Genomic DNA, 240,959 nt, shown 5'->3' with positions numbered 1-240,959 from the left:
TGATTAGATCATTTAGGCCACACATCAACGCAGATACAGTTGTGATTCTTTTCTCACAGGTGAAGACACTCAGGGACAGTGAGGTTGCCTTGCCCAGTACAAAAGTGGTAGAGCTGAACTAAACCCGGCCACTGGGCCTCAGAGTCTGCTCTCTTATCCATTAGGCTCTAAGTTTTTCCTGCAGAACTTTAAGAATATACTTTGGTGGGTGCCTACAGCCTGACCCCAAAGAGTCAGGTCCCTTAGAATGGTCAATAAATGTGCGAGGAACCTGGGAAAGCAACACAAGAGAGCACTGCCCTGGAAGCCCGGGGAAGATAGGTCAGCAGTCTCAGGTAAGGAAGAAGGTCAGATGATTTGATGAATGCCATGATCCTGATGGCACCTGTCTGCAGACCACTGCCCAAGAGATGTGGAAGAAGGACCTGGCAACCGGGAAAAGGATTACATCCTGTCCTCAGGGCCAGCTGAAGTTCAAAGCCAGCATGGTGCCAAGGCACGGAGTTGTTTGATGTTTTTCAGCAGTAAAGAGGAGTGTGAGCAGAAGGCTGGAATTTCGCAGGAATAGGAATTTTTTAGGGAGATGCAGAAAAAAGGGACAGGGATTGAAGGAGCTCGGAGTTCTGGTTTGAGAAAACATAGACCCTGGATCCAGACGTGATAGCAAAGAGAAGAAAGTCCAGGAGTAAACAGTAAATGGGGAAAATGGTATTTTTTACTTAAAATTATTCAACCTTAATTAGAGAGGATGAATGCTATAGTCCATTTATTAGTTTTTCAGATATGAAGGGCATCTAAGGTATCTCTGTGATATGCTCTCACTGTGGGTTGAAGGTATCTGAAAAGCTGATTAAGTGAGTTGACAAAAGCCTTGGGCCTTAAGGCACACCCATATTTGGTTGCTGTGTAAATTGGTGTCTGAGGTGAATTGACCAATGTCTGCCTATTGAAATCGTGACAACCATTTGATCCAGCAATTTCACTTCAATGATTTTGTCTTATGGAAAAACCTGCTCAAGTTTTCGTAAAAGGAATTTCACAAAAGCAAGTTTTTTTAAAAAAACTAACCATGTTTTGTAGTTGTTTATTACATTGATTTAAATACATACACATATCTAATTTTACCATTTCATTCAAGGTGTACCGTGAATCTTTTAGTAAAACTTTAGGGATAGGTACTTCTATTGAGTGGGTAACCGTTTTGTCTGCTAAGCAGAAAAAAGTATTCACTAATTCCTGTGTATCTTTTAGACTGAGTAACTTTTTAAAAAAATTATTTAATTTCTCTATTGTTTTGAAAGCTGGTCCATCTGTCAACTCAGGCTTTTTTATCAAGTGCCACACAAGTCTGATTTTGGTATATAAAGTAGCAACCCTTTCTTTTCTTTTTTTTCGGATGACATTATATACGTGCTTGAAGACCAAGAGCTCGAAACGTCTTTCCTCCCCCAAAATGAAAAATGTCTGAAAAACTCCTAATCAACTTCCTCGAAAATCTGACTAGAGCTGTAACTTTGCTTGTAGATAGACTGCTTCTTACAAGGCCTCCTAATGAGAAAAATGTCAGAAACAGGAAATGTAAATTAAGACAAGATTTGCAAGTGTTCTTAGAAGCTGGAATATCACCCCTTTGCCATGGTGAAACTGTTGAGGGAGGTTACGTAATTTGGTTCTGTCAGGATGTGAACCCAGGTCCGTCTGACTTCTAAGCCTGTGGTGGTTCTGCTGTCCCATGATACAGTGTACGTTACAAGAAATGTTGATCATCATAAAATAACTAAGTGTACTGAGAATTTATTAGGTCAAGTACTGTTGTAAGTACTTTGCATCTGTCTCTCACTCAATAAACTTCAGTGAGCTCTCTACTAATTTATAAGGTTATACATCTATGAACTCAGTCAAACTTGGCTATTAATTAAATGCCCTTCTAGTTTGGTTTGTAAAAAATTAATTGACATTCATTCCTTTTTTCAGAAAACATCAAGTTTCTGGTCTTGGACCAAGATGTTCTAAAAAAAAAAAAATCAGTAAATATCTAGATCTTTTGCTCAGCTTCAAATTCTTGAACTGCTTTCCAAGTTCAAGAACATTGCAGCCCCAACATGCAACGACATTTTATAAGCCTCCTGAGTGACTTCGGAGCAATACACACATCATTACATTTTGTGTTTTGAAACTTATAAATACCACATGCTGATTTTAAATTTTAAAGTTCCATTGATTTTTTTGTTCCCATAAAATGGTCTCTTTTAATCTATCTTCAATAAAGTACAGTTGTCAAGATCATAGATGCTATCAGGACGAAGCAGTTTCACTTTCTAGAGTGAAACTAAGTGCTTACTCATAGAAATAATGTTTCTGACTACAGCAGTTAAAAAAAAACTCTCCAGTATAAATTGTGAAGTTGTAAAAAGAGAGGACAGGATTTTTTTTAACCATTGTCCTCTGTTGAATGTAAGCTTTTATATTCCAAATGACAACCGACAGCTTCATTTTCTAATATTTTCTGTAATAGCCAAAGGCTAGCAATTATATTTACATATTTTCATACCAGGATTTTAATTTGTACTAGTGACGATCATCTGGATTGCAAAGAAGATGCACTTAAGCCTATTTCTGAATCATGTGGTTTAGTTAAATCTCCTTACTTGGATATAAAATATGTTGATAGTTTATCTTTCAGCACTTGGGCTTTGACATATGTAAATTTTAAACTTCCAGTCAAATTCAATGCTGACAATTCAAATTTTATGTAACGGTGAAAAAAGGTCAGAACTAGATCACAGATTAAAAAATCAAAGTGTAGCAAAGCAAAAATATTGGGAAAGGGGTGAACTATCAGTGTTTTAAAGCCATCAAACCATATTCCAAGTAATATGTCTTCTTTGAACCTCACAATTCAAAGACCAGCTTCACTGTATTTTTTCATTGTAAAAGGACACAATATAAAACTGTCAACAGAGGCCGGCCTGGTGGGTAAGTTCACACGCTCCACTTTGGCGGCCCAGGGTTCCCAGGTTCCGATCCCCGACGAGAACCTACGCACCGCTTATCAAGCCATGCTGTGGCAGGCGTCCCACATTAAATAGAGGAAGATGGGCACAGATGTTAGCCCAGGGCTAATCTTCCTCACACACACACAGACAGAAAAAAACCTGTCAGCAACTGAAATATGGGCATAAAAATAAATACAATATAGTTTTAGGCTTTTTCACAATTATATAGAACATTTAAAACTGTTATATATTTATAATATATCAATTATGTATGTATAATATATAATTATATATCTTCATATGTGAACTGTGCACAAATTGTTAACTAGTACAGAGATCAGATTTATTTAAGCTTGTTTCTAAATGGTTGAGTAAGTCACTGTGTTAGAGTATGATACATGGTGTCAAGCAGGGGTGGCAAACTATGGCCCGTGGACCACATCTGGCCTGCCACTTGTTTTTGTAAATAAAGTTTTATTGGAACACAGTCAAGCCCAGTCATTTACATATTGTCTAGGGCTGCTTTCCTGCTACAATGTCAGAGTTCAGCAGTTAGGACAGAGGCCCTATAGCCTGAAAGCCTAAAATATTTACTATCTGTCCCTTTACAGAAAAAAGTTTGCTGACCCCTGGATTTGATGAGTGAGTCAGACTGTGAGCTAAATATTTCACTTGCTATTCCAATAAGTGTCTGTTTTACGTACAGGAATTCCCTCTTCTGTTTTGACTAATGTGTCTAAAATAGAGTATAAGATGGGCCAAAATAGCCTAAATGTCTATATTAGTATGTGCATATTATATTTACCTGTAGTAAATATTTTGTATGACCTTGTTATAGCTGCTAAATATATATATATAAACTCAATTTTTGCCACCTATTTCAAAGACTTGTGGCTCCTCTCAAATCATGGTCTTTTAGATTTTATTCAGGTCTGTGAGCCATACGCTTGGTTTCCAACATTTTGAATCATATTTCCCTTGGCTATGAGATGAAATACATTTCATGGGAAGTTGTATTATGGTTCTAATGGCATTAATAACCAGAGGGAAATGAATAGTCCACCCTCTTTGCCCTGGAGACTTGTTTTTAGTCCTCACTGTGTGAAATCTAAAAAAATCGTATTGCTTGCGGAAACCTAAAAAGAAAATTGCGATAGTTAACATTTATTGAGCCTCCATTATGTACCAGGCACTGCTAGGTACCCTACATAGATTCTCCCATTTCATCCACACAAGCTTAAAAAATAGGTTGGTGTATTATCCTTGTTTTACAAACGAGGAAACTAAGGCTTAATTAAGACATTTGCCTAGGATCACACAACACCAATTGACAGAGCCAGGATTCAAACATAGAATTGTCAGATTACAAAGTCAGGCCTCTTGATCTTACTATTAAATAATAGATGTTAGTATTTATGCACTTTAAAATACCTTCAAGTGTCTTTTAACATGTTAAGACAACCAAGCCAGAGAATATAATGGAATTACCTGGTAAATTGACATCTTCATTTCCCCTCACTGGGAAACCTCAAGGGAGTATCATTTCTTGCTGTCATTCTTTCCTTCTTGCCTAGACTCTCTTTTCCGTTCCCCAACACCCCCCAACCTGCATTCTCTGAGAAGAGTCAGGAAATCCTGCCTTCAGGGTCTCTGGCATCTCATCCTACTTATAATCCTCAGCCTGTAGACACTTGCCAGCTTCTGGAGGCCATTAAACAGGAAAAGATGCTGCTATTTCTATTGTGGAAATCACTAGTCTGGAAGTTGACTCATTATAAATGGGCAGAGAGATGTGACTGATGAAAAAGGGCAATAATGTTGAGCTTATAAGCCCACTGACTATCAGAAGTCCTTATGGCTAGTGTACTGTGTGGGTGCGTGACAGAGTGTCTGAGTGGTTGGAAAACTCCTTTACGTAATCTGGCCTTGTGACTTGAAGATTCAATTACAAAGATGGGAAGGCATTTGAAAATGTTTCTTGTGGTGCACATTTGGGCAATGAATATTTATAGATACAGAGATGGATAAAGTATGTTTCCTGCGATGAATTTTCATTCTAGAGATCTCAAAAGCAAATAGAATAAGATCCTCTCTTCCTTAGTTCATTTACTTGAGTTTTTACTTTACAAACTATGGAATTTATTCCAGGAATGCATGGATGGTCCTGTAAAATAATATATATTAATGTAATTTTATCCGAGGATGGAGTGGGGTGGCAATCTAAAATGTTCGCATCATACTCGACGGGCAAACAACACCAGAGGCATCTTGCTATAGAGAAACATGACAAGAATGCCTATCACTTCTATGATTTAACAACTATTTAACATTGTACTAAAAATTTTGGCCAACACAATTAAACAAGAGAAAGAAGGTAGAGGTAAAAAACTTGGAAGGGATGAGATAAAATGATCACTATTTGTAGATGAAAGATAATTGTAAACCTAAAAACTCAAAGAGAGTCACTGACAAATTACAAATAAGAGAATTCGGTAAGATGATGGGGTGGGTATAGGAAAAGGATCCTAGTTAATGAGCAGCACCTAACAGCTATCTTGAACTATCTCTGACTCACCTGTTGATAATTGTCTCTGGTGAGGGGTAACCACACAATTGACTGTCTTGTTTAGATTTTCTGATTTAAAAACTATATGTTTATCTTCCCAACTCTGAAAATTCTCTTCTAGTCCATGTTCTCAGATTACGCAACAGAATCTTCCTGAACCAATAGAGAGAATATGGTAAGCTAATTAAGCATTTTTCCTAAGCAGCCTATTTAAAAAGAAAAACCTCAATGGAATTTTTGGCATGTTTATCATCTGAGGGCCACCTTGGTTTGTCCTCTCCCCTGCAATAGTGGTCATCCAACTGAGACTTTTTGACTTATGTGAATTGAGTCTTTTGAGTATTTTTAAAGGAAAAGTAACTTTCCAGGCAAGTTTGTTATAGCTCTTTCAATAACCATTGTGCATATGTCTCCTGTAATAATACTTAAAATCAGATGACGCTGACCCAGTTACAGCCAAGGATTAAAGAAATCTGCTTAGAATTGAATTGAGTCCACTAAAGCAACTGCCAAGAGAAATGCATTCCACAGAATGCCCTTCAGAGAACCTCTCATTAGCCAGACTGCAAACCTTTGATTTCTTTTCACTTCATACATGTCTGCCTGGAATTCATTTAAACATGGATGTCATACATGTTCACACATGTTCACAGCATATAGGTTTAGTCTTTCAGTTTTCCTGGACAACATACGCAGTCTTATGCAGGACTTAGTTGTTTGTAGCTCTATCCTAAAACAAAAATTAAAAGTCGTATGGTTTTAATAGAAATTTATATGCTCTAGATACTTTCATTGTATAATTTTTATACAACTTCAAATACTTACACCAAAATTATGAGAAAGTTAAAGCATTGCCTTTTAAACTAGAACCTGTTTTTCTGAGTATTGGCCTTTAATTTGAAATTCCAAAAAAATTAACAGCAGAGTCTATTACCTCTCCCTTCAACCAGATGCAATAGAAGTTGCCCAGAAGTGCTGCACCTCCGTGCTTTCCCTAACTTCTGACAATTTTGCATTTATCCTTCCATCTATACGTTTGTTTTTATGTCAGATTTGGTATCTATCGCTATTGTGTTTTGTCTAAAATGTTTGTACTGAGGTTTGTACATTCAGTTGCCTGCATGTTGCCTCTGAAGGTTCCAATTCAGTAGATGTGGGGTGGGGCCTATACTTCAATATTTTAAAAAAGCTTTTCAGGTAATTTTGATGCACAGGTAGGAGTTGCGAGGCACTCTCTTTAATATTACTCCTAATTCTATACATGGGACTCAGCATAACTGCCTGGCACACAGACAACCCTCAAAAACTGTTTACATAATTGGTGAAATAATTTGAGTTCGAGCTTCACTTGTGGAGTCATTGGCAGCTGTTACATCAAGTCACTCCAATGATTCTAAGTAAATAAAATGCTGACAAAGCCACAGCTGCACTTGCTTGAGTTGTGTGATTTGAGCTCACCAAATTATTGATTTAACGCAGACAGGCCCAACCCCTTTTGTAATTAAAAAAAAATTTTTTTTGTAAGGAGATTCTAGTTGCTAACAATCTAAGATTGTACAAAGAATATGGCTTTGTTGTCATAAAACAGACTTTATATTTATGGAGTCCTTACCCTTGAATTAAAAATGGATAAATAACTGTGCGTTCAAATAAGAGCTTCACATAAAAGATCCCAGAGCTGAGTTATATGATTCAATAAGTTAAAATTCCCAAAGATTTGCAGGTAATATAATGGAAGTCGGTTTTGTATTTTCATACTAAGAAAATACAAAAAACCATACTAAAAACCAATTCTACTCTTGGTGGTTCCTACAACAGTGATTGGTTCTTATAGCTGTGAGAATTAACTGGACTTGTATGACAAGGCCTGAAGGCAAACCCCAGCACTCCAGTGGAAGACTGGCCTGTCTTTCTGATCTCTGGGTGCTTCTCAAATGCTAGATGCATCAGAATCACCTGGAAAGCTTGTTAAACAGAGTCCAGGGCCTCACTCCCAGAGATTCTTATTGAATAGCTTGGCCATCAAGCCCAGGACTCTGGATGTTTAACAGCCATTCCAGATGGATTCTGATGCAGAGGATGTGACACCTACAGAAAGATCGTGCTGGGTTGTGCTTTGTTTTTTTCACTTCCAGTAGCTGAAGGAAACCTAGGCAAGGGCTTAACAATGTAGACCGTCATGGGAGTGTTCCTGTGCTGGGCAGGTATTAAACCGTTTTTTTTAAACCTTTTTTGGCAGCAAATGTATTTATATACCAAAGAACCTTATATACTCCTTGGAGACATTTATTCCTGGTAGAAATTCCGTCTTGCGGCCAGAGTTTTCAAACCCAATGAATTAAACTGTCTTACCAAAACTGTTGGGAGTGTTTTACAAATTCTACCCTTTAATCTGAATGAAAACAGAGCACAGACTCCACTAAAACAACTTCAAATATAATCCATAATCTAATCAAGAGAGAACATTGCTAGGTAATCTGACACGATAACAATTCTCTACAGTGGGGCGCAGTTGGTAAACACAATGTTGCAAAAATGCTCAGTTAAAATGGTGATTCGGGCTGTGAAGCCTTTGTGGGAGGCAGGAGAGATGAAAAGGAATAGTGAGCTTTCCAGCTGCTTCAGTTCCACTGGGATTTTCCCCACTTTGGGCTAAGGTACCAGGAGAAGGGCCTGAGGTTAGCGCCTTGACACCGGTCTGCCCTTAACTTTTCTAATCTTTTTCCTCCTCTCTCCCTTCCTCTCCATTTTTGCTTTCCTTTACTTTTTCTCAGAAGTGTGAGTGGAGTCTGAGCCCCAGAGCCCTTTGAAGGTGGTTATTTGACCTTTAAAAAGATGGCTGGCTGATATATTTACCTGCAGGCTCTCAGTCAAAGGTCTCCAGGATTGAAAAGGCGTAACAGTTTGTAAAACCAACCCATCTTTTCCTCCCTTTGGATGCTCGAAGTGGTAATTAAAGTCTATTGTGATCATTTCTGAAATGGGGAGGAAATAGGAAATTAGTATCCTGAAACTGAATTGGAACTCCAGACGAGCTGCCAGCGTATGGCTGAGTCACCAAGAGGCCTGGGAGCTATTTGCCATCTATCAGCACAGAAGGGGGTTAGAATGGAAATCAGTGAAAAACAAATGACTCAGTTTTCCTTTTTAGAAAATGCTCAATTCCAGATGCCTGATTTCTCTGTTCCAATAGAAGGGATAAACCCACTACTGACCAATGGCAGTCTAGGATGGAGAGTTAATGACTGCTTCGTGCATTAGTGTCAATCGAAAAGAGGATGCTTCCTGCTCACTGATGCACTGGGTAACTTTTGCAGAAGCTTATGACGTTATGTACCGGGAAGAGGAGATATAAGTCAAATGAAGATTCAACCATATGTTTATTTCCTGCTTTGTCAGAGACTCGTGTGGTGGGAAAGAATGAGAAGGTCTTCGTTTCCGTCCCAACTTTTCTATTTACACACTATGTGTCCTTGGCAGGTCATCAAACTTTTTGAGAGTGTTTCCTCATCTGTGAAATGAGAATAATATTTGCATCACAGGGCAGTTGTGAAGGACAGGCGAGTTAGGATGCCTGACTTAATGCACATTTTAAGCCCTATAAAAATGTATCTTTGCTGCTGTGAAGGTATCGGGAGGGATGGCAGTGGTTACTGGGTCACAGGAATGAGGCAAGAGAGAGAAGAGTGTACTGTTATTGCATTTAGAGAGGAAATAGTAAATGTTTGAATGGACATAGTTATTCTCACAGGTATATTTATATACATATGAAGGTAGACCTCCATTTTAAAAGCTCAATCATGTCATCATTGGTTTCAAAATATTAGGTAGCAAATGCATCAACAGCTGACATTTCTTATCAAAGTAATAACTCATTTAATGCTCCCTTTAGACAGCACAGTGATAAGCTCTTCTTTTCATATCGTCTCATTTAATCTCATGATGGAGTTTTCAACAGCCGCTATCAACAACCCTATGCAACAGGTATTGTTATTTCCACTTTACAGACGATTAAACTGATCAAAAATAAATTTTTAAGAACTTTTCCAGGGTCATACACCTAATAAGCAGTGGAATAGAGTTTCAAACCCAAATGTGTCTGACTCTAAAGCACATGTCCTTCACCACCAAAATCTTGAAGAGAATGGAAGCCACACTATTTTCCATTGAATTGGGACAGAAGTCTTGTCTCTGTGACAAGTTGACGTTGACTTAAGTTCCTGTCTTTGAAACTGGTATATGATGATGAGAGTAGCTTAAACACACACTCGCGCACACACACACATCCCTCCCTCACACCTGACCCCTGTCAGCCATGAGTTTGCTAAGAAGGAGAAGTGTGGTGTAACTGATTGATGAAGAGTCAGAAAGCTTGGGTTCTTAGTCCTGTCTTATTACCAGCTGTGTGTCTTTGAGTAAGTAATTGAAACTCTGAGCCTTAACTTCCTCTATGAGTGGAGGTCATAATGTTTATCCAGCCCACCTCTCAGGGAGCTGTGAGGAGCAAGTGAAATGGTGCACGTGAAAGTATTTTAGATACTAAAGAAAGGGAGGGCTTTATTAAGAGTTTCTTCAACCAGAAAGAGGTTGAGAGAAGGTTTGGTAAGTAGTATAGAAAAAGAAAAATAACCATTAATCCCCTGCTGGCAATAGTCTCTCCTTTCATAAAATATTTGATCATCTAAAGAAGTGTCTTTCAAAGTATGGTGTGCCTACTGGTAAGACACAAGATTATTTTAGGAGGCACATGAAAAATATATTTTAAGAGTTCTGTGCTCTAAAGTACTCTAGAAAAATATAAAACTTGGTGATTTCCCAGATTATTGTTGAGGATTCAGCTAAGTAGAAAAAGTGAGTCAATTCAAAAGCAATTAAATGTAATAAAGTACAGGTGGTACACTGATCTGGCAAACACGGTAAAAGTAGAAGGCAATGATTTTAGGAAGCACTGACAGAAGCTTGCTCTGTTTGAAAAAAGATTTATCTCAGAGGAGTTTGTCAGGACTATCTCTGATTTATCTCTATTGACCTCTTCATGTCTTCAACAACAGTCATAACTGTAAAGAGGTCTGTGGACGCTCTCCCCAAAGCTCATCCCGCACCCCCACCTCCCCAACTCTGGTTGAATGCACTCACCCCATGAGGAAGGCAATTTGAGCCAAAAGGTTGTTTTATTCCTTCTCCAAGAAATATGCTTTTAAACTCTGCATTACACAGAGGATCCAACCATGAGTGCACCTTCTACGCAGGGCATGAGTCTCTAGTTTGAAAGTGAGAATTTACTTTTGGCATCTTAAAAGTCCTGAGCCAACATCTTTCAGAGGGAAAGCCTGAGCGCTCCAGACAAGGTCTGTACCAGCCCTGCCGGGATTAATTCCTCAGGTTAGACCCTGAGTGCTTGCCATTCTCTAGCTGCCTTTAGCTGCTAAAGGTCGAAAGCCAGTGAGAGCTGTTTTACTGCAAAGTCTGTTTTGTCTTTGATGATAGGGCTGTCACATAAGATGGCTTCTCCAGGTCTCCTTAAGAAACCAGTATTGACCTGATGTGACCTCTTAAAAAAGCAACAGTCTTCTGTATGAAGGGACTTTGATGGACCATGTCCAATCTTTCTCCAAATATAATCTAGCAACTTCAATAGCTGTTGAGAGAAAAATATAGTATCATTTATTAAGAAAAAAAAACCTTCATGTATTTTCTTGAGGAGCTCCTGGTTTAGTGCAGACGTTTTCTCTCATCATTTTAATAGCAACATCCTGGTATTTAAAACATGGAGAGGTTTGGTGATTCACCAGCAGTCACACAGCCAAGGGGCAGATCTGAGGTCTGAACCCAGTTCTGTCTGGTCCCAAAGACTGTGACAGTCCACAATACCACAGTACTCACACTCAAATCATTACTAATTGATATCGAGGAATAGTACTTTTAAAATAACTTGATTTCATTAAGGAGTAAAGAGAATCAGAATTTGATTAAGCTATGGGCATGGGAGCTGCTTGCACACCATTCATGGGGGGTCCCGACATGGTTGCTAAGGGGGATTCTTGGACCCTGGCGTGGCCACGGCTCTCTGTATTCGCTAAAATGACTGAGCAACATTCCCACTGGGGTCGAGCCAGAGATGAGTCCAGGGCAGGGACAAAGGCTGACACACCTCTTCCCTGTTCCCCCTTCCTCTGCCCCAAAAGGTGTAGAGAGAGGAGGAGGCAGAGGGCTGGAGATGCTATGAGTCACTAAAGAGGGGGGTTATACAGAACTGTCTGAAGAGAGAGATTTCTCTCACTCAAGAGAGGTTTTTTCCCCTTTGACAAATTTAGCTGAAGGAATCCGACAACAAACCACGAGCTTGCTTTGTCAGGCTGAGCGGGCAAGAACCATGTGAAATATTTTCCCACGCCGTTTCCACTGCCTCGCAGACTGCTGCCTAAGTAGTTTCCAATTTCCTCCTGTTTTCCCTGTGCTCAAGGTCAAACAGTAACTGAAAAGCTGACATCATTTTCGGTCGTTGTGTGGTTTTGCTCCTTAGCAGGTAAGTTGGAAGAGGGCTCCTCCTGACCATTTGCTTGTAGCAAGGTGGCCCCAGGAAGCTGGCTCTGCACCTGTTGTTGAAAGTTCTCCAGACACACAGGGCCCGGGTCTGTGGAGATCTCACTGGCCAACCTCCTGACTGCACACTCCCGAGGGCAGGCACCAAGTCTTCCTGAGCATTGGAAGGAGGCACACTCCTTCCACACAGGTACTCAAATCACTGCTATTATTTATCTTATTAAAAGGATCACCACAAAGAACTCATTCTGAATTACTCTAAGTCCCTGATTCTCAAAAATTATTTTTGGCACCAGATGTCTTTTTCCCTGTTCTTTAAGTTCGTCACTCGGTTGTGTCGCTTGACTCTGGCCGGAGCCCTTTGGAATGTCCAACTCATCAAGCCGAGCTCGATGCCCTGCAATTGCAGAGCGGCGGGTCTGGCCCCGGAGCAAGGTTCCTCGGGTGTTATCAGACTCTGCACACAGCCAACAGCTCAAAAGCCCCGCTGCGGCTCGTGTGATAACAGCCCAGACGAATGGTCTGCTAGGAAACACTCCTCAGCCTCCCCTAAACCTCTGTTATCTGGCAAGTATTTTGCGCTTAATACTCAGAAAATGTAAAATCTCTGGGCTCTGGTGAGTTTTCTGAATGTCAAGTCAGCAGAACCCTAAACACCTTTTGAAGTGAGTGTATAAAATGTGCTGGCACAGCAACCTGCCTCCTCACTTTTGATATCAGCCTGATTTAGTTTTATTCTGCTACAGCAGAGTTCTTCATACTGGCATATGAGGACTCTCCACTCCCCCACCTCCCCAAGTCCATGAAGACTTTCCAAATTACCAGGCCAAAATAGTTTGCATGAATACCTTTCCAGATCTTTAATTTCCGTATGAATAATTTCCCCAAATTGATCTGCCTTTGATGGAGGTGGGATGCCAGTAGATGCTCCATGCAGTCTGAAGAATGAGAAAAAAGTTGGACCAGCTCTTGAGATGTGATGGGGGCTGGGTGTCTAGGAAAGAGAAGAGTACAGGGAAGCCAGTAGGGGGCTTGGAGGGGTGCAGCGTGGGTGGAGGTGGAGGATGAGACCCAGAAACTAGGACCTTGTTTTCCCAGGAACAGCAGACCTTTAAAACGGTCCAGTTCTCCTGGAGTAGAAATAACTGTAACTGGGAAAAGAATCTCCAGAAAACACTTTTGTTGGTGTGATTATTGGTTTAAACTGTCAAGCTGAAGTGAATAACAAGACTACTTATAATTTGCCAACTAATTAGAGGAATATAATAGCTAGTGTGTGTTTGTATGTGTGTGTGTGTGTGTGTGTCTGTGGTGGGAGGGGGATTGTCTATAATTAGGCATTATATAATTTGGCCCCTAAGATCTCTACACACTGTGTATAAATCACACTCCCATTTTAGATGGCAGATTAAACATGTCCTTTGCTTAACAAAGCATCAAAGGAAGGCAAAGGGAAGATGAGACTACAAATTTGCATGTTTGATACCAATTTATACTTCACAAGGTATTTTCACAGTATCTCACTTAATCTCCTTACTTTTCCATTGCCACGTTTAAGATAAGAGCCTCTAGGGTGAGCTCCCTCAACTCCCGGCCTCAGCTTCCTAAGTGAATCTGCACGTGCACCTTCCTGGCCTCCTTCCTCCGAGTGTCTGTGGAATGCAAGGTGCCTCTTCCCCTGCCCAAGGCTAATTCCACCTCCTGCCCTTCCATGGGACCCCATCAATCATCCCCACTAACTTAGGATCTTTCTTTCAACTGGCTCTTTCCCACATATTAACATGGTCAAATCTCTTCTGTCTTCAGGGAAAGGAAGACCTGCTTGACCCGACGTGCCCTCTAGCTACTGTCTCCATCACTCTCTTTCCCTGCACAGTCAATCTACTTGAAAGAGCAGCTGCATTCTCCACATCTCACTCTTTGACTCTCTGCTGGCTGGTTTCTGCCTCCCATTAAAATCGTTCTCTCAGTGGTCAGTTGTCAAATCCAATGGACAGCTTTATCCTACTCGCCTTTCTTGAGCCATTTGGTACTGTGGACCAATTCCTCCTTCTTGAAACATGCCCTTCTTGTGGCTTCCAGGGCACCCCTCTTTCCAGACTTTTCCCATCATCTCTAGCTCGTCCCACTCAGGCACCTTCACTGGGTTCTCTTCCTTCACCTGCTTTTTAAAAAGCTGTTATTATTGAAGCATAACATACATACAAAGAAGTGTATAAATCATAAGTTCACAGGCTGATAATTTTCACAAACTGAACACACCCAAGTAACTAGCACCCAGGTGAAAAGAAAGACTGTTTCCAGCACCCCTAGAAATGTACCTTGTACCCCCTTCCAGCCACCACGTCCTCGCAAAGAGTAACCACCATCCTGACTTCCAACGTCAAAGATGAGTTTTGTACGTGCTTGAACTTTCTGTAAATGTGGACTACAAATGCTTTGTGCTCAACCATGTGGGTGAGAGAATTATCCATATTTTTGTGGGTGTGGTTTGTTCATGCTCATTGCAGTATGAGCTTTGACTGAGAAAATACACAATTCATCTATCCATTCTTCTCTGATGGGCATTTGGGGAGTTTCCAGGTTTTGCTATTAGAAGGTGGTGTGATAGAACACTCGTGTGCCTGCTCTTTAAATGGCGAGTTCTCCAGTTTTCTATCCCAGACCTCTCCCTCTACCTAGTCCCCCAGAGCAGCTCTGGGATATTTGGGGGGTAGATGAGCAAGACTGCTCAGACATGAAAGCAGAGTCTCCTCTCACTAAGCAAGAAAGAAGCTCATGGAAATGGTTCAGGTGAATATTTTTTCAAAAGTACCATTTTCATAAGCTAAAATTCAATAGCTGCACGTTAGCCCAGCAATAACAACCACCTGAAGTCCAAAATTCTTACAGGCAAGATTAAATTAGTGCCAGTTGATGTGCAAGATTCTCATAGGAAAGATTAAATTAGTACAATATAATTTATTTCTCAGTGTATAGGGCTGATGATTCCATAATACCACTGAATGCTTAAGTTGTATTAGTTTGGTCATCAATTTCTACTCCACGAAATTAGCGATGGGGCCTAGACCTCTTTTATGACACTGAGTAAATGTTCTAGCAAGGCAAAGTAGAAAATGGGCATGCCATTCTTGCTGCAATGACAATTGCTCCAAGCCACAAGACTAATAAGACCATGTCGAGCAAGAGTCAAGATTGATTTAAGAGATGAAATCAAGCTGCTGCAGATATTTTAGGTAAAAACAAAGTTCTCGGATTACACACACATCAAATCTGTAAAGAAATTTTTTATATATTTTCCTGTTCACTTAATAATTCAGAAATTATTTTTATTTTGGTATAATCACTCTTAGAAAAAAATGTAAATTTAAATCTAGTAATATAGTTAGTAATCTATATTAATAGATATTAATTTTATACTATCCTGAGAAGGTAGGAAAAAAGCACCACTCAAATTCTCATGATTTCTAATTTTTTCTCTTCCAAAGACATTTTTAAATATGGGACTTTCAGAGATTATTTTCTGGAGAAATTCCTCTACTCTGTGCCAAGTGGTTTTGAAATAGTCATCATTTCTCTCTGATGATAAACTAAGTGATATTGCTTCTACTTTTCAAAACAAAGAGAAATGTGTTTACAATTTCACTTTGAGACTCTTTAGAAAGAATTCCTGGAACACTTAGTGAGTGATAAATAAATTTCAAACAAAAAGTTGGTTCAAAACTGGAAACGAATATCAACATCCCACTTGATTCGGTGGCCACCAAAGTATTTGACGAATTGGTTGATATAATTTTCTTGATATGCTACAAAAGTGCTTCAGTCCCAGCTAATAATGTACAACAACTGGTGGGTCTTGAACCTGCCACACATCTCTGTACCTGTTATGCCTTCACGTTGCTTAGCATATTTTAAAAAATTGTCAGCCCTTTCCTAATAGATACGGGAATTGACGATATCGAATATTTTGTAGTTCTTTTACTTTCTTAAAAGATACTCATGACAGTATAGCTCTTCTTTAAACTTCGCTGCAACACTATTGAGTTTTCTGCTTATATGAATATTGCTGTCATGTACCTACTCAGGCATTTATTCAGATATATTCCAATAGGCTGCAAATAATGTTTTTTGCCCTATGTCAGTTGGTCCAGGTCGTCTCCCCTCCTTGATTAAGATAACTTACATTAGTCAGGAGTCTTGGTTGCAACTGGTAGAAGCCAAACTTGAGCTAATTTGGGCAAAAGTGGATTTTATTGGAAGGATTGGGGTGTGTCACAGCTAAATTGTCTGGAAGAAAAGCAGGGGAGCAGCTGTGTCCCAAGGACAGCTGGAAACGGGGACACAGCTGCAGCTGGGACGCATGCTCCCTGTCTCGGCCTCCCCCTGTGCATTCCCTTCATTCCCTTCTACTGAGGATCAGATTTCTCCTCGTGGTGGGGTACACAGCCTCGGGGCCTCTGCTAGCCTGCATGGCACTTTTGTGCAAATTAGAAAAGGCGCTCCTCTGGATGGAGGCAGCCTCACAGTTGCATGGTCTGGTGAGCAGAAGGCACTTTTGTGAAAAGAAAAAGGCAATCCTTTTTCTTGGATGCAGCCCTATACCAGGGCCCAAGGTTTGGTCAGCAAAAGCAGATGAGATTTCAGCCTCCACCCTACTCTTCACCTGGCCGCCTCTTCACTGAGAGCAACTGAACCTAGTGACCCAGCATGGCCTCTAATTCCTCATAGCTTCCGTACTTCTGTAATGATGAACTCACACTTCTGTCAGGTCCACTGTCAACAATTCTGTGATTAGGCTCTGAGTGCCCAGCTAAGTTCCCATAACCACAGATGACCAGTCAGCTATGACCAGGGACCTAGGGCATTTACAGGTCGACTGTAGACCATTTCCTGGCATTGGGAGCCACCCTCAGAGAAGAACAGATCTTTCTGAGCCAGGCAGCCAATCTGCCCAAGCCTTGGATTTTTTTTCTATGAGTAACTTTCAAAAACCTGATGCTATTCATTACTGTACTATTATCTTATCAAATATTGTTGAATAAGCAGAGGAAATATTTATGTTACTCATGATGATTCAAAGAGTTTCAGGTTTTAATTCCCCAATGATTTAGTTTTGAATTGGGTAGGAATAAACTCAAGTTGAGAAATCAAGATATTTTTCCTTTATCTTACATTCTGATGTCTCAGAACTGCCTTTATGCTTACGACTTAGATTCATAATGCTTCCCACCTCCCCTATAATCATTATTTTCAAAGAAATATAATATGTTCAGTGATGTGTTTGGGGGACATTCTATTTTCTTTCCTCAGCTTGTTTTAAGTCGACTGATGGCTATCAACTGGTGTTAGTTTCATTATCAAATTTATCTCCACTCCAAAATTACAGTAATTCTAATTCATTTAACTCATACATTTTCCAGAGCTTTTTTCCAAATAGAAACTTTTTTATTATAAATTATTTCTCTCCACTACTGAATTTTTGATGGCAGAATAACTGATATAAGTAACAGAAGTCTCCTCTGTGGTAACACTACATTTCAACTCTTAGAGATAGGAAGGACAAAATCTTCAAAACTTTACCATTTTTCTTGACTTCTTTGTACTTCTGAAGGTAAGTATGGGTTGATATGGTCCATCACTTAACTTCAAAACTCTCAATCCATGTGTAGGGTCTTAGCTTGAAGCCACTGCATTCTCTACCTTTACATCAATTCCAGATTTATTCTAATCAATTAGTGTTCATGGTGATAATTATCAGAATGAAATATGCAGTTATCAATACCATTCTTGACTAACTAGGCATATTCTCAGAAATATTTGAGAAAACTGAGCTCACAGGCTCTTATTTCGACATAATTTTTAAACAACGGTAGTTACCTGGGGGGGAAGAATCACACCTAAATATAGCTATAATATTTAAAGAGTAAGTGTCCTTAACATCACTAATCATTAGGGAAATGCAAATCAAAACCACGATGAGATATCATTTCACACCACTTAGGATGGCTATTATAAAACAAGACAAAACAAAGAACAAATGTAGGTGAGGATGTGGAGAAATTGGAACCCTTGTGCACTACAGATGGTAATGGAAAATGGTGCAGCCATTATGGATAGCAGTATGGTAGAGCCTTAAAAAATTAAATGTAAAATTACCAGTTGATCCAGCAATTCCACTTCTGGGTATATACCCCAAAAAATTGAAAGCAGAGACTTGAACAGATATTTGTATACCCATGTTCTTAGTAGCATTATTCACAATAGTCAAAAAGTAGAAATAGCCCAAATGACTATGGATTGATGAATAGATAAAATGTTGTGTATACAGACAATGAAATATTATTTAGCCTTGAAAAGGAAACAGACCCTGCCACATGCTACAACATAGATGAACCGCGAAGATTATGCTAAATGAAATAAGCCAGACATAAAAGGACTAATATTATATGATTCCATTTATATGGGTACCTAGAGTAGTCAAACTGATAAAGACAGATAGTAAAATGGTGGTTGTCAAGAACAGGAGGAGGAGGGATGTGGAGTTATTGTTGGTTGGGTGCAGAGTTGCAGTTTTTGCAAGATGTAAAAAGTTCTGCAGATGGATGGTGGTGATGGTTGGACAATAATGTAAATGTACTTAACGCTACTGAACTGTACACTTAAAATGGCTAAAATGGTAAACTTTATGTCATGTATATTTTACCACAGTAAAAAAAAACAGTGTTGGGGCCGGCCCAGTGGCATAGCGGTTAAGTTTGTGCACTCTGCTTCGGCAGCCCCAGGGTTCCCGGGTCCGGATCCTGGGCACGCACTGACGCACCACTTGTCAAGCCATGCTGTGGCGGCATCTCATATAAAATAGAGGAAGATGGGCACAGATGTTAGCCCAGGGCCAATCTTCCTCAGCAAAAAGAGGAGGATTGGCAAAGGATGTTAGCTCAGGGCTAATTTTCCTCACAAAAAAAAAAAAAGAGTGTCAACATCAACAAAAACAGATTTGTTCAGGTAAGAATACCAGTTAGATGGGAATAATGATATTGGAGTATCATCAATTGAATTATAACAAAATGTTCAGAGTTTAACTTTTTCTTTTGTAACTCAATGAAAAGTAGATTATTTTAAAACTAAGACAGAACACAATTTACATAACTGATATCTGATGACTACAACTGTTTTTCTTCCCTTTGGGAATTTGGAAGAGGCATATTCCTTCACCAGCTGTAGCTCCCCCACAACAATGCCACACACTCTCCGAGTTTATCCTCCCTGGGGAATCTACTAAATCACTCCCAGGGATTGATCTTCTGCCTATGTGCTGATGATTTCCAAATCTATGTCTCCATCCCAGAACTGCCTGCTGAATATGTCCACTCAGATGTCATCAGAGGGACCTCAAAGTCAATGTGTCAAGCGTGAGCTCCTCTTTTCTCCCACTTCCTCTCACTCCCAGAGCCCTCCTCTGGCATTCCCTTCTCAGTTATGAGCACCACCATCTCACCATTCAGCCAGCCAAGCCCCAACCCCAATCATTCCAGCTGACTTCTCCCTCTTCTTCGCCACCCACTTCCAACAAGCTGCCCAGTCCTGTGTCTCCCTCCTTCTGTCACTCCAATCTCTCCCCTATTACTGTCTTCGCTCAGGCCCCCTGCCTCCCCTCTCCACCCCCACATGGCTGCCAGAGTGAATTTACTACTCTTGGCAGCCATTGGATTAAAATCTGCCATAGCCTCCTGCATGATAAAAACCCACACTCTTTAGCATGCAACAAGGTCATCATGATTCTGCACAGAGCTTGCTTCTGTTTGGGGGTGCCGTGCACTTGTGGGCCACTCAGAGATTACCTCATAGGTGTTCAGGAAATCTCAATTAAGTCAATAATAATCATCAGTTCTTTAGTCTAGTCCCTGTTTCCCTTTCTAGCCTCATCTTCAGCAGTCCTCCATCAATGCCCTCTGCCCCAACCATCTTTCACTTCTTATGGTTTCCCCGTGCAGGATAAGCTATTCTTGCCTTCCTGTCTTTGCATAGGGTTTAAATGACTTGTTCAGGAACCCAGTGTTGTCATGAGTGACACTGAGCAAAGTATTTAATCCCACTAGGCTTCAGGTTCCTTGTCTATACTATAGAGCAAATATCTACCTCACAAAATTGTAGTGAGAATAAAATGAGATAATATATGCAAAAGCAGTTTGTAAACCATGAAAGTACCATAAAATGTTATTTTGTAATTCATCAAAGCTTATCTTTAGTGCCACCACCTCCAAGAAGCCTTTTTGATATCCTAAGCAGAAACCATCCTCCTCCTCTTGGAAGCCCCACCAGACACAGCCTGTACGCCCTCGTGGCTTCCATCACATACTCCTTAGTTATCCAAGTTCATGTCTCACGTCTACAGCCAGATCACAAACTCCAGCGCCCATTCTCACTCTACGGCTCTCCCTCCACCCCTCTAGGTCTCAAGGGCCTAGAGTCTTTCAAAGAGAAGCAACTTCTGAGATTTGAGGAGGTGGAGACAAAAAATTCCCAAGGTAAAGCAGCAGGGAGTCTTCTGTTTGGGGTGCCCCTCAGGATCATGTATCAACCACCAGATGACAAGTGATTAAAGCAGCATCCCACTGCGAGCTGGAATGACAGTAGCTGGCCTTCCTGCTACCTCTCCTGAAGCCTGGCCTGGGTCAGACATGGCTGGTCAATCATGGCTGTGTCGTGCTGAGCCTGGAGGGTTCCAGCGGCTTTTTCAGCACAACTCCAGGTAGCCATGACTAGTCGATCAAATTTTAGCACAAGAGATGAACATCATTTACCTTCCTCTAAGCTCAGAGACGCCCCCAAATAGCTGGACTACAGTCACTACAGAGAAAGATAAACAGCTAAAAAAGGGAGGGAAGACTTCAGAACTGGCGAGTGGGTTTATTAGGCTGAAAGGGGCAGTTAAACCCTGGATACTGGCTCAGGGCAGGCTACTGCGGACGACAAATCCCAGCCTATATTTATGCAAAGAGATTTTATCCCAAAATGAAAGGTCAGGGATTCCCAAAGGCAACCCCTCAGGAACCCCAGGAACCACTTTGACGGAGGAGGGGTCCTGAAGGTCTTGGTTTCCCATGAAATGCCCCCCACCTCAATTCACTTAGTGCCCAGCCACTTGTGTCTTTAGGTTTCTCTTTCTCTTCCCAAAAAGGAGTCAACAGAATGTCAGCCTGCTTTCTTCAACAATGGGCTTACGTGTAATTAAAAGGGATTATGCTTTGAATGGGGAAACTAGCCTTTAATCACCCAGAGAAGGACACAGCAGCCTGAGCCGGAGGTGCTCTGAGCGGTGTTTACGTCCATCGCTGCCCGTGAGCCTTGGCCATAGACGGAGGGCTCCGAGCGGTCTCCTGGTCGTGTGGTCATCAGCATGGGCTTTGCAAGACAAATTCAGCTTTTGCTCTGGAAGAACTGGACCCTGCGGAAAAGGCAAAAGGTAACAGATGCAGTCTGTGGTCTCGAAGAGAGGTGTCGAGCAAATAAACAGGTGGAGAGTAGGGTGGGGTGGGGGTGGGGAGAGTGAGCAGTCGATGGGCTGGTTGCCATTTAGCACTGAAGTAGTGGTTAACTGTCTGGCTGCTCTGTGAACCTCTTGGACAAGTGTCCTTCACAGGAAGACATGCTTCTCTGTCCTGAGATGGATGCTTTCCACCCGAAGCCCAGCACAACCACATTCAAGTCTTTTTGTCCACCCTGCATAGGAATCCATTGCTTGCCCATCCCTTCTCCCTGCCTCCTCGTTTTTAAACCTGTCAGTCCAACCCACACACCCTTGAGCATCCATGCTGTGTGGTGGGAAGAACTTAAGCCCTGAAGAATTGGCTCAAAGGAAAACAACAATCTCCAAGAACTTCCCAGCCCAGTGATACTCTGTTTCATCGATTCTATGAGGCACACTGGTTTTTCACATTTCTGAAATTGGGATGCAGCTCACAATCAAGCGACAGCTTAACCGGACACATTTGTTTCTTCCTTAGTTCGCAAAAAACAATAGTGCATCTTACGATTGATGGTGTCTTAGATTCAATGAGATACAACGCTTTATCAACCATCACAGATATTTACTGAGCCCTTTCAGTGAGCAGACACGGGGCTGGGCTTTTAGGGGCCTAAAGCAAGAGAGACAGATTCTTCCCTGGACAGTCTTCTTCGCTGGCTGGGAAAACCAAAGTATGTTTTGAGACCAAGAGCAGCAAAAGGTAGCATAGACCAAATATTCTGAGAAGTACAGGCGAGAGCCACAGGAGATCAGAGGACACCAAGGGTGTACACGTAAATGCCAACTGACCTCTACATTTTTTCTGGAAAGGGGTAAAAAGTGAATTTATAACTATGAGGGAACATGCACATTGTTACAGCCATGCAGAGCCATGCAAATGCCAAATGACTGAAGGGAGCTGATGGAGGAAGAAGGGCGGGGGTCAGGGGTGAGGGGTAGGTGGCGCTGAGATTAGACAGACAGAGACAGACAGGCAGGGAGAGCTTGGAAGGAGGACAGGGAGGAAGAGCGGCTGTGGGAAGAAGAGAATGGATCCCTTCCAAACCGCGACTCCAGATGGGTTTATGCAGGTGGGCCAGGGTTTTCCTGGGCATTGGAAGGAAGGTTAGGGAAGAGAGGGGGCCAGCTGGTGGAACATCTGAAGACCTACAATTGCGTGTCTCAGTCAGGGAGAATCTAATATAAGATGGTGTTAGCTAAAGACAAAGCTGGTAATTGAGAGAGGAAAAGAGAACTCGAAGGTATCTTGGAGGAGCAATTGCAGGGCGCAGTCCCACCGCTAGAGCTGAGGGAACCAAGGGAAGAGAGTGGAATTATTAAGACTTGGAAACACGGAGGAGATGCTGGTGGAGCTGCAACTTGAACCTATGAGGAAAAGTCACAATGAAGCTGCTGCCAGGGTCTCTGAGCCTGGTCCCAGGCCAGACTCATGACGAGAGAGTTCTGGCTGGCTGGGGGGTTTGGAGCTGAGGAACAACAGCTTAATAACTAGCACAAAAGGGAGCAGCAAGGGGCACAATCCAGCTGTGTGCACAGATGGTTCTTTCGGCTGTGTGTGGCCAGGACAGGACTTAGGGAAGCTGGAGGGAGAAGCCGAGTTATGACCCCCTCATACTGGGAAACACCGCTGTCCTCAGGCTGCCTTCCTTTGTCAAAGCTGGTGTGATTTTCAAATTAGTGTTGAAGTTATTTGTTGCCCCAGGAGCCAAGTGCTAACAGTAATCAGAGACTCAATCTCTTAGTTCCAGGAGCTTTCCTTCTAGAATGAAAATAGACAAAACTTAAACAAGACTCATTATTAAATTCATTCATTTGTTTCTTCAATTAAAAAATACTTAATAATCACCAGGCACTGTGCCAGGTGGCAAACAGAACAATCATGGGCCCTGCCCGCATATTTATAGTCTATGGAATGCCGAGGAAAATCCCATATGCAACTGTTTTCCCTCTCTCTCTCTCTCTTTCCCATAAGAAATTAAGATTCTCACTTAATTTTACTCTCACTGTACTCTTCCTGGTCTTCAAAAAATATACCCGAGGACTGTAGCTGCTGGCCTAAAATGATCCATTCCTGCGGCAAGCATGCTGCTGTTACAGAGAATAACCCTATTTTCAAAGACAGAGTTTGGCTCAGAGGCCCTCACAGTCTCTGCTCCCTTTCTCTGGCATTGGTGGATATCCCCTGTTCAGGGACTCTGTCTTCTCCACAATGTGCTCCCCAGGGGACACATTGCCAGCCCCTCCATGGTGAGACGGGACCATTCAGGCTGAGAACCTTGGCTGGGGGAATCTCCCAGGATGCACCTAGTCTAGGCTGATGTACATTTGATGCCATCCTGATGGCCTGGAAATTGAGATCTCCATCTGGTGTGCCTCCAGCTGGCTTCCCCACTGCTACCACATTCCAGGAATTTCCAGGATGTCTGGGGACCACAGTCCCCAGTAGCTCTGAGAGGGGTCTGTAAGCTTGTGGTTCTTTTGGAAGCTTCTGCCTCCACAAAATGGTGACTCTAAGAAAGAAAACTACAACACACCCAGCCCATGACTCAGCTCCCAGGTTTTTAATTCCTCAAACGTCCTCGGTTTGGGGTGTTTATTATTGTGAACAGAACATGAGCAAAACCAGACACCAAATTTCCCCAGTCCCCCTCTCCCAATCCCTGAGGGCATAAGGTGAATATCTGCAGATCTCTCCTCTCCTCCCTCCCTGTTTTTCTTCCTCTGTTAACATTTATCAAGTATTACTAAGTGCCTGGAACTGCACTGTCCCCTCATTTAACCCCCACCTCCATTCCATGAGAGGAATACCGCTATATTCCCCGGGGGTACTGACAAGGTATTTGAGGCTTCAGAGAAGTTTGGTGACTGGTCGGGCTGGATCAGGGAGCCCAGGACAGGCTGACATGGCTTACCCCACACTGCTCCCATGCATTAAGTCCTTTCTAATACGCTGGTCACGGAGACCACAAAGTTGGTGTGGCCATCTAATTTATCATCCAAGCCACAGCAGTTCTGAAAGTGCAAGGGGGCACTGTTAACAACCAAACCAGGACAATAAATGTAAACTAACACTGGACCGAGCAAACTGGGCTGTGTGGTTACCCTAAACATCCTACACAGCCAGGTAAGGTAGACACAGCCCGTGCCCTCATGGAATTCGGAGCCAGGTGCCTGCACACTGTTACTGAGCAGAAGAACGTGTGCACAGTGGAGAAGGAAGCATGGGACGGGGGGCAAGTGAGGATGAGCTCTGGCAGCTCAGAAGAGAAACTGGGATTGGAGAGGGTGAGAGAAGACTTCTCAACGAGCTCATCCCTAGAAGGTCCATTTCCAGTCACAAGAGCTCTCCCACTGCACGGGACTGGGTAGCCAGCTCCAGTGTACCCAGGTCCTGGGTCTTACTCATCCTGGCTAAGAATCCCATCTGGGCTCTCGGTGTAGGAGGGAGAATCATGCACTCATTTCAAGCCTGGGCCACGGGCTTTTAAATTGAAAACAGAGCAGGAGAGAAGAAAATCTAACTGGCCAAGATTTAAAACAACAAGCACATCTCTGCCCTTCCCTGCGACCCCTCCTCCCCCAAGCAGATTGAGTGGTAAAGAGAGGGGGAGGGGAAGCAAAAAAAGAGAACAAGGAAATACCAGTTGGGGAAAAAAAAAATTTCTACCCGCCCCTTCTGAGCCTCGGCTGGGCTTAATTAAAGTTACAGACATGTTTAAAGGGAAGGCGTCGGGGGGGAGTCAGAGCCGCTCTGAAAACATGTTTTTAATTACACTGTGGAATTTCTCCCTAGGGGAGCCTGCACACAGTTGAGCATCAAGGACCAGGATGCCGCTGAGCACGATTCTGGGGGAGGGAGAAGAGGTGGTTGTGAGCACCTGCCGGGCCAGAAAAGAATTGCTGGTGGTCTTTGAGCAGGGAGTGGTGTTTGAAATGCAGCCCCTCCAAAACAAATGCTTGCAGAGTTAGAACAATAACGCTGACCTCTCAACAAATGTTTTTCAAAGATTACCAACCACTACCTACACCAATGGTTCTCAGCCCCAGCTGCACATTGGAATTACCTGAGAAGTGTTTAAAAAAAACCAAACTGATGTCCCACACCCAGATACACTGGCGTGTAATTGATGTGGGGCATGGCCTGAGCTCCCCACAGATTCCAGCGTGCAGCCAGGTGAGAACTGCAGACCTAGGTCATTGAAGGTGATCATTTGAGGGGCAGGGACTATAGGTAGAAAACAGCAGCCCTAACTCAGAGATCTGGTGAAGAGGAATGCCTGCAAGGCTGTACTTGTCCTAGAGCTAGGCAAAGAGTGAAGGGAATGCTGAGCTGGCTCCCACTGATGGGTGGACTTGCAAACAGCAGATACTTCAAAACTACAAGAACGAATGAGAGATTGAGTAGATGAAAGAGTGTGTGACTAACATTGCAAAGAGCAGTGAGAGGCACTAGCTTGGGTTTGGGAGTTTTAGCCATAGGACAGGTAGGCCAGGCTGGCTGATCCCTCTCCCATCCATGCCCCTGTAACGTTTGGAGCAGGAGACAGCGTGTGGTTAGTTTCTAAGGAAGCCCCATGTTTCCAAACTGGCCCCTGAGCAGTTCTGAATCCAGAAAGGGAGAAAGGGAGGAGACATGAATGTGAATGGCAACAGGCCTAAAAGCTTGTAGATAATTTTAATCACATCTCCTTGCTCTTCAGCTTTTACAATGTGCTGTCACTTACAGTGTCCCTGTGACCTTTGTGAGAAGTGAGGGTCAATAATAAATGGTCAATGTTTACTGAATGTTACCATGTGCCAGATTCTGCTTCAGGTGTTTTACACAGTGTACTCATGTCATCCTCACAACTGCTCTGGGAGGCAGGGCCTGATAACACCTCCATTTTACAGATGAGACCCTGAGGCATGGAGAGGTCGAATGGGTTAACCAAGGTCATATAGCAAATAGGGAGCAGAGCTGGCTAGGAATCTCAGTACTGACACACTCTTAACCCTCAGCACACACTGTAGGGTGAAATAGTCCCATTTTACAGATGAGAAGACTGAAACTCAGAGACTAAGCAAGTCCCAAAGTGATTCTTAACCCAGATCTTTCCATTTCCAAATCAGCATCAACGTCTAACATACCAGACTACTCCCACATAGATATTGCTACATAGAAGAGGGTGACTGACTTGTTAGAAAGCCAATGTTGCAAGCAGTTGTCTTAAGGAAGAGTCAAATATGTAGAGTCTGGACTGGTTATCTCATTTCCTTGGTGAAGACATCAGAAACAACTTCCGGTTTCATTGCTTGCACCTATCACTCACATTGCTATCTTGCTAGACTTGCTCCCCAACCTTAGTCACTCATGGGAGGGCCTGGGATGGAAGATGTGAAGCCAGTGTGCATTCCTGGGGGTGCAGTTTGTTAAATCTGCAAACTCTTGGTGACCTGAACTTCTGTGTCACCTCCAGCTTTCCAAGAGGAGCCTCCTAGACCAGTCTGGACAAAGGCTCACACATTCCATGTTTATTGGGCAGCTATTATGAACCCAACCCTGTGTTGGGTGCTGGAATCACAGTAGTGATGAGGATAAACGTGGTCCCTGCCCTCAGGAAGCTTACAACCAGTGACGGGTCCACTTACATAAGGAGTAATGACCCTGACATATGATGAGTGATAAAACAGGGGAAGTGCAGGCTGCTGTGGGAATAGTTGTGCTGGTCCGGTGAGGGCGGTGAGGGCGAGGGTGTTAACAGTGAGATAGGGTTGCTGGGGACAAGGCTCAGCCCCTCCTCTCTTGATCTGCGTGCCCTGGGGAACTATCAACATTCCAATGGCATTCAAGGGTGCTTGGGGTCAGTCCCCTTAACTCTGGAGGGGAATTGTCCAATATTGGTGTTTTGCCATCTTGTGGGAGGACATGTAGGGGGAGCCCTGAGAAGTGAGTGCCTTATGGAAAATCTATATTCTTTCTTCTTAATATTTGTGTGTGTGCTTCTTCTAACGCGTCCTCCCTAGACATATTTTGAGTAAAACATTTTGTGAAAAGTTGCAACTGCGTAATCACCACCTGCCTAAACATTTTTTGCTTTTTCTTCAATGCATTATCCTTTTTCCCCCACCAATTTATGTCATGATTTGAAATAATTCCGTTGCCAGCAGACCTTACTAGCAGGAAAGGAAAAAACAGGTATGCCACACCTGCTCGGTGTCCACCATTTTGTTGAGAGCTTATGTACCTTTCTTTGGAAGGAACAACAAAGGGTTGAGTTCAAGACCGTGCAAATGAGCCCTGACTGATCTATATGTAGTTAAGTCTCTATTCTTAGCCATCTGCTTAAGTTCTCCTTTAGATCTTATGAGTTTCCTTCCTAAGGTCTCTGGAATGAGAGTTGGGTAGAACTATTGCATTTTCCAGTTCACACTCCCTCTCTCCTTCTCCTTTTCCCCTTAAGCCCACACCTCCACCCACCACCGTCATGCGCAATGCCACAGAGTGTGGCTGCAACAACCAACTGGCTCTTCTTCCTTTGGAGTCAAGGGTCCTTAAGCTCTAAATTGAACCTAAATTTAAATATTGACTTTCAACCATATATTGGCATCAGCAACCTCTTCTAGTACTGTAAAAACCCATGGCAGTATGTCCTACTTTGTTTCTTTAAGCAACAAGAAACTATTGAAGGAAAAACATTGGCAAACCCAGATTTCCGTTGACTTTGCTATGCCTCACAATATGTCACAGAGTCATTTGCTCATTCATTCATTCAACCAATCAGTGATCACATATGCAAAGTCTAGTATGCACTAGAAGAAGGCAGGGCAATGGGGAGGGGCAGAAAGACCACTGGGCTTAGAGACAGGAGGCTGGATTTTGGTTCCTGTGCTGTCACTGCCAATGTGCCACTGCACAGGTCCCCTGCCCTCCCTGGCCTCTGTTTCCTCATCCGCAGAATGAGAGATTACAATGAGATCTTTACTACCTGCAGCATCAGTATCCCCTGGGGGCTTGATAGACATGTGAGGTCTAGTGGGCCCTACAGAATCGGAACTTGCGTTCACGTGCACCGTGACATCCGAAAAGCACTGAAGCACATATGACGACCCTTGACGAAAGCCCGGTGCTAACGCAGTTTCCTAAAATAGAGGCAGAGTAGAACTCATGTGGACACAGAGTCTAGTTAGTATAATATATCAGGGTAAAGGTGGTGTGGGAGAGGGGATAAAAGAAGGAAGATAAATACACCACAACCAAAGTCCTAGCGCGTAGACAAGTGCTGAGATGGAGTGTGTCTGCTCCCGGTATGTTTCCTGTAATCTCATAGCATCACTGGTCTTTCTCCCTTTTTGTTTTTCCAGATTCGCTTTGTTGTGGAACTCATATGGCCTTTATCTTTATTTCTGGTCTTGATCTGGTTAAGGAATGTCAACCCACTCTACAGCCAACACGAATGTAAGCATAACGGGGGAGCCTTGGCAAGCCTGGAGGTCCAATCCTTTCGTTTAGAAAGGTCTTGGGGGTTGGGGGTGCCAGGATCAGATCTGCTTATCATCATTTCATGCCTCCAATGGAGAAAACAGAGATTCATCAGTGTTACACAAACTAATTTTTTAATCCTATACATTCTATGCAAATACTTGTATGTCGTTACTGAAGAATTGTGTAATTATTTTTTGTTTCTGTTTTTGTTGGTTCTTTTTTTCCTATAACTAAACTCTTGCTAGTTCTAAAGGGAGCAGGTTATAGATGAGTTCCCTAAAGTATTTTAGGGACCAATTTAGGGATATGCTATACATGGTGCTAGAGAAAAAGAAGAGGGGATGCTATATATTCATGCTTAATAAAATATTATTTCTTGGACCCCAGAGGTATCCTGGGACCTAGGATGAGCCTGTGAGTGCTCTTTTATACTGTGCCCCTCTGGGAAAGTCTTCATCTGGTTTCTGGCCAGGATGACATCTTCTGCCTTTAGGCAGCTAATATGGAGACCTCAGGAGTTATGCAAAGCTGCTCAGTCCTCTATTCTAGCTCCTTACCCTCTTGATCATGAATTTCAAGCCCCAAATTCTGAATCAGCCTCCTGTCCATCAAATTCTTGTTTCTTTACCACACCCCCCAAGGAGCCCATAACCTGCAACCCTCTTGCATGCTGGTAGGAGGTGCTCAGTACACAGATGTTGAAGGAAGAGATGAACCTCTTCTCCTCCTCAAGTATCAGCAATTGGTGGGGCTTCTTGAGCTAACATCCTTCCACCCCGCCCACCACAAAATGATGTGCTCTCCCTCTGTTCCCCTTCTGCGCTTCTGTCTGTGCCTCTATTGAAACATTTGTCCATCTCCCCACTACGCTGGGAGCTTGAGAGAAGAGACCTTGTCTCTGGCACCCAGCACAGGGCCTGGCATATGAGATGCCCCTGCTTAAGTGCTGATGATGAAGGAAAGCACCAGAGGGGCCGGGCTCCTTCTTGCAGAGGCCCCAGCAACTAGGGCCTGCATCCCGCTTGGTCTCGATGAATCTAACTCCTTGTCCTCATTTCCTGTCTTAAAGGCCATTTTCCCAACAAGGCGATGCCCTCAGCAGGAATGTTGCCATGGCTCCAAGGAATTTTCTGCAATGTGAACAATCCTTGTTTTCAAAGTCCCACCCCGGGAGAATCTCCTGGAATTGTGTCAAACTACAACAACTCCATGTAAGTGTTGAGATTCCCACCATACGGGGGAGGAAGTTGTACACCCCCTTATTCTCGTCATACATTGGAGCACATGCGCGCACACACAGAGCCTGTAATGCTGCATGAATGTTTTGTGGCTTGCTGGACCCGTAAGCTCATAGGAGCAGGGCATGTTTCCTCTCTGGAGCATTCTATTAGCTGTCAGGGCACTTGGGGAGAAAGCTTCAAAGGAAGGCCACATGACGTGATGTCTTGGTCCTTATAGCCCCAGGATATGACCTGGAGTCTGATGGCAGCACGCTGCTGAGATGTGTCCACTGCCTCTAGGTCATCCATCTGCTTGGGCGGAATCATTGCGTGAGAAAACTCGGTTCGCCTTCTGTTCTCTTACATCGCTCTCCACCCAGGTCAACCCTGACACATCCCTGTTTCTTTAAAAGCCTTCTCAGACATCTAAAGGCTAAGAAAAATGTCAGGGAACATTTCGAGGGGTAATGAAATCAGGTTTATGAAGTGAAGTTTGCTTTTTGGAGAAAAAGGAGAAAAAGACAAGTTCCAAATCCTCTTGTAAATGCCATCAGTTCCCTTGGGTGGCAAAATCTTAGGATATGGCTCAAGAGCAGTGGTTCCTTGGTTTTTTTTTTTTTTTTTTTTTTTTTTTTTTAATTATTTGAGAGCAATGGTTCTTAACCTGTGGAGCTGAAGACCATTCTGACAAGCTGAGGAAAACTGATGGCCTCTCTCCCAAGAAAAATGGACACATACACAAAAGATTACATTGTGCATATGATTTCAGGGGACTTGTGGACTCCAGGTTAATGACCTCTACTCTGGGGTCGAACTTTTTTATTTTTTGGTGAGGAAGATTAGCCCTGAGGTAACAGCTGTGCCCATCTCCCTCTATTTTATATATGGGACACCACCACAGCATGGCTTATTAAGTAGTGCGTAAGTCCGCGCCCGGGATCCCAAACCGCGAACCCCGGGCTGCTGAAGTGGAGTGCACGAACTTAACTGCTAGGCCACTGGGCCCGCGCCTGGGGTCGAACTTTAAGTCAAATCCCACCTTCAGAGCAGGAGGTGGGAGGACGTGATGTAAGGATCGTCCTTCACCCACTGGGCTGACCTTGAGCTGCAACTCGTGAAACTTATAGCCACAGGTCACCAACAAGGGCTTGTTGGCGAGTAGGCTTCACCCTACTTAAATAAACACCAAGTCAGATGGAAACTGAGATATTTGATTACTCCAGTTTTTTCCCTAGAGGACCTCTGGATATAATTCCTCTAGGACAAAACTGCATTTTGACTAAAAAAAAAGAAAAAAGGAACATTTGATAAGTCAGCCTAATGCTCAGAGGTAGCCTTCCCCACTGGGAACAGACTGTGGCTCCTTGTGACCCACAATAGCGGAGTTGAGTAGTTGTGACAGAAACTCTGGCCCCAAGCCTATAATGTGTAACTGTTTGCTGACTCCTGGGTTATAGGAAGATAGAAGAGGGAAAAATTATCTTCCTAGGAATGTCAGGGAAGTGACATTTTCGTTGGGCTCACATGGCTGCAAACACTGCCTGGAAGCTTTAATTAACAATCTATACTTTCAGCTTGATTCTCCTTGAGGTGCCTGAAAAGAAACGCCTATCCATCCAGAGAGATCCCCTGGGGTGCCACGGTGGGATCGGGGAGCCTTGGAGATACCTCAGTGGAGGCTAGAGGAGCTTTGGTGAGACTGGCACTGGCAGGTCTACAGAATGAGGGGTGGGAGTTAGGGAAGGGGGCTTCAGACTCCAGGTTGGCATTTGAACCGGGAAATCTGGGTTTCATGTTTCACACACACATTATGGGTGAAATATTGGCTTATTCAAAGTTCTTTTTTGCTTTCAAGGCAGAGAAACACGTTTAAACAACCTTAAGCCTCAGAGGGAAATATATGATTTGGGCACTAGACCTTCTCGCAAAGCCAAGGACAACAAGGCAGGTCTCAGGAGGGGAGGGACAAGAATTGGAGAGCTGTCAGGAGCTGCTCTCTCCTGTCTGGGCCTCCAAGGTCCAGTCTCTCTGCCTCTCTCTATGGGCATCCCCTCCATTCGCCTCTCTCCATGGACTAATATCCCCTGCTTCTCAGTGCCCAGGCTGGTGCTAGTTGCCCCATTCACAGCACCTTGGCTTGGGCAAGCAGAAGGGCATGCTTGAATACCATTCAAATTCCTGGGAACAAATGTGGTTGGCTCGGCTTCATTCTCCGTGCCCAATCAACCTTGGCAGAGGGGTACGAGTGCATGCGTGGAGGGAAGAACTTAGCGGTTTAAGCATGGCTGACAGAACTTACCCCTATGAATGGCTGAAAGGGCAGGTCTCAGAGAAGTGGACCATGGCTGGGAAGAACCTCCAGTAATATCTACTAATATCATCCCGTTTAAGACTTCTTTGGACAGGAAATACATAGAGAATGGGGTTGAGAGGTGACCTGGAGCTGCCAAAGTCGGAAGACTGAACAAATTGCTCATGACTCCTGTCAGTTATCTTACATGTACATGGAAGTAAAAATCTTTCTTCTTTTGCCTTGACAGTATTGTAAGGATACATAATGTAATAGCTGGGTCAACCCAGTGGTATCTTAAAAAGTTGCACAGGTGTATTATTATTATGAAAATGATAGCTATGTCTTTATTGATGAGGCTTTTTCTTTCTTACAGCTTGGCAAGGGTGTATCGAGATTTTCAAGAACTCCTTGTGGATGCACCAGAGAGCCAGCACCTTGGCCATGTTTGGACAGAACTCCGCACTGTGTTCCAACTCATGGACACCCTCCAGACCCACCCCGAGAGAACTGCAGGTAAGGTGGGCCTCAGTGTTCTCAACCATCACTTGCCTCATCCATCAGAGAGACTGAAGATACAGGAAAGAGGGGGGAGATTTGGCGGGAAAAGATACTAGAGGATGCAGGAAGGGATGGGATCTAGAGGCGGTGTGAGGCTCACCTTGGTGAAGACCCCTCTTCCCTCCAGCCTTGAAGGTAGGAAGTTGGGAAGGGAGGGCAGGAAACTTCTCACCCCAGTTAAGTCCAGAGACAGAAAGGAGAATACCAAGAGAGATCGAGCTCTGGGAAGTATGAGGCGAGGTTACATGCTGGAAGCAGCGGGAGAGGAGTTTGTGGAGCAAGGCAAAGGTGTGAAACAACTTCCATAGAGTCCCTGAGAGCGAGCTAACCAGGAACGTGTGGAAGCAACGCCAAACAGCAGTGAGGAGCCAGGGAGGTCAGAGAGCATATATTTATCATGACATAAACATGCACAATCGTTTGACTTCTTCCAGTAATATTCAGCATCCCAGGCCCTGAAGCAGAGCAGGTGCGGATTGGGGTGGGGGACGGCGCATGCAGGGCTGGGAGCTTGGAGGGAGCTTGAGGGCGGTGCCACAGTGTGTCCAAGAGGCAAGGGGATTGAGGGCAGTGGTTGGACTACAGGCATCAGGTCCAGGCTGCATAAGGGTGGGTGAGAAGCCAGAGTTACTGAAATGGGCCAGGGGAAATGGAGGGACAAGGGAATAAGGGTCTCAGAGGGTTCTATGTCTTTGTTTAAGGACTGAGAAAATGAGCAGGATGGAAGGACTGACGGCTGTGGTCAGAAAGTGAAATATGTGAACACAGGATTTCAAAGGCAGGCAGGACGAGTGAGAACAAGACCCCAGTGTGGCCAGGGTGATTAAAGTGGAGCAAAAGTGAGGGTTTAGTTGATGGGGAGGAGAAGGAAATGAAAGACCAGGCTGAATGGGTCACATGGACACCGGGGTTGTGCGGGTAGGAGAGCCACTTGGACTCAAGAAAGGTGAGGAAGAAGTGTAGACAAGCTCCCTCTCCCGTGTCTCTTCTCCCTCAGAGGAAAAACAAGAAGCAAAAAAAACCCAACCCCAGTAACCACTCTGACATCTCCTATTAAAGTACAAGTGGATGTTGTGTGGTTGTCGTGTCTGCAGTAGGCTCCTCTGCAGATGGCCAGAGGGACTGGACTTGGTAGCGGCCTGGGTAGCGGCCTGGGTACCGTCTGGAATCCATCCCCTGGGAGGGGCAAATGAGCGGCTGGGAGGGGGCAAGGCTTACCAGGAACCCAGGGGTCACTGCAGTCCTGGGGGTGGAGAAAAGGTTGCCGGTGTGAAGAAGATTGTTCCAGAAGGTGTGGCTCAGGGTCTGCGAAGGAAGCGGTTTGGAGCTGGGAGATGTCTGCTCCTAGGATGGGGATGGCGGATGTGACTCTCTGGATGACCTTAGAGGATGACAAGGATGAGGAAGGAGTCTACCAAGGGAACAGGAGGGGCTGGGTAGAACAGCTCCTGAACAGGGTTCCAAACAAGTAAGTTGGGAGAATGGTACACATCAGCCCCAGAGCTCCTCACCCCTGCGGCTCAATCAAGAGTCAGCAGACTTTTGGTGCCAGGCAGTGGGCTAGTTCCATGGGACAGAGATGGGTCAGATCACATGCCCACCCCCCACAGGCTCCCAGGACAGAAGCAGATGGACTGAGTGAACAATGACCACGCAGTGTGGGTGGCCAGTGGAGCTTCAAGAGCTCAAGGGAGTCAGGAGGGGAAAGTTCTCCGAGGAGAATCTGATCCTCCTCCCATCTGGCCCCCTTCTCCCTTCTCTCCCCATTGGAGCAATAAAGGACAGGGGTATGTTCAGAGGGTACGTTAAGATCGTTAAGATTACTTCATTACATTCTAATTCTTTCAAAAATAGTAACGCATATACTTTGTGTAGTAAAATCAGATTACAAACACTACATTCTTTGCTGCTCTGGATAGAAGAGTTTTCTTAGCTCAAGCTTGAGGGACCTTACAAGATATGAGCACAATTAGCGTTTTAATAGTAGGAAAAAAAGGAGGGAGGCACCAGTCAGAAAGCATTTTGTTCCAAGGTTAAACACGCAGATGAGAACGTGGGCTGTCCAGCCCCTGGGGTGCCTGTCTACCCCATTCGTCCAGCAGACACTTCATTTCGGTATCTGATCATCAGATTGAGTCTGACTGGGAGGAAGTATAAAGGAAGTCATTTCAAACCACACTGTCTCTGTGGTCTTTGCAGTGTGTATGTGAGAACCAAAATCACCACTTCCTAACCCCAATGCAGGACTAGTTTTGAATTGGCCTACAGGTGGTTCCTTCTGCAGGCCTTCAGGCTGTGGGGGCACATTCCTGAATGTTTGGGCAGATGGGGTCAGGGAAGGCCAGCCAAGGCTCCCCAAAGGAATTTTGGGGCTGGGAACAGAGACTCTACAGAACCCCTGACCTTGGTGGCCATGAGAGGGGACAGGGGACATCCCCAAGAAAGGGACGCAGTCTCTGAAGGAGTTCCAGGCTTGGGACTGAAGTCCACCGTCAGCGCTGCAGACTGTTCCAGAGCCTGTCCCAGGGTCATCTGGGGACCTTGCTCTGTGAACACTTGATCCTCAGCCCAAAGCTGCAGTGGAGGTTAAGTCTTTGAAAGCGAGGGGGGCGGCTGTCGCTGGAGCGTGCTTTTGCCTGTCAGTTCCCCGTCACCTGGGAAAGTATGCTGATGGTTGACCCAGGTGGCATTTTCCTTTGGTAGTAAACCTGTAGTACTGCATTCTCAGCAGCGGAGGATTAACAGTAAAAGACCAGACGTGAAGCCCCCTCCCCTCTCACCCCCAAGCAAGCTCTGTGGTCTCTCAATCATCTCTAAACACCTTCTTCCCATGAGCCTGGAGCGTTCTCCTGGCTTCTCCCCAACCCCAACCCTCAGCTCCCCTCAGCCCCGAGGGCCTCAGCAGCCCCCTCCCCCAGCCTCTAATCTTCCCGGGGAAGAGAACAAGAAGAACCACATTTTAAACTAAATTTATTTTTCTTTCCTCAGGCCCCCAGTTCACATTTCTCTCTCAGGAGTCTAGTGGAGCTTCTGTCTGGTATCGGCCACCCCTTACATTTTGAGCCCCACACCCTCCTTACAGGGTGGCCCCCACCCCTCCTCCGGTGTGTGGAACCAGCACGCTCCTGCCCCTTCTCCCTAAGGCCATGCCCGCCAGGTCACCTAGGTGAGATGCTGGGCAACGCTGGGCAAAGTCGCTCCTGGTCTCCCTTGTTTTGTCCCTTCTCCCCAGCAAGGTATTTGTATGTAAGGTCAGGTGAATGAGTTAACGAATAACGAAGAGATAAACAGTCGAATGGGGTCCTGACCCTCAGGTCAAGACAACAGGTATTTATGGGGCGCCGCCTGTCATTCCACAGACATTTATCGAAGCTGATTCCACGTCAGGCTCTAATGCTGGGTGTCAGAGAGAGGTAACTTCAAGGGCTTACATCTGTGTGCGCAGCATTGCTAGGTGTGAGGAGGAGCAGAATAAAACCAGGATCCATAGCCCACTACTCTCGAGAGACTGTGTGTGTGTGTGTGTGTGAATGTGTGCGTGTGTGTTGGGGGTGGTGTTGCTGGGCAGCAACAACCCAACAAACAACCCAACAACAACAAAATATATGCTGTATTATATACAGCATAAGGCTATATATAAAGAAGTGATTGGGAGAAGAACTTTTGAGCTGGAGCCCCAGGGGAAGGCAGAAAGGAAGCTGGGTTTGGAAGATGACAGGACTTAGGCTATGGAAAAGGAGGGAAGGCAAGAATAATATAGAGCAGCCCCTCTCAGAACCCTCCTCCTCCCTGGGGCTCCCTCCTATATTCAAGTTCCCCTAAAGCCTTGGGCTTTTCCTATGCAAAAGGCAGTGATCCTGGGCTATCTGGTGGCCCAACTCTGCAGAGCCGCCACTGTGGCGAGAGAGGCTGTGGAGTGGACCTGCAGGACAGGTTGCCCCTGCCCTGGCTGCACGGGCAGCCTGTGAGGTTGACCTATCTCTCTCAAGAGGAAATTTGCAGCAACATCAATCTGGGCAAGGCCCTGTACAGGGAAAGTCACCACCTGAAAACGGAAGGGATGGCTGTCAAGTACTCAGGGGGAAGGCCTCGTGGCTGCCTGGTGAGGGGAGAATTTGGGGAGGGAGAGGATAGGCAATGTGGTGTTAGGACCTGGAAGGGGCAGGGGCTTTTGATGATTTAACTTAGTTAAAGAAGAACTAAGAGATAAGCAGTCAGCCAGTCTCCTGGAGAAGGTGGGATGTAGAGACAGGCATTTTCACGCAACCCAAACGCTTTCCCTTAATGTTGAAGTGATTTCATAAATATCTGGGCCTGTAAGCCTCTTCTCTGGCCAGCTTCACATGAACTATAGCAGTGGCCAGCCTGAGGCTGAGTATTGGCCCTGCAAGCAGGCAGAGGAGGGGATGTGAATCCCCTGGGTGGGGTAAGAATTACATTAATGCAATCAGAACAAGCATTTATTTAGCGCTCAGTGTTTTCAGGCCTGGCAGCTAAGCGATTTGCGTTCCTTATCCTGAGTCACTCCTACAACAACTGTGAGAGGTAGATGTGGAAACTGCAGACACAGAGAGGTTCGGCCACTTGCCCCAAGGTCATCTTAGCTGTTAGGAGCCCCTTATGCCTCCTTATAAAGAAATTTCGCTTCCAGCAGGGTTTGAGTGAAGCTAGAGAGAATGTGACTGGGGCTGATCAGGACAGGAAATTGCAAGCCCAGGCAATAGGCCATCCCCTCTTTCCCACTTGAAGCTTTTCTTGCCTGAAACAGCCCCATCTCTGTTAGTCCATGTCAATACCCCGAGCTTACAGCCTTAGCTGAGATGACAGAAATGCCAGGAAGGGTCCTCTACCCCATGACAACTGCAGTGTGGACATAGCACATATCTCCTCCAGTCCTGGATTAGGATTTCTCAACCTAAGCACTATTGACACTTTGGACCAGATAGTTCTCTGTTTTTCAGTGGGGAGGGAGGTTGTCCCGTGCATTATGGGATGATCAGCAGCATCCCCTGCCTCCACCCAGTAGCACCTCCCCGGTTTTTACAACCAAAAATATTTCCAGACGCTGCCAAATATTCCCGGGGGGACAAAATTGCCCTGTTCTGACTCTTCAACCCCACTCTATAGAGTGCCACTGTCCTGGACCCACCCCACGCAGCATCTGACAACCACCCCCTGCCCTGCCCTGAGGTAACTTTTTCCACCTTCTGTGCCTTGTCGCTTAATTTTGCCCAGCTGCTTTGCAGTAAATGCCATGACTGTGTTGGTGATAGCCTACTGGCGGGATCCCTGGTCTCCAGGCGCTCCCAGGGAACCCGAGAACAGAGCCTTGTTCTGAGAGTCAAGTTGGAAATGTGTCCAATCAACTCTGTTTTCCTTTTTTTGACCCATATCCCCTTCCTGTGCTTTCTCTCATTCACATACAGGAAGAGGAATACGAATTCGAGATATCCTAAAAGATGAAGAAACACTGACACTATTTCTCATAAAAAACATTGGCCTGTCTGACTCAGTTGTCCACCTTCTGGTCAACTCCCAAGTCCGTCCAGAGCAGGTAGGTGAGCGTCATTTGTCAGTGGTCCCTGGAGGGGAGGGGTGAGCACTGACCTGAGAAAGGCAAGGGAGACCTTGCATTTTTTTTTTCCTTCTTGTTTTCACATTCAGAATCCATGATTCATGTCCCATATTCAGAAAAATACCTGGGGGTCACTTGAGAGGATGAGCATTCCCATCAGAGGATTCTGAAGTGGCCCAAATCCTGGCGACACTTCAGACATCTCGGACCTTTATAACTGGAAGGAACTTTAGGGATCATGTGGCTCAAATTCCTCTTATAGTTGAGGAAACCAAGGTTTCTGCATGTATTCATCAAATAGTTAGGGACATTGTCGTACTAAAATACAGTGTGGACAATACGGGCAATCAAGAAAGCAAAGGATTCCATGCATTTCCATGTTGAGAAAGGTGCTGTGAGGAAAATCTAGCAGGTCAGGATTTGGAGAGGGCCTAGGGAGGCTTGGGGAGGGGGCGATTTTAAATGAGATGGTCAAGAAAGGGCTTCCTGAGGAGGTGGCGTTTGAGCAGACCTGACTGAAGAGAAGGCAGCCATGGAAATTCCTGTGAGAGGAGAGTTTTGGGCTGAGAAACCAGCAGGGCGAAGGTCTGAGTGGGGAGGTAACTCCACAAGTTACAGAACCCGATAATGCAGCTCGCAGAGCAGCCCTCTGATTTCCTGCACTTTTCCTTCTCGGTGCTGGCCAACTCCTTCCTCTATCCCCCTTGCACATTCTGACCCATCTCTCCCAAAATCTATTTCATCACTTTTCATCATTTCCTGTATTTATGTAGAGTTTTTACCACTAACACATGACTTTCACATCTGTTAGCTCCTGTCTTCCTCACATTAATCTGAGATGGGTCAAAAAGATGGGGAAACTGAGGTGTCTGGCGATTGAGTGATTTGCTCACGGCGGTAGAGCTAGAAATTGTCAGAGCCGGAGCGGAATCCAGGTCTTCTCCTTCCTAACCCAGTGTTCCTTACTCCAGTTCAGTGGTTCAGAGTCCAAGACCAGTAGCTTCAGCAAGGACTGAGAGATTGTTAGGAATGCAAATTCTCAGGCCCTGCCCCAGACCGACGTGCGACCTGTGTTTTCACAAGCCCTCCAGGTGATTCTGACGGCTCAGGGCTGAGCACCGCTGCTCTGGTTTGGGGCCTCACGGGCTCCTGGCCCGGCATCCTGGCTGTGTGGGTTCCTAGTGTGATGAACACAGTGAGAACGCAAGATAAGCAGTGGCTAACAGTGCAGACACCCCTCCCGCCTCTCCCGGCCGGGTCTGCACCTCCCCCAGACTCCAGGGGAGATCAAGACATAAACAGAGAATTTCAAGGCCTGTGTCAGTCCTGAGATAAAGGTTGAGCCCAGGGGAGGGAGGAGACCCCACTTGCCTGGCCAGGGCTGGCTCCATTGAAGGGGATTTTCAAGCTGGTTCCCTGCACAAGAGTGAAGAAGCCCACACCTGCTTTTCTGGCTTCTTAGATCCTGAGGTTTTCACTCAAACTAGATGAGGGGAACTAAGAGTCAGCCCTGAGGCGACATGTCAGGGCTCTTGGAGTCAGGCCTGGCTGCCCTGCTCTGCTTCCCCTCCCACCCGCACCCGAGAAGGGTGGTGGCAGCAGCATCGATTGCTCATTTTCCCCTTTGCTTTCTCTTCAGCTCGTAAAACTCAAGTCCTGGAAATGCCTGTGATGACTTCCAGTTGGTTATAAAAGGGAGATGGAGATAACGGCAGGAATTTAGGGGAAATTTCTTTCCAGTTCCTCCTGACACGACATTTGGATCTCTAGTTGCTGAGCCACTGGCATCAGGGTGGAGGCCGTTCATGTGGGCAGCAGAAGGGCCAGGGTCATCGGGTTGTGCCTTTGTTTCGTGTTGCTGGCTCTAATGAGCTGATGCTTCCCTGATCAGCAAACCCCAGAGCTCAAGAGGGAGCCCAGAGCTCCTGCACTGGCAGAGGCCATTCGTGTTGACCCAGCTCCCTGCTTCTCAGCCTAGTTACCTCCATCTCCGTCTCCATCCAGCTCTGTGACTCCTTAACAGCACTGTCCCTAGAACTCTCCTCCATGATGGCAGTGTTGTCTCTCTGTGCTGTCCAATATGGTAGCCACTAGCCGCGTGTGGCTGGTGGGCACTTGGCATGAGGCTTGTACAGTTGAGGAAATGAATGTTAACTGTTACTTAATTTTAATTACTTTAAATTTAAATAGGCGTATGTGGCTTACCACTCTCTCATTGATCATCCTCATCAAATATGGAATTTTGTTCTTTACCATCAAGATGGACACCCCTCCTGGTCCTTTCTGCCTGGTGTCTGAGCACAGCTCAGAAGGGAATCGCATCACCCCCTCTCTCTCCATCTAGGGAATTATTAGACGAGGAGAGTGGTACAGTTCTCTGGCCTGTCCGTCATCCCACCCCCTATCCCCAGCCCTGTAAACTCCTGGACTTGCTTCAAGGTCCAGCTCAAATGTTGCCTCCTCAGTGAAATCGTACATAAACCCTCCTTTCTCGGTCCTGCCTCCTCCCTTTCCCCTACTGGACAAAGAGCTAACAGGTAATGGTTAAGCACAAGCTCTGGGATCAAATCTCAGCAAGGCCACACAGTTAACTGTGTGACTTCAGGAAGTTAATTAACCACTCTGTGCCTCTATTTCCTCATTTGTAAAATGGAGATAATAAAAATGCCTACCATATATGGTTGTTGTGAGAGTTCAAAGAACTAATATATGGAAAGCACTTAGAGAAGTAAACACTCAATAAATACTAGCTATTTTTACTAGCTATTCTTAACACTCCCTCTTCTGCACCCTGGTTTCACTAGATCAACCTGGCACTTACCACTGCTTAAATGCCTGCATTTCCAGCTAGCCGATGAGCTCCTTGGAGAGCAGAAAACTCACCCTCTTCTCTCTGTATCCCCAGTATCTATCCCAGTCCTTGCAGAATGGGACTCAATGCATGAGCATTGAATGAATGAGTGACTGAGAGAAAGAAGGAGCCAGGGACATTCGTGGTGTCCCCGCTTTCCCACTAGCCTGCTGTGTAGCCTTCTCAAGTCACCGAATCCCTCCTACATCACTTTTCTCCTCCAGAATATTAGAGGTTTGGACAGTGAGCTCATTGATTCCCCCTACCTCAAAATGTTTTAGACTCTGGGCCTAGGGTTGGGGGTGGGATTCTGACTGAGGACAAAAGTAAAGGGCAGAACAGGAAGGCCCTGTTGGAACATGCACCCAGTTACGGTCCCCTGAGGTTGAAAGAGTCCACACCAACCCAGCGTCAGCCGTGACCTGTGCTTCATTTAGGAACTGGGCTTCCATACGTGATCTGGACAGGGGGTAGCAGAGCCTGGGCCTGCTCTGCTCTCCAGCCCAAAGGACTGTATAATTGGAAGCCATGGGGAGACTACAGAGGCCAAGGAAGCTCCTGAACGTCTTCACGGTGCTCAGGGTCGTGTCCACTGCCAGGAGTCCAGTTACTGTGCTGGGTAGCCGAGGGTCCCCAGAGGCCATCATGGGCCTTGTGCTTTAAGAGTCACTGTCCGTGAACTCCACAGGGGCTTTAGGATGTGGGCTCTCCAGGGGTCAGGGTCGGCAGATAAAATACAGGATGCCTAGTTTAATTTGGATTCCAGATAAACAACAAAAAATTTTTTAGCATACGTATGTCCTAATGACTCTATTGGGGCATACGTGTACTAAAAATTATTCATTGTTTATCTGAAATTCAAATTTAATTGGACATCCAGTATTTTTATTTGCTAAATCTGGTGAGAAAGGAGAGAGGGAGTTGTTCACTCGCCATCACTGCAAATGCATTCTAGCCACTCTCCCATCTTAGCTTCGGGGAGTAGGTCCTGATGGTATCTTAGCATCACGTGCTAAGAAGGAATCTCTCAAATTTTAAATGGCTCTCTGATAAAATGAGGCTTGGGAGCGTATTAGTTCCCTATTTATGCTGTAACAAATTACCACAAGCTTAGTGGCTTAAAACAACACAATTTATTATCTTATGGTTCTAGAGGTCAGACGTGTGAAAGTCAATGTGTTGGCAGGCTGCGTTCCTTATTAGGAGAGCTCTAGAGGGAAATCCAGTTTCCAAAGACTGTCTACGCTCCTTGGCTGGTGGCCTGCTTTCATCTTCAAGGCCAGCAGTGGCCAGTCAAGTCTTTCTCACATCGCATTACTCTGACATTGTTTCTTCTGCCCCCCTCTTCCACATTTAAAGGACCCTGGTGATTACCTTGGGCCCACCCAAAATAGTCTCCTTATTTTAAAGTTCACTGATTAGCAACTTTAATTTCATCTGCAATCTTAATTCCCCTTGCCATGCAACATAATGTATTCACAGGTTCTGTTACCAATTTCACCTCACTCCAGTGGGACTCTAATCCATACTAGGAGGAGCTCCGAGGAGGGTCCATGGGTGGGCTTCATACCCACAATCCATCCCTTCCTTGGAGGGTTCTCTCCTGTTTGATGTCATGGATTTGAAACAAAACCGAAGCTGTGTGTTCAACAGCACAAGATTTTTTCAATGGCCAAAAATGGAGAAGAGGGAACTAAGTTCACAAATCAACTTCTCAGCTCCTGGGGTGATTAAGCAGCTGGGTCCAGGTAATGAAGGGGAGGACTATTCATAGTTATCCAGGGAAATGGGCAAGCTTTTCTGGGGAGCAAGGGTGCCACCTCTTTTCTTTCCTTATTTGGTTATATCCTGCCATTGCCAGGACAGTTGTAAACTGTCATGGTGTTGATGAGTGTGTCCTATAATATGGTAATGTATTACAATGAGCCTGTAATGAGCTGTGGGGTCTATGTCAGATCAAGTGGGACTGCCATGTTGCCTTCAACTGGTTTTAACTGGATCTGACCCATATCTCAGTCATCTTCTCCTTCCTCTCTTTGTGGTTTCCTGTAAGCTGAAGAGAACATGTTAGGCTTGTTCTGAGCAGGGTTGTGGGAATGTCTTATGGGGTTGGTGGGCCGGATAACAGTTCTGTGGGTTAGGACATGGATATCTTTGGGTTCCGGTGTTCTCCTACCACAGGGAGGTTTGCAATGTTGCTTCTCTTCCCTTCAGTTTGCTCACGGAGTCCCAGACCTGGTGCTGAAGGACATTGCCTGCAGCGATGCCCTCCTGGAGCGCTTCATAATCTTCAGCCAGCGCCGTGGCGCACAGACAGTGCGTGATGCCCTGTGCTCCCTCTCCCAGGGCACCCTACAGTGGATGGAAGACAGTCTGTATGCCAACGTGGACTTCTTCAAGCTCTTCCGTGTGGTAAGGGAGGTATTCAGCTGCTCGCCCCTTGGAAGATAATTCCTGGGGGCAGCAGGGCCTGGTGGTAGGCCGTCAGGGACTCATGAATTGACAGTGGGGGAAAGCATGAGCCTGGTGTTCAAGACAATCCTTGAGGAAGCTCAAGGCTCTGAAGACCCAAGGAATCTTGACTGATGGTATTTCTAAAGCAGTGGCCCAGGCACCCGGAAGTCACTATTAGGTTCACCATTAGGTATGTGGTTGTGGCAGGTCTGAATCCACTCAAAATGTGGGATGAATCCTTCCCACCACCTCTAGCAGCGTGGAAAGGAGAAGGAGGCCTGATTTGACTCTCTGCCCTACCATTTCCTAGGTAGGTGTTTGTGGGCAAGAGAGCTGGCCTTTCCTGACCCCATCACTCATCTATAAAACAAATATAATACGTTAGAGAGTGGTAGGAAAAAATACATGAAAAAATATGTGCATTTAATAAATGTTAATAAATGAGAACTTCACACTCCTTCCTCTGGGTCTGCTCTTGGCCCCAAAGGTTGCTGTTTCTGGGAAGAAAAAAAAATAACAGAGAAAATTTCATAATCTCAAAAATTTGGAAAGCCCTGATCTAGCTCAACTCTGTGTTCCAGAACTGCATCCCAGACACACTTCTTGGGACCTGATATCTCCTCTTTTGCTAGAAGGATAAGATGAGAGGGAATTATATAAAGGAGGTGCAGAGCAGTGGCTCTTACACTTCAGAGTGTATGAAAATCATCTGGGAAGCTGGGAAAAGATGCAAGGTCTAAATACCCACCCCCAGAGACTGATTCAGGAGATCTGGGCCGGGCCCAGAATCGCCCTGTACCTTAGGTGATTCCGATGGAGGTCACTGGAAGCCACACTTTAAGAAACACTCAAAATTAGAATCCTTCAGAGGTGACACATATACTGTCTAGCATTGAATTGTGTTTTCTCTTGTGCCTACATTTTAACTTCTGGAACTGCGTTGTGGGGGGTGCCAGTCACTGAGAATTTGGTTGAGGAATTTGTGTTTTGCTTTTCTATGGCTACTCTCTCAAGTCCCAGAAAACCCGCTCTCACTCAACTTGTCTTAAAAAGCAAGCTGAAAGCCTTTAGAAATGAAACAAAATGACAACAAGACCCCACTATTTCTGGCAGAGTTCACACTTCATCCTTTCAAAGTGTGACTTTCCCTCAGAATGTTACTCAACAGTGTTCCCAGCTCATCAGGGTAGGCCTCCAGGGTGGCAAGAGGGGTCAGGACCTATGGATGCCACCACTGCGAGAGCCCAGGAGCCCAGAAAAGGTCTCTCGGCTCCCCACGCTGCAGGGAGAATAAAAAGCCATGTGGTTCAAACTTCTCTGTCCAAAGTTCCAAGGGGAACCTGATTTTAGACTCACTCCTTGGTTTGTTTTCAGAATCAGACAGAAGAGTGAGTCAGGCGATAAAGACCCCGTATGCTGGGGGTCTGAATACCAGCCCCGCAGGGGACCAGTGCCTGTGTTTGCAGAGCTGTTGGAGGCTCCCTGGGCGCCCAGGATGGTGCAATCCTCTGGTCACTAGAAAAGCGGCAGGGTCACGCATCTCTGTCTGAAGCCCCTTGGCTGCTGGGATAGGTAAATGTACCCTCAGGGCATGACCAGAAATTCTGGGAGAACAGTTCTGGATGGAGCAGGATAAAGGGGCACCCGGGCAAAACTCTTCGTTAGGGACTGGACCCAAACTCAGGCCACTGGCTTCAGAATGTTTATTTATCAGACAGGAAAGACCAGAAACACTGCACTTACACGCTGCTCTGGCAAGTTCTAGAGTTCAGAAACCAGAGGAGAACTTTGGCCGGTTGCCCTCACTGACCTGCCTGCTCGCTCACCTCCTCTGGACATGTGTCCATGCACTGGGCTGCGAGGAGCCAGGCACTGGGCTGAGGCCAAGGCCAAGGCCATCGAACCATGGCCCACTTGCCATCACTGAGGTCTCAGCGCCGAGACGAGGAAACAAGCCTATGTCACAGCGTCGTGGCTGAGAAATACCAACACCGACAGCGTTTGGCCCCTGGAGCAGTGGTTCCCAGCCTTGGTGCACATTGAATCACCTGGGGAGCTTTTAAAAACTACAAATGCCCAGCCCCCACCCCCAGAGATTCTGATTCAGTTGGCTTTTATTGTTGTGTTTTGTTTTTCTGAGGAAGATTCGCCCTGAGCTAACATCTATTGCCAATCTTCCTCTTTTTGCTTGAGAAAGATTGTCCCTGAGCTAACATCTGTGCCCATCTTCCTCTATTTTGTATGTGAGTTGCCGCCACAGCATGGCCACCGACAAGTGGCATAGGTCCACGCCCAGGATCCAAACCCGGGCCACTAAAGCAGAGCGTGCCGAACTTAACCACTTGGCCACAGAGCCGGCCCCAGCCTTTAGTGTTTTTAGAAGCTTCCCAGATCATTCCAATGTCCAACCAGGGTTGAGAATCACTGACCTCGAACATAGGAGTTTGATTTACAGTCTCAACTTCTGTAGACCAAGCGTGATAATAATAGTGCCGCAAATATCTCTAAAGCTTCGCAGCACTTTCATTTGATCACCCATAAGCTCAAGGGGCTGTGAAGACACATCATCCCTGCTGTTCTCTTAGCAAAGCTGGTGCGTGGCCCCAGAGCCTGCCTGGAGGAGGAAACCCAGCGGGAGACGGAGACCAGCCTCAAGGTCTACCCCTCCCACCGTCCTGCTCCTTCTCCTCTCTGTGGGGAAAGACCGGACCAAGACAGGACATATGGGTTCCAAGCGAAGAGGACAAACACCTCGGCTGGTGCTTTTGTCCTTCAAATGTGCTTTTCCATTTGACAAATGGACAGAACAGCTAAATATTTTTTTTAAAAATTACTAACATGGGACCTGAAAAGAAATTGCAAGCATTAAGATGGGATTTTTGTTTTTATTGCTCCTGTACCCATCCTATCAGTGTTTTTAGAAAAACCACCCTGAATCATCACAGAAGGCTCAGGACAGACCCTCCGACTCTCTGAGAGGTAGGGGCTGCTCTGAGGCCAGGGCGGGGGCCTGTCTGAGAGGAGGCTGTTATTGCAGCTGGTTGGCAAGTGGCCACACTCAGCTCCAGCGAGGGGAACGATGCGCCTTCTGTTCCCCTGGGCTGTTTCTCATAAGCACGTACGCCAGTGTATAAATAAGGTTTTATTAAACACCAAGTCAGTGCTCATTAACAAAGAAAGAGGGGCAGTCTCAGTAAACCACTGTGACGGCACCTGCCCTGTTGTGTAAGGTGCTGGGAGTGTGGGTGGGGTGCGAGTAGAACCTCCAGACCCGGGAACCCGGGGAGCTGAGAGAGTTGGAGAGGGGAGTTTGGGGGTCAGCACCAACTGGGGCCGGCTCTGTTTTTCCTTGGCCCTTTGAAGATCAGAGTGAGTGTTGTCATCCTCAAATAATCCAAATGCAGGCCTTACTCCAGCCCACCCACCCCCATACATACACTCATGCACACGCAGGCACACACGCACACACACATTGGATGCCCAGTGACCTAGTGGGCTGGGAAAGAAACAGGCAGCCAGGTGGCTGGATTTTCTCCAAGAAGATTTAGCCCCTCTTTGTTTCACCTCGGTTGAGACAGCTTCATAGAATTTGTCTTCACCTGTGGTTGTTTTGGGCTTCACGCCCCCAGCTTGAAACCCAGCAGCTCAGACCCGGGCCCAAGGTATCAGGACTGCCAACATGAAACGTTTCACATCTCATAAATAATGGTGCGTCAGTTTCGGGTGAGGGGTTGGGACGTTTCCCATCTGATTTGGCCCAAGGCAGGCATGCCCCTCCTCCTCCTTCTCCTCCCTCTAGGATCCTTCCTGTTTTCTCTCTGATTCTGGTGCACAGCTTTGAAATCTTGCTGAGAAGCAAATCTGTCCCTAATGCTCTGATGTTTATTTGTGGAAGTTCGGCAGGGGAACTGAGGCGGGTGCCAAGACCGGCCACACTGCTGGGAAATCTAAGTTTCCCTCCCTTCCCCCTTCTCAATGGATGTTGATAGAGGAAATTTGGCCTCCCCGGCATTTGGCCCACGGTTTTCCCCTCTGCAGTCGCTTCCAGTGTGGCATGATTCAGCTCTCTTTCCATCCCCTCTACTGCTACTCTGTCGCAGTTTTCCCTTTTCTGATTTCATTTTACCCGTGTCTCTTTGACTACAGGGTGGCTGAACATTGAGTTCTGGGGAAGAAAGGACCCAGTCTTGGGGGTCCTGACTACATGCTCCTTTGAATGTCCTGCTTTGTTCTTGGCTCTGCTCCCTAAATTCCTGAATCATTGAGAATAAATGTGGGTGGACTGCCGCTGCCCTGTGCAAGCTGGCCCCAGTTTCTGCTCTCTGGGATCATTCATTGCCGTTTGTTAAATTTCAACCATGCGTTTCAATTTTCAGATGATATTTCTGTGTTAAAATTCTCTGGAAAAGCCGTTCATCTCCAGGATTTTACCGTGAGGTCCCATTAATGACTTAACTTCATAATTTCGTTCCGTTCTGATTCTGAATCTTTGGACTGTCAACTTTCTCCCACTTCTGTGTGAGGGTTTTTGGAGGGAGAGAAAGGAGTGGGGCCAGTGCCAGCAGTATGCAGGGGGGACAGAGGGCTGTTGAAAGCAAAATCAAGTCAGAAAATAGATGTTTTGTTTTTTGAACATTATTAAGCCACAGCAAGTATATTCAATTTACAGCATTAGGATTTGTTTTGCCTACATCTACAAAATTGTGTCTGTTAAAATCAAAATTTCCCCTAGGTGAATGGATTTCAATAAAGAAGAAATAAAGAGGACACAGAAAAGAGGAATATTAGTGTCCATGGAATGTACATTAGGCCTACGGGCCTCATTGTCATTGGTCTGCCTTGGTTTCTTTTGGGCTCTAGGCATGCAGTGGGCCAGGGCTTAGTTTCATGACAGATCAGATGTTGTTTTTATGAATTTAAAAAGACAAATATACTGAGAGGTCAAAACTAGAGTCACTTAGGACACGAGCAGGCCCCTGCGAAGGCTGCTGTCAGTGGGTCCCGGGGTCCTGGCCTGTATTCAGTAGATATAGACCTAGCACCAATGTGTTAGGCATCAGAGTCTCTCCAGGGTAAAGTGGTTTTAACAAGGATTTTGGCCTCTGATATTTCTTATCTCTACAGAACAGTAGCTCTTAACCTTTGTATGGATTAAGACTATCTTTGAAAATCTGACAACAGCTGTAAACCTTTTCCTTAGAGAAATAGAAGTTCGCACAGACACACAGGAGATGGGAGCTCGTGGAGCCTCTGAAGCCAGACCCCAGAGCTTTTGCATTAAAATTGCATTCCTACCTACCATTAATGTATGTCCTTTCCTAAAAGGTCCCAATACAGCCACAGATTCTTTCTTAACTATCCTTAGGAAGTAACCAGCTTCTCCCCCGAGCGTGAGACCCAATGGTGAGAGGACCCGAGGGTGGGCAGCCTGCTAGAGCACACAGACTTCCTGGTGGTCAGGAGACTGGGTCCTGGCTCTGGGTTGGCCCCTAACTTGCTGTCATTTAAAAGAATCTCAGCTTCCCCATCTGTAAAATCGGGATAACAAGACCTATGCTACATATCTCATGGGAAGGTAGTAAAATTCACATTAGAGAAGAGACGAAAGAGCACTTTGAAACAAAAAGTGTTTTTGCTCTTACCAAAGCAAGCACACAATGGCTTACAGAGGATCCCACTGTTCCTCTATCATTGCTCTGCTCCCAGAAATGTCCTCCTCAAACACTTAGATGGAACATTCTCCTTCCTCAGACCCCTCAGACTAGGAAGAGGTCTGTCTCACGGAGTGACCTTTTGTCTGCCCCTAGATTCCAAACTCAGTTTTGCTTTCATCAACCACAAATACCAGGACTGAAGTCACCACAGAGAGAAAAAGGCCTAGTTTCTGTTGAGCCAAAGAGAGTCCCACAACTTGTCTGTTCACATACCCCGGAGCCCACCCTCTTGTTGAGATGCTCTGTCCCCTCCAGTCCTGGGAGACAGCATGTCTCTGTGACCTCTCCCTGTAGACAAAGTTTGGCATTCCACACCACCCCCCACCCCCCGCCCCTGAGTGAGTTAGTCTGAATTCTCTACTCATGACGCATTTCCTGGTACTCAGGTTGTCCCCTCCTGGTTGCCCCCTCACCACTGAAGCCGGCTTCCTCTCTTTTCATCTGATGGTTAACAACTGTCAGGTTGCAACAAACATGCTTCAAATCCACATTCTCCCAGTTGCCTAGCAACAACTTCCCTCCCGGATAAATCTGGATTTCCTGTAGCAGCAGCCGGTGATTGTACAGAGCAGGCTCACACTGTCTGTCCACCACTTCATCTGCTTTTCACCTCTGTCTGGGTCTTTCAAGACACCAACTGATCCCTCACTCCAGAACCTTCCCTCAGCTCCCAGAGGACGTGTCATCCCTGTAAAGACACTTTTAAACTAAGGCTACCTGTTTACCCAGTGTTAGGTAGATTCTCGACTTAGAAATCAATACTGTTTTCCAGATGGTCGTCTTTGAATCAGAGAAAGTAAAACAAACAAAAATTTCAGCTCATAAATGTTTCTTTTGCGTGCTGGCAGAGCGGCATCTGTTTGGTTAACCCATTGGATCGAAAGCATCAGCAAACACTGCACAAATCAGAATTTTTTTAGTAGCTAATATGCTTTATTCTACCTTAAGAATAAAATATTACACAGTCCCAAAGGAAAGACATGTTTCTCATCCCTTGAGAACCCAAACAGAGGTTTCATGTAGCCAGAATCTTCTTGGCTGCTGACTAGGGCCTTGTATCCATTTCTTAAATACAGGACCAAGGCCCAGGGGCCCCTCAGACCAACCACCGTTGATGAGAGATGATAGAGACATACTCTTTCCATAGCCCTATTATATATCCAGTCTTCCTTAAGAAATCTAATCAAACCTTGAACTTGAGTTGGCAGTGCTGGGCGCAGTTGTGACATGGAGGGTTACTTGTTCTTTGGGAAATTAAGAGAACTTGTTTGGCATAGGAAGCAGTGGTGTGTATGTGTGTCTCTGTGTGTGAGATGATCCTTGCCATTTTGGTCTATGACCTTTTTTCCAGAAATGTTTTCCCATTTCCATTCAAATAAACTTAGTCTCTTCCGGTTCTTTTGGCAGGAGCAATCCACATGAATATGAATAGATAATGGGGGAGGGAACCAGAGGAAGAAGAGAGCCCTGGGAAAGTTATTTTATAATTTATGGCAACATCAGGCGGACAATTGGTGACCAGATACATATGGAGGGCTCCCTAGGGGGGGCAGATACTGTTCTGAGATGTAGGTGGTCTCTAAAATGAATGTGTGAGTACAAGACCCCCATTATTTGCCATCTCCACTGAAAAGCACTAGGAAAGGAATTGCAGCTATGGTACCAGGCACACAGCTGGAGCTCAGTAAATATTTGAATAATGAATATTATTAAAATATTAACATAATCAAAAAAGAAAGTGTTAACCAGACACAAAAATGCATCTCATGCTGCTCTTCCTCCTGTTCCCTCTCCCCCAAATTCCTGATCTTGTTCTTATCTGGCTGTATCTCTAGTCACTCTCTCTTGCTGACTCTGCTCATTTTCCTTCCTCCACCTGGAATTCCCGGCCCCCTCCTTGCATCCGCAAACACTGCTGTTACCCTCAGTGGTCATCAACTTGTCTTCATTCAAGCATCAGCCCGAGTGTCACCTTCACTGTCCTCAGGTGAAACTAACCACTCCGCTCCCTTCCTGTAAGTCACCATCATACTTGTACAGACATCTTTCATGGAACCTCAATAGACTCTGTCTTTTTTCCACTAGATTATAGTTCATTTACTTGTTAATTAATACAACACATATTTATTGAGCATCTACTGTGTACTATGTCCTGAAGATATGAAACAAAATAAATCTATCCCTAATGCTAATGAGTTTACAATGTAATGGAGAGACAGATACATTAAAAAAATAATAGCAAACCAATATAAAAGTGATAAATAAATGCACTGAGAATTCACGGAGCAGCTAGGAGAGGCACCTAATTTGTGGGGAAGGAGGGAAGGAAGAACGGTGAAGGAAAGAAGGCTTTCTGGAGAAAAGGAGGTGGTTTTAGATGCATTGAGTCTGGCTAGTAGGGGTGGGGTGAAGACGAAGTGGAATGGGGGGGTTGGCCGTTTTATCTATTAGGCCCTAAAGTGACAGGTGCAGTATCTAAGGGTCACAAGCTTTGCAGAGGCCTGCAAAAATGTTTGAGAGTTGAAAATAAAAACTATGCCTCTTAAATACAAAGAAAACGCTTTAGAATTAAAATTAATAAGCATTAAGTTGAACGTTGAGGACAGTAATATTATTCAACTTTATTGTTAAATTTAGTTTTCGTACAGTTCAAAATCCAAAAACTAGTTTATAGTTCAGGTTTTCCCACTTTACAAACATTCCTAACTGTTTGCAATGATTACTGAGAAATCATACCAGATCATTCATTAAGTGAGTTATTCAAGGCCAAATAATTTGAAAAGCAAAATTAAGAGACTTAAAAAATGTATATATAGATATCTATCTGTATCTATATCAATACATAGATATAGGTATGCATAGATAGAGACGCAGATGCTTTTCAATGTGTTGAAGGTGATATGGGATGGAGTTTTAAGACCAGAGTGTGCCTAGAGCCTGTGGAGATAAAGGAGAGGGGATGGAGAGAAGATATCCACTTATGTAAAACATAACCACAGGTAATCTCCAGCCCACAGTCAAGTGAGGAAGAGAGACAGCAAACTTAGAAAGAAAAGGAAGTAGTTATAAGCTATAGGAGCTGGTGACTGATTGATTGATGTCCAATCTCTTTGGACACATGAGTGTGACAATTCCTTATTTTCTGTGCCTCTGGGCTCCTGGACCCTCTTAGGTACCTTCCCATCATCTAGGACCTGGTTGTTTTTTCTCTGCACAGCTTCTTGGACTCTGGTCCTTGGTTCCAGCTTCTTCCTAAAGCAGTCTTTCAGAGGTCCCTTGACTACCCTCTCTGCCATCTGAGGGCTCACCCTGCCACACACTCAGACCCAACACCAGTTCCTAGATCTGCAGGCTGGGGATTTTGACAATAGGATGGGAATGGGGAAGAATCAGTGATGACTCCTGGGCTTCTAGCTTTGGTGACTGGGCAGAAAGTGGTGTCACCAACTGAAGAAGGGCACACAGGAACAGAAGCTGGTTTGGGAGAAGATGATGTGATCAGTTTAGGACAAGTTGGATCTGGGCCAATGTCCAGCAGACAGTTGGAGTTGGGAAGTGCAGATTTAGAAGTCATCAACAAAAAGGTAGCATATTAAATGGTAAAGGGCTTGAGACCCGGGAAGGGTGTGCAGAGTGAGAGGAGCAAGGGTATGGAGGCCCTCAGGAACCCCAGCACTGAAGGGGAAGGTGGAGGCGGAGGAACTCGTGGGAAAGGCAGAGAAGGAACAGAGAAAACCAGGCGAGAGCAGCGTCACAGACGTCAAAGGAGGAAAAGGACATGATCAAAAGTGTCAAGGGTCTGGCCTTGAGGCATAGTGGTTAAGTTCGGCATGCTCTGCTTTGGTGGCCCAAGTTTGCAGGTTCAGATCCCAGGCACAGACCTACACCACTCATTAGCGGTCATGCTATGGTGGCGACTCACATATAAAGTGGAGGAAGCTTGGTAATGGATGTTAGCTCAGGGCTAATCTTCCTCAGCAAAAAGAAAAAAAAGTGTCGATAAAAGCAGAGAGTTCTGAAAAGACAAGAACCAAAGGTATCTATTAGACTTAAAAACTAGGAGGGGACTTGGGATTCTAGGTAAAGCATCCTAGTAGGATGATGAAGGTGGATGATGGGGAAGTGTTGGTGAGGAAGTGAATCACTGAATGTGGACTACTCTGCCAAGAAGTGTGGAAGTAAAGGGTGGAGGAGGGAAGACTGTAGCCACAGGGGGATAAGGGCTCAGAAGAAATTCTTTCTTTCGTATGTGAGCATCTTGAGCATTTATACATGGTAACAGTGATGGGAAGGCTGAAGATATGTCAGTGAGATTGTTGAAGGTAGACTTCATAAAGGAAGCCGTAGGCATGAGTCTACAGAAGCTGAGTAGGGTGTTGAGGACAGGACATTGTGGACATCACTCATTCATAGGGTCGCCAGGAGTTGGAGCTGACTTGACGGCCATAACATCAACAATGAACTTCATAAAGGGAGGACTTTGCTTTGCTCATTGCTGTACCCCCAGCACCTGGCACATAGCAGACACTCAATACATATTTGTCAAATGTGTAATTACATCATTTAGAAACAGTAGTTGACTGTGAGTAACACAATGCTGAAAGGCAGTGGATTTCATTTTCCTCCTAAAGCAGAGTCCTGTGGTGGGTCATTCAGGAGTGCAATGGAAGCTCCACAAATTTTCTCAAGAGCCCAGTCTCCTCTTCTTTTCCTTCACTCATCTCAAGCATTTGCTTGTCGTCTGGTGATCTCGAGATGTCTGCTCTACCTCCTCCAGCTCATCAACGTTCCAGGCAAGGGGAAGGTGGAGGGCAGAGGGCCCTCCTTTAACAGATCTTTCCCAGAAGCCCCACCCTATGACTTCTCATGGTATCATTGGTCTGAATTGTGTCATACGACCACTCTCTATACAAGGGAGGCTGGGAAATGTAGTTTTTTAGCCAGGTATTATCATCCTTAGCGAAGTTGGGTAGACAGAGATCTCTGCCACGGTGAGAGTCACAGCAGAAGCGAGAGAGAAAAGGGCAAGAGTCTGTGCAGAGAATGTCCTCAAACAGAAGGGATACTGTAGCTTCTGAGGGGGGTGTGATGTAGCTCAGTTTTTAGGCAAAGGGATGTCAATTTTCTCAATAAAAACGGAAATCTGTTCATTTTTGTATCTCTCAGGTCCAACACATAAATTCACTGCTACTCAGTGTTTACGAAATGGCTAAAGGAGTGTTTTTTCTCTTGTGATCTTTCTTGTGCTGCCTGTTATTGCTTTATTAGGACTCTTTTAGACAGCAGGGTGATGAAAATGTGTGGATTGTGGGGATGTTTATCTCATATTCTTAGAGTGAACCCTTAGTATTTAGGGAAAGCAAAAACACCATTTGGGAGCCAGCTCTGATAGTCTGGTGGTTAAGGTTCCGTGCTCTCTGCTTCAGCAGCCCAGGTTCACTTCCCAGTCGCGGAACCACACCACCTATCTGTCAGTTGTCATGCTGTGGTGGTGGCTGACATAGAAGATCTAGAAGGACTTACAACTAGGATATACAACCATGCTTGCGGCTTTGGGGAGAAGGGAGAAGAAGAGGAAAGATTGGCAACAGATGTTAGCACAGGGTGAATCTTTCCCACCTAAAAAAAAACCACCATTTGGGACAGGATGTTCTACCAGCCCTGACATGTAAGCTAATGTGATTGAACTACAAACTGGTCAAAAGGCAGAGATCTGTGGAATTGTCAACCAGGGGAAATATGTAAAAATAAAGCTAAAAGGTTGGTGTGTCTGGAAGGACACATAGCAAATTATTAATGCCCTTGGTGGAAGGGGGCACAGTTTGGGGGGAAAGCTTTGCCCTGTACTTCATGTAAGTAAGCAGTAAACAAGATTACTCTTGTTATCTTTCAAAGTGTTATATATCTGATTCAGAACTACCTGGGTAATGAAATTGATTGAATTAGTAAAACGGAATAATTGTGAATTTTCAGAAGTTATTAATTTACCACTTCTTCATTGCATCCCTTTCTAATAAGACCTCAGTAAAGTGACTCTGACTTCAAGATGAAAAGACCAAAATTTATTTACTCTTTTTTAAAAAGGCAACTTCAGAGTAGCCTTGTGTTGCAGAGCCTCCTCTAGTTGGAATTGGCCAGTGTATCACAGCCTTTATGGCAACCTTTATCCTACTGCCCTGTATTATGATTCACAGATGTTTCCTGAGCTTCTATAGAAAATGCAATAGATAAGAAGTTTGAGTGATATAAAGATAAAAAGATAGAGTTCCTTCCTGTCATGGTTAATTTTATGTGTCAACTTGACTGGGTCATGGGGTGGCCAGATATTTGGTCAGATGTTATCCCGCGTATCTCTGTGAGGGTGATTTTGGATGACATTAACATTTAAATCAATAGACTGAGTAGAGCAGATTGCCTTCTCTAATGTGGGTGGGCCTGAACCAATCAGTTGAAGGACTGAATAGAACAAAAGGGCTGACCCTCCACCAAGCAAGAGAGAATTCTTCCTACCTGACTGCCTTTGAACTGGGACGCTGGCATTGTTTTCTGCCTTTGGAACTGAGACATCGACTCTTCCTGGCAGCCCTTGGACTGGAACTACACCATCAGCTCTCCTGGGTCTCTACCCTGCTGACTCACCTTGCAGATCTTAGGATTTGCCAGCCTCCATAACTGTATGAGCCAATGTCTTATAACAAATCTCTTCCTATATATATATATGTATACACACACACACACACACACACACACATATGTGTATATATATCTCCTATTGGATCTGTTCTCGGGAGAACCCTAACTAACACACCGCCTTTAATGAGCACACTATATCACGGAGTATCAGTTGTACAAACAATTATGGTCAATCTGCTTGTTGCTATAATACGAGTATTCATTCATTCATCGTGTTTGATATATGCCTGAGTGTCTGCTACGTGGCCAGCACACAGACACGGTTCCTGTCTACATGGAGCTTATTAGAATAAGAGAGACAGATGACAAGTAAACCACAGAATAATTACCAATGGTGAAGAGTGCAAGGAAGGAAATAGACGGGGCACCTTCATAGAGCATACCAGGGCGAGGGCAAGCAAAGCAGCATAGAAAGAGGAGTCTTGTCTAAATCACGGGGACACTGTCTTTCACATAGACAGTGGTGTCAGGAATGAGCCTTGAAGGGTGAGGAGAAGTCCGCCAGGCGGAGAAGGTGAGGGGAATGGTGTGCAGAGCCAGGAGGCATGAGAAAGAAACGGACCCATTGGGGAATGTAGAAAGAAGTCCAGCCCGATAAAGGAGAAGCAAGAGAGAAGCCTAGAGAGGGAGCCACATACCAGTTCATGAGAGGCCATGTGTGTCCAGCACTGGTATTGACCTTCTCTCTTGGAGACAGTAGGGAGCCAAGGAGGATCCTTGAGCAGAAGTGACATGATCGGATTGGCCTGTGAGGTAACTCAGGCTACAGTGTGGAGGGTGCATTGGAAGGGAGGAGACTAGAGGCAAGGGGCCAGCAAGAAGGCTATTCTGATAAAATATTCTGGAAGAGAGGCAAGGGGAGCCTGAGTCAAGGCAGTCCTAGTGAGGAAGAAACAAGAGAGGAGAGAGTATTTACTTAGTATCCATTCATTCGGCCATGTATTTATTTTCGAATGCAAAAAAACTCCTCTTTCTTATTTTTATTATTAAAAAAAGTGTAAAAGTAGAGAGAATAATATAATGAACCCCCATTTACCCATCACCCAGCTTTAACTATTTTCAACATTTGGCTGTTCTTGTTTTGTCTGTTCCTCATTTTTTTCCCCAAAGTCTTTTAAAGCAAATCACAGACAACATGTCATTTCGCCCTTCCACACCTCCCTATGTATCTCTAACAGATAAAAACTTACTTGTTTTAACAAAACCACAAGGCTGTGATCACACCCAACAAAATTAAACAATAATTCCTTAACATTGTCTCGGATTCAGTCATGTTCCCTTTCCCTCTGTTTGTTACAGCTGGTTTGTCCAGATCAAAATCAAAACAAGGTCCACGCGTGGCATTTTATTGAGGTGTCTCTTGGATCTCCTTTCCTCTCTGACAGGGCTTGTTGGAGATAGTTAGGAGGGAGAGCGGACAGGACCGGGTGAAGACTTGCCACTGACACACATTTTGACCTGCTTGCTTCCTCTCTTCCTACCTACTCTCCTGAGCCCCGCCCTCCCACGGAAAAAACAGGAGTTAAAGTGCTTTGCCCAGCAGACACTGAAGCTCTTTTCAAGGAGTTTGAAAAGAAGTCATGACAAGACCAATGCCTGGGCCGAGTGTTAGGGTTAAGGAGAGAAGACACTTCTCAGTGGTCTGGTTTCTATGGTAGGCTTTGCCGTCCCTTCCTCTGGAAGATTCTTCTGCTGTCTGCTTTGTAGCTCTCACGCATAACCAAGTGTTTCATTTTACATTTTGAAGTTGGAAAGCAAGCCTGAAATGCTAATGCCCCATAAGGGTACCTACGTTTATTCTTTGGCTTCAGGACACAAGGGCCCTGGCACCCACAGTGGGAAGAAAGGGAAGGCCGGGCTGATCAAAGTCTGACTCCAACTGCTTGTCTGCTTTGCCGCAGCTGCATCAGTCCACTTATCATTTAGGAGAAGCCCACTGGCAAATAAAAAGCAAAGCTTGTGGCCTGTGCTTCACAAATACTTGAATCAGAATTACATGTCGAGCTTATTAAAATGCAGATCCCCTCCGGGCCTACTCAAGATGCACATTGAAGGGACCAGCCCCATGGCATAGCGGTTAAGTGCGTGCGCTCGGCTGCTGGCAGCCCCGGTTCAGATCCTGGGCGCGCACCAATGCACCACTTGTCAGGCCATGCTGTAGCAGCATCCCATATAAAGTAGAGGAAGATGGGCACGGATGTTAGCCCAGGGCCAGTCTTCCTCAGCAAAAAGAGGAGGATTGGCACAGATGTTAGCACAGGGCCGATCTTCCTCACAAAAAAAAATAAATAAATAAAAAAGATGCACATTGAGTTTGAAAACCACCATGTTAAAACTTAGCATTTGATCCTAAAAGACACAGGATCAGTGATTCAATCACTTTTGAAACTACGAAGAATGAAGTCTTTCATTCAGGACTGGAACTTGGTTTCTGGAAAACAAGGTATTCCCAACAGACTCTGGGACTTGGAGCTAGCAAGTGGGCTTCCACGTACCCCACCGAGGTGGAAAAGGCACAAATAGTTCCGTTTGGTCCTGTGAGCCTCGGGTCACCAGAACAGTTTAGAGCAGCTTTAGAAGAAAGGTGATGTAACTGGCTGAAGCTTCCATATAAGAAAGTCGCGTTGAACAGAGGAAGACACACAACCTGCCTGAAAAGGACACAAAGGGAGCAAAGACGTGAACAATGGCGAGAAAGCCCCAGAGTGCCTACAAAGCCCGAGGTGCACAGACGTCACCTCCGCACGCAGCCTTCCTTTCTACCCCAGCAGCTGCGCTGTTCTCCTTCCTCCAGGAGTCTTGTTTGGTGTCACTAAATCAGCAATCAGGGTCACTTTGGCATATTTAATGTCACCATGAAACTATTTGTGATTGACTAGCTCAGCGGGGCGACTCGGAATAAGAGCCATTGATTGTCTCAATTAGATAAAAGAAGTTTGTTTCTGAAAGCAATCTTGCTGAAGAGGTCCTGTGATCAGAAAGAAGGGAGGAAATGTTTTTCAGGCATACAGGAGATCAGAAAGTGCCTATGTGTGTATGTAGAACTACATATGTATATTTTAATATTTTTTCTATCAATTACAGCTTCCCACACTCCTAGACAGTGGTTCTCAAGGTATCAATCTGAGATCCTGGGGAAAAATATTATCTGATGTGTCGCCAAGAATTCAAGAGGTAAGTGGCCCGATGATAGTAATTATAACTTCATTATAGCTTTCCACCATTTTACCACACTTATTATGTCAAATAATTTAATTGTGCCTCAAACCTGTTCAAGGAGAAATACATTTGATCTTTCCATCTAGCAATTTCAAAGCACCTGTTTATATTCTAAATTATCTGTGCTCTCGAGGCAGAGGCAGAAAGAAAGGAACCACGTTTCTGATTTCACACCTAGAAAGAAATACCACCTTGTCTGGTGTGGCAAATTATCAGCAGACTGACAGTCAAATCTAAGTCTTTTCCGTACTGATGTTGTCCAATATTCTATTATGCTCTTAAAAATCCACATAAATCTAGACCACTAATAGTAATAGTATACCCTCACAGAGTGCTTATGGGCACTAAGAGTCTTACATATTTCAACTCATTTCATCACAAAGAAAGTAATTGACTTTTTGTTTTGTTTTGTAAAAGATGTGCACATTTTAATGAACATTTGATTGCACAAGCCATTGCCCATATAGAAACGGATTCTCCACTCAATAGATGAGAGGGGCTGGGGCCATAATGATGAAGAGACAGATGTGGTCACTGCCCTTGTGAAATGTACAGTCCAATGGGGAAGAGACATGTGAAATAAGCAATTACCTTCAAGTGTGATGAGCATTATGAAATGGAGAAAGGTGAAACATAATTTTCCCCAAACTTTTCCCCCTTCCCAGTATTTTCAGCTGACTTGGGCTTTGCCAGCCTGGAACACTGCATGGTTGGAATCTGTCTTCATAAAACTGAGCTCAGCCTTGGCAGAGTGTGAGCAGGGGAACAGAGAAGGGCCCATTGTACTGATGGCCACTTGCTGCAGTGGGAGTCTCCATTTAACATTCTTTTCTTCATAAGCATTTAAAAAATTCATATCGGTATAATAGCGTTCAAGTTGATAGAGAATGTAAAAGAATTCCCCAGAGCATATCAACACTGTTCATTCTGTGTGGGAGTTCCCGAAGTTTCTTGCCTGTCTAGATAGCAAGTCTGAGTTTGTGAACGAGGTTGAAGCAGATGGCCCAGTTTATATTAACTGATACTAGACCATTTGACCCTGAAACAGCCCCTTCATCTCCAAGTGCTTTGATTAAGTGAGCAACATAATAGTAGTAATAACCCCTTACAAGACTGTCACAAGACTTACTGTTGTTGAAGCAATGTGAGATTCCGGCTTTATTATTGAAGCCTAGCCTGTGATTATAGGCATGACTCACTGCGTGGATTCTACAGGGCACTCAACAGTTTCAGAGGGCAAGTGTTGGCTTGTGGACAGAGAGGGATTGACAGGTAAACATCACTTATTACAGTGAGGGGAACTGTTTTCAGTCTCACCTGATTGAATCCTAATGGTTTTTTAAACTCCCAAATGCCTTTGAAAATGAATAATAAAGTGAATAAAAGCAGCATTGTTTTTACTTTGTATTTTCCCTTAAAGCAAAGCCAGATGGCATTATGGGAGCTGAGACCCTAGCAGCTCTGGCAGCCCTCAACTTAGTTGTCGGCAATACAGACCTACCTTCAAAGGATGAGGCCAGAGAGTGCCATGGGTAGCCATAGAGAGGAGAAGACCACCAGCCTCTTAGTTTGGTGCAGAATTTAAAAAGTGTTTTGCGAAGAATGGAGAATCCATCTGTTCTATATGTGCCTCGATCTTAAAACACACACACACACACACACACACACACACACACACATTAAAAGAAACCACAAACCACACATTTCACAGAAATGGATGAGTTCACATTTAGTAAAATTAAGCTAATAAGAAGATAATTTTCCAAATATAAGAAACTAACTTCTAGACTATTTGACAAAAGAAATTTGTTCTGACCTTGCCTTTCTAGGACAGAGCCATTCCTCCATCATTTTATTTCCCAGTTTTCTCCAGTACCCCATCTTGCAGGATAACAGAACCCGAGAACTGGCTTACAGTCAAATAGGTCTACATTTCCCCAAGGACACATTCCCAAGGAATTCAAATAAAGGGGATTGGAAAAGAGAAGTGATGTTAAAATGCTTTGGGATTCACTTGTGGTGTTCTTTAAGGCTCATCCTAGTTTCCTCCTAGGCCCTGAGTACATGACAGTAGGTTTTTATTTCACAGCTGAATTAAGGATCGCTGAGAATAATGAAGTTTTCTTTCAAATGTGGAAGTTAAACTCATATGTGGAGGGTTCACCAAACTTTGGAGCTTTGGCCTCGTGGTAGACTATGATTCTGACTGCCTTAAAAATAACCCAAGTCTTTGCCTTGCCCTAGTTCATCCATCGGCCAAGTGTTCAAGACTTGCTGTGGGTGACCAGGCCCCTTATGCAGCCTGGTGGTCCAGAGACTTTCACACAGCTGATGGGCATCCTGTCCGACCTCTTTTGTGGCTACCCAGAGGGAGGAGGCTCTCGGGTGTTCTCCTTCAACTGGTATGAAGACAATAACTACAAGGCCTTCCTGGGGATTGACTCCACAAGGAAAGATCCTATCTATTCTTATGACAAAAGAACGAGTAAGTTTTCTGAGTCATGCACATAAATGAGCTTCTGATGCTGGTTAAGCTGATGGTTTGACATGTCCTGGGGAAACCAGTCCTGGGCTTGACTCCACCTTGCTCTCATTGAGGGTCCCTGGGCAAAGAGGCTTCTCCTCCCATTTCCCCTTGTAGGAAGGGGGAGGTGCTCATAAAGAATTTGGGATGTGAGCCACGGAAAGAACTGAGACCCACTTGGAAAGGGAACAGAGGGGACATTTCCCACTGATCTGATTGACCTGGGGTTAAGTTCTAGAGGAAGAGAAGAAAGATAAATGAGGAGGCAACCCAGAGTTGCAAGCAAAGTCCAGGTCAGAAGGGCCCTCACAAGTAAACATGGCTGTGGGATGTTTTTACAAACCCAATGCTCTGAGAGTCTGTGTGTGTAGTACTGAGTTACATGGCAAATGGCAAGTCCCTGGCAAGTTATCTTGCCCATCTTTCACTATTTTTTTTGGCTTCTGTGGGGTAAAGAAGGGTGGGATGGAGAAGAAATGCAAGTGGGTGACCCTCCAGTTTAAAATTGAAAAGAGGCAGCAGGGCACACACCAAAAGCAGCTGGGCCCTAAGATGGCCAGGCGCAACAAAGTTAAGCAGCTAACTGAGGGGAAATTATTGAGACTAAAGCCGAGATTCCAAGGGGAGGCCTCTTGGTCTCTTTCATCTGAGAGTGACCTCTGTTCCTTGCAATAATCACAGGCAGCCTTCTCAGCCTCCTTCTTCTACAGCAGAATAAACCACAGGGCAAGCCCCATCCTTTGTTTCTCTGATGAGGCCCTTATTGAGGCGTTCTGTGGCATTTTGTTACTTACTAATGATGAGCTTGTTATTGGTGTGGAACAGCCTATTAATTTAGGTTATTTGTTAAATCCTCCAGCATGGAGTCGAATGAGACATGTGATGTGAACATACTAATGACTATGTTTAGCTCTGAGCACCGGGGGAGTTTCCATAAAATCTGTCCCTTCTCTCCCGGCAGCGACCTTTTGTAATGCATTGATCCAGAGCCTGGAGTCAAACCCTCTAACCAAAATAGCCTGGAGGGCAGCAAAGCCTTTGTTGATGGGAAAAATCCTCTTCACTCCAGATTCCCCTGCAGCACGCAGGATCCTGAAGAATGTAAGATCCCACCTGGTCTTGTCCCTTCTACCTTAGATGGCCCAGAAGACTGAGTCCGAGCACGCACATGAGTGTGTGTGTGTGTGTGTGTGTGTGTGTGTGTGTGTGTGTTCTGTGCCCTCCTGGTAGTGAGCCTCATGTTTGTTTTTTGCTAAGTGGACTCTTGGGTTCCTCCCCCATCCACAGTCATCATTGGAATGTGCCCCTGCCGGGGCCCTCCCCTCTCCACGCAGCCTACAGTGAGGTTTTCTTTCCCAGCACCTAAATTATATCCCTAATGAAAGGGTTCACAGTTCTCTGAATCCTGGCTACCTGGAACAGATAAAGACAGAGAGGAAGAGAGGAAGAGCATTTGCTGACAGGAAGTCCAAATCTAGCTTTAATGAGGTTCTGAGACAATAACATCATCAATATTACACGTACTTCTGAAATACTAAGCAATTAGATTCTGTCAATCTGGGAGGCTGAGAAATAGCAGATCGTTCTGGGGAATATCAATTGACTGAAACATAAAGATGCTTCCTTGAAAAGCCTTTCCTAAACATTGAGGGTTTGTGATAGGGCAGGAAATATACAACCAAAGGTTCTCGCTCACTTTTTTTCTCTCTGCTCTTTTCTCTGTCTCTATCTCTGTCTGGTTTTAGGCCAACTCGACTTTTGAAGAGCTGGAGCGCCTTAGGAAGTTGGTCAAAGCCTGGGAAGAAGTAGGGCCCCAGATCTGGTACTTCTTTGATGAGGGCACACAGATGACCATGATCAGAGTACGGAGGGCATTGGAGGTCGGGAGGGGGAGGGGAGGAGAAGGGCCAAGAAAGTTCCAGCTGTTTCCTTTTCCCAGTAAAGGGTTAATCACTACTGCAGTTAGATCAAAATAGCGTTCAACGAACGCTAGTTCTAGAAGCTGCCACCAAGTGGAGTCACTGACTTTGGGTGGGACATCTGTTTCTTGAATTCTAGGGGAAATGTAAAAACCGCCACAAGACCAGTGGCTTCCTGAAGTTTCTTGCTTTTATGAATTCACTTGAGGGCCTCGGATCCAAATGGGCAGCTCCCCAAGGGTCCAGCTCTGTAACTGCAAAAATCGTTGAGCATGTCTGTCTGGTCTCCTTTTCAGCCTTGCAAAACCAGGAGACAAGAGTCCTATATAGCAGGGATAATTAAAAAAGAACAAAAAAATCTTTAAGAAAAAGAAAGCTTCCTATGTACCATTTTCCCAGTCCCTCTCCCCTACCCAAAATACACACCTTCCCTCTATTTTCTTTTTTTTTGTGTGTGAGGAAGATCAGCACTGAGCTAACATCTGATGCCAATCCTCCTCCTTTTGCTGAGGAAGACTGGCCCTGGACTAACATCCGTACCCGTCTTCCTCTACTTTATAGGGACGCCACCACAGCATGGCTTGTCAAGCGGTGCGTATGTCCGTGCCTGGGATCCGAACCGGCGAACCCCGGGCCGCCGCAGCGGAGGGCACGCACTTAACCGATTGCACCACCGGGGCGGCCCCCACACACCTTCCCTCTATTATAGAGACCCATGTATTTGGGGGAAATGGGACATAGATAGACATGCCTTATGATGGAAGAAAATCCCCTAGCTTTTTAGGGAGCCTTAGAGTTTAACCCTGTTCATTAAAAATTGGAAATGGCATGAAAACAAGACCAAAGATCCTGTGAAATTTCTAAAGCTGTGACTGTATTGCTTCTTCCTAAGGACACCCTGGGGAACCCAACAGTAAAAGACTTTTTGAACAAGCAGCTTGGTGAGGAAGGTATTACTGCTGAAGCTGTGCTGAACTTCCTCTATAAGGGTCCTCGAGAGAGCTGGGCTGACGACATGGCCAACATCAACTGGAGGGATGTATTTAACATCACTGATCGCACCCTACGCCTGGCTAATCAATACCTGGAGGTAAGGGGCAGCAAGTCACCTGAGGGCCACACTGAGCCCCTTAAAGACAGCCCTATGGGTGGAGCCAGAGATCCCTTAGCAAGTGGTCTTGGGTTTCAGCTCTCATTTTCCCTACTGAAGAAACAAGAATTCCCACAGCTCCCAGAGATGGATCCTGTCCTCTGACAGCTTATCCATGCTTAAAACAGTTCCCTCTTCACATCTCCTGCCTTGAACAGCTTGCTGACTCCTCCTTGGCTGCTCCTCCTCCCTTGTGTCCCATAAAGTGTCCGTGTCTGTCCTCAACCCTCTCCTTGCTTCAGTGGCTATCCATTGGCCAGTGTCCACCAAACGTCGAGTTCTGAGGTCTCACTGCTTGCTGGACACTCCCACCCACAGGTTCTGTAGGCACATCAGACTCAACACATCCAAAAACAAATTTGTGTTCTCCCTCCCCATAAAACCTATCCTTCTCTGGTATTTCCTGTCCTGATCACTGTCCTCAGCATTTTTCCAAATTGTCAAGCTAGAGACTTTAGGGTCACCTTTATCTTTCTTCTTCACCTTCCATACAACAGCTATCATTTATTGAGTGTTACTTTGTGCCAAGCACTGTGCTAAGTACCTTTACGTACAGTAGTTCATTTCATCCTCACAACAGCTCCATGAAGTGTGCACTATTATCATTCCCATTTTACAGATGCAGAAGCTGAGCCTTAAAGAGGTTAAATAAGATCCCATCCCACAGCCGTTAGGTATAGCAGACAGGATGTAAATCTGGCGTGCCTGAATTCAGAGCCTGCCCTTCTGATCCCTCTACTGCCTCTGTCACATCCAGTCACTGAGGATAATTTTGCACCCAATTCCCACACATGGGGTTTTTTCCCACACCACTAAGCAATTCTCCAACACCAGCTGGGTGTCCTACAATTCAACTCGATTCTGACACTATCTACCTGGAGATAGCATCAGATCCCACAGGTTAAAGGCTCAGTCCCACAAGACTGCTCCCCCCACTTCAGATGCCAATTGAGGTTATCAGCTGTGTTTCTGACCAACCAGCTATATATCAGAGGTTCCCACTACCCCCGATTAATTTGCTAGAGCATCTCACAGAACTCTGAGAAACATTTTGCTTACTAGATTACTGGTTTATTATAAAAGAGTACAATCCAGGAACAGCCAGATGGAAGAGATGCATAGAGCAAGGTCTGGGGGAAGGGCAGGGAGCTTCCGTGCCCTCTCAGTAGGGTGCCACTCTCCCCGAATCTCCATGTGTTCACCAACTCGGGAGCTCTCCGAACCCTGTCCTTTGGGTTTTTATGGAGGCTTCATTACCTAGGCATGACTGATTAAACCGTTGGCCACTGGTGATTGATTCTGCCTCCAGCCCCTCTCTCCTTCCCAGAGGGGTAGCAGGACTGAAAATTTCAACCCTGTAATTACTTGGTTGGTTTCCCTGGCAACCAGCCCCTATCCTTAAGTGCTTTCCAAAAGTCACCTTATTAACATAACAAAATACACCTTGGATGCTCACCACCTAGGAAATTCTAAGGGTTTTAGGAGCTCTGCGCCAGAAACAGGAAAGAACAAAGACCAAATGTATATTTCGTATTATATATTATAATATGACACTGAATTTTGTCTGCTCATCTCCTAAGTATCTCTCAACTCCACCTCCTGCTTTCCAGGCTCTCTGAGGACTGGAGGCCTTGTCATCTCTCCACCAGCCTGTTCTAACGGCTTCCTCCCTGGACTCTAGTGTCCAGTCTGTTGGCTCAGGCATTTCTCCACACTGACACAAGAGTTACCCTTCAAACACACATATGCTGGCATCACTCTCATGCTTAAAATCTTAATGACTCAGTCCCCAAAGAACACAAGTGCCTTCCAAACCTGCCCCAGCCCATCTTCCCGTCACTGTTCACTCACACGTCTTTAGTTCTGCTCCACTGGCCCTTTCGCCACCCTCAAGGGTACCCTGACCTCTCAAGGTTCCACCCTTTGTAGCTGCTGTTTTTCTGCCCACTTATTAGAGCCTTTTTGCTCAAACAAAAAATAGAACGTATCGGTAGACATAATCTTGAAGTTCAGGGGATCTAGGAATTGAATGCCACCATGAGACCCTCGTGTCCTTCTATCTCACCTTTCCGCTTTCCTCTGGCTGGCTTCGATCTCAACCAGGCCCTCTCCCTTTGGTGGTGCGTCAGCTGCTGACTGCCCTCAGTGTCATCTTTACAACAAAAATTCCGCAGAAAGAGGAGGTGGCTTTCCCATAGCATAAGCAATACTTCTAGAGAGTTCTCCACTTGGCCTAGCTACTCTACCTATTTTGGAGTCCCATGGGGGATTGTGTGCTATGAGCGGGAGGTCTGGGTCATATGCCCCCCACGGGGTAAGTAAAGCGGAGTTAGCTTCATCTGAATCTCATGCACAGTAATCGCAGGATTACTGTGAAGTAGGGAAGGGTGTTTCCCCAAAAGAAGGAACACAAGGCAGAAAAGCCTGAAATGACTTTTCCTTCCTTATCTGTTGAGCTTCTATTCATTCATTCCTTGAGACTCAGCTCTCGAGTGTTCTCTATGTTCTGCTTCAACATAGGTTTAGCTGTTCCCTCCTCTGTGCTTCCCTGGCCTGCTCTTCATATCTCTCTTAGACTCTGTCTGAGTTAGATTTGAGTTTGCTATTAACAGGTCCATCTCTGGCTGAATGGCCAGATTGGAGTTACTCAGGGTCAGGCGGCACATCCTAGCTATTTTCAAATTCTCAACCTCAAACTCCCAGGAAATATCTTCTTCTGAGGGCTTATCACACCTGCCAGTGGGCCAGGTCAGGGCCGTGTCTGGGCCTCATGTCATCTAGAACCATTAGAAGATAGAAGATGCTCTGGGCAATAGGAGAAGAAATTAAGCTGCGAGTCCCCAAGAGCAAGCCCCCTCCCCCAGACTCCTGGGTACTGAGGATAACTAACTTGTGAGAAAAAGTCCTGCTCCACCTGTCACCACAGTGCTCTTGGTGCCACCAGAATTTCCCCAGAGCGTGTGACGATCCCTCTCCAGAACCATGGGAGTGGCAGCACAGACTCCCTAGGTGGCCTTTCAGAAGGAGCCAGGTGTCGCAGCAGCACCACAAAAGTTCAGGTCATTACAAAGTGATTCCCATCTTGTCTGAGGGCAAGAATGACCTTGGGTGCATTTTACAAAACAGATTTCTGGACACCAACCCAGACCGACTGACTCAGAATTCCCAGGGAAGAGGCCTGGTAGTCTGTATATTTACAGACCTATTGGATTGGTGGGGCCTTGGAGTCCCCTGGTACAATTACTCAACTGACATGGCCCTCCTCTCACATGCCTCTACCACCTAAGTCCCCATCCCTGGCCATGCCCACCACCATCCACTGCTAGGGTTATAATTACAGGCAGGACTCTTGGAGGGGGCGTGGATGGAGGAGAGGGCTCTACACCTTTACTCTTGCAGAATGGAGTTCAGTGGTTCTCATAATCTTTTTGCAAGGTACTGTCAGTCATAAAGGATACTTCTTGTCTTTTGTTTGACTTGACATTTGCATGGTGACATCAAAGTCTTGTTTTCATGAAGGATTATTTTTCTATATAGCTTGTGCTTAATGTAGCACCAAGCACCCAACAGATACTTATTGTATATTAACTGCTTAAATGGTTAAAAATTCAGTCTCTGGAGCCAGATTGCCTGGGTTCAGATCCGTGCTAGTTGTGCCTCAGTTTCCTCATCTGTAAAATGGAGATAGTACTTATCTAATAGGCTTGTTATGAAAATTAACTGAGTTAATTCATCAAAGCACTTGGAACAGTGCCTGGCACATAGTAAGCACTTAAATATTAACTTTTGAACAAAATACGAACAAAAAATATTGTTTAGGAGGAGGAGAGTGGCATTAGGGAAACCAGGCCCGTGAGCTGCTCCTGGCACTCCTCTGGGGATTGCGAAGCAGCTAATCATGTCGCTGACTGAGTGCAGAGACTTCCTGAGGGCCTTGCAATCCCATTAGCCCAGTAAGTGCTCCTAAGCAAGGCCACGGAGGCCACAGGTAATTGCCTCCCTGGGGGGTTCCTAAGAGGAGTTTTGATGGTGGCAGAAGCCCAGCGGGTGATTATGATGAGGTTTCTGATCTTCCTGCCCTCGGGAGGGAGGGAGGGAGGGGGAAAGCAAGAGGGTAATGACCTGAAATGAGAGGGTGAGAGGAGAAACATACAGCAAGGAAGAAACCAGTCCCTGCACTGGGTCGTGGAATTTTCTGCTTTGGTCCCATGTTTTGGGAAGTCTGGAGGAACCTTGGAGACCCCCCACCTCCCATCCTGAGGACTACTCAGTAACAGACAGGGCATGAAAACCCCTCCCCGATGGCCCAAGGGTCTCTCCAGGACAGGGCAGCAAGGATTTCCTTCATAGGCCGTGTAAGGCTCAACTGAAGCTCTCCTTCTCAGCAATATGACTTGTCCTAAAGAGATCTGAGAACTTCCTCTTGCGCTGGCCTCTATGCCTGCTTCCCTGACTCTTTCAAAAAAGGGAAAAAAAAAATCATTTCAGGGAAATTAAGCAAAAACACTCTTTAAAATGAAAATCATGTCAGTCTACGTCAATGTGGCACCCTGGTGTGATATTGAACAATAACAGAAGCTCTGAGAACTAAGAGCAAAGACCTTTAAGCCTTTTGTCTTTATAGGAATGGGGAGTGATTCAACAGGTTTTCTCTTCAACTAATGGAAGGGCTAAATCCCCTTCCTTTCTGCTTGGGGTGCGGCCTTAGTTACTGGACATTCCATTGAGCAGCCTGGAGAGTGTCCCATTTCCCTGGAGCCGCCTTGCTGGATCCCGTGGATGCCGTGTTAGACTATTTCTTGTGGAACCTTCTTACCCATCCAGTGAGGACAAATGGGCCTGGATCTCTGCTTCTTATGAGCTGTGTCACTCTGAGAAAGTCACTTTACCAGCTAAGGCTCCATTTTCTTATCTGTACAATCCAGATAATAACACAGCAGACCACATAGAGTTGTTGTTGAGGGCAAAATGAGAGAAGTGTGCAGAGCAGTCAGCACATTCAGGCCATTGATGAGTTAGGCATGTGTGTAAATTCTCAGCCTTGGGTTCCTCATCTATTAGGTAGCGGGAAATGCCCTCCTTTCCAGGCAGGTGTGATGATGAAATGGGAGAGGGCTGAGCACAAAGTGGAGACGCTCAAAACATGGCAGCTCTTACTATGAACCACATGGATGTCTACCCCTGAATCACAGACCAAGTAAGGAATGTACCTTTTTCTCAGACTCAAAAACTTTGTGTAAACATTAACCAGGAACTTTGAAGCTACTCTTCATATTAACCTTAGTGAATTGGCTTAGGATCAGGAATGTAAGACCATTCCTGAAGGTTCAGGAAGATGGCTCTGGGCACCATTCTGGCACTTCTGTGGATGATGGTCCGGTGGCTCCAGAACTTTTCTTGTCCTCAGAACACCTCTTCGATAAGGGGCTTCTGCAATCTCATTCATCTCATAACCACATTCTGTCTTTCCCCTGAACCCCTGCCCTTAGCAGGGAAAAATAAAGAAATGAATGAAAGAGAGATCCCCTGGTCAGAAGGTGGGCAGTAGACTAGAGAAACGGGTGATGGTGACATTTAGGGAGCCTCACATCTCTAACATGTGGAGAGATTCATTTCTACAGGCCTGCTGATCAACCTCTTCTCCAAATCTAAGGAGACTGAGGGCAAATGAGTCTTCCTATAGGTAAATGTCTTAAACTGGTGTGAGTACCCTTTCATAGTCATAATTTGTGTGTCTTATTCACGTATATGTTTCTTCTGGAGAACAGCACAATTAGAAAAATTAATAAATTATTCCTCTGATTACCCTTTAGTTAACACAAACATACACACTCTTCCCCTTTGATTTCTTTGTTTACTGAAAGATTAGCCCTGGTGCAGATGGAATACTATTTAGAGTTCATAGTGTATTTTAATTTCATAGTATATTTGAACTTCAAGTCTTGAATTTCACATCAGGAAGCTGAATTCAGCCAAAATTTAATATGAAAATACTTCTGATCAAGGCATAAAATTGTACTTTAACCAGTCATACCTACCTTTACCTAAGTATTGAAAAAAACGTGTATTCATTAACTCCTTTTTGCTCTGCTGTCAACACAGTCAATATATGTGCATAACTCTTTACTATCTACATGGTCATTATCTTGTTGATGACTTATCAGTAGTAGGATTTTGGGGACTACTTTTCCTCTGTACCTTACATGCTCCTGGCTACATGCCACCACCCCCCAATCAGAATGTGCTCAGGGAGCCTATTTTTCAGGCTAGCCTTTAAAAAAAAAAAGGATTAGGAAGATAAAGCGACTGATCATGCAATGTCTTTAGAGTCAGATGTATAGATATTTGTAGAATATCTGTCTTATTGCTTTCTTCTGTTGATACATTGACTCCAGAGGTGCATTTGGAGGCTAAGGCAAATTCGGAGGAGAGGTAGGAAGTGTACAGAAGTCTACAGCATGAGAGCAATATTATGTCAACGGCCATGAACTGGATCATGAGCAACTCATGGGCAATGACCTTGTTTTATGCCTCCTCAGTCTCTCAGAAACATAGAACAGGGCTGAGGGGGGAGAACGCAGGTGGGGGTGGGCTGGGGTCATGCGTGGAGGGAAGGGACTTGTACTTGAGCCTGCTGTGAGCCAGCCACTGTCCTGGGCACTTTTACATGTCATCTCAGGCAACGTTCCTCACTACCTGCCCAGTAGGCATAATTGTTATCCAACACTGACTTGCCTAACATACCACAGTAGATAAGCTGAAGATCCAGAATTCTAATCCAGATCTGTCTGGCTCTGACGAGGGAGTTCTTTCTCCTATAATATGAGGGGCACATTAGTAGGGGGCTCAGTAAGTACTGTTTGGATAAATTACATAATGAGTTGGAGGAAGGCAGCAATTATCTTGTAATATTCAAGATAATAGACACTGTTCTGATTGGGTCTTTTCTGCTTGAAAATAACTGGACTTAGAGTAGGAAACCAACAAGATTTGAGCTCATTCAGTCATTCATATATTTGCATGTATTGAACTATCTACATCTGAATAAATACAATTAATCCCTGACCCCTAGGAGCTCACGTTCTATTGGAGGAGATAAGCATGTCATTAAACAACACCATAGTAGTTGTATCTCAAGTACTGCTCGAACAATAATTCAATCTGATTGAACAGAAACAAGTTGCACAAATCCAAATTCAAAATGTCACAAATCCTCCAAGGGCTGTCAATTTGTCCTCCAAATTATCTCTGAAATCCCTCCTTCCTCTCCCTCTCCTCTGTTTACAGAGGCCTGTACCATCTCTCCAAGCTGGCCTCTAGTCTCTCGCTGCTTCTGTTCAGCTCCCACATTGCCTCAGCGAGCTCTTTCTAAAACCCCAGTCCTGCCATAATGTACCCGCCTAAAGCGGTGACCCCACCATTGCTGTAAAGGTGACGTCCATCCCAGTCTAGCCCCTTCACGCCTCTTCCGCATGATACGGGACCGCATGCTGCCCCAGGCCTCCCACTTTCTACAGGCTGACCCCTTCCCTCCTCAGGAGACTCCTCACCCCCTTCAGGACTCAGCTCTTGTGTTTCAGGCCCTCTTCTATGCACTGTATTCCCTCCATCATAGCCCTTGATAATTCTCTGTTCATACACACCCCTCTCTCCATGGACCTGAACCCCTGAAGGACCAGAACTCTGTCTTATTTATCTTTTGATTTCCCAATTTACTTTGGTGGAGCTGCAGTGGCATAAAGTAGACACCCATACATGCCAAATTAAAACTGAAAATACATTTATATTGGCCCTTAAAGATTGAATGTGCCGGGTAAGCAAGGCAGAAGGACAATTTCAGGGAGAAGGAAGAGCATAAGCAAAGTGCAGTGGTGTGAACCTGCAAGCCAAGCTCAAGAGAGGCAGGTAGTCTGGGGAGGGGTGTGGCTGTAGCATCAGGGAGCGGGTGGGCGTGGGGAGGAGCCGTCCTGTCCGGAGATGGAACTAGAAAGCTCAGCTGGCCTGGCTTATGACAGCTTCATCCTGTAGGCAACAGGTTACCATCTCTACACTTATTTATGGGCTCTGTCATCTGGGGCAACCTCACTGTTCCACTGCCTGAAAACTGAGGCTGATAACCTGAGCTGCAGTCCGGACGGTGTTCACCGGTGTGGCTGAACTGGGTGTTTGCGACCAAAATGTTCTCTGATGGGTCCGTGCCCAGTTCTGTTCATCATTAAATATTTTGAATATAATGACATCCACCTCCCAAAGTTGTTGGAATGATTAAACAAGGAAGCTTTGAGAGCTAAGGTCCTCTGCAGTAGTCAGCCAGGTTATTCTGTCTTCCCTTGGACCCAACTAGATAGGAAGCATTAGCTGGTGGCTCTGCCCCCGTGTGAGGCTTTGTACTCCAACTTGACCTTTTTATTTGTTTCATTATTGTATTTATTTATTTTAGAAACAGACATTTTTTAACAGCTGTGCATTTCCTGTCCCTTTGTTTTCCTGTCGTAGTGCATTTCCTCACTCTGTGGGTGAACGATTCAGATGACTGTTCACAGTGCCCAATGTGTTAAACAAAGTTTATTATAGCCTCTTTGGCTTCTACCCCACCACCCCAACCAACTCCAACAGCCCCAAGCTATTTTATCCAGTGGCTTTTTCCGTGTGGTGTGAAATGAATCTTGAGTGTTACAGTCTAGATCTGCCAGGAAATTCATTCTGGGATGTTTGCCCACATCCATTGGCATTTTTCAAAAGGAACCCCAGGTGTCTACATTAACACCAGCAGGACCACTTCAGGCCTCCATTGGCATTCATCAGCCGCTTTGTTCTCAGCCTGAGTTTGGAAGCTAAAGATGTAAGAGGCAGGATTATAGAGCCAACATCTCTAAGGGCACAGTGCCTCCTTTATCCCTGAAGACTCAACCCAACACGTCCTGGGTGTATTAGTCAAAATATGTCAGCACAGTCTGCTAGTCCCCTTTGATTATCAAGTTCAAACAAAAAGGGAGATTTTATTTCTTTCTTTGCCTCCACTGGACAGCATTTCCCACTTAATAGATAATTTAATTTATCTATTACTTAATGTGTTTGAATTAGAGTTGGAGAGGTCACAGTTGGAGAAGGAAGCCTGCTGCTACTGTGCCTTCTCCTCCAAGGTGGTGTTTGATTTAGCTGTGTAAACAAATGACCACATTCTCGAGAGGTCTTGAACACAGCTGCCTGCCCTGGAGAGAGCTCGAGCCTCTTCTGCCAGGGTGAACTCTGCTTCCCGGTGACTCTCAGGAAACAACTGACAAGGAGTTATAGGACTTGTGTGGACTTCAAATGGTGGCGGCCCTGCCACTGGGTTTTGCTACAGCAGTTGGGAACTGAAGGGGACAAGGAAACCTCTTTTCTTGCTTTAATGCCCTTGGCCGTCATAAGGCGTTATGACGGTTCTCATTGAGACTCTGAACTCTGGCTGCAACATTTGCCCAGAATCTGCCTCTGAGGCCATAAGACACTGTCTTTTTATTCACTGAAGATGCCCTTTGAATTCTTTTCCCAATAGTGTTGCTATCTTTATGTACAGATCCTTATGCTGGCCAGTTCTTAATTACTTCCATTCTTCCCTATTATCCTTGATCACACAGTTTTTCTCCGTGCAGAACCAAATAGCTTTTATAGATAGACTCCATGGCCTCAGCCCTGTTAGAACCTACTACGTTTTAACTTACAAGCTAATCAGGCCAGATCAAATATGTCAAAATCAATGACCTTGGCTAAGTGTTTAGTCATTCATCATTGCTTCCCAACACACTCATGAACACACTCACATGAATATACATGCCCATTAGCCAAGATTTTAACTTCAGGGACCAGAGTAAGTACCAATAGGAAACAAGGCCACTTGCTGTGAGGCAGGTGGCCTCCCCTAAGAATGCAAGGGTACATCATGGTCATGCTTCAGAGGATGACCCGGGGACTTCTGATTCATGTCCAAAGCAGCTTCCACAACTGTTCTGCCTTGATCTCAGAAAGATTTGGTGAGGATGACATTCTGGATTGGCTTCATCAGACATTCCTCTGAGTCGAGTTGTCTGACTTTCACCTAGTGGCCAATGAGAAGCTAGTGAAAACCGGTGGGTTAGGATCCACCCCCCATCCCCACCCCCACTGTCCAGGTGGGACACAGGGCTTTGGCTTCTGTCCAAAGCATTGTTCTAACCCGACGAGGTGCTATGGATCAGCTTGGGATGGGCTGTGTTCCCAGCCATATTATTTAAAGAAAATAAGTGCCTTCTTCCCTGGATAAACAGCTGTCATGAATAGTAACCTGGCAGGGGCTTAAAAGCCACTAGATTCTGTTGACTTTCAAGATATTTGGCAAAAACAGTAATAAAAATGGTATTTATTGAGTCCTTGTCATTTGTGAGACAGTTTAGTATCCTACACGGTTAAAACACAGACTCTCTGCAGAGTAGGTTTGCCTTGTTATGCCTCATAAGTGAGCTCGGAGCAGTAATTGTAACTGACTTCATAAGGTGATTGTGAGGATTCAAGGAGTTAATACAAGCAAAGCCTTTGGGCACATAGTAAACCTTTCATAAGCAACAGCTTTTATTCTTACCAGGAGGCACTGGCTGGCCCTACCGGAACACTGGCATGTGATCTTTAGAACACACCTACGAGGTGGGGCATGTATCAGTGTTGCAGATAGGGAAACAGAGGCCACACAGTTAGGAAACAGCAGAGTGGGGATGGCATTCAGGGCCATTTGTCTCTTGAACACTATGCTATACCATTTGTCCAAGATGGGGAAAATAACACAACTTAGAAAATGGGTCAGATGTTTCAGGGTAGAAATGAGTGTTTGAGAAGCTTATAAGTTTTGTTTTTCCAGAGAGTATCAGGGTGCCAATCTAGGGGGACACAGCAGGAAACATGACTGTGAATCAGCTGCCTGATGAAACAGCCAGGACGGAGCCCACGTCATGGCAGGACTCAACAATGTCACTGAAAAATCAGCCGCTTGTTCCAGTGTGGACTTCCCTTTAAGACACGAAAGGAGAGTTCAAAGAGAATGGGCTACATAGCTGGGAAAGTCACATTATTGAAATGTATTTGTTTTTATTAGATGTTTTGCTTCAATGAGAGTTATACTCTCATTAGTGTTATACCAAGAATTCACTTTTCACTAAGTTCTCCCAGTTTATCATCTGAATCCAGGGTGCACAGGATTATGTTCAAAACACACAGTAGCAAAGCTATATTTATTGCAACATTCGGGACTTCTATATTTAAATCAATGTAATTCGTAAATACTTTCTGGGTCCCTCTCATGAGAAAATACTCTTCCAGAGACCACAGTGAACAAGACATGGCCCCTGGCCTTGAGGAACTTACTGTATCTAGAGCTGTGCTGACCAACACAGTAATCAGCAGTCACATGTGGCTATTTAAATTTAAATAAATTAAAGTGAAAAAATTCAGTGCCTCAGAGGCACTAGCCACATTTCAAGTGCTTAATAGCCATATGAGGTTACTGGGTACCAGGTTGAATAGGGCAGATATAGAACATTTCCAACATACTGGACAGTACAGACAGTGCTGCTCTACTGGACAGAGGCAAGAGATCTTCTCGTTCAGGACTTCTGTTGCCCTGACTTTGTGGTTGGAGTGTGGCTGAGTCTTAGAGCAACATGTGGGAACAGCACCACTCTTCAAGCTTGACATTTGAAGACATGGATTCGGGTTCTGCTTCTGATCTATATTGACCTTGGGCAGGGCCCTTTGCCCATCAGATGCCAGTCTCCTCACCAGTGAAGCAAGGACATCAGACCATAAGACTTCTATGACTACTTCTGTCCAAATGCCCTGTGATGCTGTGAGTGAATTGGTAGAATTCTCTGTGTGTGTGTGTGTGTGTGCGCGTGTGTGTCACAACGTACCACAGCTAAAAGAAACTGCAGAGAATTCCCATCTCCCAAAATAATTTTGTTTCTCATTTTAGAAATTAAATTTCAAATTCACTCTAATATCAACACTAAAATTCTATACATATACAGTCTTAAACTCACCAAACTGATTTTTAAAAATGAGATTATTTTATTACTCATCTTTGTAGAATGTGAAGTTTCCTAAAGGAAACTTAAATGTGTTTCTTTTCTTTTTTTTTTTAATATGTACTCTAGCAATTCAGCTCTGATGCCTCCTTGCCCAAGCAGCAGTCTGTCCCCACAGCAGAGGTGTTAAATGCTGACAAACACGAAGAGCCAGGCCGTTGGTCTTGAACTCTGGTGAAAGTCTATATATTAGATTCCTTGCAAAAAAAAAAGAAAAAAATCATAAAACAGCAAACCCTGCATTATTTCTGTCCAGAAAAAATGAACATTTATTGAGGATTGTCATGAGGTACTTAAGTCCTTCATCTCATTTAAGAGTTGGCCAGTGTTAGGCCAGGCAAAGCCTGTTTGCAAAAGGATGGCTGACCGAAGACAATTTTCCATTTCCCTTAACTCTAGATGTGTGACTACACTGACCGTTATTTCTTAAAGAAATACCATTTCCATTACCTTTTAAAATAACTATCTTAGTACGGTGTCACTCAAGCCTTGGCACTCTAGATTTTCTCATTACCTGTGTTCGTCTTTCCCGTATCAACTGGAAAGCTAACAGCTTCCTCTGTTTTCCTTCTTTTTATCTAAAATACTGAGAACATTACACGGGACCCACTCCCAGGATGTGGAGCCTTAAAGGGGACAGTTTAGTTCAGAAGGCCCGAAGAGGGTGGGTTTGCTGCACTTTGTTGTTCAAATTGAGCTCCTCAGTGAAAGGAGGCTTCTGCTTTTCACCCTCTGACCCCCTCGGTGAAATTCAGCAGTGAGGGGTTTTCGGTGAATGAGTTGGGTTTGCCTGCTTCTTACCAGTGCGTTGGGAGCTTGGGTCTCTGGTCTGCAAAGTGACGATGAGTAATAACTGTGCTCTCCTACACGACAAGACTATTGTGAGCAGGTGGACAGCCTGCGGATGGTGCTGCTCCTGTGGCTCCTGCAGTGGGGAAAGAGTCTGGGCCTGGAGTTGGGAAGCAGGGCGGGAATCCAGGGTCCGCCACTTTCTAGCTGCGTGACCTCTGGCAGGTCTGCTCGAGTTCAGTTTCCTCTTCAGTAAAACGGGGATTGCAGGCAACTCACGGGCCCTGTGTGAGAGTGACTGTGTTCCTTGAAGCCTGCGTTACGTCGACACCGTCATGCTTCCCCCTTTCCCCACCAGTGATCTTGCAGAAACACAATCCGATCCCCTGTATCATACCCTTGCTTAACACTCTGCAGTGGTTCCTTATGACTTTTTAGGGTTTGCCCAGAATGCTCCTACTTTTAGCACAGGAAGCCCCACGTCCCAGGATACCCCCGGTTGGTGGGTCCAGCAGGGCAACTGACCTGCTCCCCACCCGCCGTGGTAGGTCTCATCTCTCAGCACTAACCTCTGTTCACCTATGCCCTTCTCTGTGCATTGGAATGAACTGGGAGCATTGGACAAAATGCTGATGCCCTGGCCCTGCCTCTTGAGAATCTGATTTCATTGTTTGGAGTGGGGCCTGAGTGTAGGTGTCTTTTTAAAGCTCCTGGTGGTTCTAAAGCACAGTCAAGGATGGGAACTATTGCTCTATTCTTGCATGTCTCCAGATACCGTGTGTGCTGTTCCCTGTGCCTAAGCTGACCTTTCCCCTGCTTTCCTACCATAGGCTAATTCCTGTTCATCCTCGTTCTACTCAGGAGTCTCTTCCTCCAGGCAGTCCTCCCAGACCTCTCTAGGTGGACTTAGCTACATCCCTCCCTGGGCTTTCAGACTACCCTGGGCATGCTTTCATCAGAACCCGATCATTCTGCATTGTGATTGTTGGTTTACTCCAACCATCTCCCTCATGAGGTCTTGAGTTTCTTCAGGAAGAGATTTTATCTTTCCTCCTTGTATCCCTGGAGCCAAGCAGGCTCTGGCACGTTGCAGGCTCTCAGTAAGTACTCAGTGAACAAATTAATCAAGACAAGGCCATCTGACCTCTTGTGAGTTACATTCTAAGAAAGAAACATCAACACAATAACCCCAGTGTATTATGGGAACAAGAGATTAAGGAAAAAACAGATCCGAGTACAATACAATGCTTTAACAAATCTATAAATGTGGACAACCCCTAATATTCAAATTAAAAGGAATTCTTAGTCTTGATCTTTTGTGGGTAATAATTTTTTTCTCTTCCATGGGAAGAAAAAAGACGTATTAAGAAATTCCTCCTCCACCCACTTTAGCTATCAATCATAAAACTGTAACTGGAAATGATTTCTCTGACTAAATCATTTTGACTCTCTGTTATTTTCTTTCTTCCTCCTGTTCTTCCCCCAGCTGGCCATCCCTGTGTGTTTGTGGAGAGGCAGGAAGGTTCACCACTAGGGCTGTTTCTGTCTCTTGAAAACTCTTTCCTCGGCAGGCTTTCTGATCTTCAAAGTGGTCTGTATCCGATGTGACCCTACTGCCTAACTCTCCATGCTGGGGAGGGAGAGTTGCGAGTATTTTTGTCATGTTGACGACTTGCATATTTGGACAGCCGGAGAGTGCGGTCTTCACTAAATCTGCAGGGACGAGAGCAAGTCAGTGTTTCTAAGGCCCTTTCACCCCCAAATTTAGACACATTGAAAAATTCACACCAGACCCCAGGGTTAAGCAAATAGTACATTTATAGGTCTCTTTGCATTTGACGCATCCCCTGGGGTAGGACGCTGTATCCTGCCTTTTTTTGCAGTTGAGTCTTAGCAATTGGTGTTCTTCAAACTCTCTCAATCTTTATGATTATCTGCAGTGCTTGGTCCTGGATAAGTTTGAAAGCTACGATGATGAAATTCAGCTCACCCAACGAGCCCTGTCTCTGCTGGAGGAAAACAGGTTCTGGGCTGGCGTGGTGTTCCCTGACATGTATCCCTGGACCAGCTCCCTACCACCGCACGTGAAATACAAGATCCGGATGGACATAGACGTGGTGGAGAAAACCAACAAGATCAAAGACAGGTGATGTTTCAGACAATCTCAGAAGGCCCTAGGCATCCCCAGGCATGTATGGGGCAAGGAGAGGGGACTCCTCTGGGCTTAGGTCACCCATCTCCTCCTCGGGGCAAGAGGGTTACTTGGAAAGGCATAGAAACACTGTGGTATCAAAGAACTAAACTAACCAGTTGGTGAGACCAGGATAGCTCAGCTACCCTGTCTTCACACCCTCAAGTCATCACTTGTCTCTGGCTGGCCTTTGTGCAACTTGGAGATGGAAACCTCTAGGTATTGAATTATCTTCACATAGAGATTCTGCAAACAGGGTTTCTCCAGAGTCACTGGGAAATTACGTTTGGTGCTGAGTAAGGGATTGAGACTGGACTCAGCCTATAAATCAATAAAATTAAGTTAAATAAGAGGAAATAAGAAATTTTGTGAAGCTCATGGTAGAGGCCTTGAATGAAAGAAATTGTAAGTCACGTTGTGGCTAATATTCACAATTGAGATTTAAACTGTGAACAGAATATAGAATCAGATAGCTTGGAAAAGATTGGGGCAAAGCTTTAAGAGCGAGTTCTGAGTCACCCCCTTCTTGTGAAGTGTGAGTGAGCTGTCTGTTCCCATTGCATCCTTTGTCCCTCCCTCTGGCTTCTTCTCAGGTACTGGGATTCTGGTCCCAGAGCTGATCCCGTGGAAGATTTCCGATACATCTGGGGAGGGTTTGCCTATCTGCAGGACATGGTCGAACAGGGGATCACGCGGAGTCAGGCCCCGGCGGAGGTTCCAGTGGGAATCTATCTCCAGCAGATGCCTTACCCCTGCTTTGTAGATGACTCGTGAGTCAGAGGCTCCCAATCTCCCTCCAGACAAGTTAATCAGGATGCTGGGTGGGGTGGGGGTGCTCCCCGAGCTTCAATCTCTTTGAAGAGAAACCCAGTGACTGGAGCCAGAGTGGGGAGAATGGAGCTCTGACTGAGGAGCCTGCTTCTCCCAGGCTCCAGGCAGGGCCAGATGGGCTGTTGAAGTGGCAGGGAGAAAGGAGTTGGTCTTGTGGCTGGAAAGGGAAGGTGAACATGAAAGCAAGAGAAGTAGGGTTGGGGGAGGGGGCAAGGGCTCTTTAAATTTCCACTACGTAGTATGTTTGGTATGTAGAAGGGTTCTGGTCAGAGTGTTTACCCAAAGATTGCCAAATCAGCAAATTAGGACTCTGCATTGCAAGTAGGTCCAGTTCCTAGGAGCCTCAGATTAATGTAGCTCCTTCCCCAATTAACATTCCCATGATGTATGCTTAATGAAAACGTAGAGGAATGTGCTAGATGTGCGCAGGCCCTGCCTCCCTGCCCATCTATCCCCAGGCCTGTATATTTGTTGGCCAGTGGCAAGCTAAGCAAGTAGCCTACTGTTTTCTAAACATGCATTTAGGGAGTGGTAGAGAGAGGGACAGAAAGAAAGACAGGGCTGGGAGGGCTCATGGAACATGGTGGTTGGGGCAGAAATGCTCCCAGGACAGCAGCAGAGACCCACAATTGGGTTACGGATTCAACTCCTAGAAAAAAACTGGGAGGTTCATCATAGGGTACGTGTGTGTCTGTGGAGTTCAGACAGGAGAAACAAGCACAGCCTGATGATAGGAAGTGTCAAATTGCCAGCTGGTGAGATGGTAAAATAAAGGCCAGCATGGGCATAGGAAACTCTCTCTCAACACCCTAGTCCAATTGGTTCTCCTTCCTCAGCTCTACAGAAAACTAAAGAGATAACAGTGGCCCTTCTGTGTTCAGTTTGGGTTTAGACAATAAGCAGAGATGGGAAGTGGAGCCAAGGGCAAAGGCCCATTTCCACTTTTAGGATCAAAATGGGAGTCGCTGGCAGGGAAATGGGGTACACTGAGGAGACAGTAGGGATTCTGGCCATTCCATGTGGGAGAGCCATCTGGTGGCCAGTCCAAGAAGTGCAGGCTTTGTGACTTGATGGTTCTCTTCCCTAGGGCCATCTTGAGTGAAACCCTCCCAGGCTGGAATCAGGCCCTTCCTGTGACACCCAACAGTTTTCAATAGATAGTAATCCCAAAGGCTTTACTAGTAAATCAAGCACAGGGAAAACATGTGTGAAGTTCACAATAAAGCAATTCTAGAATATTAAACCTACACTGCTTGCTGGAATGGATGTCCATGAACCTACTCCACCAGTACATGGCTGGTGGAGTCAGGGGCTATTGCATCACTGATTGATTTATTGATGGGCCAGTTGCCTTCTGAAAGTGCCACACTGCTTAGTTATTTTATGCCTCTTCTTGCATAACTGGAGTTTGATCCTCCAGGGCAGACAGTGCTGCACTGGCTGGCCCCCTTGGGGAGCCCAATTATTGATCTAACCACCACTAGTTCCCTTTGTGGTCCGCTATCTTGGGCTTCAGTGTCAAATACCTATCTATTGGTATAAGTATGTACCTATCTATTCCAATCACATCCCACATCATCAAGTCTGCAGTCCTTTCCTGCAAGATCTTACAAGGAGGGTCTATACTGTGTAACGTACATAGTATGATATTATTTATACATTTTAATTATAGAGCATTTAACTGGGCTAACCAAAAAGCCACCATCTTGCTCTAAAGAAAAAGTAATCTTTCAGGGCAAACATGGCATGTATTAAAAGATTCAAGCCCTTTGAATGCCCAGTGAAGATTTTTCTGCCTTTCCCTCCACCTGGACTTTGTTTCTCAACACATTCATTCAACAAACATTTACTCCACCTCTACCAGGTACATTCTACTATTCTGCTTCTCTCCTCTCGCTTCAGTTTTATGATCATCCTGAACCGCTGTTTCCCTATCTTCATGGTGCTGGCCTGGATCTACTCTGTCTCCATGACTGTAAAGAGCATCGTCTTGGAGAAGGAGTTAAGACTGAAGGAGACTTTGAAAAATCAGGGTGTCTCCAATTCAGTGATTTGGTGTACCTGGTTCCTGGACAGCTTCTCTATCATGTCAATGAGCATCTTCCTACTGACCATATTCATCATGGTAAGCCAGATGGAGAAGCTCCAAAAAATCTTGACTAGTTTTGTTCCTCTCACCTTTTCTCCTGTTAATGAACTCATTCCTAGATTAGTCATCTAGCCACCAAGGATATCATGACATGTAGCTGCTTGGCCATTTCAGCCAAAGTGGAAAACACTCAGAGAGACAAAGTCTCCCCCAAGGAGCCACTGTATCATAGCATCTTCCCTGCTCCCACTTCATGCCCAGGGAGCCACGGTCTACATAGATTACCCAGCCCCATTCCATGAACTATCTGGACAAGCTGCTGTTAGCAGAGCCCAGCACAGGGTGACTGTATGTGCAAAGGGTTATCTCTTTCCAAACACAGAAAAAGTGAGTACAAAGAGTGTTTTCCTGGGATTATTGTCCCAACCACCAGCTGGGGTTGGAATGTAGAGAGCCTTTTCAATGTATTAGGAAAGGAGACCTAGACTGTTTATTAATTACCATCATGGTCGCACCATTCATGGTTTGACCAAAGAACATTCTGCCGCTTGCAAACCCTCCAAGACCTCTCTGTTTTAAAGGATGGAATTTGGAGTCGATCCTTTCTTAGTGATAGGAGTTTTTATAGCCACAGCATGCATAGGTCCATCCTTTGCAAACTTGCAGCTCCCTTGCAAGGTAGACTTGGAAATAAAACATTATTTCATAATACACTATTATCCTTCATTTTTAGTTCTTCCACAGTAGATCATCTTTTGTACTTGTTGAATGATAAGGACATAAATTTAGATAGCTTTTGTATTTATTTGATGGGATTTGGTATATAAGCTTTAGACTTCAGGCTTTGCAAGCTCCTGATATAGTGCCATCAAACTTGTTCTGCCTCTTTACCATCGTCATATTAAGTGCCCGTTTGCGCTAGGCAATATGTGTGCTGACTCACAGACTCTGGCTAAGTGTGTCCCATCCCATGCTGGACCATACCTGGTGCCTACCTGATCCAAGAATGTTCCATCACATATCCTGTCTGACCAACACAAGTCCAGTTAAACCAAAGCCTGCCCCTTCTCTGAAGGGTTTTGGTTTTAGTGTTGCACTGAGATCCAGTGAGCTGTGGCCTTAGCCAAACCTTGTCCTGGAGCTCTATCAAAACCAACGCTGATGTAGAGGTCCTTCTACTCAACCTGACCCAACGCAGATGTGGCTTTAATTATGCAAAGGGTCCCAGAGCTCCACAGAGATGAGGGGAGAAGCTGAATAACTTTTCTTCCTCTAGAGGGTCCTCATTCCTTTCCATGCTTCAGTCTGCTCCTTTCCCCACTACCAAGGCATTTTGTGTCCTCAGAATTAAAGGAGTCAAAATACATAAGCATCTGACTTATGCAAAATGCATAAACATGCATGACATCTTGCAATGGCCATGAGACTTGTTGCAGATAAGTGACATTGAGATCTGCCTTCCTAAGAATGGGCATTAGGACTTCAAAGGTCTTAGGATGTGAGGTAAAGAATGTTCACCAAGTTTCTTGCACAAAGGGGTTTCTCCTTGTGGGAACCAGAACATTGTTCCAGTAATGACGGAAACAGAGCTTTCCACATCAAAATAGGATTTTCCTTTGAATGACTCTCCCATCTTTCCCTTGCCTTCCTTCCCACCTCAATTATGCAGGAAAGAAGCTGGAAGCTAGGACAATGGGAAGGTTCCATTGTTACTCGAGCTGTTAAGAACAAGAAAGCAAAGTGGTCATTAGAGGAAGCCAAGGCCAGTGAAATTGTTGGGTCAGCCAAGTGACTTTCATCTCTGCCTTAAGTCAATGAGAAATTATATAGCCCTATAAGTTTGTAGGACTTTGCTTTGTGCTGGAATAAGAAATTGATTTCATTCTTCTCAGAATAGCAACAATTGTCTTAAACTTCTTCCAGCCAAAAGCCACACGTTCAGCCACTTTTATGGAGTTGCATGTGATTAAGGAAAAGGAATGAGCTTTCCAGGATGATGTGGAGAGCTCTTTGACACAAAATCAGGAGCTTTGAGTCCTGATCTGGACTTTTGTTTAGATTTCCTCAAAGTTTGGTTCCAGCTAAGCATGGCTGTCTTCCGCCTCCCTTTGCCATTTGTTTTTTTTTGTTTTTATTTTCCAATCTGTTCTGTCAGTGCCCCACAGGCATGAGAGCGTGAATGCAGGAGAAATGATATCAATAGCAGAGAAGTGGCACATTTGTTCTACTCAGCTCTCACATGCCCATGACAGATATTGCTCACTGGTTTCTCTTCTCTACTGAGAGGAACCCAGTGCTTCAAGGCACCACTACCAATTAATCAGAACCAATTCAAGAGATCAACCTATTTGTCCCTTTATGTTCCCGAGAAAAGAACAGGATGATCTATATATATTTGCAGTTACTTGCAAAGGGTAAAAATCCTTATAGAATGCCTATAGCAAAGGAGAACCAAGAAGGCCTAATAAATCTGAACATCACCATTTATCCTGTAATGTAACTGGGCAGCAGTTCACTTATTAACAATAGCGAGTTTGGTCCTATTTTCTACATATCCAAGTTCATTGACTCATTAGTTAACATGAAAGATACTGAGTATTGCCCACAGGTTCTATGAAATTTATTTGTATGACATTATGGATGGGGAGGATTAATCCACTTCCAAATGATGTGGATTAATTACTGATATTTTCACCTATGTGAGTGGCAAATCCCAGAATACAAGTACAAATGATTGAGTCAGCAGGCCAGGCCTCGGGCAAAATGTTACAGCTTGTTGGGTGGTCTCTCACCTCCCTCTTTTGTTCCTCATCTACTCAGTAGATCCCAGGAGCTGTTGATGCTTCAAGACCCCGATGCAGATCTTCCTCCCCTGCTCTAGGCTTATTTCTCCACACTGTCCCCTTCCCACAAAGGATTTGCTTACTTAACACATAATAATTGCTGGGTATTAACAGGCAGCCTAATGTGTTACCCCTCTAAGGGAAAATGACATAGGATTCAAGGAACTCAACACATTGAGTCTTAAATACGGAAATTTAGACCAACAACAGGATGGTGGGGGAGATCCCTCTGGGGCAGAGGGTTTCTGAAGGCCTTGGAATCATGGCACAGAGGTCACCCCCTGAAAAGGATGGTGCCCCTGGATGCAAGTGGAAATTACTGACTCAAGTGGCCTCTTTGGTTTCAGCATGGAAGAATCCTACATTACAGCAATCCGTTCATCCTCTTCCTGTTCCTGTTGGCTTTCTCCACTGCAACCATCACGCAGTGCTTCCTGCTCAGCACCTTCTTCTCCAAGGCCAGCCTGGCAGCAGCCTGTAGTGGTGTCATCTACTTCACCCTCTACCTCCCGCACATTCTCTGCTTCTCCTGGCAGGACCGAATGACGGCTGACCTGAAGATGGCTGTGGTGAGGGACCTTGGGCTCACCCTAGCATATGATACGTTTCCTCTGAGGGCTCTGTAGCAGTCCCAGAGGACTGGCCCAGCCTTTGAGGGATCCACTTTGCCTTTTGGCTCAAAGGGACCTAGGCTTTAAAGGCACGTGGGCAAAAGTGGGAGCTGTCTTCACCCTGAGCGACCTAACAGTTCCTCCTCACCAAACCTGCTGTAGTAGTCTGCCCTGGCAAGTGATTGAAAGCCAGTGCAGCTCATGCGTCCCTTTGTGTAGCCACAAAAGGAAAACAGCTGGGCCCATTTCACTGAGTTTTCTTTTCCTAGTGTTTGAGAGGATTCAGAATGGAGACAGCTTGCCTCCTAACTGTTCTGTCCAGAAAGATGTTCCCATGAATTAAAAATTTTTGTTTCTCTCCAAAAGAACTTGAATTGGGGCAGCTCTACAAAGATAAAGTGTCTTTATCATGCTCCACCATTCACGCAGAAAGGGGTGCAGAAATAAGCCAGTCTGGAATCAGGCTCTCTTGCCAGGAGAGGGCTCCAGAAATTGACTTTTGATTGCCTGAGAGACTTTTTAGTTCATGATTCCCAAACACGGTCTTTTTCTCTAATTGTTTTCAAATGAGCCATTTCCACCCTCTCATTAACGAGCTTCTGGGCCCTGTAGGGTGCAGTTTTCCTTGTCCTTCAGAATCTCCCTGTCCACAGTTCTTTGTGTGATGGAGTTGAGAAAGGACTACCACCTGCCTCTTATTGGGGAAGATCTAAGGTCCAACTTGTTCTCACAACTCAAACTTATATGGTTCCAGAGCTGCCAGGGCATCTGCCTTTTATTTCTCATGTTAAATAAGAAATTAATTGCTGCCATTTATAGCACCCAATTTTCTAACATGATCACAATGGGCTAGTAGCAAGAAATCCTGATGACTCAGCCTGTGGGCAGAGTTGGGCTGTGTTGTTATACTGGGTAGACAGTCGGTACTTTGAGGCCACAGCTAGCTTCTTGGGCATGTGGATCTGCCAGGAAGTTATAGTTCTGGCAGCTGTGGGGACCAGGGCTGAGCTGAGATTTTTTAAATGGTTTTTGTGAATATACAGGTAGAGCATCCCTTCCTTTTGCAGAGAGACACTCTGAACCCCACCCTGGGTCCTCCAAACTACAAGGAGGCCTCTGAGCAGAGGAAATGGGACTAGCCCATCCCTCTGCATGTGTTTATGTGCTTTCTTCCATGCCAGAGACCACTCATGGGAGCTTGGCTGGGGAACTTCCTATTCAGACTTCCTTCGGCATGCCACCTAGTCAGTTGACTTGTACTCTCCACAGAGAACCCAAGAAAATGATTGTCCTCAGTGTGGAGATGGGAGATAGTATAATCTGAGGCTTTTCTGGCCTCTCTGACAGACCTCAGGAGATCATGAGACCATCCCCTGCCTGGCCCCCTATCCTGCCCTAGGACACTGATGACTTTGAGGACACTTCTAATGGGATTCTCACAAAGCAGCTCAAGTTAGCTTCTTTGTTCTACCAAGAACTGTGTGATCTTAAGAAAGAGGAAGGAAGAAGGGGGAAAAGGTAAAAAGGTGAACATGAGGACATTTGATCTTTGGTGTGCTATAATGTGTAGTGTTTATCTTCCCCATTACACAACTGTGTTCCATGGAACAGGTAAGAGGTGGCTCAGTGGGTATTGGGCAGGGATCCCTGAGGCCTGAGAGGATTCCCAGAATTTTCTTCCTGTGGGAAGACTGCCTTAACTCCTCCCTGGAGTAGCCTTACATGGGGTCACAACATGGGCCCTCTTTTGGCCCTCCTCCCTACCTCGTGGGCATCTGGGTGGGTGTGTCCAGTTGGGTAAAAGACCACTCATCTTGAGTGTCCTCTTTGCCCCACCTCAGAGCCTGCTGTCTCCTGTGGCATTTGGGTTTGGCACTGAGTACCTGGCTCGCTTTGAGGAGCAGGGCCTGGGGCTGCAGTGGAACAATATCGGGAACAGCCCCATGGAAGGGGATGAATTCAGTTTCCTGATGTCCATGAAGATGATGCTCCTTGATGCTGCTCTGTATGGCTTGCTTGCCTGGTATCTTGACCAAGTGTTTCCAGGTAAGTGTCCCCCTCCATAGGGTAAAGGTAATTAGGTTCTTCAGATCCCCAGCCCTCTGCCTTTCATCTAGTTTAAATCTTATCCTTTCTAAGTTCTTTCATTGTGGGTTCTCAGAACCAGCATTTGAAACTTAAATCCAGGAGTCAAAAATCCATCAGTGGGGGCCGGCCCCGTGGTATAACGGTTAAGTGCACGCACTCCGCTGCTGGCGGCCCAGGTTCAGATCCCGGGCGCGCACCGCTGCACCACTTGTCAGGCCATGCTGTGGCTGCGTCCCATATAAGGTAGAGGAAGATGGGCACGGATGTTAGCCCAGGGCCAGTCTTCCTCAGCAAAAAGAGGAGTATTGGCATGGATGTTAGCTCAGAGTTGATCTTCCTCACCAAAAAAAAAAAAAAAAATCCATCAGTGAATGCTGTTCTCTCTACTTTAGAAACAGACCCAGAATCTAATCCTTTGTCACCACCTTTGCACAAATTCCCTGTTCAAACCTCCTTCTTCCATCATCATCTCCTACCAGTCTATTCTCCACACTGTATTCAGAGAGATCCTTTCAGAATCTAGGTAAGATTGTGTCAACCCTCTTTTCAAATCCCTCCAGTGGCTTTTTTTCTTGTTCAGAGTAAACTCCAGTATCCCAACCCTGGCCTACAAGATGCTTCATTCTTGGCCTCCAAACATCTTCCTCATCTCATGTCCTTTCCTTCTCCCGCATGTTTCTCTGCTCCAGCCACACCAGCCCCCTTACTGATTGTTCTTCAACACACTGAGTACATTTCCTCCTCAGGACATTTGCTCCTGCTATTCTTACTGCCTGGAGCATGTTTTTACGCACACGCGCGCGCACACACACACACACACACATCTGCAGGCCTGCTTCCTTACTTTGTTCAGGTCTCTGTTCAAATGTCACCTTATCACTGGGATCTTTCCAGAATGAAAATATCTAAATATCTCTCCCTATAAAAGTAATATTGCTTCAGTTCTCCTGTCCCCTTTTCCTACTTTATTCTTGAAAAGTCACCATCTGACATGATGTATCTTTATGTGTTTGTTTGTTGACGCTCTACCCTTAGTAGAATATGGGCCCGTGAGAGCAGATCCATGGTCTGTTTTGTTCACCATTATAGCCTCAGTGCCCAGAATCGTGCCTGACTCTAGGTGGGCACTGAAGGAATATCTGATCAACGTACAGCATGGAAAACCAGCTCCTGAATCAAAATTGGCTGTTTGCACAGTTTTGTATTTGCTTTGCAGAAATCAGATTTTCCTTCAAATTAGTATTTCCTGGTGGCTGGTAGAGAAGTGTCACCTCCAGCTGAGTGGTCTCCAAGTCAGCCAACAGCCACTTTGCTGTATAGCAGCTGTGGCCTGGCTCTCGAAGCTGTGGCCAGGAGCAGGCAGGGGAGAGTGAGACTGGCCCCGGTCCCTGGGGAGGGAGGAACTCATGTCTCTCAGATCATTTCAGGGCAGCCTTTGTTGGCAGAAATATGTAGGGAGCAACCCTGGCATACGAGAAAGATTGCCAGGCTGAGTCAGGGGGCCTGGGTTTGGATACTAGCTGTGCAACTATATTAGTTTCCTCAGGCTGCCATAACAAAGTATCACGAAGTAGGTAGCTTAAAACAACAGAAATTTATTGTCTCATGGCTCTGGAGGCTAGAAGTCCAAAATCAAGGCTAGAAGTCCTGTTGGCAGGGCCGTGCTCCCTCTGAAACCTGTAGGAGAAGGATCCTTCCTTGCCTCTTTCTAGCTTCTGGTGGTTTTTCAGCAATCTTTGGCAGTCCTTGGATTGTAAATGCATCACTCCCATCACTCCAATCCTCCATCTTCACATAGCGTTCTCCTTGTGTGTGTCTGTCTTCATATGGCCGTCTTCTTATAAGGACACCAGTCATATTGGATTAGGGGCCCATCCTACTCCAGTGTGACTTAATCTCAACTTAATTAATCACATCAGCAATGACTATTTCTAAACAAGGCCACATTCTGAGGTACCAGGGGTTAGGACACTAGTGTTTATTCTGATACCACTTCTGATACCAAAAGTGTCATTTTCTCCAACATCAACCAATTTTCCAACACCAACTGGGTGTCCAACAATTCAATTCAATTCTGATAGTAACTACCCAGAATTAGCACAGATCCTACAGGTTCAGTCCCACAAGACTGCTCCCACCTCAGATGACACAACTGCAGTGCCCAGGCCACCCACACTTTTGTTCACCTGACTACAAATTCAGGGGTTCTCCTGACCCCTCCTCAGTTTCAATGATTCACTAGAATAACTCACAGAACTCAGGAAAGTGGTCTGCTTACAGTTACAGCTTTATAATGAAGACTACAACTCAGGAACAGCCAAATGGAAGAGATGCATAGAGCGAGGTACAGGACAGTGATGCATGGAGCTTCCCTACCCTCTCCAGGGGCCTCATCCTCCCAGCACATAGATGCGCTCACCAACCTGGACGCTCCCTGAATCTCATTGATCAAGAGTTTTCATAACCCAGTCTCCAGCCCTCTCTTCCCCTCCCTGAAGGTGGGGGGCTGTGGCTGAAAGTTCCCTTTCTCTCTTCACATGTTTGGTCTTTCTGGTGACCAGCCCCCATCATGAAGCTATCTAGGGATCCCTACCTGAGTCACCTCATTAGCATAAACTCAGGTGTGGTTGAGAGTGGGGCTCATTATGAATAACAGAAGGCACTCCTATCACTCAGGAAATTCCAAGGGTTTCCGAGCTCTATGCCAGGAACTGGGGACAAAGACCAAGAATTATTTTGTATTATACCACAGACCTCAACGTATCTGTTTTTTGGAGGGTGGGAAGGGGACACAATTCAACCCATAATGGTGACTTTGAGCAGTACACTTGACCTTGCTCAGCCTCCCTTTTTTCCCTCTCCCTGGGCCATTAGAAGGAGATATAATAAGTGAAAATTAGTTGGATTGCAAATGAAATTTGTGCATAAGTCAAGAGCTTTATTTTAGCCAAGGTAAAGCTTTAGTTTGATCAACAGTAATTTACTGCACAGCACCAGCTTCTGGGAAAAGAGGGGTTGAAAAGACAGACCCAGGCTTGCCCTTGAGGAGCTTAGGGCCTAGTGGCAGCCATAAAACACAGGACTATTAAATAAGCAAAGACAATGTTCTCACAAGATCAATATTTTGTAGGGAACAAAGTCTGCTAAGAGATCTGGACTAGAAATTTGGGAGTCTTTTCCTTGAAACCCAGATAGATCCAGAGAGATCTAGTAGATGGGGTGGGTAAGGTGAGTGGTGTCAGAACCAGATCACCTTGTTGGAATCCCTGCATCTCTATTTAATTAGCTGTGGCCTTGGGCAGAGGATTCAAACTCAGTGTGCCTCAGCTGCCTTATCCACAAGAAGAAGAATACTACCAATCTCCTGGGGTTGCTTTGAGGATGGAATTATTTAAGACATGGAAAACGCTTAGAGTAATGCCTGACACGGAAAAAGCATCCAATAATTAGTGATTATCGTTATTATTGTCTAGTAACTGTTGAAAAGGAGCCTGACTTAATTCTTTAATGAAATGTTTCCTTGGAGAACTAATGTCAACCAAGATCATCAGTCTTAGTGTTGCTGGTTCCACTCGACATTGACCTGTTGAGTTAAAACATGTTGGAAGGAGTAGTCTTGGTGGTAGCCCGTGGAGAGCTGTGTAATGGCTTATGAACCATAAATATCTCTAGTTTCAATTTGAGGCTCAGCTAGATAAATTCTAGATCTTATAGAACTGTGGCAAAGTGGGGTTACTTAGGCTTTTTATTTGTCTATTTTTAGGGGACTATGGAACCCCACTTCCTTGGTACTTCTTTCTGCAAGAGTCCTATTGGCTTGGAGGTGAAGGTGAGTTTTTTAAGATTTAAAAATTAAAAAAGTACAAAAAACCCTAATGTTTGAAACTAGCTCCTTTTGCTGTGCGCTGGGTGGGTATGGATTGTAGAGGCAGCTCTTACGTGAAGTGTGTGTTTCCTGATTAGTCTAGTCGGCTGTCTCCTGAGGGTTTTGCTCTGCTGTGCAGTATTATGGCCTCGGGGAGCCCACCTTCTCTGAGTCTTTGGGCCGTGGAGAGTGGCTGAGCACTGATGGACCCTTGTGTCCTGTACAGCTTGTGCCCAGTGGATTAAATTGCCCTATTAAAAGAAGGCCAAACCACTTCAGGGTGCAAATGACTTTTGCAACTTCTCAGTTTAAAGCAAACAGATCCGGAGAATCATGAAGGAACCTTTGCATTCGTCTTCTGCTGCCTCCCCGCCTGCGTTTGTATTCCTCTCTACCTTTTCAAGATATAAATTCATTCATTCTCCCAAAGTAAGGGCTCATCCATAGGCTGGGACAGAGCTGTGATCCTCAAGGCAAACACTCCCAGCCTCTTCTTGAATTGATCTTTTCTGTGATCGGGGAAGAGAGCTAAAAGGGCATTTGCCCAGAATGCATCTTAGATAAAATTTACCTTTCCTACTGAACAGGACAGGGCCCTGAGGGAGAGTTCTAGCAGTGGGGAAAAACCACACACTGTTTTGTGAGGTATAAGAAGGCAGAAAGATTCCTGACCTGAGAGCTGGGGAGCCCCCCTGGAGCTGGGAGGTTCTGGAAGCAAAGGAAATGCTTTCCAATCTGTTTGTTCCTCATCCACCTGCTCTTTACTTTGTATTGTTGGCCCTGGGCCAAGATTTGCCCTTTAAGCACTAAGATAGATGTTTGTTTTCTCTAGGGGATTAGCCAAGTGCCTTTAAAAGGCTTGGGTGGGTTTTTTTTGTTTTGTTTTGTTTTTATGGTTCAAACAAACAGCACTTTAACCGCTCAGTATTTTTCCATTATGTTGGTTTGTCTGTCTTGTTTATCTATAAACTTTTAAATTTCTCCTCTAATAAAGTTATAATCCATCATAAATGGGAATTTTCAACACCTGTGTTGTGTTCCTGGCATTCTCATTTCAATGAGTATCAGGACCTGTGGGCATTTTTTTTCTCTACAACCTCAGCAGATAGTCTGCCCCTCAAAAAAAAAAAAAAAATCTTAAGACAAATGCGCTCCTTCGAAAATGAATCACGTATATTTTTGCTGACAGAAGCCAAATATTTTTCACCTGTCTCACAGGCTAGACTGAAATAGATTCCTAAATCTCTCTAAAATCAGAAGAGCTGTGTTTCTCCAACTAACGCCCTCCTTTCACAGATGAAATGGTGCCCAAGAGACATCCAGTGTCTTGCTCAAGTTCCAGGTGGTCACTGAGACAAAATCTGGAACTGGGACACACGTTTCCTGGCCAGGAACTCACTCCAATGACTAAACTAGAAAAATCTCTCCCCCTATTTTGTTACATGTTAGTGCAGTATGGTAGCTAGTAGAGTGATCAGAGGAATTGTGGGCAATAGATTTAAAAATCCTTCAGGAAGCAGAAACAGAAGTACTGGAGGTGGGGGCTCCCTGACCGCCAGGCCCATTGCGTGCCGCTCGCTCCACCACACATCCTGCAGACCTACAGAGGGCAGCGTGGACAGAGAGCTCCCCCTGCTCACACATGTGCACTTGAGGCCAGCGCCTGTAGATGCTTGGCGACAGCGGTTTCCCCCTCCCCTGCCTTCCTCCCTGGCTGGCTGGCTCTTTGGTCCTCTTCCCCTTCCAGGATGTCCTGACGTCCTTTTAAACCAAATGCCAAGTTTACAAAAAAAAATGCCTCTGTGTGTGGTGGGGAGGGGGTGTGGGTATGGTGTGTGAGCCAGTATGTGTGAGTGGGAGAATGTGTGTGTGGTGTGTGTGAGAGACTGTGAGTGTATGCATGAGTGTGAGAATGCGTGCATGTGTGTTTACACCACACTTCACAATTTGTGTAAGCCTGTACCTCAACCAGGCTCAACTCTGGTGTTAATCCCAAAATACTTGAATGCCCATAAAAGTGGATTTCTCAGAGAAATCATTTCTCCATCTGTAATTTAAGCTGGCTGCCCATCATATCACCTTGGATAGACTTGTACTCAAGGTTCGCCATGACTTTGACATGTTTTGGATTAGAATGAAAAGTCCTGTTGGTGAGCTAAAAAAAATTATCCCATTTTGAATTCAATTCTGATTTTGTTAATTTTTTTTAACCGCAATTTCTGACATGTGGGTCCGTCCTGGCATATTAAGAGGATGAGGTGCAGCTCCTGTTACAAAACTCCCTCTGAGCTGGGCACAGGTTGCACAGTCCAGCCAGCTGGGAGGCCCTGCCAGCCACTTTGAGGACTTCACAGACCGGCAGTCAGAGGCTGGGGGCCCTGCTTGGGGCTGGGCCCTGGGAATGCTGACTTAATCTTCTCAGGGAACTGTGTTTTTCAGTTATGGTAGGAAACTCTGCTCTCCTCTCTTCTCCTCCCCTTTCCTGCCTTTACTGATTCTCAGCTCTCACCAGGAGAGTTAACAGTGGCTTCTGGTTGGTGCAGGGTGTTCAACCAGAGAAGAAAGGGCCCTGGAGAAGACCGAACCCATAACAGAGGAAATGGAGGACCCGGAACACCCCGAAGGAATAAATGGTAAAAACCTCGATAAAGAACACAGAGCAGAGGCGAGAAAAAGGCTCAGGATGCTGCAAAGGGCCAGAGCAAAACACCTCATGACTGGGGCAAAATGGAATCCGAGAATCTGACTCTCTATTGACAAGAGTTAGACCTGATAGCTTCTCAGGGGTCCTGCTGCACGTGTGTGGGATGAATGGTCCAGCCAGACATTAACGCATATTTCCTGGAGAAAGCAAATCCCAAGTATGTGGTGTGTTTGTGCCCTTGTTAGGCAAATCCCAAGCGAGTTGCACAAATGTGCTGACTTCCGAGGATTTAGCAAGAACAATAACTTGGGTCACTGGGACTTAGAGCGGATATGAGCTATAAGGAAAGACAAAAATAAATGCTTCTGTGTGGAGAGGGAAAGAGAGTCTAGTGGAGCTGCATACACTTCAGTCGTGGTTTACAAATCTAGAAGCCGATTCATTCAAGCCATCAAAAGCCTTTCCTGTCCCTGGAAGTTACCTAATAACTCCTGACCTGATAGAGTAGGTTCGCAAGTGTCACCCTGGCCTTTGCCTCCCTTACCTTCCCTTTTGACCCGGTTCTGTACTTCTCCCCGTGTGCTCCATTCCCTAAGCATAGGCGTTTCTCTGTGGATGCTCAAATACTCTTGTTATCCTCACCTTGGGTTCAGAGAGGCAGCATGGCCTCTGGACTTTGGCTGATGTTGCATGAGAGGGTCTGGCCTCCAGGCCTCCAGTCCACCCCAGGTGCCATTTCACAAAGCTGAGGTCAGTGACCTGCAGCTCCTCAGAGAGCTGGTTTGCAGTCAACAGTGCCTCTGAGGAGACTCTCCTCCCAGAGTGGAATTTCAAGGCCTAAATCAGGGGCTGGTCCCATCTCAGTTATAGGCGAGGCCAGGAAGAACAGAGAGAAGAAGCACTGGGATGTTTTTTATAGGGAAGTAAATGCTCAGAACTACAATGTTAAGACAACAAACTAAGTAGTGCTGTACAGGTGACCTAAAGCAGGGAGAGACTGGAGGTCAGGGAGAAGCAGATACAACAGTAATGAGCGTCTGCACTGGAGGGAGGTGTGGGAGTAGAAAAGTGGAGGGGCAGAGTTTGAGGGACAGTGATGAGGAAGGGTGGACTGTCCTACCCAGTTAATTGAGAAACTCGGGAGTTCTGAGGAGCAAGAAGTCAGCTTTAGTCAAAGCTGACTCAGAGATTTGAGCCGAGGTGACTAGGACAATGGCGGCTCCAGGAATGGACATGGGAGAGTCTGAAGGAAAATGTTGTTTTGTGGAGAAGATGGGGAGTCTGAGCTGCTACCAGAAATCCATGTGGAAATGGCCCACAGACTGTTGGAAATAAGGGCCCGGGGCTGAAGATTGAGCTTAGGGCTGACTCTCCGTATAGACAATGTGCACCTGGGTTCGAATCCTGGCTTTGCTACTTATAAGCCATGTGACCTTGATTGGACACTTGATGTCTCTGTGTCTTAGGTTTCCTCATTTATAGAAATGGGCATAAAAATATCTGTCCCACTAGGGCTGTTATAAGTGTGAAATGAGGTAATCCATATAAAGCACTTGAAACAGTGCCTAGCACATAGTAACTGCTCAACAAATGTTAGTTACTATTATTACAATTGTTATCCTGTAGTCGTCCTTACAAAGATCATAGCTAAAGCCATGGGGGCAGAAGACGTGGTCTGAAGAAAGAACCTGGGGAACGTGGACGTTAAGGCGCCATATTTGCATTTCATTTTTTTCCTCCAAGACTCCTTCTTTGAACGTGAGCTTCCAGGCTTGGTTCCAGGGGTATATGTGAAGAATCTGGTAAAGATTTTTGAGCCCTACGGAAGGCCAGCAGTGGACCATCTTAACATTACCTTCTATGAGAACCAGATCACTGCCTTCCTCGGACACAATGGAGCAGGGAAAACCACCACCTTGTGAGTCTTCGGGCAAAGAGGCTGGATTGCCCTGCTGTCCTGTCATTTTCTGGCTCTTTTCTTCCCCTATTAGCTGCAGTCTACTCTTTCCCACTGAATTTTAGGGACAAAAATGTACTCTATATTTGTGTCCCAAGAATGTGTAAAACACACTGCTGTGTTCAAAGCCCCCCCACATATATTGTTTTATTTGATCCTCAGAAGAAGTTGGAGAGGGAGATGGAGTAAGATTATTGCGCCCTTTGTGTGCCAGGGAAGTGGACATCCAGAGAGTTGAGGTGACTTTCCCGAGGTCACCAAGTTGTAATGGTTCAGTGGGACAAGAGCCAGGTTTTCCCACAATTGTCTCTTGTCTCTGACACTGTGAGCCCGTCCCCCCATCCCAAACCTCTCCAGCGTTGCTGTCATCAATGGTGGTGATAAAGTCACGGCCATCACCATCACATGCCCTCGGTCTGTAGAGTACTATTTATTTTCAAGGAGCATTCCTCTTCCTACCTATTACTAGGCAGGCTTCACCATCAGAATGGGACTCCCAATGAGGGTTGGTGGTAGTTCTGAAGAAAGTAAAGACAGTGCAGTATCTAGAGGGGCCTGTGGGGTAACTGCCTGGCAATCGAAGGCCAAGTTCAAGGAAGATGAGGGCTCTGCATGGAGGCCTCAGCTCAGGAGGCTCCCCACACTTTTCTAAGGGACCTGAGTGCCATCTGCTGAGAAGGGGAACACAGCCATCTAAGATTTCCCACGGAGCAGCAGAAGCAGCCCTCTCAAGAGGCAGGGAACCCATGTGAACGCAGTCTTCAAGTCTTTTGGCTTTTGACAGAGTAGAAGGAAGGAACAGCAGTGTACACCCTGCGTTGGAATGTTCTCTGAGGGCGGATCAGTGTGAATGGAATGTGGGGCTGGTGCCATTATTATTTGGTTCTGTTTCCCTCTAGTGGCTGATCAACAGTGATTTCAGCTTCTAAATTCACGTTCAGATAGTCTGAGATTCTGTCGGGGACAGAGCTGGACGGGGCAGCACTAGATCCGTCTGATTTCTCTCCTTGTTAACTGACATGGTAGAGAGCCCGGAGTTCCACGGGACCCAGGGCTTCTCAAAGGCAAACACGTGACTTCATCGACTGCTGAAATGCAGCTTCCTCTGGGGGTTGAAACACGTTTCATAAAAATTGTAATAATATTTTTGAGTTGTCCTTTATGCTGGCACTGTTCTAAGTGCTTTACAGGTATTAACTCATTTAATCCTCACAACAGCTTCATGAGGTGGGAGTCGTTATTTCTCATTTTACAAAAAAAGCCCAACATTGCTGTTAGGCTTTTTGTGCTTTGGATCCAAAGATGATATTGTTGGTGGTAATTCCCATGCCTGGCTTCAATCAATTAATCCATAAATACATATTGAATGCCTGGGCTTCTCATTAAGACCCTTCCCCCATGCTTTGTGATGATGACATCAGGCAAAGCATTGACCCACGCACTGAACACCTTTTATTGAGCCCCCACAGGGCCAGGAGCTGTGATGGCTGAATTGGGGAGGGACCTTTGGCTGTAAGTGAACATTCTGCAGCTGGGAATCCTGGAGGCCTATCTGTGCCTGCCTGGGAGCACAGGAAACAAGCAGAAGCAGAGAAGGAAGGCGGATGTGGTCATCCACATTAGGGCCTGGATGTACACACTGGTGCTAAGTGCTCTGTGGGAAACTGTTGGTCCCCACTGCTAAGGATGGTTTGGATTCAACTGAGAGCCAAGGGCAGGAATCACTGTGAGAGTCCTCACTGACCCTGGGATGGGGCTCCCATTCCAAGGTACTCCTAAAGGCCATCTTTTTCTGCCACTGACTCCTGCGTTCGGCAGGTCCATCCTGACGGGTCTGTTGCCGCCAACATCAGGGACTGTGCTCATTGGGGGAAAGGACATTGAAACCAGCCTGGATGCAGTGCGGCAGAGCCTTGGCATGTGTCCACAGCACAACATCCTGTTCCATCAGTAAGTAGAACAGGAATTGAGACCTTCCCCGTGCCCTGTCCTCACCCTGCCCCCCAACACACATGTTCTGTAGAGCCCAGCTGGGGGTAGGAGACAATATTCTTTTTGGTTTCCTCTGTGTTCAAGGTCCTTTGTCCTGCTTGCAATGAGAGGTGTTCCTCAGAACACAGGACTGTGCCTCTGGCACTCGGAGCTGAGGTCTCCCCCTCAGAAGAGTGATGCCCCCTTCTCTCTCACAGGGTGGCTGATTCCAGGGCCCCTTGCTCAGCCCTGAAGTGTTCACCTCTGGGACAAAGAGAGCATTGTTCCTTATTTCCTCTTAAGTCTAAAAGCTGGCTTTTGAGGAGGGTTTTCAGTTGCTTTTTTTCCCAAACATTTATTTCTTGTCTAAAAAGTTTTATGTAGTCATTGAAGAAAGGAAGGAAGGAAACATAGATTAAAGGAAGAAAACACAAGTCACCTGTAATTTCACCACCCAGAGATAACTACTGTTAACATCTGGTAGAAAATTTTTCAGAACGTTCTCCTATGCATGTATAAATATACATATGTACTTTCAAATTATAAAGGAGAGTAAAAATCTGCATACAGTTTTGTAACCTGCCATTTTTTTGATGTGATTGCTTTTCTTAACCTAAGATATCATGAACATCTTTTCATGTCATTACGTATTCTTCTATAAAATAATTAATGGTTACATACCATGCCATTGTATAAATGTACTGTTTAAGCTGTCCCCTCTTGTTAGATATTTTGGTAGAGTCTGTTTTTTGTTTTGTTTTTGCATTATAAACAGCACCATGGTGAACATCTTGATTGCTAAGTCTTTGTGCTCATCCTTAATTATCTCTGTAAAGTAAATTGCTAGAAATGGAATTTCTGAGCCCACTGACTCTCTTGTTGCCCCATCCCCACAGCCTCACGGTGGCTGAACACATCCTGTTCTACGCCCAGCTGAAAGGGAAGTCCTGGGAGGAGGCCCAGCTGGAGATGGAAGCCATGTTGGAGGACACAGGCCTCCACCACAAGAGGAACGAAGAAGCTCAGGATCTATCAGGTGCTTGATATTGGCAAAAGACAGGGCTACCGACGGCAAATCCATTGTCTCCCAGTGCACGGGGCAGTGGTGGAGACAGAGGCTTTAACAGATCTCCTAAGAGTTGGAACACTTCTATAAAGTTATTCTGAGCATCTAAGAGCAGCCCACCTCTGGATTATTTCCCACATGGAACCCTATCTTGCAGCAGCCTGGGCTGTATTTGTTCTGATGTTTATGTATTTGAACTAAAATGGGAGAACGGCCTTCAAACAGCCTGATCCCAGGAGGCGGGGATTGCCTCTTCTGCATCTAAAGAGGCCTATACACCACAAGGGTTTGAACACTGTGTAAATATCTAAGGAGGCAGCATCAAACCACTCGGAACTTAAGGTACCCCCCTTATCGCCAGCCCAGGGCCTTTCTTGTCCCGTGCTCCGTAGCCCCTGTGACTGTCCCCCACCCCCACACCTTGTACTTCTAGGTGGCATGCAGAGGAAGCTGTCTGTTGCCATTGCCTTTGTGGGAGATGCCAAGGTGATTGTTCTGGATGAGCCCACCTCTGGGGTGGACCCCTACTCAAGGCGCTCAATCTGGGACCTGATTCTGAAGTATCGCTCAGGTACTAGCCACTGCTCAGTGCCCTGTGCTCTCATTGAGGCTTTATCTGTGGTCCCCACTCTCTCACACCTGGTGTTACAGTACAATTGAATGTACTACCAGCCATAACTACCCTCATCTGGGGCTTTATCAGCGACTTGGGTGAATCCAAGTTCCAGTGGAAGCCTCGTGAGATTTTTACACAAAAAAAGCAGGGAGTCACTGATGGAGCAGCCTACTTCCCAAAATATCCTACGAAGTCTTCTCAACCTGCAGCCCTTCTGTCTGGAACAATAGGTGCAGCTCTAGGTGAAATTCCCCTTTGACTAAGGGCACCTGAGTCACCTGCAAACATCCCAAGATGCTTCATAGCTATTGGATGACCACTCAGGTTCAGGTGCGAGGGCGACATGCAGGTGTTCAGTGCTCCAGAGGACTGCTGCAGATGGAAATGTCTCAGAGTGGGACATTCCCTCCTCCATCACAGCAACTTCCAACCAGAGGGTGCAGATCCAGGAGAGACAGCAAGCAGAGCTCAGAATGCCCATAAAAGTGACAGCATGGTTCAATCTTATGGTCGATTTGACATCCTGGAATCCTCATTACTGTTTTCCTTTAATGACATCTTCAGTTAGTTTAAAAGTGTGCGTGTGTTCTTTGTGAAATTATAAACGCAGTGCTTAATGATCCAGAGAATATACATACAGAACTCAATAGATGCTGACTGACAATAATAAATATGCCCCATATATGATTTATTTGAATCAGGTCCAATGCCTGATGAAAAGATACTGTATGTGACAGTGCTTTACAACATACAGGATGCTATAAAATGTTAACTGTTGTCATCATTATTCTAGTATTCTGGACTTTGCTGCAGAATACTTGTTTTTATTTATTAACTTCCAGTTTTTGTGCCCATGTAATGGCGAGGTTGCTGTACATCCTCTCTCATCCAGCCTGGCCCAGGCCTACCTGGTGATTCCCCTGACCTCTGCCCTTGCAGGCAGAACCATTATCATGTCCACTCACCACATGGACGAGGCCGACCTCCTTGGGGACCGCATCGCCATCATTTCCCAGGGAAGGCTCTACTGCTCGGGCACCCCGCTCTTCCTGAAGAACTGCTTCGGCACGGGCTTCTACTTAACCTTGGTGCGCAAGATGAAAAATATCCAGAGCCAAAGAAGAGGCTGTGAGGTATGTGTGTCCAGGGAAAGAGCCTGTCCTGGGTGAGCAGGAAAGCATAGCATGGTGCTGCCATTCCAGACATTTCTACCCAAATCAGGCTCTCGCTGTCAGAATCGACCTCTTTGTTTCTGGGACCGTTTGCAGATTTTGATAAACTGACATTCTGAACCCTCCTACAGAGATGCTTTACTCCAAATGAAACAACTCGTTTTAAATGACCTAAGATGATTATACTGCAGAATCCTAAACGACACACGCTGTGCGGTGCAGCATGGAAGTGGGTGTCTTGTTCTGCAAGGTTACAGGGATTTAAGGAGAGTTGTTGCTTAAGCTTCCTTTTTGTCATTCCAACATTTATGTTCCCTAATTAAATCTGAATTCCACTGGCAAATGAAAGCTAAGAAAAGGCTTCCCTGGGAACTATAACCTAAAAATGATAAAGCCAAAAAGTACCAGCCAGCAGAGACCCCCTCAGCCTGTCGGGAGAACCAGATTCCCGTCTGGGCCGTAAAGTGGATGAACAGTGTCATCCTACGCAGATTACTTAATTCCTCATCGTTGTCGGGGTCTTTTGCACACAGAAAATGAAACTGATAATCCCTGTTTCTGCATCTTAGGGACGTGGTGAAGATAGATGAGGTGAAGTATTGTGAATGTGCTCTGGGCTCCTGGAGAACAGGCACTGCTCACATTCAAGTTGTCACGCTTACTGTATTGTAGCATTGTTTATGCCTCCGGCCCCTGTGGTTTAAGTGTCCGGCTGCTTCGGGGTTTTCCTGTCCTGGGTAGATTTCCACAGGCCAGCGTCCACGGGGAGGGAGGAGCAGAATGTCTTGCAGAGGTAGACCCACAGCTGTCACATAAGTGATGACAAGCCAAAGGGATCCTTTGAGGTTCTGCTACTCTCTGTGCCTGACTCACATGCTCTCCAGGATAAAATCAAATAGCCGCACCCTCAAAATGCTCAGATGAAGTATAATCACGCACCACATAACAATGTTTCAGTCAATGACAGACCGCATATACGACGGTGGTCCCATAAGATTAGTACCATATAGCCTAGGTGTGCAGTAGGCCACACCATCTAGGTTTGTGTAAGTACACTCTATGATGTTTGCACAATGACAAAATCACCTAATGATGCATTTCTCAGAATGTATCCCCATTGTTAAGCGATGTATGACTGTAACAGATTAAAATAGTGGAGAAAAAATGTGTTGACCACTCTTGGCGGTGAGAAACAAATAAGGCGTGGTGGTGATGGCAATCATCATCAAGGACATGCTATCATTGAAGTGACTGATGTCCTTCTGTTGTAGGGGACCTGCAGCTGTGTGTCTAAGGATTTCTCCGTCAGGTGTCCAACCCATGAAGATGAGATAACTCCAGAACAAGTCTTGGACGGTAAGGACTGGGGCAGGCCATATCTCAATTCTGGTCAGGTGATAATCTCTCAGTATTGTTGGGTGTGTCCTCTTGTCATGCATTTTAATGGGAGCAAAGGGATCATTCTGTGTACTTCTCAAGCCCACGGTCAAACAATCGTTTTCTTTGAGCTTCCTTTTCCTCCTCTATTCCCAAAGGGATTTTAAAAGTTATGGGCCTAAGGGCCTTCTCCTTTAAGGAGGAACCCAGTCTCTGTTTGCTCCTTGCCCTTACCCATCTTAAGCCTCCATTCCTGGGGTCCTCCTGCCCTGGCTCCAGGCCCCATTCCTTAGTGTCTGGAGAGAAGGGCTTCTAAAGTTGCCAGGGGAGCCCTCTGGTGGAGCCACAGTGCCACACAGCTCTCATAGGGAACTTTTCCAGAGAGTCAGGTTGCACTGTGTGGATGCCAAGGCTGTGGAATATCGCACATCCCTGTTACACTCCCAACTTTCCTCTCAGCTTCCCAACTTTCCAGCAGTTCTCCCTTGGATTAGGGTGTATTAAACGTCATAAGGGGCGCCCCCACCTCCAAGGAGATGCAGAAGAGAGGCTCTCACTGTAAGCACTCACCAGCAGGATCTGACCTCAGGACCCAGAGTGCTTGCCAACTCTTTCCATTCTCCATTAAGGCCCATAAGGCCAGCCTCCCATGCCCCCTCTGGGGTGTCTTTGCAAATGGAATACCACACACCCCATATCCTAAGTAGGAGCAAAGCTAAACCTGTGTGCTGACCCAGGTTAATGAAGGGGAAAAAGTTTCTGCTTCACAAAGGAAAAAAAAGTTTCCTATTTATCATAATTTTTTCCCTAAATCTGAGGAATTTACTGACTAAAATCTGGTGAAACAAGAATACTAGACAATATTTATGCACATGCTTGAAATTTGAGGAAAAGTGCCCAGAGTGGCATCATATTTACTCTCTCACCCTCTCTCTGCACAGACAGAACCTGTGGCGAACATGAACACATCCTGTTAGGATGACATTCTGTGTCTTTTTCCTACCCTATCCTCCTATGGGTCTTTCCCTGCTTCCTGAAGTTTCCTCCCAGGAGAAAACTTGGTCAAGAAATTGATAATTTTTAAAAATGAATACTAATAAATTTAACTACTGTGGTGCACCAAAATCAAGTTGGAAACAGGGCCTGCTGGCTGGAGTGGTTTTTTTTTTTTTAACATTACTTTATTTCTAAATAAACGTTTATTTTCTTTGAATGGAATAGAGATGCTGTGAATGGTAGGAAACGCAGTAAGTAGTGATGCCCCAGTTAAGAGAAGGAAGATCACTCTAATCCCTAGTCAGCTCCTTGGAAGGCTTTTCCCTCACATGCACCCACATACCACACACGCACCCGCATACCACACTCACACACACCTCCCTGCCAGGCGCCGGAAGTCCAGCTGCCCTAAAGGACTCCTTCTGAAAAGGCTGACACACATGTCTAAGACACAGTTCCTGGGAATCCAGCAGCTTCAGGATTGGTTTCCTTCCTAAGAGAACAATAAGCATGACCCGGAGAGAGCCGCTGGGGCAGAGCCGCTTCCTCACTCCAGGAGCCCCCGGCCTCTGTATGAAGTCACCCCAGAGCTCAAGACAATTGAGCCCAGTCGCAGGTTTGACATGAAACAAGCCTTCCAGTCCAGCTAGGCAGAAGGATTTGGGTTGAAAGCCATGAAATCCCTCCACGTGGGTCATTTCTAAAACAAAGAAAGAAAAGGACCCACTGGGTGATCCTGACTCTGAGAGTCCCGCTTGCGGAAATGCACACGAGAGCTGGGTTCTGAGTCCCCGGAATCCCTTTCCCTCTGGCCCGCCTCTCAAGATAATGTTCTAGAGAACTGTCTCCTCCCATGCATGCTTTAAACATTTTTAATTTGATTTTTGATTTTAAAGTAACACAAGCGTGTGCATAAAATTCAATTCCAACTATATGAGGGTATCTGGTAAATACCTGACACCGGACACTTCCCCACGTCCCATGCTGTGCGCTCCACACTCCATCCCTACTGCTTCTCAACCCCTTCTTTCCTGTAAGTTGGGTATTAAGTTTTGTTTTGTTTGAGGATGCAGGTGCAGTCCCTTGGGAAATGACACAGTCCTCCGAACAGTTAGGCCAGGCAAGGGTGCGTGTGATCTAGGACGGGGAGTTCTCACCCAGCTTGGTCCACCAGTTCCAGGTATGCGTCGTAAGCAAGTCCGCCATAGTTTGGGCCAAACCAGGAAAATGAAAGCCACTTTGACTTAGCTCTCAGGCTTGTGGTGAGTAAGAATGAGCAACAATGATGACAACGGCTTTCTTACTTGAGACGATGTTCACAACAACGAGAGCAGCTAACATTCATCTACCCGCCAGGCACATCGTTCTAAGTGTTTTGTGTATATTAACTCATCCACTCCTCACAAGTGACAATAAACTGGGTGCCGTTCTTTACCCCTTTTCACAGATGAAGAAACTAGGGTGTGACCTGCCCGATGTTACATAACTTGTAAGGGACAGAACATTCGATTGAACTAAGAAGAGAGCTGGCACGGGGACATTACATAACCTCCCAAGGTTACACAGCTGGTTGGTGGGGAGCGCTTTTGTTCCATCTCCCTCTCCTTCTCAGTGCCTGTCACAGGCCAACTAAGCTAAAAACAGACCTGATAGAGCATCAGTCCTCTGAAAAAGTCACTACCGAGGAAGGAAATGCCCCTTCCTCAAATAGGAGGTGGAAGAAAGTAGGAGACCTGGGTGAGCCCACAGTCTTCCAGGTTCTGGACATCAGTCTTTTTTCTTGCCTTAGGGGATGTGAATGAGCTGATGGATATGGTTCACCACCATGTTCCAGAGGCAAAGCTGGTGGAATGCATTGGTCAAGAACTTATTTTCCTTCTACCAAATAAGAATTTCAAGCAGAGAGCATACGCCAGCCTTTTCAGAGAGCTGGAGGAGACGCTGGCTGACCTGGGGCTCAGCAGTTTTGGAATTTCTGACACTCCCCTGGAAGAGGTAAGGCAGAGAGTCCAGCTGGTTTCTGTCAGGTGCCAGAAAAAGTGGTTCTTTGCAGAAGTCTAACTCTAGAGGGAAGTTTTGTAAAGGCAAAAAGCCATAATTCCCTACCAAAACATAGTGACTATCTTCATTTTTGGCTTACTCCCTCTGCCTTTGTCCATATGCACACATATTTTACATAATTGTGGTCAGCGCGTGCATACACTTTTGTATTAATGGAAAAATATGTTCTTAGATAGAATCATAGTGTCTTTTCTTCCCATTATGACACAGTACCCAACAAAGTTGAGCTTGGGTTAGATTTTTCTGAGAGTAGGAATATCACACCAAATTCTCTCTTTTGTCCTTCTTGACAGATTTTTCTGAAGGTCACGGAAGATTCTGACTCAGGACCTCTATTTGCTGGTATGGTGCTGGAGTGTGTAGCTTGTTACCTCACCACCCCCCAAGCTCTATCTTGAAAGTCTAAGGAAAAACTCGTGAAACAACAAAGCAGGCAAATACTTCTCCACAGTATTTATCTGACCCCCAAATAACACGCATTTTGCATTCTTGGTTCCTTTGAATGACAAAGGAATGACAAATGGAATCAGGTCTGGTTGGGAAGACTCTAGATGAATCAGGAGTCTTAAGGAGGTCAGGCGAGAGCTTCACCATCTCCAAGCTTCTCATCCCACTTCCTGGTCTCTTGTTCCTGCCACATCACCATCCTCATCCCGCCAGGCCTCTGGTTCCACTCCTGTCTGCACGAGTGACAGTCTGCAGAGTCCTGAGAGAAAATGGTGACAGTAAATACCGCCCAGAAGCTGGCTAGGATCTCCTGGCCCCTTTGAGCTTGAGATAAAATGATTCTGAGCCTTCATTTAGTGCATTATGGAACTTTGAAACCATGGGGACCAAACTTCCTGGAGATTCAGGGAGTCTCTCTTCCATATATGTGAGAAGAGCACCACATGAGGGGCACCGAATAGCCCCATCTATGATTTCTACCAAAACCTCAGAGCCACACAAAGCATTCACGAGTGCAGTAGACTTTACTGTGGAGGGTCGGGGTGGGGAGATGGACGTGCAGGAGGGGTTACCTGCCATAATACAGGCCACTTCTGATAGAACAATAGGCATCCACCCACACTGATAAAATCCTTTCCCTGGCTCCCCTCTCCCACCTCAGTTTTCCTCTCTCTTGGTCACTGGCAAAGCTGTGTGGCAATTCTCCCTTGCTGCCTTGGGATCCTGCCACTGGTTACCTCCTCCAACCCAGTGTGGCATATCACAGTGTTTTCCTGGGCAAAGATTGTTTCCTCCCTGTGGGGTTTTTGGGCCAGCTCTTAAGATAATATAGTTTTCATCTTGCTTTGTAAGTGATCCCAGAAGTTTATTTATCAGCTATGCCCAGAACTACCAATGGTCAAATACACCTGCCCAAATGGGCTCCATGACCCAGGTAGGCTATGTGGTGGCCAGAAGCTGTGGCCATCCTAGCAGAGTGGGGAGTGAAGGAAGGGGTGGGAGCAGCTCACCACAGGACCCAGGTTTTCTTTCCAGCTTTGCAGACACAGAAATGGAATTCCTTCAGCTCACCCAAAGGCAAAGACTTACGTTAACCAAGATCAGAATGAAAATATGCTAATTTATATCAGAAGCTACAATGGATTCAAGTGGTGGGGGCTTTTATCTGCACAGAATACTCCTTCTTAATAATTAGGTCCTCTCAGAATAAATTACACATCAGAAGGCTGGCTAGTCTGGGCATAGACTAGGATGTTTCAAAGAGATAGCCAAGGGTAGAGGTTAAGTGTGTAGCCTCTAGAATGAGGCTGACCCACATCAAACCTGAACCCCATAATTTGCTAACCAAGTGGATTTGGGTAAATACTTAGCCTCTTTGTACATCAGTTTCCTCATCGGCAAAGTGGGGATAATAATAATATCTACCTTTTAGAGTTGTTGAGAGAATTAAATGAGTTAATGAATGCCAAGTCTTAACACAGTGTGCGATTTCTGACTAAGACTTAGAAACACTCTAGTCTCAACATTTAAAAATCATCTCTTGGGCCGGCCCCGTGGCCTAGTGGTTAAGTTCAGCGTGCTCCACTTTGGCAGCCCAGGTTCAGTTCCCAGGAACAGACCTGCACCAGTTGTCGGTGGCCATGCTGTGGCGGCGACCCACATACAAAATAGAGGAGGATTGGCACAGATGTTAGTGCAGGGCAAATCTTCCTCAAGCAAAAAGAGGAAGATTAGCAACAGATTTTAGCTCAGGATGAATCTTCCTCAGCAAAAAAAAAAAAAAAATTATCTCTTACTCCAAACTTGTACAGCCCTTTATACTTCACAAAACACTTAACATCCCATTGTTTATTTGATTATCACTACAATCTCATGGGGCGGATAGGGCAGGGACTGGCCTCTTCTGGGGGAAACTGAGCTCACACAGGTTGGATGACTTGCCTAAAGCCACACAGGCTTCTGGGTCTTGTTTCCTGGTCTTAGCTCTTAAATCTAGGAACCTCGATTCCACACTCTCACTGCCTTCATTTTTCAGATGTCTAAATGCATTTACTTTGAATTGGCTCAGTTTTGGAGGATGACATTTTCTGATCTTGTCTCCAAAGTCTGAAGGAACTTGTAGCTGTCCATTGGGGTCACATGTTGCGTGGTACCAAGAGGGTCAATCCCGCTTGTAGGGGGTGGCTCACAGCCATTAACCGCCAGAGGGCAGCATAAAGCCAAGAACAAAACTCGCGATTCTGAACAGGCCCTGAGCCCTAAGGTCTGGCTGGGACAGTGGGCTCCAGTCCGGATGGGGCATAAGGGAGAGAGCAAGGCTCATAGGATGGACATTAGGAGAGGCAGCAGCGATCTTACCAGAGGGAGGACCGGCCACAGCAACATCAAATCTGAGCTCAGATCAGAAGAAAACAAGCTGGAGAACTGGGACTGTAGCGCCGGGTCGTCAGTGAACCTGCAGAACTTCTCCCCCCGCTGAGCATCCTGTCCTGACGCATTACAGGTGCCCATGAATGTTAGCTGAAAGGATGACTGAGCTGACCCACTCCTTTTGCAGTTGCGCTTGTCCAGAGAGGGTTAAGAAAGTATCTGGGGACCAACTAGAGGTCCTCTAGGCTCTCCCTTTATGTCCAACAACAGATGTTCTGCAAATGGGCATTGATTCACAATGGCAACCAGCAGCTTCAACATAACTGACGACTTGTGATGGTTTATAAAGCACATTCACATGTGTTAGCTCATTTAATCTTCGTAACAAACCCTGTGAAATGTTCTTATTTTCATTTTACAGATGAGAAAACTCAGATTCAGGCAGGTTGAGTCACTTAGCCAAATGTATGCATCTAGGAAGAGTCAGGATTCAAATCCAGGTCTCCTAACTCCTAGTTCGTTAGTCTTTCCACCACTTCTCAGCTGCCTCTAAGAATTTAGAAAGAACCAAATTGACCCTGACTTTTACTGTTTTTAAGTACACAGGTTATATGTGAATATATTTTTTTTGTTAAAAATTTCAAATAATACAAAAAAGATTAAAATCACCTTTCCCACCTCATCCCTGCCCCTTATCTGGCTCTGCCCCTGCACTGGTAACCTTTGTTAACAGCTGGTGAGCCTTCTTCCAGAACTTTGCAGTTACAAGTGTGTGTGTGCATACATAAAATGTCATGTTTCTTTGTACATGATATATGCATTCTCTAACATAAATATGATCTTATTACACATATCATTCTGCAACTTCACTTTTTTTGCTTAGTTTTATGTTTTAGAGCGCTCTGTCAATGCATTTAGATGTATCTTGTTCTCTTAAACTACTGCAGAGAATTTTTAAGCGATTTCAGGTGATTCTGTCTATAGATGATTTACACCGAAAAACAGAATTTTTAAAGTTTATTAACTTACATGGCCTGATATTTTGTTGCTTATTTAAATGAAAAGAAAAACAAGGCTGTAAGAAAAAAATGGCATACGAGATTCAGACCTCGTGCGTGTTTTTCTGAATTATTAATTCAGTCTCCCAAACAGGCGGCACTCAGCAGAGAAGAGAAAACATCAGCCTCCGACACGCCTGTTTGGGTCCTAGTGAGAAGGTCAGACAGACTCCCCAGGGCTCCAACGGCTGCCCTGCGGAGCAGGCTCCTGGACCCGCTGGCTGGCCTTCCCCCGTGCACAGCGGCCGGCTCAACTCGGGAGCGCGGCTCCTGTTCCAACATGTGCAGGCACTGCTGGTCAAGCGATTCCACCATGCCGTCCGCAGCCACAAGGACTTCCTGGCCCAGGTATACCTGTGATCTTTGGCTCTTCTCAATTGCTCCTCACCAGGGCCTGTCTGTCCTCCCCTGCCTCTCCATCCTCTCCTAGGCTTTCTCGTGCATGTGGGCTAAAACACAGCAAGGAGCACCCTCTTTAGGTTCTGGAGGCTTCATTTCCTTCTTGCTAACCTTTGTTTTGATTCTTGGTAATACAAAGCTTCCTTGTAAATATTCGACCTCACTTAGTAGAGAAAATAGAATAATAGTGAATATGTTAATATTGTTTTTATTTTTACAGTGAAGGCTCAAGTCATGTTTTCATTCGTTTTTGCAGTGATCCTGCAGAGTAAGGTCATCGTCCTCTTTTTTCTTTTTATAGTTTTTGTTCAGAAAAAGAAACGCTGGTTCATCTCCGGCTGAACATTGGGCTACTCCAATGTTCATTGTTGTCCCACTTCAACCATTCTTCAGTGGTTACCAGAACATTCTATTTTTTCCCACATGTCTTGCTTTTGTGCATCTTCCCTGTAATGTTCCTCAGAAGCCTGACCTTCTCCCCCAGGACCTGGTTATGAGGCTGCAGGATAAATGTTGATAAGAGTGAGTGTGTGTGTGTGTGTGTGTGTGTGTGTGTATGTGTGTGTGTCTTTAACACACCACACACCACACACCACAGCCCACGTTGCCATGCTCGTTCTCCCACAGATTGTGCTCCCAGCCACTTTTGTGCTTTTGGCTCTGATGCTTTCCATCATCATCCCTCCTTTTGGTGAATATCCCACTTTGACCCTTCACCCCTGGATGTATGGGCAGCAGTACACTTTCTTCAGGTGCGTAGACTTGTCTCCAGAGGTCATCATTCACCTCCGTGGGTTGTGGGGCTCTCGAGTCACATGCTGCTTGGTGGGGGCCTGACCTTCCCACTTCCCTGGGACAGTCACAAGTGTGGTAGGGGTCCTCGGGTTGCCCTCAGAAAGGAAGTTAATGTACCTGCATCTGCCTGGAAAGGTGATCTCAAGTGGACAACCCAGACTGCCAGGAGTAAGGGAAGAGAAAGTAAAGTGTGGGTGAGTGGGTTGAAGCTCCACCTTTTTGAGGCACAAACATGACATGCCGTCAGATCACTGCATGTGTTCGGGTGGCCTACCCCCTGCCCAGGAGACCCACAACCATCCCAAGGCAGCGTTCTGTGCCTTGTGTACAGGCCTGGCATGTGGTAGTCATTCAACAAATGCTTGTTGGGTTGCATGTTGGCTGCTTTGCCCCCTCTGTCCCTGTCACGTGTCCATCGAGTAAGCCCCTTTCACTCTGTCCAGCATGGACCAGCCGGGCAGTGAGCAGTTGGCTGCACTTGCAGACGTCCTCCTGAACAAGCCGGGCTTTGGCAACCGCTGCCTGAAGGAAGACTGGCTTCCGTAAGTCCCTGCACACCCCTGTCCTAAGACCACCAGCTGCCCTGGGAGACCAGGATGCTGGGGTCCGGGATGGCAGAGTTGGTAGAGGCCCATCTCAATCCTGCTCTGTATTACATGATGCTTGCACTTCCCTGACCAGTACTCACCCAGCCTCTCCTTCAACACTGGTGTGCAGGAGTGTTCACTCTCTCTCAGGAAGCCCCTGCATCACTGGACAGCTCTATATTTCTATAATTCTCGGTATAGAAAGTTCCATACTGAGTTGACACATGCTTCCCACAACTTATTTGAAAGTAGTCTGAGCAGCGGAAGGAGGGAGATGGGGGATGTACCATTGTATAATTGGACCTAGAATGGCATTAATTACATATATGGCCAACTCCCAGTTATTGCTATTAGCATAGAGAAGGGAGTTATAGAGGGCAGTTGAAATCCACCAAGAGTCCTAAAAGTTCAATATAATTTTAACTGCTTCTCTCATTCCATCTTTTTCAGAGCTACTGATAAGGACCAAAAGAGACTAATTCCAAACTTTTCTTTTATTTGTTCTGTCTCTCAATAGCTAGAGCTGCCAGAAGAAAAAAAGGGAGAGAAAACTGTCCACAAAGTAGGAAATTATTCCCCAGCCTCACATCTAGTCAATCAACAAAATTCTAGTCTTGATTTTTCTTGAGCAGAAACTAACCCTTCAGAGTTTAAGAAGAAAATGTGTGGGTCTGAGGAGAGGAGGAAAGGCTAAGGAGGAGAGGGTTGGGCACTGTTTCTCATTTCTAGGGATTTTTATCAACTTGGGAGCTGATTGTGAAGTATTTTCTTGTCTCCCCTGAGGGAGTACCCCTGTGGCAATTCAACCCCGTGGAAGACTCCCTCTGTGTCTCCGAACATCACCCACCTGCTCCAGAAGCAGAAATGGACACCGGACAACCCCTCGCCTTCCTGCAGGTGCAGCACCAGAGAGAAGCTCACCATGCTCCCCGAGTGCCCCGAGGGTGCAGGGGGGCTCCCGCCCCCTCAGGTACCTTGACCCTCCTTGGGGAACCAGGGGCCCTGAATCAGCCTGCCACAGCAGGGGTGGGAGAAAACCCATTGTGCCTCCTGAACTTCTAGCCAACTAACATTTCAAACTGACAGCAATGGTGTCCGGATCCTCTCAGTGGAGTATCCCAGAGGGCCTGGTCACACACCCCAGGAGGAAGTCATTTTCCACCAAACACTCTCTATTCAATCTAGTAGAAAATATCTTTAAACATTGAAAAAATTATTCATGCATGCTCATTATAGAAAAATTAGAAAGTACAGATAGGTCAGAAGAAAAAAAAATCATCCTATCACTTGGAGATAAACAGCAATAACATTTGTTTTTTATCCATCTAAACAGGATTACATTCAAAATGCTGTCTTGAAACCTGCTATTTTCACTTAATAACATATCATGAACATATGTCCGTGTCAATAAATATACATCTATATCGTCATTTTTAATGCCTGCAAACTATCCCACTGCTTGGATTTACTTTAGTTTATTTAACTAATCTCTCATTTTTGGATGTGTGGGTTTTCAGTTCCTCTCCATTATAAACAATGTTTTAGTGTCCATTCGAATGCTTATGTATTTGCACACTTATTAACAATCTTAATTGAGAAGCTTGCCATGTGCTGTGTAACTAACATGTACGCACACACACACGCACACACACAGCCAGCAACCTGTCTTTTCAAGAACATCAACAAATTTGGTTCTGAGCAGCATCCTCTCCTGAGGGTTCTGAATTCCAGAATGTATCACAGTGAGGCTCTTCCGGGGCTTCCAGAGATAGTGAAAGGGGCCAGAGGAGTCTCACTTTGTCTCAGGTTGGTAACTGGCCTTCCAGATGACTTGCACAGTGCTGGGCCTTATGTGGCCCTCTCTGATGATTTGCCAATGAATGAACATTTCCCGGAGAAGCAGTGTGGCAGAGTGGGATGAGCGTGGGCATTGGTGTCAGAGAGCCATGGGTTGGTTACTTGGCCTCTCTGAACCTTAATTTCCTCACTTATAAATGGAAGATAGCTGCAAATTATTTCATAGAGTTATTATAAGAATTCAATTAGATAACGTGAGTAAGGAAATTGTATTATTTAGAATTAGATTCAACTTGACTGACGACAACCCTACACTAACCGTGGATAAAATAAGACACAATTTGTTTCTCTCTCATGTAAAAGTTAATACGAGTGGTCCATGATGTTCTATCTTGTTGCTCCTTAATGGTAAACAGGCCTCAGCCTCATTGGCCAAGATGGCAGAATCTACTTTCCAGGCAGCAGGATGGAAGAAAGGAGGAAGAAAAAGAGAGGGCGAAGTGTGCAAATACGCTATCTTTTAAGGAAGATTTTCAGAAGCTACCACACAGCACTGTCACTTATGCATCATTGGCCAGAAGCTAACATCAAGGGAGACTGAGGACTACAGTCTTTATTTTGGATGTCCTTGTACCCAACAGAAAAGTCTATTACTATGGCATATGGCAGAAGGGCAGAGCACATAATGGGGGACAACTCAATTTTCCATTGCATCAATCACATTTGCTGGCTTGTAAATGATTCCATGTTTATGAACATCCTATGTTTCTCTTTTTAATATGCTAAAAGTGTGTACCTTTATATTTCTCAAACAATATATTTTCCCTTTGTATCACAACTCAGCCACTATAGCATCATAAGCATCCCAAAAGAGGGACTCAGGGAGTTTGTCCCAATCCTCTGTACCCCAAGGGGAGGCTTTGCTGGGTTGGGTTTGCTGAGGGCCCCTGTGGCTGCTTCGACTCAACTGCATCCAGCATCAGGACACGGAGGCTGTGACACACTGCGCATTGCTTTCTGGGCTGGGAGGGGAGGGAAGGCCAAGCAAGGCTACATGAGATTCATTTCCTCAGTGAGTCCTAACTTCAAGGCTGCCTGTCTAGCTTAGAAACTTATTTTCAGTTGTTAGTCTTTGGTCTCTGGGGGAAAAAAATTGAACAGGCCACTCCAGCCAAAGTCCTGGAAAAAGGCAAACCCATTTCTGTGATTTTCTCTGACTTCTGCATTTCCTCGTTATCATTCACACCTTTCTTGGGAGCAAAATTGAATGTCACTTATCTGCACAGGAGCTGCTCCCTCTCTCTGTCTCTCTTTCTCTCTCTTGGTGTCTCTCTTTCACACACACACATACACACACACACACACACACACTCTCATATTCACACCGACTCACCCTGCTCACTCAAACACACTCTCCCGTTCTCCCCGCAGTAAGGTCAGAGAGTAAGGGGTTGACTCAGAGGTAGTAAGTTGTCCTCAGCTGGACAATGGGGCTGGTGGATGCAGTTTTCTCTGGGGTCCCTTTCGATTCTAACATTCTTTGAGTGGTGATGGGTCCTGAGGTGGAAGTGCTCCATCCCTGACTTCTACGATACTTAGAGATAAAGTTGTAGGAGTATTTTACTTGACCGAATTTTTAGAAAACAACTTATGATAAACTTCTTAGGCACTAACAATTGTTCCAGCCTAGATTCCACTAGGGGAGCTTGGCAGTTCCCCTGGGTGCCATTTTCAGCTTGAAAAGCAGGTGATGGAGTGAAATGAGCAAGCACTGTGGAGGAGACAGACAGAGGTTCGAATCCTAGGTCTGCAAGTTCTGTAACCCAGTACAAGTTAGCTAACCTTCCTGAACCTCAGTTTCTCTGTCTGTAAGTTAAAGTAATAATTCCTCTTTCACAAGGGTATGAGGATGAAGGGATATATTACAACGTATGTGGAGCATTTAACACCGTGCCTGGCCCACAGTAAGCATTCGGTAGATGCTAGTTCTCCTCCCAGTGTGAGAGAGAGGAACAAGCTGAAGAATGCAAATTGAAGAAGGAAGTAAAATGGGAAAGAGGAGGGAGGGACAGAGAGTGTCTAAAAAGGAAAAGAATCATGTGTGATGATGGCCGTTTTAAGGCCACAAAAAAATTCCCTCAGCTACCTCTGGAGGGCACCCTTGACACCCAGAGTTCCTGACTGACCAGAACTAAACACTACATATTCCCAAATTTAAATATTATTGCCGCCTGGTGGCCAAACTCGTGCACTTTTGAATTCTCCAAAGTCTTGATTAACTAGCTTCCAGTCCTAGATGTATTTTGAAAGTGATTAGTAGCTTGTAAGGCACTGTTTCAATTCTTTCATTCATGTCACAAACTTATTGTTTCAACTGTATGCCAGGTACTATTCTGGGTGCTAAGGACACAGCAGCTGGCAAGTCAGAGAAAGTCTCGGCTCCCACAGAATTTGTATTATACATGGTTGTAACAGACAAAAACAAGTAAACAGATGAATTGGATAGCAAATTTCAGATAGTGATGAAGATGTGAAGATAATAAATAATATGTTGTGATGGAGTGACTGGAAATAGAAAATACTTCTCTGAGGTATAAAATTTGGGCTGAGACTTGAATGAAGAGCTAGCCATGTGAGATTGTCCAGGTAGGGCAATCCAGGCGGAGGGAACCGCCAAGCGCAAAGCTACTGCGGGAATGAGAAGTGCCTATTTGAGAAGCAGGGAGAGTCGGTAGGGAGGGCTTGGGAGCGGGGAGTAGCAGCAGGTGAGCTGGGAGAGGGAGGCAGGGCCAGATCACCTCCGTGTCAGCCTTGGTGATGAATCTGGATCTGCTCCCAGGGTTTATTGGAGTGTGGTAAGCAAAGTGCCTGGGGTATTCTGATTTACATGTTTAAAGCGCAGTCTGGCTGCTGGGTGGAGAATGGGTTGTGGACGGCCAGGGTGGAAGCAGGGAGACCAGTTTGGAAGTTTCTGTAGAGGTCCAGGTGAGGTCTAGGTGGAGGCTTATGGGCTACGGTGGCACTGGAGAGATGCCATGGATTGGAGATTTATTATGGAGTTAGATCTAGCCTATCCTGTCAGTGGACTGGAGAAAAGAGAAGGGTCAAAGATGACTTCTACATCATTGATGTGGGAACTAGGGAGATGCCAGTGCTTTATTTTGTATTTTCCCAGTAGCTGAGTCCATAAATAATTTTTGGAGAAGAACAAGTAGTTTCCCAAACTATAAGACCTCAAATTCCAAAGTAATTAACGCAGATGTCTCATTGCCTCAGAGAATACAGCGCAGCACTGAAATTCTACAAGACCTGACAAACAGGAACATCTCTGACTTCTTGGTAAAAACGTATCCTGCTCTTATACAAAGCAGGTAAGAAGAGACTCTTTCATCCTTTTTATCCTGGCTCCCTGTAGAAAATATTAACTAGGGACAGAAGATAATTTACTCTTATGATTTATCAACAATCAGGGCAGTGGAATTATTTTTTCCTAAGTTGAGAGCCTTACCCGACAGAAAAAGCAATTGAGGCATATACAAGTAAAATGCAACTTAAGATTAATTTTGTTTTTGGTTTCTTTGTCTTGTCTAGGCCAAGCAATCTTAAAGTTTAACCCATGCACTATTAAAAGCAAAATAAGAAAGCATAGAATTTATCCAATAATGCAGCCTCATATTTTAACTAGTTAAGAAAGACAAAGTTGGGAGGGAGGAGGGAGAGTAAAGGGGAAAGGTAGAGGAAAAAGGGAGAAGCAAAAAGGAAAAGTAAGAAGCAGAAGGGAGAAAGGAAAAACTTAGACAAAGATAGGAAAGAGGCAGTGGGACAGGGTCTGAGTGAGCCCACAGTTTGGCCAGGTTAACTGCACCTGTCACACTCTAACTGAAAATTGTCATATGTCACTGCCCTTGAAACTGCTAACGAACTCTTCCATAAGTGTCTACTTCTCTCAGCTCTGCAGCTGTTCTTATCAAGCCCCACCCCGGGATGGCCCTGCTTCAGCAGCCCCTATCAGAGCAAGCAGCTTGACAAGAGCATGCTGCAGGGAGGGCATCATAGGGGACCCTGATTCAGGCCCCACAAGCTCTGGGGCTTTCAAATAAAACATAGTGTCTAATTTTAGTAGTACTTTCCGTTGCTTCCCCTACCAGAGCCCTGAGCAAGGGAAAGATGGACTTGGCTAACCAGAACCCGCTGCAGATGATGAAGCAGCTGCTGGGAAGGCAATGCCACGCCAGCAGTTAGCAAAATGAGGAACGCCATCCAAGCACAAAAGTGAAAGCAGAGTGCAGAGAATTTATCCAATAACGCAATAAATGACGACCATCCCAAACTTGGTTCTCAGCAGCAAATTTGCAATGTGGAATTTTGGATTTTGTGCTTGATGACAATAGTTCGTGGGTCTAAACTATGAGGTCTGGAGTTGGTGTCTGCTTGTTTCCTATCTTGTAATTTACCCCTGATTGCCCGGAAGTCAGTGTCTTAACTTCGGGCTTGGAGTAAGTCAGGACTTCCTCCAGGTGTGCAGGTGATTCATAGAGTCTCGTTTGTACAGGGTGGGAGAGGGGAGGGCTGCGGGCTGCAGCCTGCGCTCCACACTGGCATGGTCGTTGCCATATTTTCTGAGTCCAGTTGGGGCGCAATGGTTTGACAACAGGGCCACCCAGAAAGTCCCACATGCAGGATGTGACTTGGAGAACCAGTGGTGGAAAACATCAGTCAAGCCCGGCCCCAGGGCTGGGAGGGCTCCACACTGCTTGGATGTCAGGAAATGCAAAATGCCCCTGAAGACTGAGACATCCCAGTGAGTGTCTAGGAAGGGAAGTTAACGCTACTGCCATACTTGTGTATTCACTGTATGATTTATTTTGGCTTTCAGCTTAAAGAGCAAATTCTGGGTCAATGAACAGAGGTAAGAAACTATTTTTGTAAGAAATTAAAATCTCAGACTTATTCATTTAAAATAATTGCACATAAAAAAGCCACACCTCAAACCATGTGGATGGGCTGTTCTGTCCGTGCTCAGGAATTCCCAAGACGTGTCCTGAAGGGTATGTGGCTAGAGGCAGCTGGACCACTGAGCAGAAGATGCTCAGTGGTAGGTCTCCTTGGAGGGCGTAAATAGGAGGTGGTGTTCCTTGAAGAGGAGCCCCAGAGCATTCTCACTTAAGGGAGATTCTAAAACCTCCAAGCGCTTGACAGTGTAGAATGCTGCAATGAGAGGACTGTAACCTGAGCCCTGGCGCCCCTTGGCTCATTCCATTTAAGCCTCAAAGGGCCTGGTCCAGCCCCACACTGCCCCCTTCACCCTGTTCCTGAGGCATCCTGCAGGCTCAAGTGGTTCCAGAGGTTTGGAGAATCCTCCAGGATATTCTGGGAGTGAGCTGGCCTCCCGGCCCCCTCAGGGACGGGGCGTTTAGAGTGAAAGAAGAGCTTCTGTGACTTGATTTCCTGGGGGATTCTAGACCATAAAAGTGAAATCCAGCTTTGAGAATTGCTCCCTAGAGGGAAGTGTGGGGCCTTAGCTGAAGCAGAAAGGGAGGAGAGGGGCACAATTTGAGTCCCTGAGGAATAAAGTTCTCCTCCTCTGCCTTGCCTAACTGGCAAATTAATTTTGTTTTGTAGAGGAGTTTGGCTTTTTATCCTCCTTTGAAGAGTTTTAAGCCAGAGAGTGACACGCTCAGGTCGGTGTTTGAGTAGAGTCACTTGAGACTTCAGAGCAGTGTGGAAGATGGGTCAGAATGGGAGACCCAAGGCTAGGATCCCACTTCAGGACCTAGAGCAAGGGTTGAGGCAGGAGAAGGGAGGGGCTGCCTAAGGTAGGTGTGGGGCTGAGAGGTAGGCAGGACTGGTCCTGATTAGATAAGGGAAGTCCAGTGCTGCCAGGGGTACCTGCAAAGTACAGAAGTGTCACAGAAAAGGGATCATTGGTTTTAGTCAGGGGAGAGTCTGGGAAGACTTCGAAGAGAAAATGACATGGAACAGATGAGTGGGAGTTGGCCAGATGCTCAAGAAGGGGATAAGCACCCCCGGGAAGCAGCAGCCCTACGAAAGCAGAGAGACACAGAGGCAACCTGGACTGCTGGGGGATCTGGAAGTGATTTCACATGGCCGGAATATGCCACTCAAGGGAAGGCATGAGGAGGGGTGAGGTTGGAGGGGTGGGCAGAGACCAAGCTCAGAAAGAATCAGAATTTCATTCTGGAGGCAATGAGGAAGCACTGAAAATTGGTTTGTAAAGTGGGGCCATGTCACTTGCTAGTTCAGACAATTCCCCCAAAAGGACGCATTTCCCTACGAAACTGAGAGAGCTGTGGCAAGTGTGAAGCACACACACAGTTCATGGCACTGGTCTGAGGACTTTCTGTTCCCTTGTCAGGTATGGAGGAATTTCCATCGGAGGAAAGCTCCCAGTTCTCCCCATCACTGGAGAAGCGCTTGTTGGATTTTTAAGCGACGTTGGCCAGATGATGAACGTGAGCGGGGTATGTAAGCTGACTGGAGATTTGGGTAGGACTTTCAACCTGCCAAGTGTCATAAAACAGAAATTATCATGAGTACTAAGGGAGAAAAAAAAAAAACCCTCTTGCTTATTTATTATGGTTTTCTAGGGCCCTATCACCAGAGAGCTCTCTAAGGAAATGTCTGCTTTCCTTAAACATCTAGAAACTGAAGACAACATTAAGGTATTGGCCCAGCATAATCTGCCTTAGAGTTAAAAATTCATGTGAGCTGGTTATTTTATTTTTATTTTCCTGGCTTAGCTAAATTCTATCCCTCCTCCTGTTGAAACCTAGCATGGAATGTCTTCCAGCTGCCAAACCCTTCCTCCTTCTCACATTCTTTTTCCTGCAGCTAATTTTTTCTTTAAACAGCTGTTGTAGCTCAGCGTCTCTGGTCTCATGTAATAGCACAGGCTGACGAAGCCCATCTCTACCCTGTAGGTGTGGTTTAACAACAAAGGCTGGCATGCCCTGGTCAGCTTTCTCAACGTGGGTCACAATGCCATCTTACGGGCCAGCCTGCCCGAGCACAGGAACCCCGAGGAGTATGGCATCACCGTCATAAGCCAGCCCCTGAACCTGACCAAGGAGCAGCTCTCAGAGATCACAGTGTAAGCCACCGCGGCCCCCAGCCTCACGGCCCTCTTGCCACCCTCTCCACATTTTTGATACCCTGAGAGGATTTTCACTAACATGAGCCGCTGGGCGGGATGGCAAGCTTGTCGAAGCAGGCACACACGAACATGACTTTCAAACGCTCCGTGTACCACACTGCTTGGCCATTTTCTCTCCTCATACTGTTTATTTGGAAAGTAAGCATATGTTTGGTTCTGTTCCCTTTTGGCTCTTGATAACAAGTTGCCCCTGGAGCTTACGCAAACATTCTGCTTTCCAGTATGTAAGAGGACTGCCGGGAACTGGAAAAGTTCAGTAAATCTTTCGTCTCCCCAAGCAGTAATGATCTTGGGTTCCAGTAATTTCCCTCCAACAGTTGGGCTTTGGAGATGTCGACAGATCCTCGCCTTCCTCAAGCTTAGGCTCTAACAGCTTCAGGAAGTAAAACATCAATCTTGTGCGATTTATAGTACGTGTGCTCTGTTCGAGGCCTATATTTGGTGGAATGCCTTCATTAGTGCCAACCTCTTCTGGGAGGCCATGAGGGTCCTCATTTCCAGTATATTCTGAGTGCTACTGAACATGCCCAGTGTCATCGGCTAAAACTTGGGCCCTGGCCCCTTGGGGCCTTCCTCTGGACACCCTCTGAGGCCCTAGACTGAGGGAGAATAGTCTGTCCTATGTTAATTCTCACTCAGCCCAAGTTACTGTACCTCCTGCCAAGACTTTTGAATGTGAAATCTGAAATAGGAGTCTTTTGTGATTATAAAATAATGTATGTTCATTAAGGAAAGTTTACAGAAGAGAGTTTTAAGAACTTATTGTCTATAACCCTACAGTTTGGGGAGTTTCTTCTCAACATTTTTATGTGTTTCCCTTCAGTCCTTTATTCTATCCTTACTCTGCGTGGGGATCATGCTGTCTGTAGTTTTATCAGGGCAGAGACTAGCACTACGGTGCCTTTGTGGGAATTAGTCAAAGGGGCTCCTTTCTCTAGGTGGGCTCCATCCCATGCCAGGGGTCATGGCCTATGTGTCAAGTTCAGGTTGGATTTCAGCCCATACTTGCCCCCTTAGGCAGATGCTTTCTGTTTGATCCAGGAAAGGGTGAACAGAGCCAAGCTCCTGTATAACTGGCCGGTTCTCTTTTCACTTAAACTTACATTGTGAACATTTCCCCATGTTATGATATGTTTCTTGAAAACAGGACTTAACAAGATAAATCACAGATCATATGGCCGCCTACAAAGAAAATTCAAGAGAATCTAGAGACGCATTATTAGAACTGATATGAGCATTGGAATATATGAGATTAATATAAAAATCCATTTCTATACACTATCAACAAATAATTAGAAAATGTAACAAAGAGAAAATTTATCTAGACTTTTATACTAAGGTGGAACAATATTCAATATTAACATGGAACAGGAAACCCACAAATACCCACTTAACCGTGACCTAGTCTGATGTAGACAGTTGAGGAGAATGACAAGCTTCAGGGGAGGCATGGGGACTCTGGAGCTGTCACCTAGGACTGTGTGAGGCCTTCCCAGAGCCTACTCTGTTCTTCTCCTACTTCTGCTCCTCCTTCCTCACCCCGCTCTTTCTGTGTCCCCGTCCTGCTGCAGGCTGACCACATCGGTGGATGCTATGGTTGCCATCTGCGTGATTTTCGCCATGTCCTTCGTCCCAGCCAGCTTTGTCCTTTATTTGATCCAGGAGAGAGTCAACAAAGCCAAGCACCTCCAGTTCATCAGCGGAGTGAGCCCCACCACCTACTGGCTGACCAACTTCCTCTGGGACATTGTACGTGTCAGGTCATGGCCCTCCTTTGCCCCCTTGGGCCCAAGGTGGGCGGGTGCTTGTGTCTGCTCTGACTGAAGGGACACAGCAGGTGGGGCTCTCACATGGCCAGGGCTGCTGGGAGGGGCTTGCCGAGGGCCTTGTGTGTCTGCTGTCTCCTGACATCTTCTTAGAAAGGCACAGAACCAGGAGACCTGAGCTAGGGAAGGACGTGGGGCTCAGCTTAACAGCTGCTGAGAGGGGGCTCTGCATGCCCCACCTTAGGGGGCCTTCTGACCCACCACATAATCACTGCACTGCAGGCATGCGGCTGGGCTTCCTGGGAGTAATCTGGAGCTGAAGGGCTCCTTCACCCCACATCCTCTTCTTAAACCCTGCCCCACCCCCAAAGGGGTAAGGATGGAACTTCCCCTGTGGTAGAGTCACCAGACAAATATAGGACACCCAGTTAAATTTGAATTTCAGACAAACAATGAATGGTTTTTGGTATAAATGTGTGCACCCCCGAATATTGCATGGAACATACTTATCCTCAAAAAATTTATTGATTATTTGTCTGAAATTCAAATTTAACTGGGCACTGTATATTTTTATTTGCTAAATCTGGCAACCCTACCCAGTGGTCTTATTTTGCTTTCCCAAAGCTATCAGACCTTCACTATACCAGATTAGGGAAAATGAAGAAAAAATTATTTATAAAATCAACAGCAGGATTGATGGCAGGAGAGAGGGGTCAGGATGGGTTACATTATGACAGGCCACAGGGTCAAAATGAATTGGCAGCAAAGGCCCAGTTATAATGTAGCAGGATCCTTACGACACCAACTCTAGTCTGTTCTGGGCATCTTGGGTAACGAGATCTTTTGTTTTATCTCAACATTCTAAGACCAAAGTGAGTCTCCACTTCATATGATGATAAGATATATCATGATGGAGACCAACACAGACAACATTCTCCACTGGGGCTTTTAATAATGTTGGTGAATGTTAGGGTTCCTGAGGACATAGTTTCTTTTATCTTACTCAACTTATTAAGCAGCCATCATCACTTGACAATACAAAATCAGAAATTACCAGTGGCAACCAAATTCTTTCTGCTCTCTTGTATCTACGTGAAAAAACACTCCTGAACACATGGGGACGAGGTCAGAACCTACAAGCCTCACTTTGAGCAAGAACATCACCTACAGGTGCCCACATTGGCCTGTGCTTTTAACATGAAAGGAGCTAGCTCACCTGCTCTGCAAAGCTGTTAAAGTGCTGGTTTTTACATTCTACTTTTTTTTTTTTTTTTTTTTTTTGTGAGGAGATCAGCCCTGAGCTAACATCCGCCAATCCTCCTCCTTTTTTGCTGAGGAAGACGGCCCTGGGCTAACATCGGTGCCCATCTTCCTCCACTTTATATGGGACGCCGCCACAGCATGGCTTACAAGCAGTGCGTCGGTGCGCGCCCAGGATCCGAACCAGCGAACCCCGGGCCGCCGCAGCGGAGCGCGCGCACTTAACCGCTTGCGCCACCGGGCTGGCCCCTACATTCTACTTTTTTTTTAAAGATCAGGAAAACAGTTTACGCTTGGGGCTGACCTGTGTGTGTGTCTGGCTACAGACAGAGATCTCTGAGTCTAAGCAGAGATATGTGGCTAGAAGGACAGAGTGGGTATCTGGGGTGGGAGGTGATACTAGCAAAGTAGTCACTTGGCAATCCAATAAGGAGTTAGAAGACAGTGAATATGATGCTGGCAGTCTTCCCGATGCTCAGAATTCTGAGGCTGGCCTGCACTCTGAACTCTAAGATCTGTAGTGTTGGAGCTTATCATCCTCTTAGCCAATGGCAAAAAGACAACACACGCCTGGGGGTCATTGTTGACGGAATGAACACTTACTGTTTATACCATTCACTCAGCACATATATGATGTCTTAAGTTCTTATCTTTTTACATATGTCATCTGTTTTCTTTTTCTTTTAAATTTTGAAACAATCACAAACTTACAGAAACATTGCAAGTACAGTTCAAAACTTTTTTTCAAAACTCTTTGAGGGTAACTTCTCAACAAGATGCCCTTCACACACACACACACACACACACACACACACCCCAGCACCTCCAGTGTGTACCTCCTACAAATGATGACACACCCCATACAACCTCAACACAACTGTCAGCATCAGGGAACCAGCACGGATGCACCACCTCCATCTAATCGTCTGGCCCCACTCAAGTTTCACCAAGTTATAGAAAAGGATCAGCTCAGAATCACTCATTGCATTTTGTTGTCTGTCTCTCCAGTCTCCTTCAGCCTGAAATGTTCCTCAGTCTTTCCTTGACACTCATGACCTTGACAACCTTGAAGATCACAGGCCAGTTGTTTTTGCAGAATGTCCTTCAGTGTGGATCTGCTCAATGTTTCCTCATGCTGCAATCAGGTTATGGCAGGGGTACCACGAAGGGATGCTCTGTTCTTTTTCCTGCATCCTATCAGGTAGCTTCTGATCTCAATTTGTCCTGGTACTGATAATAGTCACTTTGATCACTTGATTAATATGGCATCTGCCAAGCTTCTCCACTGTAAAGTTACTCTTTTCCTCTTTATAATCAATAAGAATTGGAGGGAGAGGTACTTTGAAGCTATATAAATACCCTATTTGTTATCAAACTTTCCGTTTATGCCTGTATGGGGTCAAGGTTCCTGAATTAATTAATGGATTACAATCTGATACTATTCTTACTTATTTTGATGCTGAAATTACCCCCAGTTTGGCCAGTGGGAGCCCCTTCAAGCTGGCTTCAGTCTCCTCTTGACTTGTGTCCCCATCGTCCTTGAGCACCTCCACACTCTCTGGCACAAGATGTTCCAGCTCATCCTGCATCTCCTCCCAGCCCTACCCTGGAATCAACCATCTCCCCAAGAAGCCCCGGTTCCTCCACTGGAAATGACCCTCAGAAACCAAGATCTGGGTCTAGATATGTTCACTGCCACTGGGGTCTCAATGGTCCCAGGCCTTCTCAGTGGAGAGAACTAGAGGAGATATACATATATACATAATATATAATATAATATATGGAGCTTAGCACCCTCATTAGCTAGTATATATATATACACATACATAGATATGCACACATGTACATAGATATCTCTCTATATATCCATACACTGAACTATGAGCTCATTAAAACCTTTAGTTCCCATCCAACACCACAGGCTCATTCTGGTTTTCTGTCTTTCCATATTTGTAACTCCCTTCTCCAAGAGTGGGAAACTGACTTCTATCACCCCCGGCTGACTTGCCTACCTGAGCAATACACCTGTATGTCATAAGTCCCCCATCTCTGCCACCCCATCCCCATGTGGATACCCTCTTCCCTCTGCGCCAGCTGCCCCCTACATGGAGGTCCTCCTCATTCTGCTCTGGCTCTGATACCCTGTACCAAATCAGTCCCCTGTAAGAACACCCTCCTCACCCCACTGGGGCTCCAACACCCCACACCAGCCCACACTCTGTGGATGCCCTCTTTACCCTTCTCGGGTTCTCATCCTGCTCAGGACCACTGTGACTCCTCCCCTAACCCCACCGTGACTGCCCACCTGTCCCTGTCCCACCTAATGGCTTTAGGACTGAACTGTGTAGGAAAGGAAGAGAGGAGAGCAAGTGATGAAAGAGTATCATCTATTTGAGCTTTGTGAGGCCAAGGACTATATTTTAACATTTTCTGTATTTTGGAGACATGCTTACAAAGTAGAATCAACAGAACTTTGTGACCAAATAGAAAGAGAGAATAAGAGATCAGTGGAATTTTATAATTTATTCTTTCAGAAGATACAGGCTGAAGGTTCCCTACACAGGGAGGTGGGGGTGGATGGGGTAGGAGGTCTGGGGACAGCTTAACACGTGTTTGCTAACCAAGAACTGTTTAGACAAATAGAGTCAGAATCCCAGATGATAAGAGCTGGAGGAGGCTGGCCTAGCCCTCGTTTTACAGAACAGGAAACAGGTCCAGAGAGGTTAAGTGCCTTGTCCTCCTCTCCTCTCTTCTAGATGAATTACGCCGTGAGTGCTGCGCTGGTGGTGGGCATCTTCATCGGGTTTCAGAAGAAAGCCTATACTTCTCCAGACAATCTTCCTGCCCTTGTTGCACTGCTCATGCTGTACGGGTGAGTTGTCTGGGCCATTAGCTGATGCTGCCAAAAGGGAAGCTAGGGGACGACATGCCCTTCTGACAGAAAACAGGGTTTCCAGTGGCAAGGTTAGCTTCCAGCCCCTGCAGGGTCTGCGGCTGCCAACCAGGATCTGTGGCTGCCAACCAGGATCTGTCTGGCTTCTGTTTCTCACTCCATGCATGGTGGTATTCCTGAGGCCCAGTCTATTCAGGGACAATGGAGACAGCCACATGGCCTGAATCTTCTTCCACTCAAACTGTGGCCTGACTGAAGTCTGGGAGTCCGTCACTCCCCACTTCCTCATCCAGCTCTGATGCTGATTCATCTGTGGCCAATCTGCCCGTCTCAGTGTCTCCATCTGTACTGGCGAAGAGTTTTTTGCGCACAGTAGAAGACTATGGCTGAAAAACTGCTCGCGAGTCAGGGCCAGAGGGCGACACAGGGATTAAATCCAGTAGAATTACAGAGCAAAGCAAGCAACTTTATATCCAGGCCTACCGCTTACTGTATATGTAACTGTAGACAGTTCATCCTATCTGGGCCTCAGTTTCCCCATCTGTAAAATGGAGCTAATGATACCTGGCCCTTCCTATGCAGCCCCGTGGAGTCTTGCCAGAGCAATGGTCTCCATTCATCTCTCTTGGAAATAGAGAGTTCAGAACCAGCATGACTGACACATCAGCTCCCGTGAACTGTAAAGATGAGCCTGTTGGGATCTCAGCTCAGCTTTGATGATCCAGATTAGAATGGGAAGTATTGCAGGGTGGAGAATGCTCCTATGCCTTGTATAAAGCTTTATAATTTACGAAGTATATTCACAGCTACCATCTCATTTGCTCCTCACAAAACCCCATGAGGTGGTCAGGGCAGGCACTGTTATCTCCATTCAAAGATGAGGAAAAAAGACCAAGGGTTGAGGCATCTCTTTGGTCCCCCTGGACTCTCACCAGTTCAAACATGTCACCTCATGTGTGAGGGGAATGCATTAGATCTAGGGGTACAGCAGATGGAGTGGAAATTAGAACTCCATCCCAGTGAGTTGTGTCATTTCACACAGATGGGCGGTCATTCCCATGATGTACCCAGCATCCTTCCTGTTTGATGTCCCCAGCACAGCCTATGTGGCCTTGTCTTGTGCTAATCTGTTTATCGGCATCAACAGCAGTGCCATCACCTTCATCCTGGAATTATTTGAGAATAACCGGGTAAGCATGACTTTCTTGGCTTCTTTGTTTGATTACTAGGATACTAGAGTGTATGTGATGGTCAAGCAGAGCCGTGGGCAAGCCTGGTGTCTGGACAAGCTTTGTGCATAAATGAATGTTGCTTCCTCCCTCTGTCTCTTCTATTCTTCCTCCCTCCCTTCCTCCCTCCCTCTCTTCCTTCCTTCCTCCCTTCCTTCCTGTCTTTCCGCTCCTTGTTTGTTTGTGTGCTGAGCGTCATGGTTTTCTGAGCTCATTCTGCAAGCTATAGATGACCTTTCATGATCCTAAGCTTTTAGATTTGCTTGCTCCTCCAAGAAGGTTGCCTTTGGGGACTTTGGGTGTTAGGTTTTCTATACACACACACAGACACACACACATGTAAGTAATGCAGTGGTGTGGTTTCCAAATTTAAAAGGAACAAAAAGGTGCACAATGAAAAGTCTCCTTCCTACTCTTGTTTCCCAATCACCTGGTTCCCTTCTCCAGAGGCAATGTCTCATTTGAATTTCTTATCTGTTCTGGAGACATACAAACAAATATATACTAACATACATTCTTAAGCAAATTATAACATACTAACATATGCTGTTCTACATGGAAATTAATCCTGAGGACAGAATTTGACTTTATGGTGCTGAATGACTCATTTTCATGAGCTATAAAGTCCAGTTGTCCCATTGACAACCCCTAGACTTCTCCTCACCCAGAAAGAACTGGCCAGACTGAATCCTAAAAACAATCCCACGGCTACAGAGCTGTCTTTGCTCTACACTCCCACTCCCAGCACACTGGGCCTGAGCCCTGGCCACGGCTGTCCTGGGAACATTTGCAAGGATTGGTGGGCTCGCCTATGTGCCTGTGTTCCAGCAGCCTCTCTGGCCTTTCCTTCCCTCATTAGATCTTTGCAGTTCGGAGGGTGGGCACCAGCCAGCACATCTGCACTGCTGTGCTGTGGCCCCTGTCCCCACCCCTGTCTCTCTGGGAGGACCCAAGGCAAATCTACACTAACCATCCCGTCCCATGGCCTCCTGAGAGTGACTCTTTCCCGGATCTTGTCCGGCTTTCTGTGACCACTAAGCTAGAAACAGAACCCCATCTGTCCCATGACTGATAAAAATGTCCCATGTCACATCAGACCCGAGAAGGGAGATGGATAAGAACACAGATACCCTTGATGGCCAGGGAATTTTTGCTACTCTTCAGAGTTGTTTTTGTCACAGGCTCACAGCCCACTAAGTTTTAAGAGAGTGTGTCACTTCAGAAAAATTAAATAGTAAGCTTACAGCAACTCAAAACATTCTCCCTCCTACAGGCTGCACTCATTTAGCCAACATTCACTGAGCACACCCCCCTCCCCTGCATAAAAGTTGATTGCTTTCACATAAGTTATTGGACAGACAGAAGCTGCAGAAATTCCCAGTCTCCCACAAGATGCTCCCCAGGTCCCAGTAGCTGCTGTCCCTACTCAGTCAAGAGGGATCGACAGGTGAGCACCATGTGGTGGATGTGCTGATACGAACAAGTGTGACCCACTCGTCCTGCCCTCCAGGAACTCCTGTTCCAGTCAGAAAACAATCTGTACAGCAAGTTAGGAACTGATATAAACCACAGTACGTGACATTCCATAAGACAGTGTGTGACAGAACGTCAAAGGAGCAAGACAGATGCAACACTACAGGTCAGAGTGGACCAAAGAGCTGGGCTGCAGGGGCCAGGAGCATCTTGGTGAAGGAAATTCAATTTGAGCCTGGCCTGGAATAAGTAGAGTTTTATTAGCACATTTAATAAATAATGAAGTGCCTACTCTGAGCTAATCGTTGTGCAAGGTATTTAGGAAGGACACCAAAATGATTAGGACCCAGTCCTTGTCCTCCAGGGACCATTGACTAGTGGAGCAAGTGGACAGGTAAAAATACTTAATGCTGGCAATGTGGTAAGTACCGTAAGAGAGGAGTGGATATTTTTACCACAGGAATCTGGAAAGGCTTATGAGAGAAGGGGTCATTGGAGCTAGCTTTCTAAAGAAAGGCAGGAACCTGCCGGAGAGCAGAGAGGAAGGAGAATTCTTCCCTGCTAATAGCAATGGTTAATAGAAGCTGCGAGTGCAAAGGCCCAGAGGCAAAAAAGGAGTAGAAAGAAAGAGATGGGGTCGTGTGGGCAAAGGTGTGGAGGCTGGAGAGGAGGAGCGTGTGGGGTAGGGACGGGCCAGATAAGTGGGCAGCAGTGGCCCAGCCTGGAGCCTGGTCAGCCTCACCCCTTGGTGTCCCCTCTGCTGTCTTGGGGGAGCCTCTGCCTGACACTCCAAGGCTAAGACAGCAAGCACAGTCTGACTGCGTGAAAACAAGTGTCCCCAACTCAACACAGACCCCAGAGAGAGTCTCAGGCCCTCTTTTCTGCTGGCGACAACCACAGACAGCTGTAGCTCCCTGTGAGGAGCTGAGAAGCAGAGCTGGGAGACGCTCAGGGCCCCTCCGCCCATTGGTACAAGCTGGGCTAAGACAGAGCCAGTGAAAGAGCTTCATCCCCAGTGATGGCTCACAGCTGCACTAAAGGAGAGAGCACCCGGGCCACTCTCCCGGCAGCTGCTGCGTCTCTTGGTAACAGATGCCTTGGAGGGCTCCTGTGTCATTTCAAGTGCATCTGCAGTGAGAGCTCCCAAGCAGACAGCAGGAGGGCCGCTCCTCTTCAGACTCCCGCTCTTGCCCATGAAGTCACCTAGGTTCTTAAGGAAAGTAACTCGGAAGTTCCTCACAATTACCCACAGTGGTACGCATTGTAAACGTTTAGAAAATACTACCTGGCTAGAGGCACCTCCTATGAGTATTCCAAGGCTTCCATGTCTGTTTGACAAATCCTTGTTGTGGTGTCTGGCTGCTCGGCCGCTGTGTCTACAGGCCTTCCCCTGGCCCCCTTGTCCTGCCCTGGAAGGGCGTCAGGCCCCACCCAGCTCAAGAGCAGGCAGGTGGGCTTGGCCTCATTACTGGCTCTCCTGCTTTTCTGTGTTTCAGACACTGCTCAGGTTCAACGCCATGCTGAGGAAGCTGCTCATTATCTTCCCCCACTTCTGCCTGGGTCGGGGCCTCATCGACCTGGCGCTGAGCCAGGCTGTGACAGACGTCTATGCCCGGTTTGGTGGGTGGAGTGTGGCCCTGGATCCTCTGAGGCTGGGAGGGCTGCAGCGGGAGTTCCTACATCAGACCTGCCACCTGGGCTGGGGCTGGGGGCACCTGGTTGATCTGGGATTGTCCTGCCACCTAAGAGGGATCAGGGTGCCTCTGTTTCCATGGCTAAGGAGCCACGGGAGGGGTCGAGGGCAGTCTTCAACTCTTCCCTATTCTGACTTGAGCCAAGATGAGACTTGGGTTTAGCTCTCACTTAATCCCTTGCGTAAGGCCTGGTCTAGCTGGGCCTAGTGTCCTACCAGGTCTCCAGGGACAGCTGGGGCTGCTGAAGTGGACGTAATTCCTGCTGATTTCCGGTGACCTCCATCCCCAGGTGAGGAGCACTCTTCAAATCCGTTGCAGTGGGACCTGATTGGGAAGAACCTGGTTGCCATGGCAGCAGAAGGGGTGGTGTACTTTCTCCTCACCCTCCTCATCCAGCACCACTTCTTCCTCACCCAATGGTATGTTCCTGCCACTGCTCTGAGGGTGCCAGGGGCAGCTCCTGTGTCCGTCCGGGGACTCGACTTCACATCCCTGTGGTCGTCTCTTTTCTTATGAGCCCCATCCATGGTTGTTTTTATGTTCCTAAAGACTGGCTTGCTCTGAGTAATACAAGAAGGAGAGGCACGTTAAAATAGGCGTGTTAGAATTTGTGAAGAATCTAAACTCTAAAATATTTAAAATACAATGTTATTGGTTTCTATCACTAATATTTAATCTGTCTCATTTAATTAACAGATACTCATTTTAAATTGGATGATAGCATCACAAACGACAATGGTGACGGGGTATCCAAAGTACTAAGAAGCAAATTTATGCATTCATAGACAAACAGGCCCCTTTGCTAATTAGAGATTTGAAAGTGGAGCAGGGCAGAGAGGAGGGGAGTAAAATGGGGGTGATGTTCGAGTTGAGCACAGCCAGGGGCCCTGTGGAGGGGGAAGGGCAGTGATCACAGGGGTAGGGGTGGGGGTGCAGGAGATGGAGGAGGTAGCCACCGCTTACGCTGACTCTTTCCCAGGCCTTCTCAACTGCCCGGTCAGTGGCCGTGGCCCCAGCCCAGCCAGGCCATTCTTCCCCAGGCTCTCGCTCTGCCTCATCCTGACATGGGTGCTCAGGTTTGCAGAAGGCAGCCCCTCTGCAATCCAGGCTGACCTTTTCTGGGCCCAGCCCAGGGGCCAGAATTGCAAATCGCTGGACCCTCACAACAAGCTTCCCTGGACAGTGGTTCGTTTCTTCTCCTTTCATGCTCTCAGGCTGAGTCTGGTCACTCGTTTACATAAATGAAGATTCAGAAGGCTTCTTTTGGGATTTTGATCCACAGGGAATTGAGTGATTGCAAACAAATCTGCCTCCCTATTCACAGGATTGTGAGGATTGAATGAGATGATGGGTGTCAACACGCTGAAGAAAACGACGTGATCGGGCAGTAGTTCTAGTTATGGGAGACAGTGAGAGGAACTGCTGTCCTCGGGACCCTCCGTCCTTGCAGGCCCCCCTCCACAGCTTTGGCCACATCTTTTAGAGGCCTTTCAGGGGACGAGGGGCAGAAAGTTGTTTACCAAAACAGACTCATTAGCTTCAAACTCCGATATCAACACAATTGAGTGAGTCCTAACTGCATTAGGCCCGAGAGAGGACCAGAGACGCATACCACAACCTCTGGCTTCAAGAAGCTTGCAGCCACGCCCATACTGAGAGGCAACCAGGCAAAGAGAGGGGCAGGGAGGAAGAAAGGGTGCTCTTGTAGAGGACACAGCCTGCCTGCGGGGAGTATAGGATGGCTGTGAAAGGTGTGGGTGAAGAGGGACGAGAGATGAGCCTGGAGAGGTGGGCAGATCCAGGTCGTGAAATGCCCCTTCACCTTGATGAGGACATGGCACTTAGCCTGAGGACAGCAGAGAGCTATTGGGGTGTTTTTTGTTTGTTTGTTTTATTGAGGTCATATTGGCTTATAATGTTGTGTAAATTTCAGGTGTACGTTATTATATTTCAGTTTCTGTATAGACTGCATTGTGTTCACCACCAATAGTCTAGTTTTTATCTGTCACCATACGTATGTGCCCCTTTACCCCTTTCGCCCTCCCCCCACCCCTGTCCCCTCTGGTAACCACTAATCTGTTTTCTTTATCTGTGTGTTTATCTTCCACATATGAGTGAGATCATATGGTGTTTGTCTTTCTCTATCTGCCTTATTTCACTTAGCATAGTACCCTCAAGGCCCATCCGTGTTGGAGTGTTTTAATCAGGGGAGTGACATGACCTGCCAGGGCTGGAAGCAGAGAAACTAGACAGGAGCCATTTTGGTGCCCAGGCAAGAACAATGGTGGCCTAGATAGGAGTGGGGGCCTTGGGAGATGGAGAAAAATAGGTTGACTGGATAAGTAGTAGGAAGTTTGTTAGACAAGACTTGGTGATGAACTAGATGTGACCTGTGAGAGAAGAAGGAAAGACAGTAGGCCGAGGTGGTCAGGGAGGGTTTCAGAGAAGAGGCTGTGTCTTTAAGGATGGGGAGGTTTCCCTCTGGCAGGCAGGAAGAAGAGAACATTGAGGGACTGGAAGTTCCCTGGAACTATGAGGGAGTTGCGAAAGGCCGGCATGGGCTGGGGACCAGGGTAGATCAAATGGTTGGTGGAGGAGTTAGTTCAAGAGATAAGTGAGAGAGCGGCTGGGGAGGGGAGGTGGGGCCTTTGCAGGGCTCTGGGATTTTAGATGAGCAGTTAGGGTTTTAACGTCCAGCTGATGGAGAAGCATGAAATGGCTGGGGGCATGAGGTGACCTGATGGGCTGGAGGACATAGGAGGCTTGGTCGCTAGTAACTATTGTTTACTGAGTGCTTACCCCAGGTGAAGTGTTTTGGTAATGATGACAGCTACCAGGTTTTGAGTCTTGACGCTGTGCCAGACACTGTGCCAAGTTCATCTTCACCACAATCCTATGAGGTAGACATTATCATCCCCTCCCTATCTTATGGTGGAAGGAGGTGAGGTTTAGAGAGGTTCAAGGGCATGCCCAATGTCACACATGAGGCAGCCAGGACTGGAACCCAGGGCTGACTCTGGACGTGAGCGCTTGCCCTCTCTGCCTAATGGCTGATGCTTCTCCTGTTGGGAGTCCTTTTGAGAATTCAAGCCGTAGAAGGGCAGAAGGGAGGAAATGGGAAGAAAGTAAGATGAAAAGGACAAAGCCAAGGACGCTGTACAACAGCCCAATCCTGCCCCTTTTCCTTCCTCTAGGATTGGGAAGCCCTCTAAGGAGCCCATCGTAGATGAAGATGATGATGTGGCTGAAGAGAGACAAAGAATTATTAGTGGAGGAAATAAAACTGATATCTTACGGCTAAATGAACTAACCAAGGTAAGGGAATAGGTGTGTTTGTTTGGAGGTGCCGGTTGGACCCAGAGATGGCATGGCATTGTAATTTGCCTTCTGTGGAATAAGCAATATGCCTATGCAAGCAATTCGTTTTCCTAATTTTATGTGGGGTTGTCATCTCTGTCTCATAACTTGTCTTCCAAGGACATCTAATTCCGATGCATTTTCCTCAGCATCCGTCTTGGGTACTGACACAGGGGCTCAGCGAGAGCCACTCCAACTGAGCACTGCTAACCTTTCTCTGTTCCTTTTCTGCTCAGTGGGTCAGCTTTGAGATTTCTCAGCACTCACAGCACCTATCTGAACACCTGTGTCAATATGTAACCTCCTTGTGTTGGTAGTTTTCGCCTACCACCAAAAACCAAAGTTTTCATCCTTTGCTCTCTCTTGCCTTCCTGCTCTAACCCTCTCTCAGTCCTCAGTCCAGTTTCTCTGGGTCTTGCAGATTTACTCAGGCTCCTCCAGCCCAGCAGTGGACAGGCTCTGTGTGGGAGTTCGCCCCGGAGAGGTGGGTACTCTGCAGACCACACGTGAAAGGGGTTTCAGAAAATCAGCTCCTGTGCGTGTCTCTTCCCCAACTTGAAAGCAGAGCTACCCAGTAGAAATAAAACAGAAGCCGCCATAGGTCATTTTAAATATTCTAGTAGCCACATGAAAAAAGTAAAACCAGATGAAATTCATCTTAATCATTTATTTTATCCAATATATCTGAAATATTATTGCTTCAACAGATAATTCACATAAAACATTTTTAATAAGATATTTTACATTCTTTTTCTTTTTCGTTCTTAGTCTTCAAAATCCAGTGTGTGTTTTACACTCACAGCACACGTCAGTTTGGATTGATGCGTTTCCAGTGCTCAGCAGCCACTGTAGGGGACTACCCTCCTAGGTTCCCTGGCTGGGGCTTTGTAAATTGGACTGACAAAAGACAGGTTAAGAAGAAAAAAACAAAGAGAAGTTTATTAGCATGCGCATCACATGTACACAGGGGAAACGAATGACTCAAAATGGTGGTTAGAACTTGGGCTTAGAGAGCATCTTAGCAAAGGAACAATACATTTTTAGAGAAGTGACAAGACAAAGGAAAGGGACTTTGAGTTTCTAGGGGTGGCAAATTGTGGGAAGGCAAATATCTGGGGAACTAATGGTAGATAAAGGCTAGTTAGGAAAGTTTGTTATGTAGATTCCTCTGGTGCCATCTCCAGGCTGATAAAGGTCTAGAATTTTCTCCAGTGATTCACTTTTGTCCTTCCTGTAGAGAGGATAGGGGAACACCTTGTAAATTTATGTCCTGCTTTTAGGCAAAATAGGGGGAGAGCAGAGGGCTTTTCTTGTATCTGCTGCTTCTCAATTGCCTTCACCTCAAAAATCATCCTTATGCCAAAGTGATGTATTTTGGGGTGGCGAATCCCGCTACCCTACACCACACGTGGCTAGTGGCCTCCATAATGGCAGCACAGGTCTAAAATGCCTCCCCCCAACCCACACACTTGCCCTGGGACCAACACTCCAGACCTTGGGCTCTAGGGCGAGGCCGATGGTGTGTGTTCTCCCACAGTGCTTTGGCCTCCTGGGAGTAAACGGAGCTGGCAAAACAACCACATTCAAGATGCTCACTGGAGACACTACAGTGACCTCAGGCGATGCCACTGTAGCAGGCAAGAGGTGAGTGTCTTGTTCATCCTATCTCAGGGTATCTCTGAGAGGTCCCGTGCCGTGTCCCTGTGCCAGCATAGGGAGGGTGAGCATCAGACCCTGTATCTGAGGGTGACTCTGAGAGCGTGAAAGATATGTACAGAGGAGTGGACCTCCCAGCAAGCAGGGTCCAAAAAGTCCAAGACATAGACCTTCTGGAAAATTGAATTGAATTATGATTGTTAAGAGATTCCTCTGTTAGCATGGATTCTTAGAAAGTTCTGGGAAGCACTAAGTCAGTGGTTCTTACTTTTTTGGGGTCATGGACTCATTTGAGTATCTGATGAACACTTGCACCTTCTGCCTATAAAAATACATCATTGCCCCTTATTACCTCCCTCCACACATTTTTGCAAACACTTTCAGGGAGTTTACTGAGCCCTGAAGCACATTTGTGATCCTGAAGGACCCCTGGGTCCCAGGTGAAGAACCCCTGTGATGAAGCATGCTTTCTCTGGGTCGAGTTTCTAGATAGAGGCTAGTTCAGGTCCCTCCAGGACGTTAATCTGCCTTGGCTATCTTTGCGTTGATGCTTGGTTTTGCCAGGCCAAAGAGCCTTCATAAACGGAAAACTGGCATATGCCCTTGGATTCTGGAGGATGCCTGCTGCTCTCTGTAATAAGGTGTGAGTAAATAGACTGGTTGTCTGTGGGACAGGATAGAGAACATGAGCTCGCACTTTTTGCCTCTTTCCAGGCTGCTCCTTGAACAGCAGAGCGCACACACATTAGGTGTGCCCAGAGGAACCCTCTGCCCTAGTTTATAAGTGGAGTGAAGCACTGTTGATGTCTGCCCAGCATCTGCCTGATTGGGACCTCCTTCCCTCACCTGAGAGCCATCCTCAGCATGGTCGGGCAGGGGGAGCCCTGAACATGCTTCACTGGCTCAGACAGGATAAATTTGGTTCTCTGGCCTTCCCCAGCGATTCTTGTTGGGTCTAGAGCAGAGGGACTGGCAGGGGTGTAGCCAGCCACTACTGGGGCTATCTTATCTGTAGATCCAGGTTAGCCTGCAACCAAGCAAATGACTTCATGATGGTAACACAAGGAGTCTTGGGGAGGCAGCAGGTTGTGGGGAGGAGGATGTAAGAGGATTTACCATGAGACATCAAGTTATAGTCCAAGTCTGATGCCCAGAAGGTGAAACTGAGATAGAAGCTAGAAAGACACTATAGGTTCAAGACATAGGATTGGGATTTTCTGGTGGGGTAGCTCCTGTGAATTTGGCGAAGTAGCCTCCTTGCTTCCCTGGATAGTTCTAACTGGCCCATCCATATCTGAAGTTGTTTTTGTCATAGTGAGGGACTGCTCGGCCTCTCTCTGTCCCATCCTATTACATCCATCCTTTATTCATAGACCCTAGGCTATAAGGGGAGGGGGAAGAGATTAGACCAGTCTATGGACAGTTTATTTTTTCATCAAGGCAATATATTTTCTAGTGGGAGAGAATATGTTAGTCAAAGGGAGCTAATAGAATTCAATTCACTTGAATTCTATTTCAATTCCCTGCCAGCCTCTTGCTCTGGGTGGTAATCTGGTAGGTTCCTCTTTCATTGGCCGTATCTCTGCCAATAAATACAGGTGGAGAAGTTTACTTCCATTGGGAAGGATGCATCTTCTCTAGCTACTTCCCAAACGTCTGAAAGGGATCAAAAACCACTGGTCGTGTTCTTAAACCTGATCTTCCCTTTGTTTTTAAACTCACGTGTGAGGTGATGCCATCCAAAGCCAAAGCTGACTGTGGGTAACAGGTATTCAGTTGATCCTAGACAGGGAAACTGGGGAGGATCTGTGTGGATTCAAAGCTCAGAGCTCCTGACATTTGTCAGTTTCTAAGCGAAGGGCCCCTGCTTTGATTCCTAAACATTGTACACATTTCTGAAGCAAAGTGGGAAGAGAGAAGAGGCAGCTCCCTTATCCCATTGGCAGAAGCTTCTCCAGCCCCAGCTCTCGGACCACTCCCTCTATGAAGGAAACTTGCTAATTGCTTTTTGTTTTTGCAGTATTTTAACCAATATTTCTGACGTCCATCAAATTATGGGCTACTGTCCTCAGTTTGATGCAATTGATGACCTGCTCACAGGGCGAGAACATCTGTATCTTTATGCCCGGCTTCGAGGTGTACCAGCAGAGAAAATCGAGAGGGTAAAAAATGGTTTGTTATGGCCACTCAGATGTTTGGTAAACCATAAGCCTGTTTCATGAAAGTGCATTTATTTAGAAATGGGAAAGCTGGAACATGCTATCCATTCATTCATTCAACAAATGCTTACTGAGGGTCTACTATGTGCCAAGTACTGTTTTGGAAGATGGGGGTATAGCGGTGAACAAAACAAAAAATCCCTACCCTCATATCTAACAAAATCATACACGCATTTACCCTTGATCCAGCAATCCCACTTCTGGGAATTTACCCTGAAGATATACCTCCCACAGTACAAAATGCTTATGCACAAGGTTATTTATTGTATTTGTAGTCACAAAATATTGGAAATTACCTAAATGTTCAGGCATAGATGATTGGTTGAATAATTTATGAGACATACACACGATAAAGTCTTATGCAGCTGTAAGAAAACAAAAAAAAGAACAAGAGAAATCTCTGGGAACTGACGTGGAATTATTTTCCAAGAGATATTGTTAAGTAAAAAAAGCAAAGTGCAAAAGAGCACGTGTAGAATGCTACTTTTTAATGTAAGAAAGTAGGAAAAATAAGAAAGCATACATATGTCTACTTACCTTTACAAAAATAAAGTTGGAAGGATAAACCTGGAAACAATGAATCTGGTGATCAACAAGAGGGAAATGGGAGGGAATAACACTTCTCTCAAGATATCTTTTTGTATAGTTTTGACTTCTGGAAGCATGTTAATGTTCTATATACTCAAAAAATAAAACTAAATCAATAAGAATAGGAAGAGAGTAAAAATGAAAACAAAAAGAAAATCCTGACACTGAAAGCAAACTGAAACAAATTAATCCAATTTTATTTCAAATAAATATTATAATCATACAGAAGGGGAGGAAAAGAACTAATAAAAATAACTAATGACACAGTATTTGACTATATAGCCTCAGTCTCGGGCAGGTAGAGCAGAGGGAAAGAACTACAAACAAATTCTAAGCTCTTTTTAGCCAATATGTTTTTTATAGTGGCATGAGCAAAGCAATTCTGAAATAATTTTTGATGTATTATAGGACTAAGTAAATGAATAAATGTGTTAATGACTTTGAGAGCTAGAGTCCTCACTGTGGAAGAAGGGACATGCAAATATGGAAAGGGGTAAAGCAAGAAGGAGCCCTGTGGGGATGGATTGGAATTGGAGATCTTACTGTGAACTCATGAAATATTTATATGCATGTGTTTGTGAGGGCATGTGTATGTGCTCATGGATATTGCACATAGGCATGTATCTGTATGTGCATATACGTGTGTATGTTTGTGTATGCATATATCTGTCCTCTGAAAGGGCCAAGAAGCAAAAATACCCCAGTAGCAATGAGCACACTTCGTGCCATATTTTTGTCTCTAATACTATTCCCCACCAAAAAGAACCATGACTCCTCAGGTAAATGACAAATTTCAGGGCTGGGTCACCATAGGTATAAAATGAGCCTGGAACATCTTATGATGCCAGAAAGTTAAAAAGAGCTTTCAAAAAAATGATGGCAGGGCCAGCCCCAGTGGCCTAGTGGTTAAGTTCAGCATGCTCCGCTTCAGTGGTCTGGGTTCGGTTCCCAGGCACAGACTTACACCACTTGTCTGTCTGTGGTCATGATGTGGCAGCAGCTCACATACAAAAAGGGGAAGATTGACAACAGATGTTAGCTCAAGGTGAATCTTCCTCAGGAAAAAAAAATGATGGGAGCATATCACAAGAACACAGGAGCCATCTTGAAGGGGCTCCCAGTGACCAAATATAGAACAATTTGAGCATCAAAATAATTAAATACCATGATAAATTATAAAACATTGGGAGAAAAGTAGGAATTCATAAGTCCATACTGTTAAATAGATAAATAAACTGGAGAGAAGGGAGGGTTCTTGCATATAGTCAAATGCTGAGATCCAACTGGTTAGTGTGGAGGATGTTCTGGAGTTGGAAAATCATTTTGCAATGATCATAGTAAAGATTGGATTGCACAAGAATTGTCAATGGTTGCTAAATCTAGGGGAAATTTTTATAAGAAGCAAGATATTTGTGTGGTTTAAAATTATCTCCCTACAAATTGCTTATTGGTTGCAATGGAAGCATAATAATAATTTTATAATGGAGAAATTAGACAACAACTTAACTGGATGATCAAACTTAACATGACCTAGGGGGGCAGATGGTCATCTCATGCCCCTATATGTGATACCCTGAGAAGGACACAACTTAACCTACGGAATATTCTGATTGGGAATGCATAACCTGAATCTTATCATGAGGAAACACCAGACAAACTCCAAAGAAAGAACATTCTATTAAAAAGAATTCAGGAACTGTATTCTTAAAAAATATCAAAGTCGTAAATGACAAAGTAAGGCTATGGAAATGTTCCTGATCACAGGAGGCTAGGTAAACACAGTGTCTGAATAATGGACACTAGACTGCATCTGGTACTGAAGCGAAAATAATACAATGAAGCATGTTATTGGGCCAATTGACAAAAGCCAACTATGAAGGGTAAATTAGATTAAAATATTGTAACAATGTGAAATTTACTGACATTGATATCTGTACTGTGGTTATATAAGAGAATATCTCTATTCTTAGGAAATATATACCGAAGTATTTAGGAAATGAAGGGCCATGATGTATAGCTCACCCTGAAATGGATCTGAAAAAGATGTGTTTGTGTGTATGTGTGTGTGTATGTGTAAGAGAGGGAGAGAGAGAGAGTAAAGGGTTTGTGAGTGTTCTTTGTACCATTCTTATTCTCACATGTTTCTGTAAGTTTGAAACTGTTTCCAAATAAAAAGTTAAAAACGGAGCTTACATTCTAGTGGGAGGGACAGACAATAAATACATAAATAAGTAAAATATACCGTATATTTGAGAGTGAAAAGTCCTTGGGGGAAAAATAGAGCAGGGAAGAATTGTTGGGTGGGGTTGGCACGTGGAGGTAGGCTGGCCCAGGGCAAACCTCACAGAGGAGGTGACTTCTGAGTGAAGACTAAAGGAGCTGAGAGAGTGAGCCGTGTGGCTATCTAGGGGAAGAATATTCCAGGCAGAGGCACAAGGGCAGAAGGCAGCAGCATGGTGGGCTTGTCTCCAACGACTTGTCTAGTTTTCCTCCTGTGCACACGTGTGTGCACGTGCACACACACACAAACACACACGCAAACACACCTGTGACTCTCTGTCATAGTTTCCTGTTGAGTTCCCTCAAAGCACTGTTATAATCTATCATCATTCTGTTTATTTCGGTTGTCTGTCAGCACCCCCACCATCTGTGAGTACAAGGTCAATGGTTATGTTCACCATTATTCCCCAGTGCCTAGTACAGTGCCTGGCACACAGTGGGTGCTCAATAAGTATACATTTGATGCACAAGACCTCAAATGTGTCCCTGTTGAGGGGTGAAATCAACAGGTCTGGGACCCACCATCTTCTCAAACAGACTCTAGAACTCTTCCTCTCCCCTCCTAAGCCATAGTCCTGGACACTGGGTGAGAAGCACTGCCTTGTTCTTTGTAAGGCTGAAGGCCAATTTTCAGGGGGCTGCACCCACCGGCTACTGAGCTGACCAAGACACGCTGGGATCTAAGGCACAGAGTGGATAGGAGACACCTGGCCCCTGAAGCACGTGCCAGAGAACATGAGCTAGCAGGCGGCCCTGTTGCAGCCCAGCTGGGTCTCTCCTCCTGGATGAGTGAGATCTGCGAACCCAAGGCTTTGAATTGGTGGAGGTTCGAGGTGTTTGCTTGTTTGTCTTTCCCAAATGAGATTTCTTTCTCTTCCCTAGGTTGCAAACTGGAGTATTCAGAGCCTGGGCCTGTCTCTCTATGCGGACCGCCTGGTCGGCACCTACAGTGGGGGCAATAAGCGGAAACTCTCCACAGCCATTGCTCTGATAGGCCGCCCACCGCTGGTGCTGCTGGTGAGGGGCACCACGACCTGTGGGGACAGGCAGGCCCAAGGGCTTGAACCGAGTGCTGCCTCTCTATGGTTGGGACAGCAGATTTAGAAAATGCAGCAGTCTGTTGTTGTCTGGACTGCTCCCTATACTGCTCATTTTGAGTGATTCAGCCCAGTGTTTGCTTCACAGCTCTTGGGTGGGACTGGAGTCACAGCACATTCTCACTCTGACTTCCTGGGAAGTCTCCTGTGGGGCCACAGGCCCACAGCAGAAAGTTCAGCCCCCCTGGGGATGTAGTGTCGGGTCAGAAATTACTACTGCCCAAGGAGGTCTGTTTGGGATCCGAAGAGGACAGGAGCGTTGGCCTGGATCAAAGGCTCACGTGACTCTCACCGGAGCTGGCCCAGGCTCGAGGCCCCCCTTGCCCACGCGGTCTGGGGTTTATGAGGGCATGGGTCGCAGGACTTGATGGGAACCAGGAAAGTCACCAGGGCTACCTCCCTGCCTCCTGGCAAACATACGTGTAGGGGTTTGTTGGGTTTTTTTCCTCTTTTTTTTTTAAGGTAATTCTGCCATTGTCTTAATCAACCTTAACCCATTCATGGGCTGAGATGAGTCTAGAGATGTGCACGATGTGTCTTGACTCTCCTGATTCACCTCCTGCCTTCTGTACCCTGCGCCGGGTATCCTGCCTGGGTCTCACCCCACTGGGAGTGACTTTGTGCAGCATCTGCCAGAGAGCAGAGCTGCTTGGAGGGCAGCCAAGGAGGGTGCAGTAGCCAGGAGAGGCTAGCTTCAAGCCCTGCCCCTGCCCTCTCTGCCTCCCCACAGGACGAGCCCACCACAGGCATGGACCCGCAGGCACGCCGCATGCTGTGGAACACCATTGTGAGCATCATCAGAGAAGGGAGGGCTGTGGTCCTCACATCCCACAGGCAAGAGATTCCCAGGGGCTGGGGTGGAGCTGGTGGGCAGGCGGGAGTCCTCCCCACCCCTCACTTCCTCTCTCCTGCCCCACAGCATGGAAGAATGTGAGGCCCTGTGTACCCGGCTGGCCATCATGGTGAAGGGTGCCTTTCAGTGTCTGGGCACCATTCAGCACCTCAAGTACAAGTAAGGAGATGGTGGGGGGAGGGGGGCGCCTTTATTACCTTCCTGGGAGAGGGGTCAACCGGGCCCTATGCTCTCGACTAACACTTGGGAGGGTCCTGCTGCCCTCCCTTGGGCAGAGGCAGATGGTGGCCAGGCCTAATTCTGCAGCAGCAGGTGGAGAAAGCCATTGTGCTGAAAGAAACTCCTCTGTATTGGGCTAATTGCCTGTGGTTGAAGGCTTGCCAAGTCTCCAGGCGGGGGGTTTTGATTGGAGCATATGCAGAGCCTGGCTGGGATAAGGGAGGGTCACCTCCACTGCCTCATTATCTCACCATTTATCCCAGCAGATCCAGGACTGACGACCTATTTAATAAGAGTCCACAACCAATGTGGGAACGATTAGGAGTGCAAACAGCCTCCAAGTCAGCTTTCCTTTCTGGCACGTTGTATGCTTTTGAGTTTGAGAAATAACCAGTATTATGTGACAAACCAGCAATGCCAGTAATGTTCAGCAGGATTATCCTGTCCCCGTAAATTGTCAACTGCTATAAACAATGCATTATTAATAACAGTTTATGGGCCAGCCCCAGTGTCCTGGTGGTTAAGTTGGGCGTGCTCCACTTTGGCAGCCTGGGTTCGGTTCCCAGGCACGGACTTACACCACTGGTCTGTCAGTGGCCATGCTGTGGCAGCAGCTCACATACAAAAAGAGGAAGATTGGTGGCAGATGTTAGCTCAGCGTGAATCTTCCTCGGCAAAAAGTAAGAATAATAATAATAATAGTTTGTGTGCCAAAGCTGACAGTCAGTTAAAACAAGGTTGTGATAATAATGCCATGCTCCCTTGCATTCTTTTCTTTTTTTTTTTTTGAGAAGATTGGCCGTGTGCCAACATCTGTTGCCAATCTTCCTCTTTTTTTCCTCCTCCCCAAAGCCCCAGTACATAATTGTATATCCTAGCTGTAGGTCCTTCTAGTTCTTCTATGTGGGACACCACCTCAGCATGGCTTGACAAATGGTGAGTAGGTCTGCACCCAGAATCCCAACCAGTGAACCCTGGGCCACCAAAGCAGAACGTGTGAATTTAACCGTTACACCACTGGGCCAGCCCCTCCCTCGCATTCTAATATGCTTTATAAACTAGGACAGGGTGGATTTATAGTTTTCACTCATTTATTTAAAAAATACTTTTTGAGAGTCCAGAAAATAAAAATCACTGTGCTAGTTGGTGAAAGGACCAGCACATAACCCACCTTATCTATGCCAAGTTGTTTAATCATGATGTGCCCATGGGAGTATGTTGCACAGTACACATCATCCTTCATATGCATCAGGGCAGATAAATGATTGAAAAGTCTAGTAGATTAGCTGTATTTGTGTATGTGACCCATGATTTCTGGAGCAACTACAGCTTGGACACTACACAGATATCTAGAGGGACTTCAGCATGTGAGGTCACCAGACCTGTGTCGGCAACTTCTTGTGTCCAACTGCTGGAGACATGGATGTCCCCTACTCCCTTCCCTCTCATTCCTCAATATCCCCATGGTAGAGCAGGGGAGAGGGAGAGTTCCCCACGTGGAGGGACAGTCAATATTCTGGAGCTGAAGGTAAAGGCATTTTATTGTAGAGGGAAACAACCCTTGAACATGGAAGAAGCACTGAAATAAGTTATAACTGACACAGTATACCCTGATGTAAGTGTGTAGGGAAGCCAGCTGGCCGTGCACACACTCTCTGGTGGACCATTCTTCACCCACGTGTGGGTGACCAGCTCACTTGGTGAGGGGAGGAGGGAAGCACCGATGGCCCTGGCCGCTTCATTTGTTCTGGAAGCTTCCTCAGGGGAGTGCTGCCTTTCCAAGCCTTTGCTCCCACCAGGCCAGTCTCTTAAAGGACCAGCCAGCCTTTCTACCACTGAGTAAGCACCAGCCCAATACACCTTCATGACACCTTCTGCCCAGGGCTAAAACCACCTTTGACTTCAGCAAACGTGTTAGAGGGAAAGGAGCAGGGAACATCCTTGTCTCCAGGAGTTGGACACAGAAGCTATGACACAGGTCTGGTGACCCACTTCACCACACAGACATTTGTTGTTGTTAGTGCCATCCAGTGGATTCCGACTCCTAGCAGCCCTGTTGACCCTGTGTATAGCAGAGAGGAACCCTGCCTGGTCTTTTTGCACCATCCTCTCACCTTCTGGCACTATATCAGACAATGCTCCACTGCTATTCCTAGGCTTTCCATGGCCAATTTTTTCTGGAAGTGGGTGGCCAGGTCTTTCTTCCGAATCTGTCTAGTCTGGAAACTCCGCTGAAACCTGTCCACCATGAGTGACCCTGCTGGTATTTGAAATACCAGTGGCATAGCTTTCAGCATCATAGCCACATGCAGCTACCACAGTGTGACAACCGACAGACGGGTCGTGTGGTTCCCTGATCAGGAAATGAACCCGGGCCGTGATGAGAGCGCCAAATCAACCACTAGACCACCAGGGCTGGCTCCCCAGGCACTTAGCCGTCTAAAAACTAGTATCAAACTATTTCTCCAAGAACTATTGTGGGGTTTTTCTCCTATTTTAAACATGCACACAAGTTCTAGTGTGGGCCTTTAATCCCCAATATTTTGATGAGTCTATTCCTTATTTTGGGATTGCCTTAGACCCAGCTACTAACAGGCCTGTACCACGCCACCACATGTGTCCCCTAGGTTTGGAGATGGCTACATCGTCACAATGAAAATCAAATCCCCGAAGGACGACTTGCTTCCTGACCTGAATCCCGTGGAGCAGTTCTTCCAGGGGAACTTCCCGGGCAGCGTGCAGAGGGAGAGGCACTACAACATGCTCCAGTTCCAGGTCTCCTCCTCCTCCCTGGCCAGGATCTTCCGGCTGCTCCTCTCGCACAAGGAGAGCCTGCTCATCGAGGAGTACTCCGTCACGCAGACCACACTGGACCAGGCAAGTCGTCTGAGGGGCACCACGTGCAGAGCGGAGCTGTGCAGACTAGGCTGAATGCCCAACTTGGGCTGGAATCCACACGACATGCCTCATTTTTAACACTCTGGTCCCTCTGTCCATTAGGGTAAAACCTAGTATATCAGAAATTGTTTTCTAGCAATATTTTAGTTATCAGCAAACTTGATTAACTTTACATCATCCTTCCCCACTACACTATGACTTTTTTTCATCCTTCCTGGTTTGTGGTGGTGGCTTTTTTTTTTCTTTTCAAATCAACTTTACTGATGCTTAATTTACATATAATAAAATGTGCCCATTTAAAGTGTGCAATTCAGTGAGTTTTAACAAACGTGTGTGCCATTTGTCAGGTTTTTTAATGCGATCACTTTTTTTAATGTGGTAAAATGTACATAACATAATTAATCATTTTTAAGAGTACAATTCAGTGGTATTAAGTACATTCACATTGTTGTACAACCATCACCACCATCTATCTCCGGAAATTTTTCATCTCTCAAACTGAAAGTCTTTACCCGTTAAACAATAGCTCCCCCTAACCACTCCCCCAGCCACTGGTAACCACTGTTCTACTTTATGTTGACTACTCCATATACATCATATAAGTAGACTCATATGGTATTTGTCCTTTTGTGTCTAGCTTATTTCACTTATAATGTCCTCAGGGTTCATCCATGTTGTGGCATGTGTCAGAATATCCTTCTTTTAAAGGCTGAGTAATATTCCGTTGTATGTATAAGCCACGTTTTGATTATCCATTCATCTGTTTAGACATTTGAGTTTTTCCGGGGTTTTTTGTTGTTGCTATTTGTTTTAAATAAACATCCGTAAAGACTGTTCAATAAAGTGGTGTAAATAGGCAAGTCTCCACTTACCCTTTGAGGAGCTGGCTCACCAGCACCTTCTTGGCAGCCGTGAGCAGAAGAAGGCAAGAGCAGGAGTCACGGCCACACTGCCCATTGAATAAAGAACAGAAAAGGGAAGAGATCAGACTCTTGTTTTGTTTTTCGCTTTTAGCTTCTTCCTTAGAGGTTTAGGAAGACGCTGCTAGCTGAGAATCTGCCTTGCCTTGTTTACCCCAAGGCCTGGTGCCCCAAGTTCCTTGAGTCCTCCCACAGGAACTCCTTTGGCTTAGCTCAGAATTCTAAAAAGCAAGCCCTGTCCAGAGACCTGGTGGCCGGGCTTCCTTGGGTGGGCCAGCCTCCCCTCCTACAGAACATAAGCTGCTCCAGCAGGGCTGTACATTAACTGTGGAAAAGAGAAAGCAAAGTGAGTGGGTGGGTGCAAGGTACCATTTTTCTGGAAACATCTACTTACTTGCTCTTCTCTTGCCTCCAGGTATTTGTGAACTTTGCTAAACAGCAGACTGAAACCCACGACATCCCTTTGCACCCTCGAGCTGCTGGAGCCAACCAACAAGCCAAGGTACTCCTTCCACTTTTTCACAGTCCATTGCTTGAGGCAGATCCTCAGCTCAGGGACCAGTCCACTGGGCCTGAGGGGCCCCAAGGCCCAGACATGCCTCCTGCAGGGAGCACCCCCCTACCATGTCCCCACCACATACCCACCATGCCCCTGCCACTCCCACCAGTTCTGGGCTGAAGGACTTTTCAGTCAGTAATTGTGTGGGTTCCTTTTATAATCAGAAAACCATCTGGATGGTATGAAAGAGCATTTTTGAACTTTCGCACATGCTTTTGCTTACACAGAAAAAATCTTGGATTTTGGAAATAAGCAAGGAAAATAGGAGAGAATATTAAAACATTTGGTTGTTGGGGTACTTGACATCTATGTCTAGTCATATGTTTGAGTTTCAAAGGAAGAGAATTAACTGGCACTCCATTTCAATCGTGGACACATTTGGTTAGAGCAAGGATTATCATCTGTTTTAGAAAGAGGGCTCTTTGTTCTTTATAAAAATATCAAGATGATGGAGGAAGAAGCAATAGAAAGTATGTATCTTGGCCTGTGATAACTCTTGGGATAGGTACTTCCAGGTTCCTGCGCTGGCATGGCGCCACATGTAAGTAGCACGCCCACCCCATCCCAGTTCCCCAGAAAGGGGGAGAGAGAGAGAGAAAGTGCTGGAGGAGGCACCAGGATCCAGGTGCCTTGGCTTAAGCCTAGGATTTTAAAGGGATGAGTTAGCTCAGCCATTCTTGCCAGTCTTACCTGGAAAGTAAATCAAATAAAATCAAAGCATTTTTCCAACAGGCAAAGATGTGCAAAACCTTCTTTCCCATAAAATTCTCATTCCTCCCATCAGTTTATTAATTGCAAGAAAAACCAATACCACTAATGATTGAAACATTCCTTTCCAAGGCCGTGCTTGTGATGAATTTTCCCCTTCCTCTTGACCAGTAGAGACCTAATAGTTACTTGGCAAGGCTGACTTTGCCCCCCATCTCCTCAGAGGGCCCAGAAATGCCCAAGTAAAGGCACCTGTCCAGAGAAAGTTAGTTTTGCTAACATTTTCCAGCCACTCTTTTTCATTTATTGATCTTGTACTTGTTTACACCTGTAGAAAATTATTCTTTGAAAACCACTTGCAGTTATGAATATCTTTTATAACTCAGAATATGTAATTGGATAGCAAAAGTGTTTCTTAGAACTACCAATGGTCTCCCCATCACCCCGTGGCATAGTCTCTCTTAAGGGCTGATACCAGGTATTCTCTGGGCCAGGCGAGAGCCACTCATGGTCTAAGAGCTGCAGCACTTAATTCAAAACTTTTCCCCCTTAGTGGATGTGACCATTTTTCTATTTTGTTTGTCACATTTCAGCATATAAATACTAGAAGACCAACTGCAACACATTTATTAAATTGGTATATTTTATAATAAATTTGTGATTCAAAACCTAACTCTGACTTTATGACACACTACCTTTACAAAAGTTTGCAAAAATCCATCTGTATAGCCTTGTATATAAATAAATGTCATGAAACAAACTAATTACATTCTTGTTTACATTATATGACTTTAAAATAATTTTCCTTAAAGTATCCTACAAACAAGAAAATGTTGTATCTCTCAACGAGTTCTAGAAAACATTCACGACTCGCCTCTCAACAAACCTGAGAGCGCAGCTTCAGGAAGTTCAGCAGGCTGGTGGCTTCACACCCCCAGTTTGTGAGCGACAACCACAACCACACTGACATTTATTTATCTAGCGGTCAGAGGGTCTGCTTATCAAGAATGTTTTAAATTCTTAAAGGACTCGGTCCTGGAAAATGTCTTTTGGGATGAGGTTTTGTGGAATCTCACAATCTGTTTTGTGAAAACAGGTGAGAGTCAAGGTTTTGCTAGATGACTAGGTGATAGATAAATGATCAGTCAACCTAGAAACATCCTAAATGGGTTAATAATTGAGTGACCATCACACGTTTTCCAAAATCAGCAGCAACTCAGATCAATTTCTGATCCTTGTTCTTACACATTGTTACAGAGTTTCTACGTATAACTTACATCTCTCCTTATCAATTCGTTTCTGAAGTACTTGCAGCCTTGATTGGGATCCTTGCCCCACCTCAATGCATGTTCTTTGCCCTAAATGCTAGGTTAGTCATCCTTTTTAACAGGATGTGTGATTTTTAACCAGATAATTGATAAACCACATTTTGTCTAGACTAGGCAGGCCTACGTCCAACCCCTTCCTCCCCCCACCCCCACAGCTGGGTATTGGTTCCGGAATTCAACCTACACTTTCTAAATGGTGACCATGTATCTCTAGTTAGAAAGCTTACCTTGGTATCCTTGGTGACTTAGTGCCCAAGCTTTGATCTGGACCCTGCTATTCGGAACCCCAGCTCCAATATCTCCCCACCCTCCCTTTCCCCAGGCAAATTTCCTTGCTTCCCAGGAGCCATCTCTGTAGGAAGTAGACAAAGGGAATTCTGCACCTCAAGGATGACCTAAATTATAGCTTCTTGGCTTTCAAGACAGTAGGAGCATGGTGACTTTTTTGGGCTAAAAAACAAACTAAAAGATACCATAACAGCCTTTGGAAATGGCACAGAGAGTGTAGCTTCCCTCTCAGATGTCAGCGTGTACACATACAAGAGGTGTTAGTCTTTATAATGTCTGGAGTGTAGAGCCAGAGGGACCTGCAGGATCATCTGGTCCGACCTTTTCACAGACAAAGAAACAAAGATAACCCATAACCTTGGTGGTCTGACAGAATTACAGTGCCCTCAGCAGAGCTTCCTTCAGAGACTGACAGCTGTTTAACTTTTAAAGTCTAAAAGCCTTTGCACCATCTCTTCAGAAAACCAAAATGATGAGAGTCCATCTGATCTGCTTCCGCAGGTCTGATCCTCCACACTGCTGGTTCGCTGCAGCCTGAAAGGAACTCTGCGCAGCTGGAAGTGCAGGAGCCTTTGCCCTGTGGTCATCTGTCTGGACCTGCCTGCGGAAGTAATCCCTGGGCAGCAGGGAAAAACACACATGCGGCACACAGTGAACTCCAAAGGGGGCTCTTTCAGAAGGAAACCAAAGCCGACTCACTCGCCTGGAACACCTGATGGTGAAACTGACCTGGCCAAACAAATACAAAACCCTTTTCATCCAGACCACAGAAACAGAAGCCCCGCTCCATCCTGCTAGTAGCTTTGGCCTTAGTATTGCTCTCATTTCAAGTGGGTCTGCTTTTCAGTGTGTGGGTGCGTGCGTGCGTGTGTGTGTGTGTGTGTGTGTGTTTTATTTTTAAGGAGAAAATAAAATGCAAGTGTACTCATCACAAACTCTCCGAATTCACTGTGCTCCCTGGTGTGCACCATCTGGTATGGTATTAGACATTCTTGGTGTGTGTGTGGCCTCCTCCATTGCTGTGAGTGTCTGTGAGAGTTATTGCCACAGGAGTGCTAGTCCCAGCACGATTCTGCAATGCTGGAGTGGAAGTGAATGGACTGGGCTTGATGTTCCATGTCAAGTGTGCTTTATAGGGTTTGAAGAAAACGCCCAACTGGCAATGCAGGTACACATTATCCATTGTCAGTTAGGTATTATCTGAAGCTAGGTTTCCCATGTGGTTGCCCAGTTTATTTGAGCGCCTACCTCAGGGGTATAATTGGGACAGGAGACAGGCAAGGACAGGTGAGTGGATCCTTGGTTGGATATAAGATCCAACATGTCTGTGATTTTTTTAAGAAGTCGAGGCCTCATTCATATGGTGTCGTGCCATTTCCACAGTGCTGACGTGGGCATCTTCCGTGGTGGCATCAGGAGGCAGTGGTTCACAGGACAGCTAGCTGTTCACATTAAAGCTCACCAAGAATCAGAAAACAATAGTTTTAAGCCAAACCATTTCAAAAGACATGGATGAGGAGAACAAACAGACTTCCTTAACAAGGCAGTCTCCTCTCTGTGACCCACAGATGAGGTTCCTCGCTCAAACCCTTTCTAGAACAGTGCTACTCAATGCACGTTATACCATAGGTGTACTCCAGAGTCCAGGAGGGAGGGAGAATGGGGGGGAAGGGAAAGAGAAAGAATCTGAGGCCCAGTAACTGTTACTGAACTGAGAAGGGGACATGGAAGAAAGTGAACACAAGGTGGTGACATTTTTTCCTCAGCAAGAAGAGTCCTGTGCTTCTTAGAGGCAGACAGATTTAAATCCCGCACAGCTACTGGCTCGCCACTTTGCACATAATGGATGCTTGGTGAATAACTGCCTATAGGCATTACAAAACTACTTTGGTAGCATCAGAGCTTAATCTGATGTTGACTTTTTTTTAAATCTACCAATCACCAAAACCATGAAACCATTTTAACTAGGGTTAGAATTGAGTTTGGGAAAGCCCAGGAGTGTGCTATTGATACTGACACCATGCTGTTGCATCCTGGCTTGTTTTGTCATTTAAATTAGCAACTACAATACCACAGAAGAAGACTAAGCAGGGAGGGGGATAAGCAGTCATTCATTGTGAGGGTCTTAGAACGGTATCATGGACCGGAAGAGTCAGATGTGGGTAAAATCTCCCCCTGCTGTGGGGAGGAAGTCTCAGTTTCACTGTCTGTTCCTACTACACCTGAGCTCTCCAGGGCAAGCCCTGTGTCTTTTTCATCCTTTCCCCAGCTCCTGATACACAGAAAACACTCAATAAATGCTTGCCAGACTGAACACTATAAAAACCCAGCAAAAAAATATCTAGAAAAGAAGTAGTTCCCAGAATATGATGCCTCAAAAAGCTAAAGACAGCAGCAAAGGGTATGTTGAACAACAGGGATGTTATGCTTTAAAAATACCAGTCACAAAACGTAAGCAGGAAAACATCAAGGAGGAGGGGGCATGCACACAGTTTGCTTGGGTTTGGGTGTTCAAGATGAGAGCTTGGCCAAGATCTCCTGAGAATGTGTTCATCTATTGAAAGAGCCCCCAATCTGATTTAATAAAGGAGATTTACAAAGAAGAGGAGGAGAAAATGGAGAGAGTCGATTCAGAAAACAAGACCACTCAGGCGATGTTCCAGGAATATGACTTGCTGCCAGATTTTCTAAGCTTCTAGTGCTTCTTTGGGGAGCTCAAGATTTTAACATAGCTGGAATCAAAAGAGAATCTCTTTTACTACGAGTAAAAAGCTCATGGAGAGCTTCATTTGTCCCTGCTGCTGTAGCGCTCCTAAAGAGACAGGAAGGGAAAAGTGGGGCAGAAAACAGGTCAGCAAGCTCCTGGGCTTGGAAAAAAGGGTCTCTGTGATAGCCTGGACACTTGCACCGGGGCGAACAAGGAGGAAGTTCTGCACCAGCAGGCCTGTGGGGCTTATGGAGAAAGAAAGAAAGTTTTTCCCTAGACATATGGCAGCATCACCCTTGTGGGATTGCTGTTCCAGGCACCAGAAAGACTCAGTGCACTGGGCCCAGGATATTTGGGGCTTGGTTTCCTCAGTGTGGTAATTCAATGCTTCAGGAGGTCCCCTGAGAGGAACAATTTGTGACTCCTGATGTTGACAGGGCAGAATTGCTACCACATTTTGTCCAAGGTGGTTGTCAATTTGGGGAAAGCATAGGTACTAGAAGTTTCAGATTCATAGAACCACAGGCTTACAGAGCTAGAAAATATCTCAATGTTCAAAAACTAAGCCCTTATCTAATTGTTTTGTTTTGCATTTAATGGAAAAGGAAACCAAGTCCAAGAAAAGATTAAATTACTTGGCTGACCATCCAGCCTTCCCTGTAGGCCCCACTCTGGTCCTCCTCTAATTACTTCACTCCCATGTCCAAGAAGACATGCCCACCAGACCTAGAACTCTGGAATTTGCTACCCAAATGGTCTAAAGTCTGCTTCTAGGGCCCGTATGGGGCTCTTTCTTGGGTCAAAGGTAATCTTTGATCATGCAAGCTCGTGTCTATACATAACACATTAGGCCCCTTGGAAAACCAGGAGAGAGATGAAAGAGTAGGTGGGCCATGGGGCAGCTGGCTCTGTACTACCATAGTCCAGTGTGGAACTCTAAAGAAACCAAGAAGTCAAAATATGAACCTAGGTCATCATGAAGGTCATTATTTAGCACTTTGTTAGCTTGACTTATAACTTTTAAGTATTGAGGCATGTATGGTATGAGGACCCCCAAAACGTACTCTCCTCAGAGCCTTTCCCAAAGCTCACCGTGACACACACTCAGCTTTCTGAGCAGATGCCTGATATCAAGGCTCAGATGTACATGTTTAGTAAGTCAAGCTTTGCCCAAACTAGTCATCCTCTTGGTTTTGTACCTTAGTAACTTTCATGAGGGATCACAGCTTATTGTAGCCAAATCCCATAGTCTTGGGTCGTGGTGAGTTTCAGGAGGCACATTTCATCTACAAAGCACTGCACAGACAGCACCTGGTCAGACAGCATTCTGGGCACGCAGCTTAGGAGTGGTGCTATTCTCGTCTTCCACCAGAGCTCAGCAATCTCTTTGGTCTTGAATGATACAGGCTGCCGAGTCGTTCTTCTTAGAGCTACCGGAGAAGCAAAGGGGTAAGAGAGAAGAGAGAAAAGAACATTCAATGCTCCATGTTCTGGGAATAAAGCAGCGAACAAGACACAGCCTCTGTTTTCATGGTGTTAACATTCTCACACAGGGGTCAACAAACTTTCTTTGAAGGGCCAGGTAGTAAACATTTTCAGCTTTGCAGGTCATATAGTCTCTCGTTGCAACACTCAACTCAGCTGCTGAAGCACAGAAGCAGGGGTGGACAGTACCTAACGAAATGGGTGAGGCTAGACTTGGCCCACAGCCATACTGTGCCCACCCCTGTTCTAGTAAGTAAGCAGAAGTTATGTTAGAGGGACAGCAAAGGCAGCTCTGGGTGCCTTAGAGGGACCCCAAGACCACTTGTTTCCTCTCCCCTGTTTTTTTGTAGGGACTTCAAGTAACTCCAGTTTAACTGGGATAGCAGATGTTCAAAGATAAGTCTAAGGACAGAGAATGAGGATGATTTTCAAGCTCAGGAACTATCATTTCAGATCTCCAATCTTGGCTGATGCCCCAGTGTACAAGATGATTCTTAGCGATAGCAACCCACAGCAGCCAGCCCATAGGAAGGTGCAGCTGAGCCTGGGTTTTTACCTGCCTCACATCCACCTCGCCTCAGGGAATAAAACATCTTATAGGCACAGCATCAATTCCTACCTACCCACCAGGTGTCTGAGGTCCCAGGGCCCGAACATCCATGTTCATCCCCTCAGCTGACTGTCTAAGAAGCTCTATAGAAACAAAATGGCATGGTCAGTAGGTGGATTAATTTTTAAACTTGGCTCTTGGGCAAAAATGTCAGGGAAGAAACTGAAAGTCCCCATTTATTTTTAGTCCCCCCTTGAACAGGGGCTCTCTTTTTTGGATAAGACATGAGCTTTGAGAACTATAGAATGCTAAGCAATTATAAGGTAAGTTTACATATTTTTGTTATTTTAATTGTCATCACTCTCTGAGATTCTAAACTGATTAGTTTTTCACTTTTAAAATTTGTATTCAGCATTAAAAACAGATTATTCACATAAAAACATAAAAAAATAACGTTAGTTCTCTCTGTCTCATATCACACACAAAAATAAATTCCAAATGGATCAAACTACTCTCTTTAAAAAATAAAAAGCCATTTTTATTTAGTAATTTTTTTGTGTGTGTGAGGAAGATCAGTCCTGAGCTAACATCTGCCAATCCTCCTCTTTTTGCTGAGGAAGACTGGCCCTGGGCTAACATCCATGCCCATCTTCCTCCACTTTATATGGGACGCCGCCACAGCACGGCTTGACAAGTGGTGCGTCAGTGCACACCCAGGATCCGAACCAGCGGACCCCAGGCCACCGCAGCAGAGCGGGCGCACTTAACCGCTTGCGCCACCCAGCTGACCCCTTAGTAATTTTTAAATTGTGAAACAATCACAAATCTGCAGAAAAGTTACAAATGCAGTAGAAAGAAATTTTTTTTTTTAACCATTTGAGAGAAAGCTGCCAACTTGGTGCCTCATTACCACTGAATAGTTTGTATATTTCCTACAAACAAATATATTCTCTTACATGACCACAATACAACCATTAACATCAGTAAATTAACGTGGATACTTCCCCACCATCTAATCCTTAGACCCCATTCAGGTTTCAACAACTATCCCAATAATGTCCCTTATAGCAAAAGGGTCCAATTCGGAATCACATGTTAGATTTAGTTGGCTTTTTTTTTTGGTCTCCTTCAGCTTGGACCAGCTCCTCAGTCTTTGGAAGATTATAGGCCAGGAGTTTTGTGGTTCCTCAATGTGGGCTTGTCTGATATTTTCTTGTAACAAGATTCAGGTTATGCACCTTTGGCAGGAATATCTCAGAAGCGATGCTGTTTTCTTTCCATTGCATCCTATTAGACGGCAGGGGATTTTGATTTGACCCATTACTGATGATGTTAACTTTGATCACTTGATTATAGAGGCATCTGTCAGACTTCTCCACTGTAAAATTACTCTTTTTCCCTTTGTAATAAGTATTTTGTGGAGAGGCATTTTTGAAGCTATGTAAATTATCCCATTCCTCGTCAAATGCTTAATATAATTTAATTCTTTATTTATTTATATCTGCATGGATTCATGGTTTCCTATTTTATTCAATGCATTTAATTCTTTACTATATTATTTTTTTAATGCTCAATTTGTCCCTGATTTAGCTAGTAGAAATCCATCAAGCTGGCTTCTTTGTCCTTTTGATGCATTCTACATCATTCTTTGAGCACCTCCTTGCTTTCTGGCACAACAAGAAGTTCCAGGTTCATCTTGCCATTTCCCCACCTGGAATCAACCATTTCCCAAAAAGCTTTAATTCCCTTTAGGGAATATACTATTTAGAAGCCAACATCTAGACTCTCTCAGTAGACAGAGAATATATATGTGTGTGTGTAGGCAGATGATAGATATCCATATACATCTATATTTATTTCTATATATATCAATGTACATATTGACAATCATGAGATCAATTCCAATCCAACAACACAGGATTCACTTTAATTTTCTCCTCGTCCATATTTTTAACTTCCTTCTCTGACAGCCTGGCTCCCACAATCTCTAATATATTTACATACATATTTATGCATTTAATCAATCCTCCTGGATATAACTCATGTCCCATCTCTGCCACTCTTCTCACTCCCACATGGATCCTACCTCACACAACTAGGGCTCTGATATCCACACTTTCCTCTGACTGTTCAGGCTCTGACTCCCACACTGGGCCACCCTCACCACCACTGGGCCATATGCTCCTCACCCTGACTAGGGTCTGACTTTCCACACCAGGCCACCTTCCTACATGGATGCCCCCCCTCACCTCCCTTAAGCTCTTACACTCTAGTCAGGGCCACTGAGGCTCCCCGCTCAGCCCGACATGGACATCTACCCTGCTCCATCCTGCTTCATGGCCTTAAGAATAATTTGTTCAGGAAAGGAGGGGAACAGAAAAGGCAAAAGAAGAGTAACTAAAGACCACTTTTGAAAAGCCAAACTTGAGAATTTTAGGAAGAAAACATAAGATACTGTCTTCATCATGTTGGGATAAGAAAAGTGTTCTTAAACAGTAATATTGGTTGCTAACCTTACTGACCACCAACTATGCACCAGGCACTGTTTTAAGCATTTTGCATGTTTAATCATATAATCCTTACAACTACCTAATAAGCAAGAACTGTGATTATCTCCATTTTACAGATGAGTGAATGGAGGTCCAGAGAGGGTAACTTAACCTGAATTGAACAGTGATGGGGCTGGGATTTAAACCCATGGAGTCTGGTTCAGAGCCCATAGTCTTAATTACTACTCCATACAACCTCTCAAAAGACACACAACAAGACAAATACACATACACACACACACAGACACAAACACACACCATAGGGGAAAAGATTCATTAATTTGAACACATTAAAATGAAAAACTTCCATAAAACAAAACACACTCTAAAAAGTAAAGACAGACAAGGAGAAGTGATTCTCAATGCACATAATGAACAAAGAATTCATATCCACATATAAAGAATTTCTATGATTCAATAAGATAAGACAAACAACCCAAAAGAAAAATGAGCAAAGAATATGAATAGGCACTTCACAGAAGAGGAAATTCAAATGTTCACTAAATATGAATGTGAAAAGATGTTCAAGCTCGCTAGTAATTCAGGGAAATAAAAATCCAAATAACAACAGGATACTACTTCACACCTATCAGGTTGGCAAAAACTAGAAAGTCGAGTAATACTATCTTAGTCAGTTTGGGCTGCTTTAACAAAGTTCCATAGACTAGGCAGTTTATGAACCACAGAAATTTATTTCTCACAGTTCTGGAGGCTGGAAGTTAGGGTGCCAACATGGTCAGGTTCTGGCGAGAGCCCTCTTCCGGGTTGCAGATTGCTGACTTTTTGTTGTATCCTCATATAGTGGAAAGAGAGCCATCTAGCTCTCTGGTTTCTTCTTTTAAGGGCACTCATCCCATTCATAAGGGCTCCACCCTCATAACCCAATTACCTTCCAAAGACCCCCACCTTCTAATACTATCACATGGAGGATTAGATTTCAACATATGAATTGTAGGGGGACACAAACATTCAGTCCATAACAGATACCAAATCTGGCAAGGTCATGAGGCAATGGGAACTCTCACTACTGGCGGGAATGTGTGATGGGGGTCTCCAGACCACCCCTGTGTTCAGAGACTGGCTAGGAGGAATCACAGAATCCAGTATGTAGTTGTATTCACGGCTAAAATTTATTATAGCCATGTAGGAGGAATGAACAGAGAGACCACAAGGAAAAAGACATGGGCAGAGTCTGGAGGGATCCATGCACAGGCTCCCTTAGGCTTTCTCCCTCTCGCGAGAGATCACACAGAGTCCATTCATTCCCCAGCAGCAAAAACACAGCAACATGTATGGGATGTTCCTTGCCTGGGAAGCCCATTAGAGACTCAATGTCCTTGGTTTTTATTGTGTCACATAAGCACACTCTAACTAGCATGTTCCAAAATTCCAGACTCTCAGAAAGAAATCAGGTGTTCAGCATAAACCACAGTGTTTACAGTCTAGGCACAGGAAACCACCCTTATCAGTTAAAGAACAGTATAAACACTCCAGAAATCCAAGTTCCCAGATGTCAGCCAAGGGCCGCTCTTGGAAGCAGGTCCTTCTAAAGACAGCAGCTTCAGGCTGCTATGTTAACCCTTTCTGGAGAGAGTTACACGACATGACCAGTTTGGACAGCAATTTGACAACATCTAATGCTGTTCAAGACACGCATGTCCACTGGCCCAACAAGTGTCCTCCTAGGTCTGCTCTGTCTTAGAGAAACTTTGCACATGTGCACATGGAGAGGTGTTCAGGTGAGCTCCTTGTAGCCTTGTTTCCAATAGCAAAATATCATAAAGCAATCTGAATACTGAGCAACAGAATGAAAAAATGAATTGTGGCCTATTCACGCAATGGATGTTATATAGCAATGGAAATGAATGAATTAGCAATACATGTTTCAGGGCCGGCCCCGTGGCTTAGCGGTTAAGTGTGCGTGCTCCGCTGCTGGCGGCCTGGGTTAGGAACCCCGGATGTGCACCGACGCACCGCTTCTCTGGCCATGTTGAGGACGCGTCCCACATACAGCAACTAGAATGATGGGCAACTATGACATACAACTATCCACTGGGGCTTTGGGGGAAAAAATAAATAAAATAAAATAAAATTATAAAAAAAAAAGAAATACATGTTTCAAAAGAGACAAACCTCAAACATAATGCTTAGAAAAAATATCTAATGGCAGAAGGATAGGTATAGCAAGGCCTTCCCTGGCCATTCAATCTAAAATTTCAGCTGCCCTAAACCCATCCTAACATCATACCCCCTCCTCTCCTTTTTCTTACATCCTTAGCATTTATCATTGTCTAATATACTATATGTTTTTACTTACTCTTCTTGCTTATTGTCTCTCTGCCCCCCGAGAGTACAAGCTCCATGGAGGCAGGAATTTTTGTTTAATTTCTTTACTTTTTGTTTGTTATTAACCAATCCATTTTTTAATTTTTAAATTCTTGACATTACAGAACTAAACTGAAATTTATTAACATTTCATTCTACCATTTCTTATGGACAAACAGAAATAAAAATTCATTAGCCAAAAAAACCAAAACAAAGTTAAAAACAGGGAAAAGTTTATAAAACTAAATATGGATCCCAGCATTAACAGCTGAACAGAGAATGTGATTTTTAAATTCTTAGCGGATGATAAAGTCGTGTAGACACTGAACACTTACAAATTACTTAAAACCTGGAATGACTGACCAGAAATTACACAGCTAGATTATGGAAAAACAGCAGAAAGGGATTATGAGTGAACCTACACTGTCTAGCTGTGCCCCATGCCCTTCTCAGAGGAAAGTCTGGCATTGATTGGATCCTGGGTCAGACTAATGCTGGCAGCAGAACCTGTGACAGTAGCCTGCCTACCAGAAGAGCTTTCACTGGATTGGCAGTTTTGATCTGGGCCCCAGACATCTGGCAGATCTCATTAATGTTGGCGCCTTGGTGCCCGATTATTCAGCCAATTAAATTACTTGGAATGGTGAGTTCATGGGTGGTTTGAGTAAATACATCCAAACTTGCCCAGTCACTTTTCACCTGTGGAGAGCTGGAGTCAATTCCAGCAAATCTGGTCCCACCATGCATCATGGCAAAGTGAGAGTGTTGTCTTGCCAGCTGGTTCAGCTTGGCCGGATAGAGTGGAGAAGTGGTGTGTTGTCCTTGAATCACGTAGGCATCTAGAGGTGGTCCCTCTGGGTCATGGGTGGTGTGGGGGTAGCCTGCAGCATCGCTGCACCAATCTGGCAGCCCACACAGATGACTGGAGAGTTGGCTGGAGTAGGCTGCTATGGAATGGCATGACTCTCCCTTCTGGAGACGGGAGAGCGTCTCCAACATGACCAGGCAGATCTGCTTGACAGACTGTAGCACACCAGCAATGGTGATGACCCGCTCGGTGGAGCTGGGCACCATAGCCCCCTCCCCCAGTGCCTAAAATAATGCCTGGCCATAGTAGCTACTCAAAAAACATTTGTTGAATTAATGAATAAATAAAGTATGATGCCATTTTTATAAAATTTAAAGCATGTAAAAGTGCTAAAGATTATTTATAGATACATGTACATGCAGTAAAAAATACTATGACATGCATAGGGATTATAAACACTGAATTCAGGAAGTGATTGCTTCTAGATGGGGAGGGAGGGGAATGAGATCAGGGAGAGACACGAAGGAGCCTCAACTGTATGTTTAAGAAATATTTAAATTTCTTAAAACTGTCTGAAGCAAGCATGGCAACACAGAATTGAGAAGCTAGGTGGTAGGCACGTAGATATTTATAACATCAATCTCTGTATTTTCTGTATGCTTGAAATAGCTCATTAAAAAATTTGCTATCCAGGGCTAATATCTGACACCACCAACAGCCACCCCCTGCCAACACCACCACCCATCAGAGGTCACCTTTCATTCCTGTGACTATTCACAGCAGTGTGTGGGCAACTCTATTGAATGACAATTTACTCCACTTCTCTCATCCCTCTACTGGATTGTAAGATCCCTGATATTGAATCTTACCTTTGCAACCCTCATATTATCTTTCATGATGCCTTACTATAAAATGGATTTTCAGTAAATATTACATTGGGTGGAATGAAAATGCTAATTTGGGAAATGGCAGGCAGAACTGGCTACATAATTTTGGGGCCCAGTGCAAAATGAAAACGTGGGCTTGTTAAAAGATTATCCAGAACTTCACAGCCCTCACACCCATGAAGCGAGCCCTGAGGGCAGGCTTTGAATATAGAACTCATAAACTATCTGAAGGATTTAAAAGAATAGGATATGGGAGGCTGCTAGTTATGCACTACATCCATTCTCTTCTTCCACAATAACAGAGTAATGACTTGTGTAGTTGCCCAGGGAGGGACTGCATTCCTCAAGCCTTGTAGTAGGGTGTGGCCTTGTCACTAAGTTCTCTCCAGCAGAAGTGATATGTGTAACATCGGAGCAGGAGCCCCCCTCCATGCTCTCTTCCCCCACTCTGCTGGCTGGAACTTGGTTCTGTGGTAACCCAGCTTCAACCATGGAAATAACCTCAAGGACTCAGGATGGCAGAGCCACAAAATAGAAGGATTCTGGGTCCCTGAGTGTATGTGTGGAACAGAACTGCCCAGCAATGCAGCACGCCCCTCCCGGACCATTAGGTGGCCCAAACGAGTGTGTACCTTGCTTACAGCAGCCTACCTTGGTTGACTTAAGTGATGTATAGAAATTTCATTTTTGATTCACCCAACAGCTAAAAATAAGTCCTTCTAAACTAATTGAATGTGGTAATAGTCCCCTAGGCCCTGTGCACTGGCAGCAACAGGCCCTGGGCCAGCCCCAAAGAAGGAGCCTGGCTCAGAGGGGAAGTAATACACACACTCCTTCCAAAGAAACTCAAGCAGCTGCTTAGGATGTTAAATTTCCTCAACAGAGCAAGCCTAGAAACCACTGCATAGAAGAACCGATGTCCTCAGAACTACTCGGAACCTTTTCTGCAAGGCCAGGATAGGCTGCCGCGAGCTCAGCAGTGGCTCCTCACTCACCATTCAAACCACTTGCTCTAGGAAACACAGTAAGCAAGATTGCTGGACCTGAAACCAGCTGGGCTGTGTCAAATGGACCAGAGAAAGAGATTGTTTATTCAGCAGGATTGAAACTCCACAGAGTCATCCAGTTTCCCAGCAAGGCTACAAAGAGCTCCCAAGGCATGTTAGCCCCAAATCCAACCAGCTACTCACCAGATAACCTCCAGGGATCAAGGATCAGATGTTATATAACACAGCACACAGCCTATAGCAAGAACACACACACACACACACGCACACACATCTTTCTTTGGCAACAGGCCTTGGCTTTCATAACCACATTCTACTTGAATTTGCTTGGGAGTTTGGGTTTTTTTTAAATAGCTACAATTAATGAATATCCATGCCTGATATCCCTATTTCCATGAAAAATGGGCCAGCTATCTGAAGGTGCTCAGGCAGAGGGAAACTAGGGTATCTGACCCTGGACCTTGCAGAAAGACATTTGGAATTTGCCAAAGGATGCAGCTGTGCAGCTGAGAAGATATTTGAGAAGATTTTTTTCGATAATTAGCATCTTTAACAATATTTAGCTTGTCCCCAAGAAACAGGTTAGACTCTTCATTAGAGCCAGCAAAAAAAAAAGGAAGATTTAAGAAACTTGGCCAAGGCCAGAAGGAGACTTAATGCCAGAGCCAGCATCAGGCTCAAGTCTTGACGGCCCTAGTCCTGTCTTGAGCCCATGCTCACACTTTCCTCCCTTTTAATTAAAAAGAACAGTAGAGAAACAGACTGGTATCAAGCAAAGGCAAAAACTGCATGTATATACTTGTCAAAGTCTCTTCTTGAAACACAGTATTTCTACAATTACCACCGAAGAGCTGGAAGGAATGGGATATGTGGCAGTGCTTAAAACACTAATGAGAAACCAACCTTGGGACAGCAGGGTAGGATGGAGAAGGGGTTTGAAAAGGTGCTGAAACTCTGTGCAGAGAGCCCAGGGATGGCCGTACACCACCCGGAGGCGAGCACATGCCTGAGGTCGTGCACATAGCCAAGCAGGGGGCACCAGGCCCCAGGACAGAGGCTGGGGGACACAGGGTCAATTTGCCTTCACGATACTCCCCAACAGCATGGTTCCAGGGGAAATCTGATGATGAAATATTATTTCATTCAACCTTTTCATGGCATGAAAAGAATGGCAGGTACTGGCCAAACTGGAAATAAAAAGACAAAAAGATTTAAGAAAGCTAAAGAAGCACGAGCAGCAAGACATTTGAAACAAACACTCTGGTGCTGACACTCCCTGGGGCTCTGGGAACAGACTCAGCTAATGTGGGGAGGCCGGACATGAGCCTCCTGTCAGGCCAAGGCTGACAAAGGTGTGTGGGGGTAAAGCAGGCGGTGTGTGTTTAGGAACTTCCATCTTATATCCGAGACACCTGCAAAAGGAAACAGCTCAAGCATTAAGAAAGTTTCAAACGTGTAAACTCACAGGCCCACCATGCAACCCAGAGGAGGGTCTCACCAGAACTCGACCATGCTGACACCCTGATCTCAGATTTCTAGCCTCCAAAACTGCGAAAAATAAATTTCTGTTGCTTATTTTAAAAGAGAGAGAGAGAGGAGAGGCTATTAAGGATTTTATCAAGGGATTCCTGACCACCGTGCCCAGATGCCCACCCTCCCCTAGGTGTCATGTTCCCATGAACCACACCCAGGCCCCACAACTACCCTTCAGATAACCACCTGAAACAAGGCCTTCATTATGAAACTTCATCACGGAGCCCTGCCACGCTGTTCCAAGAGCTCCTGGAGAGTAGAGCCAGCCCTGCCTTTTCCAAACCCTGCACCATTCTTAGCCCAGTCTTCATCCAGCTCCTGGCTCTTGATGAAGATGGTATTCGAGGCCCTACTCTAATTGCTGCCTTCAGGACCTGGTGACGTTACTTGATCTTCAGAGTGCCAATGCTTACCCAGACCTCTGACTCCTTTCTTCTTGGAGGTCTTGGTCCTCTATCTTAGTTTCAGCCCTGGGTTCCCTGACTCCCAGCTGTGGCCGACCCATCTAACACCCCCGCCATCTAACTCCAGCCCCGTGAGTACAGTTTTGCACAATTAGGACAGGGCCACACTATGGTTGTACCTCCATCGATAAGTTTTTGCATGTATTATGCCTACCAATCTCTAATACATGGTTAATCTCATAGCCTGGGTTTATTTCTTATTTATTAATCCCTTTGTTGTCCTTGAGAGACCAGAATTTAAAAAGAACTACCACTGCCACTATTTGGTTTTATTAACAAGATGTACTCAACCTAAGTAGACTCAAGGCTCTGGTGCCCCTAACTTGAGAACGTGATTCATTCCCTACTATTTCTGAGCCTCTACGAAGGACCAGGAAGCATAGTATGCACTGGGCAACCAGGGACAAGACACAGTCCCCATTCTCATGGAGCTCATAGTCCAAGGAGGAGAGAGACAAGGACCCAAACGGTTAGGATTCAGTGTGAGCACCACTAAGAGGTAAGTAGAAGAGGCATGCCTAATGCAAAGGAGAGGTGACTGAGCTAATTGTTAAGAAGAATGAAGAATAAGAAGGGGAAGGAGGTAAGAAGGGAGGGGAGAGACGGTGCTTTGAGCAGTGGGAGCAGCGTGGGGGTGAGAGGGCTCTGGTAAGTTCTGCGAGGAGCATGAGTTTGGCTACAAGCGGGGGCTGTGGGGTGTGGCAGGTGCCTCCGGGGGGGATGAGAAGATGCAGAAGGGCAGAGCCACATGCTGGTGGGCTTTGTCCTACAGGCTAAGCAGTTTGGACTTTATCATGTAATGTACTTTGGTTCTCAGACTTTAGTGAACATAGGAATCAGTGGGGGAGCTTGTTCTCATGGTAGGTTCCTGAACCCTGCACACAGAAATTTAGATTCAACAGGTCAGGGAGTGGACCCAGGCATCTGCATTTTAATAACCACTCCCTTCACTGGGTGAGTTTGATATAGAGGATGGTTGGGCGACACTTTTCCAAATACAGCTGCAGGAAATGTGGACATAGAGGGGTGGCGTGATCAGATCTGTTTCAGAAAAATCACTCTGGCAGAAAGTCCCTGTATATGCTTGCTCAGCAAAGCCCCCTAATCCTTGGATAATCCCCCAGTAACCTTCTGTTGCCCAGGGGCCGCAAAGTGCAGAGTTGTTTCTGAAAGACACAGTATCCTAAGAGAGACTTCCAGGAAGGTCATGCCTGAGTGCTCCTGGACTGTTCTGCTTTGGACCTTTTATAGCCCAAAACCCAGGACAACAAGGGTGCTGGTTGTGAAAGCATGAAAGCCTTGGGGGCCAGGTCCACTAATCGACTCCTGGAGGACACAGGCTCTGCTGGGGGCTGGAGCCTGGAGCAGATCCATGTCTAGTCTGCTTGGGGCTACGAGAACTCCTGACAAGACAGAACCTGTGCTTGTTTGGTTAACAAAGGCCCAGGGGGAATTTGGGTGCAGGCTATGTCAGCTTTTTACCCCTGTAATGCCAATTATATCATCTCAGAGAACAGAACTCGCCCTGATTAATGTGGTCTAGTTTCCTGCAGTCAGTGTTGATAAATACATTGATAAATATTTTGTGGTGGCTGCAACAAAGACATTCCAACCAAGCCTGCCCACTCATTTCTTGGAACTGCCTAATCGATTGAGCTGGATTTCTGCAGAAATTGCCTTCTTGCAACCTGGTGATTCTGAGCGTGAAAAGAAACTCAAGTCAACTGATGCTGGCTAACAGCTCAGAAGGCTAGGTGATGTTCACCCCACTTCGGTGCTCACCATCCATGCGCACCTCAGGATGCAGGCCCTGTGAGCCTTCAGAGCCCAGCACACATCCCGTATTCTCATTCCTCTTCCACAGCAAAAGTCTCATCTCTCTCAAATTTGCACAACATTACAGAAAGTAACGTTTTGTTTCACATTCTACCACCTCAGAGGGCAAGAACCGTGTCTTGGGCTTCTTTTTTCTGGCTCCCTACACGTAGCAGCTACTCAGATGAGCAGGTCTGAAATGAGCAAGAGGCCTCTGTCTGGGTGGGCTGGGCCTCACTTTCAGCCCACTAACTAAAGTGCTAACAGCCCAGCTCTGTAGCCACCAAGTCACCAGACTCTAAACTGGGACATTTGTTTCCTGAACACTCCCCAGAAAATTTTTTTGGCTTATGCTTAGCAGATTGTCCCTTTGCCAACTGAATCCTGAGTGGTATTTGCTGAGACTAAGCCTCATTAACTATTGACTACCTGACGGGACGCCATTGAGGACCTGAGAAGAAAATGGAAAAATAATCACGTTCAGGCGCTGTAAACAGCCAGTAGGAGATGATTCTATTTAAAGCAGCTACATTTTCTATGTCAACTTGTCTGTCAGTTTCTAGGCCATAAACATCTAAACACCATTTGTGTGTGTGTGATCTAATGACAGTTGTGCGTATGTAGTCAATACATAAAAAATCTAAGGAACATCAATCTGATATCATTAATTGAAGGGTAAGTTTCAACACAGGCATCAAAAATATTTATAATTAACGAGTTTCTAGAAAGTTAATCATTTGTAATCGACTTTCCATACCATGATTAAAGCTTAAAGAGATGGCCATCAAGGATACTATTCTACTCTAAAGAACTAAAGTAAAAAGTCATGACAACTCATTACCTTGAGGAGTTGAGTGGTTGGCTTTAGTGAGACCCAGCCAAGTACCTATACATCTTGGTGCAGAGGCTAAGAGGTCAGGACAATCTGATGATGATTGTCTCTCTGCTGCCCGTGATGCCTGGGGACAGGAGTTTGGAACTGGCCCAGCCAGTGGGCATTGCTGTCATCCATTCTGTTCTGAGATAAAGATACCTGAAATCTCAAGAGAACTTTGAGATCTAGGAATTGGTTTCTTTTAATTAAAATAGACCTTTAAGTAGTCTTCAAAACAATGTTTGTGTCATTTTATAGCTAGTTTGTCAAAAGTAAGGACACACATGTAAGGTGCTTTCACATACATGAAATTTATTTCATGTCATTTAATTCTAGATGTTATTATCCCAACTTTAATTAAGAGGATTAACCTGGGGCTCAGAGAAATTCAAGACCATGTAACTGGTAAGTAGCAGAGTTAGGGTTCACCCAGATCTGTCTTCCCAATCCCCATATTCTTTCCAACACACCATACCTATAACACCTGGGTTTGCTGCCTTGTCCAGAAGACACAGCTATTTCTCGGTCTTATAGTCAAGAATTTCCACCTCGTGTAAACAAAAATTACAACAAAAACTCTACCCATTGCTTATGTGTGGCCTACTGGTCTAGGATGTCCTCTAGCACATTTATACCAATGCCATTAAAGCCAGAACCAAAGATCAGGGAGCCCCACTGCCACACTTCTACCCTTCCCAAGTGCCCTCAGCTCAGAGACACTGCTCAGAAACACACGGTGAGTTTCCAGACACCAAATTTTGGAGTTTCAGAAGATCAATATTTACACACACACACACACACACACACAGCTGAGCTACCCTTCATCTTAACAGCCATACAAAAGGCTTTATGTGCACCTGCCTGGTTCCTCTCAGAGATCGTATTTCAGCCGGTTGGGCTGAGTCCTTTCCATTCTCAAATTTTCATCCCAGTTTATAAATCCCAACTGTCCAAGCTGTAATAATCATGTGGCAAAGGCTGTGACTCTGCAACCCACCCATGGCAAACAGAGAAGGCTGAAAAGACATAATAGCTATGAGAGGAACACTAACATTTGTCAAGTTCCTATGATGAGCCAGAAGCTTTTAAAATAATTCTGCGATGTAGTTATTCTTACCCCCACTTTTTAGATGAGGCCACTCAAGCTCTGGGAAATTCAGTGATCTGCCAAGTTCATGCATCTGATGAGAGGCAGAGTAGGATTTGAACCCAAGTCTGGCTCTTTTTACACCGCATGTTATCTCATTTTATTTTATTTAATATAATGTACTCTTCTTCACATTACGATGAAGGTATGATTATCCTTACTTTATAAGTGAAGAAATTGAGATTGCTTCTAAAAGGAGTTTGCCCTCTGGAACACTCAACTCAAGCATTTTTTCACACTGTCTTATATAACAATTATCAATACACAAGTCAAGACTCTTAACAGAACATAATAGAACAGAAGCTCCTTGAGGACAAGCCCCTTACAGTGATTGCTCAATCTCTTCATAGTTCCAGGTAGACTAAGTCTTCACAGAGCCCTCGTGTTTTAACAGCATTGCCATGCTAATGATATAATAACCTACATCAAAAGAACCATGACTTTTAAATCAAGGTCTGAAATAAAGCTCAGATCTAAAAGCAACTGATGTGCTTTGTCCTCAGCTTCTAAGATTCTTGGTTAAGACTTCCTTGGTTGCAAATAACAGAAACCAAATGAATTAGCATCAATAAAACAAGGGTTTTATCAGAAGGATGACATCTAAGAATGAGGACAGCTTGTAGGACCTCAGTAAGGGAATTTACAGACCTTCCCTCTACAGCTTAGGCAACTTGTATGACTCAATTCCCAACTCCAGGACTCAATCCAAAATCTCAAAATGAGAATTGAAAGGGTCCAGCTAATTTAGTCAGTTATGGAGCAGGGTTACCTGGTAGAAATATGGCTGGCAGGACTCACCCCTATGAGGGGCAGAGTTCTTAGCAAAGAGAAAGTAGTCACTCCTAATATTCATTCACAAAAAAGATCCAACTCCAAATTCTAAGCTTAAGATTATAATACGGACAGCACAGTATGGTACAGAAAACACCATATAAGAAGTCAGGAGACTGATTCCCATGAAGTCTCTGCACTGGCCTTGGGCAATTCCTGCATCTATAAAGTGAGGAGTTGAAGTAGATGACCAAATGCCTTCTAAAGCCACCTTTGATTCTAAGTCACTCTAAAGGGTTGGCATAACAGTCGCTTCAGGAAGACTTTAACACAGCTGTCTGAGGAATGCACATGTTTCGATGAACCCCAGGTTTGTTTGAAGCTTCTTTCTACAGAAGCAAATGAGTACAACACCTCAAGAATGTCAACATCCAGCTCTGTGAAAGGGGGAAGAAAAGATAAATGTGATTTTAAGTCTTCAGTGCTGGCCTCATGGACCCCCATTTCTTTTTTTTCTTTTTTTTTTAAAGATTTTATTTATTTATTTTCCCCCCAAAGCCCCAGTAGACAGTTGTATGTCATAGCTGCACATCCTTCTAGTTGCTGTATGTGGGACGCGGCTTCAGCATGGCCGGAGAAGTGGTGTGTCGGTGCGCGCCCGGGATCCGAACCCGGGTCGCCAGCGGTAGAGAACGCGCAGTTAACCACTAAGCCACAGGGCCGGCCCTGACCCCCGTTTCTAATGGGACTTCTACACCCCTAGAAAAGTGCCTGGCACATAGTAGGTACTCAATGAATATTTGCTGGATGAATGAATGGATGGATGTCATCTCCCCTACACAGAACTGCCATCAAAGTTCTCCTGTTTTGACCATCATCTTCTTGGGCATCCCCACTTTCCTCCTAATGGCTTTCTAACAATTCAACAAATAAATATTTTTGAGGCCCCAACATGTGCCAGGCACTGAGGCATCATCATTGATGAAGTTAGCCAGGAGGTATCAAGGATGCCACGGGTCTTTTTTTTTTTCTTTTTTGAGGAAGATTAGCCCTAAGCTAACATCTCTTGCTAATCTTCCTCTTTTTGCTTGAGGAAGATTCGCCTTCACCTAACATCTGTGCCAATCTTCCTCTATTTTGTATGTAGGTCGCCGCCACAGCACGGCCACTGATGAGTGGTATAGGTCCGCACCCAGGAACTGAACCCAGACTGCCAGAGCGGAGTGTGCCAAACTTAACCACTAGGCCATGGGGCCGGCCCAATGCCGTGGGTCTTAGAGCAGCCCAGAACTCATGGTTCCTTGCCCACCCCACCAGGGTGGGGCTGGGCCTTGTGGACAGGAGAGTCCTGGCCCTCTCTGAAACTCAACCCCCACGGTCCACAGTGATTCTTCAGCTTGCTGCCACATGCAACAAAATGCAGCCTGGAACACCTCCCTTGGAACCTCTGAAGCCTGAACTAAAATGACATGGGAAAGGCTGGCTCTAAAGACACAAGGTTTTAGAGCCATTCTCAGCAGGAAGCAGATGGAACTCCAAGCTGGCCAAGAGCACAGTCCTCTGTTTTCAGCAAACATGCTCCCCCTGTGCAGGGCATCCAACAGCCAGCTGAGTCACTCCCTCTGTCTCTTCTCTTAGCTTTTAGCTTCTACATCCAACTCTATGGGGTATTTTAAAGAAATTCCACTTACCACATGACATTCACAAGAACAAATTCCAGACAGATGGAAGCATTTAACATAAATATACAACTCCTACATTACTAGAAAAAATATTTTTATAATCTTGGGGCGGAAGAGTCCTTTATAAGCAGAATAGAAAACACAGAAGAAGTAAGGGAAAAATTGGGCAGATTTGACTAAATAAATTTTGAAACTTCTTAAGAACAAAGGATAAGACTAACGATGTTAAAGATAAACTGATACAAATATTTTCAGCATAAATAAAAAGATTAATAGTGATAATATATAAAGAGCTTCTACAAATTAATATAAACTCTTTGAAGACAAAGGACAGAAGAGAAGAGACATTTATTTGTGAGGGTGGGCAGAGGCAAAAAAAAAAAGGGAAAAGGAGGCCAGCCCAGTGGCATAGCGGTTAAGTTCGCGTGCTCCGCTTTGGCAGCCTGGGGTTCGCAGGTTCAGATCCCGGGCAAGGACCTGTGCACTGCTTATCAAGCCATGCTGTGGTGGCGTCCCATATAAACTAGAGGAAGATGGGCACGGATGTTAGCCCAGGGCCAGTCTTCCTCAGCAAAAAGAGGATTATTGGCCACGGATCTTAGGTCAGGGCTAATCTTCCTCCCCAGAAAAAAAAGAAGTGGGGAAGAACAATGAGTGAGAAGAGCTTCTCCTCTTCCACTTGATGCCTAGACTGAATTTGAGTCCCTTAGAGGAGGCTTTAGAAACTGATGGGACCATTCAGTAGAGGTGTCTTGAGACTCAGGCTCTAAGCAGAGCAGCCTTGGGGCATCTGATGGCAAAGAGTGGTTGGCACATGATGAGCAAATTGCCCTTTTCCCACCTCTGCCTGAAACTCAATACCCCAACTCTGCCATTCAAGGATTAGAAACTTTGGAAACATCTGGAGACAACACCCACAGCCTGGGCTCTGGTGTTTGGCTTCTGTGAACTTCTCCAAGCTTCTCTGTGCAGCGAATACACAAGAAGCATGGGAGAAGGGGAACAGAGAAGTTGCCACGTGGAGCCACAAACGACAGACAGGTTTATGGACACATGAGAGGTACCCTATTGGGGACTTCCAGAAAGAACTGGAGGACACTTTGAGGGGCCTGAGATCCTGTTTTTACTTGGGATAATGCAACAGAAAATGTCTATACATATATATATACACATTTCTTTTAAATTCTGGAAGGATAACAGTTTCCTTGGGAAAATGGGATTATGACAGGAGGCAGAAAATTCCACTGCAATTGTATACACTTCTGAGATGTTACTTTTTTTTAAATAATGAACATATATTACTTTCATAATAGTAACATACAAAGATAGTCCCATTTAGAAAAATAAAAACAAACCAAAAAAAGTACACAGGATATGGCACTTGGCTTTCAAGCCAAATTTGGCCCTCCTCTGCAGCATGGCTGGTGGCAGCACAAGCCCACCATAACCTTGTCTAGTGTGTGTTGTGGTCCACAGCAGGGCATAAAGCACAGAGCTGTGGGATGCATGGGAGCTTCCCCGGCCCCAATATCTAGAACCAAACCATGTCCAAGGGCAAAAGCTGGTTTGGTGGCCAGCATGGAACGCCAGGGTTAGTTATTATCCCTGGCACAGAGGTCCTGACTTCTTCTGCCTCCAGAGCTCTTAGGAAAACACCTTCTTTTGTGGGCAGTTACCACAGGGTTCAAAAGGTTTCTTTCTCACACATGTTTGGGTTGCAAGCAAGAGATGGAACCAAGGTCTCACGCCCCACTGCTCTCATGTAAACCTCCAATGTCTTCATCGAGAGTCACAAGGCCTGGCCCCTGCCTTCCTCTCAGGCCTCATCTCTCCCCTCTTCCAGCTCTTGCTCCAGGCACTAACCTAGGTGTGGCCCCCAAAGTGTCACCTCTCTCTAACCTGGAACCTTCACCCACACCTTCACTCATTCTTCAGTTCCCAGCTGCTGAGAGTCCTCCCTGAGCCCCGCACTGAGTGAGATACCATCACCATCAGCTCTGCTCCTGGAACACCTTGAGTCATCCTCGCCTGAATGGATGGCCCCCACTAGACTGGTAGCTCTTTTGCTGGCAGGGTTGATAGTATGACCGCAGTAGCCTCCAGTTCTGGGCATAAGGCTCCGTAAACATTTGCTGAATGAGTAACCTGCTAGCCTGGCCTAACCCTTCAGGCATCCTCAAGTCAGGCCCGCTGCGTTCTCCCTGGCTCACCTGTAAGCTCCTCACAGCTCCTAAGGGAAAGATGGTGGCAAAACTCCAGTAAATGGCTGCGCTTACTAAAATGTCTCTTCCTAGAAGAGAAAATTCAACATAAAAGGAGTTAAATGCCAACAGAGGTAACTGGGCCTGCAGACCTCCCATTCAAGGCTCTCAATGTGACCATTTACCAGGAACAAGCAGGAGTTACAAGGCCTAGCAGGGCAGAGGAAAGAGCACAGGGACTGGAGTTCTGGTTCTGACTCTACTCCAAGCCACTGAAACTTTGGGCAAATCCCTTCTCAGTTCTGTCTGCCCTGGGGCCTGTGAAGTAAAGGCTGGGTCAGGTGCTGGCTAAGATCCTGGGATGGGGGCAGGAGAGAAGCTGGCCCATCTGAAAAGCACATCGGTTGGGCTCCATCCAACTTTGACCTCAGCCCGGAATACAGCCCAACCCGAATCCTCCCACCTAAAACAACTCTCCTTGCAGCGGACATTCACAGTCTGGGTCACAGGGCAAAAATGTCACCAAGGCCCGTGTAGTGGGTGCTTTTTACAAACAAGCAAATCTAGACTGGATTGGTACCTTTCCCTTGAGAGGAAGGACGCACGCCCCTCCTCCACCCCATTTCCCACAGTACAGGTTTTACCTGGACCTCATTTCTACCAAGACCAGGCAATAACTGGCCCCACAGTGCTGGGCTCTGTCACCAGCCTGAGCCTCCCTCTCTGAGGCAACTCTGGAGGCAAATCTACGCCCCCTTTCCAAGATGCTGGAGATGGGAGGCTATGTTACAAGGAAGGGGAAGCACATCTGTTCCCATTGATTTTACTGAGCTGGGGGGAAGGAAAGAGTTTGTTGATATTTTCCCTCGATTCTGTGAAATGCACAGGCTTGGGCATCCATCAGATCTGGGTCCAAGTCTCAATTCTGCCCCTTTCTAATGATTTGACTTTGGGCCAGTTACCAACCTCTCTGCATCTCTGTTTCGAATCTGCACAGTGGGGACGTAATGCCTACCACGAAGGCCTACCTTGCAGGGTTGTTATGAGAATTAAATGAAACAACACCTGTCAAACACACAGCGCAGTGCCTGCCTAGCGCAGAGTAAGTGCTTAGCAAATGGTAGCAACTATTAACAGCCTGGAAATGTCTGGCACAGAGCAATGGCACTTATGTTTTTAAAAGAATTTCCCCATGAGTCATGGTCAGGACCAGATCCTGAACCCACAGCCCAGAACTCAGGTCTTTTCATGCCACCCCACTTACCACCCCACAGTTCCAGCTACTTTTGATTAAACAACTGAGAACTCAGAATTGTAAAAATGAAAATCTCCATGCAAAGACAAGCCTGTTCCTGCCCATAGTGGCAGATCCAAAACCCAGGAATCCACATGGCTCAGGTCTGCTGTTTCTTTCTGCCCTAGCAGCACAGCCCTGAGATCAGGCTGCCAAATTCAAGCAACTAACTGTGAGCTTGTGGTGCTTCTGCCCCAGTGAGCTTTTGTTTACTCAGAGTGGGACCTTGAGAATGGTTACTTTTTAATCTCGTGAAAAATCCCTGCAGCCTGCTTTGTCCATGACTAAGTTCCAGGAAGTTGGGAGCACCTTCAGGATGCCTGATAATGGATGGCACCTGGAACGGAGAAGTGGGTCCCCAGGGGCCTCTGCTAGCTCTGGGCCAGTAAACCCCTTTCTTCTGTTTGGGTTGGCTTCAGTTTCTTGCATTTAAAAAAAAACCAAAGGATCAAGATGAGGCAGGCAATAGGGTAAATGAAGACTAACTCCCCAAATGTAGTTTAGGGTCCTCAGCCAAACTCTCCCTGACTTGGTTAACAAATAAGCCAGAGATTAAGCTGCTCTAGCACATTCCATTCTGTAGCCCAGAAGGGAGCCTCCCTGTTACGAGGGACATAGACACTAGATTAGTAGCTTCAGTCTCTGTCTTCCCTGTGTCTGTGTCTACCGTATGTGGTGGGTGACAAGACCACCTCCAACCCCAAAGTCACTTGTGGAACACCACCAGGACCAGAAAGGACCTACAGACAAAGGGAGGCTTCTGGGGCCCTGTTGTACGGGATAGGTCCATGAGTATGTGTGCATGCTTGGCACTTGCCAACCACTTTACATTTATCTCCTCAGTTCATCCTCGTAATAACCCCACACTGCAGGAACTGCTATTAGTGTGAAGGCTCAGAGAGGTTAAGTGGCAAGCTCAAGAAATTGGCAGAAGCAGGTCTTAAACCTCAGAACCTGATGTGAGGGGGTATCATATAGTACTACCTTTCCCATTTACAACAAATTACAAAATGTTGTAGTATTTCCAAAAATCAGGAGATTAGCCAGCAGTGGAGTTACTTGGGAAGAGTCAATGGAAAAGGGAACTGATTTGGAGGGGCCCAGGGGAAGGAGAAGAGGCAAGGAACCCACGCGCCGGGAAGGAGTCCAGCGTGTTCAAGAAGCAGGGCCAAGACCAAGCACAGTCTTTGTCAGAGCAAAATTTTCTCACATCCCTGCTGTAATATATCTGACCTATAAATTAACGCTTATCTGGGGCCATCCCCGTGGCTTAGCCGTTAAGTGCGCGCGCTCTGCTACTGGCGGCCCGGGTTCGGATCCCGGGTGCACACGGACGCACCGCTTCTCCGGCCACGCTGAGGCCGCGTTCCACATGCAGCAACTAGAAGGATGTGCAGCTATGACATACAACTATCTAGTGGGGCTTTGGGGAAAAAAAAAGGAGGAGGATTGGCAATAACATAGATGTTAGCTCAGAGCCAGTCTTCCTCAGCAAAAAAAGAGGAGGATTAGCACAGATGTTAGCTCAGGGCTGATCTTCCTCACACACCCACAAAAATTAATGCCTATCTGAACATGTATGAATGAGTGCTGTTGAAACCCCTGTTAATTTTAGCAGCTCTTATAAATGCCTGGTCCGCTAGCACTCGGGATGAAGGAGCTGCAGGGCAGCCAGGGATGTGTCCCCCCATGTCGTTCTCCTCCGCTAACCTCTGCTGACATTCTGCTCCCCGTATTCCCACGGCATTGTGAACTGGGGTGGCTCACAATAGCTTCCTCTACATAAGCTCTTTAGACTCAAAATCCTTTTAAAAAGAAAGTGGCTCTTTCTTTGCGCTTTGGAAATGCCGCTGTGCAGATGGTTCTGCAAGTCTAATTTCTTCACTCTCTGGCATTGAGAGACAATTTTTGGTTTTGTCTTTACTAGACTTCTACAAATCAAATACATAATATTTCTCTTAAAATTGAGGTCATCTGGGTGACTAATTCAAAATGCAGAACAAGACACATTCCGGGTTGTCCTGACACACCCAGAGAAGGGGTCACTGTCTGGCTGAGACTCTGGCTCCCTGTGGGAGAATGTTGAGCTCACACAGTCAGCCCCCAGCTCCCAGATAGAAGGAGTCTCTCCCTCCTCCTCAGACTCTTGGCCCTGGGTCTGTGCCTCTCCTGAAATCTCTGACTCTGACCTCATATTTTGGCTCTCCACGACCAGGCTACTATGCAGGAAGTTCCTGGAGGTGAGGGTCATGCTTCATCCACTCTTTTTTTTTCTACAAAGACATCTTTAATGCTAATATTGGCATTTACAAATAGAATCAAGGTGGATTATTCTTATTACAAAAAACGATGTTTCGTTGCTTTAACAAAGGATTTAGTGCAGATTTCCTTCCCTTCGTATAAATGAGTATTTGTTTCCAAATAATAACACAAACAATAATGAAGGCCCTTAGACATCAATTTGGAAGTCACTACCAAAGAAACACAATGAGAAATCTAGAGCATCAAATATTTTATCACAGAAGTCGGTAAACAAAACAGTCAGCTAGGCACACAAAAATCCTTTGATGTCCCTGAACTGAATAAAAGCACAGCAAACAGCATTTCTGAAGGACAATATAGTGATATGTATCCAAAGTCTTTAAAATGTTTTACGCTTTGACCCAACAAATCCTCTTCTATGGATTTATCCTAAGAAAACATCAAACAAGTGAACACAGATAAATTTTCAATGGCCTTCATTACAGGGTCATTTGGCAACAATGCAAATTTCCCAGAATAGAGAAATAATTAAACAGATTATAGTACACTCAAACAATGCAACTCTATACATCATTGAAGGCAATAATCTAGATAATGATGATACATACAACTTACATGAAAGGATGTTAGTGAAGTAATGAGTGAAAAAGGAGGTTGTGCCACTTCATGTAAATTAAAATATACACAACAAATATGCGTCTATTCATCAGACATGTACCTCCATGGGTATAGGGTTGGAAGGTGGGCTGTGGGCAGATTTGGCTGGGTTACATTTAGTTTTATTTATGCATGCACTCTTCCGACAAGTATGCCTTAATGTCTTCTAATTGCTGGGCCCTGGGATACACCTGTGAGCAAGACTGTCCTGGGTTTGGAAAGGCATCACACTTAAGAGTATAGACTCTGGAGCTAGACTGTCTGGATTAGAATCCAGCTCTGCCGTGTGCTGGCTATGTGACCCTAGGCAAGTCACTTAACCCCGTGTATCTTAGTTTCCCCATGTATACAGTGGTAATGATAACAGTACCTACCTCATAGCAATGAGGGGATTATGTGAATTCATATATGTTAGTGTGTTTATGGTCAGCACCCAGTAAGTCCTATGTATAAATTAGTATTACAGACTGTAGTGATAATGAAACAGACTGACACAATAAAATATAAGTGCTCTCTACAGCAAGCGTAAGTACAAGATGTTTTAGGAGGACACAAGAGGGGTGCATAACCCAGACTTAGGGGGCTTCCCAAAGGACGTCACGCTCTAGAGACTTAACGAATCAGTTAACCATAGTAAGAGGATACAAGGACAAGGAGAAGAATGTTCCAGATTGAGGGACAGCACATGGAAAGACATGGAGGCAAAAGTCCATGCTTTCTTTGGTGAGGTTGCTTCATTTTAAAAAATAAAAGAAACAGTAAGTCAGTCACTAAGTAACAGTTATTACAGAATTTGAAATGTGCCTTCTCTCTATTGAACCATTAACGTACAAACTACAAAGAATTCAGGTTGAGATCACAAAGAGCAAGTCTGTACTGGAGTCATCTTTGAAGGTTATACCAACAAGGTCAAAATGACTCACAACTTCTTTTTATTTTTAGTAGGAAACAAACATTTATGAACCTCAAAATTTTAGGTTAATTGAATCATTTCTTGGAAGATTTCTGATCTGTAGGGTCCCTAAGAGAAGACACGGTGTAATCTTCGGTTTTTCCTTCCCCCACCACCCCCAGCACAGCACCGTCCACGTGGTAGGTACCCAACAAATGCCTTTTTTTCTTGTATACTCAAATGCACTGAATTTTAGTTTGCATCCTAATTTTTTTTTTTTTAACAAATGCTTTTTAAATGGCAAGTGTTAAAATGAATCTTGCCAATGCCCAGTGGTTCTCTTCTCAATCAACTCAGAAAACAAGTCTGGGCCTGCCTCTGATCCCTTAGAGCAGCAAGCATATCTCCCAGATGACCTCATTACAGAGCTGTGTTTTATAATCAGCCAGCAAATCTCAGCACGAACTGAGAGCAAAAGCAGGAAAGACAATAAAAATACAAACAAACCAGGACTGTACAAGTCAAGTCAGTTAGGAGAACCAGCTGGACCTACGATTAGATTTCAATTTTAGGAAAACTAAAGGGGGCGAGATCTTCCCAGCAGTTAATAATCCTTTTCAGAAGACCAGCAAAGCCTTTTGCTTATTAACAAATGAGGAACTGTGGTTCCTGAGATAACAGGAGGAAAGGGATGTTAAAATTCATCTAAGCCAGGGATTTTCAAACAAGTTTTGACTAAGGAAGCTCTGTTCAAACTAAATATTACTAAGATCTGTAAACAAATGAAACACCCCAAGAGAGCACTGCTCTGGCTGAAGGCAGGATTCAGGCCCCAATTACAGCTGTTGCCCCCCTACCCCTGAGCACTTCTAAAACCACTAATTGTAGTCTAACCCACTGCCCCTGCCACTGTACAGAAGGAAAATCTGAGGCTGAGAAATAATACTTGAGTTGTCCAGGGTCATAGAACCAGTTGCTAGAAGAGCCAGGATGAGTTTCTAGGTCTACTTATTCCAAATTTGGTGACCCTTCCACCACACCATGCAGACGGTAGGGAAAAGACCCTTACTGACGTGGAGGGGGTGGCTGATGGCAAGTAGATAAAGCACGAGAGGAGGAAGATTGCCCTGTCAAGTGCACAGAGGGACAGGGGAGAGCAAAGTCGTGTGGTGGCTACCAGCTGTTTGGGGGCTCCAAGATGCCTACTTAAATGAGAAGACAATATATTCCACCTTTCTGCTGGATCACCAGCATGTGATGACTTATTTGCATGGTCAAGTCAACAGACATTAATTGAGCATCTGTTATTAGGTACTGGGCAGCATGCTGGGTGCGGCAATAAAAAAACAAGTAAGACACTCTGCCATCCTGGCACTCACGGTCTAGTACAGAAGACATACTGGAACCCCTAACTAGAGCGAGTATGAGACTTCAGTTGTGGACCTGCGGGATAGCTTCACAGAGGGAAGGGGAGAGACTGATTCACTAGAAGAATCAAAAATGGCCTGGAAGAGGGGCCAGCCTGGTGGCCTAGTGGTTAAGTTTGGTGCGCTCCGCTGCAGCGGCCTGGTTTCCGTCCCTGGGTGCAGACCTACACTATTCATCAGCCATGCTGTGGTGGTGACCCACATACAAAATAAAGGAAGACTGGCCACAGATGTTAGCTCAGGGTGAATCTTCCTTAAGCAAAAAGAGGAAGATTGGTGACAGATGTTAACTCAGGGCGAATCTTAAAAAAAAAAAAAAATGCTCTGGAAGAGAGCCAGCCCTGATGGCCTAGTGGTTAAAGTTCCGTGCTCTCACCGCTTCAGCAGCCTGGGTTCATTTCCCAGTCACAGAACCACACCACCCGTCTGTCAGTTGTCATGCTGTGGTGATGGCTCACATAGAAGAACTAGAAGGACTTACAACTTGGATATACAACTATGCACTGGGGCTTTGGGGAGTAAAAAAAAAAAAAAAAAAAAAAGAGGAAGATTGGCAACAGATGTTAGCTCAGGGCAAATCTTTCCTCGCAAAAACACAAAAAAAAAGCCCCAAAAGAAAAGACATGTATGCAGGGTTTCCAAGGATGAGTTTGTCACCAGGCAGACGGGAGAGAGTGGCATCTTGCTCAGAGAGAACAGAAACAGTTTTAAATAGAGGCAAGAGATGCTCATTTGCAATTTAGAAAGATCACCGAGGTGGCACTGTGGAAATCCACAGCATAGGAGGCTTCTGCAGTGGTTGAATGGAGGGGACGAAGAGGAGGGATGGAAAACAATGCTGGTTTTCAGAAGGAAAATCAGCATGGGGGGTGGAAGCAATAAAGTGGACAGGCGGGCTCTCCTGGCTTCTATGGTTCCTGGGGAACTGCTGGAAGGTGGTGCTCCAAGTGAGACATAGAACAGTTTAGGAGGGGAAGTAAGGAGCCAGCTTTAGCTGTCAAGAGTTGGAGGTGCTGGTGGGCCCTCCAACGGTGATGTCCAGCAGGGGAGTGGGTAGAGGGGTCTGATGGCACATACAGCACAGGGTGGGTTCATGCCTCGGCTCTAACTTCTAAAGGAAAAGACACCTCTTGTTTTCCCTGTGTGTACAGGGCTCATTTTAGCCCTCTGCTCCGAGAGCTTTAATAAGTAGAATTTACTGAAATTGTGTGTTGGTGTTTCCTTTTTCCCTAAGCTATCTAGAATCCAAACCCTATCAGCCTTTACCACAAGTCAGCTGGGGAATGCAGCCACACCCGAGAAACAGGCTTCCTCTGTTATATCTGAATTGGGAAGTAAATTTATTTTAAATAATAAAAAAAACTACACGACATTGAAAAGTATAGAGCATATGTCCAATTTAGCTTTGTCCCATCCATTCTTTTATGGAACAAATTATCACCATTTTGCAAGCAAGAAAAGTAAGATATGAAGAAGGTCAACGTACAGTTGCCTAACCCAGGGAAACCTGTAATTACTCAGAATTGAATTAGGTACATGGTTAGCATTTCAAACAACATGTCTTCACCAAGTAACCTATGGCACTGAGACACAACACTCAAAAGTAAAAAGTAAAAGTAGAAGAAGTCTAAGAAATAGCACATCAGCTCCAGGCGCTGATAATTAATTGGCTAGATAGGCAAGTACAAAAATGAGAATTTAAGGACATATGTGATAAATGTGAACAGAAATTAAATGTTAAAACAAAAGTTCAGAGGTAGGAAATCGAAAGTTTAACCAGAGTAATGAGGAAACATTTCATGGAGAAGAGGTGCCATCCAAACTTAGTGTAAAAAGACAAGCTGAGTTTCAACAAGCCAATGAAGAAGAGGGCAGCTAGGATGGAGGGAGAGAATGGACTGATGCATGGCACGGGTACCACCAAGTGCTTCAAGACGCAGAGGAGATTCTGGTTGGAGCAGAGGCTTCCCACATGGGAGGGACCTAAGACAGGACTGGAGGGGGTCTGAGGGCCTTAACCCTTGTTTATCATGGAGGTCATGGGCAATCTTGGAGAGACTCTGAGCAGAAAAGGACATTGAGTATCAGAGCGGTGGGAGTCGGAGGATAATCAGACAGACTGCTAACCAATCACATCCCAGGGGAGAGGAGAACGAGGGCATGAGAGGAGCAGAACAGAACAGAGGCAAGGGTGGCTTTGTGAAGAAGAGAGCATGTGATGTAGGCCTTGAAGATAGGGCTGTTTGGGATGTTGAGATGTGACAGCAAAGTCACAGAGGCTGGAAAATGTGGCACAGAGGAGGAAAAGCACAAAGTCCAGCTGCCTCATATGTAGGGTGTGAGTAGGAAGTCAGAGGTGTGAGGCAGAAGGCAGACCGGAGCCAGGAGTGCTGGCCATAGAGCATCTGGACTTTACCCAACAGGCAGTGAGACTCACTGGAAGCGGTTGATAAGGGAACTTTCTGGATCAGAAGCTGTGTGTGAGGAACACTCAGTAATGATAGTTCCACTGCTTAACAGTTGGCCATACTCACAGCATTTCAATTGGGTAGTAATGATGGCCAGAACAGACCAGAGAAAGGTACTGAGGCCAGGCAGGAGTGGGAGAGGAGCCAGGCTCAAAGCAGTGCCTACCTAAATCGGAATGTGGGCACTGGGAAGAGTGGGAAGGAGGGACAAGAGGGACATTTGGGCGCCTGACCTGAAAGTCTGATTGTATTATGGAAGAGAAGGTTTGGAGGTTTTGAACAACCATCCTCATGAACCTTCTGCTTCTGTGAACTCTGAACTATTCCAAAATAATTTTTATACCGATGATACCCAAACTTTCCAAGTATAAAGATCCACTCCTCTGGATATTTTTAAAATCCTCTCTACACACGTGCTTGAACTCTGAGTACAGTAAGAACTTCTGAAAACATTCTTAAATTGTGAGACATATCGTCTTTACAAAAACAGTAAGTAAAACATATTGGTGCAGCTTAAAGAATTATCATAAGATGAATCCCTATGTAACTTCCCCCAGGTCAGGAAATAAAATGTTGGCAGCACCCCAGAAGCCAGCTGTGTGCACCTCCCAGTTCACAACCCCACCCTCACTCTCAGAAGTGACCACACCACTAAATTTTGTGACCACCATTTCCTTCCTTTACTTTGCACTTTTAACACCTATGTGTGGATCCTCAAATGGTATAGCATAGTTTTATCAAGATAAATTAAATCGCACTGTGAGATTAAAATAAATGAAATAAAATAAAATAACATGATAGTGTGCCACTGGATAGAAGACAGATCAATGGAAGAGAAGTGAAAGACTAGAAACAGACCCAAGCTATAGTAATTAAAACAGTATGGTATTGGCATAAAAATAGACACAAAGATCAGGGGAATAGAATAGAGAGTCCAGAAATAAACCCACGCCTATATGATCAATTACTTTACAACAAAGGAGCCAAGAATATATAATGGGGAAAGGGCAGTCTCTTCAATAAATGGTTTTAGGGAAACTGGAAAGCCACATGCCAAAGAATGAAACTGGACCACTATCTTACACCATACACAAAAATTAACTCAAAATGGATTAAAGACTTGAATGTAAGACCTAAAACCATAAAACTCCCAAAAGAAAACATAGGCGGTAAGCTCCTTGACATCAGCCTTGGTGATGAGTTTTTGGATCTGACTCCAAAAGCAAAGGCAACAAAAGCAAAAATAAACAAGTGGGACTATATGAAACTAAAGATCTTCCGCACAGCAAAGGAAACCACCAAAAAAATGAAACAATAACCTAATAAGTGGGAGAAGATATTTACAAATCATACATCTAATAAGGGATTAATATCCAAAATATATAAAGAACTCATACAACTCCATAGCAAAAAATAAAGAATCCAATTAAAAAATGGGCAGAAGATCTGAACAGACATTTTTCCAGAGAAGACATACAGATGACCAACAGGTACATGAAAAGATGTTCAACGTCACTAATCATCAAGGAAATGCCAAGCAAAACCACAATGAGATATCACCTCAAACCTGTGAGGATGATTATTATCAAAAAGACAAGAAATAACAAGTGTTGGCAAGGATGTGGACAAAAGGGAACACTTGTGCCCTGTTGGTGGGAGTGTAAATTGGTGCAGCCACTATGGAAAACAGTATGGAGGTTCCTCAAAAAATTAAAAGTAGAACTATCATATGATCCAGCAATTCTACTTTTGGGTATTTATCTGAAGAAAATGAAAACGCTAACTCAGAAAGATCTATGTACCTTCATATTCATTGCACATTATTTATAGTAGTCAAGATATGGAAACAACCTAAGTGTCCATCAATGGATGAATGCATAAAGAAAATGAGGTATACATACAATGGAATATTATCCAGCCATAAAAAAGAATGAACTCTTGCCATTTGAGACAACATGGATGGATCTTGAGGATATTATGCTAAGCAAAATAAGGCAGACAGAGAAAGACAAATACCATACGATCTCACTTATATGTGAAATTAAAAAAAAAAAAAAAAACCCAAGCTCATAGATGCAGAGAACAGATAGGTGGTTACAGAGGCGGGGGCGGGGGGGTCACGGGAGGTGGGTGAAATGGATGAAGGGAGTTGAAAGATACAAACTTCCAGTTATAAAATAAATAAGTCATGGGGGGGGACCGGTCCAGTGGCATAGCAGTTAAGTTCACCAGCTCTGCTCCGCTGGGCAGGAGTTTGCAGGTTCGGATCCCCACCGCGGACATAGGCACGGCTTATCAAAGCCATGCTGTGGCGGCATCCCATATAAAGTAGAGGAAGATGGGTACAGATGTTAGCCCAGGACCAATCTTCTTCAGCAAAAAAGAGGAGAATTGGCAACAGATGTTAGCTCAGGGCTAATCTTCCTCAAAAATAAATAAATAAATAAATAAGTCATGGGGATGTAATGTACAGCACAGTGACTATAGTTAATAATACTGTATTGCATATTTGAAAGTTGCTAAGAGAGTAGATCTTAGAAGTCCTCATCACAAGTAAACAAAATTTGTAACTATGTATGGTGACGGATGTTAACTAGACTTATTGTGGTGATCGTTTCACAATATATACAAATTATTATCATTATGTTGTACATCCGAAACTAATATAATGTTATATGTCAATTACACGACATGAATTAGATGATACCTATTAGATGAATTTGATGATACCTATTTCATATTCTTTATCAAAATAAATTCCTAATGGCATAAAGATTTAGTGTAAAAACTAGAGCAATAAGAGTACTAGAAGAAAATAGAGGGAGATATTTATGTTATCTTAAGGTGGAAAGGTCTTTCTAAGCACAACACCAAAAGCTGAAGCCATAAAGGAAAACAATATAGATTTGTCTATAAAGAAATAAAAAGCTTCCGTAAATCAATAAACATAGTAACCAAAACTAAAAAGAAAATGCCAAAAAGGGAAAACTATATGTGACATAAGACTAACAGTGCAATTATGTCCTTGGTTTTTACAAATCAGTGAGAAAATAAAACACTGCAGTAGAAAAGTGGCCAGGGCATTGTATCAGTTAGCTATTGCCACAAAAATGATTAATAATAAACAGGCCCAGAATTCAATGGTGTAAAATAACATTTATTGTCACTTAACAACATGCAGGTCAACTAAGGTCGTTCGGTCACTGGGCTTAGCTGGGCTTGTCACAAGCTCCAGGTTGGGTCCAGGTCTGTTCCATGTGTTTCTCACCCTTTTGGCCAGCAGGCTGGCCAAGGCATGTGCTTCTCACAGTGATGGCAGAAGACTAGCAGAGCACTCCCCACCACCCAAGCACATTTTAGACCTTTACTCCCATATCTTCTGCTCACATTTTATTAGCAAGTCATGTGGCAAAGCCTAACTTTAATGGCATGTGTAAATAGGTAATCAATATTTGATGTTGGCAGGTGCCACAGACTAAATGTTTGTGTACCCCCCAAATTCATATGATGAAACCTAATTCTCAATGTGATGGTATTAGAAGGTGAGGCCTTTGGGCAGTGATTAGGTCATGAGGGCTCTGCCCTTGTAAAAGAACTCTGGAGAGCCCCCTCGCCCCTTGCGCCATCTATGAACTAGAAGCAGGCCCTCCCCAGACACTGAATCTGCCAGTGCCTTGATCTTGGACTTCCCGGCCTCCAGAACTGTAAGAAACACATTTCTGTTGTTTATAAGCCACCCAGTCTTTGGTAATTTGTTATAGCAGCCCAAAAGGTCTAAGACAGCAGGCATCAACAGGCTACTCACAAAATATGGACAAATGACCAACTAGTAAGTGAAAAAAAGTGCAGCATTATTAACATGGAAAAATGCAAATTGAAACAAAAATAAAATATCATTTGTGGCCTGTCAGACTGGCGATTACAAATTGATAACATCTGGTGTTGGCGATGATGTTCAGAAGCAGGCCTCTCGATACTCTGCTGTTGAGACTGTAAATCGGTTTCATCTTTTAGAGAGTGATGCGACAACATTTAAAATGTGTATTCCTCTGACCTGCAATCTTTCTTTTAGAGAACTATTCTACAGACTTACTAGTGTGACTGCCTAACAATGTCACAAGAATATTCAACACAAAGTAGTTTGTAACAGCAAAAAACTAGAAACAGTCCTAAACCCAACAATAAGGGACATTAACAGGATATAGTATGACATGACAAAAGCAAGAATTAACAGACCATTTTCAAATGGAGATGATAAAAGAAACTATACTAACCAGGGTTGTCAAGAACATAGAGTTGGTAAATTTTATGTAATGTATATTTTACCACAATAAAAAAAAGGAACATAGAGTTAAGCATGCAAAGGTTTGGCTATAAAGATAATTATCAATATAATCACAAAAAAAGTCTAACAATATGAGATTATTTAAATCAATTATGCCATCTCCATACAATGGACTATTATACTATTAAGTCACTAAAAATATATATATGAATATTTATTAACATAAAAATATTCCCAATACAGTAAATAAAAATAGATTACAAAACAATTCAAACAGTATGATCATGTTTTGTTTTAAAAATAAGTATACATATTATATGTGCAAAAAAAGTCTAGACAGAGATACATCATGATACAGTGGTGATTTCTGGATGGTAGGATTATGGATTTTATTCTCCTTTTCATTTGTATATTTTAATTTTTCTCTAATGAATAGGCATTAATTTTGTCATAAGAAAAATGCAGGTTTAAAAATGCTAGTGATGCTTAAAATAGTTTTAATAACATGGGGAAATGTTTGCTATGATGTTAAGTTAAAAAAAGGAAGATAATTGTTGAGACTATGAATAACAGTCATGTAAAAAATGTGTCTAAAAAAACAAAGTAGATACTTTGAGTAGTATAAATGATTTTTCTCCTTTCTACTTTTCTGCATATTCTAAATGTTCTGCAATAAAATTACATTCTTTTTATAATTAGAAAATATTTTTTAAAAAGAAATGCTGGGCAAAATAGTTAGGATCCCTTAACAAATTGAATTGTCTCTGTGGTCATGTGTCAAAGAAAATACATACACGAGACCAATGGTTCTCAAATTGTAGTGGCTCTAGGAGATGCCTGGAAGACTTGCTTAAAAAGTGGATTTCCAGTCCCCATCGCCTAAACCAAGATAATCCACCTGGCTGTACACAGCAGCCAGTCTTTGATTCCTGCTGTACAATTGTATTTGACAATCCAAAAGACCATAATATGAATGTGAGTATCTCAACTCAGTATCTTCTAATACGGACAAATTTCTCATTATATCTCTAAGTATTGTAACACTGTTCCCTATTTTATCTCTGAATTTCAACTCTTATGATAATAAAACTTTGCTTTCCCAGTTGCCAGTTATTCAGAAAAGTCCTTCTTTTTGGCCAATGGGCCAGCTATTGGGAAATAGTGTCATCCAAGCCAGTTCCTTCTCTTCACAAATGAGGTTTGTGAATCTTCACAAATGACACCAGAGAAAGATCGTGGCTTGTCTGAGGTCCCTCTGCCACTTACTGCCCGAGCCCGAGCCCCTGCTCCCCTGCTCCCTGGGCTCCTGATTCCTCAGCAGCCCCCGAGGTTTTCCCCAACCCCTTCAGTTTTTCAATGGTAATTTGTCATTTAATGGCAAACATATTATTTTGACTTTAGTCCATGTTCATCTTGGGTTGGGAACATCAGGAACAGTTAAGACAGAATCATTCCACTGTCACTGACAGCTTAAGCTTGGTCCTAAGGTCCACCGGTCCCCAAATCACCATCCCACAATTTAATGAAAGCCCAAAGTTGGCTCAACACTAGTCAGATTTTAACTATAACGTACAGAATTAGCAAGTATTAGCAAGTTTTGAACACAATTGAAGGTAATTTCTTCTATCATCTAGTATTTCCTCAGGGATTTTGGATGAATCTTTGAGGAAGGCAGCCAACATACCATAAAGTTTATGAAATAATATATATAAATAAGTAAAACTAGAAACCAATAAGTACAGTTTTCTTGCCAGAAAGTTTTGGAATCCTTGTCCTAATAGTTTTGTGTTTTCTGAGTAAATTATGCAAAAAAAGTAATTTATCTGTTCCTAGGACAGCTAACACTTATTGAGCTATATATGCCAGACATTAAGAGAATTTTAAGATAAGAATTTTACATATATTACCTTATTTATATAACAAATGTTTGAGGTGCGTACTAGGATTATCCCCATTTTACAGATGAGAAAACGAAGGCTTAGAAAGATACGAAACTTACCCAAAACCTGCTGCTGGCAAGTGTTGGAGCCAAAGTTTGAACTAAGGTTGTGTGACTCAACATTCTTCCTCTCCTAACCATTCTACTATATGCTTCTCTGGCTAGCTATCATCTATCATTCCCCTATCTACCTATGAATATAATCCTCAAAAATGCACATCAGAATTATGGGTTTTTCCCTATTTTTAATCTTCCTAGAACTTTGCTATTATATTTTCAAACAAAAATAAATTTAAAATATGTCTATCATACTTATGGGTGCTATTTTGTGCATATAATCGCAAACTAAAGTCAGCACTTTGCCCAAATGCTAATACTTGTATCAATGTATATTTAAAAATTATAGAATGATGTTTGTTTGTCAGAGGTGAGAAACTAAAATTTGTATTACATTTCCAATGCAGTGATACATTTCAAATGTGGTTATAAGAACAGAAATGGTATCACTCAGAGTTCAACTGCAGTCAACAGAAACCATTCTGTTTAAGCAGAAGTTATTTAATACAGAAAGTTAGGTGCTTACAAAATTGAAGGTTGGACAAGCAAGCCATGGACTGAGCCCCCAGGAATAACCCCCACAACGACACTGCTCAACGGTCCCTCCAGGAGAGCTGCTCCTGTGCCACAATAAGAAGGGTGAGCAATTAGGAGGTTGCCACTGAATCTGCTGAGTTTGAGAGCGTATGGCCACTGGTAGGATCCAGGGATCCGAAAGTAGCCATAACTCTCCCCTGACACCTGCAAAGCTGGGGATAGGACCTCAGACAACGGCTGCAGCAAAACATTAGCTGAAAATGCAGGGAGATGCCTTCCATCGCACTTCTAATTTTGAAATCTAAAACTAGTATTTGGAATTGATATTATCTAATTTGTGCCTAGCACAAGAACTGCAAGGGATTCTGAGAATTAATTACAGTGTTTAGCTTGCAGGCTCTGCGACACAGGAAGACACCTCAGAAGAAATTTAGGATTGAGTAGCAATTGAAGATTTTCCCCACAGAGCACACTATCAAATAACGTAGCATTGAATTCCTATAGCTGTGAGGCACGTGGTCTGTGTCCCACTGGCAAATCACCAACTCAGTAATTGGATGGCAGCCCCCAGCGCTTTTTGAAGAGGTATGCAATGTTGTCTAACATGCTCCATTGGAATTGCTACAGAAACAGGAAGCAAGAAAGAAGAAACTTGGCTTGTGGATTTTTTTAACTGTCTAAATCACCTCTTGCTAAAAGCTTGTTTTTCTCAAGAAGTTACATATTATCAATAGATGTGTGATAGCTGCCTTGATTAAATGTGTTCTAAGGCCAAAAAAACATAACAAGAATTAGTGATGGTCTTGTCTGTGTGTTAACACAGACTAGAAAATAATTCAATATAATAACATGGGGAAAATACGATACAATATTAATTTTAAGAGGATGCAAAATTATGTAGAGCATGATCACAATACATTAAAAAACAATAAAAATCTTACTAGTAATCAAGGAATAATGAGATATCATTTATTGCCCAACAGATTGGCAAAAACTGAAAAGACTGACAATGTCCAGTGTTGGGAATTGTGGGAGGAAATAGATAGTCTTACGTAATTTAGATTTGGGTGTAAACTGGTTCCGTGGTAGCTACTAAAGTAGAAAACACACACACTCTTCAGGACAGCAATTCCACATCCAGTTATCTATCTGAGAAAAATGTTCCCCCATGTACAAAGAGGCAAGTACTAAGAATGTTTATGGCCACATTGTTTGTTCTAGCAAAAACCTGAAAACCACCTACCTGGTCATTGATCGATACTGAGGATAAATAAATTATAGTACATTCATATAATAGAAAACTAGGTTGTTTTTAATATGGATGAGGTAGACATCTATGTACTGACCTACATATACTATATAATAATATATAATTAAATTTAAAATAAATTCCCTAAAATAATAGTACACTCATATTTATGTCAAACACACACAAACATATATGTAACTAACATTTATTGAATGTGTTCCAAGCACTGTTCTAAGAGCTTTATGGGTTTTAACTCACTTAATTCTCACAACACCACCATGAGCAACGTACTATACTTAGACCCATTTTACAGATAAAGAAACTGAGTTACAGAATGTTAAGTAACTTGGTCAAGGTCAAATGGCCACTAAGTGGTAGAACGGACATTCCAGCCCAGGCAGTCTGGCTCCAGAGTCCATACCTTAAAGGGAAGAGATAGGACTGGAAATCAAATCTAGTTCTGGATGACTCCAAAGCCCAGAATTTCATTTAATCCTCATTTTCAGATAACATCATGGTTGGATTTTCCATAAGATGGTTGGTCATTTTACCTGGGTGGTCTATGGGTGCTATGCCCTATTCAGGGTGAAATATTGGAATTTCAGAAGACTGCTGCCCAGAATTCTCGGCAAGTTGTCTGGTATCACGAGAATGGGTCGGACTTGCTTTGTGAAGGTGAGCCAGGCCTACCCTAAAGCCACAGGGACACTCAGGGAAGTGCTGCCTTCTGAAAATAACTCTGCACAGCCTCATTAAAAATCCGCTCACTCTCCTTGGTAGAAGTAACTCAACCCTAGACCTTTTCTTCCCCAAAGTGGAAAAACATAACAGTTGAGACTGTTAATGGTGCAACTCAGGTGCACAACACCTGGATATAGCAATGAACAGATTACAGGTGTTGCTATCAAGATTGCCAATCTCCCATACATCCATCACAATGTTCTTTTATTTTCTTCATAGCCTTAAATATTAATGGAAATCATTTCAAAGTGTTATTTGTTATATGTCTTCTGTACTAAAAGTAAGAAACATCTCTGTCTTGAAGAGCGAGTCCAAATCCCTTAGAACAGTCCTTGGATGACACATTATCTATTCAGTAAGACGTCCTGAATGGTTGAATAAATGCTATTCATGCCCTTTATTTTCCAGGGATTTTGTGGTCCTGTGCCTGATACCTGTGAATGGCTGATTCTGCTTCCCTTTTTCTAGCAGGCACAACCCATTTGGGATTGCCCATCCTGCCTGCTTTCTTAGAAAGGGTTGTTTTCCCCTTTGACTAGACTCCTCAGCAGGATAAACATGGCAGGAGGAGGTGAGGCCAGGGTTGGAGGATGGGGAAGAGGGGATTGCTTGGGTCCTTTTCTCCCCCTGGGCTCCAGCTGCTGCAGCAATAGTTTAGCAGCAGCTAAGTGAGGATGATTAATCTGGATGATTGTGACCTCAGAGAATAACCAATATGTGGACCTTCACCCCAACTCTGAAACAAACCATCAGAAATAGCACTCATTCATTCATTCATTCAACAAATATTTATTGAGCACCTACCACGTGCCAGGCACTTGATTTGTGCTAACAGGAACACTGTCTATATGAACAAATAGATCACTCCTTTGGATACATCCTATACAGTAGCCCCCCCTTATCCTCAGTTTCGCTTTCTGAGGTTTCAGTCACCCGAGGTCAATGGTGGTCCAAAAATATTAAGTAGAAAATTCCAGAAACAAACAATTCATAAGTTTTAAATTGGGCTGCCGTTCTGAGTGGTGTGATGAACTCTCCCATCTTCCCTGTCCAGCCCAGGACGTGAATCATCCGTTTGTCCAGCTTATGCACACTGTATACACTACCGGCCCATTACTTAGTAGCTGTCTGGGTTATCAGATCAACTGTCTTGGTATCGCAGCACTTGTGTTCAAGTAACCTTTATATTACTTAATAATGGCCCCAAAGTGCAAGAGAAGTGATGTTGGCAAAGAGAAGCCATTAAATGAAATTGCTTCCTTTAAATGAAAAGGTGAACGTTCTTAACTTAATAAGGAAAGAAAAATCGTATGCTGAGGTTGCTAAGATCTACGGTTGATCTGAGGTTGCTAAGATCTACTATTGACCTGAGGTTGCTAAGATCTACTTTTATTACAGTATATTGTTATAATTGTCCTATTTATTATTAATTGTTGTTGTTAATCTCTTACTGTGCCTAATTTATAAATTAAACTTTATCATAGCTATGTATGTATAGGAGAAAACATAGCATACATAGGGTTCAGTACTATCCACAGTTTCAGGCATCCACTGGGGATCTTTGAACTTATTCCCCTGAATAACGGGGGGCTACTGTAATCCTCAATATGCTAAGTAATAAATAATTATCATAAAGTGACTTCAGCCCACTGCACGCACCTAAAAACTGGATATGATAAATGAGGGGTAGACTGTACTAGGATTTCATCAATTTTGCTCTGCTCTTATCAATATGGAAAAATAACATGAAGAGGCTAATTGCTGCATTTTGGCTCCCTGACTTTTCTCCCCACCCTATTTTCTATTTTGGTTGCTCTAAGTAACTCTTATCAGTTTTTCTAACCCCACCATGATAACCTGATCTCTCTCCTTTCCATTAACTAGGGCAAAACAAGGCACACGTATTCTGTTCGATGCATCTTCACAGCCTTCATTCACCACAGCCAGGTTCTCATCAACCTATGCCTAGGTGACTACCGGAGTCTTCTCGCTGGTCTCTTGGCACTGAGCGACCCCCCACGACAATTTTACATACCATTTTCAGACTTATATTTGTACCCCTTCTCCTACAACCACAATAGAATTTTACATTTACTTGTAATTATACGATTAATGTTGGCTTCCTGCACTGGATGGTAAATTACATGATAACAGGGACAAAGTCTCACTTTGCTCACTGTGAATTTGTGATGCTTAGCCTAGCACCTGACAAGTATTAGACCCTTGAGAAAATATTCTTAAGCATAGATTGTTTTTCTTATTTATTGTTTTTTTTTTATAATTTTATTTATTTTTTCCCCCAAAGCCCAAGTAGATAGTTGTGTGTCATAGTTGTACATCCTTCTAGTTGCTGTATGTGGGACGCAGCCTCAGCATGGCCGGAGAAGCAGTACGTAGGTGCGTGCCCGGGATCCGAACCCTGGCCGCCAGCAGCGGAGCGCACGCACTTAACCACTAAGCCACGGGGCCAGCCCTTCTTATTTATTGTTAGAGTCAAGACTCTGCTTTACTCAAGGTCGAGGCTTCTTAAACCAAACCCAAAAGGCTCAGCTTGATGATAATGAACCTCCATTAATCACACTTTCATTCCCTTCACCTTTAAGGGGTACCCTTGCTCAAGCCACATACCTCCCATTCCTCTCTTCAGAAAATGCTGTGGGTGTTTCCATTCCTCTGCACTTGCTCATGTTCTATTTTAAACCACAGATCTGTTCCTCCAAATTGTATGACAAATACAGTGACAACTGTATTACTTCTAAAGAATTTGAGTTTTAGAAAAATCCTAGAGAACTTCTTTTAAAAACCCTCACTTCTAGAGTGGCCATGACCCAATTAGTGACTCCTGAATATGGTAACACAAACATAGCAACTACACTAATTTCAGGAATTAACCCAAAATTTGAGAATTTAAAGCCATTTTACCTTATTAAGAATCAAATGCACCAGGTGGTCCCTTCTCAAATTTTGTTTGTTCTTATATAAAGTAAAAATAGATTATGAATAAAAATGTGATCACTTCCTGCAACAATTAATTCATCCATGAGACCATTTTTGCTGGCTGCTTTAATCTAAACACTTACAGCTCAAGAGCTCCCAATGGGCTTCCAACAGTACATTATAATTTTTTTAAGTGTTCTGTGATCAAATATGTTGAAGAAACTCTGGTACAGTGTATTACAAGCCAAGCAAGGGCAGAGATTTTTAAAGGAGGGCATAGACAGTAGTATCAGATCCTGGAAAGGAAAAGGAGAATGAAAAAAAACAGCCGTTGATGTTAGCAACTTTTTGTATTTACAAACATTTGCAGAAGAATTTTAAAACATCTAAAACCAAAGTTTATACTATTCCCAAAGATGGAAATGTTAGCAATATTACTCCTCTTCCCTAGAGAGGAGAAAAAATACTCACTCAAAATAATAGTATACAATAAAGTTCTTCTGATTGTGCATTCTTTTTTTTTGGTCACCAAATAAATCTAGAGATTAAGTTTCCCTCTCCCAAAACTATGGTGCCATGGCAAGGGTATCATTAAGTATAACATATAGTAAAATAAAGCTGTACTAGCACAAAAAGCATATACATTATGCACACACACATTCAAGAATTAAAATCACCTCAGTAAATACACTTTTTGTGTCATAAAGTAAATCATAGTATGGAAGAGTAAGGAGTTTGAAGATGAAGGGCTAGGTTTTGATTGGGGGTCCAACACTGATTAATAGTGAGATTTTCAACAAGTTGCTTATCTGAGTTGCTGTGAAGAGTAAATGACTTTACATGTGTAAATTTTACAAACATATCACAACGCTGCTGTGAATTCATGTCATGAATTCGCCAAAGTTGTGAGAACTAGATAAGGCGGAAAGAGCAGAGGCATTGACAACAGCTCTCACTGAGCATTTACTATGAGCCAAGTACTGTACTAAGGGCTTTCCTTCTCTTGTTAATTCCTCACACGTACCCAACGTAGTACTGTATCAGGTGGAACCATGGGAATGAGCCATTTCTGTAGATCAAAAGTGGTCAATTATCAGCAATTTCATATGGTTTAAACCATCATCTGCCCAGATTGGAGAAAATGAAACACAGAGAGACCCATCATTTTCCCAGATTGGAGAAAGCAAAACACAGAGAGACTAAGTGACCTGTCTAAGTTAAAAAAGCCAAGGGGCAGGCCGGGTGGTACAAGCGGTTGAGTGCGTCCACTCCGCTGCGCAGCCCGGAGTTCGCCGGCTGGGATCCCGGGCATGCACTGACACGCACCGCTTGGCAAGCCACGCTGTGGTGGTGTCCCACATAAAGTGGAGGAAGATGGGCACGGATGTTAGCCCAGGGCCAGTCTTCCTTAGCAAAAAAAAGAGGAGGATGGGCAGATGTTAGCACAGGGCTGATTTTCCTCAAAAAAAAAAAAAAAAAGCCAGAACCTGGTAAAGTTAGGTTTGCAAGCCATGCAGGTTTATGTCAGTGACCAATATGCTATACAAATTCGCAGCAAGGAGGCAGGTCTAACAGCTTAGGAGGTGTAACCTCTAAGCTTTAATCAAGTATTATATGCATAGTATTAGAGAATGTACAAAAAGTCAAGAAATCATGCCATAGCAAATTCAGCATAAGAATCAAATGTTCACATTAATTATAATAGCCCATGTTTGTTCCTGCATCTGGGATTACCCTTCTCTTCAATGAATTCTTACTCACCTTCATTCAGCCAACAAATATTTACTCAAGACTAGGCTCAGTTTCTAACTTCCTACGAGAAGGATCTTCTTTTCCACCCCTCCTCTAACTCTTGCCAACTGGAATTCATCTCTATTCAACAGCGTTTTGCCTTTTATTATACCTGATTACTTTCAAGAAAAGTGAAACGTCTCTTGAGGAAAGCTCGATAAATGTTCAATTTGAGGTTCATATCAAGTCTACCATATATGAAATTTAATAGGAGTAAAGAATCACAACACCTCTAAGGGAATGGGTGATCAAGTCTTCCCCAATCTCCCCGGTTTAAGTGTTCTCTTTCATCTGAACTCCTCTGGAAACCGCCCTACGATATTCTTATATTATCGCTTACTGTTTCATATGCTTGGACTTTGTCTCCGGAACTAGAGTTTAAGTTTTTCAAGGGCAAAGATTAAGCCTTATTCTTTGACTTCAAACACTGCCCCGCAAATAGTGTAAATCAAAAGACCTTAATTAAAGGATACGTAGAAAAATGAGCAGTTCCAGGGAAAGTCCTTGAGAACGGAAATGAACTAAGAGGGTAGTAAAGCAATGGAGAAAAAGAAGGGGCGCTTGTGCCTTAACACCTGGTTCTGAAAGCTATAACCAGCTAGTCCTTCAAAGCCTTGGTAGACACTTTCGCTGTCTTTTTAAAGAGGTGTGTAAGGAAATCACCAGCGTGACCGCCCATTGGCTGGGAGGCGGTGCCGCGAGCGCAGTTGGCGGCAGAAGGTGGAGGAGGTGCGGCCGGCGCGCCGCCCTCTGACCGGCAGGGGGCGCCCTGCGAAGCGCCGGGCCCCGCGCTGCCCGCCCCGCTCCGCCTCGCCTCGCGCGCCCCGCGCTCTCTCAGCCGCGCGCCCTCCCGCCGCCCGGCGCCACGCCCGCCGCAGGCCGAGGGCCAGTTACCCGCGGCCCGCTCGCCGCCCCGCCCCGCCCGGCCCCGCCGCGGGACGAGTAACGGTTACGAAGCACTTTCTCCGCCGCGATTTCTGCTTAGTCATTGTCTTCCAGGAAGCGGCTCCCTCAGTTGGGTGTCCGCTCTCCCGCGGCGGCCGCAGTCGCGGGAGCCGCAGCCACCAGCGCGTCCTTCCCGGGCCGCCGCTCCGCCGCCCCCGGCCTCCCTCGGGCCCGAGCGCCGGCCGAGGTCCCGCAGCGCGGGGCGGGCAGCCTCGCGCTCAGTTTTCCAGCCTCGGGCCCCGCGTCCTGCGGGGCGGCCTCCTTCCCCGCCGGGCCCCCGCCGTCGGCCGCTGCCATGGGCACCGACAGCCGCGCGGCCGGGGCGCTCCTGGCGCGGGCCCGCACCCTGCACCTGCAGACCGGGAACCTGCTGAACTGGGGCCGCCTGCGGAAGAAGTGCCCGTCCACGCACAGCGAGGAGGTGAGGGTGGCCGAGCGGCGTCCGCGGAGACGCGGGGCTCGCAGGCAGGCCGCGGGGCCGGGCCGGGCGGCTGGTCGGGCTCGGGCGCCGGGAGAGGCGCGCGCCTGGGCTCGGCCCGCGGGAGGAGCCTGGGGCCGCTGTCCGCGCGCCGTCGCATCCAGCCCTGCTGCGGGGGGCAACGCGTCTGAAAAACCTTGGCAGGCGCAACTCACACCGAGTGACGCCTCCGTCAGTGCTCACGGCTGATGGCCAAACTCGCGAACGTTTTGGATCCCCCTCTCTGGCAGGGAGTAGAGAAGGCCGGTACATCGCCCTGTCCCTCTCCCTTCCCCCCACGGTGTCCAGGTACAGAAATAATTTAGAGATTAGCTTTTCAAGGATTCAGATGAAGTAGTAGTTATAATCCCAGTTGTTAGCATGTTGACAGTAGTTTATTGCTGTGAAGCAAATGACTAAACCCAGTTCAGCTATGGAATAAGGTATATATTTTTCTTGCCGAAGATGAATCTGCCTCAGTTTATTTCCCTAAAGACTAATCACTGGTTTGAAGCGGCAGGGATAAATCTGGAATTATCCACTTGGTACATATTTGTTACATAGCTGGTCATTCCTTAATGCTGCACTAGATGATGATACTTATCTTCAGTGATCAAGTGTATGTGTGAGTCAGTCATTCACTTTGCACAATTAATCGCTGAGGCATCTTGATGGTATGGGACGATTTTAGTATTAAGAAATAATAATAAAACAAATCCTGAATTTGGGAGCTCTGTGACTTTGGAAAAGTTACTTTTGCGAGTCTATTTATGTAAATTTAAAGTTAGATAATATCTTCATCAGGTTTTGATGATTAAAATACTTAATATATGAAAAGAGCGTACAGGCATTTATCTCCCTTATCATCTGGTTCAGTCAGAAAGATAAAATAAATCTTGATTAAAAGGAGAAACTTTCCTAAACTATGTCATATGATGATGTCACCTGCTGTATATTCCTAGGGAGTTTCTGCTCTTTTATAGAAGATGTCGGTGATATGCTGTGTAGCAGCACATGGCATCCCTTTGAGTATGCACTGGACCTGTACCCAGGCCTGGTGTTGGGAGGGAGCACCGCTGTGAGATGAGAACTCTTGGTCGTAGCCTTAAGGAAATCAGAATCCTTACCATATTCTGTGTTCAGGTTCCAACTCAGTTTGTATGTCTTGTTTTGTTTAAACCACCCCCACTTGGACTGTTTCTCCCAAAGTTAAGTATTTCGGTGTTTAGTACTAGACCTTTAATTTCCTCGAGGGCTGGTGGTTCAATACAGCATTTTGCATGTATGTTGATAATATTGGGTGAAATTTTCTGTTATCTCACTATGACACACTCTAGTAGTGCTTTTCAAAGTCTTTTGATGGCCCACCCAGTAAGAAATGCATTTTACCTTGCAATCCAGTTCACAGTTTGTTCACACACCCACACAGACAGGTTTCATGAAAAGATATTAACCTTGACTTTATACTGTGTATTCTGATTTTTTCTATTCTAAGTATTAAAAATTTGATTTCTTAATGCGGTGAGTCACACCCCACATTTGAAAAACATTATTCAAAGGATTCTAGTTTGCATGTTTTACTTTGGGTGCTGCATATGAGGGACAAAACTAAAACTAGAAAACATTTCAGGAAAACTTGAAGATATGGCAGCGTATTGTAGAGAAAACATGACAGCTTAGGTAGAATGGGAGAGGCATTTCTTTTTTTTTTTTTTTTTTTGAGGAAGATTAGCCCCTAACATCTGTTGCCGCTCCTCCTCTTTTTTGCTGAAAAAGATTGGCCCTGGGCTAACATCTGTGCCCATCTTCCTCTACTTTATATGGGACACCACCACAGCATGACTTGATAAAGGGTGTGTAAGGTCCGCAGTGGGATCTGGGCCTGCAAACCGCGGGCTGCCGATTCATTGGGTGCGCACTTAACCATTATGCCACCAGGCGGGCCCCAGGAGAGGCATGTTTTGTTTCTTTGTAAAGAAGAACATTGTAACAACCAGAGCTCCAAATTAGGGATATGTTACTTGAAATAGTTTAACCTGGTTGAATAAAGAAACTGAATAAACTACTCATTTTTGAGAAAATTTACACATTGAGTAGAGAGTTCAATTAAATTTCCTAAAAGGTCTCTTCTAGTTGTAATGTTTTTTTCCTCTAATTCTATGATCTCTGCCCAGATTTTGTTTCACTAGAATTTTATGAAATCAAATCTTGTTTTTAAATGGGACATTATAGGACTGTTTTGCCCAGTTCTTTGTTGTAAGGGTATTTGACCAGTTGAATCACGTGGTACTCTTACACAACTCCAGATCTAATGCTACACTAAATGATGATGATACTTATCTTCAGTGATAAAGTGTATATGTGATAAGAATGAGTAGAACAGAGAACAAAAAAGTACAAGGTTAATGTTCAGTCGATATAGGTAATGTATAAAAGATTAAGAATCACTAGGTTTGTGATAGAATCAATGAATTTCTCATGTTATTGAAACATTGGACTGTTCTATGATTTGTCCTGACATTTTGCAGAATCCAAGATTAATTAAATGGTGTCTCAAGAAAGGAGTGAATCCTCTGAAAATATGCTTATCTTCCTGAATTGAGGAATTCATTAGGAAAGCCTCAAGTATGCAAATGAGCCACCTTTCCAGAGGAAATTTTCTAAACATTCTCCCATGATTTGAACCAAAGCACTTCTGATAGAGTTGTTAATTTCTAGTTGGTCCTGCAGCTTCAACTTTTACTAATTTTTAAAAGAATATTGTTTTGTGGGGCCGGCCCGGTGGCGTAGCGGTTAAGTGCGCACGCTCCGCTGCGGCAGCCCGGGGTTTGGATCCAGGGTGCGCACCAACGCACTGCTTGTCAAGCATGCTTTGGTGGCATCCCGTATAAAGTGGAGGAAGATGGGCACGGATGTTAGCCCAGGGCCCATCTTCCTCACACACACAAAAAAGAATATTGTTTTGTGATTCTGTCTTGAATGGTTATCAGCTAATTTTTATCTACTGACTTAAATTTGATTATAAATATACTTTCCATAAAGATATAGACCTTGTAAATTGAATTCATGTGGTTATCGTGTATAGCACATAAATTATTGTTGTGGATTGTAAATTTTAACATAGGTCACTCTGAGCTCTTAAATTGATAAACCAGTTGTCCCTTGTAATTATCTGTAGTAAGACGTAAGCAGTAAAGTGCTTGTATCAGTCTTTGTCATAAGCAATCATAGATCAGATAGTGAGTTCAGAAATTTAGTTTCTGTTGTTGCTATTAGGAAAGTGCTTTTGCAATTCAGGGAGTTGCGTCTAGTTACGCATTTATTTTTTCATTGATTGCCTGCAATGCAAAGCACTGTGCCCTTGGATATTTATGAGGCAGTGTTTTCACACTGCTGGTGTTGGCCCATTAGTGGTCATAAATCAGTTTAGTGAGTCATGCAGCAGCATATTTTTTCTAATTAATAGAATAGAGGCCTTCAGAGTGCCTGGCATGTAGTGAGTATAATATTGTTTTGTGAATTTTTGTTCCATTACAGGTATGTAGGTCCTCACTCACTATGTGAGTGTAAATCTTACTTTGGACCACAATCAAATAAGTCTGAAATACACTGACATAAAAGATAAAAGATTAATAAACACTTTAATGAATTTACAACATATTATAATGTTAGTGTAAAAAATTTTTTTTGTTTGTTTATATAAGAAAACATTGAAGACAGGTTGGAGGTGTACCTAAGTGTTAGGAAATGACTTATGGACTGACATTATGCAAGCTGACTTCTGCCAAGATATGGCTGAGGTGGTTCTTAGACTTTAGAGTACATGTAGATTACTTAGGATGCTTGTTAAAATGCAAGTTCTGTTGTCCTTAGAGAGTGATCCAGCAGCTCTAGGATGAGGCTCAGGAATTTGAATTTTTAATAAACACCACAGGTGAATCTGATGTAGGCGGTGCTCTGGCCACGCGTAGAGAATCATTTGTTTATCTTTGAGGAATATAGCATAGTGGTTAATGTTAATTCTAGTCAGGCTGCCTGTGCCAGAATCCAGGTTCCTCCATTTATAAACCCTATTCTTGAGAATTTTTTTTGTTTCTTTATAAATGCTTTTATGTCTCAAAAGTTTACTTAAGTTTTCATTGGTACAAAAAACACTTTTAAAATAATTAGATTACTGCTTTAGGTCAAGAACATTTGAGAATTAAGAGTAGGACAAAAACAGGTCTAAATTTATCTTTGTGAAGGAAACAAAAACCTTATAGAGTTAAAATTTTGGTTTGTGTGGTATTTCCTGTTGCTATCTTCTTTTTCCTACTTATCAAACTAATACATTCTTATTGTAGAAGTACTACAGAAAAGTATATAGAGTTTGATTAACAGTTTCAAAATGCATTCGTTTTGCAGCTTCGAGATTGTATCCAAAAGACCTTGAATGAGTGGAGTTCCCAAATCAGCCCGGATTTGGTCAGGGTGAGTAAAATGTGAATAAAGAAATCATGTAGGTCAAAGGGAAGTGAAATAAGCAGGAAATTAATGTCCTCAGTTTTGACAGGGAAGTCAAATAGGCAAATAATGACCTCCCTGTGGCTGATTTGCTGAAATGGCAGTCTGACCCAGTAGGCCTAAGCATAAAACAGAAAATCCGACTCTGTAGCCAACTCTCAACTAGACAAGATGCTAGGATTCTCTGTGCTCAAGCCCTGCCATAGTTTCCTCACAATGTGTTTTGTTCCAGTTTATATTTGGCCTAGTAGAGGAATGACTATCAAACAGTTTTGGTTGGTAGATAGCTTTGGCAGACTATTACCCAAATAACATCATCACTAGAAGTAATTTTTTAAATGTCAGTTTCTGATGAAACAGTAAGGAACTGTGTTTCATTAAATGTCAGTATGTGGCTATTACCATAAATGTTAATATACAAAACACTGTCTGTAAACCACTCTTTGGAATCCAAGTCAGCCAAAGGCTCATAACAAATTACATAGACTACTTTAAAAGTATGGAAGAGGATGTGTGCTGGAAATACTTGTTCCCCTGAGCATACTGCAGGTTTATAACTCTATAGCTGCTAGGGAGGCATTGATTAATGTCTTCGATCGGTGTCCATCTCTCTGAAATGACCGTTCACTCTATGTATGACTTGTAAACACTTCCTGAGCCCTGATATGTGCCCGGCATTTAATGTGCTCAAGAACCATGGGAAAGGCCTCGCTGTTTACTTTGTTTTAATCATGTAAATGTGAGTTAATGTGGTTCTGATTTATATGTACTAACATTTTATCATTTTCCTTATACATCATTCATTATAATGAATTGGAACAGCCTTTACTTTTTTTTATTGCACTCAGAAAAAAAAACATTTTTGTCTTAAAATGTTTAATGTAGAAAGTTTTTAACATGTCATTATCCAGGATAGATAATATTTATTATTTTTCATTGGTTTCTTTTCTTAGTAAAATTATTTACTGTGCTGGTGGTTCTAACTCCTCACATACCACTCCATTTATTTATTTATTTATTTATTTATTTGTGTGTGTGTGTGTGTGTGTGTGTGTGTGTGTGTGGAATATTAGCCCTGAGCTAACATCCAATGCCAACCCTCCTCTTTTTGTTGAGGACGATTGGCCCTGGGCTAACATCTGGTCCCACCTTCCTCTACTTTATATGGGACGCTGCCACAGCATGACTTGATAAGCGGTGCCTCGGTGCGCACCCAGGATCCAAACTTGCGAACCCCGGGCCGCCGAAGTGGAGTGCTGGCAGTTAACCGCTGCGCCACTGGGCTGGCCCTGTTTGTTTGTTTTTGATCATGCATCTCTCTGAGTATCTGATCAAAATGAGACATTTTTTCCGAAAATCTGTACACACACACACACACCGCATTTTACTTTTATTTCAGGGCTTTACAAACCTTATGAAGCCCATGCAGACCTCAGGTAGAGAACCCTGTTGTCTTATGGGTTCTCTACTTATAAAGGGGATTATGGACAATAGGAAATATATACCAGAATATACATTATATATATATTAAACATATAATCAGAAATGTTAATTTCATATTTATTGTAAATATCATATGTTTATTATAGGAGTTTCCAGACGTCTTGGAATGTAGTGTGTCTCATGCAGTAGAAAAGATAAATCCCGATGAAAGAGAAGAAATGAAAGTTTCTGGTAAAGTCCAGCGTTTACAATTCATTTGTTATACAGTGGAAGTGATAGTGAGGTTTTGTCAGGTATGAGAATAGCCTTTTTTTGCTTCTGGTAATGAGTGACTCAGTCATTAAGTACAGGAAATACAAAAATTCTTTTTTAACATTATTTAAATGTTAACTCTAAGAGGGAGTTCTAGGAGGTCAGTGTTGGCTACCTCAGTGGAGTCAGAATAGAACTTCACCTTGCTTTTCTTCATGATGTTCTCATTAATTTATGTGTCAGACTTCAGAGCAGTAGGAAGATTAAGGTGGAGGAAATGGAAAGAATTAAGAGCAATGTCTACCCAAAGCAAGCGTGAGCCCTCCCTTCCTGGTGTTGCCACTGCTAAGCAACGGCTGAGGTCACCTGGGAGTGTAGAAAGAAGTCTGGGCAACAAGTTGCAGGAAGAGAAATAAAATACATATTATACCCATCAACAAACGTATTGAGTGGCTCCTACTTTCCAGAGACTGTGCTAAGCTCAAGGAATGAAAAGATGAGCTGTTCTTGCCCTCGTCTTACAGTCAGCATAGCATAGTCATCAGAAGCTGGAGCTTAACTAGATTGAAATTCTCGGGTGTGCAGATTACTGACTGGTATAATCTTGAGCTAACAAGCTATTTAACCTCTCTGAGCTGTTTCCTCATCTATAAAATGGGGCTGAACCTGTTTCACAGGCTTGTTTGTAAGTTAGATGAAGTAAAAGAAGCACTTAGCAAGGTGCTTGGCACAAAGTAAGTGCTAGGTAACTACTACTTATTACTATCTGTGGTTTTGTTGTGGTTGTTATTTTATTATTATTGGAGTGAACATGTAAGATGAGATAGGGTACTGTCTTTTGACTCTACTAATAATAACTACCATTTGTTGAGTCTTGCTTTGTACAGACTCTGTACTTGGCACTTGGTATAGTTATATTTCTTCATATAATTCCCAAAACAGTTCTGTAAGATTTCTTATCCCCATTGCACAAGTGACATTAGATAACTTGAAAGTTGTCATACAGCCAGGACGTGGTTGAACCATGAATCCATCTAGGTGTGCCTGACTCCAAAACCCATTTCTTTCTGTTAATTTCTCATTGCTATTTGTGTTGGAAAGGAAGTAAAAGCAACACTTCCTCAGTGGTTGACTACAGTTCTTCATGGTGTTGGTCCATCTTGGAGCTCTTACAAGTTGTCCTCAGTTCCTGGACAGCTTGAGATTTTGGATAAGCATCAAAATTCCCCCCGTATGAAGAGCTTTCCTCTTTTGACCTATCTAAAAATGCCTCATCTTTCAGAAAGGAGAGCATTTCAAGTGGCATGAATTCACGGCAGAGGGAGAGTGCTGGGGAGGGTTTTCATAGAGTACAATTATGGAAGGTGAGATTGGACCAGAGTGGTGAAGACAGAGAAGTAACATGAGGAAAGCAATGTTTTAGGAAGATTACCTAGTAGTAGAAAGGAAAGGACAAATATAAGAAATGTTGTACAAGGAAAACTTGTATATGTTGAACACCAGGCACTTTACATAAGGATATTTCATTAGCCCTGTTTCTCTCCATTCCCCTTTCTGATTTTCTCTTTTCTTGCTCTCCTACTACGCCACCTATTTGTCTATTGAGTAAATTTAGATTTTTGAACAGTGAGTTTACATAAAGTAAATATATACATATAAAGTTGAGTTGAAATCAAGCCAAAGCCTCAATCTTAGAAATATAGAAAACTACTCAGCTTTCCTGGTAACCAAAGAAATGCCAATTAACGTGGTGCTGGGCAGGTATATATTGTACCTACTAAATTAACAAAAACATATATTTTTTTAATAGCATCCTATATTGTTAGGAGAGCAACTCCTAACTTTTAGTGGTCTGGTGAACTGGTACAAATTTTTAATGTAGTAGGTAAATAAAATAGAACAAGACTCACAAAAAAGATCATATCCTTTGACTCATAATCACATCTCTGACAATCTGTACTTGGGAAATGCTTCAGCATAAAGTTGAACAAAAAGTTACCAAGATATTTATTTCAGCATTATATGTGATAACAAAAAAACTGGAACTAACCTAAATGTTCAAAAAGCAGGAACTCATTTAGTAAATTATACCCTATCAAAATTACCGAACAGTGTTCAACTGTTAAAAATGCGTATGTAAAATTACTCATTAAAAATACAGAGTACAAAAAAATCTAAACAGTAATTGCTTTCGGTGATGAGACTATTGGCAATTGTTTTTAGTCTTTCTACTCTTGAAGGTTTTCTTCATTTCTAGAATGAATACGTTACTATTATGACAAAAAAGTTTTTAAGGTAACTAAATACTGTATAGAGATGTAAAAAAATATATTTATTATATAAAGGCAAACCAAATAGAAGTAGAAAAATTGTTATATTCTGCTTCATATGATCAAGAACTAGAAGCTAATGTCTAAAAATGAAATGATTATATTAGGAAGGTGGGATTGTTAGGGTTTTTTTTCCAATTTTATCTTCATTACAAGTAATTTTAATTTGGTCTTTATCTAGATTTTAGTTTATTGGAGAAAGTATACAATATGCTCCATTAATGTTAAATTACTCAAAATGTATATTTTTATGAATTAAAGTTTCTGTATTTATCTGACCTACCTTCTAATAAATGGGAAATTAATATTTTCTTTTTTGTTTTGACAAACAGATATTTGTTGGGAACTAGCATATAATTTAAAAAATAGAATAGACATAGACTTTAATGTCTTAAAATGAAAAATATAAAATAATGTTACTAGGAAAGGAAAAATAATTCATTCAGGATTATCTGTCATCTTAGTATTGTTAGCAGTGTTAATACTATATAGTAGAATGTTACCCAAATGTGGTAATTAGTTTTTTTTTCTCTGTTACCCAGCAAAACTGTTCATTGTAGGATCAAACTCTTCATCATCAACTAGAAATGCAGTTGACATGGGTAAGCAAAACTGTAACTTTTTATCTTCATAGTGGACTTTAACTTAGTGTGGGTGTATTAGTTATATCTTGTGTTCAGGTCCAGGTAAAAAAGAAAATGAGCTCATTCCAATTTTACCTTTTAAAGTTCTAGCCTAATCTCTTCAGGGTTCTGTAGAATCGTATTGACTTACGTAAGGTCATATTTTGATATGTAAGAGGAGTGTAAAAGATGTAACATAATGAAATGTTCACTATATGTTTGGAGATAGAAATTCTTCTTAATCATATTCTAAACCCTCTTAGTACTACAGATGAAGTACCAAAACAACAACAAAAAACAAGCATTTTTATCTATTTTCAGCACTTGGTTAGGTTACTGTGGTATTACAGTTATTCAGTACTTTTTCTTTTAAAATATTCTTCCAGTATTTATATATGGTGAACACTTAAGTAATTAGCTCTTTAATATAACTGTGGAGTGAACTCGAATCATTAAAAATAAACCTTAAATTATTTTTATAGAAACTAAGAAATTATCTACCTTTACAAACATAGATTAAGACCATAAATTCAGTTTTTCAAAGTCTCAAGCTTATTCGTTGCTGTGACTACCAATTACAAAATATTAGGTCAGAATTCTTAACGATCATCCATATAAGATACTAATAGAACAGGAGAAGAAAATTTTCTGAAGATAAGGAAGCTCCCCAAAACTCCTGGGGCCTAGGAAACAAGGAGGAAGAGCATGTAGCAGCTGTGAGTTCCCCAGCAAGGAGGCAGGAGTCGTTTGTCTGCCACACAAAGCAAGTAGATGAATGGGTACTTATGCTTTTTTAAAAGATGGAAATGTTCTAAATGACAGATAAATTATGAAACTGAGTGAAATCTGTTATATAGAAAACTTGTGAACGGTATGGACAGAATTCAGTGGGATCCTTGAAGTAGAAATATTTGTCTTTATCATGTAACAAACGTTTATCCTCTTTGTGTTTTCCTGCACATCAGCCTGTTCGGTCCTTGGAGTTGCGCAGCTGGATTCTGTGATCATTGCTTCACCTCCTATTGAAGATGGAGTTAATCTTTCCTTGGAGCATTTGCAGCCTTACTGGGAAGAATTAGAAAACTTAGTTCAGAGCAAAAAGATTGTTGCTATAGGTACCTCTGATCTAGACAAAACACAGTTGGAACAGCTGTATCAGTGGGCACAGGTAAAGGATGGCTAGATCACGAGGTCTCCGGGAGGAACCTGTTAGTCTTTGCTGCACACTGTTGAGCATCATGTACACAGTGGACACTCACTGTGGGTGACTCTTCCAAATGTGGGAGTTTTGAGGCCAGCTTAATCTAAAGCACTGGATCTTTTTCCCCCCAAATATATGTGTAATTGAACTTAATCTCTTTTTTTTTTTTTTTGTGAGAAAGATCAGCCCTGAGCTAACATCCATTGCTAATCCTCCTCTTTTTGCTGAGGAAGACCGGCTCTGAGCTAACATCTATTGCCAATCCTCCTCCTTTTTTTCCCCCAAAGCCCAGTAGATAGTTGTATATCACAGTTGCACATCCTTCTAGTTGCTGTATGTGGGACGCGGCCTCAGCATGGCCGGAGAAGCGGTGCGTCGGTGCACGCCGGGATCCAAATCCGGGCCGCCGGTAGCGGAGCACGCGCATTTAACCGCTAAGCCACGGGGCCGGCCCGGAACTTAATCTCATTTAAAATGAGTGACAAAAACACTAGAAAATGTGTATTGAAGCAGTCATAGCTAAATGAATTCAGGCTGTTTCCTTCAGTTTTACTTATGTGATAAAAAACATTGATTTTTCTTTAGGTTATTAGGCCATAGTTCTAATTTCCTAAGTAAAGGAATATCATATATAACAAGTATTTTGGTGACAGTTATTTAAAGATGTACAAGACTCTTAGTTCATACAATTTAATATGGAGTAGGTGTTCTAAATGAGTCGCCCCCCACTCTCTGGCCTAATAACCTACAAAATTATTAGGGAAGTTGCTTACTAGTATTTTACCTTTACTCTCTGTATTTTTATTCATTCCTTTTAGTTCATCCCCAGCCTTCTGCTTTTCAGAGGTTTCAGTTTTTTATGGACAGAAAGACCCTAGAGAAAGTGTTGTCCCTTCTCCCTTTGACTTGGTGATAGCCAGAATATGGCTACAATCCTGCTGGAATGACTTGGGTGATCTGGAATGTACCTATAAATTAACCAGGGCAGCTATTAGAAATTACCTAATTCTTCTCTTTTTCAAAATGTGTCTGATTAATAACCATATTTTATACTTTGACATTAAATGTACTTATCATTTGTATTGATCCTGTACCTTAAGACATATTCTCTCCCTAGCTGGAACCATCACACTGACAATCATGTTTGCAGGTTCTAGCAATCTAGTTTTAGATTGCAGGTTCTAGCAGGAGACTTTTTAATAATGTGGTACTAGATTGGCTTTTTCCCCCTCCTAGAGTGATTTTTCCTTTCCTTGTTACCACTAACATGAGTTAGAAAAGCATATATTAATAAATATATTCATGTAAAACTATTTTATAAGCTTTAAGCACTGTAGAATGTGATATTTCATATGTTCTAAAATTGAGTCCTTTTATTGCTTTCTACTTTTTGTGTTACTTAATTTAGTGGAGATGTCATGATTTTATTTTCACTTCTAGGTAAAACCAAATAGTAACCAAGTTAATCTTGCCTCCTGCTGTGTGATGCCACCCGATTTGACTGCATTTGCTAAACAGTTTGACATACAGCTGTTGACTCATAATGATCCAAAAGGTAAGACTGATATATTCACTTATAGAGGTTGATCATGAGCTTTTCTCTTACAAGAAGCTACTTGTTAAAATTTAGTTTTTAATTGTGTACAGTAATGTACAAAGCTGTAACACAGAACTGTTGTTAATGGTTAGTTCAAAACATATATGCTTTTATTTTATTTTCAGAGAGCTTTAGTTTTGCCTTTTTGCCAACGGAAAAAAAGTGAAGAGTCATTTCCTGAACATTCAGTCTGTTGAAGTTTATAAATATTAAGCTACACAGAAAAGATCTTTTAAGATAGTCTAAATAGGATTTTATATAATCTTGTCTAGTACAGCAAAGATTGCACCAAAGAGCCACTTAATTATAGAGGGTAAATATTTGGAAGAAGAGGCAGATAAAATTTAATTTGAAACTTAAAAGCATCTTAGGATAAGTAATTAATTAGGATTTTACTAATTATTACTATCAAGAAATATATGTTTGGTGTTAATCAGAAACATTTGATTAATGAGAATGGCCTGTCCGCCTTCTGTAGAATAATTTTTTATCAACATTTTACAAGATAACTATGGGAAGAGAATTTTTAACACTTTATACTATTTATTAGCAGTCTGCCCCATTCTCATTTTTTCAATGTTTCGTAGGGAGAAGAGGAGGAGTTTTACTTAGCAAATATACAGGCTCTATGAAACAGTATTTTTGGTATAGTTATGAGAGAAATGTCTTGTGAAAGTTCTAAATCCCCATGACATTATATAGAGGTTCTAGTTTAATATATATTGGAGGAAATTATATTTTATAGATGATTACTGGAGAAAAAACACTCAGCTTTTACTTCCATGTCTAAAAAGATGGCATGATATTGATGGTTTGATTCAGCTTGTTTATTTTTAGGATGCTTATTGGATAATCTCTTAAAACTTTAGACTGTTTATTGGCAGTCTGCCCCATTCTCCTTTTTTCACTGTTTTTTAGGAAGAGGAGGAGTTTTAATATTGTTCCTCAAATGCCAGGCATCATGCTAGATGCCTCAGATTATCTGTAATCCTCACAACAGCTGACACTAGGCATTATATTGAAGAGAATAGAGCCTCAGAGTTTAAGAAACTAGCCAAGGTCACCCAGCTGGCACAGGACAAAGTTTGAACTTAGACCTAGGTCCTGGCTGAATTTGGAGCCTCTTCCCACTATACTATACTCTCTCTCTCATTTGAAATGTTAGTATGACAGTATTTCAGCCTGAAACCTTACCTTCTTATCAGTTTCCATTTAAATGATATCAGAATAGGAGACAGTGACTTTTGCCTCCCCCTTCTAGTAGAGCTTTCACAAGTAAGTAATTAGATTCATTTAAAAAAAAAAAAAGTCATTTTAGTGAAAATCTAACAAATAATTGCTCTGCTGATTTATTCTGAAATATAAATCATTTAAACTTTCATGTGTTGGCAGATAAATTATTTATCTGCTTACTTTGCAGGGGCTCTTCCAACAGTAATTATTACCAACAGCATTTGTTACCAACAGCTGATGGATGAGCCTGTACCCCATTCTAGCTCCACTTGAAAAAAACTCAATCTTTTTTCCAGTAGGAGAGGAAATAGGAAAAGACTAAGGTGTCTAGTATTTTATTTCCATGTTATCTAAATGTTGGCATGTGGTTTATGTGCTAATACATCATTATTATGGCAAAATATATTGTATATTTTTATAAGAAAAGAGATTTAATCCTTTTTTTTATGTTTTTGTGTTACTGATATAATTTGACACTTGGTTTTATTTTCAATTTTAATTCTGAACCCTTTGATTAGAATTTATAGGCTGATCCTGCATATACCATTAATGAATCTTCAGACACTTTGATCTATAATGAAGCAATTCTCTTAACAGATTTGTCAAGTTTACTGATTCTAAAGAGTTAACATATGTAGTTAAGCTAATGAGTAGCATAGTTCTCAGATTTTGTGTCAGATTTTTTATTTTTTAAGCAGTCAAGTTGTAAAACATTTAACTCTGCTTGTTATCTAAAATATAATTTTGTGTGTAAGTCCCCTAAAGGTCGTCTTCTATTTTAAAATTACCCTATTCCTCAGAAAGGGTTTATTTTCCATTACTCTTTGTCCTAGAAGTTGTGGTAACAGTTTAACTGCAGTCAGGGTGAAATTGTGAAGTAAGTGATTCTGACTTCAGAACTTTCCTCTTTTTATTTACTTTACCCCGCCCCCCACTCCCGTTAAATCTAAGCTGTATTATGCCTCTGCCCCTTAGGGTCCTCTTCTCTGTTAGACAATCTGATAAACAAATCCATATTAATGTTGCTTTTCCAAAGAGACATTTGCTTTCTGTTTATAAAAACTACCATTTACTAGCTGTGTGACCCCAGGCAAGTTATCTGACCTCTCTGCCTCAATTTCCCTCTGTAAAGGGGCAAAATAGTATCTATCTCATAAGGTTAACTTGTGGATTAAGTGAGTTAATACATGTAAAGTACTCAGAAAAGTGCCTGACACGTGATGATAGCTAACATTTACTAAGAATTTACTATTGATGCTGTTCAAATATCACAGCAGTTCATTTGGGGCAGGCAGGTCCTTTAGTGCTCCCAAATCATACAGTATAGATGACCATTTAATCCCTATCTGTAGGGTTGGTTCTGACCCCAGTGGAATCTTTCCATATTGATTGATTGATTCAACAGATATTTGAGTACCTAGTGTGTGCCAGGCATTGTTCTAAGCACTGGAGCTAAAGGACCAAGTCAGACAAATCCCAACCCCCATGGAATTTATATTCTAATGGAGGAGACAGACAATAAGATAAATGTTAAATGTGATAAGTTGTGGTATATGCTATGGAGAAAAGTTCTCTGAGGAAGAAAAGAGTGCCCAGGTTAGGGGTTGTTGTTTTATACAGGGTGGTCAGGGAGGCCTCTCTGCTAAGTTGCCATTAATCAGAGATCTGCAAGAAGGGAGAGAGCCCTGTGGCTATCTGGAAGAAGAGTGTTCAGGAAGGAGGGAGAAGCTGATTCAGAGGTGTGAAAGTGCTTGTGGATTTCAGGATACAACTGGGAGACCAGTGTGGCTGGAGAAGAGGAAGTGAGGAAGGGAGTGGTACAGCAGAGCGGGAGTAGAGGGCTTGGACATAAACGTGGAAGTAGAAAATAATGATTTCATCAGAGAAATGCACATCAAAAGATAACCATTGGCGAAGATTTTTTAACTGATTGCTGGTGAGGATGTGATAAGATTGGCCCTCTAACATTATCACCTGCTGGTGGAAGTGTAAAGTACAGCCTTTCTGGAAAGCAACTGGCAGTATACTATGTATCAAGCCTTAAAAATGTAGAACTTGTACTTTGACCCTATCCTTCCATAGCCAGGAGTGCATTTTAAAAATGTTCAACACAGCATTATTTTTATTAGCAAAATATTAGGAAAAACTTACATATTTTTAGCCAACAATAAAGAAATGTATAAATTACAATATCTAATGTAGTTTGGGAGAATTATTAAAAATGATGCTTTCACAGAATATTTAATTACATGGAAAAATATTCATATTATAAATGGAAAAAATAAGTAAATCAGGCTGTGACTACAGTGTGATTTCTAGCTTTGTAAGACATGGAGAGAGAAGATAGAGAAGAAAAGTTGAGAGGAAAAACATGGCAATGGAAATGGTGTCTCCAGTTGATAGGATTATGGGTGACTTTTTTTTTTCTTCTTTGTACTTTCCTGTATTTTCCTTGCCTATACATTAGAATTACCTGGGCATCTTCAAAAAACACAAATATCCAGGCCCCCCTCACCAGAAGTGATGAATTAAATGGGCTGGGGTATGGGGGTAGATGCTTTCTAAAGAACTGCCTGGTCTTTCTAATATTCTGGTTCAGATTCATAGCACACATTAAGGACAAGCATATTTTATATTCAGTTTTGAGGTGCTTCTTTTGTTGTCTTTAAATGCTTACCTACAAAGTAAACTGCTTTTGTTTTCACATTTAACACTTTGGGTTTTTATTTGTTGTTGTTTTTTTAAGAACTGCTTTCTGAAGCAAGTTTCCAAGAAGCTCTTCAGGAAAGCATCCCTGACATTCAAGCACATGAGTGGGTGCCACTGTGGCTACTGCGATATTCGGTCATTGTTAAAAGTAGAGGAATCATCAAATCAAAAGGCTACATCTTACAAGCTAAAAGAAGGGGTTCTTAACTGTGACTTAAGATCATAACCTACTGACTTGTATTTTCCTTAAATATAAGATAAAATTGAGATGCGTAAAAATCTAATTCCTGCCTGTAAGTGGTGTCACTGAGGCAGATATTCTTTAGTTATATTTGACAATATGTTATCTGTCAAGTTTTGAATACTTCTCTTGCCTCCATATCAGTTCACTTACATGAACCACTGTATTGTTTTCATTAAACTATTGTTTTCTAATTGAAATTGTCTATAAAGAAAATACTTGCAATATATTTTTCCTTTATTTTTATGAATAATAGAAATCAAGAAAATTTGTTGTTAGATATATTTTGGCCTAGACATCAGGGTAATGTATATACATATTTTTTATTTCCAAAAAATTCATTAATTGCTTCTTACTCTATAGTATAACTAAGCAACTTAGTTACAATTGTTAAAACTGAAATACTGGAAGATATTTTTCTTGTCATTGATGATTATTATATCTCAGAGTAACTAGAGTAGCTGGGATCTACTAATAGTGTAAATAAAATTCATTTCTTCAATACATGAATGGAAACTTAAATTTTTTTACGTGTCCTTGCTTGTAGTTTACCTATAACAAGTTAATCTGTTATTCTTGTGCCATATTTTCTCTTGCTGTTATTTACAAAGACAAACCAAAGTAAATCTGAAAAGGAGACTAGAAGCTTTGCAATTATTGTTTGGGGGTTTTTATGAAAGCAACTATTATCACCTCCAGATGCTTTTTAATTCTTGATCTATCCTTAATATTTTGCTATTCAGTGAAGAATATTCAATAAGCATTGAGCACTTACCATATGCTGGGCACTGTGGGCTCTGGAGAGAGGACAAAGCACAGGGATTAAAAATCAGTTGAGTAAAATATGTGGTATTTGTTCCCCACTAGTAACTGACTATGAGGGACTAAAAGCCAGAAAAGGGGTGAAAAAAAGCTTTAATTCAGGGCCAATGTTGTCTATTTAGACAACTTCATTTGAGATGCAGTCTTAACTATTTAAAAGCAAAACAATACAATCAAAACTTTAGAACTAGAAGAGATTATAGATCATTTAGTATAATTCCTCTTTAGTTTACGAACCAGAAAATAGCAAATAAATAAGCTGTGACCTTTGATATATATTATAGGTCTCCTTAATTCTATAAATTTGTATCTGTAACCCAAATAGTTTGATAAATTCTTTAAAAATATCTTGTAACTCAATCAATACTTCTAAACCATGTATCTTAATACATGGTTTATAAAACTAATTTTATATATATAAATGAATATATAAATCGAATTTTGCTCAATTTTTTTCAACTTAGGGGAAAGAACTGTGGTTCCATATTCAAAATAAATACACTAGACTCTTTTCGTACCCTAAGTAAGGTTTTGTGGTTTACTAGTTGGATAATTTGATCATAAGAATTGTAACCTGAAATCAGCTGACTTAACGTGTTAAAACGTTTAGACTTGGAGCTTCCTAAAGCCTTATATAGCCTTTATAGTAACTGTATGTAATGTTATTAAATGTATACAGTTAACTTTTTAATTTGGAAATGTACCACATTTTTTCATATAACATAAGTCTTTAAACAAAAGTTCATTTTAATTTAAGCCTCTACAGTGAATTGGTCAAGATATTTTAAGAGGAAACTTTAATATCACATTTATTGTTTTTTAAAACCCTGGACTTACAAAAATAGATTGTTTGAAGGGTTATTTTGAAAACGGAAAAAAAGCTTATGTTGCTAACGTATCCAAACTTCAGCAGGAGCTTTTCTGTGTTCTTTTTTTCCCCCATTCTTGACAAAGAAATAGGATTATAGATTCATTTTGTGAAGGGGATCATGTATGGAATTTTTAGATGAGTTTTTTGTTTTTTCCACTTCTGTACCTTTAATTTCTGTTATTAAATAACCTTCTTGGAAAAACTAGTTTTTTTAAGACTATAAGTTTCCAAGCTGATGTTCACATCTTTTTTTTTCATGAACCATCAGAATATAGTGAATACTTTTCAAATATTTAAGGACAATGTGTAAAAAGCCATGAAATAAAGAGCGGGTAATACTACCAAATAATTGCTTAAAGCAATGTTTAAAGCCGAAAGCTTAGTTATCAATAGTGTATATAACAGATATGTTTTCTGAAGAGATGGAAGAGATGTGTATCTAGTGACCCAAGGTAGAAAGAATTTATATAGTGTTTTTTTCCAGTAAACATAAAAAGAAGCTGCAACTTGTTATTACATTTCCAAAATACACTGGAGCCTTACTTTAACACAACTTACTATAACTTGGTATTCATTCTGTGATGAGTCTGTCTTGAATTCCCATCCAAGAAACTGTAGTCACCAGAAGAACCAAGGTGTCTTTTAAAATATGTTCACATGGTGTAAATTCTGAAGACCACCTTGTGCCAGTGTGCTAATAGAGTATCCATTTCAGGATGGCCAGTGTTAGAACTTGAATCACAAATAATAGCTAATAATTTTTCTTGTCTCAAAAAAGATTACTTAGACAGCTAATGGGAAATGGGAAATAAAGTTATTCTATTTTGAATGAATGGTTCAGACTTTTCCCTACCAGAGCCAAGTGGTAACTGAAATAGGATCTTGATTTTCAGTGATAAAAGGTCTAAGGCTCATTTATCTTTTTAGAACAGATTTTCTCTCTAATTTTTCCACTCAGTATTTTCAATATTTGGGAATGTAAGCAATTGATATATTTATTGCATATTAGCCAACAATTTATCTTTCTGCCAAATGTACATTTAGAGAAATTTGAAGTTCTTTTAATGAGAATTTAAACCATTTGTGTTTTCATACTCAAATATACAAACTTATGATTCCAAGTCTATTTTTTTCAAAGTTAACTTCCTATTGTACCAGAACTTGTACGTGTCATTTTCACGTAAAGTTGGTGACGGGATATGTCAGTTTTATTTTTGAAAAATATGTAATATCACTTTCATTAACATTTTTTATGGTTTTCAGAATTAGAAATACATTTAGGAGGGGAAAATAATTTAATTAGATAATTCTACTTTTATGTGTATGTAGTATTATAGTATAAAATAAAGGCAAAATATAAAGCATTATTAAATATTTATAATAGTTTTTAATTTTACCTGTATTATGAATTTAATTAAAATAAAGTGTGAGTTGTATATTTTTTAATTGAGTTGTTTCAATAGTTGGAAGCATCCTGGAACATTATATTGATTTTGAACTATTTGAACTCAAACTGAGTATGATTTGAAAATAAATTATGAATAATTTTAAAATATCCAAGCCATAAAGCTATTTGTGCATTCATTTAACAAAGGTTTATTGAATGTCCACTGTGTGCCAGGCACTTGCAGGGTGTTGGCAGACAGACACAGAGATGAAAAAACCACCTTATCTTGAAGGAGCATATAGTACACTTGAGGGGAGAGAGATCTGCAGGTGGACAAGAGCAATAAAAAGCTGCATGTTGATGACAGAAGTGGTGAAAAGCGACTGGGAGGCATGTGGAAGGAAGTGGGGCTGGGGAACAGGGTAAGGACAAGAAAGGGTCCCCTGAAGAACTGAGCCGTAGAGTTGGATCAGAGGATGAGGTGTGGGTGGCCGTTTTGGGCAGAGGCCCTTGTTCACTGGTTTGTAAATATGCTTTTGTTGAATGATGAATAGTTTATATGTAAACTTTAGAAATTCAGTGAAAACACTTTCTTCAAGAGCTTGTTCTTACCAGATAGAAAGGAATGGCTTCTGCTGAGACAAGAATAGGTAAGGTTGCAAAAGTCACATTTTATAAGAGACTAAAACTTGCCCAAATCCCTTAAATATTTCAGGATATGGCTGTATATAGTTTCACTACCAGAAAAGTCAAACAAAACCTTAGTATGTATCCCTCAGCAATGAATAAATGTATTAAATGTCATACAAGATTTTGGTGTGTCTGTTGGTCCATCATTTTAAGAAGGTTCATGTTTTACAATAAGCATTACTTATTTTGACTCAGCTGTTTTCCCTGTTTCTTTGCTCACTGTTGATTCTTGCTTCCTACTCCATCTAAGTTCACATTTTTCTTGCTTAAGTATGTCCTTAGTAATTCTTTCACTAAAGGCTGTTTGTCTGAAGATGACTTTATTTTGTTATCAATCTTAAATGATCATTTGACATTATAGAATATAAGTTTCCAAATACTTTCCCTCAGCATTTTGAAGATAATATTCCATTGAATTCCAGCATAAATGCTCTTGCTGATGAAAATCTGGATTTACTTCCCTAGAAATAATCTGTCTTTCCCTCAGGTCACTTTTTAATTTTCAGTTGAAATTTTCTGTTCCTTTTGATGTGTATGCAATTAGAACAAAGCAAAAAAATTAAAATGGGCTGCAGAGCTTTCTGATAACACAAAAAACTTAACCATAAAAGAAAACATTGGTAACTGAATTTAATCAAAATTAAAATCTTCTGTTCCTCAAAAGACTTAGGACTATGAAAATGTGAGCCACAGATGGGGGGGGGCAATATTTGCAATACATATTTCTGAGGAAAAATAAATTGGACATGATCAAATTTTTAAGATTGCACCAAAAGACATCAAGAATGTAAAAAGACAACCTATAGAATGGGAGAAAATATTTGCAAGTCGTATATCTGATAAAGGTCTTGTATCCCCAATATGTAAAGAACTCTTATAACTTAATAATAAGACAACCCAATAAAAAATAGGCAAAAGATTGAATAGACTTTTCTCCAAAGACGACATATGAATAGTCAATAAGAACATTAAAAGATTTTCAACATCATTAGTCATCAGGGAAATGCAAATTAAAACCACAATGAAATATCACTAAAACAGCTAAAATTTTAAAAGATGGACAATACCAAGTATTGGTGAGGATGTGGAAGAAGCAGAACTCTCATATATTGCTGGTGGGAATGTAAAATGGCACAACCACCATGGAAAATAAGTTGGCATTTCTTACAAAATTAAATGTACTCACTGTATGACCCAGCAATTCCACTCCTAGGTATCTACTCAAGAAAAATAAAAACACGTCCCAAAATGACAATATAAGAATGTTGATAGCACTTTACTCATAATAGCTGAAAACTGGAAATGCCCCAAATGTCTATCAGCAGTTGAATGGATAGGTGAACTGTAGTATAATCATACAATGGAATACTACTCAGCAATAAAAAAGAATGAACTACTGGTATACAGAGTAACATGGATGAATCTCAGAAACATTATGCTGAGTGAAAGAAGCTAGACATCAGAGTACATACTATATATATTTTTTTACATGAAGTTTTAGAACAAAATTAGCCAATAGTGACTGTATTATCTATTGCTGCATCTGGGTACCTCACAGTCTCTCAAATTGTTGCAATCAAAGTGTCAGGTGGGACTACAGTCTCACCTGTGGGCCTGATTGAGGTTGGTCGGCTTCCAAGCTCACTCATGTGGTGGTTGGCTGGACTCAGTTCCTCGCTGGCTACGGGCCATAGGCCCTCCCACACTTCCTTGCCATGTGGCCCTCTCCATAGGGCAGCTCATAACATGCAGCTAGCCAGCTTCCCACAGAATGAACAAGTGAGAGAGTGCAAGATAGAAGACAGCCTTTTTCGTAACCTATTCTTGAAAGTGACATCTATCATTTTTGTTACATTCTTTTGGTTTTAAGTAAGTCACTAGGTCCAGCCCACACTCAAAGGTTTGAAGACTAGGAGATGGGATCCTTGGGGACCATCTTACAGATCAGACTTAATTTAAAAGTAATGTTTTATATGTAATAATGCAGAATGACCGTGAATGGTATGTATTTTTAGAAGGCTCATGCACTAAAACTCTCATCTTTTGGTTAATGCCTAAAATTCCAGAGAGAGATTCAATCCTTCAGTTTAAAGATTTCATTAGTAAATATAGACTATCAAGGGAGAGTTTTCTTTTGGGCCTGAATAAAAATTACTGTATTTTTATACTGTATTTAGCTAAAATTGGGTATACTATACTTGCCCAAAATCCACTTTGGGTAAAGAAGAGGTTAGGTAAAGAAAGTAGAGAAACAGGGCAGAACTGGTAAGCCCACATAAAATAAAAACAGAACACTTGGCAGTTTTGCCTATAACCAGCAGCCCTGTTGATAGTAGACCAGCTCAGTCTTCTCATATTATGAGTATGTACTGACATTTTTAGTATTTTAGGTTTGTTTCTTGACCTTTTAAAATTGTAAATGTTTGGGCGTTTTTGTTTACTTTCAAGGTGCCACACACTGATTTTCTAATGCTCTTCCAATTTTCTATACCCACTCCTATGATCTTAATTTCTACTTGCATGCTTTTGCTCATGTTAAAATTGTTGTAGAGACTGAATGAGTTAATACATGTATAAAGCACTTAGTACCCCACGTATGTTAAGTACTCAATACTATTAGTATGACTGATGCTGTTGTCCTCTGCTGTTTTGATCTCTACTACCCTCCTCTAATTGGTTCACTTGCCTTCCTCTACACCATTCTGCCTCCTCTTCAAATCCGGCCTGTTTTCTTTTCTGTTCTTCATCTTACACAGTCTCATTGCTACTTGGCCCAACTAAAACTCCTTCTTTTTGCTCCTTACCACATTCCTCACGAGTCAATCTAAATTGTTTTCATTCTCTGAGCAGATGAATCACCTTCTACTTACAGAGAAGACTGAGGTTATCTATGCAAAATCTCTTGTCTCCACTTTAATTTCCCTGCATTCACATTCTCTCTGCTTCATCCACTCTTCTCCCCTCCCTCACAGGAAGGAGCATTCTTCTGTGTAGCTAACCTCTCCATCGCTGTATTTTATTCCATTCTTCAGTTGGGATTAGGCTTGGCTGTAAATAACAGAAAATCCCCAAATGACAGTGGCCTTAAAAAAAAAAAAAAAAAAAAAAAAAACAGACGTTTCTCTCAAGTGAAACAGATCTAAAAGTAGGCTGTTTAGGACTGATATGGCAGCTCCAACAGTTGTCAAGGACCCATGTTTTTTTCTTTCTCACTGCTCTGCCATCCCTAAAGCATGGCCCTCATCCTCACGGCACAACATTGCTGCTTGAAAACCAGGGGACACAACTTTCCAAGGAGTAAACTGAAGTTAAAGACGGCAGGGAGGGGGCCGCCCCGTGGCTTAGCGGTTAAATGCATGCGTTCCGCTGCTGGCGGCCCGGCTTCGGATCCCAGGCACGCACCGACGCACCACTTCTCTGGCCATGCTGAGGCCGCATCCCATATACAGCAACTAGAAGGATGAGCAACTATGACATACAACTATCTACTGGGGCTTTGGGGAGAAAAAGGGAAAAAAAGGAGGAAGATTGGCAATAGATGTTAGCTCAGAGCCAGTCTTCCTCAGCAAAAAGAGGAGGATGGGCATGGATGTTAGCTCAGGGCTGATCTTCCTCACACACAAAAAAAAAAAAGACTGCACGGAGGAACTCCTCTCTTAAAAGATGTCCCTAAAGGGGCTGGCCTGGTGGTGCAGGCAGTTAAGGGCATGCGCTCTGCTGAGGCGGGCCGGGGTTCGCCATTTGGATCCTAGGGGCACACCGATGCACTGCTTGTTGAGCCATGCTGTGGCAGCGTCCCATATGAAGTGGAGGAAGATGGGCACAGATGTTAGCCTGGGGTCAGTCTTCCTCAGCAAAAAAAAAAAAAAAACAAAGAGGATTGGCAGATGTTAGCTGATCTCCTCACACACACACAAAAAAAGTCCCTAAAGAACCACACAACACTTAATTTACATGTAATTGCCCAAAACAGCCACATCTGGCTCCAAGGAAAACTATGAAAGGAGCTATTTAACTGGGTGGCAATGTGCCCACCAAAAAATCGACGCTTTGTTACTTTAAGAAAAAAATTTGTTACTTTTAAGAAAAAAATTGTTTTTCTGTTATAAAGAAGTAAGGGAGAACAGATTTGGTGAGGCACTCATCCTTTCTCACCTCCAATAATACAGTTTACTTACTTCTTCAATCCTCTTCCATTCCCCTCATGTTCCAGCTCTCCACTCTTCATCCCAAAAGAAAATCAAAAAGCTTCTCTTGATTCTGGTCATTCTTTTCCTTTCACTCCAATTTTTTTTTTTTATCGCTCTTCTTTACAATTTCCTTAACACTTCTTTTCTGCTTATTCTCAATCCCTACTCACCATCTCACCGTTAGATTATATAGTTCCCAACTGTCTCCGAGTTCCTGGGGCATTTAACGTATACATCTTTACCGCAACCAACTCTTGAAATTTTATTCATATTTAACTTCACAAATAATACATGATTGTAAAAATATATATATATAATAAATAACGAAAAGTCTCCTTCGGTCACACCCATGGCTACACTGAGACCTTCAGAATTGCTGAACAAATGAGAGGGTGCGTGAAGCAGAAGATGCGATTTTCCCAATTCGTTCGTGTGAAACGGGGACGAGGGCCCTCTATCACTGCGAGTTTCGCAGCCTCCACGAAGGTCTCTCCCTGCAAAAGCCTGGTCTGTTTTCTACGCACTGGAGCGACCGCTAAAACTGTGGCTTTTGAGACCCCCCAGGTCTAACGGGCCCCGCCTCCGTCGGTGGGGCGGAGGCAGGTGCGAGATTCTGGCGAGTTCCGGGATTCACGCGAAAAAAACGAGCCAGGCACTTCTCTGACGCACTTCCGGCGCGCCGGAAGAGAGGCGGGCCGCGGTGGTCGCCGGGGAGTCGGGAGCTGGAAAAATGGTGGTCACCCGATCCGCGCGGCCTCAGGCCAGGGGCCAAGCCACATCGCCTGAAAGCTCCCGGCAGAAGGTAGGAGATCGCAAGGCTCCCTCATTTCTGCTCGCTGCTTCGCAGGGCGGCGCTCAGGGAGGTGGGGCGGCGCAAGGTTCCCGTGGAATGTGGGGAGGAGCGGCGGAAAGGGCCCGAGCTTGCCGCGCGCTGCTGTGTACCAGGCCCCGCGCGAAGGCGTTGGCTTCCTCCTCAGGCGTCACGACGGTCTTGTAAGGCAGTCTTTAGCATGAAACAGAGAGGTTGGAGACCTTGCTGTGGGTAGTTCAGCTCTGTAATGCAGATATGTAGCTCAGGCCTTTTAACCTTACTTTTAACACCGTAATAAGGAGGAATAATTTCAGCCGCCAAGCGTGAGCCTAATTTAGCAGGATTGGAGAAAAGGGCACCGTTTTCACGTGGGAAGGCTGGCCGTGGCCCTACAGCACCTCCTTTTGGCGTGCGGAGGGCTGCAGTGACGCCGCCTGGTGGCTCTCAGGGGCGCTAGTCGTCCGCTGCCTCTTTTCTGATTCTGCGATGAAGGGAGCGGAGCGTTCATTCACTTACGTATGTAAAGCTTAGGGCAGCAACCGATTCCGTTGGTGTGTGTGTGTTCCTAAACACATATTTGACTTTGAGTGGAGAACATTATTTCTTTTCAGTTATTCGTTTTGCTCCCTAAAGTCAGATCCAGGACTTGGGTGAGGCGAGTTAGGGCTGCAAATGTAGCGTGAGATCCAGTATTTAAGTTTTTGATTTTTTTAAATCCTGAGCGGTGGTGGTTTTTGTATTCATGTTGTTTACTGAGTTCTTTAGTGCCCTCTTAAAATTTGCTCCTGAGGGGACTGCCTCACTCACTTTGCCCTTGTCCCAGCCTGACCTAAATTACAGTGCGTTTTCTCTGGCTTACAGAATTCTGCTGCTAAAAGAATTGAAGCATATCCAAAAGGCAGGAAGGAATCTCCATCCGATGACCCAAGTACTGCTGAATCACAGAGCACTAGGAAACGATGTCCAGTCTCTAGAACTCCTAAAACCGGAAGGAGGAAGAGCAGAACTACAGGCTTATTATGTGAGCAAATAGACAAACCATCTACTGACGGAGAGACCTCTGAAGCAGAGTCAACTTGTTCTTCTGTGTCTGAACGCCAGAGTCCCATTTTAAGAATAACTAGAAGAAGGCAGATCTTAATTGCATGCACACCAGTGTCCAGTGCCAGGAAAAGGCTGAAAATAACTCCAATAAATGAGTCTCCTACTGAAGAAGTCTCTGAAGCAGAATCGCATGTTTCAGGTATTTCTAGAATTGTGCTTCCCGCAGTAATAACTACAAGAACCAGGAGAAGTAAGGTTAAATCCCCAACAGATCCCAGCCAAGAATCACATATGGAAGCTATTTCTGATGCTGAGTCATCATGCTCAGACATGTCTTCATTTTCTGGAATTTCAACTAGGAGAACAACCAGGAGTATGCAGAGGAAATTACAGGCACAAACTGAGGAGAAAGATACTAAGATTGTACCAGGAAATGAAAAACAAATCATAGATACACCTATGAATTCAGAAGATTCAGATCCCAAACAAACTTCTCGTTTACTAGCAAGATCTCTTTCTCAGATAAATAGGCCAAATTTCTGTCATAATGAAATGTATAATGACTTTGATGATGATTCTTTCCACGGAAATTCAGAAAAAAAATTAACAGTGCAAAAACGCCGATGTGTTAATATAACAGAGGAAAAACAGGCCAATGTTGCACCTCTCAAAGAAATAATAAAGCAGAATTGTAGGAGTTTAGATGAGGAAGCCAAAGGAATGATAAATGAGGGAAAAGAAATTAATGAAAAAAATTCTCAGTTTAAGAGTCTCTCTGAACTTAGGGACACTAGCATTCAGCACTTACTTTCTCAAAGGCATTCAACCCCCCAAAATAAGAAAACTGCATCAGAGCCCTCAAATCTGAACTGTGAGGCTATAATGAAATCGTTAGCTCAAACATTTGCAGTTGTGGAAGTGGACAGATGGAATGAAAAGAGACAGAGCACCATAAAAACAAGGGACTTGACAGAATTTGGTGATGGTAGTGGCAGTGATGAAGAAGAGTGCACTGTTATAGGTGTCTGTGAAGATACGAACGAAGAAAGGGATGTAGATTTTGAGGGTGAAGACGTGAACAAAGAAAGGGATACAGATTTTGAGTGTGACACCAAACTATACAGGTCTGAGTTCAACACATCTCAGGATAAAGGTGATTCTGTTTTATTAGTTCTCAGCAGTGATGAAAGCCAGCACTCCAAAAACAGTGAGAATGAAGAGGACACTGTGTGTTTTGTTGAAAATAGTGGTCAAAAAGAGTCATTAAATGAAGACTTGGAAAATACGTTGTGTGACAATGCGCTGTTTGTGATCGACACAACTCCTGGATTGAGTGCTGATAAAAATTTTTACTTGGATGAGGAAGACAAGACAAGTGAGGTTGCCATTGAAGAAGAAAAAGAAGAGGAGGAAGAGGATGAAAAAAGTGAAGAAGAACCATCAGACAGTGACAAAAATAAAGATAGTGAATTTAGTGATGAAGATGACTTACTAAACGGCACAAAGTCTAAACTGTAAGTTTTACCTTTATTTTTAAAAGTGTTTTTGGTACATAAGTGGCTAGTTTACCATAAAAATATTAACTGTTAGAAAGCATGGGAATTGAGAAAATTACTGCCTCGAGTTCTTTATGGAAAAGCTCTTTTATCCAGCATTTTCCTCGTCTCTGTGGGTGCCTTTGTTAGTCATATTTTTTCCACCAATGAGAGCTAAAAATGCTCCTTTTGATGATATGTTAGAAATCCTCTGTTAAGATTTTCCTGCATGATGGTTAAGAGCAACATAAAATGGAAGGAAAGTAACTTGTTTTTTTCTATATGTTGATTGTAGAGAAATTGAAAAATTTAGAATAGCGTGAGAAAAATAATCGCCTATAATCCCATCTATCTCTCATTGAAAAGTGCTAATGTTTGGGGCTATGTCTTTAGTTTCATTTTTTTCTGTTTTAAATTTGTTGTCGCTAGGCACAGGCCCCTGGAGGCAGTGTATCCACTGGAGATACTGGCATCCATGTAAGGAACTGTACATTAACAGATCCCAGTTTTCTCTCTAAACCAATGAAAATCAATCTCTGAGGCTAGACTTAGGCATACATATTTTTTAAAAGTCGCTCTCCTCTACTGGAAAATTCTAATATACATTCAGGGTTGAGAATTCCTGACAAGGCATTGCAATAGAATGGTTTCACTTTCCAATAGGGGTTGATTATCAAAGCTTTCAACTGCTCAGTTTATGTGAATAATCAGGGAAGAAAGTGTACTTGCTTATAAAAAGGACCCTTCAGTGATGTAAAGTAGAAATTCTCATTACATAAATAAAGCAGGAACCCAGGCCAACTGCAGAAGATTCTGATTTGCTAGGTCTGGGGTGTGACATTTATATTTTTAAAAAGCTCCAATGGGAAATATGGATGCTCATCATTGTTTAAAACTCACTGATTTAGAGGCACTACCAAATGCCCTTAGTTACCCAGAAAAACATTCTAAGTTTGGATAACTTGGAAGTTCCAAATAGAAGAATTTGTCCTACTGGTTTTAGAGATGGAGGTATGTGCATGTATTAACTCACTACCTATATATCAAGTTGATACATTGCCAGAGGATCTCTTTTCTGTAATTCTTTTCTTTATGAAATCTATTGGCATGTTGTATGGCCTTAATCCTCTTTAAGAAAATCTAGGGAATAAATTTGGATGTGCTCCCAAAAAGCTTTTTTGTTTAATTCATTATTCATCCCAGAATTTTCTTCTAAATGACTTTACTAGATTTAAAATATACATTTGTTCACAGTTTTTCAGAAACTCTACTGTAAAAGTAAGGGTTTTTTGGTCCTTGACAGTAAAAGGGAAGAGAAAGAAAAAAGTGGTTTTAAAAATACCGTCTTCATTTGTTTCCATTTTGATTTAGTTACTTGATCTTGAAGTGATCATTTCTCTTTCAGTCTGAAGTTGACAAGCAGCAGCATAGACCCTGGTTTGAGTATCAAGCAATTGGGTGGTTTGTATATTAATTTCAGTGCAGACAAACTACAGTCGAACAAGAGAACCCTAACACAGATCAAGGAGAAAAAGAAAAATGAGGTAAGTTACGTGAAGCGTCCTGTTGGTTTTCATAGAACTAATCAGTCACTTCTAGAAATGATTAGTCCTTGGTAAGAGACTAATTTTCCTACAGTGAAACCACATTAGCCTACTGTACTCCTTTTTTTCCCCTCTTTCTAGAACAATCATTTCTTTTTATAAAATCCCAGGTATAAAAGATGACACTTGAAAAATAAAGTAATACAGGATTAATGTTCCTCTTCTTGCACCCACCAGTTACAATCCCAGGGGTTGTGTTTTCTTCTCTTTTTCTTGCTATACTTTTAGTTATTAATTGTTCTGAACCCTGTTGAAAATCTGAAAGCTGTGAGTGCCCACCTCCCCCACCAGGAAAAAGTGCACATGCAAACGTAGACATGAAATTGTACATTAATTTCAGAAGGAAATTAGAAAGTAGGTAACTTCATCCAAACCCTCAGCTTCAGCTGCCACCTTGCTTGGCTTCCTCTTAAATCTGTCTTTTCTAGCCTTGCTGCCTCTTTAGGTTGTCTGTTCATTCAGATGTCCTCAGGCACTTGACCTGGCTAATTGCTAATTGCCCTCCTTTTGTATTCTCTATCCTGGTTAATGATGCCAAAATCTCTTTCCCTTTTGCAGTCAGTTACTAAGCCTAGGGAACAGTACTTACGTACTGTACTTTCTGTTCTGTTCCCTCCTTTTTGCCCTGCTGTCACTGGCTAGTGCTAGCCTTTAGTTTTCACCTAGAGTACTGCAGTATAACCTCTTTACTCTGTTCTTCAAGCCATTCTCCATACTCTTGCTAGAGTTCTCTTTCTGAAAACACAAATCTGGCCATGATATTCCCCTGTTTAAGGCCTTCATGGTTCCTCAGAGCCTTCAAGGTGCCTCTGTACCTCCAGCTCTGACGTCCACCTGCTGTCTTCTTGCCATCGAAGACTACTGTGGTCCCTCAACGTACCTGTTCTTTCCCGGGCCAATGCAGATCATGGATCACTGCCTTTGGAAAGCATTCTTGGACCCAAATCCTTCCCCCTGCCTCCTCTGTGCTTCTGCAACACCCAAAATAGATCTGGTTTATTATTGATCATGTAGTGTAATTGTTAACTTACTGTCTTTTATCTTTGTATTCCTAAAACAGGATTTCTCAACTTCAGCAATACTGGTGTTTTGTGCTGGATAATTCTTTGTTGTGGGAGGATATTCTGTGCATTGTAGGAGGTTGAGCATCCCTAGCCTCTACCCACCAGATGCCTGTAGCATTCACCCTCCCCGCCATACACACACCAAAAATGTCTTTAGACGTTACCAATTGCTGCCAGTTGAGAACTACTGTCCTGGATCTTAGTATAGTACTTGACACACAGCAAGCTCTTAATAATATGTTAAATAAATGCTATGCTCTTTTCTGAGTGGTAGGAAAGTCTAGACTGCTATTATACTACCAAGAAACTTCTGGGCCTGAAACTGAATTGGGAGTTTCTGAATTGATAGTTGATTTCTGAAATGATAATTTCAAATGTTACTGACAAAATTAATATTTGCTATATTTCTATGAACTATTTTGAGGGCTAAGGAGCCATCTTCTTTAGTTCTTGAACTGGGGGAAATGACTAATTACCCTGAAGCTCCTTTTAGGCACATAAACAGTATTATGACAATGTTTAATCATCCTAGGCAAGTAAAAAAAATGCAGAAGTTGTTTAGGAAGAGATTAACAGATTTCACTACACAAAATTTTAAAACTTATGCAATTAAAAACTCCTTAACAGGGGCCAGCCTGGTGGTGCAGTGGTTAAGTGCGTGCGCTCCCCTTCGGTGGCCCAGGGTTCACAGGTTCTGATCCTGGGTGTACACTGACGCACTGCTTGTAAAGCCATGCTGTGACGGCATCCCATATAAAGTAGAGGAAGATGGGCATGGATGTTAGACCAGGGCTGATCTTCCTCAGCAAAAAAGAGGAGGAGTGGCATCGGATGTTAGCTCAGGGCTGGTCTTCCTCACAAAAAAAAAATTTCTTTTAAATTAAAAAAAAAAAACACCTTAAAGACAAGTAAAAGACCATAGATTAATATCACTAAGATAACAATACATTTCTACAAATTAATAGGAACACAGCCCTATATAAAAATGAAAAAGAACCCCAAAAAGTACAGGCATTCCACAGTAGAGGACACAGCTAATAAATACACAAAAAGATGATCAACAGCAAACGAAAACTGCCATGAGGCACCAGTGACAACATACAAAAAGATACTACCCAGTGTTGGTAGCACCGTGAAAAAAAGGGCATGAGTAACTTAGTAGAAGTTGATACTAGTTCAATGCCAGGCAATTTAGCAGTACCTGTCAAAATTTAAAGGCCACATTTTGGAATCTTTTTTACAGAAATAGTCGCAAGTGTGCAGAGATGATGTTTACAATGTTTAGGAAAAAAGTTTAATGGAGACTGTTAAACTAAATGTCAGAAGAAAAATTATGGTGCATAACAGCTATTAAAAAGAATGAAGTCGATCTACGTATGAACTGACATTGAAAGAGTATCTAAGATACATTGTTGAGTTGCAAAAAAGCAGATTTTGTCTAGATAGGATGATCTCATTAGTATAACATAGGAAGTATATGTTGTTTAATCGAAGTCTGTATTGCTCTTCTTATTCTATTAACAGTCTAGCTAGTCTCCTCAGATCACAGGAAGCTGTTTTACCAACATCAAAAGAACTTATTAAAGACTCAGGTTTTATTCAGGGATTTCAAGAGCCTTGTGGCATTGTTTCTAATGTCTTTATTTTCCAGTTGTTTGGTGCAGGTGGCTGGGTGCAAACTAGTAAATACAAGTGGACACATTAAATCTGATGGGTGCAAATTCAGATTAGAAAAAGAAATTTGAGGTGAATATTGATTTTATAGATTTCCTAAAATAATCCTTTAGTTTTCTCCTACAACATTTTTATTGTAATATAATTTACAAATTTAAGGACAGGAACAAGTTTGCAATAGTATGTCTGTGTATTAAAAAAGGTTAATATATTTGGAGTAGTCTTCAGTGTGAGAAATGTTTCCCATATAAGGCAAAAATGTTGAAAAAATTATATGACATTCTGACATTATTTTAAAACCAATTTCTTATTTTTATAGCTTCTGCAAAAAGCCGTCATTACACCTGATTTTGAAAAAAACTACTGTGTCCCACCATATCGTGAATCAAAGTATCAACTTCAGAAAAAACGCAGGGTAAGTACAGTGATTCTTATTTAGAATGTTTAGATGTGTTAGACTATATATGTTCAGCTTATACAACAGGGTTGTACAATTAAAATATCTGTATTTCCAAAGAAAATTATCACAGATATCTAAGGGCCCATAAGATATGGTTCCATAGACATATTTTATATGGATTTTCACAAAGTGAAAAGTGTACCAAGTGGTGCACATAGACACAGCTTCTATTTTTCCCTTTCTTAAAAGCTATGACAGCCAGCATATAGGGTCACTGTCCACATCTGTTGGTTTATAGGTACTGTTCACTAAAGGCGAGGAACTCGGTTGCAGGCTGTTGTAGAAGACTTGATGTAGCCAACTAAAAACCCCGGTCTGTTCAGTCTGCCAAATGAGAGGACAGAAACTATTTTGTTTAGTAAAATATTGAAGATTGCTTCCATCTGCCATTTCAATTAATAAGCATAAAAAAGTTATCAAGAGAGCTTGGAGGAATTTGAGGATGGTACTCCAGTAATACCTTGTCACTAATATGGAGCACCCTGGCACGTGGTAGGCACTCCATAATATTTGTTGTATGAATGAAATAAAAAATAAAATTAAGCAAATAACTTGCTAAGAGTTTTCAAAAGAACAAAGTTTTGGTTTATTTTAGAAATAATACAAATTTCTGGACTGTTGGAGTAAGTGACTTTCTGAGACACCTGAGTGACTGAATAAAAGTGTTAATATTTACATAAAATCTCCAGAAGTGAAAATGTTTTTATACATTGTCTCTTGTGTAGGCTACTTTAAACAATAAAAATTGAAGCTGTGGGTTATTCACCCTGCAAGTCAGCAGTTCTTACTAAGATACAAAATAAATTTTAAGGAGCCCTCATTTATGAAACTGGTAATGCTGTGCCTAATTCTCAAAAGAGAAATCACTTTTGTGATTGAAGTCCTTTTATGAAAGATGAATCTGGAGACTAGTACATTCTGTAAAGTAATCTTATTTGTTTTTAATTCATGAAATTTTCTGTGTGTATAATTTTGGGGGAAATGAGGTATAATTTATACACTGTTTAATTTAAATCAGAATTTTCTCTTTGTTTTTGAAATCTGAATTTCAGAAAGAGCGACAAAAAACAGCAGGTGATGGCTGGTTTGGTATGAAAGCTCCAGAATTGACAGATGAACTAAAAAATGATCTCAAAGTACTGAAGATGAGAGCTAGCATGGACCCAAAAAGGTTTTACAAGAAAAATGATAGGGATGGCTTCCCCAAGTACTTCCAGGTATGAAGGAAACAGAATAATGGTGGTGATGTTGATGGATTTTAGTTTGGAAAGCACTATAGTGATATGTTTACTCTTAAAATAGATGAATATTTACCATACACATCTGCTTAGGCCATGTAATACTGGCCAGAACCCAAATCAGACAGCCACCAGCTTGTACAGTCGTGTGCCGCATAACAACATTTTGGTCAGTGACGGACCGAATATATGACAGTGGTCCCATAAATTGGTACCATATAGCCTAGGTGTGTAGTAGGCTACACCATCTGGGTTTTTGTGAGTACACTCTATGATGTTCACACAGCAACAAAATTGCCTAATGATGCATTTCTCAGAATGTATCCCTGTGGTTAAGTGACGTGTGACTGTAATGGCTTTCCATATAGAGAGTCGTCGTTGCAATTGGTAACTGCGTTTCCAGGTCAACTCTCTAAAAGTTGTGGAACCTATAAGACAGTGTACCATATATGAATAGTACTAGCCTAAGAGCAAGAATCCTTAAAGATGGAGGAGGAAAGAGGGAATCATTTGCACCAAACTCTTCTTTTCCACGTAGAGGGACATCCCCAGACAAATTCTGAAAATAGGTTAAAAGTTGGTTTTCAAAGTGTTTTCAGATGAAAGTCCAGTTGATTTCATCCTCTGGTAGCTCTCAAGTTCATTTTGTTCTTCTTGACTACCTTTCTTGTCACTCATGTGGATTACCATAATAGTCCTTTGCCTCCAGGTCTGCTCTCCCTTCTAGTTCATCCTTCATATTGTAGCCAGTCATCTCTTCTAAAAACAACCCATTTGTTCATGATACACTACTGCTCAGTGATATTACAGATATCATTCAATGATACCTTCAGTGATTTTTTTTTTTCCTCCCCAAAGCCCCATTACTTGGTTGTATATGCTAGTTGTAAGTTGTTCTAGCTCTTCTATGTGAGCCACTGCCACAGCATGGCAACTGACAGATAGGTGGTGTGGTTCTGCGACTGGGAAGTGAACCCAGGCCGCCGAAGCTGTGAGCACTGAACTTGAACCACTAGGCATCAGGGCTGGCTCTTCAATGATTCTTTATGATCTATAGGATAGAGTGTGTACCCCTTAATGTGGCCCTTCACAATCTGCACCCAAACCAGTTCCCCAACCCTTCTTTTGTCACATAGTCCTCTTCAGCTTACACGTTTAGCTATTCTCAGAATATGCACCGACTGGTCTTGGCATTCTGATTTTGCATGTGCTTGCCTCTGCCATGCTTGCTTGGTGAAATTTTACCTATCCAAATCCAAGCTAAAATGTCATCATTTGTGAAATCTTTACCTCCCTTAGGTAGAATTGGTCACTTAGTTTTCAGAGCATTGATAATGTTTTGTTCAGCGTAATATTATGTTATGCTTTAGTTTTTCAGTTACCTCTCTGCAGGTCTCGTTAAGACTATGGGCTCCTTGTTGACAAGGACCAGATGTTCTTTGTTTCCCTAACACCTAGCACAGTGCCTGGCACATAGAAGACACTGTAAATTTTACTTGGTTGAATGTATGAACAAATGCAGAGTGATCACTAAGTAGGTTCTAAGCTGGCAGCATTTATGATAACCTAACCTAGGAGATCAAATAGGTAGGTAGTAGAATTTATGTGTCAATTTCATTAAATTGGAAAACTAAAACAAAAGAGTTTGTATTGTCTTCCATTTTTCTCCTCTAGTTACACTAGTCATCAAGAATTTACTGTCTAGCACTAAATTATATAAAAAGAATTTTGGATTTACTATAAACTCAATGAAGAAATGTCATTAGTAGGATCCAGTGCCAGTTGAATGGGTGATTTAGTTTTGCTTTAAAAGATGGAAAAACTAACTTTAATATTGGTATAATGTAAGCTTGTGTGTTCCATTCCTTTCTATAAATATACTTTGTTAGAGCTATCCTGAAATATGAAGGCAACTTGGCATTCAGGTATTGCATGACTTATTTCAATCAATTGTTCATAGATTGGAACCATTGTTGACAATCCAGCTGACTTCTACCATTCACGAATTCCCAAGAAACAAAGGAAGAGAACTATTGTGGAAGAGCTGCTGGCTGATTCTGAGTTCAGAAGGTAAAGGAATTTATGTTTCACTTTATAATATGTATGCTTTCCTTTAGAATATGCATAAACTTTTAAAATTTCAGATTATTTTTAAATGCTTGAGCACAGAGTTTCTCAACCACAGCACTATTTACATTTTGGACAGGATACTTCTTTATTGGGGGGACTATCTTGTGCATTGTAAGATGTTTAACAGCATCCCTGGCCTCTACCCCACTATATGCCAGTCGTCCCCGCCCCCCAACTCATGACAATCAAAAATGTCTCCAGACATTTCCAAATGTCCCCTGCAGGCATAAGCATTCCCAGTTTAGAACCACTGCTTCAGAGGGAAGTTTGAAAGTATGTGACTGGCTAGAGGAGAATGAGCCTGCAAAGGAGACTGGGAAAGAATAGCCAAGGGGGCATTAAGAAAACCAGGAGGGCACAGGATCATAGAAGTCAAAGAAAGAGAGTGTTATAAGCAGGTATAAGCTGGAGGGAGTGGTTAACAGGAATAAATGCTGCTGAGAGATCAAATGAGATAAGAACTAAAACCTTCCTTTGGATTTAGTTACATGGAAGTCACAGTAACCTTGGCAGAAGGAGTTTTAGGGGAGTGATGGGGAGGAAACCAGACTGGAGAGGACCAGAAAGTGAGTTGAAAATGAAGAAATGGAGACAACTCTGAAGAAGTTTGGCTGTGAATAGGGAGAGAGACGCAGAGCGAATGGATGTGGAGTTCGAGGTTTTTTAAGATGGGAGCAATTTGAGTATGTTTAAATGTCTTTAAAGCAGCTGTGTATATATTATAGGAAATTTAAAAGCATACCTCATATAGAAACCTCTGGTGAACTTCCAGATTGGTTTAATAGCAAAAGTGAAAATATTTATCAAGAGTTTTAGGGCCAGCCCAGTGGTGTAGTGGTTAAGTTTGCGCGCCCTGCTTTAGTGGCCCAGTGTTTGCAGGTTCAGATCCCAGGTGCAGACCTACACACCACTTATCAAGCCATGCCATGGCAGGCACCCCACATATAAAGTAGAGGAAGATGGGCACGGATGTTAGCCCCGGGCCAATCTTCCTCAGCAAAAGGAGGAGGATTGGCAACGGATGTTAGCTCAGGGCTAATCTTCCTCACCAAAAAAAAAAGTTTTACAAATAATGTAGATTGTAGGCATGGAAAATAAATTTAACTCAAGTGTTATGTAAGCTATTTAATGAGTCTGGGTAATGGTAAAAATTTTAGAAAGGAACAATGCTCTTTTCTCACTTAACTCCTCTCCCCTTGGAAATCTCACCCCCACAGAGCTTTAATTATAGTCTGTATACTGTTGACTTCCGAATGTATATGTCTAGTCTAGATCTCTCCTGAGTCCCTACTGACATTTCCAACTGCTGCCTCAGGAACATCCACTAGGTATCTCACAAGCACCTCTGGGAGCTAACTTGTGGTCTTTCCTGACCCCACCCTCCCTGTACAATCTGATCCTTTCCCAGTGCTCTGTATCTCATGACTGAACGGCACCACCATCCATCCTTCCTTCTCCTTTTAATCCCATATGCAGACTGTCCAAGTCCCTCCCATTTTCCTATCTCTAAAGCCTCTCTCTTTCTCCATCCCTACAGAGATGTGGTGCAAGCTGATTGAGTCTTTGCTTACCTAAGTGTTAACCATATGTTGCGGATAAAAATTGACCTACATTTTGTAGTCTTGATGATGGCAATGTCAGAAATCACAGCAATGTTGATAGTGCTTTCACTAAAAAATAATCTTAGAATAAGGAAGTTGGAGCAGTAAACTAGACATTTAGTAGAATCCAACTCATAAATTGTGGGTTAGAGGTCACCATATCAGTTCATTGTTTCCCATACTTCACTCATGGAATCATATTTTCACGATGTTTGCATTTTCTGTATACTGCCTACTTTATTTTAAAAGGAAACTTTATATTGCTGCTGTGAATGGGTTTGTTGGCTTATATTTTTTCTAATACACATTAAGATAAATATATCCTTTAAAATGAGTATTGTCTGTGTATCACCTAAATTTACATACCACACTGTGTGAAACACTCTACTAGCCCATCTCTCCATGGAATGTTTAATCCCCTCTACAACATTCTACTCGAGGTTTTCTGGCCTCTGAACACTTTGGGATAGAGAACTTCACTGAACATATTTAATACATCATATATTCATTAGTAGGAATGTCCTGGGACAAAAGAAATGTGTGTGATATATAGGAGAAAACATACTTTTCTATGTTGTATATGGTTTTTGGTTTTCTTCCTTTTTACTCTAACCTTAGGTTTGTTAACAAAAGTCTATAAAAAACAAAACAAAACCCCAAAGTTGTGCTGCTGACTTCTTGTGGAATTGAGTGAGCTGTAAAGTTGTAAAAGGCTTAAATAGCTCCTGTTTTAAAGAGAATATTAGCTAATCCTCAGCTTTAATAATGTGAAAACAGATTTATATAACACAGTGAAAGTGCTTTAGAACAAAGGAATTTTATATGTTTAGAGAATTTTTAACTTTTCCTAATTAACTGTGTACTGACAGCCCTTCTTTTGTTGAAGCTTCTAGCTACTACATCATTATTTTTCTGTAATGAATAGTGCTTCTGTGTTTCCAAAGCCCAGTGGGGAAATATAGTCTATAGCAGCAATTCTCTGATCTGAAGATGCCTTTAAACTCTTAAAAATTATTGGAGACCCAAAGAACTTTTGTTTTATGGGTTACATTTATCAATATTTACTATAATGGAAATTAAAATCAAGAAACTTTAAAAATATTCACTTTAAAATAACAAATCCAATACGCATTAAGTATCTTCATGAATAAAACAAAAATAATTTAGTGCAAATCTCTTTAATGTCCGGCTTAAAGACAGTTGGAGCCTCATATCTGCTTCTGTATCAGTCTGCTGTGATTCCACACATTGTGTAGCCTCTGGAAAATTCCATGTACACTCATGAGAGAATGAGAGTGAAAAAGGCAACTAATGCCTTAGTATTCTTGTGAAAATAGTTTCTACTTATTGACCCCTTGAAAGGCTCTTATTCTTGGACCACACTTTGAAAACCATTGGTCTGTGACACATTTCTTAAGGTTCTAAGAAGTAGATGGTGTGTTTTTAGGTAGGTGTAAACTTTGTTTTCCTTAGTCCTTATTTTTACATTTTTATCCCACAAAAATGGGACATTTTTGTCATCTGGTAGCTGGAAGGAGTGCATGGGTCTCCAGTGGCTCAAAGTTTTCAAAAGCCCTCCCTCTCCAGTTGCCATGTTTTTCTCACTAGACTGCAAGCTCTTTGAGGGCAGGGACTACGGCTGTCTGGTTCACTGCTGGGTCCCCAACTCCTAGTGTGGCTCCTTACACATGGTGGAACTTAGTATAAAGGTGATAGAAAGAGAAAATGCAAAAAAAAAAATTTGAGATTTAGCACCTCCCCCCCCCACCCCGGTCCCCCCAGGTTACATTAACTTCTAATGTCTGATGTGTCATACTTTAGAACTTAAAGGTTTGGTTTTTCTTTTTAGATATAACCGAAGGAAGTACTCAGAGATCATGGCTGAAAAAGCAGCAAATGCAGCAGGAAAGAAGTTTCGAAAGAAGAAGAAATTTCGCAATTAAGATTCACCAAGCAAACCACAATATTTTACATCTCCCCTTTATTTATTTAGTAAAGATGTTTTGAAAACGAACACCATCACATAAATTAACATAGACTGGCCCTATTTATATGTAGGGGATTTCTGTTTGGAAAAAGTTGATTTGAGAGAGAATCAGTCACTTGCCCTTGGAATAAAAATAGATGTGTCCAGGGCTGGCCCCGTGGCTTAGCGGTTAAGCACGTGCGCTCCGATGCTGGCGGCCAGCGTTCAGATCCCGGGCGCGCACCGATGCACCGCTTCTCCGGCCATGCTGAGGCCGCGTCCCACGTACAGCAACTAGAAGGATGTGCAGCTATGACATACAACTATCTACTGGGGCTCTGGGGGAAATAAATAAATAAATAAATAAATAATGTAAAAACAAAACAAAAAAATAGATGTGTCTACAAAAGACCTGCCCATGCTCAGACCTTTGAGGGGTAAAAGGAAAAGAACTTCAACCATTTTAAGATAACATTTTTGGAAAGTTTTCAATGCTTGGTTATTTAAAGAAATTTGAATTAAAAGACATTTAGAAGGTACAAAGTTTGCTAACATTTAAAAAACTTTAAAATAATATCAGAGATATAAACAATATTAATTAATATGTAGGGGTGTGTAGGGTGGGGGAGATGGTAGACAGAAATGCTCTTTTGTCAGCTGCAAATTCAGGTCCAGAAAATTGGTGAAGTTGGGATACAGAGATCTTGCTTGTTGCCAGCATAAAAGTCATAGTTGAAACCAAAGGAATAAGTGTGTTCTTAGAGCAAATGTGTGTTCACATATGACCCAAGAACTAAAGAAAGGTATAAAAAGGACTTAAAGGACTACCTAGAAAGTTTGGGTTAAAGGTAAAAGAATCAGGAGAGCAGTTTTCCTTCCTTAGCAACTGAAACGGGGGGAAAGATTCATTTTACCGAGATTCAGTGTTGTGTTCCAAGTGAAATAGGATTGAATCAATATAATTTACCTTGGCCAGGAGGTAAAGTGGCCCAGCTTCTCTCGTCTCCAGTGGCAGAAGTATGCATTCTGGCTAAGCTATTTACAGCACCCAAGGAGTGCTGGTCATTTCTATTAATGCTTCTTGGTGAGTTGTTGCTTTCTTTACGCCATTTATGGGGCCTCTCTTTTCCCAGCATATTGCTTCCTTGTGATTTCAGTACATGTGAAATCTTGTATTTTGTATTTACTGCTTGGGATCACAAGCAACCTAGTAATAAAACTGACAATGACATTTGTAGTGGAGTTGGGATGTTTCTGTATAAATTCTTTTATAGAAAAACTGATTCCAAGAATATTAAGTTTTACCTTCTACTGTATAAAATAAAGATCTGCTATGAGAAAAATATCAAAACAAGAAATAAGTTAATTTACCCTTTACACATTCTTCCAGAAGGAGACATTAGCAGAACATTTCTTCAACTTATGCTACTATGCCATAGGAAAACTGAAAGTTGTCAGTCATTTGGTATGACGTTTCTCTGCACAGTTGAGAACTTAACCCAGTTTTTCTCAGGCTCAAGGTGTGGGTCAACTTACCTACCATAAGATTTCCATGTTGGTTTCTGACTCATGAATGCTAGAATAGATTAAATTACTTGGTACTTCAAAATTGTGGTTATGACAAATATTTACCATATTAGATAATGCATTTTACAGGGAAAATGAGATTAGTGACCTCTAATCTTTCCCACACAAGACAGCGTTAGAGCTTTCTGGACTGGAAGGCAGTAATGGGGAAAGAGCACGGAGCCTAAGTGCTAAGTCCAGCGTGTGTCACTAACGCACCTGGAGGTCCTCGCAGTATGTGTTTTGAGTATTTACATTTAGTTACATTTTAACATCCATGCTCTTTTCTGTTTTATCTCCATTGATTCATTTTTAATTTTATGTATTTTTGTAAGCCACTTAACTTGGAAGAAAGAGCGTTTTTAACAAATGTAAAATACTTACCTTAGTGAAATTATTCAACTAAAAATCAAAGTCACCCCTATTAACATTTATTGTAAGGAATTAAAACTGGTAATATATATAGCTTCATCATCTCAAATGTGATCTTGACAAATTTATTTTAAATCTTCAAAACTATGTTAAGAGTAGAGTATCAAAGTATAATTATAGGTAAAGGTCAGAAGGAAGTCTCTGTGCTCCTAGCTTTCTACAGATATCTGGATATTTGAATAATGGATATATTTGTCTTAGTTTTTTGAGCAAAGCAATTCTGTTGAGGAACAGTTTTTAGTGACTTTGGCTTATGACACTAAACAGTCTATTTACTGGAACTATCGTAAGGCTTATAAAGCGTACCAAGCGCTGATACTGTAAAGTGTGCTGATGAAAGTAGGGCCTTCACAATACCTTAAGATGATCTTGAAAGATTGCTAAAATATCCTGTCTTGTTCTAAAATGCTTTTAAGACAGCTTATTAAAAAGGCCTACACCACAGCTAGTTTTTGAAGTGAGGAAATTAGGGAAAGGAAAATGAGGATAGAAGAAATCAGATGAAGCCGGGGTGAAGGTAATAAACGATTCTGTGCAACTAACTGTAGCAGCTGATAAAGGCAGGCTCCGAGCTTCCTGCCATCTAACACAAAAATCAGTTCTGTGTTCAGTGTGCTGCCGTAAGATAAAAAACAAACCAACTGCTGTAGAGAAACACAATTATTCCTATTAGTAAGACCTGAGAAAATGCCTCATGGGTCCCCATAACAAGGAGAGAGGCCATACTTGGCTGTCCAGAGGATAGATGGCAGGGTTTTAAAGAAAAGGAAAGGGGTGGGGGAGGCTGTATGGAAAAGTTAAATAAGACCTTGAGTAACTGGGATAAATTCATGGGGTCCCACTCTTAGAGCAAGTTAAAAGAAAACATGACAAAAATGTTTAATAGCATTTCTGGGATGTGTGCAGGTACTCGTTCAGTTCCATCTCACTAGCAATGACGACTGCACAGGATAACTACATTTCATTGCAAGTTTTCAGTAAGGGTTGAAACAAAAAATGCTTTCTAGTTAACCAGTTCCCCAAGCATCTGACTAATTAAAAATTCAGGTCTTCTCATTGTTACACAATTTAAAGGTGAAGAAGAAATGTTTCCAGTGTTTTACAGTGAAGAAGGAATGCTTTCAATTACTAATAGCTTCCAAGAAGCAGGGCCAACAGCATGACCTGTAATTAAATGTCATAAGCAGATCAGTGTTTTATCAAAAAAATGAAACATCTGAAAATGAACTATAAAATGTGAAATTAGATAACAGTGAGGGGAGGTTCTGAAATGGAAGGAGTTATCAATAAATACTGAACACCAACTGTGAGAAAGGCAAAATTATTTTAGGTTTAGGTGATGAATGGATAGTGATGTTCGTTCCAGTTATCACTGCATAACAAGTTACCCCAAAACTCAGTGACTCAAAACCACCACCGTTTTATTATAGCTCATGATTCAGTGGGTCAGGGCTTGGCTGGGTGATTCTTGTGTTGTACATGGTATTGAATGAGGTCACTCAGTGGTATTCAGCTGGCAGCTGAGCGGATCTGGAAGTTCCAAGATACTTCCCTAACATGCCTGGCACCTTGTAATGTTCTCTTTTAAAAGTCTGATGACAACTGAAATTTTTCTTCAGTTTAACAGTATAGCATAGAAATTGATATAAAACCAAAACAGACCCACACACTGTGGGCACTGAAGGCTCTAGAATGGTAAGGTGGGCTCAGTGCATAGTATTTAGGAAGTTCTACTCCCTCCCACCTGCCTGCTTTCTAGTCAGCCAGGTAGAGGGTAGAGGAGTTGCTAACCAGATTCAAGTGAGCCCAAGATACTCACTGGGCTGTATTTTTACAAATGAACAGGGTTGCCGTATTAACAGGTCAGAAACCATGTGCAGTCACTCTTGCCCTATTAGGAGGCAGGCCTGTCATCCTCTCTTCCAAACAAAGTGAGCAATTGGACTTGGGGCTTTCCTGAGCCAGGCTTTCTCTATTAAAGGCAGGGGATGATGGATGGGGATGAGGGAACCTACGTTGTTCCATCATGCTTACCTGAGAAGTCTTGCAGTCAGGGTCATCTTTTAGCTATTATATGAGTGGTACTTGCTTTCCCATTGGCTATTCTTCCTTATGGTTACAACCTCCTTGGCAGGACTGCAAAGCAGGGGCTAGTAGGGTTCAGGCACCAAAATCCCGACCTCAAACCCCATGCAACGCACTGAAATTCTGAGGTCTTGTTCATTAAGGGAAGAAAAAATGAAATAGGGATATGAAAACTACAGTTAGATTTAGTTCCAATTACCATATGAATTTTATCTGTCAGGTGCAGATTTGTAGTCAATACTACAAATGACTTTGAAAGTTGTTCCTCGGCCTTTTTAAATGGTAGGAAAGAAATGTGCATGTCATTATCTACATGAAAAGAAATTTATGTCTGTGAAGTTTCGTTCAGTCTCCCTCCCCCTCCTCCATGTACTCCCTCAGCCCCCATAACTCAGGGAAATTCAGAGGAGTAACATACTAAAACAAGAGAACAAAAACTAGACACACAATGTCTAGAATTTTTCTGTATCTTAAGGT

The 240,959-nt window shown here is 43.6% G+C and overlaps 3 protein-coding genes, 1 long non-coding RNA gene and 1 pseudogene across 4 annotated transcripts; 3 read left to right on the top strand and 2 right to left on the bottom strand.

Annotated features, from left to right (window-relative positions):
- The first annotated feature begins 21,478 nt into the window (after positions 1-21,478).
- Positions 21,479-150,543, top strand: ABCA4 (ATP binding cassette subfamily A member 4). Its single transcript, XM_058537134.1, has 50 exons — positions 21,479-21,571; positions 28,976-29,069; positions 30,166-30,307; positions 32,983-33,122; positions 38,594-38,721; positions 43,808-44,005; positions 59,539-59,628; positions 61,918-62,158; positions 63,159-63,298; positions 63,943-64,059; positions 65,009-65,206; positions 80,088-80,293; positions 80,932-81,108; positions 83,072-83,294; positions 86,449-86,670; positions 88,554-88,758; positions 92,564-92,629; positions 95,209-95,298; positions 97,053-97,227; positions 99,085-99,216; positions 100,134-100,273; positions 100,737-100,874; positions 101,859-102,052; positions 103,363-103,447; positions 106,254-106,459; positions 106,819-106,867; positions 110,495-110,748; positions 111,427-111,551; positions 112,038-112,136; positions 112,965-113,151; positions 117,255-117,349; positions 118,855-118,887; positions 120,355-120,460; positions 120,587-120,661; positions 120,920-121,089; positions 122,724-122,901; positions 126,935-127,050; positions 128,114-128,261; positions 131,270-131,393; positions 131,757-131,886; positions 134,662-134,782; positions 135,246-135,308; positions 136,362-136,468; positions 138,501-138,642; positions 142,450-142,584; positions 143,395-143,498; positions 143,584-143,676; positions 146,364-146,613; positions 147,970-148,056; positions 150,508-150,543. Exons 1-50 carry the CDS (start codon positions 21,506-21,508, stop codon positions 150,541-150,543), a joined length of 6,840 nt encoding a protein of 2,279 aa, XP_058393117.1. The 5' UTR covers positions 21,479-21,505.
- A 9,937-nt stretch (positions 150,544-160,480) lies between these two features.
- Positions 160,481-161,127, bottom strand: LOC131402296 (poly(rC)-binding protein 1-like; annotated as a pseudogene).
- A 35,635-nt stretch (positions 161,128-196,762) lies between these two features.
- GCLM (glutamate-cysteine ligase modifier subunit) lies at positions 196,763-213,822 on the top strand. The gene is made up of 7 exons (XM_058538568.1): positions 196,763-197,144; positions 201,585-201,650; positions 203,273-203,357; positions 206,251-206,310; positions 207,297-207,499; positions 208,973-209,087; positions 213,109-213,822. The coding sequence occupies exons 1-7, from the start codon at positions 197,019-197,021 to the stop codon at positions 213,276-213,278; spliced, it is 825 nt and encodes a 274-aa protein (XP_058394551.1). The 5' UTR covers positions 196,763-197,018; the 3' UTR covers positions 213,279-213,822.
- A 4,517-nt stretch (positions 213,823-218,339) lies between these two features.
- Positions 218,340-222,320, bottom strand: LOC131404175 (uncharacterized). Its single transcript, XR_009219739.1, has 2 exons — positions 221,261-222,320; positions 218,340-220,165 (listed from the first exon to the last, which is right to left on the bottom strand). It is a non-coding gene; the product is annotated as an uncharacterized LOC131404175 (long non-coding RNA).
- Positions 221,976-237,641, top strand: DNTTIP2 (deoxynucleotidyltransferase terminal interacting protein 2). The gene is made up of 7 exons (XM_058538567.1): positions 221,976-222,074; positions 222,945-224,641; positions 226,068-226,206; positions 229,324-229,419; positions 230,517-230,681; positions 232,663-232,772; positions 236,283-237,641. Exons 1-7 carry the CDS (start codon positions 222,003-222,005, stop codon positions 236,374-236,376), a joined length of 2,373 nt encoding a protein of 790 aa, XP_058394550.1. The 5' UTR covers positions 221,976-222,002; the 3' UTR covers positions 236,377-237,641.
- The last annotated feature ends 3,318 nt before the right edge of the window (positions 237,642-240,959 follow it).

Source organism: Diceros bicornis, chromosome 4, assembly GCF_020826845.1.
Source record: "Diceros bicornis minor isolate mBicDic1 chromosome 4, mDicBic1.mat.cur, whole genome shotgun sequence".
Taxonomy (NCBI): Eukaryota; Metazoa; Chordata; class Mammalia; order Perissodactyla; family Rhinocerotidae; genus Diceros; species Diceros bicornis.
The sequence above is the reverse complement of the archived record's forward strand: the minus strand, read 5'-3'. Positions and strand labels throughout refer to the sequence as shown.

Excerpts from the sequence above, each read along its gene's own strand:
- ABCA4 (XM_058537134.1), top strand. The coding sequence starts at position 21,506 with ATGGGCTTTGCAAGACAAATTCAGCTTTTGCTCTGGAAGAACTGGACC. Across the intron at positions 44,006-59,538 it reads TCTTCAAGCTCTTCCGTGTG|CTTCCCACACTCCTAGACAG; the intron begins GTAAGGGAGGTA and ends TATCAATTACAG. Across the intron at positions 112,137-112,964 it reads CTGAAGGAAGACTGGCTTCC|GGAGTACCCCTGTGGCAATT; the intron begins GTAAGTCCCTGC and ends GTCTCCCCTGAG.
- DNTTIP2 (XM_058538567.1), top strand. The coding sequence starts at position 222,003 with ATGGTGGTCACCCGATCCGCGCGGCCTCAGGCCAGGGGCCAAGCCACA. Across the intron at positions 222,075-222,944 it reads CTGAAAGCTCCCGGCAGAAG|AATTCTGCTGCTAAAAGAAT; the intron begins GTAGGAGATCGC and ends TCTGGCTTACAG. Across the intron at positions 232,773-236,282 it reads GCTGATTCTGAGTTCAGAAG|ATATAACCGAAGGAAGTACT; the intron begins GTAAAGGAATTT and ends TTTTCTTTTTAG.
- GCLM (XM_058538568.1), top strand. The coding sequence starts at position 197,019 with ATGGGCACCGACAGCCGCGCGGCCGGGGCGCTCCTGGCGCGGGCCCGC. Across the intron at positions 203,358-206,250 it reads AGAAGAAATGAAAGTTTCTG|CAAAACTGTTCATTGTAGGA; the intron begins GTAAAGTCCAGC and ends TCTGTTACCCAG. Across the intron at positions 206,311-207,296 it reads TAGAAATGCAGTTGACATGG|CCTGTTCGGTCCTTGGAGTT; the intron begins GTAAGCAAAACT and ends CCTGCACATCAG.